The sequence below is a fragment of the Eurosta solidaginis genome, chromosome 4 (assembly GCF_040869045.1).
Source record: "Eurosta solidaginis isolate ZX-2024a chromosome 4, ASM4086904v1, whole genome shotgun sequence".
In the NCBI taxonomy this organism is placed as follows: domain Eukaryota; kingdom Metazoa; phylum Arthropoda; class Insecta; order Diptera; family Tephritidae; genus Eurosta; species Eurosta solidaginis.
In genome coordinates, this window is record NC_090322.1 from 228,604,450 (window position 1) to 228,868,160 (window position 263,711).

General features: G+C 36.9%; 3 protein-coding genes across 15 annotated transcripts; all 3 read left to right on the top strand.

The window, feature by feature from the left end:
• The first annotated feature begins 12,689 nt into the window (after positions 1-12,689).
• On the top strand, positions 12,690-231,027 carry Neto (Neuropilin and tolloid-like). Of its 13 annotated transcripts, XM_067784953.1 has the most exons (15): positions 12,690-12,870; positions 52,053-52,223; positions 94,881-94,968; positions 120,697-122,304; positions 148,125-149,684; positions 154,937-155,022; positions 155,156-155,330; positions 158,081-158,235; positions 158,398-158,495; positions 163,052-163,191; positions 163,409-163,518; positions 172,855-172,986; positions 197,313-197,407; positions 197,634-197,900; positions 200,256-212,389. In XM_067784953.1, exons 4-15 carry the CDS (start codon positions 122,229-122,231, stop codon positions 200,833-200,835), a joined length of 3,474 nt encoding a protein of 1,157 aa, XP_067641054.1. In that variant the 5' UTR covers positions 12,690-12,870; positions 52,053-52,223; positions 94,881-94,968; positions 120,697-122,228; the 3' UTR covers positions 200,836-212,389. The 13 variants fall into 13 exon arrangements, with proteins under 13 accessions (XP_067641054.1, XP_067641062.1, XP_067641050.1 ...); XM_067784961.1 differs by lacking the exons at positions 94,881-94,968; positions 200,256-212,389 and adding an exon at positions 230,774-231,027; XM_067784949.1 differs by lacking the exon at positions 94,881-94,968 and having other exon boundaries at positions 12,690-12,934.
• A 158-nt stretch (positions 231,028-231,185) lies between these two features.
• On the top strand, positions 231,186-233,798 carry LOC137248800 (uncharacterized). The gene is made up of 3 exons (XM_067779698.1): positions 231,186-231,556; positions 232,383-232,549; positions 232,621-233,798. Exons 1-3 carry the CDS (start codon positions 231,204-231,206, stop codon positions 233,796-233,798), a joined length of 1,698 nt encoding a protein of 565 aa, XP_067635799.1. The 5' UTR covers positions 231,186-231,203.
• A 12,741-nt stretch (positions 233,799-246,539) lies between these two features.
• Cpr12A (Cuticular protein 12A) lies at positions 246,540-251,337 on the top strand. The gene is given in 5 exon segments (XM_067784962.1): positions 246,540-246,671; positions 246,732-247,262; positions 247,264-247,413; positions 247,415-247,430; positions 251,132-251,337. Coding segments are annotated over 4 exon segments (600 nt in total). The 5' UTR covers positions 246,540-246,671; positions 246,732-246,935; the 3' UTR covers positions 251,239-251,337.
• Positions 251,338-263,711: the final 12,374 nt, after the last annotated feature.

The window sequence follows — 263,711 nt, forward strand, 5'->3', positions numbered from 1 at the left end:
ACAAACTTAGCAGGCTAGGCTGTTGGAGTTCCAAGTTCTTAATATAATAAGACTCCACGTGATCATATTAAATCGTTTCCGAGATGGTGGGGTTAGTACCTCCTTAGTTCTTGTTACTGGAACGTACCAGATCAATATCCGACAGAGGGCCATCAAAATCGAAAACACAATCCTTAAAACCTTCGGGGAGTTTATTTTTCGCTGCAAGAAGGAAAATGGAATAAAAGTGGTGGCAAGAAAAGATGCAGAACCGAAAAAAATAAAGAGATACTCAGCGCGATCTACCTCCGCGCGATCTGGCGCGACGGAATCTACATGTTTTATGTCGATTCCGGACGGCATCTACAAGTCAGATGATTTTTTACTGAGAAGCAGAACAGAAGGTAAGGAAAAAAGAAAAGAAGCCGAGAAGGAGGAAAGATTAGAGGTTAAAACTGAAAGCAAAACCAAAGAGGAAACCGAACTGCAGAGAGTGTTATCAATTTGAAATGTTAACGATTTGGTATAGATGGGATATGGTGTGTTATAGACGAGGTATGGACGACTTATCGATTTGCTATCGAAGTTCTGTGAACTTGCAAAAATAGGAGTAATTGATGACTGGTGCATTTTTATCTACGATTTGTCGGCTCGTCATCGAAAATGTATCGATTTATTATCGAAGAAATGTAGATTATTATTCGTATAGCCATCAATATAGTATCAAAAATATATAGATTTTTATCAAAAAAATTATCGATTTGCTATCGTCGTATTATTTATTTTTTATCGAAAAGTTGTCGACTTCTTTTCGAGAAGTTATCTGTTCGCTTTCTTTTATTTATCAAAAAGTTACCTATACGATATCAAATAAGTATCGGTTTTTCATCGGTTTTTTATAAAAAAAGTTATCGATTTGTATCAGTTTATTATCGGAGTGTTACCAATTTGTTATTAGCAAATTGTTGGTTTGTTATCGAGGACTCGTAGGTAACATCGATTACTCATCTGCATCCGTCGATAACAAGCTCATAAGAAAACAATGAGAAGCCTATGACTCGGAGATAATAAGCCGATAACTCGACGAAAATCTAGTTTTCGATAGTAAGCCAATAGTAAAACAGTAACTTTTTGGTAAGGGTTGTTACCGATAAAAAGCCGACGAAGCTCTTCTCAAATTGCCTGATATTATTTTTGTCGTCTAGCTGGTTTCAAAATGTAGCTGGTTTCAAAAAAGTAAGTGGCTTCAAAAAAATAACCAACTTCAAAAACGTAACCGGTTTCAAAAACGTAACGGGTTTCAAAAAAGTAAACGGTTTCAAAAAAGTAATCGCTTTCAAAACAATAACCGTTTTCCCAAAAGTGAGAGCTTTAAAAACGTAACTGACTTAAAAAAGAAGCAGTCCCGACAAAGTAACCGGTTACAAAATAAACCGATTCCAAGAAAGTAACCAGAGTAAGCAGTCCCAACAAAGTAACCGGTTACAAAATAAACCGATTGCAAGAAAGTAACCGCTTTTCTAAAAGTGAGAGCTATAAAAATGTAACTGACTTATAAAAATAAGTAGTTCCAACAAAGTAACCGGTTTCAAAAAAGTAATCGGTTTCCAAACAACAATGGTTTTTCCAAAAAAGAGAGCTTTAAAAATGTAACTGACTTTTTCCAACAAAGTAACCGGTTATAAAAAAAACTAGTACTAAAACAGTAACTGGTTCCAAGAAAGTATTCGTTTACAATAAAAAATGGTTCCAAGAAAGTAGCTAATTACAAAAAAAAAAGGTTCCCCAAAATTAACCGAATAATAAGCAAAAACCGTTTGCAAAAAGGTTATCACTATAAAAATTTAAAATGAGGGTTTTAAAACATAAGCTGGCTTTCATAAAAGGAACCGTTATCAAACAATTAACCAGTTCTAGAAAATTAAGGGGCTCGAGGAAAATACAAACCAATGAAAAGTTTCAAAAATATGAGTCAGATGCTGATTTTCATTATCTAGACTTGGCCAGTAAGCATTATTTTTCAAATTTCAAGTTTTTGTTGCAAAGCCAAAGTTGGAACGAAACTAAACGATATATTAATTAAAGAGCAAAACCAAACCCACCGTTTTTTCAATTGATTACATATCTTAAATACGACACAGCCATGACTTAACTAACTTTTGCATAAAATGTGAATTGTTACTCATACGCCCTGGCAAACTGTGATTAAAATCTCGCATTCGGTTTCGTGAAATAGAGACAAATTTTATATGATTGATGCTCTAGCAGCGAACTTCTCGCGCATTCTCGTACTATGACTATGCTAACACCGCTTCATACATGAATGGCAGAAAAGCTCAGTGTATCGACTAGTGAAAAGCATTCTATTTATGCTGATTAAAACTATTTTCTCCTTTCTCCAGCAATTGGGTATAATAAATATATTTCTTTACTATACTCAGTTAGCTTAATAAGTTTTGCGAGCTTATACGTGCAAACTGTGAGAGTACATAAAGTCTATCGAGTGGATTTCGCGAAAGTGTAGTTCATGTGACTGCATTTAGGATGAAAGTTTTAGCGGATGCGAATGCAGGCGGTCGAGCGTAAACTTAAAACTAAACACACACGAGACGCGCGAACTTTGTAAGTGGAGCAAAATATGTATATATAAACGCTTTTGAAATATGAACTTTTATAAGTATAAATAAAAATGTGAAAAGGGCCATTTCATTAAATATTTCGATTTGTTACAATATTTTAAAAACTAAGTTTTTAATAGGGGAAAATTGTGAGGGTGAACATTTTTAAAAAACAAAATAGAGACAAGTAAGGAAAGTTAATTTCGGGTGTAACAGAACATTACATACTCATCTGAGAGCTTTGGAGACAAAATAAGGGGAAATAATTATGTAGGAAAATGAACCTAAGGTAACCCTGGAATGTGTTTGTACGATATGGGTATCAAATGAAAGGTGTTAATGAGTATTTTAAAAGGGGTGGGCCTTAGTTCTATAGATGGACGCCTTTTCGAGATATCACCATAAATGTGTTTATGTGATATGGGTATCAAATGAAAGGTGAAAGTATTTTAAAAGGGAGTAGGCCTAAGTTGTATATGTGAAGGCGTTTTCGAGATATCCACCAAAATGTGGACCAGGGTGACCCTAAACATCATCTGTCGGGTACCGCTAATTTATTTATATACATATGTAATACCACGAACAGTATTCCTGCCATGATTCCAAGGGCTTTTGCTTTCGCCCTACAGACATTTTTCATTTTCTTCTACTTAATATGGTATGTGTCACACCCATGGTCCCAGTCGGATTTTCCCATTTTTATCACCAAGATAAAGTGAGTTCAGTGGCGGCCACCGTGATTTGATGGTAGCGTGCTCCGACTACCACACCGTATGCCCTGGGTTCACATACCGGGCAAGGCAAAATCAAAATTTTAGAAATAAGGTTTTTCAATTACAAGAAAAATTTTCTAAGCGGGGTCGCCCCTCGGCAGTGTCTAGCAAGCGCCCTGGGTGTATTTCTGCCATGAAAAGCTCTCAGTGAAAACTCATCTGCCTGGCAGATGCCGTTCGGGGTCGGCATAAAACATGTAGTTCCCGTCCGGCCAATTTGTAGGGAAAATTAAGAGGAGCACGACGCAGATTGGAAGATAAGCTCGGTCTTAGATCTCTTCGGAGGTTATCGCGCCTTACATTTATTTATGTATTAAGTGAGTTCAGATAAGTATGTGAACTCAGTTTAGTAAGGATATATCGACTTTTGCTCAAGTTGTCGTGTTAACGGCCGAGCGGAAGGACAGACGGTCGACTGTGTATAAAATCTGGGTGTGGCTTTAACCAATTTCGCCCATTTTCACAGAGAACAGTTACCGTCATAGAAGCTATGCCCTTACCAAATTTTTGTTCGACTTATGGCATTAAAAGTACTCTAGACAAATTAAATGGAAAAGGGCCGAGCAATGTCCGTTTTGAAATTTTCTTTTATTTTTGTATTTTGTGGCAGCATAACATTACTGGAGATGAATGTTGACATAATTTACTTATATACTGTAAAGATATTCAATTTTTTGTTAAAATTTGACTCTTAAAAAAAGTTTTTTTTTAAGTGGGCGTGTGCGTCATCCGATTTTGCACATCTTATTTAGCACATATATATATAGTAATAAGAGTAACGTTCCTGCCGAATTTCATCATGATATTTTCAACGACTGCCAAATTACAGCTTGCAAAACTTTTAAATTACCTTCTTTTAAAAGTGGGCGGTACCACGCCCATTGTCCAAAATTTTACCAATTTTCTATTCTGTGTCAGAAGATCAACCCACCTACCCAGGTGCATCGCTTTATCCGTCTTTGGTAATGAATTATCGCACTTTTTCGGTTTTTCGAAATTTTGGATATCGAAAAAGTGGATCCGATTTCGTTCATTTTAAATAGCGATCTGAGATTAGTGCCCGGGAACCTACGTACCAAATGTCATTAAGATACCACAAAAATTTACTCAAGTTATTGTGTTTACGGACAGACGGACGGACGGACATGGCTAAATGAATTTCTTTTTTCGCCCAGATCATTTTGATATATAGAAGGCTATATCTATCTCGATTAGTTTATGCCATTACGGGGTACCGTTATGCGAACAAAGTTAATATACTCTGTGAGCTCTGCTCAGCTGAGTATAAAAAAGAAATATAAGCAATCATGAAGACAACTGGCTATTGACAAGATATGGGATTAGTGTGCTTGGTGTTCCTATCCTGGCACAAGTTTGATCTTATTTGCTTAGCAAACAAATTATCTCTTTTAACATATGCCATTTAGAGTGTACTGCATATCTTTTAAAATTTGGCAACACTCCGATTGCCAATTGCTCTCTGTTTCTCCACAGTTGGGCGTCAATCCTTTGATGACTTGCTGATCCTTTGTTGGCTCCAAGTAATTGGTAGAGCTATTAGAGAGTTATTGGAGTTTTAATAGGGCACTGATCACTTTGGATATTAGAAATGCTTTTAACGCCCTGAACTGGATGCACATAACGACAGCGCTACGAAACTTTGGTACAACTAGCGACTTTTTGATACGAATGAGGGACCAAAAAAGCAAAACCTCACCGGCCGTTTCCCTCAGGGATCTGTACTAGGGGCGACAGCGTACATATAATCGTAGTAGCAGTTGCCAAGAAACTGAATCTGTTCTAAGCATTATGTCATGACGACGGCGCAGGAAGAATAAAGAAACGGATGACAAACAGGCGGTGGAGAAGGCCAGTAAAAAAAGTAGAAATGGTTTTGGTTAGCTAAAAGCGGATTGTGGATGAGTTTGCCTTAACCATGGGATATATAAAATAAATATAAAGCCTTTGTTGAAATATTCAGAAGTAAACATTGACTCACTGATTGATGGCGGCTGCCGTGGTGTGGTGTAAACGTGCTTCGTCTACCACACCGAAGATCCCGGGTTCACGCCCCGAGCAAAGCAACATTAAAATTTTAGAAACAAAATTTCCCAACTAAAAGAAAGTTTTTCCAAGCGGTGCCACTTTGGCAAGCATTGGAAGGGAAACTCGGCTTAAAATCTCTTCGGAGGTTATCGCGCCATATTTATTTAAACCTTGATTCAAGGCGAACTTTCCAGGAGCACTTCAGTGCATGCTAAGCTTTCCCGTTGCATCTAAAATGACTCACCAAAAATATATAAAGCAGCCTACTCTACGAATAGCATGTGCTTATTGGATGATGTCTGACGACGCTATCCTTGATTTACCTTGGAAGATCCCAGTAGATCTACTGTCAAGTAAAATGGCATATCTATAACGCACTGAAATCGGCCGAACATCACGAACAATATTAGAGTACAGGAAAACATTTTGAGATTCTCTTCGCTTTTACGAAACCAAATTTTTTGTTTATACATCCTTAAGGTGAAGAAAGCAGCAAAATCTGTTATTGTTATCTTACAGCGTAGTCAAATCTAAGCAACGTGAGCAAAGCCTTCATATAAATCCACTTTAACAATCTAAAGTTTACTTCATTTCGCAAGGCATTACTCCAGGACATCTCAAGCTCTATCCCTATATAATGTTGGGATTAAATAAACCCAATTGAAAAAATTTAAGAAAAATGTTGCCTCAAATTAATGAAAAGTTTTACACAAAATTTTCCTCAATACAAAAAATAATGTTAAGTTCGGTTAAATTAGGTTAGTCCGGCTGGCCCATTGTGATACCCCTATGTAGGTATATGTAACAAGTAAGGAAGGCTAAGTTCGGGTGTAACCGAACATTACATACTCAGTTGAAAGCTATGGAGACAAAATAAGGGAAAATCACCATGTAGGAAAGTGAACCTAGGGTAACCCTGGAATGTGTTTGTATGACATTGGTATTAAATGGAAGGTGTTAATGAGTATTTTGAGAGGGAGTGGGAAATAGTTCTATAGGTGGACGCCATTTAAGGATATCGCCATAAAGGTGGACCAGGGCTGACTCTAGAATTTGTTTGTACGATATGGGTATCAAACGAAATGTGTTAATGAGTATTTTAAAAGGGAGTGGGCCTTAGTCCTATAAGTGGACGCCTTTTCGAGATATCGTTATAAAGGTGGACTAGGGTTGACTCTAGAATGCGTTTGTACGATATGGGGATCAAATGAAAGGTGTTAAGGATTATTTAAAACGTAGTGGCCCTTAGTTCTATAGGTGGACGCCTTTTCGAGATATCGCAATAAGGGTGGACCAGGGGTGACTCTAGAATGTGTTTGTACGATATGGGTATCAAAATAAAAGTATTAATGAGGGGTTTAAAAGGGAGTGGCCCTTAGTTGTATATGTGAAGGCGTTTTCGAGATATCGACCAAAATGTGGATCAGGGTGACCCAGAACATCATCCGTCAGGTACCGCTAATTTATTTATATATTTAATACCAAGGGCTGCTGATTTCGCCCTGCAGAACTTTTTCATTTTCTTCTACTTCACATGGTAGGTGCCACATCCATTTTACAAAGCTTTTGTAAAGTTATATTTTGCGTCAATAAACCAATCCAATTACCACGTTTCATCCCTTTTTTCGTATTTGGTATAGAATTATGGCATTTTTTTCATTTTTCGTAATTTTCGATATCGAAAAAGTGGGCGTGGTCATAGTCGGTTTTCGGCCATTTTTTATACCAATACAAACTGAGTGCAGATACGTACGTGGACTGAGTTTAGTAAAGATATATCGATTTTTGCTCAGTTTATCGTGTTAACAGCCGAGTGGAAGGAGAGGCGGTCAACTGTGTATAAAAACTGGGCGTGGCTTCAACCGATTTCGCCCTTTTTCACAGAAAATAGTTACCGTCCTAGAATCTATGCCCCTAACAAATTTCACAAGGATTGGTACATTTTTGTTCGACTTATGGCATTAAAATTATCCTAGACAAATTAAATGAAAAAGGGCGGAACCAAGCCCATTTTGAAATTTCCTTTTATTTTTGTATTTTGTTGCACCATATCATTACTGGAGTTAAATGTTGACATAATTTACTTATATACTGTAAAGATATTAAATTTTTTGTTAAAATTTGACTTAAAAAAAAATTTGTTTTTAAAAGTGGGCGTGGTCGTTCTCCGATTTTGCTAATTTTTTTAAGCATATATATAGTAATAGGAGTAATGTTTCTGCTAAATTTCATCATGATAACTTCAACGCCTGCCAGATTACAGCTTGTAAAACTTTTAAATTACCTTCTTTCAAAAGTGGGCGGTACCACTCCCAAAATTTTACTAATTTTCTATTCTGCGTTATAAGTTCAACTCACCTACCAAGTTTCATCGCTTTATCTGTCTTTGGTAATGAATTATCGCACTTTTTGTGTTTTTTGAAATTTTCGATATCGAAAAAGTGGGCGTGATAATAGTCCGAATTCTTTCATTTTATATAGCGATATGAGATAAGTGCCCAGGAACCTACATACCTAATTTCATCAAGATACCTCCAAATTTACTCAAGTTATCGTGTTAACGGACGGACGGACGGACATCGCTCAATCAAATTTTTTTCGATACTGATGATTTTGATATATGAAAGTCTATATCTATCTCGATTTCTTTATACCTGTACAACCAACGGTTATCCAATCAAAGTTAATATACTCTGTCATCTCTGCTCAACTGAGTATAAAAATTTTAACCAATTTGTCCTTCTTATGTAGCGTAGAATGTTTCCGACCTCCGCAAAGCCAAGCTCTGCTAGGCAGTAGATGTTTGTTCAGACATTTCATTTGTATACTGGCCAGAGCAGGGCATCTACAGAGGAAGTCCACGGTGATTTTTATCTCATCTTCATCCCTGCAGCAAACTCGTTGGCTGGAATTCCCATGCATTCGCCGTGTATTCCCATGAGGCAGTGGACCATTTATATCCCGATCAGTGGACCGTCTGTGTACATGTCCAAATAAAAATCAAATTTGCTAATGAAATATTTGTATTTGTTAGTGAAAAAAGCAGCAGAAGCGTACGTTTGTACGGGACGGTAAAAATTCTCATTTTTTTTTTTTTGCTTACTAAGTGTCAGCGAAACTAATATTCGGGGTACATTCTAAAGCTTCAAAATTTGCTCGGCTCGCTTCAAAGAATCCTTATTTATTAAGAGCCGTCACTCGATTCATTGAAAAATTACTCGATGTTTTCTAAAGGTAGTCACTGTTTTTTTTTTTTTTTGTAACATTAATATTTATAATTAAATAATTAAAAACATAAGTAAAATGGTTTTATTGAACACAATACTTACATTAAGTGCTAATAATACTAAAAGCTAGAAAATAATTAGGCTTTTATTTAATTGTCTCATCAACGCCCTAGATTGATGAGGAGTGTGATGACTAGTACCTAAGACCTACCTAATTATTTTCTAGCTTTTCTATTATTATCACTTAATGTAAGTATTATTTTCAATAAAACCGTTCAACTTAAAATTTTTTTTTGATTATTTTATTTTCAAATTTTTAGTCTTTATTTAATTGCCTATTATTTCTCATTCTATTTAGTTCATTAAGTGACTCATTATTACAAGGACTCTTTCCTGACAATATGTTGCAATCTAAGTCCTCAATACATAATCCTTCCAAAGACTACTCGACACGGCGCCACGTAGGCTTGTCCCTCCTCGAACTCCAAACTATTCTGATGTCACTTCTACCGGACTGTATGTACTATTTGTTCCAAATATGGACCTAATCGAACCACAAATATGATTTTTATGAATATCTCGATCCTTGCGCTACCTACCGGCGATTTTTTTTTCATAGGTCTTTTTCCATTCATGTATGTATCATGTGTTCCAAATATGAGCCAAATCGGACAGCCAAGTGCGAGTTTTTAGAATATCTCAATTCCTGCGGAACCTAGCGTGAATTTATTTTACTAAAGCGGTTTCAATTACTGTATGTCATATATATTTTCCAAATATGTATGAGCCAAATCGGACCACATATACGATTTTTTGTAATATCTCGACCCTTACGCCACTTGGCGGCTTTTTTTTCTTATGTCGCTTTCTATTCATGTATGTATTATGTATTCCAAATATGAAAAAATCGGAACACAAATAAAATTTTTTGAAATATTTCGATCCATGCGCCACCTATCGGATATTTTCTTTCTTCTTAGCTTATCGGAAAGTTGCTTAAATTTCAATTACAAAGTTCTGTTCGGCGGGCCGTTCAAGTCAAGCTAAATAAAACCGTTTAAAAATTCTTGCTATGCACTTTGGTGGCGTATTTGTGTTTATTTGATTGACTGAATTAAATTAACTAATTAATTCTCTTTTTAAAAATAGCAACTACACCAAGTCACTACACCGCATTAATACATAGGATGCAGCTAAAAAGAAAAACTAACCAAAATTTCATTGAGAAAACATTCTCCATGAATTTGGTGCTTTGTTGTTGCCAAAGTATCGAGTGACGGCTCTTAAGCAATAAAAACCCTTTGCTCGCTTAGAAGAGATTCTCAATTGGAAAACAAAGACAAATCAAGCGATAAATAAAAATAGAGTAAAATAAATTGTGCTTTATTCAATGAATATTGACATTGTAAATTAATAAGGAGAGCAATTCAAAAATTGCAAATTTTAAATGCAAAAATTTACAATTTTTCATGGAATGCTCGTCTTGCATTTTTAGCGTAATTTATCAAATTTTAAACGTGGGCTTGCCACCTTTTTGAAGGAAACCTATTCAATTGGAATAATAAGTTAATTTAAAGCATTCAAATTTCCGCTTATAATTTCCTTTTCGGTTGCAATCACGATTTCACGCTAAAGTTTAATGATAACTTCATTTACACGACAAACTCACTGCCCCTTTACATGGAGCAAATCAGCAAATCAAAAGCGCAATGTAAACAAACAAACAAAATTCAGCAAACGTATATCAGTGTGCATGTTTATATGTACATACGTATATGCAACGCAGCTGCGAAAGCGGAAACATGCAAAAACAAGTAAGGAGGGCTAAGTTCGGGTGTAACCGAACACTACATACTCAGCTGAGAGATTTGGAGACAAAATAAGGGAAAATCACAATGTAGGAAAATGAATCTAGGGTAGCCCTGGAAAATGTTTGGTTGACATGAGTATCAAATGGAAGGTGTTAGAGAGCATTTTAAAAGGGAGTGGGCTATAGTTCTATAGGTGGACGCCATTTCGGGATATCGCCATAAAGGTAGACCAAGGGTGACTCTAGAAGCGTTTGTGCGATATGGGTAGCAAATGAAAGGTGTTAATGATTATTTAAAAGGAAGTGGGCCATAGTTCTATAGGTGGATGCCTCTTCGACATATCGCCATAAAGGTGGACCAGGGGTGACTATAGAATGTGTTTGTGCGATATGGGTATCAAATGAAAGGTGCTAATGAGTATTTTAAAAGGGAGTGGGCCTTAGCTGCACCAGGGGTTACTCTAGAATGTCTTTGTACGATATGGGTATCAAATGGAAGGTATTAATGAGGCTTTCAAAAGGAAGTGTCCCTTAGTTATATATACGAAGGCGTTTTCGATATATCGGCCAAAATGTGGACCAGGGTAACCCAAAACATAATCTGTCGGGTACCGCTAATTTATTTGTTTATGTAATACCACGAACAGTATTCGAGCCAAAATTCCAAGGGCTTTTGATTTCGCCCTACAGAACTTTTTCATTTTCTTCTATTTAATATGGCAGGTGTCACACCCATTTTACAAATTACCATGTTTCATCCCTTTTTTCGTATTTGGTATAGAATTATGTCATTTTTTTCGTTTTTGGTAATTTTCGATATCGAAAAAGTGGGCGTGGTCATAGTCGGATTTCGGCCATTTTTTATACCAATACAAAGTGAGTTCAGATAAGTACGTGAACTGAGTTTAGTAAAGATATATCAACGTTTACTCAAGTTATCATGTTAACAGCCGAGCGGAAGGACAGACGGTCGACTGTGTATAAAAACTGGGCGTGGCTTCAACCGATTTTCCCAATTTTCACAGAAAACAGTTATTGTCATATAATCTAAGCACCTACCTAATTTCACAAGGATTGGTGAATTTTTGTTCGACTTATGGCCTTAAAAGTATTCTAGACGAATTAAATGGAAAAGAGCGGAGCCACGCCCATTTTGAAATTGTGTTTTATTTTTGTATTTTGTTCACCATATCATTACTGGAGTTGAATTTTGGCATAATTTACTTATATACTGTAAAGATTTTAAATTTTTTGTTAAAATTTGGCTTAAAAAATTTTTTTTCTCAAAGTGGGCGTGTTCGTCATCCGATTTTGCTAATTTTTTTAGCACACATATAGTAATAGGAGGAACGCGCCTGCCAAATTTCATCATGATATCTTCAACGACTGCGAAATTACAGCTTGCAAAACTTTTAAGTTACCTTCTTTTCAAGGTGGGCGGCGCCACGCCCATTGTCCAAAATTTTACTAATTTTCTATTTAGCGTCACAAGGTCAACGCATCTACGAAGCTTAATCGCTATATCCGTTTTTGATAATGAATTATCGCACTTTATCGGTTTTTCGAAATTTTCGATATCGAAAAAGTGGGCGTGGTTGTAGTCCGATTTCGTTCATTTTAAATAGCAATCTGAGATTAGCGCCCAGGAACCTACATACCAAATTTCATCAAGAAACTGCAAAATTTACTCAAGTTATCGTGTTTACGGACGGACAAACGGACGGACATGGCTAAATGAATTTCTTTTTTTGCCCAGATCATTTTGATATATAGAAGTCTATATCTATCTCGATTAGTTGATGCCGTTACGGATTACCGTTATGCGAACAAAGTTAATATACTCTGTGAGCTCTGCTCAGCTGAGTATAAAAATATACAACAACAAAAACTAAGTTCAAAACAAATCACTGCGCCTTAACATAGGCAAGTGAATTTTGAAAAGGGGACACACACACCCATACGCACGTTTGTCATTTTTTTACAAAACAAAATACAAACTCAATTTATAAATTGAATTTTTACGCTCTCGCTTATGCTCATCTTCTGTGTAAATTTTTACTGCTCACGTGGAAAATACTGGGAAATGAGCGCTGCGCAGCATCCACATGAGCGACACACCACACATACACACATATACACACTAGTGGCTGTAAATAGGGGTTTGGTCTCTTTGGTTATATGGCTATAATGCTTACGGCCAACAAATTTCTATTGCCTGCTGTCAGTCTGTCGTGGATTAGCTTGGCGTTCGTTACAAAAGAAATTCGCAGTGAAAAGCCGCGTGAAAAACGTGTGCGCGTTTATATCTTCATAAATACATTTGTATGTGACAATGTGCGTGTATGTGTGTAATGATTGCAGAAAATAGAAAATACCTACAACAAAGAATCTAAAATTGCGGCTATTGAGTGATTTGTGTACGTACAAAGTTTGTATTTGATAAAAATAAAAATAAAATAATAAGAGTAAAACAAGCTCGCTGTAAGTAGCCGTTTTACTGAAAGGGAAATCCAGCTTACAACAACAGCACAAAAAAAAATATTTATAGAAATAAAAGTGTTTTAAAGTGTATTCCATTATTTCATTCTGTACATAGTGAATACGAACAAATCGCACGCAAACATGAATACACACGTGCATGCATATACAACGAGCTGCTTACTCTGCGCGTCTCTGGCAATCATTTACATATACGTATGTATGTGTAAATGAGTGTCTGCGTTTGGTTGTGTGCGTGTATGAACGGCGCGTAAAAGCGTTAAGTAGTTCCATGCATTCGCAACTGTGGCAAAAAGCATCAGTGTCTATAGAATTTGTATGCTTTTCACTAAAAAATATATATAATTTTTTATTTTTTAACGTTAATAACCTCTTACATACATACATGCATACATATGTTCGTCGAAGTGGCGAAAATAGAGCACCGACGCGCCTTAGCGAAGATAACGAAAATAATTTTGAAAAGATTTGCGCCTTACCAACATCCGCATGTTTTGTTGGTATGTACGACCATCAGTATGATGGTAGTTGCAAAGTAAAAAGCAAGAGGCAGTGCAAAAGTAAAACAAACATAAATATATAAAACTTTGCGTTTTCTATGTAAAGGTTGAAGACTTTGTAAAAGGATGCTACTAAAAGCTTTTTAGTGTTTGATTTTCTTTCAATTTAATTTTTACTTAATTTTTTTTTTTTTTTTCTGAATGCAAGTGAAAGATTTCTTTTAGCTCTCCCCTTTCCATATAACCCAATCACACATACATACATGCATGTGCGCTAACGTGTGCACAAAAACAAGATCATAGAGAAACTCATACAAAATTCATACAAATTCGAGCTGTTTTTTTTTTTTTTTTTTTTTGTTGAATGAAAGCAAGGCTAAATACATGAAACGCTTCGCATTGGCGACGTATCCCTAAAAGACGCAACGCAAACGTTAAGCCCCCCCGCATTCTCCTTCCGGTGGCACTTTTGTAAAAGTTTTGTAAATTACAAACATTTCAATTGTATGCTACATAAGCAACAGTATTGTATGTACATATACATACATATGCGACTGGGTCGATTTATTAACCGATATCGCGCCATCGATTTTTTGATAGGATTTGGGCTCAGGAAAAAAAGTTACACTACGCATACCCAAAAAAGTAATTTTCGAGCCCGCGAAATTTAATTTTTTTATACTCAGCTAAGCAGAGCTCACAGAGTATATTAACTTTGTTCGCATAACGGTAATCCGTAACGGCATAAACAAATCGAGATAGATATAGACTTCTTTGTATCAAAATGATCTGAGTGAAAAAAGAAATTAATTTAGCCATGTCCGTAAGTCCGTCCGTCCGTCCGTCCGCCTTAAACACGATAACTTGAGTAAATTTTAAGGTATCTTGATGAAATTTGGTATGTATGTTCCTGGGCGCTCATCTCAGATGGCGAAATCGGACTACAACCACGCCCACTTTTTCGATATCGAAAATTTCGAAAAACAGAAAAAGTGCGATAATTCATTACCAAAAACGGATAAAGTGATGAAACTGGATAGGTGCGTTGACCTTATGACGCAAAATAGAAATTATATAAATTTTGGACAATGGGCGTGGCACCGCCCACTTTTAAAAGAAGGTAATTTAAAAGTTTTGCAAGCTGTAATTTGGCAGTCGTTGAAGATATCATGATGAAATTTGGTAGGCACGTTACTCCTATTACTGTATGTGCGCTAAATAAAAATTAGCGAAATTTTATTACGAACGCGCCCACTTTAAAAAAATTTTTTTTTTTAAGTCAAATTTTAACAAAAAATTTAATATCTTTACAGTATAAAAGTAAATTATGTCAACATTCGACTCCAGTAATGATATGGTGCAACAAAATACAAAAATAAAAGAAAATTTCAAAATGGGCGTAACTCCGCCCTTTTTCATTTAATTTGTCTAGGATACTTTTAATGCCATAAGTCGTGAAAAATTCACCAATCCGTGTGGAATTTGGTAGGGACATAGATTCTGTGACGATAACTCTTTTCTGTGAAAATGGGCGAAATCGGTTTAAGCCACGCCCAGTTTTTATACACAATCCACCGTCTGTCTTTCCGCTCGGCCGTTGACACGATAACTTGAGCAAAAACCGATATATCTTTACTAAACTTAGTTCACGTACTTATCTGAAGTCACTTTATCTTGGTATAAAATATGGCCGAAATCCAACTATGACCACGCCCACTTTTCCGTTATCGAAAATTATGAAAAATGAAAAAAATGCCATAATTCTGTACCAAATATTAAAAAAAGTGATGAAACATGGTAATTGGATTGCTCTTTTGACGCAAAATATAACTTTAGAAAAAACTTTGTAAAATGGGTGTGACACCTACCATATTAAGTAGAAGAAAACGAAAAAGCAGGGCGAAATCAAAAGCCCTTGGAATCTTGGCAGGAATACTGTTCGTGGTATGACATGTATATATAAATTAGCGGTACCCGACAGATGATGTTCTGGGTCACCCTGGTCCACATTTCTGTCGATATCTCGAAAACGCCTTCACATATAAAACTAAGGGCTACTCCCTTTTAAAACCCTCATTAATACTTTTAATTTGATACCCATATCGTACATACACATTCTAGAGTCACCCCTGGTCCACCCTTATTGCCATATCTCGAAAAGGTGTCCACCTATAGAACTAAGGCCCACTACGTTTTAAATAATCATTAACACCTTTCATTTGATACACATGTCATACAAACACATTCCAGGGTTACCCTAGGTTCATTTTGCTAAATTGTGATTTTCCCTTATTTTGTCTCCAAAGCTCTCAGCTGAGTACGTAATGTTCGGTTACACCCGAACTTAGCTTTCCTTACTTGTTATACTCAGTTGAGCAGAGCTCACAGAGTATATTAAGTTTGATTGGATAACGGTTGGTTGTACAGGTATAAAGGAATCGAGATAGATATAGACTTCCATATATCAAAATCATCACTATCGAAAAAAAATTCGATTGAGCCATGTCCGTCCGTCCGTCCGTCCGTCCGTCCCTCCGTCCGTCCGTCTGTCCGTTAACACGATAACTTGAGTAAATTTTGAGGTATCTTGATGAAATTTGGTATGTAGGTTCCTCGGCACTCATCTCAGATCGCTATTTAAAATGAACGATATCGGACAATAACCACGCCCACTTTTTCGATATCGAAAATTTCGAAAAATCAAAACAGTGCGATAATTCATTACCAAATACGCATTAAGCGATGAAACTTGGTAGGTGAGTTGAGCTTATGACGCAGAATAGAAAACTAGTAAAATTTTGGACAATGGGCGTGGCACCGCCCACTTTTAAATGAAGGTAATTTAGAAGTTTTGCAAGCTGTAATTTGGCAGTCGTTGAAGATATCATGATGAAGTTTGGCAGGAACGTTACTCTCATTACTTTATGTCTGCTCAATAAAACTTAGCAACATCGGAGAACGACCACGCCCACTTTTTAAACAAAAAATTGTTTTAATTCAAATTTTAAAAGAAAAGTTAATATCTTTACAGCATATAAGTAAATTATGCCAAAATTCAACTCCAGTAATGATATGGTGCAACAAAATACAAAAATAACAGAAAGTTTTAAAAATGGGCGTGGCTCCGCCCTTTTTCATTTAATTTGTCTAGGAGACTTTTAATACCATAAGTCGAACAAAAATTCACCAATCCTTGTGAAATTTGGTAGAGGCTTAGACTCTAGGACGATAACTGTTTTCTGTGAAAAAGGGCGAAATCTGTTGAAGCCAAGCCCAGTTTTTATACACAGTCGACCGTCTGTCCTTCCGCTCGGCCTTTAACACGATAACTTGAGCAAAAATCGATATATCTTTACTAAACTCAATTCACGTACTTATCTGAACTCACTTTGTATTGGCGTAAAAAATGGCCGAAATCCGACTATGACCACGCCCACTTTTTCGATATCGAAAATTACGAAAAATGAAAAAAATGCCATAATTATATACCAAATACGAAAAAAGGAACGAAACATGGTAATTGTATTGGTCTATTGACGCAAAATATAACTTTAGAAAAAACTTGGTAAAATGGGTGTGACACCTACCATATTAAGTAGAATAAAATGAAAAAGTTTTGCAGGGCGAAATCAAAAGCCCTTGGAATCTTGGACGGAATACTGTACGTGGTATTACATATATAAATAAATTAGCGGTACCCGACAGATGATTTTCTGGATCACACTGGTCCACATTTTGGTAGATATCTCGAAAACGATTTCACATATACAACCCTGGTCCACCTTATGGCGTCCATCTATAGAACTATGGTCCACTTCCTCTTAAAATACTCTTTAGTACCTTCCATTTGATACACATGTCATACAAACACACTCCAGGGTTACCCTAGGTTCTTTTTACAACATGGTGATTTTCCCTTACTTTGTCTCCACAGCTCTCAACTGAGTATGTAATGTTCGGTTACACCCGAACTTAGCCTTCCTTACTTGTTTTTTTTTTACTTTTTTTCGACTTTGATTTTTAAGGTTTTTTTCATGACCTACTAAAAAATTTTCATTTGATTGTAAAATTTTCATGTATGCCCTGTCCGACCCAAAAATATCTGCTAAAAACGTTGTCGATAACATTTTTTTCAAAAAACTGTTATCGACAAAGTTTTTAGCGGACATTTTAGGTCGGACAGGGTATACATATGACAATCTTTTAGTAGGTCATGAAAAAAACATTATAAGACAAAGTCGAAAAAATTAAAAAAAAAAATGAAATTTCGGTGGCTCGAAAATTATTTTATTGGGTATGCGTAGTGGAACTTTTTTTTCCTGAGCTCAAATCCTATCGAAAAATCTATCGCGTGATATCGGTTAACTTTCGTCCATACAAATCGACCCACCCTAATACATATGCTTTATAGATGGAATTTCCTTTTGCTGTAAAAGGTATAGCATCGCATAGGAGCTCATGCTAGGAGCGTATACAAACAAAGCCAAACTCAAGTCACGGCGTTATTTTTTAGGTGCTTTAGTGCAAGAAAAGCTTCAGTATTAAATACATATATATATCGTCGGCGCTTTTGCCTAACCATCCATCCACAAATTGCAAAACCACCCAAATACTGCCAGGTGCAGACTTGAGACTTCTTAGCCCTGAGCTCATTGCCCCCAGCTCCATCCAAAGAAACCATGACTTTCATATTTGTAAACCAATTTTGTAATATAACGTTTAAATTGAACTTGGACTCTGAAATTGCGTTTGATTCATTTTCCTTAAATAAAGCTCCTAACGGGGGAAAGCAGGAACATTTTTGAGTTTATACATACTAAATGTTCTAACATATTTAGCTGTATTGAGAACTTTAATTGAACATGGAAAAAGTTCCTAAAGAAAAAACTGTATAAACTAAGTTTTTCTGCTCTCGTGTAAAATCCTAATTCCGCCAGATAGGCGGTTTTGCAGTTGGTCGGTAGATGGTTTTGCAAAGTCATCGATGGTATATATAATAAATAAATATAAGGCGCGATAACCTCCGAGGATATCTAGGGCCGAGCTTCTCTTCCAATTTGCGTCGTGCTCCTCTTGATTTTCGCCACAAATTGGCCGGACGGGACCTCCATGTTTTATGCCGACTCCGAACGGCATCGACAAGGCAGATGAGTTTTCACTGAGAGCTTTTCATGGCAGAAATACACCCGACGCGCTTGCCAAACATTGCCGAAGGGCGACGCCGCTTAGATAAATTTTCTTCTAATTGAAAACCCTTATTTCTAAAATTTTGATGTTGCTTTGCCCGGGGTGTGAACCCAGGGCATACGGTATGGTATGCGGAGCATGCACCACGGTGGCCGCCGATGATATATATAAACCAAGATAAGTATTATTATTGTGAGGCCTAGATGCCCTGCGACCTTTATTTAGATACTAGCTTATGGCCGTGGATTTCAACCCAAGTTTCTATAAAAATATGCAAAATAAATAACAGAAATTTTAAACTTATTTTAAGGTTGTGTATTTGCGAATTTAGGTGCTGCTGAAAACCATAGGACATACAATATTTTTTGTAATATTATTTGGAGTATAAATAAAAATATTTTTCGATGAGCCAACTCTGGAGCAGGCTACGTATAATTGTCCATGGGTGAAACTTGAGTTGGTAAGATTGACTCCAACTAAAGCTAATGACTGTCCTTGAGCTTTGTTGATAGACATTGCATAAGCCAGCTAATAGGAAATTGGAGCCGTTTATAATTGAGAAGCATATAAATTGGTATTAATGGAATCTTTGGTATGAAAACTTTGTTGTTTTCGAAATTTCCGGATAAAGTCATTGCTTCAATGACATTCGGTAAAAGTTTTGTGATGATAAGCCTTGTCCCATTACATAAGCGCGGAGGATCTAAATTACGAAGCATCAATCGATGGGAAGGAATTCCTGATGGCTCCAAGTAGTTAAGAAACGCAACCGGATAATGCACAGCTTGCTATTATTCTACGACTGTGTCAATGGATTGATAAGTTGTCTCGTTTGTTTCAATTTTTCATAGTTATAGAAGATGCAGACTAACTGAAGTTAACAATAAGGAATAACAGCCAAATAACCCTGTAGTCAAACTTTAGCTGTTATAATAACCTAAGTTTGTACGGCAGCCATAGTTCTGAAAAATCCCATTTGTAGGGAAGATGCCTCGCCCTCTTTTCCCCAATTCCACAATTTACAGGAATTGTTAGGACTTAACGTCATTTAGCTCCTTACCAGTGTTCATTATGCTACCATTACTACTTCCAGAGATATAGAGTATGATATATTCCATTTGTATGGGAGTTGCCATGCCCCCTTAACCCTCACCCCACATTTTCTTTGTGGTGTTAAGTATTGACCTCGTATAACTCTTTACTGAAATTCAATATTCTAGCATGAATACCTTCAGAGTTATACAGTACCAAAAATTCCATTTGTATGGGAGGTACCACGATCCTTTTATATATCGAAATTGTTTATAGCCTATGACCATCCCTAGAAAGTTTCTAGTGGGTTGTGCAAATTTGGTTGTGATCGCTCAATCCGTTTAGGATGCAAACCGATCTATATCTACATACATACATAATTTTAATTTTATATGTTTTAACGAATATTAGCATCTCTAAGCTGATGCTAAGCAGTGACTTGCATGCACATCAATAATTCAACATTATGTCTACACATATGTACGTACACGCAGGGGAGAAGCAACGCACAACCACGTGCATAAATCTGAGATACTCCCGAAAGTATGCAATGGTTGTGCAAGTGTCGCTCACACATACAAGCGCATGGGGTTTGATAGAAGCTATAAAATCATGCATCTGTAGTTACAGCTGAGTAATTTTATAGCTGATAACTAACTCGTAAGTTCTGGAAATAGAAAAACCTAGAAATATGCAACGAGGAAATCAGACCGTATAAAAGGCAGCAACAGTAGAGGCACGACAATCAGTTTGATTTAAGATGCTATCTGGCGAGCAATAGGTGTGTTATTTTGAAAGTAGTCTAATAAAAGCAATTTTGCACTATTGAATAGCGGAGTTATTTATTCAACAGTTTAGTGATTCAAACGTTAGCAGAAGGTTGCAAATAAGAGGAATTCCAGTAAATACGTTAGAATATATAGATATTGTGCTTGACCTAAAAGCTTATTACTGTGTGTGGAGGCTTTTAAAGTTTTCAAGTATTTCTTCAGGCTTTGTAATACATAAGAGTCACGCCACTTAGATGGGAGAGTCTTTGTTTGGCAGAGCGACACATTCGTCGAGAATGTGCATCGGTGTTTCATCCTCCAGTTAACAAAAGCGACAGATTTCTATATCGAAATCGGAATAGCTTTCAATTGCTAAGGTGATATCGTAGTCTCTTGTGTGCCATATAGTACCCAGTGAGATTTCGTAAGTCCACTCTGTTTCGATTAATGAGTTTGGCAGATACTCTCGTTGCTGGGAGTAGACAAAATTTGGTTTGTCTTTGCCTTGGGAATTCAATCCAGTATTGCCTGAACTGCTTAGTTTCCCAGTTTCTTAAGCCTGGCTCGCTGTCTGACATAATGATAATAAAACAAATAAGTCAAATTTAAAAAATTAATGTATAATAGCTGATAAAACTTCACAGACTATATTAATTTTGTTGGCATAACGGTACCCTGTAATGACATAAACTAATCGAGATAGATATAGACTTCTATATATCAAAATGATCTGGGCGATAACTATTCGATAACTTGAGTAAATTTTGAGTATCTTTATGAAATTTGGTACGTAAGTTGCTGGGTACCAATCTCAGATCACTACTTAAAATGAACGAAATCGGACTACAATCACGCCCACTTTTTCGATATCGAAAATTTCTAAAAACCGAAAAAGTGCGATAATTCATTACCAAAGACGGAGAAAGTGATGAAACTTGGTAGGTGGGCTGACCATATGACGCAGAATAGAAAATTAGTAAAATTTTGGACAATGGCACCGTGTGGCACTGCCCACTTTTAAAAGAAGGTAATTTAAAAGTTTTGTAAGCTGTAATTTGGCAGTCGTTGAAGATATCATGATGAAATTTGGCGGGAACGCTGCTCCTATTACTATATGTGTTCTGAATAAAAAGTAGCAAAATCGGATGATGAACACGCTCAATTTAAAAAAAAAATTTTAAGTCAAATTTTAACAAAAATTTAATATCTTTACAGTATATAAGTAAATTATGTCAACATTCAACTTTAGTAATGATATGGTGCAACAAAATACAAAAATAAAAGAAAATTTCAAAATGGGCGTGGCTCCGTCCTTTTTCATTTAATTTGTCTAGAATACATTTAATGCCATAAGTCGAACAAAAATTTACTAATCCTTGTGAAATTTGGTAAGGGCATAGCTTCTATGACGATAACTGTTTTCTGTGAAAATGGGCGAAATCTGTTGAAGCCAGGTCCAGTTTTTATACACAGTCGACCGTCTGTCCTCCCGCTCGACCGCTAATACGAAAACTTGATCAAAAATCGATATATCTTTACTAAACTTAGTTCACGTACTTATCTGAACTCACTTTATCTTGGTATTAAAAATGGGCGAAATTTCAAAAAATGAAAACAATTCCATAATTCTATACCAAATGCGAAAAAAGGGATGAAACATGGTGATTGGTTTGGTTTTTTGACGCAAAATATAACTTTAGAAAAAAACGATATTAAGTAGAAGAAAATGAAAAATTTCTGTAGGGCGAAAGCAAAAGCCCTTGGAATCATGGCAGGAATATGGTTCGTGGTATTACATATACAAATAAATTAGCGGTACCCGACAGATGATGTTTTGGGTCACTCTGGTCCACATTTTGGTCGATATCTCGAAAACGCCTTTATATATACAACCAAGGGCCACTTCCTTTTAAAACCCTCATTAATGCCTTCATTTTATACCCATATCGTAGAAACATATTACAGAGTCACCCTGGTCCACCTTTATGGCGATATCTCGAAAAGGCGTCCACCTATAGAACTAAGGCCCACTCCCTTTTAAAATACTCATTAACACCTTCCATTTAATATCCATGTCATACAAACACATTCCAGGGTTACCCTAGGTTCATTTTCCTACATGGTGATTTTCCCTTATTTTGTCTCCAAAGCTCTCAGCTGAGTATGTAATGTTCGGTTACACCCGAACTTAGCCTTCCTTACTTGTTCTATTTTCAAACTGCTAGCAAAATTTAATAAATCAGAAAATTCATATTTTACATGAATGAAAATTTTTTAAATAAAATTTAAACACAGTATATTTACTGTTTTTATACTCAGTTGAGCAGAGCTGACAGAGTATATTAACTTTGATTGGAAAACGGTTGGTTGTACAGGTATAAAGGAATCGAGATAGATATAGACTTCCATATATCAAAATCATCAGGATCGCAAAAAAATTTGATTGAGCCATGTCCGTCCGTCCGTCCGTCCGTCCGTTAACACGATAACTTGAGTAAATTTTGAGGTATCTTGATGAAATTTGGTATGTAGGTTCCTGAGCACTCATCTCAGATCGCTATTTAAAATGAACAATATCGGACTATAACCATGCCCAATTTTTCGAAAATTTCGAAAAATCGAAAATCCATGGTGCGATATCGGTTAACTTTCGTCCATACAAATCGGTCCAACCTAATGTGAAGGAATCTCTGCTTTGTCAGAGCATTTCATTACCCAGCTAACGAAGGCGACAGATTTGTGTATCCGATAGACTTAACATACTAAGGTGATATCGTAGACCACATTGTCCCGTACTATACCCAGCGAGCGTTCATAGGCACTCTCGGCATAGATGTATGTCTTTGGCTGATAATCTCGTTCCTGGATGTATAACCAACCAAAGCAAACCAAAGTCAAATCATCAAACAAACAAAAATTATTAAATGATTTTCGATATTGTAGGCGTAGCACGCTCCGATCAAACTACGGTGGTCGCCAGCTCTTGTGTGTAAACTTACAATTATTAATGTCACTCTAAACATACTAATGAATTGACTGTTAGTTTTACAGAGATTGCTCCTTTAACAGAAAAATCAGTTAAATTGATTGAGAATCTGTCATACAGAATATTATTAACTTGAGGTCAACAGTTTTTCTGTTGAATTGCCATTTAGGTTTCCCCTCTTGATAAAAACAACCCTGTTGAATTAACCATATTACGATTAATTTTACTGAATAGCTGTTAATTCAAAAAAAAAAAAAAACTGATTTTTTTATTTTACTGGCTTTATTTCTTTTTGTGTAATGTATGCCTTTCTGAGTTCACAGAAGCGCGCTGGACCATAGAATACTGCTGTCGCATCCTGTTTGGCTAGGTAGTCTACCCGTTCTTTAATTTCATATTAATAATGCCCGGGAACGTTTCCTAGCAAAACAATATTTTTGCCTCCCAGACCATGAATGACTCCAATGTATTCGTCCATTCGCTTAGAAGTAATTGTGTAAGACTGCAATTCTTGTGAGGCTGTCTGGCTTCTCAAGTATAAGCCTCTTTGTAGACATTCTGTACCAAAAACTTCTAGGCCAACCCCTGGCGTTCACTCCGTCCCGAACAAAAAACCCTGTGGACACATTCAGCCTATATGAGGTATTTATTGACCGGCCTGTCCATTTCTTCATAAAATGTGGGGAGATAGGGAGATAGGTGCTATGGTGGTTCAATCCGGTCGGTTACGACATATGATCAATGTGACACCCAAATATGCTAACTTGCCAAATTGCAGCAAGATATCTCAAAAATTGAGCGACTGTTTTTCGATTAAACAGAGAGACAGACGAACATGATTAAACCAAATCAGCTCATCATCTAGGTCATTTCGATCTACTTACCTACCCTTCTCGTTCAAAAACTTTCAATTTTGAGATTCGTGACAAACTTAATATAACATTTCATTTTCATGAAATGTAAAAACATTGGAATATATCACCGAGTTTCACGTTTATACTTTTTAATTGCGGCAGGAATGACCAAAATCGTCTTATCTGAACGATCGGTTGTATGGGAGATATATGTTATAGTGGTCCGATCCTACCGAATCCGATAAATGTCTAATATAATACAAAAATACACACTTGTACCAAATTTCATTGAGATATCTCAAAATTTGAGAGACTAGTTTGCGTTCAAACAGACAGGCGGACGGACGGACAGACGGACATGGCTATATTAACTCAGTTCGTCGCCCTGATCAATTCGGTATACTTAATGGAGAGTCTATCTTCTATATTTCTAAAGTTAATATACCATTTAATGTTCATGAAAGGTATAAAAATTAATACTTGGCGCGTTTTTTAAAATCATGTGCAAATCCTACAACGTTAGATTCACTACGTCGCTCAAAGCTCTAAAAAAACAAGACTTAAAACTGAAAATGGGCATACTAACTGGACACTGCCTTCTAACATCTCATGCTTACAAGTTAGGTCTCGTCAGTAAAAGCAGATATAAAAAATGCAATCTGCAGGAAAAAAAGGTTGCACATTTTCTATGTTCGTGTGCTGCGCTCAATGGGCGGCAGTGTGGCGAGATGTCGAGGCAGCATTTCAGCTCGGTCTTAGAAAACTTCTAGTATATGCCAAGAGCACGGAGTTATTCTATAACATAGGTTTGGTCGTCAAACAAATTCTGGTAGCATTATGCATACATTCAGTCTATGTGAGACCATTATTGACCGGATAGTTCAATCTAACCTAATGTTCGATCACGTTAGTAATGCATTGTATGTTTTTATATATATCGCTAAGTATGTGTATAATATTATTCATTTCTAAACTAGCTTACATTTTTCATATTTATTTATTTATTATTTAATTTTTATTTATTTTTCCGTAAATTTTTCCTAAGCGAAATTCTTGCCAGCAGCAATGGATTTGCGAAATGATAAATACAGACATATGCACAGGCATATTTCTCTACAAAATATTGTGCGATTAATCTCTAAAGATATTGGTCTCCGACTGGTCTCTTTTATCTACATTTGGGCATAATTGATCCCCTTTAATCCCTTTCGGGTACAGTTGGGAATTATTTAAGAAAAATGCAGAGCCCTATACCGAACCTAAAATACTGAGACTTAGCGACTACGCCGGAGGTAGGGTAAAATTTTCGGAGAATACTTTGTATTCCTTTTTTGAAAAGCGGGCGAACAGCTTACATCAAATGGATTTGGTGGCTTGGCAAACCCTTCAATTGTGTTTCTGCTATGAAAGTTTCTCAGCAAAAAAGTCATCTGCCTTAGCAATTGTTTATTTCAATATAAAGCGGTAATGAAACTAAAAAAAATTTGAATTATTGTTTTATTTTAAAATGGATTACATCGGTGTGTATCATTCTACCACCATTGGGGTTAAAAATGCGGGGGGGATTGGTCCTATCGACCCCTTTCGGGTATAAATGGGTACAATTAGTCTCTTCATAGCACATGCTCAGGCAGAAGGGCACAGTACAACTCATATAAAGAGATCAAAACTGGCATTGGTCGCATACTCCTTTGCGACTCATCCCGGATTCATCCTAGACTAATCGCATTTTTTGCACGGTTATTTTTATCCATAGAAAAGAAGAGCACATGTGTTTTTATATACATGAATAAGTGCCCAGCATATGATTTGTGTATACATGTATATATGTTTATGTGTATGTGTGCAGGCTTTTCATATTGTTGCTTATAAATAATTCAATGAAACTCATTCACATTTTCCCTTCAACTATCCGTATAATACAACAAAAACAAATATGTTTTATAAGTGTCGTCTGGTTCGTTGCCTCGAACATGCAGCAAATTTGCTTTCAATTTATTATTATTTTTGTTTTTTCATTCAATTTTCATTTCACTTTCGCTTTACTTGACTACACAGAAAGGAAATTACAAAAAAACATGTAAGGACGGCACTGTCTTCGGCTGTGCCGAAGACTTCATACCTTTCATGAATGGGGCTGAACAATAATCTTATCCCGCTCGTAATCTCCAAATAATCGGATGTATAAGATAAGAAATATATAGTGAACAGATGTACATACCTAAACGATTTTTAAGATAAATATAAAATAAAAAATGGCAAAAACCCCCTTATCTGAACGATCGGTTGTATGGGATATATATTATATATAGCTCCGATCGAAATGATTTTTACAGTAAATCTTCTATAAGATATTAGAATATATATCACCAAGTTTCACGTTTTTATATTGGAAACTAAGGGAGAAATGGGCAAAAATCTTTCTATCTGAACGATCGGTTGTATGGGTTATATATTGTAACGAATTTACTTGCAAATCCTCTTATTTGCCTTTTGCTAAGTTCGAATCACTAAACTGTTGAATAAATAACTCCAATATTGAATAATGGAAAAATGGCCTTTATTAAAGTACTTCACAATAACACTTATACTTTGCTACTCGCTGGCTTAATAACCAAACTGATTGATAACTCAAATGAAACTCTACTATTGGCCGCCAGATCGCGTGCTTAATTAAACTGATTGATAGCTCAACTCAAACTGAATTACTTCTTACTCGCTTGCGCCACTTTTATAGTTTACGCTGCATACATCTAGGCTCTTCTATTTCCAGAACTTACCAACTATTTCGAGTGTTTATAGTTCTCATATAGTTTCTACTTGTTTACAATTTTCTACTTTTCAGCGTCTCTCAGATGTATGTGAGTTTGTAGTTTACAGTCTCTCGCACACACATAGGCGTATAAGTAAAAGCATCTGTGTGTGACATCTCTTTCGGCTGCCTTATATATGTGTATACATGATTTGATTATTGACGTAAATACTGCTTGGCATGGCCTTAGTGATGGCATAACTTAGTGATGTTAATATCCGTGACAATATTATATATAGCTCCGACCGAAATGATTTTTTCATGAAATCTACTATGATATATGCATTAGATAAATATCACCAAGTTTAACGTTTTTATATTGGAAATTAAGGGAGAAATGGCCAAAAATCTTTCTATCTGAACGATCGGTTGTATGGGTTATATATTATATATAGCTCCGATCGAAATGATTTTCTCATGAAATCTACTATGATATATTAGAATAAATATCACCAAGTTTAACGTTTTTATATTGAACATTAAGGGAGAAATGGCTAAAAATATTTCTATCTGAACGATCGGTTGTATGGAATATATACTATATATAGCTCCGATCAAAGTGATCTTTTCAAGATATCTTCTATGATATATTAGAATATATATCACCGAGTTTTACGTTTATACATTCTAAATTGCGGCACGAATGACCAAAATCGTCTTATCTGAACGATCGGTTGTATGGGAGATATAATTTATAGTGTTCCGATCCTACCGGATTCAACAAATGTCTAATATAATACGAAAATACATCCTTGTGCCAAATTTCATTGAGATATCTCAAAATTTGAGGGACTAGTTTGCGTTCCAACAGACAGACGGACGGACGGACGGACGAACGGACAGACGGACATGGCTATATCAACTCTGTTCGTCGCCCTGATCAATTCGGTATACTTAATGGTGAGTATATCCTCTATATTTCTCAACGTTACAAACATCGGACCAAACTTAATATACCATTTCATGTTCATGAAAGGTATAATTATGTAGAGAAAATTTAAAAATAAAAGTAATTTTAATTACTTTAAAAAAAAAATGCGCTTTTCTTTATAAAACAAATATGAGAAGATCTCAAAACTTAAAAGAGAAACAATAAACTCAAGTGCAGCAACATTTTTGTATTTTGTATAATTTTTAATTCTCCACTCACAAGAAATATTTATACCAATTCAAATGTGCCCAAAACAAAACTAAAGCAAGTCAAAAAGATTAAGTCATAAAAAAATAAAATTTCAAAAAGAGATTTGAAAGAAAAATTCTCCACAAAAAATATTAACACCAATTCGGTGGGGAAGAAAAGTATGCAAAAATAAACATGTACAACAACAACTACGACTATGACAAAATTCACTACATCGCGTCGCGTCTTTAAATCTGTGCCAAAAAAAGAATGAAAAACTTAAATCAACGTCTCATATACTAAGTGGATATTTAACAGCAGACGTTGAAATATTTAGCTCAAGCACAAGAACAACAACAATAAGTACAACATAACCTAATGCGATATTAAATGGCAAAAAGGCACGTTTCTTCGTTAACTGATGTAAAGAAAAATCTGAAATTTTTTGGGGGACAACGAAAAGTTTGATGCTTTTTTCTTTAAAAAAGAAAAAAACCAATAGTATAAGTTTCCCTTTTTAAGCAAATATAAATGGCAGCCGCCATTGTGTAATGGTAGCGTGCCACACCTGCCACACCGAAGATCCTAGGTTCACGCCTCGGGCAACATCAAAATTAGAATTAGAAACAATTGTTTTCAATTAGAAGAAAATTTTTCTAAGCCCTCCGAGTGGATGTCTGCCATGAAAAGCTTCTCAGTGAGACTCATCTGTTTTGCAGATGATGTCGGCTTTAAACAAGTTGGTCCCGTCCAGCCAATTTGTAGGAAAAGAAAACTATAAGGAGCACGACGCAAATTGGAAGAGAAGTTTGACCTAAAATGTCTTCGGAGGTTGTGGAGCTTTACATTTATTTATTTATAATTGTTTCTTTGTTTTGAAGTTATTTATGATTAGATTAGGGCGATGGTAGCTACCTCGGGCAGAATAAGCTCACTTGGACTGCACATAAATTTGTTAGGATAATACATAAAGCAAACGTGAAGCTCATCAGATGTTGAAACGATAATGATGCTTCCCGAAGATTTTGGCGAGTGTTATTGATGTTGATGGTTCATTGCCGGGCATAGATGCGGGACTTTTCGGTAAAAACCACAATTACGGTACTAGCCCACATTGAACCTTCTATGCCATACCGTGTAGAACTTGTGGTAGCTAAAGACTTGCCTGCTAAATATAAGTATAACGCATGCATACTTGTAACGGGATTCGCCTCGCGTAGGTGAGGTTGACAATTTTGGTGCTATGAATATCGCTTATCAACCCCTTGAATCTGCTGGCAGGCGGTGTAACACCACCTAGTTGAAAAGGTTGGCGGCATCCCTTAATTGAGGCAATATAAGTAAAAACAAATTACAGAACTTTTTTTAATGAAACAGATTTTTATACTCAGTTGAGCAGAGCTCACAGAGTATATTAACTTTGATTGGATAACGGTTGGTTGTACAGGTATAAAGGAATCGAGATAGATATAGACTTCCATATATCAAAATAATCAGGATCGAAAAAAAATTTGATTGAGCGATGTCCGTCCGTCCCTCCGTCTACCCGTTAACACGATAACTTGAGTAAATTTCGAGGTATCTTGATGAAATTTGGTATGTAGGTTCCTGCGCACTCATATCAGTTCGCTATTTAAAATGAACGATATCGGACTATAACCACGTCCACTTTTTCGATATCGAAAATTTCGAAAAACCAAAAAAATACGATAATTCATTGCCAAAGACAGATAAGGTGATGATAGGTAGGACGGTTGATCTTATGATGCAGAACAGAAAATTACTGAACCTTTGGGCACCGCCCACTTTTAAAAGAAGGTAATTTAAAAGTTTTGCAATCTGTAATTTGGAAGTCGTTGAAGATATCATGATGAAATTTGGCAAAAACGTTACACTTATTACTATATGTATGCTTAATAAACATTTTCAACACCGGAGAACGACCACGCCCACTTTAAAAAAAGTTTTTTTAAGTCAAATTTGAACAAAAAATTCAATATCTTTCGGGTATATGAGTAAATTATGTCAACATTCGACTCCAATAATGATATTGTGCAATAAAATACAAAATAAAAGAAAATTTCAAAATGGGCGTGGCTCCGCCCTTTTTCATTTAATTTGTCTAGGATACTTTTAATGCCATACGTCGAACAAAAATTTACCAATCCTTGTGAAATTTGGTAGGAGCTTAGATTCTAGGATGATAACTGTTTTCTGTGAAAAAGTGCGAAATCGGTTGAAGCCACGCCCAGTTGTTATACACAGTAGACCGTCTGTCCTTCCGCTCGGCCGTTAACACGATAACTTGAGCAAAAATCGATATATCTTTACTAAACTCAGTTCACGTACTTATTTGAACTCACTTTGTATTGGTGTAAAAATGGCCGAAATCCGACTATGACCACGCCCACTTTTTCAATATCGAAATTTACGAAAAATGAAAAAAATGCCATAATTCTATACCAAATACGAAAAAAGGGATGAAACATGGTAATTGGATTGGTTTGTTGACGCAAAATATAACTTTAGAAAAAAACTTTGCAAAATAGGTGTGACACCTACCATATTAAGTGGAAGAAAATGAAAAAGTTCTGCAGGGCAAAATCAAAAGCCCTTGGAATCTTGGCAGGAATACTGTTCGTGGTATTACATATATGAATAAATTAGCGGTATCCGACAGATGACTTTCTGGGTCACCCTGGTCCACATTTTGGTGGATATCTCGAAAACGCCTTCACATATACAACTAAGGGCCACTCTCTTTTGAAACCCTCATTAATACCTTTCATTTGATACCCATATCGTACAAACAAATTCTAGAGTCGCCCCTGGTCCACCTTTATGGCGATATCTCGACAAGGCGTCCACCTATAGAATTAAGGTCCACGCCCTTTTAAAATACTCATTAACACCTTTCATTTGATACCCATATCGTACAAACAAATTCTAGAGTCACTCCTAGTCCACCCCTATGGCGTTATATCGAAAAGGCGTCCACCTATAGAACTAAGGCCCACACTCTTTTAAAAATCATTAACACCTTTCATTTGATACCCATATCGTACAAACAAATTCTAGAGTCGCCCCTGGTCCACCTTTATGGCGATATCTCGACAAGGCGTCCACCTATAGAATTAAGGTCCACGCCCTTTTAAAATACTCATTAACACCTTTCATTTGATACCCATATCGTACAAACAAATTCTAGAGTCACTCCTAGTCCACCCCTATGGCGTTATATCGAAAAGGCGTCCACCTATAGAACTAAGGCCCACACTCTTTTAAAAAATCATTAACACCTTTCATTTGATACCCATATCGTACAAACAAATTCTAGAGTCGCCCCTGGTCCACCTTTATGGCGATATCTCGACAAGGCGTCCACCTATAGAATTAAGGTCCACGCCCTTTTAAAATACTCATTAGCACCTTTCATTTGATACCCATATCGTACAAACAAATTCTAGATTCGCCCCTGGTCCACCTCTATGGCGATATCTCGACAAGGCGTCCACCTATAGAACTAAGGCCCACGCTCTTTTAAAAAATCATTTACATCTTTCATTTGATACCCATATCGTACAAACAAATTCTAGAGTCGCCCCTGGTCCACCTCTATGGCGATATCTCGAAAAGGCGTCCACCTATAGAACTAAGGCCCACTGCCTTTTAAAATATTCATTAACACTTTTCATTTGATACCCATATCGTACAAATAAATTCTAGAGTCGCCCCTGGTCCACCTTTATGGCGATATCTCGACAAGGCGTCCACCTATAGAATTAAGGTCCACGCCCTTTTAAAATACTCATTAGCACCTTTCATTTGATACCCATATCGTACAAACAAATTCTAGATTCGCCCCTGGTCCACCTCTATGGCGATATCTCGACAAGGCGTCCACCTATAGAACTAAGGCCCACGCTCTTTTAAAAAATCATTTACATCTTTCATTTGATACCCATATCGTACAAACAAATTCTAGAGTCGCCCCTGGTCCACCTCAATGGCGATATCTCGACAAGGCGTCCACCTATAGAACTAAGGCCCACGCCCTTTTAAAATACTCATTAACACCTTTCATTTGATACCCATATCGTACAAATAAATTCTAGAGTCGCCCCTGGTCCACTTTTATAGCGATATCTCGACAAGGCGTCCACCTATAGAACTAAGGCCCACTGCCTTTTAAAATATTCATTAACACTTTTCATTTGATACCCATATCGTACAAACAAATTCTAGATTCCACCCTGGTCCACCTTTATGGCGATATCCCTAAATGGCGTCAAGCCTTAGATCCATGGCCTACTCCCTCTTAAAATACTCTTTAATACCTTCCATTTGATACACATGCCATACAAACACATTCCAGGGTTTCCTTCGGTTCATTTTCCTACATGGTGATTTTGCTTTATTTTGTCTCCATAGCTCTCAGCTGAGTATGTAATGTTCGGTTATACCCGAACTTAGCCTTCCTTACTTGTTCTATAATTAGATCGAGTAAATGTGTGATAAAGTTCATAGGTAAGTTACAGACGGGTTATGAAATTGTTATCAATAACTCGTTCAAAACAAATCGATAACACGAAGCTAGCTCGACAATAACAAGTCGATAACTTTTCGATAACGAATCGTTTACTTTAGAACACATCGGTAAATTTTCAGTAAAATATTGATACATTATCAATAACATATCGATATGTATCGATTTGTTGTCAACAAGTTTCGTATTAATCGCTTGAGTGAAATGGTTTTCGATATGTGATCGCTTAACGCAATATGGGCCAAAGATACATGACAACCTGGATTTCTTGTCTTTAAAAGGATGAGACACTTAAGCACATTCTATGCACTACAACAAGCGAGTAGCTGGAACTTCTGGCTTCAACGTGGACTTCAACAACCAAAACCAACTCCAACAAAACTGACCTTCCATTCTTGATTCATCCGTGATCAAGCTAATTCATTTGCTACATACTTAGCTCACTCTATTCAACTAGTGAAAATGTTATATCTACCATGCAGTGGAAATGGGAGACAGTCCCTGAAAGCGCCAGTTTCACACTACATGTTTAATGAGTAAATTCGGGCTGGTGCCGATCGGATGCAGAGCAATCGAATTATAATTAGTAGCGTCTCTTAAATATATTGTTCTGGCATTGTTGGAAACTTGTGCGCTTCGCTGCAGAGTAGCAAATATTCGAGAGAGTCCAATGGGTTAAGAATTTTTGAGTATCTGAAGTCACGTAGCCAATATTCTATATCACGAAACTTTATCTCCACACATGATAAAGCCGAACTATTCAAAGATTGATATTTAACGTAGAATTTTTTAGCAGCGCTGCTCATTTCTACGTCGAGATTCTCCAACAACATAACCACCCTACAGAAAATTATCACTTTAACTGCCATAGGCGAGCCACAAGGCGAGCGAGATCTTACCAGCCCTGTTAGCGGCATTGAATTTGCCAGGACGATTTCTTTTTATATACGATTAGGTACATTAAATACCCCGAAAAACTAACAAAAATCTCCTGGGACTATTTTCTTTGTTCGTAGTATGTTTTTTTTATTCATCATAAAAATGGCTAAAGACATCGGTTTGTTTATGGAAACTAATTCACGTCGTGCCAATTCATGGGCATGTATGTTAAAACTCTGAGGTATCTAAATTCGACTATGCAGGTTGATAGATAATTCTCTACAATGAGGAAACCATACTTGATATAATATTTGCTGACCCAAGATAGTGAATACGTAGCTTGATAAAGCATACATGCCTACTGACTAGCAAAAATTTCGATCAGCTAGCTGGGTCCGAGAAACACATAAAAATACATATGGCTATGGGTACTGCAAAAGTTCCCACTCTTCCTCCATAGGCCACTTGGAGTAATGTTTAATTTCTAAGAAAGCAACCTTGATTCGTATAGCTTACATCCATGACTTCCACGTGGCAAATGAAATCCATTTTTTTTTGCGACATAAGCGTCGTAAGGGAACATAATATGATATTCTTCTTCCAGGGATATAGAGACTTCGAAGGTGTTGAAGAGTTTTATCGAAGTTGATAGTCGTTTGCCGGATAATTGTACGGTGGATTCTGGAAAATAGTATAATTAAGGTAAAATATAGCCCATCCATCTATTGAACGATTGACAATTGGATCCCCCACGACAGTAATTTTCGTGTCAGGGTCGATCTAGCTAGCGCGTTTTGGCCTCAGAACAATGGTTTCCTTACTCTTAATTAGCTTCCAATTCATCTTAGGCGTCAGAAGCTTTCATAGATATTTTAAACTATCAGAAAGACTCAACTCCTGACCGCTAAAAGAAAGTGAGTCAATAAAAAAAATTCAAGGCGCGATAATCTCGAAAAGGTAGGCCAAGCTTCTCTTCCAATTTGCTCCTTAATTTTCCACACAAATTGGCGAGATGTTTATGGTGACCCCGAACGGCATCTGCAAAACAGATGAATTTTCACTGAGAAGCTTTCAAATCACTTCACTTCACTTTTCTAAATTTTGATGTTACTTTGCCCGGAAGATGAGTCCGCGTCAATACTTAGGCTTTGTTCCCTAGTTCCATATTTAAAAGATTTACACTATATCTACACAGTGATGCCTGTATCTTCACCCCGATCACGCCTGAGTATATATCAGATGACAAAACTACATCGTCATATGTTTAGGTTGCCACATGATCTCCATTCCTGTTGAGTTGCATGAGTATGCTATCTATGAAATATGTTCAGAACACAGAAGCGACATGACGCCGTTGTGCGGAATCCAACTATAGTTATTTGTTTTAACTTCACCAGCACTACATATTTATGTTTATCAGGGCCGCAAATGCGAAGCTATACAATCATCCAAACTATGAACATACAGCACATTTTCTACAGTACGTAGCCCGAAGGCGTCAGAAGCATACGTACCGCCCCAGTTATTAAAGATATGAGGGGCTTTGACCTAGTTTATATACAGCGAGACCATCTTCTTTTTCGCACTTAACTTCTAATCGTTAATAAAAAAATTGACTTGCCATCGATAATACTCCCCAAAACCTTCGAGGAGTGTCCTTGTCGCTACAAAAACAACCACAGGGATAAAAAAAAAATCTGCTTAGAAAATTTATATCTGCTTGTTATAGCCAATTTATCGACATCTTCGATTTTATATTGAACATTTAACTTTTCGATAACTTTTGAATAAGAAATCGATAACTCCTTGAAAAAATCTATAACACGCCGGTAAAAATCTATAAAGGCACATGATCGGGAATGTTTCGACAGTAAATCAATAACTTTTCTTGACCTTTGTTGTCGATAGCAAATTTAAAATATTTCGGTAAAAAATCGATAACTCATCAATGCATATTCCATAACACGCCTATACCAAAACCGACAGCTCGTCAATAAGAAGTGGATAAACCGCTTACACTTTGATAACAAGCCTGGTTTTGACTTCTAATCTTTCCTTTCCTCTTCCCTTTTCTCTTTTTCTTGCCCTGCTTCGCCTTGACTTGCTGCCTGGTTTCGTTCGAACTCACCCAACCACGTACATTGTCCCCATTTTATGCTACAGTGTAGTGACTTCACTTACGTATATATTATGTAATCCTCCATATCGTGAACAAAGATGTTTACACATCAATAACTGTCGGGATAGTACCAGAGTTGCTGCAGGTGACTGCCCAAATCCCGTTAACTTTTGAAGAGGATTTTTGCGCTAACAACAGCCATACTTAATGCTCAAAACTTGTGTAATTTTGCTATACTATTGATTATTATATGCATTTCCTTTGCTCCAAGCCATCCTTAAATAAAATCCCAAAGTAAATCAAATACAATTCGTCAAGGCTGTTAGAAACCAATAGAAACTATTGCGCGCGACTAGAAAGCATGACGCAAAGAGCCGTTAAAATGTGACATAAAACCAATTATATTCCACTAACTAGATAAAAGAAGAAACGAAGTAAAAACAGCTAACAAACAACAAACAAGTTCTGAAGTAAAGTTAAATAAGAAAATAAAAAATAAATTGTCAACTCAATAGTGCTGTTGAAGCATTTAAGCTTACCCACTCAGTTGTGTTCGGAATATACAATAATATCCCACAAAAAATTACCCACTTAATAAAAGTGCTTGGATGCAGGACCCACTTTTAACCACTTTAACACACTTCTACACAATCACACACACATACATACATACAGGTTATATTCAGCATACAATATATTAGGCTTAAACTACTAGCATTTGATTACTCTTGTTGCACATTACTTACACAATACCTACGTAGGAGTAACTAACTTTGTTGTCGCCTTTCTTTACTTGTCCACTACTTGCCCACTCGACGTTGTAAGAATAGAGAAACGTTCTTCACTCTTTGTTATCTTCTTCCCCCTGATGTCTTTGTGTGTGTTCAAGTCTTGTTTTTTCGCATATAAACCTTAGCTCATACTTATATAAAGCGAAAAAAAAACAACAAGTTATACAATTGATTTTATGGAGTAGGTAAACGCACATACAGCACAGCTGGGTCGCCACGGCGTATGAGTTATTTCTTTGAATTTTGTTTTGTTGCGGTGCCTGGCCTTGCCTTGACGCGGATTTATAATTTACAAGATGTGCGCTGCCAAAACCACTATCGGTGATTTGTGGTCATGTTTGTGCTGCGTTTGGGTTGTTGTTTTTTTGCTTGTTTGTTGTTTTTCCTTCATTTACCGTTGTTGCCATTAGCGTTTTTAACCCAATGCGTTTCGCTAATAATTTCCTTCACTTTCATTTTATTTCAATTTTCTTTACTCATTTGGACTATCTTTTCTTGAAGCCTTTGATCGTTATTTTGTTCATTTGTAGATTTTTTTATACTCAGTTGAGCAGAGCTCACAGAGTATATTAACTTTGATTGGATAACGGTTGGTTGTACAGGTATAAAGGAATCGAGATAGATATAGACGTCCATATATCAAAATCATCAGTATCGAAAAAAATTCGATTGAGCCATGTCCGTCCGTCCGTCCGTCCGTCCGTCCGTCCGTTAACACGATAACTTGAGTAAATTTTGAGATATATTGATGAAATTTGGTATGTAGGTTCCTGGTCACTCATCTCAGATCTCTATTTAAAATGAACGATATCGGACTATAACCACGCCCACTTTTTCGATATCAAAAATTTCGAAAAATCGAAAAAGTGCGATAATTCATTACCAACTAGGGATAAAGCGTTGAAACTTTGGTAGGTGAGTTGAACTTATGACGCAGAATAGAAAATTAGTAAAATTTTGGACAATGGGCGTGGCACCGCCCACTTTTAAAAGAATGTAATTTAGAAGTTTTGCAAGCTGTAATTTGGCAGTCGTTGAAGATATCATGATGAAATTTGGAAGGAATGTTACTCTTATTACTATATGCGTGCTTAATAAAAATTAGCAAAATCGGAGAACGACCGAATTTTAAAATAAAAGTTAATATCTTTACAGTATATAAGTAAATTATGTCAACATTCAACCACAGTAATGATATGGTGCAATAAAATACAAAAATAAAAGAAAATTTCAAAATGGGCGCGGCTCCGCCCTTTTTAATTTAATTTGTCTAGGATATTTTACCATATTAAGTAGAAGAAAATGAAAAAGTTCTGCAGGGCGAAATCAAAAGCACCACCACTCTCTTTTAAAACCCTCATTAATACCTTTAATTTGAAACCCATATCGTACAATCACATTACAGAGTCAGCCCTGGTCCAGCTTTATGGCGATATCTCGAAAAGGCGTCCACCTATCGAACTAAGGCCCACTCCCTTTTAAAATACTCATTATCACCTTTCGTTTGACAACCATATCGTACAAACAAATTCTGGAGTGACCTCTGGTCCACCTTTATGGCGATATCCCTAAATAGCGTCCACCTACAGAACTATGGCCCACTCCCTCTTAAAATACTCTTTAATACCTTTCATTTGACACACATGTCATACAAACACATTCCAGGGTTACCCTAGGTTCATTTTACTACATGGTGATTTTCCCTTATTTTATCTCCATAGCTCTCCACTGAGTATGTAATGTTCGGTTACACCCGAACTTAGCCTTCCTTACTTGTTTTATTTACATTTGCATGACGTGCTAAGAAAATAACTGTTACCAACATGCTACGTAAATAATACTTAATTTAGTTTCGGGTTTATCTCTTAAATTCTTTTAAAATATTTAGCAGGGAAGATTTTTCTAAGAAATGAAATTCAAGTCGTAGATCAAGTTGAAATTGAATTAAAAGAGGTTAATCGCGCCAAGTATTAATTTGTTCACCAAGGCGATAATTTAAGCAAAAATTGGTTACGAGGTTTGTAATGTTGGCTTATCAGAACGTAAACAATTTAGTTGGTATTGAAATCTAGAGAAATCGAATGATAGATATCCAGCCCATTTTTTTCGATATCGAAAATTTCGAAAAATGGATAATTTATTGAGGATTGCACTGCGGCCGTTGGTCTATTGTGCCCTCATCTCTTTCACAGCACCTCATCCAAGCCGACTTCCTTGATGAACCCTAGCAGTTCGCTTGGCTTGTTGGATTGAATGTGGAAATACTCTGGCCATGGTGAGCCCATAAACTTAGCCCTGCGTATTGAGATGGCGCAACATACGAAGAAAATATGGTTCGCCGTCTCCGCTGATCGATCAAAAAATTGTCATGTGTTATTCGAGAGTATGCCCAGTTTCTGCATGTGGCTGTTCAGTCTACAATGTCCTGTAAGAATAGCTTTTAGGATTTTTAAGTTATCTTCTGGGATGCCTGTTATTGCCCTATAGCGGGTTGTGCTATAACTCTTCTCCCTTTTCCCCCTCTTCTACTGATAAACGCCCCTTGATTTCCTGTGGGCAAACTAGCAGGAACGGCTCGGGACCAATGGATCATGCGTCGATCTTTGCAGCATATCTGGCCAGGCTGTTCGCCAGCTCAGTTTAAATGGCTTTCCACCTGATCCTTCTAGCGGAGTAACGGTCGCCCTCTTTCTCTCCTTCCGTAGGCGGGTTCCGATAGAAATACTTTCCTAGCCGGAGCGTCGTCTTTCATTCACATAACATGCCCTAGCCAGCGTAGTAGCTGCTTTTTAGTTCGCTAGACTATGTTGATGTCTGCGTAAAGCTCGTATAGCTCATCATTAAATCTTCTTCGGTACTCGCCATCGCCAACGCGTGGAGGTCCATAAATCTTTCGAAAATTTTTTCTCGAACACTCCCAGAACCGCTTCATCTAATCTTGTCATGGACCTTACTTCTGCACCATATAGCAGAACGGGTACGATAAGTGACTTGTAGAGCATGATTTTTGTTGCCGAGAGAGGACTTTATTTACTTTTCAATTGCTTACTAGTCCAAAATAGTATTTATTGGAAAGTTATTCTTCGCCGGATTTGGGAACTGATGTTGTTGTTAGTGTAAATGCTGGTTCCCAAATAAACGAAGTATTTTTATATTTCGAAGTTATGGCTGCCAACAGTAGCGTGGTTGCCAAGGCGCATATGCGCTGACTCTTTGCTCGATAACAGCAGATACTTCGTTTTGTCCTCATCCACTATCAAACCCATCTTTAAATTATCGGTAAAAAAATGTTCTAGCTGTGTGAGGCTGACACCCCGAAATATGAATTTTTTATAAAAACCATGTGTTTCGTTTGCCCAAGCCAGACCAGGATAGCCCCCCCCCCCTTTTTTTTTTTTGCTACCCCATTAATTGAAAACAAATATTCATAAAATTCTTTTTATTATTTTCTCACTGTATTCTCACCTGAGAACCATCAAAATTAGTAAAATAAAAGTTTTTCTTTCTCACACCGCATACCACACCGAAGGTTTTGCTTTCAACTCCCGGGCAAAGCGAGATCAAAAATTTAAGAAACAAGTTTTATCAATTAGTAGAAGGTTTTTCTAAGCAGAGTTGTGCTCAGCTCGCGTGTATTTCTGCCTTGAAAAACTACTCAAAGAAACCTTGTCTTTCTTTTAGATGCCGTACGGAGATGGCGTAAAATATGTATATAGGTCCCATCCCGCCAATTTGTAGAGAAAGTCAAAAAGGAGCAAGACGAATCTCTTCGCAGGTATATCGCGCCTTGTATTCATTTTTTTATTTACCCTAGTTCCTTTGCCTAAGGTTATACCAAGATAGCCCATTCTTTTTTTTCGCTAGCCGCATGAAAAAAATTATTCGGAAAAATTTTCAAGTAGAAAGCCTCTCTCGCTTATGAAAAAAATATATTTAGACTGGAAAACCAAAACAAATAAAAAAAAATTGATAATTCATTAGGCCTTTGAACTTCTTTTGAAGTTATTCATTTTGGTTCCTTGGCCTATTTTATTGAATACGTTTGTTCGGAAAAAGTTTTTTTTTTTTCGAGTTAATCGCTATTTAATATGCGTAATTGGCAATTGAAGCAGTCAATTGTTTTTCAAAAACGCCTCACTTTGTCTTCAATTAATGGATTTTAGTAGTTTAAAATTAAATGATTGAAAGTTTCCAATTCTTGTATGAAAAATAAACAAACTGTTACAAAAAAAAATTTTGATCAGCAATATTTTTTTTTTTTTTCCAAAATCCGGAAAGCGTTATAATAATAATAAAATTATTATTATTATTTTATTTGGAGATGAAGCGGACCCCTTGAACTTTTTTATCACGCTAATCCTTCGACTGACACCGTTTATTAAGGAGTTATAGAATAGCCCAAGGAGCAACATATTTCAGTGTCATTGGAATCTAAAATCATGTTCTGGGTAGACCAGTTGTCTTGAATTGGAAATACCCTACTGTGGATGAAACATTGGTGAGAATGAAAATTAATATAAAAACTTTTTTTATTTTTTTTTTTTGGGTTTTCAGCTTAAAATTTGCTGTTTGCTATGGATAATTTTCATAATTTTTTTCCTAGGCTGGGCTATCAAAATTTTATATAATTTATATTAACTTTGGTCCGATGTTTGTAACGTTGAGAAATATAGAAGATAGACTCACCATTAAGTATACCGAATTGATCATGGTGACGAACTGAGTTGATATAGCCACGTCCGTTTGTCCGTCCGTCCATCCGTCTGTCTGTTTGAACACAAACAAGTCCCTCAAATTTTGAGATATCTCAATGAAATTCGGCACAAGGATGTATTTTTGTATTATATTAGACATTTGTCGCATCCGGTAGGATCGGACCATTATAACATATATCTCTCATACAACCCATCGTTCAGATAAGACGATTTTGATCATTCATGCCGCAATTTAGAAAGTATAAACGTGAAACTCGGTGATATATATTTTAATATACCATAGAAAATTTTTGAAAAAATTACTTTGATCTTAGATATATATAGTATATATCCCATACAACAGATCGTTCAGATAGAAATAGTTTTGGCAAATTTTCCCTTAATTTCCAATATATAAACGTGAAACTTGGTGACATATATTCCAATATATCATAGAAGATTTCCTGTAAAAATCATTTCGATCTGAGCTATATATAATATATATCCCATACAACCGATCGTCCATTTTTTTATATTTAAAATCGTTTAGGTATGTACAGCTATTCGCTATATATTCCTTATCTTAAACAGCGCATTATTTGGAAATTACGAATGGGATAAGATTGTTGTTCAGCCCAATTCATGAAAGGTATAAAGTCTGCGGCACAGCCGAATACAGTCCCGTCCTTACTTGTTTCTTTTAAATTTTGGTTTTTTCACGTTACGAAATTTTTTTCAAGGATTGGCTATATTGTGCTTAATTTGGGCAAGCGAGCTACAGTGCAAAAAAAAAACAAACATTTAAGTTTTTTTTCTTTTTTTTAGGGCTTTCAACCTAAAAATTTCTTTCTTTGTTTTCAAAGTAGTAGCCATAGAGCAAAATTTTATAAACAAAAAAGTTGAATTGTTTTGAATTTAAGGGTCTCAAATACTAACTAAGGGTGGGCTAACGAAAAAAGGGGATATCCTGGCCAACCTGGAGGAAACTAACCACAAAGGTTTTGTTTTGTGTCTTGGGCTGTCAGATTCATACAGCCGTAGCGGAGTGAAAGATTTCTAACCTGGCAAATGTTGCTGAAAGTGAGGTACGCTAAGTATAAGAGCAAAACCAAATACCCAATTACTTCATAATATCCAATTACTTAATTAGCTTAGAGTAGAAGCACATTCAAAAAGTTCAACTCTCATGAAAATTTGTTTCTAAAGTAGTCATTAGTGATGTCAAACTATTGTGTTCTTATTTAAAACCACAGCTGGGTATATGTGTAACGTACTACCTAACGAAACTTTTCATTCGCTTTATTCAGTTTTTCTATCTGATTTGTTTTTCTGATTTAAGTTTTTTCTTTTCTTCTTCGCTAGTTTTGTTGTTGTTTTCGAGCTTTTTTTAAGGTCTTAAAATTTTGAAGGTAAAGTTGTTTGCAAAATAGAATGCGTGTCAGCCGTGTTGGCTAGTGAATCAGCATATATATATATATAAGTAAGTATGCGCCTTTACGTATATGTTCACATGTCTGTATCGAACTTGTGTATGTATGTATGTACTACAGTACTTCTCATAAATATTTGGCGTTTTTGAAACATAGCCATGCTGACATATAAGTACTCACATTCTTGAATACGCATACGCGAACATACAACAAACTTGCGTACATACGTACATACATACATACATAGGTTCATGCATGAGTACATATGTAAATAATTTCTGCGTTTGTCTCGCGTACGCAATTTGCCAGAAGCAATCAAAACTTATATGCAAAAGTAAACAGGCAAACATGCAAACATGAAAACTTATTTACGGACGGAACAGTAAAACAAGCAACTAATTGAAAACAGCAATAGTGTACAACCTGAACTTTGTGATCAAAGTGGAACCAGAACCAAGTTAGGTTAAATTGGCCGGTCAATAAAAACGTCACATAGATTGAATTCATTAAAAGTTACCAGACTTGGTTTGACGACCAAGCGGGAAAATCCCAATTAGGTACCACGACCCACTATGGCATTTAGTTAGGCGAAAGGGGATGAGTGTGTATGTGTGTATATCGACTAATATAGAGCTGAAGATCACTTTTGTGACGATTTGGGTTCAGTTTTAGGCTATTTTCGGAATTATTTCGAGAATGTTCCGGGACCATTTGGAAACTATTTAAGGTCAATTCGTGATCATTTAGCGTATCATTTCACGATAACTTCGATATAATTCCGACACTTTTTCGAGAGAGTTTTGTAGCAGTTTTGGCATAGTTTCAGGCTCACAGTGGGACTATTACTGGAATCATTTCGAAACTATTTCGAAATCGCATTTTAAATATTTCAGGATGGCTTCGACGTTATTTTGAAACAATTTTTAACTATTCAGGTGGCAGTTTTCGAGCGATTTCAGGATCTTTTCCAAAGTGTTAAAACTTTTTTTTTTTTAAAGAAGCTCAGTAGATATAGTCCTGGGCCTAACAAATATGTAAACTTGAGCTAAATGTACTGGCAGGAACTTCCTACCGATGATTTTGAACATTTTTCAATTATCTTATGTTATTCTGCTATGATTAATTTAAAATAAATAAATAAATGTAAGGCGCGATAACCTCCGAAGGGATCTAAGGCCGAGCTTCTCTTCCAATTAGCATCGTGCTCCTCTTGATTTTCCATACAAATTGGCTGGACGAGACCTACATGTTTTATGCCGACTCCGAACGGCATCTGCAAGGAAGATGAGTTTTCACTGAGAGCTTTTCATGGCAGAAATACAATCGAAGCGCTTGCCAAACACTGCCGGGGGGCGACCCGCTTAGAAAAATTTTCTTCTAATTGAAAAATCTTATTTCTAAAATTTGGATGTTGCTTTGCCCGGTGTGTGAACCCAGGGCATACGGTATGGTAGGCGTAGCACGCTACCATCACGCCACGGTGGCCGTCGCTAACACCGGAAATTGTGTGATAATTTATCTTTTTTTCTCGGACGTTGTGGCAGCGCACTACCCCCAAGTGGCCCTATGAATCCCTGTTCATTTTTTTTTTTTTTTATTCTAATTCTTATTTATATTTTATTTATCTATAATATAAAAATAAGTTGGGTTTTCATTCCTGACACTATAACTCCAGAACGCACGAACCGATTTCAATGGTTTTACATTCGTTGGAAATGTCTCGAGCTCCGTGAGTTTATGGTAAAGAAAATTCAGGATCGACCTACAGGGTCTCGAGATATAAGCCAAAACGTGGACCTGAGTACCCCTAGAATGTGTTTATAGAATATGGATACCAAATGAAAGCTGTTGATGGGTGCTTTAGTAGAGGGTAATTTTCATACCGCTGGGTGACTAAGGTCTCAACATATAGGCCAAAACGTGGCCCGGATACACCCACGATGTGTTTTTACATTATGGGTATCAAATTGAAGCTGCTGATGCTGCTGTGCTTTAGTACAGAGTAAGTTTTATGCCGCTAGGTGACTACGGTCTCAAGATGTAGGCCAAATCTTGGACCCGGATACCCCTAGAATGTGTGTTATGGATATCAAATGAAAGCTGTTGCTGAGAGCTTTAAAGTAATTTACCTTGTGATATTCGATTTAGTCGCATCAACCTTGCAAAACTGATAAATATAAATGCGAAGCCGAAGCCATGAATTAATAATACCCACATACCTATTTGCATACGTCCTATTCGATTTGCCTGAAATTTGGTATATAAATTTGCCTATATTAGTATTTAAGACGTTTTTTTCCGGAAAGTAGACCAGCGACGGACTGGAACTGGGATTTTGACTAGGACTGGGACTGAGACTGAGACTCGGAATGTGTCTGGTACAAAATACATACCACTCTCTGGGACAGGCATAAGATATGAAAAAGAATGAGAAAAACTTGGGAGAAGAGAAAAGAGATAAAGAGATTGAGAAAGAGATAGAATGAAACGAAGATGGAGATAGATGAAGCGAAAAATACGGAGGAAGGAGTGAATACAAAGATTAGGAAAAAGTGTAGAGGGGCGAGGGCAGAGTTAGACGGAAAAAGGGTATTGAAATATATGCAGATAGAACAAATTTAGGGCAGAACAACGTCTGCCGGGTCTGCTAGTAATTTATCATTTTTATTGTTACCGAGTCTTTGAGAGGCAGTGGCTTCTTAAGCGCCGAGATCTAAAACTGCTCAGCTAAAGAGAAACTAATCAGCTGAGAAATATAGATTCACAAATACAATACATTAAAAGCATACTTATAATTTTTTAATTACTAACAGAAGATAGAACCGTGTTTGCCATGGCAAAGAGTGAGTCCGAAACATCAATTATTCCCGAGTGAGATTTATAATTTTTACACAAACATAGAAAAGCTTCGTTTAGTTGGAAATTGTATTTGCACTTGGCATGGAACATTCCAGTTTACCTCGTTCAAAAGAAATGGGCTTGAAATGGATGCATTTAAAAGTCTAGCCATAAATAGTACATCTACCATTTCTCTACGACTTGCAAGGGTAGGAAGATTTATTAGTTTTAATCGATAAGTGTAAGGAGGAAGATTATACAAAGAGTCCCATTGAAGATTTCTCAAGGCGAAAAGTAAAAACTGTTTTTGAATTGATTCTAGCCGATCCACATAAACTCGATAACGCGGATTCCAAATTATCGATCCATATTCTAATATCGGCCTCACCAATGATGTACAAAAGGGTTTTTTAATGTAAGGAACACTAAAATATTTTGCCCATCTTTTCACAAATGCTAAAACTCCTCTCGCTTTATTGACTGTGGCATTAATATGAGGGTTGAAACTAAGTTTGCAATTCATTGTAACTCTCAAGTCGACAAAAATATCAACGCTTTCCAGAATTTGGCCATTAATTGTGTAAGTAAGAAGCTGGCTGTACGCTCCCACGTGAAAAACAAATGAATTTACATTTTTCTATGTTGATGGGCATAAAATTCGCATTATACCAAGAAACCAAACAATTTAAAACCGACTGGAGTACAGAACGTTCTTCAACCGACGCGTATGACAACAAAAGTTGTACGTTGTCGGCATACATTAAAATTTTAGAAAATTTTATAGTTGTGGAAATATCGTTTATAAAGAGCAAAAACAGAATACGAACGAGATGGCTGCCCTGAGGCACACCGGAGGGAACATCGATGGCATTCGAACAAATGTTTTCAAAAATTACTTTTTGAGTTCTACCACAAAGATAGGAGGAGACCCAGCGAGTTAGGCCAGGTTGAAAGTCTGGCAATTCGAGTTCATAGATAAGTAATAAGTGGCATACTTTGTCGAATGCTTTGCCGAAATCAGTGTATATAACGTCGATGTGATGTTGGAAATGCAAGCACATTGGTTGATTGGCCTCTACAAAAGCCATGCTGAGAACTATCTATCAATGCAGAAACCGAAAATGTTGGTGATTAGTAGCGATTGCTTCGAAAATCTTAGGAATAGCTTTGCTATTCCACGATAGTTTTCAATAGACGACTCGCTTCCTTTTTTATGGAATGGGATAAGAAAATATTACTTCCAAGCCGTGGGGAAAATGCCATTTTTTAAAGAGAGGTTAAACAGATCAGTAAGGGGCTGGTAAATGTATTCCGCACATTTTTTAAGAAAACATGTTGGGACCATATTTGAAAGATTTTTTGCTTGTGATATTGGTCTGCAACGGCTGAGCCTTTTATATATCTTAATGAATTCCTACAGATAACTCAGTTGGCCAGCGATCTCACAAGAACTTCCACCTTTATCAAGTGTGCTTAGAGTAAATAACTTTGAGCTCCCATCTCCATAGAGGCTCCCGGAACGGTTCAATACCGAGAGAGGACTCGTGGTGCTGGCTTGCATGGGCCGCCAATTAAGTTTTGACTACTTTAGTTTTAAGATGATGTTTCAGTATTCTTAACGGAATGCGCCTTTAGAAGCAGAGAAAGAACGTGGCTACCACAAAGCTGGAAGGCCAAGTAGAAAACTTCAAATTTTCTTTGTGTTACGACTTGGCTCGGGAAATAAGTGACTGACGAGACTTGTTGGACGACCGTAATCATTTAAACATCAAATCGCTGAAGTCGCTATATATTTAAACCTACACCTTCATTCACTTGGAGCTACTTCGTTATCCTTACCTAAAAGTTTCATCGCCTATTCCTGTTTCACAGTTCGTTTTGTCAAGCTTTTGTTATTGTTGAGGAGATGCATGAACCCTACTAACTGATCCTTTCAAATCAGTCTTCATTTTATGAGCTTTTAGATCATAGACTGTGTCTGTGGCAAAATATTACGGATAATCTGAGTACCTTCCCTCATCTTATTTGTCACCTCCTTTTTCTAAGTCAATCTTCTTTTCCTTTAACAGTCTTCATATTTGCTTCTTCTTCACCTTCTTCTTGTAGTGATGGGGCATTTTTATCGATTTGATTGTGCCTTGAAATTGATACGAAAGGTTTTGGAAAATAGCACGATTAAACTACTAACACGATTTTCTCGGTCCCGGCTATATGGCAACGTTGAATTCTCTTAATCATATTCTTCTTCTTTTCTTCTTATTCTTTTTCTTTCCTCCATTTTAGGTCGATGAACTTTGGTTGGCACTTCCAACCACCCGCAGGTGGATGCTGATCACTACTTAACCTGCATAGTCTCCCTCTGGTCAATATATTTACTGTGCCATTACTTCAAACGCTTTTCATTTTTTGTATGTTTAACTTCCATCAGCACCTAGATCCGTTTCCTGGTTGGAGGAGCGAAGAGTATCCTCATCAGGTATCAGCAGGAAGTCCATCGTCAGCATCGTCTAATTCAAGGTCCTAAGATAACTGTGCTGCTGCATGAATGTCCTCTTTGAATTCAATATCTTAAATAGTTGCATGCTATTCGAATTCTTAGAATTACGTATCTCATAGCAAATAACCAAGAATTTAAAAATCTTTAGGTTAATCTTATAATATAAAAATAAGTCGGATTTTCCTTCCTGGCGCTATAATCCAGAACGCACGAACTGATTTTCACGGTTTTGTATTCGTTGGAAAGATCTCGGGCTCCGTGAGGTTAGTAGCAAAGAAAATTCAGGATCGACGCAAGGGGTCTCGAGATATAGGCTAAAACGTGGACCCGGGTACCCCCAGAATGTGTTTATAGAATATGGATATCTAATGAAAGCTGTTGATGTGTGCTTTAGTAGAGGGTAATTTTCATACCACTGGGTGACTAGGGTCTCAAGATATAGGCCAAAACGTGGACCCGGGTACCCCCAGAATTTGTTTATAGAATATGGATATCAAATGAAAGCTGTTGCTGAGAGCTTTAAAGTAATTTTCATTATGATATTCGATTTAGTCGCTTCAACCAGGCAAAATTGATAAATATGCATGCGAAGCCGAAACAAAGACATGAATTAATAATACCCACATATCTATTTACATACGTTCTATTCGTTTTGCCTGAAATTTGGTATATAAATTTGCCTATATTAGTATTTACGATGCTTTTTTCCGGGAAGTAGGCCAGAGACGGACTGGGACTGGGATTAGGACTAGGACTGGTACTGAGACTGGGACTGAGACTGGGAGTGAGACTGGAACTAAGACTCGGAGTAGGACTGGAACAAAATACATAGCACCCTCTGGGACTGACAATAAGATATGAAGGAGAATGAGAAAACTTGAGAAAAGAGAAAATAGAGAAGAAGACTGAGTAGAGATAGAATGAAACGAATATGGAAATAGATGACGCGAAAAATACTGAGGGAGAAGTAAGTACAAAGATTAGGAAAAAGTGTAGAGGGGCGAGTGCAGAGTTAGACGGAAAAAGCTCATTAAAATATATGCAGATAGACCAAATTTAGGGCAGAACAACGTCTACCGGGTCTGCTAGTAAATAAATAAAGTAATGTTAAAAACATTATTAGCACCGAGGCGAACTAATTAACTGAACATATACGCTTGGGATTCATATTAGTTTTAGGGTGATTTCCCAACAGTTGGCTTGACTTCAGGGTACATACAAATGTACATATAAGCAAATATACACAAAAATATACAAACATATATACATACGTACATTCATACAATCACAGCAAATGTATTGCCCACACAGCATTCATCTGAGCTTAGGTCGCCTAAGGGAGTGTTTTTCTTTTTTGATTGCTTTCCCTGTGCTCTTGAGCTTGCTGGATCAGCTTTACTATTAACAAACCACAAACACACACAAATTCACTTAATGACGAGTCTTCCATTTACAAATTTGCTTGCCGTTGGTTGACTTGAGCTAATTTGACTTGGCTTTGACAGGCACGCATTCCACACTAAATAATAAAGGAAGATGAAAAAGTAATATGACGGCGCTTGATTGTGAGTATTAATGTGTTGTGAGCACATAGAGTGACAAGGGCTGTTGGTGGCTGCTCGTATGCCACTGGGGAATAATATCTAAGTGGCACTGCAACAGCAAAAGAACTAAAAGCTTGAGTGGAAACTGTTTGAGTTTTTAGACTTGCGAAACCACGTGCGCTGTGCTTTAGTCGTGCTGCATGCAGTGTACAACCGGCAGACGGAAGGAAACGTAATTAAAAGTAATTAGGAAACATTAATGTATGTATGTATAATTTTATTTTTCGAAAAGCGAAACGGAAATAGAAAGAGAAAATTAAAAATATTTACAAAACATATTTGTATACATATACAGCTATATATTTATATGTATGTATGTATATACATTTTCCCTTCAATCTTACTTATGTTCCCTAAGTAAACAGTGTGTAAAACGTCGATTTATGTTGGCATATAAATTATGTATTTAGAATTTATTAAAGAGAATATATGTATTGACAAAGTTGAATCATTTAAAAATGTATGTATGGATATTTGTGCCGAATGGTATTACGCGATTATGGACAAATGCGTGTGCTCGCCGTCGCTGCTAAATATTGTAACGATTTTACTTGCAAATCCTCTTATTTGCAATCCTCTGCTAAGTTCGAATCACTAAACTGTTGAATAAATAACTCCAATATTGAATAATGGAAAAATGGCCTTTATTAAAGTACTTCACAATAACACTTATACTTTGCTACTCGCTGGCTTAATAACCAAACTGACTGATAACTCAAATGAAACTCTACTATTGGCCGCCAGATCGCGTGCTTAATCAAACTGATTGATAGCTCAACTCAAACTGAGCGCCTCTACATCTGTTGCCTTTAATACCCTTTGGTTTCCTCGTTCGCATTTTTCCAGAATGTACTAGCATTGTCCATGACCTCCCAAACTTCTCAGCTATAACTAAAATTGCACAATTTTATACATCTTTTAGGCGCTTCCAGAATCTACTAGTCCAGTAGCTCTCAAACTTCTCAGATATATGCATGTGTTTGCGCACTGACTCTCCGCTGCTCGATGTATGGTACATATGTGTAGACGCAGTTATTTATTCGTTTATGTAGATACATAATGATTGAATTATTGATGTGAATGTTTGTAGTTTACAGTCTCTCGCGCGCATATAGGCGTATAAGTAAATGCATCTGTGTGTGACATCTCTCTGGGCTGCCTTATATATGTGTATACTTGATTTGATTATTAACGTAAATACTGCTTGGCATGGCCTTAGCATCGCCTTAGTGATGGGATAACTTAGTGATGCTAATATCCGTGACAATATCAACTCTCTCTCAACTATCTGTGACAAGTGTATTGATTAAAAGTTTTTTAAATTGCACCTAACTTACTTTAACGTTCATATTTTTTACTAGCAGGGTACCCGACGTTGTTCGGGATGCGTATTTATATTAAAGTGGCCCTTATTTTTTTTTTTTTTAATTTTATTTAGTGTATGTGTACGACAACCAATCGCACACCTACCAAAGCATCGCAGTACACACGAAAACTTTGCAACAGCTGTCAGCGAATAGATAAACCGAATTGCACCAAAAGGTTTGAGTCCCTGATTAACGCGTGTAAAAGGTTTAAAATCTTAGCTAAAAGTATTTCATATTGTAGGTAAATTTAAAGATTTTGGAGCAAATACATTTTGACCGATAACTCAGTTATCGATTAATTTATCGAAATATAACAAAATTCAAATGAAACCTGTGACCTTCCTCTATTATTTGATGCCCATATTTTACGCATATTGAGAGGTTTTAGGTAACCTCATTCCGATTATCGTAATATGGCAGCGTGAAATAATGTTTTTGGTACGCCACTGTATCTATTCATGAATTTGATTTTTAATTTATATGAAGCTGAAAAAAAACTTTGCAAAGGCATTCTTTGATATTTGTTTGGAAAGTAAGTGTATTTTCCTTCTTTTTTCAAAAAAAAAAAATCCTTAAAAGTAGCTTAATTATAGCTTAAACAACTATATCTTTTTTGTTTCTCACGCGATTTTAATGAAATAAGTTCTAGATTCCCTTCTGGATTACAGGCTATCCATCTGTCATAAAAATCCATTCGTTAGTTTCCGAGATTATCGATATCATACAGACAAACAGACAAACAGACAAACCGACTAACAGACAAACAGAAAAAAGTGGTGCCGATGGATTCTACGACATTCCAAACGTCAAGTACACTCATTTTTTTTAGAAATCTTGGATGTACAGACACGATTTTCTAGAGATTTATTATAGTATAGATATGCGTGTATGTATGTTTGTATGTATGTATATGTGTTATTTGTGTTGGTTTTGTTTATTAGATTTTTTTCAACGAAGTCAAATGCTATTATAAGGGCTATTTAAATTAAATATTAAAATTTTTTGATAACCCAATTTAAATTTGATGAGCTTAACCTTATAAAAGAAAAATAAATGAGATTTTTATAATTTAAGCCAAATATTTACTCAACCGATTTTCACAAAAGCTTCTGCAACAACTACATTTGGACCTTTAATATGCGCCATGGCGGATGAGTAACTTTTATGAATTTGGGTTTTTGCTAAAGCGATTCTAACGAGTGAACCCATCAACGAAATTTAATTGCATTTTGTTGTTGTTAAGCGGTGAGTACTCTTTTGCTTAATATATGAAAACATTTTAAAGCAATATTTTACTATAAGATCGTGTGTTCGAATCGAGCTCAATCAAATCAATTTTCTTAAATGAAAAAAATTGTTAAATTAGAATAGAAGAAAGAAAAAATTTTAGACAACTGCCAAAGCTCGTTGTAGAGATCCATTTCGGGAACGCTAAACTCCTTCATCGGCAACGTTTAGGTGCCGCTTTTTTTATTTAAGAAAAAACGTATCATAAGAATAATAAGATAAAATAGTTATTGTTAGGCCTTGAGATCGATTCGAACCCACGATCTTACAAATCAGTAGGCCTATATAACAACAAAATTATTTTGTTTTAATTTCAAAATTATTTGAAAAATAAAAAAGCCAAAGAAATACATATACAGCCCAATTCTAAATATTCCCTCGGAATTTTGTTCTCGCGTTTTTTTTTTTATTCCCGCGGAAAAATTCCTCCAATTTTTTCTCCTAGGGAAAATAATAGATGGGGAATAGGAATTTCGAATTTTCGAAGTCAGCTGATTTGCCAATTGAAATTTTGTTGCGCATTTCTATTTTTGCTTAACAAATTAAAAAGTTTAGTTATTGCTGCAAATTTGCTTAAAATTGAGAAATAAAATATAAACAAAGCATTTTTTGCATTTCATTTGGTAATTACTAAGAATGAGTAACGAATTGGTACAATAGCAATACCAACAGAGGAGCAGAAGAAGAAGACTGCGCGATAACACAAATCTGCTGCAGTTGCCTGCTTCCATTCAGCAAAAAAATATTCTGGCCGCCAAGCCAAGTTGATTTCCTCTTTCTTCATATACCAAAATCGAATGAAGCCTTCCTAAAAAATACTTGCGCAATTTCTGGATACTTTTAAACTGCAGCAAAGGGTTTTGTGGTATTTTAGCACAAATTTCTACAAGTTGATGTTTTTTCGTACAAGAAATAGTAAATTAAACAATTTTGATGCATTGCCTTTAATTCAGCATGTGAAAAAACTCCTTAAAAAAGGCAGAGAGATCTCCTTTTCAATCACATTCATAATATCTACTTTCTCCCTTAACCGGCTTTCCGTTTTTCGAACATTTCGAACAATAAGAGGAAGGGTGAAAAAAGAAGTGAAAAAACTCACAAGGATTTTTTATTTAGATTACGGGCTGATAGAGAAATGTTTAATGAGTCGAAAAAGGTTGGGATCCGTACGGAAATTTGAAAATAAAAAGGTCAAAACAGAAATGTCGAAATTTGCAATTTTTCAAAATATCGAAATCGTATTTTGTCGAATAAAAAAAATTCGAAGAAACGTAAAGAAATGATGAAAATGTCGAAAAAATGTATGTATGTGGGATTCTTGTTTGTTTCACAGAACATCACAGAATAATGTATTTATGGGGTCTGCTAGAATATGTTGAAAATTAAGATGTCAAAACACGAGTCAAACATCAAAAAAAAAAAATAGAAAACCGAAAATGCCAAAATATAAGAATGTATAAACGAAAAATGTCGAAAAAAATGTCAAATGAAAAAACTTCGAAAAAAATATCGAAATAACGACATAAATGATGTGTAAAACCCTCGGAAATTTTGCACATTAGCATTATTTTGATATTTGTTTTTAATTATTATGGGTGCGATCAATAGTTTTCTGCACAAAGTTCCTCTATGCAGAGATGGCCTTCGAAAGCACTTTAAGCAATAGCCCTGGTTGGGTTCTGCACCGACGCACAGTGTAACCTAATTTTATTTGCAAAGTCAAACACAACATAGGTACATATATTTGTAAAAACTGAATCGAAACACATACTTATAAAAAAAAGTGATATTATAAATGGTATAAGTCGGAGTCAATATCGTCGACATGCTCTGGTTCAGATAGTAATCCAATAACTGCACGCCGCTTTGACCTGGGATTTTTCCGCAAACAGTTTATGAACGAGTCTGACGATAGCAGCAATCTGTGCAGCAAATCCAAGTTATTACAAATTCTTGACTTTTTTTGTGGCGAAATGTTCACGATAATTTCGTGCATCTTTGTTTCTGGACTCTTGAGCTTCTTCCGAAAGTTGACCAATAGGAAGAATAGCAGACACGATTATACTCTTTCCATGAAACCGAAATTTATGTGCGCTCACTGGCATATTGTACCAAACATTTGCCGATAAATATAGTCTCTGTCACATAGTTGTCAAAAGCTTCAGAATTTATTTGAAACCCACATCCTATGCTATGAAAAGTATGAAAAGTAACCTTTTCAAAAGATTGATGTTTAGCCGGTTATGCTTGATGTCATTTCGGGATCTCCACAGAATCTTCTCGCAGTGTTGCCGGCTCTTTGTTTTGGCATATCAATCAAAGGACCAACTTCTTTCCTGACTCTATTTTGGATATGTTCTTTCTTCTTTTTCATCTTTTCCTTATTTTCTTCGCCCCATACACACCAGGTCTTCATTTCCATTCGATAAGCGATGTGTGGCATACATTCCATGCATTGTATCCAAGAATGTAAAGGGGAAATTCCGAAAGCAAGGAAGAAAGACACAATCTTCGTAAGCTCAATTTCATCATAGGTTTCCGTTACGGTTATTTTTTTAGGATAGCATAAATTCTTTGATTCTTTTCAACAGCTATATGAAGGATATATTTTTCTGTTAAGTTCTGAAGTGTGCTGCCGGATCAGGGAGTATTCATATGTTGAAAATGTTGAGTCAACTATCATCGCAATTGCTTGATCTGGTGACAAACTTTTCTTATTTTCATATACATATGTATATTCCCGAGGCACCCAATTGCTTAGAAGTATCACCCTTAATAGACGACCCTCAGGTAGGCGTGCATATATAACATAAGTTGATGGGTTAAGTGCACAACGCGTTAACTACGGGAAAACTCATATGACAAATAATGAAGGCTATTCAGTGCACAAGTTTCCTTTTTCTGGGTTTTTACAATTTTAGGTCTTTTTTTGGGATCTAGTATTGTAGACTTGAATTGAGGACATTCCATTGTTAGGTCACTGCGCTTCATCGGTGAGCGAGGGCATAGAGACCTTAAGTTGGCGATTACAAAGAAAAACACAAAATTCGGCAATGGTTTTTTTTCATTTATCTGAAACTATATAAAATTCCGTTTAATGTTTGTTTATTCGTTCAATGGAATTGGGCGGAATCAGGCAAGTTTTATTCTATTGAAAACGCAAAAATTTTCTAAGCTTACCAAACTTTTAGTGGCTGTCTAAAACAAAAAAAAAATTAAAAATGTTATAAACTACCAATAATGTTATTAACTACCCAAGTATGTTAAATAAAATAGTTTTAAGTCAAAACAGTTATCGAAAAATCCATCACGTGGCCACAAATTTGGTCAAAAATTTTTCACTGTGAAATGATTTTTACTTACTTACTTACTTAATTGGCGCTTAACCGTCTAAACGGTTATGGCCGTCCAACAAGGCGCACCAGTCGCTCCTTCGCTCCGCCAACTGGCGCCAATTGGTCACACCAAGGGAGTTTAAATCGTTTTCCACCTGGTCCTTCCAACGGAGTGGGGGCCGCCCTCTACCTCTGCTTCCATAGGCGGGTTCCGATAGAAACACTTTCTTTGCCGGAGCATCATCTTTCATTCGCATAACATGGCCTAGCCAGCGCAGCCGCTGCGTTTTAATTCGCTGGACTATGTTGATGGCTGCGTATAGCTCGTACAGCTCATCATTAAATCTTCTTCGGTACTCTCCATCGCCAACGCGTAGAGGTCCATAAATCTTTCGAAGAACTTTTCTCTCGAACACTCCCAAAGCCGCTTCATCTGCTGTTGTCATGGTCCATGCTTCTGCCCCATATAGCAGGACGGGCACGATAAGTGACTTGTAGAGTATGATTTTCGTTCGCCGAGAGAGGACTTTACTTTTCAATTGCCTACCTAGTCCAAAGTAGCATTTATTGGCAAGATTGATTCTTCGCTGGATTTCAGTGCTGATATTGTTGCTAGTGTTGATGCTGGTTCCCAAATAAACGAAGTCTTTTACTATTTCGAAATTATGGCTGCCAACAGTAGCGTGGTTGCCAAGGCGCATATGCGCTGACTCTTTGCTCGATGACAGCAGGTACTTCGTTTTGTCCTCATTCACCATGATTTTTTCACTTCTGTCAATTATCCAAGTTTCATAATGCCTATCATGGTGATCGTGGGTTTTTTACTTTGCTGTGTATACATTTTCTTAACAGTTGGTATTAATCTGTTGCATGTCAAAACATTTTTGAAATTGTTTTATAAACACTATAAAATTGCAACAAAGTCTATTAATTTTGATTTTTGTCATACCCATGCTAAGAAATACGAACATATAGGGTAAATCCGTGCGAGTTAGCATGCATGATCTATATCCACAATGCCTTACCAGACTCGGTGTTGCCCTTGCTACACACAGGTCTCGAAGCGGATGACTACCGTATATCAACCTGGCCTTAAGAATATACAACCATTAACGCTAGTCTGTGGAAACTTAGCTCATTCTTCAATTTTTCTCATAGGACAAGTCAAAGATTATGGCATATATTTTCTGCATCGCTTATTCTGTGTATAAAAAATATATGCCCAACGAAACGTTCAGGTCAAAAAACAGAACTGTTTGAAAATGAACAGCAAAACACAGTAAAAACAAGTAAGGAAGGCTAAGTTCGGGTGTAACGTAACATTACAAACTCAGCTGAGAGCTTTGGAGACAAAATAAGGGCAAATCGTCATGTAGGATAATGAAGCTAGGGTAACCCTGGAATGTGTTTGAATTCAAGGGAACCAAATGGAAGGTTTTAACGATTATTTTAAAAGGCAGTGGACTATAGTTCTATAGGTGGACGCCATTTCGAGATATCCCCATAAAGGTGGACCAGGGGTGACTCTAGAATGTGTTTGCACGATATGGGTATCAAATTAAAGGTATTAATGAGGGTTTAGGAGTGGCCCTTAGTTGTATATGTGAAAGCGTTTTCGAGTTATCGATCAAAATGTGGACCAGGGTGAACCAGAACATCATCTGTCGGGTACCGCTAATTTATATATATATGTAATACCACGAACAGTATTCGAGCCAAAATTCCAAGGGCTTTTCATTTCGCCCTACAGAACTTTTTCATTTTCTTCTATTTAATATGGCAGGTGTCACACCCATTTTACAAATTACCATGTTTCATCCCTTTTTTATAGTTGGTATAGAATTATGGAATTTTTTGCATTTTTCGAAATTTTCGATATCGAAAAAGTGGTCGTGGTCATAGTCGGGTGAACTAAGTTTAGTAAAGATATATCGATTTTTGCTCAAGTTATCGGGTTAACGGCCGAGGGGAAGGACAGACGGTCGACTGTGTATAAAAACTGAGCGTGGCTTCAACCAATTTCGCCCAGAAAACAGTTATCCTCATAGAGTCTATGCCCCTACCAAATTTCACAAGGATTGGTAAATTTCATCATTACTGGAGTTGAATGTTGACATTATTTACTTTTATATTGTAAAGATATTGAATTTTTTCTTAAAATTTGACTTTAAAAACATTTTTTTTAAAAGTGGGCGTGTTCGTCATCCGATTTTGCTAATTTTTATTTAGCGCACATACAGTGATAGGAGGAACGTGCCTGCCAAATTTCATCATGATATCTTCAACGTCTGCCAAATTACAGCTTGCAAAACTTCCAAATTACATTCCTTTAAAAGTGGGCGGTGCCACGGCCATTGTCCAAAATTTTACTAATTTTCTATTCTGCGTCATAAGGTCAACACACCTACCAAGTTTCATCGCTTTATCCGTCTTTGGTAATGAATTATCGCACTTTTTCGGTTTTTCGAAATTTTCTATATCGAAAAAGTGGGCGATGTTATAATCCGATTTCGTTCATTTTAAATAGCGATCTAAGATGAGTGCACAGGAACCTATATACCAAATTTCATCAAGGTACCTCACAATTTACTTAATTTATTGTGTTAAAGGGCAGACGGACGGACGGACGGACATGGCTAAATGAATTTCTTTTTTCGCCCAGGTCATTTTAATATAAAGAAGTCTATATCTATCTCGATTAGTTTATGGTGTTACGGGTTACGGTTATGCGAATAAAATTAATATACTCTGTGAGCTCTGCTCAACTGAGTATAAAAAGAATTTGTTCAGCTGTGCTGCGCTCAAGCCGTTGACTTCATTGAATATCACAACCCAGTAAAAGCTTGAATAGATTTTTTCATTTGCATATTTGGAGAATATTTTGTTATATTTATAAATCTCACTTTGTCAACTATTTGAAAAACATTTATATTAGTGTTTTGGCAGTCAGCGACTCTAGAGACGATAGGTATTGAAATAATCGAAGACCATTAGGGCTTAGATTAAGTCACGGCGAAATGATTCAGTGTACTTGAAACTATTTTGCATTTCAGTAAGTTTAAGTTTTGCAGAATAGCAGATGCCCAGCTGTATTTCTGGCACGAAAACTTTTACGGTACATTTTTAACCCTCGTAGTCGTTTGAAGTCCTCTAGTAAGTTTAAACTGTAATAACTTCACAGCGAAATAGCCACAATAAAACCAATGCAGTTGTGTCATTTTCGTTACACCTTTTTCTTTTACCTATCCAGCCCCAGCGCCAGCTGAATAACAAAAAGTTTTCAGGCTCCCCTGCATAATTATTTTATATTTAATAACTTTGTTTGGAAGCTAAGTACATATTTTTACACACAGCGTAAACTTTCATTTGATTCGCTCTCTATTCAAATGAAGGGGCATACGCGCTCCAATCAAGAAGTGATTTACATATCCAACGCCTAGATCAAAACAGCGATTAACTCGAAATATTGCATGGAAAAAAGTGCAATGCAATTTTTAGTTTTTACCCAGCTGTGTATGGGTGGTAGCGTGCTCCGCCTACCACACCGCATGCCCTGGGTTCGCACCCCGGCAAAGCAACATCAAAATTTTAGAAATAAGGTTTTTCAATTAGAAGAACATTTTTCTAAGCAGGGTCGCCCCTCGGCAGTGTTTGGCAAGCGCTCCGGGTGTATTTCTGCCATGAAAAGCTCTCAGTGAAAACTCATCTGCTTTGCAGATGCCGTTCGGAGTCGGCAAAAAACATATAGGTCCCGTCCGGCCAATTTTTAGGGAAAATCAAGAGGAGCACGACGCAAATTGGAAGAGAAGCTCGGCCTTAGATCTCTTCGGAGGTTATCGCGCCTTACATTTATTTTTTTTTTTTTTATATGGGTGAGTAGTGGAACTTATATTTAATTCTATGCATAGCTTAAAAATTTCGCCTTTTTGACATATGTAGTTTCCCATTGAACTAGATGTCAGATATAATATTAAAGCACACAAATAATTCAAACCATTTGAACTCAGCGTTGTTATAAAACAAGATCATTTATGGAATATGATAGCAAAGATGCCATGCAGAGATGATTATTTAATGAAATAAAAGAACAATCGCCCAATGCACAAGTCATTTAAATATTTACGAGTATGAAGTTTGTTATGACTGCAATTGAAAGCTGGATAGCAAGACTTTGAGTTTGGAATTTTATGCACAACAAAGTTACATGTACATATGTTTATGTATGTATATATGCATATGCTGGCCTATTTTGAAGTAAATAAATAAAGCTAACTGCTATCTATGTAGAATAAAGCGTATTTGTTTGTGTTATTTAAGGTCGACAACAAATACAAAACGGTCGACCACAAAGACATAACAAGTAAGGACGGGACTAGACTTCATACCTTTCATGAATGGGGCTGAATAATAATCTAATCTCATTCGTAAATCCAAAGAATCGGGTGTATAAGATATGAAATATATAGTGAACATATGTACATACCTAAGTGATTTTAAAGATGAATATAAAATAAAATTAAAATAAAATATAAAAATTTTAATCACTTCCTTTATATAAATGGACAAAAATCAGCGATAAATATCTTCTTATATAAAGAAATCTTCTTGCTAAACTTTAAATTTTAAATTATGACATAGAAATTGCAAAAATATTTATGAGAAGTAAAAAGATAAAAGTGGAGCGCACATTACTTGGATTGGAAAGTTAGAGAAAAAGAGATATTATTAGTCAATCAATTGCGCTCCACCTTTATAATTTTACTTCTCACAAATATTTTTGCAATTTCTATGTCAAAATTTAAAAATCAAAGTTAAGTTAAGAATATGTATGTATTTATATAAGGAGACATTTTTCGCTGATTTTTGTCCATTTATATAAAGGAAGTGATTAAAATTTTTTATTTTATTTTTATTTTTTCCTTTTCTTACATTTTCTCGGTGTTTTAACATATCTGTTAAGTTTTACGCTTCTAGCCCCGTGCGAGGTTACATAAAAATCAATCCCAAAACTTCCTCCGTTCCGTTTGATTTTTCTAAATATCTGACATTGGCTGTCATCGACCTCTGAATTAAGCTTTAAATTATTAGCTCATCGAGAAGTTTAAGTAACCCGGTTTCAAATTTCCAAATTATTATCTAATTTTTTCAATCCGTGCGCCACCTAACGGAGTTTTTTTCTCCTTTTGTTCCTTTTCCACGGTGTCTTAACCTGTCTCTGAGGTTTCATGTTTGTAGCTCAATGAGAAGTTACTTTAAAATCGATCCCAAAACACTAAATTCTTATCTAAATATTTCGATCCGTGCGCCACCTAACGGAAACTTTTTCTGCTTTTCTTAAATTTCCTCGGCGTCTTATCCTATCTGTGAAATTTTACAGTTGTAGCTCAATGAGAACTTACATAAATATCAATCCCAAAATTCCCTCCGTTTCGTACCATTTTTCTAAGTATCTCATCCCGTGCGCAACGAATCTTTTTGTATCGTGTCATGGGCTGTCATCGCCCTCGGAAATAAGTTTGAAATTTCAAGCCTCTGGCTCATCGAGAAGTTACTTAAAAGCTGGTTTAAAAATTTTCAAATTCTTATCTCATTATTTCGATCCGTGCGCCACACAACCGATCTCTTTTTACTTAAAAATCGATTGCAAGATTTGTATGAAAAGCGGACATACATTCAACTGACCTAATATAAAGGAAGTAAAATAGGTAGGCACTTTGTGTGAGCATGCAAAGTTTCACTTTTTTTGTGGTCTGTATGAAATAGCTATGACCATGAATCACTTATCTTAACAATATGTGATGTAAATGTAATTATTTGATTAAATTTGAAGCTTCTAGCCGTTAAAAAGGGTGCACAAATGAAAATATATGTGAGGTGCATAATATATATACTACCGATTTCTGTGATTTTTTCAGACAACAATAAATACTATATACGTAAGCATTTGGTGAAGTTTGAAGCTTCTAGCTGTTAAAATAGGGCAGTAATTACGAAAAGTTTCTTATCTGAACAATCGGTCAAGGGGGATATATGCTATATATACGACCGATCTCATCCATTTTTTCAGCCAACAATATGTGCAATACACGAAAGCATATCGTGAAGTTTGAAGCTTCAATCCGATAACTTGAGGAAGATATGAGAAAAATCCTCTTTTCTTAAAAATCGGTTGTATGGGGGATATATATATGTTATAGTGGTCCGCTCTGGCCGGTTCCGAAAAATGTCTTATCTGACACCTGTCATTAATTTTACAGATCCATATTTATTGTTTGGGTGAAACTGGTTTTCCATTCGTATAACACGACACGGGCCCAGCCTTTCACAAAAAATATTTGGATATAGTCTCTGGGCAAAACTTTCAAGTAATCGAACAATTATTGAACAGAGAGAGGGAAAAGTTAATGGTTTCGTGGGTCACCCCTAGGCAGAAATTTGGCATACATTCCGAGTGTATTTCTGCCATGAAAATCTTCTCGGTAAAAATTCATCTGCCTGGTAGATGCCCTTCAGAGTCGGTGTAAAATATTTAAGTCCCCCAATTTCTATAAAAAAAATAAAAAGTGTACGATACAAATTGGAAGAGTATTCATATCGGTAATACTTGTTTTCTAGCGAATGTTGTTTGAATTTTGAAACGCTTTACCAATTCTATCAGTTTTCCAAATACCTTAACTTTTTCTGTGCTTTTCTGTCTTTTATCGATGCCCTATCAAAATCATAATATAGATAGCACTAGGCGTGATATACCCACGAAGGGAATTTAGGCTGAGCTTCTCTACCAATTTGCGTCGTGCCACCTTTAATTTTTTCTTAGAAATTGGTGTTATACACCGACTTTGAGCGGTATCTGCAAGGCAGAGAGCTTTCAATGAGCAGCTTTTCATGTCAGAAATACACTCACAGTGTTTGCCAAATCCTTGCCTCAGAGTGACGACGTTTAAAACAACTTTCTTCAATTGAAAAAACTTGTTTCTAAATTTTTGGTGTTGCTTTGTCCAGCAGATGAAACCACGATCTTAGGTATAGTCTCGTTTACTAAATTTTTTGACGTCCGACAAAATATTAAAAAAAAAAATCGATTGATGAACTTCACGATATCGATCAGAAAATTTATTTATATTAGAGATGCCTTACATACCTAAAGTAAAGTGTGTGGTCTATTAAAAAACTCGTCTTCAAATACTTGTCGGCTCACCTTGTACGGAATATGTTTACGACTGCTACTTTGCACACACACTCACATGAACATATATTTACAAAATGTCATATTCGCGCTAAAGTATTAAATTAACTCACGCACAAGCATTCCCGCCTCATCTCATCTGCTGCTCGTCGTGCTTTCAAATATTCTCATAATTGAATTGTCACTTTGAAAAGAAAAAAATTTCAAGAGAAGCGTGCAGCTTATTATTATTTAGGAAATTTTCCATTATACTATCTACATACTCATTTTCTATCATTATTACCTATATATGACTGCTTAAGGACCTTAACGAACTGCATTTCGTCAACTTTAATGGCGAGTGAGAGGAAAACGTGCGTAGTTCCTCACACTTCACCATAATTTATTTAAAGCAGTAAAAAGACGAAAATCAACTGCGCTCCATCCAAACAGCTTTAATATCTGTCAATTCATTTTGCATGTTGACAAAGTCCTTAACATGTCCAAATTGGTAAATGTTATCATAAAATTTGGTATTAGAATAATTTGTTCAACCAAATGTAAACAAATTATTCAACTATTAAAAGCTGAGCAGCTCTTACTATTTTTAAGACGTACAGTATCATGAACTCTGCTGATTAAAGGTCAATTAATGTCAAAGTTCAACGATGTCTAAAAAAACTCAACTTAAAAGAAGATTATAACATACCCGTACATTAGAGTGGCTCCGCCAAACTGAATGGGTTTCTTTTTTTAAGGTTTTAGTCATTAATTATGTTATGCAATTTTACAACAAAAATTTTAAAATAAACGAAAAATGTTGTAAAAAATACTCTTGAACCAACCAATTACACGGAAACATAATCATACCACATGAACAGACGAATATACGGTGCGTATACGGAACATTTTTTATACTCAGTTGACAGAGTATATTAACTGACAGCTCACAGAGTATATTAACTTTGATTGGATAACGGTTGGTTGTACAGGTATAAAGGAATCGAGATAGAAATATGATATCCATATATCAAAATCATCAGGATCGAAAAAAAATTTGATTGAGCCATGTCCGTCCGTCCGTCCGTCTGTCCGTTAACACGATAACTTGGGTAAATTTTGAGGTATCTTGATGAAATTTGGTACGTAGGTTTCTGGGCACTCATCTCAGATCGCTATTTAACATGAACGATATCGGACTATAACCACGCCCACTTTTTCGATATCGAAAATTTCGAAAAATCGAAAAAGTGCGTTAATTCATTACCAAAGACGGATAAAGCGATGAAACTTGGTAGGTGGGTTTAACTTATGACGCAGAACAGAAAATTAGTAAAATTTTTGACAATGGGTGTGGTACCACCCACTTTTAAAAGAAGGTAATTTAAAAGTTTTGCAAGCTGTAATTTGGCAGTCATTGAAGATATCATGATGAAATTTGGAAGGAACGTTACTCCTATTATTAAAAAAAAAAAAATTTAAGTCGAATTTTAACAAAAAATTTAATATCTTTACAGTATATAAGTAAATTATGTCAACATTCAACTCCAGTAATGATATGGTGCAACAAAATGCAAAAATAAAAGAAAATTTCAGAATGGGCGTGGCTCCGCCCTTTTTCATTTAATTTGTCTAGGATACTTTTAATGCCATAAGTCGAGCAAAAAATTACCACTCCTTGTGAAATTTGGTAGAGGCTTAGATTCTAGGACGATAACTTTTTTCTGTGAAAAAGGGCGAAATCGGTTGAAGCCACGTCCAGTTTTTATACACAGTGGACCGTCTGTCCTTCCGCTCGGCCATTAGCACGATAACTTGAGCAAAAATCGATATATCTTTACTAAAATCAGTTCACGTACTTATCTGAACTCACTTTATATTGGTGTAAAAAATGGCCGAAATCCGACTATGACCACGCCCACTTTTTCGGTATCGCAAATTACTAAAAATTAAAAAAATACCATAATAATATACCAAATACGAAAAAAGGGATGAAACATGGTAATAGGATTGGTTTTTTGACGAAAAATATAACTTTAGAAAAAACTTTGTAAAATGGGTATTACATCTACTATATTAAGTAGATGAAAATGAAAAAGTTATGCAGGGCGAAATCAAAAGCCCTTGTGATCTTTGCAGGAATACTGTTCGTGGTATTACATATATAAATAAGTTAGCGGTACCCGAAAGATGATGTCACCCTGGTCCACATTTTGGTCGATATCTCGAAAACGTCTTCACATATACAACTACCACCTTTGCCTTTTAAAACCCTCATTAATACCCATATCGTACAAATAAATTCTAGAGTCACCCCTAGTCCACCTTTATGGCGATATCTCGAAAAGTTGTAGACCTATTTAACTAAGGCCCGCTCCCTTTTAAAATACTCATTAACACCTTTCATTTGAAACCCATATCCTACAAACAAATTCTAGAGTCAGCCCTGGTCCACCTTTATGGCGATATCCCTAAATGGCGTCCACCGATAGACCTAAGGCCCACTCCCTCTTAAAATGCTCAGTAACACCTTCCATTTGATACCCATATCGTACAAACAAATTCTAGAGTCAGCCCTGGTCCACCTTTATGGCGATATCCCTAGATGGCCTCCATCCATAGAACTATGGCCTACTCTCTCTTAAAATACTCTTTAATACCTTCCATTTGATACACATGTCATACAACCACATTCCAGGGTTACCCTAGGTTCATTTTCCTACATGGTGATTTTCCCTTATTTTGTCTCCATAGCTCTCAGCTAAGTATGTAATGTTCGGTTACACCCGAACTTAGCGTTCCTAACTTGTTTTTTGTTAATTTTTTCATTATCCTATAAACAGAACTACATGTGTGTGTCCTGAGCGCGTCCATGGTACTTAACCGATTTTGACGAAATTTTCACAGCAGACCCTACTATTTTTTTGGCTACAAAAAATTTGGAAAAGCATGAATTTTATTTTGCCAAAATTCCGGATCTGTTTGGCTCAAACTATTCGTATTTAAGTATTTATACTATATATATTGTAACATATTCTGGGGATTTCTGACATTTATGCATTTTTGCTAACGTCCGAATCGCTAAACTGTTGAATAAATCACTCCAATATTTAGTATTGCAAACTGGTCTTTATTTATGGGGAGTAGCACTTCACAATTATACTTCACAACCGATAGCGTGCTTAAAAAAATTCCTCAGCTTGCGCTTCTTTTATTCTCTCGTCCGCATACTTTTCCTAAGATCTAGTTGTTTCGAGAACAGTTGTATCTCATGCTTGGTTACCAGAAATATACCAGTATATTTGTAGTTTATGTGTTTCTTATAGCCATGTGCGTGTGTATGTGTGAGATACTACTTCAGCTGATGAATACTTTGGGACAAAACTCGTCAATATTTATCTGCAATAACGTATTTACATAGTCTGTACACAGACTATTTTGAAACAACAACAAAAAACATGATTTTTCAATAGCTATTGCACCTTCACCAAAGTTCAAAATTCTCATTTCATTCTCATAAATTAAAAACCGTTTAAGATGTCCAACACAAAGCTTTTCCAACGGGATGTGTCTTAAAATAACATGAATGGAATATGACTACGCCCACTATTATATACGTGCTTTTAACTGGCGAATTTAATAAAGCTATGTTCTAGGCGGTGAAAATTTTGCCGAAGCATTACTTTTTTGCTAGTTCCGAACTAGATGATAATTTTTACGTTAGAACTACTTGTTTTTTGGCACTTTTTCGATAGTTCCGAACTTGTGTAAGATTTTACAGCTAAGATCTATGTAGCTCGTTTCTTTGTACTATTACGTTGGTTCCAAAGCGGACCAAAATTCTACACGTTGCTTCTAGTACGATCCACCTTTGCGATAGTTCCGAACTGCTGGGATAATTTGAGGAACAAAGGCATACCCATGATCGAAGCTCCTTAATGCTGGTAGCAGTATTTTGTTAGTGGCCTATTTCTCAAATATATGTTAGGAATAAAATATGAAAATCCGAACTGTTGATTTTATAACTGTACTACTAGTGCTTATTTGGCAGAACTATTTCCACAAATATTTTAGTTTTATTTCGAAAAGTTACAACTGAACTTCCGAACTTAAGGTTCAGAAAATTACAATTGAAATTTCGAAAATTATATTTGATGTTAAATTGAAAATTCTGAACTTCAATTGTAATTTTCTGCACTTCAATTGAAAAATCCGAACTTCAGTTGTAAATTTCTCAACTGCAACTTTCTGAACTAAAACTGAAAAAGGTGTTGTTCCGAACCAGAAGATTGTATCATTAGTTACCGACTTCCTTTCAGGGTAGTGGTTTATTTATGTTAGTATATTCCTACACTTTAAGTGCATTCGTTGGCTGAGTGGTTTACCTAACTCTAAAAAGTACCCGGTTGACAAAAGTACCTAGTTCTGAAAAACTGATCCGATCAAAAAAATTACCTGTTTAAAAAAACCTAGTTCTAATAACGTAGCTGGTTCTGAAAAAACCCCGGTTTGAAAAAAGTACCCGTTTCTAAAAAAGTAACCGGTTCAGAAATATTATTCGGTTCCTTGAAAGCAACCGATTGCAAAAAGGTACCCGGTTCATAAAAAGTACCTGGTTATTTAAAGTGCCCGGTTGAAGACATATACGGCACAAAAAAGTACCGGGTACTATAAAAAGTACAGGTTCTTAAAAATTTACTGTTTTTTAAAAAGTACTAGGTTCCAAACAGTACCCGTTTCTGAAACAGTACCCAGCTCTAAGAAGTAATCGGCTTAGACTCGGTTCGAATTCAGTTGGCTTTCAAAACTTTTCGACTCCTGTCCATATCTTTCCAACACCTTTTTGCGGTAATAGTGCAGTTTACGGTACCTACCGAAATGCGGGCCAAAAAAGCGGAAGTTAACTTTTTTTACCCGTTCAAAAGATATTAACGAAAAACCGAAAAAAGACCCGCGTGGCTACCGCCACAGTGATGCACAATTTTTTTTGGGGGTACAACACAACAACAACCACATTAAAATCGCCAATTTCAACTGCAAATATCTCCGGACAGAGATAAAAATTTTCCTTTCCGCCTTCGGATTATTGTTCTCGAGATTAATACGCGTCTTTTGATACCTCACTCGAAAATCTTGGCCCAACTTTAGGGTGGGTACCGTAAATTGCACTAGTACCCTTTTTGCTGTTATCCGTTGCACATTTACGTCAATATCTTTAAAAAAAAATACAACATTTTAATAAAACCACCTTAAAGTTAGTACTCGTTTAGTATAGATAAAATTAGAAGCTATCCTGGCCAAATTTAAATTGATTTACTTATCCATATCACATTCTTTGTCCTCTCAATATTGTTAACATTTTTCATTCCGTACGCAACTACAACGGAACGCAAATTCTTTTCTGGCTTTAAAAAGACAAATTAAATTATCCCCCGTCTTAAGTATGCATATTAATTTGAATGATAATTAAGTCGAATAGATTGACTGCTGCGGCTAACTACTAGCAACAACAACAAGTCAACTAGATTTGAAAACAAAGTTAAGAGCCGATTATGGGCGTGTAAACTTGCCCTTTTCCGGAAAGCTTTATTAAATCCTTTCAACACTTTGGGTCTAACAACAATATTCTTGCATACACAATTACACACACCTACATATATACTTACATATAAAATATTCATGCCATAAATGTAGTATGACTTATGGTGGCAACACCGACAGCATTTAGTGGTTTCCTAAGCCACTTAACTCATAAAGGGTTCACCTCTAATTTATTTAAATCTATTCCGCTATTAAGCACTACTACAAATATATTTATAACCAAAATCAAGCTTCGACAGCATAAAAAAACATAAAAATATGAATAGAAAATGCTAATGCATTGTAAGATGGTTTCTCCCTTCTATTTGTGTTGAAGTTGCTTTTTTCCCAAAATAGTAAGCTGTTGTATATTTTCCACTTGTTAGTGAAGGCGGTCGTTGTATAATTTGTATGTTGTAAACATGAAAGCTTCGGGCAAAACTTGTAGTTGTTTGAAAATTTTAGTTGTGTTGAGTGTGTGTACACAGCTTTACAACAATCGCTTTCGGTGATTGGTTGCATAAGCTTTAAGTAAAGTTTCTGATCAATGGCAACGGTTATTATACCCAGCGTGCTTTGCACACAGAGTATATTAACTTTGATTGGATAACGGTTGGTTGTACAGGTATAAAGGAATGATAGATATAGACTTCCATATATCAAAATCATCAATATCGAAAAAAGATTTGATTGAGCCATGTCCGTCCGACCGTCCGTCTGTCCGTTAACATGATAACTTGAGTAAATATTGAGATATCTTCACCAAATTTGATACGCGAGCTTAGAATATATTGGAATTGAAAATGAGTGAAATCGGATGATAACCACGCCCACTTTTTATATATAAAACATTTTGGAAAACACAAAAAACCTGATTATTTAGTAAATAATATACCTAGAATGTTGAAATTTGGCGTGTGGGCTGATATTGAGACTCTTGATAAAACTCTGAAATGTGATAAAATAAATTTTACAAATATTATTAATCATAAATCAAAAATCGTTAAAGCTATCGTAAGAAAATTCGGCAGAGAGGTTGCCTTTACTTTAAGGGATGCTTTGAAGAAAAATTTACGAAATTGATTAAGGGCCACCCACAATTTTATATATAAGATTTTTAAAAGGGGCGTGGACGAATAAAATAAGCTATATCTTTGCAAAAAAAAAAAGCTTTATATCAATGGTATTTCATTCCCCAAATGGATTTATAACAATAAATAGGAAAAACTTAAAAATTTAAAATATGGGCGTAGTACCGCCCCTTTTATGACTGAACAATTTTTTATGTCTCGGGAGCTATAACTCGAAGAAAAATTAACGGATCGTATTAAAATTGGGTACACAAATTTTTCCTATAGCTGGAAATATTTCTAGAAAAAATGGACGAGATCGGTTAAAGACCACGCCCACTTTTATATAAAAGATTTTTAAAAGGGTCGTAGACGGAAATAATAACCTATATTTGAGCGAAAAAGAACTTTGTATCAATAGAATTTTACTTTCTAAATTGAATTATAACATTATATTGGAAAACACTGAAATTTTTGAAAATGGGTCTGGCACCGCCACTTGTATGACTAAGCAATTTTCTACGTTTCGGGAGCCATAACTCGAAGAAAAATTAACGGATCGTAATACAATTGGGTACACATATTTTCCCTATAGCAGAACATTTTTCTAGTAAAAATGGACGGGATCGTTTAAAGACCACGGCAACTTAGATATACAACAAGTTTAATAGGATCGTAGACTAGAATAATAAGCTATACCTTAGCACAAAATTGTTTTGAAACAACGATATTTCACTTAGCAAGTTTCATGGTAAGTGGAAATGGGGAGAAATTTTTTTTTAAACGGGCGGTGCCACGTGTTATGTAGAAAAGTAATTTATCTGAAATGAAATGTGCAATTGAAGCTCACGCTGAGTATATAATGTTCGGTTACACCCGAACTTAGACACCTTTACTTGTTCTTTATTGGAATGCTTGGTTGAAGAATTTTTAAACCCTCAAATATTTAAAGGTATTGGAAACTATTTGAGTAAAATGTTTTAAGATTATTGAAAATAAAAGCGTAGGTACTAAATTCTTGTAAAGTTTGATGAGTAAACATACATGTGCGCGTCTATATTGTAAAGAATTTTAGGAATGCTTGATTATTCTGCAGCGTTTTTTTATATGTCTAATCGCTGAACTATCGAGTAAGTAACTCAAATATTGAGTATAACAGAATGTTATTTATTTACAACTCTACTGTAGTAGTAGTACTTCACAAATTAATTACTCGCGTACTTTACTTAAAGCGTGTTAAAATCAAACTAATTGATTATTCTTCAGCTTTCACTGCTTTTGTACACTCCGCTGCCTCGTTCGCATATTTATCCTTTTCGCGAGCAGCGGCTTGCTTATTTCTCTTTTATGTATCTGATATTCACTTTTGTCTTCTAGTTATATGCGTGTGTATGTGTGAGTAATAACTATCCTAGCAAAAACTGCCTAACGCACTCACGTATACAAATGCAAAGTCTTGAGCTGTCATCTCCTCTACAACAAAAAAGGTTTGGTCTGGCTATGGCGGAACTATACAAGGTCGTAGCATGGTGACAGCCGATTGTTCTTTTTATACTCAGTTGAGCAGAGCTCGCAGAGTATATTAACTTCGATTGGATAACGATTGGTTGTACAGGTATAAAGGAATCGAGATAGATATAGACTTCCATATATCAAAATCATCAGTATCGAAAAAAATTTGATTGAGCCATGTCCGTCCGTCCGTCCGTCCGTTAACACGATAACTTGAGTAAATTTTGAGGTATCTTGATGAAATTTGGTATGTAGATTCCTGGGCATTCATCTCACATCGCTATTTAAAACGAACGATATCGGACTATAACCACGCCCACTTTTTCGATATCGAAAATTTCGAAAAACCGAAAAAATGCGATAATTCATTGCCAAAGGCGGATAAAGCAATGAAACTTGGTAGATGGGTTGACGTTATGACGCAGAATAGAAAATTAGTAAGATTTTGGACAATGGGCGTGGCACCGCCCACTTTTACAAGAAGGTAATTTAAAAGTTTTGCAAGCTGTAATTTGGCAGTGGTTGAAGATATCATGATGAAATTTGGCACGAACGTTACTACTATTACTATATATGTGCTAAATAAAAATTGGCAAAATTGGATGAAGAACACGCCCACTTTTCAAAAAAAATTTTTTTTTAATTCAAATTTTAACAAAAAATTTAATATCTTTACTGTATATAAGTAAATTAAGTCAAAATTCAACTCCAGTAATGACATGATGCAACAAAATACAAAAATAAAAGAAAATTTCAAAATGGGCGTGGCTCCTCCCATTTTCATTTAGTTGGTCTAGAATACTTTTAATGCCATAAGTCGAACAAAAATTTACCAATCCTTCTCAAATTTGGTAGGGGCATAGATTCTATGACGGTAACTGTTCTCTGTGAAAATGGGCGAAATCGGTGGAAGCCACGCCCAGTTTTTATACACAGTCCACCGTCTGTCCTTCCGCTCGGCCGTTAACACGATAACTTGAGCAAAAACCGATATATCTTTACTAAACTTAGTCCACGTACTTATCTGAACTTACTTTATCTTGGTACAAAAAAGGCCGATATCCGACCATAACCACGCCCACTTTATCGATATCGAAAATTACGAAAAACGAAAAAAATTCCATAATTCTATACCAAATACGAAAAAAGGGATGAAACATGGTAACTGGATTGGTTTATTGACGCAAAATATAACTTTGGAAAAAACTTTGTAAAATGGGTGTGACACCTACCATATTAAGTAGAAGAAAATGAAAAAGTTCTACAAGGCGAAATCAACAGACCTTGGAATCTTGGCAGGAATACTGTTAGTGGTATTGCATATATAAATAAATTCGCAGTACCCGACAGATGATTTTCTGGATCACCTGGTCCACATTTTGGTCGATATCGCGAGAACGCCTTCACATATACATCTAAGGGCCACTCGCTTTTAAAACCCTCATTAATACCTTTAATTTGATATACATATCGTACAAACACATTTTAGAGTTACCCCTGGCCCACCCTAATGGCGATATCTCGAAAAGGCGTCCACCTATAGACCTAATGCCCACTCCCTCTTAAAATGCTCAGTAACACCTTTCGTTTGATACCCATATCGTACAAACATTCTAGAGTCACAACTGGCCCACCCTAATGGCGATATCTCGAAAAGGCGTCCACCTATAGACCTAATGTCCACTCCCTCTTAAAATGCTCAGTAACACCTTTCGTTTGATACCCATATCGTACAAACATTCTAGAGTCACCCCTGGCCCACCCTAATGGCGATATCTCGAAAAGGTGTCCACCTATAGACCTAATGCCCACTCCCTCTTAAAATGCTCAGTAACACCTTTCGTTTGATACCCATATCGTACAAACATTCTAGAGTCACCCCTGGCCCACCCTAATGGCGATATCTCGAAAAGGCGTCCACCTGTAGATCTAAGGATTACTCCCTTTTAAAATACTCATTACCACCTTTCATTTGATACCCATATCGTACAAACACATTCTAGAGTCACCCTGGCCCACCCTAATGGCGATATCTCGAAAAGGCGTCCACCTATAGACCTAATGCCCACTCCCTCTTAAAATGCTCAGTAACACCTTTCGTTTGATACCCATATCGTACAAACATTCTAGAGTCACCCTTGGTCCACCTTTATGGCGATATCTCGAAAAGGTGTCCACCTATAGACCTCATGCCCACTCCCTCTTAAAATGCTCAGTAACACCTTTCGTTTGATACCCATATCGTACAAACATTCTAGAGTCACCCTTGGTCCACCTTTATGGCGATATCTCGAAAAGGCGTCCACCTATAGAACTAAGGATTACTCCCTTTTAAAATACTCATTACCACCTTTCATTTGATACCCATATCGTACAAACACATTCTAGAGTCACCCCTGGCCCACCCTAATGGCGATATCTCGAAAAGGCGTCCACCTATAGACCTCATGCCCACTCCCTCTTAAAATGCTCAGTAACACCTTTCGTTTGATACCCATATCGTACAAACATTCTAGAGTCACCCTTGGTCCACCTTTATGGCGATATCTCGAAAAGGCGTCCACCTATAGAACTAAGGATTACTCCCTTTTAAAATACTCATTACCACCTTTCATTTGATACCCATATCGTACAAACACATTCTAGAGTCACCCCTGGCCCCCCCTAATGGCGATATTTCGAAAAGGCGTCCACCTATAGACCTAATGCCCACTCCCTCTTAAAATGCTCAGTAACTCTTTTCGTTTGATACCCATATCGTACAAACATTCTAGAGTCACCCCTGGCCCACCCTAATGGCGGTATCTCGAAAAGGCCCACTCCCTCTTAAAATGCTCAGTAACACCTTTCATTTGATTCCCATATCGTACAAACACATTCTAGAGTCACCCCTGGTCCACCTTTATGGCGATATCTCGAAACGGCGTCCACCTATGGAACTAAGGATCACTCCTTTTCAAAATACTCATTAACACCTTTCATTTGATACCCATATCGTACAAACACATTCTAGAGTCACCCCTCGCCCACCTTAATGGTGATATCTCGAAAAGGCGTCCACCGATAGACCTAAGGCCCACTCCCTGTTAAAATGCTCAGTAACACCTTTCATTTGATACCCATATCGTACAAACAAATTCTAGAGTCAGCCCTGGTCCACCTTTATGGCGATATCCCTAAATGGCGTCTATCCATAGAACTATGGCCTACTCTCTCTTAAAATACTCTTTAATACCTTCCATTTGATACACATGTCATACAACCACATTCCAGGGTTACCCTAGGTTCATTTTGCTACATGGTGATTTTCCTTATTTTGTCTCCATAGCTCTCAACTGAGTATGTAATGTTCGGTTACACCCGAACTTAGCCTTCCTTACTTGTTTAATATGATTTGATACATCAACTTCCGGCGCATTACGATTTTGACATTAGTCCATCGATTTACAAAAACAAAATACATGGAACTTTTATTTATGTTTGTAGGTATGTCACCATATATACCACCTTGTATGGTCCCGCCAAGGTTTTGGCTGAATGTCAAAGAAGGTAGGCGAGATATCATTTGTGCATTATTGTCTATTGTATGCATTCCCACTCATTAGTTTTGCTTTCTTGACAGATTGCACGCGTCAAAAAATATTAATAGTATTCAATTTAATTAATAGTTTATTGCACGTGTAATTATATCAAATGGGTCTGACGAAAAAATACTTGGTTTATAGGCCTATAGACAGTTTTAATATTATAAATAGTGGCCGATCTAATGGAAATTTTGTTGTATATATAATAAAATTGAAGGCCGATATGCACTGGCCGCAGCTGCTGAAAATGTTATTATTTGGAATTTGGGGTAAGAGTTGGACTGCAAATTATTTATGTAATTAAACTGAAATTGATTTTGCATTTACTTTAGATTGGGGAACGTGCATTGACGCTGCGTCGTGATAAGCAGGAAGTTACCGCACTACGTGCCTCGCCCGATGGAGTTTTTGAGCTTTTTGACTTGTGTGCCCCCGAGCAATCTGTATGCACATTGGCATTGTATAAGAGTGTGGTGTCCGTCCTACGCTTCGATGATATGGGCATACGATTATTGATCGGCAGCCTTAATACCGAATTAATTGTGGCGGATATTGTAAAACAGGCGAGACGTCAACGTCTCATTGGTCATAATGCGCCCATAACGGACGCACATTTCTTACAACATTTTGCTGCAGAACAAAACATCATTGTTAGCTGTTCATAGGACAATCAGATAAAATTTTGGAATTTAGATTTTGTTAATTTTATAATTCATTTTAATAAAAATTTTATAAAAAAATGTAAGTGTTATTTTTTCCCAAGATAATTTGTTATTTATTCCATTATATATGCATTAGGAATATCAGATAAGTACAACAGGTAGATAATATGTTATTTATGCCATAACGCTAACGCATAGATTTATGACATTCGTTGCTGTATAAATCATGTTATATATGGTATATGAATAGCATATTGAAAAGAGAAAAATATATGAAATCTTAATAGCAGAATTTAGTGAACATAAAAGAAAAGGCTGCTCACATGTATAGAAAAATATGCGTGAAGATTTATCACTCTGTCTTATCAAACTGATGTAAACTTTTTGCATTTCTCACGCATAGTTTTTGTAGCACTACGGATAGTTTAATGCATTATATAACAAGTAGCGTTCTAACTGGGTACTGGTCTTTGCTTCTGCCTACATATATGTATGTGAGATACTCTCTTTGCTTTAAGCTTCGCTGTTTACATGTATGTATGTGTAGCTGCTTGCTTAGGTGTTTACATCGACATATGTGTGGCTGCTTGCTTTACTGTTGTTGTGCATTTATTTAGTAGCAACATAGTGATGTATCGAAATGCTAATATTTACCACGATATCTATCATATATGATAAAGATTTTTTGCGAGACGATTACTTCACGAGTTTTTGACTAATTTTTAAGGGCTTCGGCATTATTTCTGCCTTGCTAGAGATCTATTTGGACCCTTTAGGGAACAGTCTGGGGTTATTCGCGAAATGCTTGGATATTTTCGGCGTTATTTCGGATGTTCTTCGAAATGGTTTTCTAGTACATATTGATATTATTTCAAGATCAGCTTATATAATTTGCTTCCTCCTTGCTTGTTACGTACTTACGAGTCATCGGCTTATTATTGCTTTCTTATCGGTTTGACATGGAAGGGTTATCGACGTTTTATCGACTTTCTGGGCTTTTATCGGTAACAAATCGATACCAATTAATTCGCCGAAAAACCGATAATTCGTCGATAACGCATTTTATCGAAAACAGTACGTTAACACTTCGATAGCAAATCGGTAGAACGATATCCGGTTTCAGCGACGGCTACGGTTCCGCTTTCGATTTTGGATTTCCAATCTTTCCATTCCTCTTTCATCCTCTTCTTTTATAAAATTAAGATAACAGCATTGTAACTTCGTCTGTAGTCTGCATGACCTCAAATGAAAATACGCACTTGCGATAGCGTACATTACTTGAGAAATCTTTTTTTTGATTATAAACTTGGATGTTCTAAAACCACCGATTTGAGCGGATATCCGCAACTTTTGGAAAGAAAGCACCTACGCTGAACTATTTAAGTCTGGCATCACTTCCATATAGCAAATTTGAAGGGCGGGGCATTATAGGAAGACAACGCGGTCATGCCACATTTGCCATAGTGGACAGGAAAAAGTCAGCGTAAGATGAGATCACGGTATTGATTTTGTGATAGAACACAGACTTCAGAACACTTTCTATGCAAAATTATATCATATAACACTAACTAGCGCCCACGCATACACAGATGTTGTGGTAGTTGTGGATAAGGACTATTCTTATGTTTAACTAAGAACCACTTCGAATCACTGCTTGCGTCATAACACACAAAATCTTGCTTGTTGACTTTAATGCGGTCTTGGAGAGGAAAATTCAGCCTTTACCCTCACTTTTCCAATGGGGTGAAGTTAGTCGAAATCTGCGAAATGAGAAATATAGTAGTTTGCAATACCACGCTTCAGCATGAAAAGATACACCAATCTACTTCACTGCCTCCTTATTAAAGAGTGTTCTTAACTTAGAAGGGGAGCACTTTTCTTCTTTCCTAAGTAGCGTCAATCCCTGAGGTCAGGAAATAAAGTGGGAAATATAATATCTACCTCCAATTCTTATTCGATTTTGCTCGCCAGCAAGTCCACAGGGATTTTCCGGATTAGAACCAGGATCGCGTCGTCGGACACCGTCCGATAAGCACTTGCTGTTCTTAAAGCAGCAAGTCGGTAAGCCGCTGATATATATTTTTGATGGGTCCGTTTAGATCCATACCACATTGGTTCTGCGTATAGTATTATTGAGCTGGTTACTGTGGACATTAGCTGATGTGTAGCTTCGCTCGGACCACCAATTTTAGGAATTATTCGCATAAGTGCTCCATTAACTTTGGTAACTTTCTCTCCAACCGCTCTGAAGTGCTCTTTGAAAGTTAATTTAGAGTCAATGTGCACTCCAAAGTATTTTAGAGAATTCAAGATTAACTCGTTCGCCGACCGTTTAGAGCTTACTAATACCACTTCCGTCTTTTGGCTAGCCAATTCCAGTCCCGTATTGGTCAGCCATTCCTTTATTCTTCCTACGGCGTCATTACATAATGCTTGAAGCAGGTCCAGTTTCTTGACCACTACTACCACTGCAATATCATCAGCATATCCCACAATTTGCGTGTTTTCTGGTAGATCAATCTTTAGCACCCGACATACATTACATTTCAAAGCGTTTTTTGCTCCTTGATCAGTGTCAAAAAGAAGTAATCTGTCTTTAGGATAGCTACCTATTATTCTGCGTAAGTAAGCTTGTGTACCGAAGCTTCGCAGCGCTGCCATTATCTGCATGCAGTCCGCGGTGTTTAAAGCATTCTTGATGTCCAACGTAATCAGTGCACAGAACTTCCTTTTATTTTGGCCTCCAGAAATAGCTTATCTAGCTATATTGACAACTGTTTGTATTGCATCTACGATGGATCTTGATTTGCGAAATCCGTATTGATTATTTGATAAGCCACATGGTCTTTCTAGAGTCAGCTTACTAATTATACGCACGAAAATCTTTCCTAGGGAATCCAGCATACAAAGTGGCCTATATGAGTATGGTTGCTCCGGCTGTTTACCACGTTTTAGCAATACGACAAGTCTTTGTCGTTTCCACGGGCAAAAGAACATACCTTCTTGCATACAGGCATTAAAAATATCAGTAAATAATGTAGCCCTAGTTGTGATCGCGGCTTTAAGGGCTATGTTTGGTACTCCACCGGGTCCTGGGGATTTGTTATCAGCAACGCTTTTTGCAGGGTCCAGCACCTCTTGCTCTGTAATTTGCGGAATTTTCGTACTTTCGATAGCCTCGCTTGGATAAGTCCAGCGGTCTTGCGCCGGGAAAAGTGTTTCAACAATAATATTCATCAGTATCGGGCACGTAGATTGCTGTGATATCGGTCCTTTAACTTTGGCCATCACAGTTCTGTAGGCTGATCTCCAAGGATCTATGTCGACATTATCCAGCAGTTCCCTAAAACATAACTTCTTGCTCTTTTCTATGACATTTTTAAGTGCCTTTCTTTGTGCGACATAGGTGCTGCGTATCGTGGTGATTAGCGTGCCCTCTGCGCTATTCTTCGTGCTCTGTTACATTTCGCTCTTCCGCAATTTCGTCATTTCACCAATATACCGGAGTGCGCTAGGCTTTTCCGCGACTTCTGTGCATGGCAGGATCACATGCCATACATAGCGACTTAGCGATTTGAACCGACTGGTCTTCCGCATGTGATCCTCGTACTATGGCATCCTTCCAGATAATATCAAATATTTGTGGCTCGAAAAGGTGCTGTTTCCATTTCCTACTTTTTTCGATCTTTTGCTGCTACCGTTCGTGGAGTTTCGAGCAGCTCTGAACTAAAAGCTTTATGGTCGCTGTGAGTGTAGACGTTGCTTATGGACCATTTTGCTCTTCTTGCTATTTCGCTGCTAGCGAAGGTGAGATCTATAATGGATCGTCTGGTACCTGTATCGAAGGTATATATCCCTGGTTTATTTAGAAGTTCTAGCCTCAAAGAAGTAAGGCTTTCGAGAAGAACTCTCTCTCTTTCGTTGGTTCTTCTACTTCCCCACACAGATGGCTATGCATTGAAGTCTCCACACACTAAAAACGGGTGTTTACCTCGTTCTTCAATGGTGATGCCGTATATCATGTCTTCGAACTCGGCAATGGTCATGCTCGGAGGGGCATAGCAACTGAAGACCTATATACCGTTGATTTTTGCCCACGTGAATCCTGCTTCCATTGGCGTCATATTTTCCTGTGGGAAAAATGACCCTGGTGCCCAAATTGAGGCTTTCCCTGCCGAATCTGAGTGCCAACACTGCTCCTGGCGATTTTTGTATTGTTCAGAAAGTACCACTATGTCATATCCTCCTTCATAGACTGTTTGGGATAATAGTTCTTGGACTGCCTCGCATTGGTTTAAATTGAGCTGCAATGTCCTCATGAGACAGTTATTTTGCTGCCCTTTCGTTGTGGGCATTTAAAATCGCCTGCCCACATAGCGCGCATTTCGGTGCGTTTTCGCAACTTGCAGCCTTATGACCTTCCTGACCGTATTTCCTGCACAGGCTAGACGTATCTACAGCCTCCTAACATTTTTGAGTTATATGCCCGTAGCCCCAGCACCTATAAAAGCGTTTCTCTTGCTTGAGCTCTCTAATTCGGCAGGATACCCATCCTACCCTCTGCACTGTAGTGCGACCATTTGGGAGTTTGTTATAACTTTAGCCGAGTCCTTTAGTACCGCTTCAATTTCTGCTTGGTACGCGCTTGTTTTTCCATCTTGCGATTTTTTCAGTTCTAGTAACAGCTCTCCTTTCTCCGTTCTTCTAATCGTTTCGACGTCATCATCCAGGGATTTTGATTCGTCGCATCGTCTCACTTTACGCAATATGTCGGCGTACGTCGCATCCCTCCTTGGAAATATTGATTGCGTCCGGCCTAGCTTTAAGTGCTTTTGCTTGCTCTTCCTTTTAGCTACCTGCCACTCTCCCGTCTTTTGGGCTGCAGTGTCCTCTTTCCGCTCCGTCTTCTCTTGCATTTCTTGCCGTCCTTTGTGACCACCGACGTGCCCTGGCAAGACGTCTTTGGGTGTAGTAGTGGGTTTTACCACGTTGTTCTCCTTGGTCGAGTACGAATTGTTCCTCGGTCACTTTCCTGGAGGTGATGGACTTCTATCCTTGGCACTTTCGCTTGCACGCAATTTATGTTCTAAATTCTACACTTCTAGGGCCGACTCTATATACAGCACTTTTATTACGGAGGCCAAGCGCTTGATTTCCGCGTGTATATTATTACGCCCTATGAAGAACTGCATCAAGTCCTCAATCGCTTTGCCCATTAGGTCTGGAAGCACTGAGACGTTTGTGCAGATCTATTGTGCAAGACCTTTCAGCCTAATTTTGTATCTGGAGGCTCTTGATGTATCTAAGTACCTCTTCAGGCTTTTTACTCCATATCACATAGGGATTAAGAGTCCCACACCCTAGATGGGATAGTCTCTGCCTAGCTAGAGCGACGCATTCGCAGAGAATGTGAACCGGCGTTTCATCATCCAACTCACAGAAGCGACAAATTGCCTAGGTTGGTCATCTTTTTTTCTCCAGGGGAGTTTTGCCGATTTAACGCAGCTGACACCTACTTAATTAGCTCACTTAATATTGGTGTACCTGTTTGAGCCTTGCTGTCGGAGCTCTTTTTGCAAAGCTTCGGTGAAGCACCCGGCGACAACGCTCCTTGCTTGCTTTCGGCCTCCGCTCCTTTGAGTTTTGTTGCCACTTGCGACGGATTGTTAAGGCCCCCAGCCGATGGGCCACGCCCTTCTGGAGAGCGAGGTAGCTTCCTTCCTACGAATGGATTGAACGCCATTTGTATCTTCTGTGTTTGGTTTTTTATTTTATTATTGTTGTTGCTCAACGTCTATTTAATTGGGTCCCCACTTGAGGCCGCTATCTTGGTCCGAGTGTGCAGTTACCTATATAGATCCCGTGGTTGTCTCTGCGAAGGCAGGGAGGCCACGTTAAGGGTGACGCAGTCCCTCATGAAGACTGCGTTCAGAGCCAGATCAGTATTAATCGGGAGGATCTCAACCGAACCTGCACCACCAACTTAATGATGACGGACTTTGAACGTACCCCAAGGCCTGCCAAGGTTTTAACGGGACGGAGACGAATGGGACATTAACCGGAAAGTCGCTTCGACGGTGTGTCAAGCCGTGTACTGAGATTTCCGAATGTCACAGTCGCAGCCCTTAACAAACATATCCAAGTATACCTTAATTAAGACCTTACTGGGCTCAGTCTTAATGTGACAATCACCTTAAATTTACAAATAACTTACCTCTTTACCTTCCTGAGTGTGTATCCCACGTTGTATAGTTGCCTACCTATCTTGGGTAGGTATTCCCTCGAAGCAACCCCGTACTAGGCTGTGGATGCTAAATTCAGGGCGGCATCTACTCGCCATGTCACTGGAGGTTCTCAGGGTGCTTTAGGCCTTTTAAGCCAAACCCTCCTCACCAGCCGCTCTTAGTCGAGGGCTGCTTATTTGATATTCACAGCTAACCTAATTAATAGGCCGTTCACTGACCGCCAGCAGTGACCCCCTTGGCCTGAGCTCAGCCATCATCAGCTAAGAGCAGAACTGTTACTCTCCCATACACACGCATATAGATAGAAGAAAAACATAAACTAGAGATATACATGTATATAGCTAAATAACCAAGTATGAGATACAACTGTTCTACACTGAAAGAAATGGTGCTAGTAAAATCAACAAATTGGTTCTGTTGTTCTTGACTTAACGGAGATTCGGTGTAATTTATCGAATTATGGTTAATTCGACCGAGTTCTTTGTCAAGTTAACAAATTAGTTTAGTCATTTCAACAGAAGAAAAATTATCGCTCTTAAGTTAACAAAATTTTGTAAAATTGACAGAATCCTAATCAATCTAACTGATTTTTCTGTTAAAACAACTGATTTTACAGGTCATTTCAACGGCGATCAACTGACAATACATGAGCAAATTTCAAAGAGAATTTTACGCTCACTGCGCTCTCTACTTTGTGCTTATGACGATGATGCCACTTGTGAAAAAAACAACACCAAAATAAGAAAACCATCAAATCGGAAAACAATAAAAACCTCGTCTTTCAGTTATCAATACAAAACGAAAAAACCCATTTTTGAATTTACTGTGCAAAAAATCATGAGATACCGGGACACCTATTTATCGGGTACAATTTTTCAACTTCTCGTCCAAGCGAAATGCAAAATTGCGCCCTCTTGTTGCAAAAGTTTTTCTTGAACGAACAGGATTTTTCCAAAGTTAGTAATATTTTGTTCAAGTTTTTATGAATTTTCACTCACGCGAACGAATTTAATAAGATAATAACAAAACATCCTTTTTTAGTGTTGATGTTTTCCACAAATTAAAAGTTTGAGTTGTTCTGGAATCGTTTCAACTTAAAGTGTTACGAAAATTAAACTTGCCGAATTACATGTAAAGTTATTCCAGTGGTGAATTACCTTCCTGCGATTTGATTGCTTCCTTTTCTTTAACTTACAAGTTCTCTTTTTAAAATGTTACATCAAACATTTATACTACAAGTTTTGTTCGAAACAATCAAGTGTGGCAACTACATGCGAGGGAAGAAATTGAGAATGAGCTGAACTGCAACTTAAAGAATTGAGAATCAGTTTTTTGACTACTATTTTCATTTCTATATTCATATGTATGTATATGTAGCAAGCATGTGTATTTATGTATTCACATATTTACGTATTTATATGGCGGCCGCCGTGGTGTGATGGTAGCGTGCTCCGCATACTACACCGAAGACCCTGGGTTCACACCCCGGGAAAAGCAACATCAAAATTTTAGAAACAAACTTTTTCAATTAGAAGAAAAATTTTCTAAGCGGAGTCGCCCCTCGGCAGTGTTCGGCAAGCAGTCCGAGTGTATTTCTGCCATGAAATGCTATCAGTGAAAACTCATATGCCTTGCAGATGCCGTTCGGAGTCGGCATAAAACAAGTAGGTTGTGTCCCGCCAATTTGTAAAAAAAATTAAAAAGGAGCACGTTGCAAATTGGAAGAGAGGTTCGGCCTAAAAGCTCTTCGGAAGTTATCGCGCCTTACATTTATTTATTTATATGGCAACATAGGTACTTTCATACAAAGCTGTCGCAACAACTTTTTTTGTTCATTTGACTACTGAAACGGTCAATTACGAATCAACGATTTGTGCGCAGTTTATTCAAAATCTTGTTGCGATGGATAAAAATTTACAGAATTTTCGGTTGAATTTACCCGTGTTTCGGTTGATTTTACCAGTCTTTTTATTTCAGTGTAGAAGGCATTCTCATGAAAAGTCAAGACCTTAGGGGAAATAGGTGAACGAGGCTAACTCAGATTATAAATGGAGCGCGATGCATGCGATAAGTAATCAGTTTCACACGCTTTCGCAAAGTACGCGGTTATTGTGAAGTACTACTCCCAAAGTAGTCTAATTAAAATCATTTTGCCATACTGAATATTGCAGTTATTTATTCGACAGTTAAGCGATTCGCACGTTAACAGACGGTGCATAATAATCAGAAATTCCGAAAAATTCGTTATAATTTCCGTTAAATTTACGAGGCATAGGAGTCCGGCCTCTTTTCAAATACATATCCCTTCCAGACTGTCTGTGTCGAATTTCATCAAAATCCGTTTATCTTGGCTATCATACAGACCATTAAAAAATATTTGAAAAGATAACTTCACCAAAGCGCAGTGAGACCTCTCGTTTTTTCAAAACCTCATAGCCTGCCCTGCCCACACGTTCAGACTAATGTATATTTTTATATGTGCCAAATTTTGTTTATTAGGCTGAAACAAACATATTAAGAGTTACGACAAGTTGAAACTTTATATTGTCTGGGATATTGCAACGGCCCAATTTTCTAATAAAAAAATATATAGCATTTAATCCCAGTGTACTTTGGAAATTTATAAAACAAACCCATATTTATTTATTTATTTATTTATTTATTTAATTTAATTTCAGAAATAGTCTAATGTTCTTACAGACTACTTGAGTTTGTACTTAAAAATACAGACCTTAGCAATACAATCAAAAAATTATTACACTCAACAAAGATTTAAAGGTGGTCGTTGGCAAAGAAAAGTCAATGGCCAAAAAATTTGAGATAGTATTGAACTCCCTCCAATTTCGAAGTGTTCTAGGGGTATATGGAGACAAATACTCTCGAGTAAACGTGGTGAATCAATCACAGCATTAATAATATCATAGACAAAAGTTAGAGAAAGAATGGTCCTCCTACCTTGAAGTGATTGAAGGCTAATGAGTGCACATGTGGCATTATAAGAGAGAATCGGCTCAGAAAAGTTCAGAGACCTCAGGCCAAACCATAAAAAGACTTTTTGGACTCGCTCGAGCCTTTTGATATGGCAGTCATGATAAGGCCTCCAGATAAAGCAAGCATATTCCAACTTAGAGCGTACGAGAGACGTAAACAGCAACTTAAGAGTATAAGGATCCATTAAGTCAGAGCTAAATCGCCAAATAAAAGCCAAAACCGAGTAGGATTTAGCAATTATCGAGGTTATATGAGTGGTAAACGAAAACTGCGAGTCGAAAGCTACGCCTAAGTCAGAAATCTCAGTACGTGTGAACAGTCGAGAGCCGTCAATATAATATGAAGTGGGAATTGTGCCACGAGACTTAGAGAAGGTTACGTGAAAGCACTTACCAATATTTAAAGGCAGATTATTATTACGGCACCAATCAGCAACGTTGTTCAGATCAGACTGAATATTTTCTGAATCAGAAGGAGTAGAAACAGTTGTAAACACCTTCAGATCATCAGCATACAGCAAAAAATGGGAATGCTGAAAGCAGGCTGAAATGTCATTAATAAAAATTACATGAATATATAAGATTAATTAATTTGAAAACACCATCTTAAGCGATATGAGGCCCACATCTATGCAAATTAGGGTGTCTCACTTACCCGTAATCTGTTTTCAACTTTAATTTCCAATGGAGCATGAAGAAAATGTTCGTAATGCACTTTGTATGGAAAATGTAAATTTTGAATAATCTACACATGGTAATGAATATTAAATCAAATAAAAAATATATAACCCTTGAATGCGAGTCACTCCAATGTACATTTATTCACAAAACCTATTGTGGGTTGACAGTCCAGTATGACATACATATGTACATGCATACACAACCTATTTTGCGCTAAGCATCTGGCCATATGGCCATGTGGCTTGGTGAAGTGGTAGCCGGCAAATTCATTCCCAAATAAATAGTTGTGCATCTAAAATTAATTTGTTTTCCGTAATATCCACTAAATTAAATGCACATTCACACAACCGTCCATATGTCACTAAGTGAGCATTTTAATGAGATTTTTTTGCCATCAAATAAAGTCTCCATAGTAATTTTCATCATCCGAATATCAACTAATTGTTTGCCTTCTTAAGACCCTCCGCTCTGTTGCTTTTGGCCTCTTGTACTGTTATTCCTGATATGTGGTTTGTTGTTGTTATTGTTATTGTTGTTATTATTATTGTGTACCTCATTAACAAAGTGTAATCACGTTTCAACGCCGCTATGTGCTTATGTTAACCACAGCGAACACGTACGGCCTTTGCACTGGCTTTAGATCTGGCTTTTGTGACATTTCCTAAATATTCATAACTTTGTAGATACATACATATGTAAGTAAAAACGTACATACATGCATGTGAACGCAACCAACATTCGTACATATGTATATTTGGACATCCACATATGTATGTTGAGATATCGACTTATGCGAGTCTGCTATGTAAGCGTACAGGTATGTGCATTAGGGTGCCGCTTAAAAAATCAGATTAGGGAATTTTTTCAGGCTCCCTTCTACAATCGATAATTCTATGGTAAAAAATATCATATAGAAATTCTGGCCTCGATTTTAGTTGGTTAAGGTGTGTATTCATAGGTTAATTTTATGTTGAACTGGTCGGTCAATACAGACCTCACATAGACTGAATGTGTCCATAGTGTTACCAAAATTTGTTTGACTGGATATAGACTTCCATATATCAAAATCATCAGTATCGAAAAAAAAATGTGATTGAGCCATGTCCGTCTGTCCGTCTGACCGTCTGTCCGTTAACACGATAACTTGAGTAAGTTTTGAGATATCTCCACCAAATTTGGTACATGAACTTATCTGGACCCAGAATAGATTGGTATTGAAAATGAGATCGGACGATAACCATGCCCACTTTTTATATATATAACATTTTCGAAAACACAAACAACCTGATTATTTTGTAAATAATACACCTAGAATGTTGAAATTTGACGTGTGGACTGATATTGAGACTCTTGATAAAAATTTGAAAAAAAAAAATTTAAAATGGGCGTGGCACCGCCTACTTGTAATAAAATCAATTTTACAAATATTATTAATCATAAATCTTAAATTGTTAAACCTATCTTACCAAAATTCGGCAGAGTGATTGCCTTTAATATAAGGAGTTCTTTTAAGAAAAATTAACGAAATCGGTTAAGGCCACGCCCACTTTTATACAAAATATTTTTAAAAGGGTCGTGGACGAAAATAATAAGCTATATCTTAGCGAAAAAGAGCTTTGTATCAATAGAATTTTACTTTCTAAATTGAATTATAACATTAAATTGGAAAAGACTACAATTTTTGAAAATGGGTGTGGCACCACCCTTTTCTTGTCTAAGCAATTTTCAATGTTTCGGGAGCCATAAGTCGAAGAAAAATTTGTGTTTAACAGGAAATATTTTCAGTAAAAATGAGCTAAATAGATTAAATCGCCTTCTTTTATATATATAAAAGATTTTGTAAAAGTGCGTAGACGCAGGTAATAAGCAATTTCTAGTAAAAGTTGGAAAATTTCGTTAATAACCCTGCCCTTTTTTTGTAATAACGCTTTTAGTACAATGGCACTTGTGTGTTATGTTTATTGTTCTGTTATATCTTTATTTTAAAATAAACAGTAGGGGAAATCCGCATATCTGAAGGAAAACTGCATTATTACCCGCTCAAGGTCATTGATGTTAGCCTCTGTATCCTTTTTGCTTCTTAAACGAAAATTAGTTCAGAATAGAACCATATGTAAATGTATTATTGCGCAGCCTTGTAACACTATTAAGCACACAAAACAAACAACAACAGCATTTCAAGTGTACAGCTGGGTATGTAATGTTCGGTTTCACCCGAACTTAGACTTCCTTACTTGCTTATTTTATTATTGACCTCGTGCTTACTTGAATATGTGAAAGAAGCTCACTATATCCTGAAACTATTTTACGGATAAACTACACAAACGATAAACCAATTCTCTACCCGAATAAACGAAGGGCTGTTGATTTACTACTCACACCATTACACATCTTTCCGCTACAGCATTGGACTTGCATTCTCTCGAAGCACTGCCTCATTGTTTACTATATAAATACTATAATACAAGCAAACATTATCTCCTAATTACTGCCAATCAGGTGTCCTAAATGCTATATATCTCAAAATTTTCAAAGTTTATATCTGCTTAAAAACTTAACTTGAGTTTTCTTGAAGATTGTCGTAATATGGACTATAATAATGTTTGTGTGTGTGTAACAATTATGAGCTACCAGCTGCGCTACTTCTTAAGGTTTGCAATGCACTGCATGGCCTTGAGTAAAAACTTCCAAAACATAGTACTTAAACTTTTCAGAAATGGATGGAATAATTTTTTTCAAAGAAGCTATCCTTGTATAGTTAAAGGTAATAAGTTTTTCTAACAAAGCTACATCCCAATCCGTTTAACAGTGCCTTGTGTTAGCTGTTTACATAATGTAAGACTTTTATTCATCATATATGTGACCCGGCCTATGAAAAGGTGGCTTATGCCTAAAAAAAACAGCTGTTGACAGCTGTTTCTGGAAAAAAAAAAACAGCAAAAAAAAACTTAATTACAAATGACTCTTTCGTTTTTCCATTCGATGCTTTTGCATTGATTATTCTCATTACGAAGTGATGCTTTCGCATCAAAAATTAACTATTCCCAATTCCGTAAAACACTTTGCTGTTTTAAATTGAATATTCTTAGTTACAACTGATTATTCTCAATTACAATTGACACTTTCTCATTTTCATTTGACCCTTTCTCATTAGCCATTGACTATTCTTATATCAAATTGCCGCTCTCGCATTTAAAATCGACTATTCTCATTTAATACTGAATATCCTAAATTACTTTTGACGCCTTCGAATCTTTGTTTGACGTTTTCTCATTTACAACTGATTGTCCTTATGTCGAAGTAATTTTACTTGAGTTATAAAAAAAATAAATGTAAGGCGCGATAACCTCCGAAGAGATCTAAGGCCGAGCTTCTCTTCCAATTTGCGTCGTGCTCCTCTTGATTTTCCCTACAAATTGGCCGGACGGGACCTACATGTTTTATGCCGACTCCGAACGGCATTTGCAAGGCAGATGAGTTTTCACTGAGAGCTTTTCATGGCATAAAAACACCCGGAGCACTTGCCAAACACTTCCGAGCGGCGACTCCGCTTAGAAAAATTTTCTTCTAATTTAAAAACCTTATTTCTAAAATGTTGATGTTGCCTTGCCCGGGGTGCGAACCCAGGGCATACGGTGTGGTAGGCGGAGCACGCTACCATCACACCACGGTGGCCATGGGAATTCTGAACTTGAGTTGTAACTTTCTGAACATAAATTGGACTGAATTTAAATCTGAACTTAAACTGGAAAACTTACTTACTTAATTGGCGCTTAACCGTCTAAACGGTTATGGCCGTCAAACAAGGCGCGCCCGTCGCTCCTTCGCTCCGCCAACCGGCGCCAATTGGTCACACCAAAGGAGTTTAATCGTCTTCCACCTGGTCCTTCCAAAGGAGGCGGGGCTGCCCTCTACCTCTGCTTCCATAGGCGGGTTCCGATAGAAACACTTTCTTGGCTAGAGCATCATCTTTCATTCGCATAACATGGCCTAGCCAGCGCAGCCGCTGCGTTTTAATTCGCTGTACTATGTGGATGTCTGCATAGAGCTCGTACAGCTCATCATTAAATCTTCTTCGGTACTCGCCATTGCCAACGCCTAGAGGTCCATAAATCTGTCGAACACTCCCAAAGCCGCTTCATCTGTTGTTGTCATGGTCCATGCCTCTGCCCCATATAGCAGGACGGGTACGATAAGTTACTTGTAGAGTATTTATATTTTCACATATATTTTCGTTCGCCGAGAGAGGACTTTACTTTTCAATTTCCTGCCTAGTCCAAAGTAGCATTTATTGGCAATATTGACTCTTCGCTGGATTTCAGTGCTGATGTTGTTGCTAGTGTTGATGCTGGTTCCCAAATAAACGAAGTCTTTTACTATTTCGAAATTATGGCTGCCAACAGTAGCGTGGTTGCCAAGGCGCATATGCGCTGACTCTTTGCTCGATGACAGCAAGTACTTCGTTTTGTCCGCATTCACCATCAAACCCATCTTTACCGCTTCTTTTTCCAGGTTGGAGTAAGCAGAACTAACAGCGCGGGTATTTAGGCCGATGATATCGATGTCATCAGCATATGCCAGTAATTGCACGCTTTTATAGAATATTGTTCCAGTGCGGTTAAGTTCTGCAGCTAGTATAACTTTCTCCAGCATTAAATTAAAGAAATCTCACGTTAGGGGGTCACCCCGTCTGAAACCTCGTTTAGTTTCGAACGGCTCGGAGAGGTCCTTCCCAATTCTGACTGAACTGATGGTGTTGCTCAACGTCATTTTGCACAACCGTATACGTTTTGCGGGGAAACCAAATTCAAACATATCGGCATATAGGCTGCTCCTTTTCGTGCTGTCGAAGGCGGCTTTAAAATCGACGAAGAGGTGATGTGTGTCGATTCTCTTTTCACGGGTTTTTTCCAAGATATGGCGCATTGTGAAAATCTGGTCGATGGTAGATTTACCAGGTCTGAAGCCGCACTGATAAGGTCCAATCAGCCGGTTCACGGTGGGCTTCAATCTCTCGCACAATACACTTGAAAGGACCTTATATGCGATATTAAAAAGGTTGATTCCACGATAGTTGGTGCATTTTGCAATATCCCCCTTCTTGTGAACCGGGCAAAGAATACTTAGATTCCAATCGTCGGGCATGCACTCGTCCGCCCATATTTTGCTAAGAAGCTGCTGCATGCGCCTTACCAACTCCTCGCCGCCGTACCTGAATAGCTCTGCAGGCAATCCATCTGCGCCCACGGCCTTGTTGTTTTGTTAAACTGGAAAAGGTGAAGCAAAATAAGCCTTTTTTAGCCACCCTATTGTATAAGTTATAAGCAAACATATGTTTTGATATACATACATATGTATATACATATGTTTATATTAACATTCTCGTCTTATATAATGTTGGAGCTTCATGGCCTTTAATTATACAGTCATTCCAACGAATTCGGTTAATCCTCATTGTAATTAAGAAATCTCCCAGAGGAATAAAATTTTTGTGGTTATTTGCATTAAATACATAAACAAATACTCATCCGTGGCAATAACAGTGGAAGAGAAACAAAACTGAACAAATAAAAATTAACCGTTATTACGATGCTGCATGTTGTGTTAATAAATTTTTTATTTCATTGTCATACATTTTTTTCTTTTCAGCGGGAATGTTTAAGAAGCGAAGTGTGATTTTAAGTCTAATTCCACAACCGCTTTCTTAGCTTCCATGAGCGTGTGCCTATAAGAACAACTGTTGCATCGGAGCATATAAATCATTTGCATTACATGACCAGTGATGCCGGATAAACTCTGTGAAGCTTCCTACAGAAATTTATTTAGTTCCATAATTTCCCACATCTTAAATAGAAATTCCCACGAAATTCCCACAGCCTTAAAAGTATTTATTTCATTTATTTTCTTTCATTTTATTTTATTTTATTTTATTTGATATATATTTATTTCTTATTGATTATTGATGGCCTATCCTTTGAACTGAAACCTGAACATGTGGAAAAGCCCTTTGAAAAGCTTCGGTTAGTTTCGTTCAGCATCCACTTTTGCTTGTTTCGTTTTAAGTAAAGTAGTAGTAGCTTCGCATGATGTGCTCATTTATTTCTTTGGTCCATTTCATGCCTTGCCCAGATGATGCCGCTCTTGTGGTTATAGAATGAGTCCTTAAAACAGCCAGAGACGGGTTATGAATAGTGATTGTTGCTGGGTCGTCAATTGGTTGATCAGGGCAATCGTTTCCCGCATCGCCCCTGATCATTGCGATGCTCGTCCGAGGCTTCCATTTGTATATTACTAACCATTTTGCTCCCGTATGGGTGGTTGGTCCATAAGGGATTGGCTGTGAAATGCGGGCTCGCCAAGCACGAAAAGGGAAAACCCTTTTCACTGCATTATCAAGTTTTGATTTTCCACCTATTTGGCATATTTGCCCGGCTTTCCCCTATGCGCCAACCGGGGACGCGTCCTATAGTTTCGAAAAAAAATCGGATTGATGAGCTTTCGATAACAAATCAATATTTTATATAGCAACTAGAAGATCCGGCAGACGTTGTCCTGCCCTAAATTTGGCCTATCTGCATACATTTTAATAAGCTTTTTCCGTCTGACTCTGCCCTCCCCCCCCTCTTTACTTTTTCCTAATCCTTTTATTCACTCCTCCCTCCGTCTTTTTCGCTTCATCTATCTCCATCTTTCTCAATCTCCTAAATCGCGCCCCACCCTTTCGGCGGGCCTGGTGATGTGCTATACTTGATACCATTCGCTATAATATTTTTTATTGATAAGCAGGTTGTTTAATTAAACACAAAGCAATTACACGGAAGTATATCCGCACCACCTGAAAATATGAATGCCACTGCGTATACGTAACATTTTATTATTACGTATAAACAAATAAAAAATTTGCAATAAAATAATATTATAAACTGAGATATAACCTATCCTATCTCTCAAGTTAGATCAAACTACACACGGTGTGCAAAACAAATTCAAAATCGGTTCAGCAGTTTAGGAGTCAACCGCGCCCGAAAATGTTGTGACACGTGTTTTTTATATATTATGATAGCAAATTGACAATGAGCTGATAATTCCCCAATAAAAACTGATAACCTGTCGATAACGTTTGTTATTGATAACAAATTTACAACAATTCGATAACAAACCGATAACTCGTTGAAAATAAATGGATGACACGCCCGTAATCCGTTGCTAATAATCCGATAACTGTTATTATTGTTGTAGCGATAAGGATAATCCCCGAAGGCTTTGGAGAGTGTTATCGATGTTGGTGGTCCTTTTCGGATGCAGATCCGGCACGTTCCGGTAAAAAGCACCATTAAGCTACTAGCCCGACCACCTCGGGAACGATTTGGTATGACCACATGAAACCTTCTAGGCCATACCGCCCTCCCATCCCCTAGGTCCATAAGGAACTTGGGGTCACCAAAGCCTCGGCTGTCAAAGAAGCAGGATTCGCCACAGGTAGGTGAGGTTGACAATTGTGTTTGAGAAGCTATATATTGCGCTACCCAACCCCTTGAATCAACTTATTACTTTCGTGCCTCTTACGACAGGCATGCCTGCCGCGGGTATATTCTAAGCCCCCTAACCCGCTGGTGTGCTAATATCCGTATATCCATCTATAGCAGTTGTTATCGACAACAAACACTTCAATAAAACGCCTAAAAAGCATACCACTTCCTAAAAGAAGAAATACATTTTGTATAGAGGAAATAAAGCAAACTTGATATAGGGGAAGGAAGACCAATTCCTCAACTCCCAAAGAAAACCTTATAATAAATGAAACTACATTTTCAAGAAAAGTAGTTGCACTTTCAAATTTTATGTGTTCTTTTGTAATAAATAAAAGTTTTCGTGACCAAAAGTCATAGCTAATATTGCAGAAATATCTCAGAAAACATAAGTTATTTAAAATATTTGGCACCGAAGGCCTTTACAAAAGAATTGGTTCATTCTTAGTCTTAAATTTATTGGAAGAGGAACCCAGCTTTAATCATTTGAGAAAAATATATCATCCACTTTTCCTTTTAAGTTGCCGAAAAACAACTTTTAAAAAAATTTATCCAAATCAACGATGTGTATCTCAACCCACTGTTCAGTTTTATATAAACGTATATATCGACATATATATTACAACTCACATTCATCTGTTACATCACTAGATAACAAAACAATATTTTATTTCCACTCATATGTGGTTTAAAATAAAAAACGTGGAAAACGCTCACCAAAAACGACACCACTAAATATCTCAATATAATTGAATGAATTTTTTTGCATGGCAATTTCGGTAGCGTTTCTAACTTAAGCTGCCACCAACATAGATTTAAAGCCACATAATTACAAGCTCACGTCTTTTAGCTGTTCCTTTAATTAAGTTCGAAATAATTTTGATATTGTCAAATGCGGAATTTCACCCGAAATTCAAGATGTTAACGCATAGCTCTTTAATATTTGGAAAATGGACTAAAAATAAGGACTGTTCCGAAAAGAAAGCGGACACTTTCTCGAAGTGTATGGTTCGGAGGTTGCTGTTATTGTTGTATTAACGATAAAGACACTCCCTGAAGCTTTGGCGGAGTTTTATCGATTTTGATGGTCCTTTGCCGGATATAAATCTGGTAACAAGCACCATTAAGGTACTAGCCCGACCATCTCGAGAACGATTCATAAGACCACATTAAACCTTCTAGGCCATGCAAAAGCCGTATTTCGAGGACAAAAACATCAATGTAGAGAAATTAACTATGAGAAATGAAATATGAGTGCAAAATATAGGGAACTATCGAGAACCACCGTTTAGCTCACCAATAACATCATTTAAATCCTTTAAGAAGCAGGATATATCAAAGAAAATGAAAATCGTTTGCTATTGACGCCCCGATTCTGAGTGTTACCGGTAAAATAGTACCCAGAACATTATGTAACCGAATATCGTTACCAGTTCTTTTATCCGCGATGCCGGCCCAAGTGGTAACGCTGTCATCACCGAAAAACTCACCAGTGTCTGTGGAGAAATTTGAAAGGTAGTTTTCTTCGCTTGCACGGTTGCCACTTTGGTCCATTTAGATCAAAAATGGTATTGGTCCGCTGGTCCCTTTTCTTCAATTTTGGTCCTTTTTAGGCAGTAGCCATGATTGGTACGTTTCTTTCTTTTTCACTCAGGTATAAATTCATAATATTGCACAAAAATTCGGCACACTTTCGTTAGCCCCCATATAATTTTGAATTTACTTCAATGGAACTCTCACCATAAAAAATTGCTCAGTCCATAAAATGTACCAGAACAATAACATTTCACCTAGGATATAATTTATGCCAGGCATTAAAAAGAAAAGTGTTGGCAAACACATTGTAGTTAAATGTTGATGAAGTAACCGACCAATCAAAAAAACTCTTGTTTCATAATAATATTAATAACAGCTAGATATTTCGATCGGCTATACAACACCATGTAAAATGTATGAAAATAAAAATTGTTTCTCGCCTAGCAAAGCTTATAGCGAGCACTCTGCCGTGAGCCTAACACTTTCAAAACTTATACAAAGAAATTGTATGCATTACTTCTCGTTTGGCACGTTGATATTTAAATCTTTCTCACCCAGCTCAATGAGTTCAATGAATTCCAGGACTATTGTGGTGTTAAGCCACGTAAGGTAATCGAAAACTAAGTATCTTGGCACTAGAAATATTTTAACTCGAAGACAGAAGGAGGCAAATGCAAAAGAGATTTGATTTCGGAAGAAATGTTTTGTATAAAATTATTCCCGTAGGTGCTAGCAGAACCCCTGAGGCCTGGGATCAAAACTCACACTTACTGAATCTAGGATCTGATATTAAGTTGAAACGTTAAGGGAAAAAGTAAGCATCTATAAAAATAGCACTAACAAAATTGCTTAGTCTCATTTATGATTTACTGAATTTTCCACATACATAGTTCGGCAACACCAGAACGCAAATTTTGAACCGTTTCTTACTAATCCCTAATTGCACTATACATTTTATTTCATTGCAATCACCAACATAATGCTAGTACCAAGAGCTTTGTGACCAAAACTAGGTTCACAACGTTTGGTTGGTGAAAGACAAAGACTTGTCCTATGTCAAAATATAGTACCATTTTTGGTTTCATGCACATATATTTGTTCAGCTTCAATTAAAGGAAAGTCTTCACTATATTTAGTAAAACTGTATATGGAACTAATAAAATAAAACAAAAAATTGGTCCTTTTTTTCGATGAATTTTGGTCGCAAATGAAAACATGGTGTGGTAACCGTGTTCACTTTACCGAAAATGTCTCACTTGTAGATAAGAGGTTAACGAATAAACGGGACGATGTGTATATGCATGTTAAGTTTCTACATAGGTATATTGTAACTTATTCTCTGAAAGTACAATACTTTATTTTTCAGTTTTGCCTTTTTCTAAACAACAGCTGCTGTGTGGTTATTTCGAAGTAACCACCTACTTTTGTGGGTAAAAAATTATCCGGCTACTTTCGCGGGTAGAATATCAAAAGGGTGTAAAAGCTACCACATGATTTCGTTACCGTGGTGAAGAATGTTGTTACCACACTAGAATCGGGGCGTAAGAATACAAATCATACCGAGGGATGTTTCTGTAAACCTTCCAGTGTCACCAATTTTATTATTTTTTTTTTTTTCATTCCCAACAGTTTTTCCTCCAAATCTCGCCCAACCGACACGAGGGGCGCACCACATGACGCATGGAAAAGATTCGTTCCATACCGATGGAAAAACGCCTTGCTTTACAGAGAGATTGAAAAAGTCAGAAATTGGCTGGTAGATGAGGACAAAACATTTTTTAAGTAAATATGTAGGAAAACTATGAGGACCATATTTAAAAGATTCTTTCTTTAAATATAAAGTAAAATATTGTAACGAATTTTGTGCAATTCCTCTTATTTGCAACCTTCTACTAACATTCATATCACTAAACTTTTGAATAAATAACTCCAATATTTAATACTGCAAAATGGCCTTTATTAAAGTACTTCACAATAACACTGATACTTCACAACCAATAGCTTGCTTAAATGAAACTGATTGTCGCGCCTCCACTGTTGCTGCTTTTATACTGTGTGATTTCCTCGTTGCATCTTCTAGGCGCTTCCAGAATTTGCTTAGTTACTGGTATATAATTATAACCACATGTGCACGTGTATAGCTCTCATATGCGCGTGTATTTGTGAGCGACACTTTCAAAGTTATAATTGCATACTTTTGGGAGCATCTCAGATAAGATATCTGCATGTGGGTGTGCGTTGCTTCTCCGCTGCGTGTACGTACATATGTGTAGACATAATGATTGAATTACATACAAGTCACTGCTTAGCGCTGGCTTAGAGATGACAGTACCCCTTAGTGTTGCTAATATTCGTAACAGTATCTTCGGCTAATACAATTGTACAATTTAATAAGTTGTTCGATTAATGCAGATACGGATAATTGTGGGCTTATCAATTTAAGTAAAAAATTACTTTTATGATAAACTATTTGTACTAGAGGCCTTTATCCAAGAAACAAAAACCGAAGAGGATTCCAAGTATCGTCTGACACCTTTCTATTGCAGACAATTGTGTCAGCGTTATTTTGACCCAATTAGTTCTCTGTACATTTCATCAGAGCTGCAGCAGGACTATATAGAAAAACGCTTGATCAACTGACCCAACTGCCGGGAATTGCGCACAATGGAATAGTCCAGGGTTATTGACATGCACAACATGCGCATAGACTTGAGTTGTTCATGTCAAAACCTTGAACAAAATATAAGACAATCAAAGGCTACTTTTCTCGGAAAAAAGTTTACAAAAGTAAATCAATGCTGTTAAAAAAAACTCTGTGCAAATAAAGAGATAAATTTTTATACTTCATTCCCTCAATCATCAAATAGTTTAAATATGCAAGAATTCATTAGAAGAAAACTTAAGGAAATAAAATGCGAACTCGTAAAATATCAAGCAAAATAAAGTGTACATTTTCTTTTCGGAACAGTCCTTAATTTGGTACCAAATCATATAATTAGCATACATTGTTACGTAAATTTGAAAATAGCGCTATATTATATTTCAGTTGTGCTACTTGAAAATATCAAAACAAACTTAATGCTATAAATAAAACAGAAATGATGTTAAAAATTTTACTCCAGTGAATTCAATTATAGCTTTGCATAATTTAAGGCGAAGTTTTGTAAATTAATTACCATTTAAAATAGGGCTTAGTAGCCTAAAAAGGTTATTATGTTCAACATACATTTTGTTTACTTTTATTTATGACTTAAGGCCAACAGCCTGAAAGTACTGACTAAAAACATTTTATTTGCTGCGTCGACACTTGTACCGTTTGCCCCTAAAAATATGCCTTGTATTTTATGTTGCCTACCAAAGGGAAAACCTTTCGATGCTGCTTTAAATCATTTTTAATGCATTTAAACACATTTTTATTAGCAATAATTTTTTTTGCAAATTTTAATATATGTATGTGTTAAAATAATGTTTACAATTTTTAGCAATTAACATATAAATTGAATAAATCGTATCGTGTTTTGTCGGCAAAATTTCAAATTTGTGGTTAAATTGATATTAAATAGAATTTAATTACTCTTAATACGCAATAATTTTATTACAATTTAATTTCTATATGTAATAATATATTTTTAACGATGGCAAAACTTTTTTAAAGCGATTTCAAATTTTGTACAAAATAATTAATTGGCGGTTATGTAATGATTTATTTTATTTTTTTACACCATTTTTATACTCAGTTGAGCAGAGCTCACAGAGTATAATAACTTTGCTTGTAAAACGGTTGGTTGTACAGGTATAAAGGAATCGAGATAGATATAGACTTCCATATATCAAAATCATCAGTATAGAAAAAAATTTGATTGAGTCATGTCCGTCCGTCCGTCCGCCGTTAACACGATAACTTGAGTAAATTTTGAGGTATCTTGATGAAATTTGGTACGTAGGTTCCTGGGCCCTTATCTCAGATCGCTATTTAAAATGAACGAAATCGGACTATAACCACGCCCACTTTTTCGAAATCGAAAATTTCGAAAAAAAACAAAAAGTGCGATAATTCATTACCAAAGACGGACAAAGCTATAAAACTAGGTAGGTGAGCTGAACTTATGACGCAGAATAGAAAATTAGTAAAATTTTGAACAATGGGCGTGGCACCGCCCACTTTTAAAAGAAGGTAATTTAAAAGTTTTGCAAGCTGTTATTTGGCAGTCGTTGCAGATATCATGATGAAATTTGGCAGGAACCTTACTCCTATTACTGTATGTATGCTTAATAAAAATTAGCAAAATCGGAAAACGACCACGCCTACTTTTACAAAAAAAAAATGTTTAAGCCAAATTTTAACAAAAAATTTTATATTTTTACAGTATATAAGTGAATTATGTCATTAAATGTAGATATGGTGCAACATAATGCAAAAATAAAAGAAAATTTCAAAATGGGCGTGGTTCCGCCCTTTTTCATTTAATTTGTCTAGAATACTTACTTAATGTCATAAGTCGAACAAAAATTTACCAATCCTTGTGAAATTTGGTAGGGGCTTAGATTCTAGGACGATAACTGTTTTCTGTGAAAAAGAGCGGAATCGGTTAAAGCCACGCCCAGTTTTGATACACAGTCGACCGTCTGTCCTTCCGCTCGGCCGTTAACATGATAACTTGCGCAGAAATCGATATATCTTCACTAAACTTAGTTCACGTACTTATCTGAGCTCACTTTGTATTCGTATAAAAAATGGCCGAAATCCGACTATGACCATGCCCACTTTTTCGATTTCGAAAATTACGAAAAGTGCCATATTTCTATACCAAATACGAAAAAAGGGATGAAACATGGTAATTGGATTGGTTTATTGACACAAAATATAACTTTACAAAAAAACTTTGCAAAATGGGTGTGACACCTACCATATTAAGTAGAAGAATGAAAAAGTTCTGCAGCGCGAAATCAAAAGCCCTTGGAGTCATGGCAGGAATACTGTTCGTGATATTACATATATAAATAAATTAGCGGTACCCGAAAAATTATGTTCTGGGTCACCCTGGTCCACATTTTGGTCGATATCTCGAAAACGCCTTCACATATACAACTACCACCACTCCCTTTTAAAACCCCCATTAATACCATTAATTTGATACCAATATCGTACAAACAAATTCTAGAGTCACCCCAGGGCCACCTTTATGCCGATATCTCGAAAAGGCGTCCACCCATAGAACTAAGGCCCACTCCCTTTTAAAATACTCATTAACACCTTTCATTTGATACTCATATCGTACAAACAAATTCTAGAGTCACCCCTGGTCCACCTTTATGGCGATATCCCTAAATGGCGTCCACCTATAGAAATATGGCCCACTCCCTCTTAAAATACTCTTTAATATCTTCCATTTGATACACATGTCATACAAACATATTCCAGGGTTACCCTAGGTTCATTTTCCAACATGGTGATTTTCCCTTATTTTGTCTCCATAGCTGTCAGCTGAGTATGTAATATTCGGTTGCACCCGAACTTAGCCTTCCTTACGTATTAGTAATTATATTTAAGTACATAGCAATCAAACAAGATTGGCGAGGACAAAAAAAGTCGAAGCTAGTATTTCTTTAATCACAGATGTAAACAACCATAGATGGTGCAATAATATAAGTGATGTCAACAACATAACCACAATTTTTCAGCAGCTCCGATTGCCAGTATTTACGTGTGTTACGAAAGTAAAAAATTTGGATTACTTCCTTCTTCATACAAATTTTTCAAAGAAATTAGTTTTCTGCAAAGTTTTTCATATATTCTGTTAGGCATACAAAGTTGCGTTAATCTCTTTGTCTGAAAAATGCTGATAGCGGCTTTTATAGTTATTAGAATTCTAAACGTATAGTAAAATCTACTCCGATAGTAGTAGAAATCAAAAGCAATTACATATGTATGATAGACTAAATATACATGCGGTACTTGTCAGAATAAGGAAAAACGTCAACGAGACGGGAACACCTAAATATTCATTTCATCATGTAAAAAACAAAGTTTTTGAAGTGTTCAGAACTCACGCCCACCCATGACCATGACACACGCCGACAAAATTTGAAAGTAACTCAGACCTAGAAATATGCTTATACTTTTCGAAAGTTCTTCGGTTTGCTTAATCTGAATATTGTATCATATGTTTTATTTTGGTTCTTGTTTTCGAGATATTTTGACCTAAAGGCACTAAAATCATGATTTTCGGCTGCATTCATTCTTCATATATCGTTTAAAAGCACAGCAATTCTTCTTGCAAACAGCTTTTCGTTTTTCCTGTTGTCTTTTTTTGATATATTGAAAACTTTTTTTTTTTGTACTTTACATCTTTAATTGCTAAAAATAAAGCGAATATTTGTAGCATACTTTCAGGCAGACTCTCTCTTATAAGCTTTTTGGAGTTGTGTAGCAAATGGAGTATTCGCAAAACTTGCTTTTAACTTAAACGTTTTGTTTTATTAGCTTAAGATAAAAATTTAAATTTGCCAGAAAATTTGGTTTGAAGAAAATATCGCAAACCTAATACAGTTAAGAGAACAATATCTCAAATAGCAAGGAAGTCTTCCAAAACTAACACTACATTTTCATAGCCTCCGAAGAGATTTTAGGCCAGCTTATATTCAAATTTGCCGTCGTGCTCCTCTTAATTTTTCCTACGAATTGGCGGGACGGGACCTATATGTTTTATGCTGACTCCACATATTCATTGAGAAACTTTTAAATGGCATGGCATGTTTGCGTAATCACTGCCGATGGCGATATTTCCTAACTTTTCGACTTCTGTTTTGAACAGCTTTTCCGGCGTATGTCGTTTCACGGCGCTTTGTAATTTTTTAATTGGCATGTAGCCTTTCACGCTCCCTCATAATGGGGTAGTGCAATGTGCATTTGGAGAAGTGTTTTTCAATAACTTAAGTACGCTCTGTCGGCCGCCATGGTGTGATGGTAACGTGCTCCGCCTGCCATACCGTATGCCCTGGGTTCACACCCCGGCAAAGCAACTTCAAATTTTAGAAATAAGGTTTTCAATTAGAAGAAAATTCTTCTAAGCGGGGTCGCCCCTCGGCAGTGTTTCGCAAGCGCTTCTAGTGTACTTCTGCCATGAAAAGCTCTCAGTGAAAACTCATCTGCCTTGCAGATGCCGTTCGGAGTCGGCATAAAACATGTAGGTCCCGTCCGGCCAATTTGTAGGGAAAATCAAGAGGAGCACGACGCAAATTGGAAGAGAAGCTCGGCCTTGGATCTCTTCGGAGGTTACCGCGCCTTAGATTTATTTATTTTTTTAAGTACGCTCTGTACGTCAGTTGGAATTTTCCCGCATTTGCTGTGCACAGGCTGACTACAGGCCTCCTTCTTTTTACAGTCTACACGACATCAGCCGCATCATTTGTTGGTTCATAAGCGCATATAAATGTTACATTGGAAAACCTTCCACGAGATAGCCGTCAATTGCAACACTTGGCATATTGTTGGTGCCGCAAATCACTCTTGTCTTTCTACCTCATCCCATCCATTACGGTGATTTCAGCCTCTGCTTAAAAGATGATATCGCCCAGGTGGGCATCGACTACGTTGCTATCTGTAGCAAGCTTTCGAAGTTGTTCTTAAAGATCAATCAATCTAAGTAATGAAACAATGTTAACACCGATATAATTTCGACATCAATGAAGCCACCACTGTGTTTTCGGGTTTGATCTCTTGTCATCCTAATTGATATATTTGTTTGCCCATTTTGATGCAAATAATTTGTAAATCGCATGTATCACTATACAAAACATATACTTAATTAAATACAAGTGGATTTATCATTACATATACATATGTACAGACATAATTATGCTTAACAGAAGCACAGTCAAAAAGCAAATGGCATAAAGTACTACAGAAAATTACTTAACTGGAGACTGATACTCCTACAATTGAAATGTATGCACTTATTATAATTTCAAATATCCCTTGAGTTGGTAAAGTTTACGAAGAATTGCACTTGATGGAATTGATTTCTATGAAATTAGCAGCCACCACCAATTGAATCATTTAATTTCATTTACGCGTTGTTACAAATGCTGTATATGCAGTTTTGCATATTAACCGATGAAGCCTTTATGAATAATTTTGCATAAGTTTACCGACTTGCTTTCCATCAAGCTTCCACAACGAACCACATAATTGCCAATTAATGATTGATGTGGGAAATGTTTGCCTTATTCTCCATTCATTAATAATTTGCTTAAACATATTGTGGCTATTAGAAACTGAGGGGACTGACGAAAATTCGTTTTGTTATTTAAACAAAAACTTAAACTAATCATAGCTTTTCTTAAGATTTTGAGTTTTCAGCGGTAGAGGGGAAAAAGGGGTGAGTAACAGGTTAAGCTCGATGTGTACGTTACGAAAACAAGTGGTCAGTTAGGTCAACTAAGTAAAGCTCGTCCAAGGGTGGTGGTTAAGCCATAATGGGGGTAAGTTTACGAGAAACAAATAAGGTAGGGCATTACTAGAAGACCTCTGTCGGGTTCTTATCAGTAAAAACCGATACCTGCAAGTTTTTATCTTATTATTGTCAAGTTATCGGTTATAACTTTTCGATAAAAAATCTATTATTTTCCGATAAAAAATTCGATAACCCTTTGATTGCAAATTTATAACTTGTCGGTTAAAAATCGATAACTCTTTGTTAAAAATCCGCAACTTTTATGTCACATATCGACAACTCTTTGATAAATAGTCGATAGCTAAACGATATAAATCGATTACTGTCCGATGAAATTCTTTACCTATTTGATAACAAGTTCAGAACTTTTCGATTAGTTTTTGTTAATACATATACCGATAACTTTACAATATCAAATTAAGAAATTTTCGATATCTTATCAACAGGTTTTCGTTACAAACTGATAACAAACCGAAAACACGCTGTCCAGTTTCTGTTCCGGCTTCGATAAGGGTTTCGTTTCTTTTATTTTATTTTTCCCCTGTACAGCATTGCGCCTAAAAACATATTGCAAAATTAAAACCGGTAAAACTAAAACTGTAATTCTGACTACATAGCTTATTGTTTTGGACTCAAATTTACCATAAAGGGGTACATAATATCACTTATGGTGAACTCCATATCAGTTTCTCAAAATTGAAAATGGTGCTTCGAATATGGCGGCCATTTGTGTTTTGATTCTCTGGAGTCTCGGTATTCCGAGCTGTGAGGTTGTTGATTTCGAATCCAATACCAGTTCCTTGAAATTCAAAATGGAATATAATATATGGTCAATTAAAAAGAAAACCAATCGAGCAATTCATAAGTGTTCGAGCAAAAATTTTACAACAAATTATACGAAATGAACAAATTGAAAAAATTAACATGAGTCAAATCTCAAGACCTACTCATGCTCGTTGAAGCTATTGTAGCATTAGAGCTTAAGCCAGAAGACATTTGTTCATTAATTTATTCTTGATTTCTTTCCAGGAATAAATAGTTTATAATGCATATCGAATTTCTCTATATGAGTTCATCATTTTACATTTGTATGCCATGATTTGGAAACCTTATTATATTGTAACGAATTTGCTGCAAATCCTCTTATTTGCAATCCTCTTCTAAGTTCGAATCACTAAACTGTTGAATAAATAACTCCAATATTGAATAATGGAAAAATGGCCTTTATTAAAGTACTTCACAATAACACTTATACTTTGCTACTCGCTGTCTTAATAACCAAACTGATTGATAACTCAAATGAAACTCTACTATTGGCCGCCAGATCGCGTGCTTAATCAAACTGATTGATAGCTCAACTCAAACTGAATTACTTCTTACTCGCTTGCCGCACTTTTATAGTTTACGCTGCATACATCTAGGCTCTTCTATTTCCAGAAATTACTAGTTAGTTTCGGCTACAAAATCGCGAGCCACAACTACGTGCACAAATTATTGCCCTCTCTTGTAATCGTCCCGATCAGACAAATCTCTCGATCTAAACGCTGCTAATCTCTCCAAATGAACCACTTTCATTTTGGTTCGTGGTTTGGTAGTGGTTTGTATGCGGTACACTACATCGTTGATCCGTTTTACAGCTTTGTATGGGCCTTCCCAGTTACACTGCAATTTCGGGGACAAACCTTTTTTTCGTTGTGGGTTGCATAGCAGCACCAAATCTCCTTCCTGAAACCCTTCCGAATTAATTGCTTTATCGTACCTCGCTTTCATCTTGTCACTCACAATCTTTGCTCGTTGCCTTACCAGATCGTGTATCTCTCTCAGCTCTTCTTCTAAGACATCAGTGGATTTCTTGACATTCCTCTCCGCATCGGCATCTATCCCATACTTCAAATCAGCTGGCAGTCGAAGGTCATTGCCAAAAATTACCTTTGCGGGAGTTTGGCCCGTTGTATCATGTACTGCCGATCGGTAGGCCATCAAGAATAATGATATGTGTGTATCCCAGTCCTTATGGTACTTGTCTACTACTTTCCTTAAATGCTCCTCCAATGTTCTATTGCAACGTTCCACTATACCATCGGACTGAGGATACAATGCACTTGTCCGTGTTTTTCGAATGCCCAACTTCTTGCACATTTCTTGGAACACAGCTAATTCAAAATTCCTGCCTTGGTCAGAATGTAACTCCATTGGTACACCATACCTTGCAACCCATTCGTTTTTAACCACTTCTGCTACTGTTTCTGCTTCTTGGTTTGGGATTGGGTATACCTCTGGCCATTTACTGAAATAATCCATAACCACCAGTACGTATTTGTTTCCGCGGTTGCTAGTAGGAAATGGACCTGCGACATCCATGGCGATCCTTTCAAATGGTGCACCTGAAATATACTGCTTCATCTGGCCATGACTTCGGGTTTTGGGCCCTTTCGCTCTGTTGCATACCTCGCAATTGGCAATCCACTCGGTGACCGACTGACGGCAACCAACCCAATAGAATCTCTGCTTAATTTTCTCGAGTGTCTTGGTGATTCCAAGATGACCTCCACTTGGACCATTGTGCAGTTCGATGAGCACGTCAGGAATCCTCTTTCTGGGAACAACTATCAGTTTCTTCTTGCACTGACCATTCACACTCTCCCATACTCGATGCAAGCAACCGGATATCAATTCTAAACTGTTCCACTGTGCCCAATATGACTTCGAAATGGGACTCTTTGCTGACATCTCCTCTCTGCTTGGTCTTTCGTTTCGTTCGAGTCCTTGCATAACATGTGACAGATCTGCATCTTCTAGTTGACACTTTCTTAGTTGTTCCTTGTCCCATTCATCCGTACACGTTATAGTCATTAGCCGGACATCTATAATGTCTTCTTTATCCTCGGCCTTTGAACAGTGCTTGCATTCCAAACTACTTGGCCTTCGTGACATTGCATCGGCATTCCCATGGGTACTACCTTTTCGATGCTCAATGGAAAAGTCATAGCTTTGAAGTCGCTCGATCCACCGTGCCAATTATCCTTCCGGATTACGGAACTGCAGAAGCCATTTCAATGCTGCGTGATCTGTCCTGACACGGAATCGCTGGCCGTAGAGGTATTTGTGAAAATGTTTAATGCACTCTACCAATGCCAACAGCTCTCTCCGCGTAACACAGTAGTTCCTCTCTGGTTTTCCAATCGAACGGCTGTAATATGCAACTACCTTCTCCTGTCCATCGACCAGTTGTGATAAAACGCCTCCTATAGCATATCCACTCGCATCTGTATCTAGAATAAATGTTGCTCCTGGAATCGTATATGCTAACATTGGGGCAGTGCACAAACGCTCCTTCAATGTTTGGAAAGCCACTTCTTGCTCCTTCTTCCATTCAAAAGCTTTGTTTTTCTTGTAAGCTCATGGAGGCTATGGGCTACGCTGGAAAAATTTGGTACAAATCGGCGGTAATATGTGCACAGCCCAAGGAAACTTCTCAATTCATGTAGGTTCTGTGGTCTTGGCCAATCCTTTACAGCCTCTATTTTTTCGTTCGCAGTGCAGATGCCCTCTGTCGTTACCTTGTGACCCAAATAATTGACTTCCTTTTTGAACAGCGCACACTTTTTGGGACTTATCTTCAGACCAGCGCCAGCTATTCTCTGGAAAACTTCCTCCAAGTTCTTAAGATGTTCATCAAAGTTCTTGCCCAGGTACACCAAGCATGTTTTCCAATGTAGTCCTTTCAATACCTGATCCATGAGTCTCTCGAAAGTAGCTGGTGCATTACATAGTCCAAAGGGCATTACTGTAAATTTCCAAAGAACATCTCCGACGCTGAAGGCTGTTTTCTCTTTGTCTTCCTCCTTCACCTCCACTTACCAGTAACCGCTTTTCAAGTCCAGTGTGGAAAACCATTTCGTACCAGATAGCGAGTCCAGAGTATCGTCAATTCTTGGTAATGGGTAGCTATCCTTTTCCGTTACGTCATTCAACTTCCGGTAGTCCACGCAAAACCTCATTTTTCCATCTTTCTTCTTTACAAGTACTACCGGTGAGCTCCATGGAATATCTGATGGTTCGATGACGACGCTATCGTTCATTTCTTGTATGATTTGATTCACAACTTCCCGCTTCGCCAGTGGAACACTACGTGGAGCTTGACGGATCGACCTCGCATCTCCAGTGTCAATTTGATGTTTCACAACATTGGTGCGGCCTGGTTTAGAACCATCCTGGTCAAATATGTTCGCGTACTTTAGGAGCAGTTGTTTTGCCTTACTCTGATATGCTTCCTCTAGCCCCTGTGTTCATGCCGTGATGTCATTTGAAAGATCAGTATTACTAGCTGAAACGTGTTCCTGGAGCTGTTCACAATTAATAACTACTTCAGCCTCTTGGCATCTTCCCAAAATAGCTCCTTTATTCAGTTTGAGTGGTGACTTGAACTCATTGAGTACTCTTACCGGAATACGTCCATCTTGTTTTGTCATAGCCAGGGTTTTTCCTACAAGTATGTTCAGTGCTGATTTGTTTGCTGCTTCGACAACCCATAATTTGTTTGTCCCACAATCTCCATCAACCTTTGCCTAGATGATTGCTTCGGATTTTGGTGGTATTCGCTGACTCTCTTCCACCAGCACTCATTTACTGCTGTAGCCTCTCTCGTAGCCGAAATTAAGTGGTACATCCATGTTCTTATATCGCATCGTCTTGCTTTGCATGTCGATCTTGATGCCCTGGTCGATTAGGAAGTCCACTCCAATTATGATTTCATCAACAATCTCTGCCACTATAAAATTGTGTACTACCGTGACGTTTGCAATAGCGACTTCACATGATACTTCTCCTAGAACCGTGCTGTCTTCTCCAGTGGCTGTACGCAATCTTGCTCCATGCAATGGTCTTATCTCCTTGTTGACTAAATCCGCTCGAATGATGGAATGAGATGCACCAGTATCTACAGTCAGTAAACGTTCCTTTCCATCCAAATGTCCTCCAACAGTAAGATTGCTCGATCTTCTTCCAATCTACGAGATAGAGATTATGGGGCATTCAATTGAGGGAGCCAGCTGTCGCCCCTTGCGGCTGACTCGCTTTAGTTTAACGATTGATTTGTCTTGGAGATTTGCTCATCTCCTTCTGCTCTGCGTTTACGACCACCCACATTGTTGGAACTATTGGAATTGCTACTGCAATGACGTGCAATGTAACCTGGGTTACCGCACTTGAAACATTTCATAACTCCGGCATTTTTCTGTTGTGATCCCTTCAGAGCTTCCAAAATTGTATCTACCCACTCTGGCCTTTCTACTTCCACACGATGAGCTTTGCATGCTAGTTTACTCAATAATGACGCCGTTTCCTGGGTCAATGCATGGGATACCGTTTCAGAAAATTTTTGCTTTGGGTTCGCGTATGTGGCTCGCTTCGTTTCGACGTCCCGTATGCCATTTATAAAGCTCTGAATCTTCACTCTTTCCGTGTATTCCACGGGTGCATCCGCATTTGCAAGATGAGCCAATCTTTCAATGTCCGAAGCAAACTCCTGCAAAGTTTCGTTAGCTTTTTGGTAGCGGTTTTGCAATTCCATTTGAAATATCTGTTTCCTGTGTTCGCTTCCGAATCGCCGTTCTACAGCAGCCATCGATGCGTCATAACTGTTCCGTTCGTACTCTGGAATAGTCTGTAAGATTTCGGCAGCTGGTCCTTTCAATGCCACGAAGAGTGCGGCAACTTTATCTTCAACATTCCAGTTGTTCACTGCTGCGGTCTTCTCAAACTGTAGCTTAAAGACCTGGAAAGGAACAGAACCGTAAAAGGATGGTGTTTTTACCTTTTTATTACTCGCTGAAACTGCTGGACGATTTAGTTGTAACTGCTCCATACGACCCTTCAAATCATCGACTTCTGCCTGAAATTGAGCGATTTTTGCATCCTGCGCTTCCAGCTTTGATGTTACCCTTGCTTCCTGTGCTTCTAACTGTGAAGACATTTGTGCCACCTGCAATGATAAGCGCTCCTCTTGTTCTTCCATCTTTATGCGTGTCTCCTGCGATTCCAGTTGGGATGCCATATATGTCTTCTGTTTTTCGAGCTGTGTTTCCATCTTGGATGTTATCTGTGTCGACATTTCTGACATACGCGTTTCCTGTGCTTCAATCTTGGATGTTATATGTGTCGACATTTCTGACATATGCGTTTCTTGTGCTTCAATCTTCGATGTTATTCGTGTCTCTTGGGATTCCATCTGTGATGACATTGTCGATGTTTGAGCAGATATTGCAGCCAAAATCATGTTTAAGTCTCTGCTCGTAACTGTCTGCGATGTTTCGTTTTTCTATTCAATTTTTGTTACTTCCTCGCCATCATCTCTTCCACATCAATTCCTTCCGATTCCATTACCTCTCGTAGCCGTGCCTGAAGTTCAAGTTTAACGCCGCTTGTATTCAATCCACGGCTCTCCAACTCCATCTTTAGTTGCTGGATCTTCAATTCACTAAACTTTGCCATGTCCTTGTTGTCCTCTGGAATTTATTCAACAATTCCTCTTCTGACACCAATTGTAACGAATTTGCTGCAAATCCTCTTATTTGCAATCCTCTTCTAAGTTCGAATCACTAAACTGTTGAATAAATAACTCCAATATTGAATAATGGAAAAATGGCCTTTATTAAAGTACTTCACAATAACACTTATACTTTGCTACTCGCAGGCTTAATAACCAAACTGATTGATAACTCAAATGAAACTCTACTATTGGCCGCCAGATCGCGTGCTTAATCAAACTGATTGATAGCTCAACTCAAACTGAATTACTTCTTATTCGCTTGCGCCACTTTTATAGTTTACGCTGCATACATCTAGGCTCTTCTATTTCCAGAACTTACTAGTTAGTTTCGGCTACAAAATCGCGAGCCACAACTACGTGCACAAATTATTGCCCTCTCTTGTGACAACTCAGATAAGATATATGCATGTGTTTATGCATTGCCGCTCCGCTGCTCGTATACGTACATATGTGTAGACGCAATTACTTATTCGTTTATGTAGGTACATAATGATTGAATTATTGATGTGAATGTTTGTAGTTTACAGTCTCTCGAGTACACATAGGCGTAAAGGTAAATGCATCTGTGTGTGACATCTCTTTCGGCTGCCTTAAATATGTGTATACATTATTTGATTATGACGTAAATACTGCTTGGCATGGCCTTAGCATCGCCTTAGTGATGGTATAGCTTAGTGATGCTAATATCCGTGACAATATTATAAGTAGGATTTGCAAGGAACTGTAAACTAATAGGAATATTTCCCAATCAAACACAAATTTTAACATACAAAGAAATTTGTTTAACTTTACATTTAAAGAAAACACGAATATTGAGAGTATCGCGATTTTATTTTCAGCTCAATTCTAAACCAAAATCCCGTGCGAGTTTTTTCCCTTCTCCCATTCCTCGTATTCTAAATAAAAATTCCTTGTGAGTTTTTTCACTTTTCCCTTTCCCCTATTCTGAACAATGTTCGAAAAAGCTGAAACCGGTTATGGGAAAAAAGTAGGTATTATGAATGTGGGAGATTTCTCTGCCATTTCATAGGAGTTTTTTCACTAGTTAAATTAAAGGGAATGCATCAAAATAGTTAAAGGAAATTGGTTATTTTAAGAAAGAACACTTATTTGTACATATTTGTGCTAAAATATGTATTTACATTCTACCACAATATACTCACTGTTAATACAACAACAACAACAACAACAACCACAATATTCTTTATTTTAAGTCGAAAAATATATCATAAGCAACGGAAGAGCTCTTCGCATATTTCATGCAGCCATCCAGACATTGAGCTAGGATTTTTTAAGAAGGCTTAAATAGATTTTGGCATATGGCGAAAGGCGAACTTAACTCGACTTGGCCGCCAGAAAATTGCTTTGCAGAATGAATGCAGGCAACTCCGGCGGATTTGTGTTATCCCGCCGGTCTTCTTCTTATGCTCCTCTGTTGATGTTGCTGTGGCACCAATTCATTACTCATTTCAGTGAATACCACATGAAATGCAATAATGTGCATTGTTTATACCTTATTTCTTAATTTCAAACAAATTGGCAACAATAATTAAACTTTACAATTTTTTAAACAAAATAAGAAATGCGCAACGAAATTTCAATTGACAAAACAGCTGACTTCGAAAATTCGAAATTCCTATTCCCCAATTATTCTTCTCCCTAGGAGAAAAGAATTGGAGGAATTTTTCCGCGGGAATAAAAAAATCCGCGGGAACAAATTTCGGCGAGAATATTTATAATTGATCTGTTTATAAAAACGACGAGCGTGACCTCTAAAATCACTTCTTTTACAAACTGAAAAAACACATGTCTCTTCTTTTTTCATAAGGAACAATATTGTGGGGTAACGTTTGCGAATTTTCAAAAAAAAAAAAACAATAAATTTGAACTAATCTACTGTATATAGAAAAATAATATACCAAGAAACAAGCACTAACTCTGATGAAATATTTGAACCTGTGAAACGGATTTTGAAAACCACAGCTAACCCGCTGGTGCAACAAACCAACAAATGAACACACGCAAAAAATTAACCAAAAAGGCGAGAGTTATACCAATTTTAGAAAATATGTTTTCAAATTTTAAATGAGATTCAAAATTTACGTCTTTAGCGCACTTTCGTTGTTATCCTTTTATACAAGTGATGGTCATTATTCAAAATTAATATTTATTTAACTCATAAAAGCTGTTTACACATAGAATTTTCTCGCAGCAATGAAATTCAATTGCAAGCGCTTGTACTTTACAAAGAATACCCAAAAGAGAGATAAAGCGGGGTAATTGCATTTGATGCACGCAAGTTAGTAATGGGAGGTCAAATTGTGGCGTTTTGCAATGACTAAATGTGAAATCGCGACCATAACCGTAGCTGTTTAAAACTGTTTCAATTTATGTAATAAATAACTTTTAAAGAACGAAGAAAGAACCGAAACCGGAACATAAATTTTATCGGTTTCATACCTTGTTATCTTGTACCGTTTATTGTAGTAAATAACCTCCACCTAATCCGAACTGGCTCTGTATACGCATCGGGAGGCCCATATGCGAACTTCACGTCACACAAAGTTTGAGGGAATTTGCCTGTGCAAGCAACATGTAGGCCATCGACAAACTCAACCCACTCGTTGCCCTCTAGTTGTATTTCTTAACAACTAGTTCACCGCTAGGTTCCATAGAAGCAGTCAGGTGTGCCTCTTGCGACATAGCGTGTTATGTCAAACTTCTCCAACGATTAAAGTATTTTTCTTTCCTTTAGTTGTTGATCAATCGGCCCCACCACAGACCTACTTACAACGCGTTGTTAACGGTGCCTGGGCTTATATTGTTGAAAGCTCGTATGATTTCTAAAAAGGTCACAAGACAACTATAATTTCGAACACTAGGCTATGAAGCGCCGTTTTACGTAGATTTACCTTAAAGGTATGCATGTTGATAGCTAGTTATGGATTTCTACAAGTTTTCTGGTTTCTGACATAAATACTTAGGAGATGTGCAGTTTGTACAGCTTAATTGGAATAGACGATGTCACTCCTCTCGCTATATACGTCTTTCGAAATAAATCTAGCCTATGTCATTCTTGGAAAGTTTCCATTCGTTGTTTTAAGTTTGTAACTCGATGCATACATACGTTACGTATGATACGTACACAGTACACACATAATTAATCTGTATATGTATATTCCCATCTATATTTAGATAGATCCTATCAAATGTTCGCATCTTATTATAATCATTAACTTTTTCTGATATCCGGCAGAACATCTCATCACTTGCAAAATCCTACTTATTACTTACTTACTTACTTAATTGGCACTTAACCGTCTAAACGGTTATGGCCGTCCAACAAGGCGCGCCAGTCGCTCCTTCGCTCCGCCAACCGGCGCCAATTGGTCACACCAAGGGAGTTTAAATCGTTTTCCACCTGGTCCTTCCAACGGAGTGGGGGCCGCCCTCTACCTCTGCTTCCATAGGCGGGTTCCGATAGAAACACTTTCTTGGCCGGAGCATCATCTTTCATTCGCATAACATGGCCTAGCCAGCGCAGCCGCTGCGTTTTAATTCGCTGGACTATGTTGATGTCTGCGTATAGCTCGTACAGCTCATCATTAAATCTTCTTCGGTACTCGCCATCGCCAACGCGTAGAGGTCCATAAATCTTTCGAAGAACTTTTCTCTCGAACACTCCCAAAGCCGCTTCATCTGCTGTTGTCATGGTCCATGCTTCTGCCCCATATAGCAGGACGGGTACGATAAGTGACTTGTAGAGTATGATTTTCGTTCGCCGAGAGAGGACTTTACTTTTCAATTGCCTACCTAGTCCAAAGTAGCATTTATTGGCAAGATTGATTCTTCGCTGTATTTCAGTGCTGATGTTGTTGCTAATGTTGATGCTGGTTCCCAAATAAACGAAGTCTTTTACTATTTCGAAATTATGGCTGCCAACAGTAGCGTGGTTGCCAAGGCGCATATGCGCTGACTCTTTGCTCGATGACAGCAGGTACTTCGTTTTGTCCTCATTCACCATCAAACCCATCTTTACCGCTTCTTTTTCCAGCTTGGAGTAAGCAGAACTAACAGCGCGGGTGTTTAGGCCGATGATATCAATGTCATCAGCATATGCCAGTAATTGCACGCTTTTATAGTATATTGTTCCAGTGCGGTTAAGTTCTGCAGCTAGTATAATTTTCTCCAGCATCAAATTAAAGAAATCGCACGATAGGGGGTCACCCTGTCTGAAACCTCGTTTAGTTTCGAACGGCTCGGAGAGGTCCTTCCCAATTCTGACTGAGCTGATGGTGTTGCTCAACGTCATTTTGCACAGCCGTATAAGTTTTGCGGGGAAACCAAATTCAGACATAGCGGCATATAGGCAGCTCCTTTTCGTGCTGTCGAAGGCGGCTTTAAAGTCGACGAAGAGGTGATGTGTGTCGATTCTCTTTTCACGGGTTTTTTCCAAGATTTGGCGCATTGTGAAAATCTGGTCGATGGTAGATTTACCAGGTCTGAAGCCGCACTGATAAGGTCCAATCAGCCGGCTCACGGTGGGCTTCAATCTTTCGCACAATACACTTGAAAGGACCTTATATGCGATATTAAGAAGGCTGATTCCACGATAGTTGGTGCATTTTGCAGTATCCCCCTTCTTGTGGACTGGGCAAAGAACACTTAGATTCCAACCGTCGGGCATGCTTTCGTCCGCCCATATTTTGCTAAGAAGCTGCTGCATGCGCCTTACCAACTCCTCGCCGCCGAACTTGAATAGCTCCGCAGGCAATCCATCAGCGCCCACGGCCTTGTTGTTTTTCAATCTGGTTATTGCTATTCTAACTTCGTCATAATCGGGCGGGGGGACATATATTCCATCATCATCGATTGCGGGATCGGGTTCTTCATCTCTGCGCGGTGAATTGCTGCCTCCATTTAGGAGAGCAGAGAAGTGTTCCCTCCATAATCTAAGCACTCTCTGGACATCAGTTACAAGGTCGCCGTTTTCATTCCTACAGGAGTTTGCTCCGGTCTTAAAACCTTCCGTCTGTCGCCGTATTTTTTGGTAGAATTTTCGGGCATTATTCCTGGTGGCTAGCAGCTCAAGCTCCTCGCACTCACGCCTTTCTGCTTCTGCTTTTTTCTTCCTGAAAAGGCGTCTCGCTTCCCTTTTCAACTCACGATAGCGTTCACACACTCCTCTTGTCGCGCTCGCTTTTAACGTAGCCCTGTAGGCAGCGTCTTTTCTTTCGGTTGCAACGCGGCATTCTTCATCATACCAGTTGTTTTTTCGTGGCCGCCGGTAACCAATTTTTTCCTCGGCGGCAGTATGAAGTGCTTTGGAGATATGCTCCCACTGCTCCTGTATTCCTTCAGGATGAGTTGTGCTCTCAGAGAGCAGGTGTGAGAGTCGAGTTGCGAAATCATTGGCAGTCTGTTGTGATTGAAGCTTTTCGACGTCTAGCTTTCCTTGTGTTTTTTGTTCCTTGTTTTTAGCCGCGTTGAGGCGGGTGCGTATTTTGGCTGCAACGAGATAATGGTCCAAATCGATGTTAGGTCCTCGGATCGTGCGCACATCTAAAACACTGGAGGCATGCCGTCCGTCTATCACAACGTGATCGATCTGATTGCGAGTATTTCGATCAGGAGACAGCCATGTAGCTTGATGTATCTTTTTATGCATGAACCTTGTGCTTGATATGACCATGTTTCGAGCACCGGCAAAGTCAATCAGCCTCAGTCCGTTAGGAGAAGTTTCATTGTGTAGGCTGAACTTTCCGACTGTAGGGCCAAAAACACCTTCTTTGCCCACCCTGGCGTTAAAGTCGCCAAGCACGACTTTTATATCATGACGGGGGCAGCGCTCGTATGTGCGTTCTAATTGTTCATAAAAAGTGTCTTTCACCTCATCGTCTTTCTCCTCTGTCGGCGCATGGGCGCAGATGAATGATATATTAAAAAATTTTGCTTTTAATCGAATAGTGGCGAGACGCTCGTCCACAGGCGTGAACGCCAGCACTTGGCGACAAAGTCTCTCTCCCACCACGAACCCGACGCCGAAACTGCGCTTATTCGCATGGCCACTCCAATATATGTCACAATTTTTGATCTTCTTTCTTCCTTGCTTCGTCCAACGCATTTCTTGGATGGCGGTGATGTCAGATTTTGCTTTGACGAGGACATCAACCAGCCGGGCATCTGCACCAATCCCATTCAGGGAGCGGACGTTCCAGGTGCATGCCCTCAATTCATTGTCCTTCAAACGTTTGCCATGGTCGTCATCAATAGAGAGTGTATTTATCCGAGGCTTGTTGTTATATTTCATTGGAGTATGGTTTTACGTGGCGGGTCCCAAGCCCAGCGCACAACCCGCTCAGCGGGGGTGAAAATATTACTTGGCACGTTTATATAGCGAGCCGCTTGCTCCAAGACAGACGCCCGCTTGCAGCCGCACCTAGAGGTGTACAGACGCTGCCGATGAAATCTCCCCCGGCTAGCCCTTAAACCGATTATGTCAGAGTGGCCTAGCCAGGTTGTCGCCTTCTCACATTAGCTCACCGCTAAACGGGTGTTTAGCGGCTACCCAGAGGATACTTGGCCGCAAGCGACCGGCAGTAGTGAGCTGCTTGAACCGCATGCAAAAGAATCGCTCTGGCCATTCCCAGGTGAATGGCGGTCAGAAGCTTTCCCCACTTTCGTGGACTTCTACACACGGCCCCACCCTCCAATCCTACTTATTAGAAAATCCTACTTATTAGAAAATCAAAAAAAGCTAATTTATTTTGAAGTACTCAAATTACAAAATAAATTCAATTCAAACATAATGTGGCTCTTATAAGAGCACAAAAACACATTCATACACACAAATATAAATACGTTCATTATAACAGCTTAACGTTTAAACAATAATAAGGATAGCGCTGTTCCCTAATGGGGCTTATCGTATCATAAGGTTTAAAGAGCAAAGAGATTTATTAAGGACTCTTTATCAAGTACAGGGAGAACAATCATGAATATATATTAAATCAATTTATTTATGTCAATCAACATTTAAATGGAATGCATAAATAAGAAGCGCTTCATATAATAATAAATAAGTAAATGCGATAATTCGTCAAAACTTAAGCTCGCTTTGAATAAATTTTTATTTACAGAGCGCAAAGCGATGCTTAATAAAACCAAACAATAAATGATGATTGAATAAATGCTGTGCAATGGATAGTTACATCAAAAAAGTAATATACATACACACATACATACGCATTAGAGCGAGTCAAATTGTATGGATGGATTCATCAGGAGTATAGCAAAAACATAATCTACAGATGATTCTAAGAAAAATTGTTGAAGACACCATAGCTCTAAATCCGATTTCGAGTCCCCGACTTTTGGAAAAAAATAGTTTGCCATATGAATGTAGGGTTTGGCCAAGAAATCTTCATAGCTTCTGATAGACTTATAGCAAATATATCACATTGGGCTTACTTTAGAGGTATGTTACGTACATTTCAGGATCTGTATTAATATCTATAGTGTTTTTGAATTTTAGTAGAGATATCAGGCTTAAATTATGAGAAATTAGCCTAAAATGAACTTTTAACTATTATATATTATCATTTTTAACAAATTTCTTATGAACACTTTTTTTTGCCAACAACTTTCATTCAGACAGTTTTTCTTTTTTCGAATTCGTTTTAGTACAAACAAATTTTCAAAAAAAAACCTATATTTTGAAGTAATAAGCAAAAAAACACTATGTTTATAATTTTAATGTAATTTATTTAAAAAATTATTTTTTTACTTAGAATTTACCATTTTAACGTATTTTTCAAAATGAAAGTAATGTTATCTTATTATTTTTTAAAATCTCTTTTGCTCCCCATTCGTGGTTGTTTTTCACGACTTTCTGCTGTAACAGCCATAACACCTTCACGCTTTTTTTTTCTATAACACATTTGGAAACAGATGTTAACAACTGTACATATCTTTCTGTTCCGTGTATATGGATTGAAATATTAGGATCTTCTGGTGTTGGCTCATCATAATCTAAGAATTGTACCAAGTGATCGTATGGAATATTTCTTGTGAATACCGATTCAGATAGTAAATTATCGTCATTCAGATTAATCATATCAGTATAATCTGATGCATTAAAATTTATATTATATTTTATATTCATCTCTGGCTTTAATTTTTTCTCTTGCAACTTTAGATTTATCCATTATGACAAGTTCACCACGAACATCTCGAAAATGTATATCTTCGAAAAGGGCTGTTGCTAAACATGAAGCAACTCTATCTGAAACACCGAATCTGTCACACATCATAGCAAAATTTATAGCATGGCATCATTGAGTATAATGTCCTCGTTTCATTGTAACAGATATTTCTGCAACTGCTTCATTTGCAATTTGTGCTTCACCTGTTTCCATATCTGTTCCAAGTGTATGTTGGATCATCACTAACTGTTGGCATTATTGGTATTGTTGTAGGTGTTTCTTCTACAATGTTATCCATATGTTCAGGTATTGTGAATTTTCTATCATTATGTTGGTCCATCATAAATTCTTTTAAATGGTTTAGTATTAAGCTAGATGAGCATTCTATTGTTTTTAACTTGCATTAACATTTTCCAATGTAAAATAATTCATTTGTTGATTGTACAAATGTTGTAAATTCCTGAACTTTTTTTCTGTGTTTAATGCTTTCGTGATATTTTTCAATTAAAACTTTTAGTTTTCTTAGAATACTACGTCTATCAATTAGTTGAATATTCAATGTATTCCAAATTTCAACCAATTTATCAATTACATGAGGAGTTAAATTTTTATGCGAAAACATTTTACTTTGAATTTTAGCATGATCACTTAAAAAAATTAAAATATCAAAATGTCACGACTAGACGGTAAATTCAAATTATTTAATTCATTTGATAAACCAAATGCAATAATATCGTGTTCAAGTATATGTGATAAAGTGGATTCAGATGATGTAGACGGATTTGTTTCATCCATTTTATATATAAATACACAAAGCTGTAAAGAAAAAAACAAATTCCATAAGAAATTTGTTAAAAATGATAAAATAGTAGTTAAAAGCTCATTTTAGGCTAATTTCTCATAATTTAAGCCTGATATCTCTACTAAAATTCAAAAACACTATAGATAATAATACAGATTCTGAAATGTGCGTAAAATACCTTTAAAGTAAGCCCAACATGATACTTTTCCTATAATTCTATTAGAAGCCCTACATTCATATGGCAAAATATCTATTTTGTAAAAGTCGGGGACTCGAAATCGGACGTATTATTTATAAACTTGATCCGCTCTAATACGTGGTAAATAGAGGTGACGATTTCGATAATATTTCAAGAGTTTATTCCTTCTTATTTTATCGTCAATACTTTAAATACTTTTTTATTTTTTTTTTTTTTTTTTTTTTTTTTTTTTTTTTTTTTTTTTTTTTGCATGCAGTCTTGTAGCTTAAACGACTTCAGTCCAACAAATTGCAACAAATTCAAATCTCCTCTATATCTATATCTTATAAAATAAAGTCGCTAAATACCGTTGAAACTTCATCACTTCACACAGCATGCTCCGACTTTAAAACGGTTTTTTGCGTTTGAAAGCTTAGCTAAGTGCGATGGACATTTTTAATATAATTTTAAGGGGTATATTAAAGGCGCGTGGCAAACAGCCAAAATCAAATAACATATGGAAGCCCATAGTAAATGCTTGCTTTCCTCCAAAAGCGGCACCACTATGTTACGACCGCTGAAGAGTGACCGGTATACTCACTGTTTCTAGCGGCAACGCTTTGTTGAAAACTACGAACTGTTGCGGCAGATGAGTTGCAAAAGTTAATTTTACATTTTTGCATGTTTTTTTTTTAGTTTTTTTTTTATAATTTTTCTTTTAATAAACTCACAAGAAAAAAAATTCAATTCATAAATGTTGTTTATTTTATAAATAATTTGAAATATTTGACAAAATATTCACCGCTTTGACAATAGCGGTGCGAAAAAACGGTGATGAACGAGTTTCTACCGTCATGACGACAGGGTTGCTTTCTGCCCGGCCGCTATATTACGTTACGGTGAACTTCACCGTCTTCTTAGTTTCCACATAATTACTTTTACATTGCAATTTTTTTGACACAGAACTCTACCGCTATGTAGCGGCCGTTATATAGCGGCACCGCTTTCGAGGAAACCAAGCCTTAAGCATCCGTTGTTGTCAAGACTAGTTTTGCGATAAAAATTAATAGAAACGGGAAGCAATCCGATAATGAAAGATTTTTTTATTTATTTCATAATATATATATATGTATGCATAAAGAAAGATGTATGTTTGTATGCAGCTTATGGACTTCGAAATCACTAAGCCTGGTTTTATTCTGATGTACAGGATAACTTCACAGCAACTCGTAAAGTGCTCCTGTGAATTTTTTTCCCCGAAAATGGACCAGATACCGATCTAATCGAACATATTCTGTACCCAGTTCTATTTGCCTCAAGTTTAGCATAAAGGCTTGGTATATAGGCTTTGCCTAGATTAGAATATACGATCACTTTTTTTTCGGGAAGTAGACCAGAGACAGAGCTAGACGAACAAATTTTGTATGGTTCCATAATCAGAAATTCGGTATATACATAGGTAGCGCTTTGCCTAGATTAGCATCAACGTTAGTGTTTTCCAGGAAATGGACCACGCGCTGACTGGGACTGGGACTGGGACTGTGTTTTCGACTTTAACTGGGACTGGGGCTTCGCCTGTAGCTGGGACTAGAACAAAGGGATGGGGAAAAATAAGAAGAACTAGAGAGAAGAGAAAAGAGTGAAGGAGCAAGAGACTGGGAAAAAGATAGAGTTAGAGGAAGATAGAGATAGATGGAGCAGAAAAGAAGTGAGGGAAAGGACAGAGAGGGAGAGGGGGGCACAGAGAAAGAGAAAGGTAGAGAGAGGAGTGAATAAAAACAAAAGAAGGCACAGATGCGGAGGGAGAATAAGGGTAAAAACTTCTTAAAATCTATGCAGATATACAAAAGTTTGGGCAGAATAACTTCTACCGAGTCTGCCAGTTTTTTATATAGAAGAAAATCGGAAGCGTCCTACGGAGAAAAAAAATTTCAGAAAACAAAATATGAATTTTGAGAGATTTCTAACTTGCACTTGGAATGACTAAAATATTTTGGGTACAAATCTGCATACTAAAAAAACCTAAAAAAAAATTCTAAACAAAAATTACTAAACTTTTGTAAAGTATTCTCCGATCTTTGCATTTCTTGAAAAAACTTACTGAGATTGGTTTGCATAGTTTCAGTTAAAATATTTATAGAAGTTTTATTTTTCGAAGTTAAGAAAAACAAATAGAGAATAATTGACGGAATTTGATAATAATACCATTCCTATTTTCGTGTTCGCTGCTGTCTAGGGTGCGCTTTTTTTGTCATTTACATAAATAACACCTTAAGCACAAAAAGTTTGCGAAATTTTTATGTAAAAGTTTGTACGCACAATACAATTTTTTAATCGAAAATCTATTTTCAGGTTGATGTTGTTTTGTAAAATAACAAGGATAATGTACTCCAAACATATAGTAGACCACACCCTAGTGAGCGAATACCGCTAACAATTTGCGATACCGAAGGGATCAATACCATTTATTCATTGAAAGGATGAAGTGCTACAACAAATTAAGAAAAAAAAACTAAAGAAAATAAATGTGATTAGATGGAAGGACGTTTAAGTGTAGTGAAATAATAAAAAAGCGAAATAAGAAGAGGAAGAGGCTAGAGAAATATCAAACGAAAATATAGTGCAAATCAAAGATGTGGTGCGCTGAGTAGCTGGTGCCAGACATCAAGTGTGGTCTCAACGGTGGTAAATTAAATTTATATATCATCTCCATATAGCAGTGGACAAGCCGGAAGCATACATTTTTCTATCAACCGCCCACCCACAGTTATTGGGAATAAGGGCAGCAAGAGGATTAAAAAAAAGCACAACGATAGCAAAGGCATTCAAATGTATTAAATGGAACAGACACTACCGCTGAGCAAAACAAAAAATACAACAACAAAACGAATAATTCATATTGCTGGAATTGAAATAATTGAAGTAGCTGTAAATGTCGGTGAGTGGACGACAAAGGCTTTGCTGGTAGTAGTGAGCCTGGCATGAGCCAAGTTAAAGCAAATGAGTAATAAATTGCATGAAAACTCAATCATTACGCCAGCAGCAGGAAGCTAATTTAGTTACACATGACCAACACCAACACTAATACCAAACCCAGCAGCAGGACCTACACCAGCCAATAACTTACAAATACAACAAGCAACTAAAGGTTATGCTATGCAACACGCCGTGAACCAAATTAAATACAAAATAAATTGTTCCAGCTTGCTGCTGGTTACCGCTATTATTTTCCACTGAGATTGAATGTCTTGTACAGGCGGCTGCCCAAGACAATGTCCTCAACAACATCAACATTCAAATTGTAATAATCATAATTATCGTCTACATCATCATCATCATTAATAACACAAGTGAATTTAAATTTGCATTTGAATACAGCAAACTTGGGCAGCAAAAGACTCAAATGCGTCAAGAAATGTAGTCGAAAAGGGATACAGGGAATGATGTAGAAGGAAAGCAGCGGCAGCAGTAAAACCTACAGCTGGCGTAGTGTACAATAAGCAAGAATATAGCAAAAACTTTTGCTATCATTTTCTTTTGTGTTTTCTACTTTAAGAGTAAGCATTATTGGAATAGCAACAAATCACTCTCAAAGGACTCATTGTCATTGTGTGCATCAGTTGGTCGTTGGGTTCACAAACAAAAAACCCAATTTTCTGTACTACTACTACTTAGATACTCATACAGTAGTTAGTCACAGTGACATTTTTGTGTGACAATATACAACCGGTCATAAACGGCCGTTTGTTTGTTCCTTCATTCATTCGTACTATCATTCCTTCGTCGCAGTACTCATTCACAAATCCGCAAGCGTGTTTTGTGTTTTGTGCGGACATCACGCGGGGTGTGGGTGGTGTGGATGCCAGCCAACCCATTGAGAGCAAATGATGAAGCACCAGGGTTCCAGTTATTGCTATTGCTGGTTCACACTTATCTTGGTCGCTACGGGCATTGTTCTTGGTAAGTTATTATGAATTGTCTAGCATATGCTTTGTCATTTGTTTGCTTTTCTTGTTTGGGTTTTGTTGTTATCCTTTTTGGTTGTGCTGTATCCCTTTTTGAGTTTGCTCTTGTTTTTTCGGTTTTTGGAGGCTTGAGTTTTTGTTTTGCTTTTCTTTTGGGGGCGATGATTTTAACAGTGTAAGCATTATTTGTCTTCGTCTTTAATGGATTTACTAAATATCTCGCGTAAATCGCATTTTGTCAGTCATAATAATTAAAACTAATGAGCCAACAATTTCTTTTGTATGATGGAATTTTCTGTGTATTGTGCGCCCTTACGCCGGCAAATTCTAGTGTTTCGTATTTAGTAAATGCGTGATATGTATTGAGCAGGAGATATAAAAAAAATCAAAATATACTTGAGAAAAATTTTTTGCAGATAAAGCAGAGAATTAATGAATCAAACAACGAATTGGTTGTGCAATAAAGATAAAAATTTTATTGGATAAGTTAACTCGAGTGCTGCTCATGAGTGTATGTTTATTATAATTTTTGAACCTTATGGTGATGAACTAATTGTTTATAATATACTACATAATGAGGTTAGTTTATTTAATTTATGAGCAGTAGGTAGGTTTAACTGGCCGGTCCATGAGAACCTCAAATATACTGATGGAGTCCGTAGTGTTACCCGAAGTTTATTTAACGACCAAACTGAAAACCCTATCAAAAACCAGGACCTATGTTATAAAAAAGTTTGTCCTCATGGCAAATACTAGAAGCTTTCTAGGACTTATGCCACTTGCTGCTTCTAGATCTGACAACTGCATCACTTCTAATAGCTGGAGCCTTAGTCTGGCAAGCGCAGGGCACGAGCACAAAACGTGCTCGATCGTTTTCTCCTCCAAACCGCATTTGATACATGTGCTATCACCAATCAAACCTAATTTAAAGGCATATGACACCAAAATTCAGTGTTCAGTCAGAATATTCGTCATGAGTCTACAGTCCTCTCTTCTTAATGATAGAAACAACTTTCTTAGTCTAAGATTGTAAGACCTACACATAATCTTCGACACTTTACAGCCCCGCCATTGAACCTGCGCTTGGGTATACACCTTTCCTGCTTGGTCAATCATGTGCACCTCTCGCCTTCTCTTAATCTCGCGCAATATAATTGGGACGTCTGCGGAGCAAGCGTTAAGGGATGTGTCCTTTTTAGTTAATTCATCCGCTTTTTCATTCCTATCTATTCCCATATGTCTTGGTATAAACTAATCTATATATGTATATAAATAAGAATGAACTTTAATATGCATCTTATGGACTCTGAAGCAACTCCCCCGGTTTTATTCAAATTTTCGGGACAGTTTCACAGCAACCCAGTGGACCAGGGACCGAACAAATCCTGTCCCCAGTTCGATTTACCTGAAATTTGATATATAGGAAGCCCTTTGCCTATACTAGTATTTACAATACTGTTTTGCCGGGAAGTAGATCAGGGACCAATCTATTCGAGCAAATCCTATTCGTGGTGCGATTTACTTGAAATTTGGTATCTAGATAGCAATTTTCCTAGATTTTTATTTAGGTCAATTTTTTGTCGAGAAATGGGACTGGAACTGAGACTGGTACTTGAACTTCGGAGGGGACTCTAACTGGAACTGTGACTGGGAAGCAGGGACGGAGAAGAATGAGAACAACCAAAGAGCAATAAAAAGAGGGGAAAGATTGAGAAAGAGATAGAGTTAGACGAAGATACACAAATATGGATAGATGGAGTGAAAAGGCTTAAAATGAGAAATAGAGGCAGAGAAGAGAAAGCAGAGGGAGAAGTAAATAAAAAGATAAGGAAAAGGGATGTGAGCGGGAAGTAGGAGGTAAAAACTTCTTAAAAGTTAGTTTAAAAGGGTTCACGCCCCGGGCAAAGCAACATCAAAATTTTAGAAATAAGATTTTTCAATTAGAAGGAAATTTTTCTAAGCGGGGTCGACCCTCGGCAGTGTTTGACAAGCACTCCGATTTTAATTCTGCCATGAAAAATTCTCAGTGAAAACTCATCTTCCTTGCAGATGCCGTTCGGAGTCGGTATAAAACATGTAGGTCCCGACCGCCCAATTTGTAGGAAAAATTAAAAGAAGCACGACGCAAACTGGAAGAGAAGCTCGGCCTAAAATCTCTTCGGAGGTTAGCGCCTTACATTTATTTTTTTTTTTTACTTATTACTATTTAAGTGTAAGAAAATAAATTAGTACGCTATTATTTAAATTGTTTAGCATTCACTGCAAATGAAACTCAAAATTATCCTCCAAAATAGAACGTTCACTAGCAAAATTCCAGTACCCATTAACATTTTCCGAAATATATTTTATATATGTAGTATGAATACTAAAACGACTAACCATGGAGAGATTTGTTTGCATCCATCGGATCTCTAGATTTGAGTACTTGTTATAAATATTCCGGAACAATTTGTGGATCCTCGTGCGTTCCATCGTTTTAAGAATATTGAGTTAAGCAAATTTTTTGGGTGTACCAAAAAGTATTCCCATTTTCCAACACACTGGCAAATTGTTATAGTACGAGTTTTAACATCAATTCTTTTAAGTAACTCTCACCACTTTTCATCGAAAAATCATAGTAAATTTAAGAGAAATGTAGGCAGTGCCATACCTTTATTCTTATTATTAGGTCTGAAAGCACTGCGACCTTTGTGCATATCTATTGGGCATGACATTTCAGCCTAACTTTGTATTCGAAGGCTTTTGATGTATCTAAGTACCTCTGCATGCTTTTTACTCCATACGGCACAGGGATTAAGAGTCACACCACCTAGATGGGAGAGTCTCTGCCTTGCCAGAGCAACGCATTTGCAGGGAATGTGAATCGGCGTTTCATCCTCCAGCTCATAAAAACGACAAATTTTAGTATCGAATAGATGTAACTTATTTAAGTGATCTCTTAGACTACATTGTCCCGTATAATACCCAGTGAGAGTTCTTAGGTCCTCCCTGCTTAGATTAATGAGTTTGGCTAATACTTTCGTTGACGGAAGAATAAACAGTTTGGCTTGTCTTTGCCCTAGGCAGTCAATCCAGTGACGTCGGAATAGTTTTGTTTCCCAGTTACATATGGTTTCCCTGGTGTGTGTCTTTGTGAGTCCAAAAAAGGGCTCTGGACTATAGAATGCTGCTATAGCACCCTGCTTTGCTAGGTAATCTGCATGTTCATTACCTTCACGTCACTGATGTCCGGGAAACCATCCTAACAAAACTTGGCCATTAAGGATTTCAATGCAGTCATCCCCAAGCTTAGATGTAACTTTGTAGGACTGCAAGGCACGCAGGGCCACCTGGCTGCCCGACATAATGTAGATGCTCTTCGAGGATGAGCCCCTCCGCAGACATTCTCCATCGCAGACTTCTTTTGTATGGATTTCTGCCTGAAATATGGTGGGTAGCATCCCATTGGTATGGATGTCTTAAAGTTCGGCCCATAGATGCCAGCTCCTATTCTACCGTCATCGAATTTCGATCCGTCCGTTAGCCAGACCTCTGAGTCAGCGTAATTATAGGGATTTTCTGTTTCCCAGTGGGTCCTGTCCACAATGGGCACATCAAAGTTCCGTGAGATTCTGAGCTTAGGGCATTACGTCACACTGTTGTAATGTGAGATTTCCTATGAATTTTCTTATTACATTCATATGTCCTATCATGTTTCCTGGCTTAAACTCCGAAATATTTTGAAGTCTTAGTGCGCCTAGTGTTGCCTCTTTCTCTATTAGCTTTCTCTGTTAGAGGTATTCCCACTAAAGCACTAAGTGCATCAGCAGTGGACGTTCTCATCGCACCCGTTATGCCAATGCAAACTAGTCGATGCAATTTGCTTAGTTTTGCTATTGCCGTTCTTTTCGTGGCCTTCTGCTACCAAACTAGGGAAGCATAGGTGACTATTGGCCTTACAACAGTATTAAATACTCAGTATACCATTTTTGGAGATATCCCCCATGTTTTGCCGTAAGTCGAGTACAAGCGAAGAAAGCTCTTGTTGGTTTGTTTAGGATAGCATCCAAATAAGCATGCCACTTGAGGGTTCTATCCATTGTGACCCCTACGTAATTTGCCTCCATTGAGATTTGTATTTTAGTTCCACCCAGGAATGGTTCTGGGTTTTGTTAGGATTTATAGACAGTGCTTTGATATCGAACCACATATCTATTATGCGAAGGGCTTGTTGCATGCGATCTGATATTGTTTCCTCGTACATCCCTGTGATGCAAATAATTAGGTCATATGCATACCCTTGTGTGTGAAATCCCTTGGTTTACATTAACTGAAGGAGATCATCGATGACCAGGGTCCACAGGAGAGTGGAGAGCACACCTCCTTGTGGGCATACTCTTGTGGCCGCAATTTATTCAGTTGTTCCGCCCAATTCCAAATGGATTTTTCTACTCTTTAACATGGACACCACCTATCGAATTATCATAGGGCTTATGTCTTGGCAATCATACTTTTTTCGATAGCTTGATATGTTGTATTATCGAAAGCACCTGACATGTCAATATGCCATACCTTTAACTAATAGTTCAGTTAACTTAACTTTCATTTGAAAGTGTGTATTTTGAAAAAGTGTATTTCTAAAGTTTCAGAGAGTTAGAGGAGACTCGCCGAAGGTTTTTGAGAGTTTTTATCGATGTTGATGGCCTTTTGTCGAATATTAATCCAGTAAATTTCGTAAATTATCACCATTTAGAGACCAGTCGTACCGTCTCGGTACTGAAATTTGCCTACCTATCTCCAACTATCTACAGTACAGTCGGAAAGAACAAGAGGAAAAAATTTGTTTTTGTTAGTTTATCGTAACATTTATTAAAATATTATTCACATATTCATAGTAGTTATGTATATTCAACTTATTTATATTATCCGAAGACATTTTTAATGAATTTTATTGAAAGTTCCATCAAAATTTATAAGAAAACAGTGAGTATGTTACTTTAAGCGATTTTCTTGAAAATTGCCACCTTTTGCTTTGATGACTGCAGCGCACAATTTGGGCATTCTTTCGATGAAGTTTTGAAGTATTTGATGTGGAATATTATTCCACGCTTCGTTCAAACAATCGCAGAGGCCAGGAAGGCTTGTTGGTTTTAGATCTCTCATACGTCGATCCAATTCTGACCACAATTGATCGATGGAATTTAAATCGGAGGATTTTGGTGGCCACTCCATTGTATCAAGGTCACCTACGTCCTTTTTTCGTTCTAAATAAGAACTGGAATGTTCTGGTGTATGTTTTGGATCAATATCTTGTTCGTAAATTAATCCACGACCAATCAAATTAATGCCAGATGGTATTGCATGGCGTGGGGGTACATTGTGATAATGCTCTTTTTTCATAATTCCTTCAACTTTTTTAGTTGACCAACGCCAGCGTAGCTAAAACAGCCCCAAAACATCACTGAGACACAGCCATGTTTCACAGTTGGCACAATGCAATCTGCTTTGAATCTTTCATTAACGTTTCTGCGAACATATTGACGCCTATGACTACCGAAAAGTTCGAATTTTGATTCGTCTGACCATAAAATTGATTTCCACTGATCAATCTTCCAGTCAATATGTTCTTGAACGAACTTCAGTATTTTCTGTTTATTTACTGGCCATAGAAGTGGCTTTCTGACAGCAGTGCGTCCAATCATACATTTTTCTTTAAGCCGGCCTTTGACTGTGGTGAGCGACATTGGTGAATCCAAGTCTTCATTGATTTCAGCACGAATTTATAATGCAGATTTCCGTAGATTAGCCTTACTTATTGCATATATTTTATTTTGTCTATTATTTGGTATGTCTTTCTTGGTTGACCGGATCGTTTTCTGTTAGTATTTTGTCCAGTTTCCCGATATCTTCTAATAGCCGTATGAACTGAACACAGAGATATTTTCAAACGTTTGGCTATTCCTCGAGAGTTTTTCCCTGTTTTTTGCAAAATAATGATTTCGGTTCATATTTCGACGTATATTTCCTTTCGCTTGACCATTTTCAATCTGGAAAAAAACATATTTACATTAAGTAATAATAATACTAAAAGCTAGAAAATAATTAGGTTCGCCTAGGTACTAATCGTCACACTCCTTATCGATCTAGGCCGTTGATAAGAAAAATAAATAAAAGCGTTGGGCGCGTGAAATTTCTAAAAATGTAAAGCGTAGCATAACCTGATTAAGGTTCAGTTGGTCGTACTTATGATTATCAATAGGAATTGTTTATTATTTCTCATTCTATTTAGTTCATTTAGTGACTCATTACAATGACTCTTTCCTGACAATTTGTTACAATCTAAGTCCTCAATACATAATCCTTCCAAAGACTTTACTCGACACGGCGCCACGCATGCTTGTCCCTCCTCGAACTCCAAAGTATTTCGATGCCACTTCTATGTAATATTTGTTCCAAATATGAATCAAATCAGACAACAAATATGATTTTCTTGTATATCTCCATTCTCGCGCCACCTGGCGGCTATTTTTTTCATATGTTGCTGTCTATTGAGCCATTATCGAGGAGTTACTTAAATTTTTATCACAAAATTCTTTCAGAATGGATGGCCGGCAGCTACACAGAGTCAAGCTAAATAAAACCGTTTAAGATGTCTGGGGCTATTCCAACGTCAACATCACTTTTTATCTCGATCTAATACTTTCCGACTGTACTGTACGTCATTTTTTTCCAAAATATTCAACAACTATACATACGTATAAAAGAGGGCATGGTTCTCATTCATTTAGACTATTTTACAAAGCGATAAAAACTGGGTACTAAGGACTTGACAAGACCTCCGTTGCCGAACTTTAGTTAATTCGATAACATTAGTTTTCTAGAGGTACATTGTACACCAACCTGTTCGTTTACACATCGATCTTAAAGAGTACTCGGCACTTATGATTATTTTTAAACATGATTGCCCCGCGCCAGTTTTTTCGCAAGCCTTTAAAGTGTTTTCTGCCATTAAAGGTTTCTCATAAAACATTTATTCGCCTTAGCAGATATCGTTCGTATCAGATCGTTATATATTTAGCTTAGTACTTATTAAACTCTTATTCTCAATGGAATTCAATACCTAATGAATCAGCTAATTGTTTTCAGAGAATAATTGTACATGCATAGATGTTTTTTCAATATAACAATGCTTAATTTTGTTATAATATTAAATTACTTTCATTGTAAGGATGCCCAGTTTAAATACAATCATATTTACATACACAAATATCTATGCAAATTTTCTTTCACTATAAGCTATATCTGGAAATAAGGCTTCTGATTTTTTATGTGCAAACATTTTATACTTACCCTGCAGGGAAAATCTTTAGTTCAAAACTGGTGCGCTTCTAGTTCATTCGGAAACATCACTATTTCAGCCTCTACCACTTTTACATGCTTTAAAATGGCGCACCGAATATGGCGAAGTTCTACGCGGTGGAAATTGTTCCCATTGCATTACCTTTTCTGTGGTTCCGAACAAAATACAAATTTACTTCTACTACTTGAGCGCAGGACTAGTAAACTGCGTCACCTGACAGCCGATGGTAACATTGGCATCTGACCAGCTGCCTATACTTATTACGCTCAAGCGTATCGCCGACTCCATCGATACAGAAAAACGAACTTTCATAAACTTTAAAAAAATAAAGTGGGACGAATACAAATCCTTTACAGACAACCGCTTTTCTGCCCTCCCTATCCCGACTGATGTTCGCCAAGGGGAGCGTGCTTTCAGCAAGGTCATTGAATCCGGCTTGGCACGCTTCATTCCCGCCAGTAGAATTCCCTAAATTCAGCCTCACTTTTCGGCGGAGGCCGCAAATTTAGCGAGACAACGTGACCTTATAAAACAGCTCGATCCCGGTGACCCCCAAATAAGGGATATAAACCAACGCATCTGATTGCTTGTGGGTGAATACAAGCGGGCGAAATGGGAGGAGCACCTAAGCGGCTGTAACCTCTCTGCCGCTGTAGGTAAGATTTGGTCCACCGTAAAGTCCCCATCGAATCCGACTAAGCACAATGACAAAATTTCCATCGCCTTTGGCGATAAAGTGCTGTCGGATGCGAAAAAATGCGCGAGCGCTTTCTGCCGACAATATATAATACATTGTACGGTCGACAAAGATAGACAGAGGGCCAACTGACACACACATAAACATAAATTCAGCGCGTCTCCAATTACCATCACCGCCATAGAGGTTGAGGATGCTATCGGTCATGCTAAACCATCCAAAGCAGTAGGCCCAGACGACATAGCCATGCGGATGCTTAAAAGCCTAGGGAAAGGATTTCAAATATTTAGCACATGTCTTCAACCTGCCTCATTCCAACTTTGTCATTCCCGAAAAATGGAAAATGGCCAAGGAGGTCCTGCTAATAAAGCCTTGGAAACCAGCTAACGTAGGGAGTCATGTCGCCCGATATCTCCCCTATCGCCAGTAGCCAAGAAGCTTGAAGCCATTTTGCTCCCCTACTTCAAAGCATATTCGCAGCTAGCCTGTCATCAGCATGGCTTCAGAAAACTCCATAGCACCACCATCGCGCTAAATGCCAATATCACCCAAATAAATTGCGGTTTAAATCAAAACCCCCACCATAGAACAGTACTCGTTGCTCTAGACCTATCAAAAGCTTTTCATACGGTCAACTATGGCACGTTACTGCAAGACCTGGAAGGGCCTACCCTTCCCCCATTTCTTGAAAGGTGGACCGCAAATTATCTGAGTGGTCGGCAGGCATCGGTGCAATTTAGAAACGAAACATCACAATAAAGAAGAGTTAAACAAGGGGAGCCACAGGGTGTTGTTCTATCCCCACTTTTGTTTAATTTGTACATATCAAAGCTACCTTCGCTACCAGAAGGAGTTACTAACATCTCGTACGCCGATGCCTGTACAATAATGGCCACAGGCCTAGGCCCACAGATCGATGAGCTTTGCAACAGAATAAACGGCTACCTCCCTGATCTCTCCAGTTTTTTCACCTCGCAAAACTTGACATTGTCACCGACTAAATTCCCCGGGACCTTATTTAAAACATGGACGTTCCAAATGTCGACCATTTTGAACATCCACGTCGATGGCACTACGCTATCGACTATCCTACACCCCAATATCTTGGATGTGACGTTTGATCAGGATCTACATTTTGGTGAGCATGCAGCCGCAATTGTACCGAAAATACAGAACCGCAATAAAATCCTCAAAGAAACGCTCATTACCACATACAAAGCAATTGGCCAGCCGATTGCATGCTACGCGTCCCCTATATGGTCGCAAAGTCTAAAAACTATTCACTGGAAAAAGTTACAGGCCTGTCAAAATATTGCTCTCAGAACCGCCACGGGCTGTCTTCTTATGTCCCCAGAACACCACCTACATAATGAGGCGCGAGTACTCCACATCAGGTAGAGAAACGAGATGCTAACCAAACAGTCCCTGTTGAATACCCAGAAACCTGGGCATCCCAACAGACATCTGATTGATGAGCCAACACCGCCCAGGGGCTTAAGGGGTCATTACCGTATGCATTATGAGGGAATACGGCACCTGAGAACTCAGCCGTACGAAGCCAAAAAAATACAAGCAGATCCTCAGCGAACTCCACAAACAGGCGTCCGACCTTTATGCCAGAAATTGCTCGGTTAATCCAGTACACAAAGAACAGTATCCAAAACTAGCGGAAGAGAAACGCATAATCCCCAGGGAAACACGAGTCACTCTAGCCTAATTTCGATCTGTATACTGTAACAGGTTAAACTCTTACATATCCAGAATTAACCCCGACATACAAAATGTATGCCCCGCTTGCAATGTGTCCCCACATGACGCCAACCATCTCTTTAATTGTAATGTGGAACCAACGCATCTAACACCCGTCTCACTATGGTCCACCCTTGTTGAAACTGCAAGTTTCCTTGGACTCCCGTTGGAGGATATTGATGATAATTTGTGATCGGTCGCACCTATTGGGTGGGCGAAGCACTGCTACAACAACAACAACAACAACTTCTTCTACTTCTTTTAGTGTAAACCCAAAGTTATTAAATTCTTAGAGCGCGCCTATAATTGTTCCACACAATTAGGATTAAAAAGCATGAAGAATAAGTATGTACCTAAATGGTGAATAAAGGAATAGCAACAAAAAGGCAACACTTATAGACCATTTGCAAAGCGAGCAGCGGGGCATTCGTATGGCCGAGTGTATAAAGGCATCTGCTTTCGATTCCTATAAAATATGAAAGTTGGAGATTTCGAGTTCAATACTCAGCTCCCGAAAACCTAGCTGATGAGGAAGTAAAATTAAGAAACATGTTCTAGTAACCATCACCGTTTGTAAACTTTTTAATTTTTCTCTAATATCAATAGTAACAAGTAAGGAAGTCTAAGTTTGGGAGAAACCGAACATTACATATCCAGCCGTACACTCGAAATGCTGTTGTATTTTGTTTTCTGTGCTTAATAGTGTTACAAGTCTGCGCAATAATACATATACATATGGTTCTATTCTGAGCTAATTTTTCCTCGAGTTATGGCTCCCGAAACATAGAAAATTACTTAGTCATAAAAGGGGCAGTGCCACGCTCATTTTTTAAAATTTGAAGTGTTTCCTATTTACTGTTATAAATCCACTTGGGAAATGAAATACCAGTCCACGTCAAATTTCAACATTCTACGTGTATTATTTACTAAGTAATCAGATTTTTTTGTGTTTTCCAAAATGTTATATATATAAAAGGTGGGCGTGGTTAGCATCAGATTTCGCTCATTTTCAATACCAATATATTCTGAGTCCAGATAAGCTCGTGTACCAAATTGGGTGAAGATATCTCAATATTTACTCCAGTTATCATGTTAACGGACCGACGGAAAGACAGACGGACATGGCTCAATCAAATTTTTTTTCGATACTGACGATTTTGATATATTGAAGTCTATATCTATCTCGATTCCTTTATACCAGTACAACCAACCGTTATCCAATCAAAGTTATAATACCCTGTTCACAAGTACAGCTGGGTATAAAAATGTACAGTTTAGATTTAGTTCTTTTGTTGTTTCCGAAGCAGACCGACATTGAAATATTGTTTCTAATAAGATTGTATCGCCTTTTTCCATAGTTCCAATTGACTCTATAAATATCTGCATTGGAATTATCAACTCCTCTTTTAAGTTCTATTCCAGGCCAAAAACTCAAAATATTTTAGCTGGTACCTTTTTCCACAGATTATATTACAAAAAACCACTTCGAGTGTCGATGCAATGTTTCCGATTCTGCGAAATCATCCTCCGAAGGACTTAGGCATTTTTAATATGCATTAACTCAAATTGAATTGGCTTGTTATTGTCTTAATATACAATCTTGAATCTATCGCGAAAAAAAATCCCTTTTCATGCCTATGAGCTATAGAGATTTCGTAAGGAAATGCTTTAAAATGAGGGGAAATCACTTTTTTTATTGATGGCACCTCTATCAATTATGTCCTACATATTAAATAAACCTCAAACTGTTGGTTTATGAACAAGAGCAAGTCTAGTTACTACCGAGGTTAGGTGAGGTTGAACTGGCCGGTCCATGAGAACCTCACATAGACTGAATTATAGTTAAACCACTTGCTGCTACTAGATCTGGCAGCTGCATCAGTTGGAGTCTTAGCCTGGCAAGCGCAGGACATGAGCACAAAACCTGCTCGATCGTTTCCTCCTCCAACCCGCACTTTCTACATCTGATATCACTGACCAAGCCTAATTTAAAGGCATGTGACGCTAGAAGGCAGTGTCAAGTGAGAATACCTACTCATAATGAGTCTACAGTCCCCTCTCTTTAATGCTAGAAGCAATTTTGTTAGTCTGAGGTTGTAAGACCTACACATCATCTTCTACACTTTACAGCCACGCGCTTGAACCCAAGCCTTGCCCGCTTGGTCGATCATGTGCACGTCTCCCCTCAGCCACGCGCTTGAACCCAAGCCTTGCCCGCTTGGTCGATCATGTGCACGTCTTCCCTTCCCTTAATCTCGCCCAATCTAATTGGGACGTCTACGGAGCAAGCTTCAAGGGATGCGCGCTTTTTAGCTAGTTCATTTGTTTTTTCATTCCCATCTATTCCAGTATGCCCTGGGACCCAATATAGATGTATGCTTCTTCCTGTCGCGACTCTTTCCAGAGACTGCTTACACTCTAAAACACTTTTAGATGCTGTACTTTGCGAATTATTGCCTTAATTGCTGCTTGGCTGTCCATATAAAAGTTAACACGGTTGCAGTTTAAGCTATTCTCTTCCAGTTCTACTGCTTTGGTGACGGCTAATACATCCGCTAGGAAAACGCTACAGTTATCTGGCAGCTTATGGTATCTGTTTATTTCCGGATAAGCCCATTATACCGCAGACCCTACTCCTTCCACTACTATGGAACCATCTGTGTACACATGTATCGACTCGTCCGCCATTTGAGCACACTTGCGCCAACCATCCACCTCTATTGGGGCTTTAAGTTCTCCCTCGAAGCGCATATAGGGCATCAGGTAGTCTGTTACTAACGAACTAGTACTTATTTGCTAATTTAAGTCTAGCTCTGAACCAGAAATTTGTAGCAACTGACTTCCCTACAGGGTACTTAAATACCTACCTACATATGTTAATACGTAGATGACGTAGATGTACCCACATATATTTATTTATATAAAACGAGTTCATATTAAAATATTGTTAACCGAGATTTTATTAGAAAAAATTCATACTCATATGACCACAAATATGTATGTATTTGTAATAATAAGCTCATTCAGTAGTGCTAGTTTTTCCTTAAGTTCATCACTACAAATATTTATGAGTATATAAATGCAGTTTTAATAATCCCAATTCTCTGTAGTATCTCCTACATATACGTATATACAAACATACATATATAAAATACTCCATTTATTTGATTTTATTCATTTATTCTTTGTTTTTCGGCTATTTCGGTTTTTCTTGATAAATTTCAAGCTTGCAAACTTTCCAAAATGAACAAAATATTTTAGTACTACTTATATAAGTTTGGGTTTTGTAATGCGAAAACAAAGGAAGGAATTACATCAAAGGCGAAAAAATTCCCAATTGCAGGATTTAAAAGTTTTGCTTAGGTTTTGAGTCAGAGACCGCCCAAATACATACGATATTTTTATACCTTTCATGAAAATGAAATGGTATACTAAGTTTGCCTAGAGTCACCAATCAGAATACCGAAACGATCAGGCTGACAAGCTGAGTTGATTTAGGTATGCCCGGCTGTCTGTCTATTCGGTATGCTTATTAGTGGGTCTATTTCTTCTCCTTTAAGGACTGCCGATTTTCAGATTCCTTTTGAACTTAATATACCATTTCATTTTCATGAAAGGTATAAAATTTAAAGTATTCATTCGATTTTGACAAAAGTGTCCCTTTGTTTCTCTTGGTCAGCCGGTACCTTTACTGGTTACATAATTATACTCAGTTGAGCAGAGCTCACAGAGTATATTAACTTTGATTGGATAACGGTTGGTTGTACAGGTATAAAGGAATCGAGATAGATATAGACCTCCATATATCAAAATCATCAGGATCGAAAAAAAATTTGATTAAGCCATGTCCGTCCGTCCGTCCGTTAACACGATAACTTGAGTAAATTTGGAGGTATTTTGATGAAATTTGGTACGTAGGTTCCTGATCACTCAACTCAGATCGCTATTTAAAACGAACGATATCGAACTATAACCACGCCCACTTTTTCGATATCGAAAATTTCGAAAAACCGAAAAAATGTGATAATTCATTACCAAAGACGGATAAAGCGATGAAACTTGGTAGGTGAGTTGAACTTATGACGCAGAATAGAAAAAATTTTGGATAATGGGCGTGGCACCGCCCACTTTTAAAAGAAGGTAATTTAAAAGTTTTGCAATTTGGCAGGAACTTTACTCCTATTACTATATGTATGCTTAATAAAAATTAGCAAAATCGGAGAACGACCACGCCCACTTTTAAAAAAACATTTTTTTAAAGTGAAATTTTAACAAAAAATTTAATATCTTTGCAGTATAAAAGTAAATTATGTCAACATTCAACTCCAGTAATGATATGTTGCAACAAAATAAAAAAATAAAATAAAATTTCAAAATGGGCGTGGCTCCGCACTTTTTCATTTAATTTGTCTAGGATACTTTTAATGCCATAATTCGAACAAAAATTTACCAATCCTTGTGAAATTTGGTAGAGGCTTAGCTTCTAGGGCGAAATCGGTTGAAGCCACGCCAAGTTTTTATACACAGTCGACCGTCTGTCCTTCCGCTCGGCCGTTAACACGATAACTTGAGCAAAAATCGATATATCTTTACTAAACTCAGTTCACGTACTTATCTGAACTCACTTTGTATTGGTATAAAAAATGGCCGAAATCCGACCATGACCACGCCCAATTTTTCGACATCGAAAATTACGAAAAATGAAAAAAATGCCATAATTCTATACCAAATACGAAAAAAGGGCTGAAACATGGTAATTGGATTGATTTATTTACGCAAAATATAGCTTTAGAAAAAAACTTTGTAAAATGGGTGTGACTCCTACCATATTAAGTAGAAGAAAATAAAAAAGTTCTGCAGGGCGAAATAAAAAACCCTCGAAATCTTGGCTGGAATACTGTTCGTGGTATTACATATATAAATAAATTAGCGGTGTCCAACAGCTGATGTTCTGGGTCACCCTGGTCCACATTTTGGTCGATATCTGGAAAACGCCTTCACATATACAACTACCACCACTCCCTTTTAAACCCCTCATTATTACCTTTAATTTGATACCCATATCGTACAAACACATTCGAGAGTCACCCCTGGTCCACCTTTATGGTGATATCTCGAAAACGCGTCCACCTATAGAACTAAGGCCCACTCCCTTTTAAAATACTCACCAGCCCCTTTCATTTGATACCCATATCGTACAAACAAATTATAGGATCACCCCTGGTCCACCTTTATGGCGATATTTCGAAACGGCATACACCTATGAAACTAAGGATCACTCCCTTTTAAAATACTCATTAACACCTTTCATTTTATACCCATATCGTACAAACAAATTCTAGAGTCAACCCTGATCCACCTTTATGGCGATATCCCTAAATGGCGTCCACCTATAGAATTATGGCCCACTCCCTCATAAAATAATCTTTAATACCTTTCATTTGATACACATGTCATAAAAACACATTCCAGGGTTACCCTCGGTTCATTTTCCTACGTGGTTATTTTCCCTTATTTTGTCACCATAGCTCTCAACTGGGTATGCAATGTTCTGTTACACCGAACCTTACCTTCCTTACTTGTTTTTTTATAAAGTGAGCGTTGTCAGCCGCCTGTTGGCAAGTATTTAAACTCGCTTTGTCTCCATATGATTTGAAGCAGGAGGAAGAGTTAAAGTAGAGGCCGGAGTGAGTTCTTTTGATGCGAGTATCCAATTTATGGTATATAGATTCTATATATGAAGTGATTTAGGAGGTAGATGGTTTGGAAAAGCGAGTTATAGCAGGAATTAGAGTGGAAGTGTGTATAAGTTTAGGCCTAAGAAGAAGAATTATAATGAGATGGGGATTGGATAGAAAGGGAATAAGGAATGGACAGGAATAAGGATACATGGAAGAAAAAGTAGTGAAGTTGTAGTCTATTCGATAATAAAGAGAATGATAGAGGGTAGGGAAGTCCACTTTTCAAATAAAGGGAGCACAACGTCTGCCGGTTAGGCTAGCTATTAATTAATTAAAAGAATTACCCATCTTCTAAAACTTCGAAATTATTTGGTTAAGTTTATTTGCTCCGGTAATTTTGAATTTAAAATGTTTGTGTCCAGTGATTTTAAAGAGAAGGGCTTTTTTTAAGTGAGAAGGACGGAAATAGATATCGGATTTCAGGTCAAATGAAACTTTTTTCATACATTTGAAAAAAAGGTTCCTTAGACTTGAAAACAATTTTATTCGTCATGAAAAAAGCTTCATTTGACATGAAAAAAGTTTAATTTGATTTTAAATTTGTATGATCATGGGTAATAATCGCGCTCAAGGCCTTTAAAATATTTATTGTTATTATTATTGTTTACGTCTCTAACAAAAGGCTTTTTTTGCCGCTTTTTTTAGAGACTTCGCATTAAAGACTATTGAGATGCAACTACAGGGATAACACTCTCTAGAAGAATATTTACAGCAAAATTTCAATAGGGATACTCTAAGAGAAAATTTCTGTTCAGAGAACGTAAAAGCTTACAAAAGAAGAAGAAAGCAGATTTTCTGCCTTAAAGTATGCAACAATTTTGTTCAGTGCATTAAAAGTTCAATGTGACCTCCGTTTTTTTTTATGCCTTTCTCTTCACTCTCTTTGCGCAAAGATTTGGCCTTAGAGCACCCTTCTTTATTGTAACTGCAACAATACTCCCCGACTGTGAAATGGAGTGCTGAGAATAAGCGAAATCCAGCATGTATATTCTGGTAGCTACCCAACTGCCTCGAGAACCAATTTTGGGCTTGACGAAGTAAACCATTTGAACTATGTATTTGCTTCGCCGTGATTCCGAGCTACATAATGAAAATGCACTAGCCTTAAATGGACTGGGACCACATGTTTCAGCGAGCCAAGCAGCCAAGCTTTATACCAGCAAGGCGCACTCATCCGCACCTGATTTCATGTAGGTTGCGATTCAGGAGACTTAGTTATGTGCCATATCGGACCTCTGACTTTGCGATGCGTATAGTGTATTCGAATAAAATAATGGTTGCTGCCTCTCATTAATTTCCCAATGTACTATACGGTACAATCCACTTCAATGTAGGAGTGTTTGGGTATAACTATCCAGTCAAGAGGTTTCGCCCTTGTAAACGCACTTCATAACCTCTAGCAAATATGGCTTTGTCTAGCTACGGAAACTGCACGAGGCCTGCGATTAAAGATGCTTAGTTGTGTACCAGATCAAACCTCCGAATTTGCAATGGGTAACGTGTCAAGAGAAAAGATCGACTGAGATAATGAATGGTTGGATATAACTATCTGGTCAACCTATGTCGGCATTGTAGTATTAGCGTTAGCTCTTACCCGAGTGGCCACCATCCCGACGTTTGTGCGTAATTTAGGGACACAAATTTAAAAGCCCTCGGCACGCACTTCATAGCCTCTAACAAAAACGGCTTTGACTAGCTACGGAATCTTATACTTGCTTCACATAGTTCTTATTTCAATTGATCGATTTGGTAGCGGTTAGCTTCATACCATATATTGGAACGCTGTCAAATCATCCGCTGCAGATAGAAGTTTAAACCCCCATCGAAATGGCTTTATTCTTCAAAGCAGTGAGACCAGCTGATAGATTATTACGGTGTTAGTGAATGGTAGAATGAATGACAGGGTTTTTTTTATGGAAGTTATTATTACTGCGGTCCCTGAATAGACCAAAACCTTTACGAATATTCGATGGAAGTGGTTTTTGTATTAAGTGAGTTCGTAACAAGTTAGCCATTTATGAATATATGTATGTTTGTATACACTTTTTTTGATACAAAACTTTTTTATTCGTGAATCCTTTCGGAAATCATTGCACTTTTTAAGCTTCATCATTTAGTTTCAGGTATCACTGGTACGACTATAATCGCTATAAATACATATATGATTGTATGGCTAAAAGGTTTACGTGCGAATAAAAATGTTATATGGACTTATAAGTAAGCCAATCGGGAAATTCTTTAACAAAAACGCTATAGCATGAACAGCTTAATTTTATTAATTTTTAAAAATGGTTTAAGGGTTTTAAAGTTTAACTTCATGCACCAGAGGTTTTACAACAGTAAAACTGTAAAGAACATTTCAGATTTAGTCTTCTTATTCCTCATCTGCATTTTTTCTGTTTCACTTTAAACTTCTCCTTTGCTTCCCCAACCTTTTTGGTGTTCCTTACCTACTCGTGTCACCTTCGCTTTTCTGTTTCTGTTTCTTTTCTATGTTTCCTTCCCACTCAATTTTCCGTATGTTTTCTCATTCCCTTTTCCTTTTCACATACTTTGCTCTTCACGTTTCCCTATTCGCCATTGTCCATCTATCTTCATATCTCTCTTTATCTTTCCTTCTCCCTCTTCCGAAGCCGCACTATCTCCCTCTTTTCTCTCTTTTTCTATCTCTTCCAACCCCTTTTTTCCAATTTTTGTATTTATTAAGTATATCTCCGCCTTTTCTCCGAGCTCTGCCTCTTCTCCCGTGTCTCCATCTCCTTATTTCTGTCACTAACTTGACCACATAAGCCTACTCTGAAAATTTTGTGAAGATCGGTTGAATAATTTGGACACCTATAGGGCACACACACACATCCATTTTTATACCCAGCTGTACTTGTACACAGGGTATTATAACTTTGATTGGATAACGGTTGGTTGTGAAGGTATAAAGGTATCGAAAAAAAATTTGTTTGAACCATGTCCGTCCGACCGTCTGTCCGTTAACACGATAACTTGAATAAATATTGAGATATCTTCACCAAATCTGGTACAGGAGCTTATCTGCACCCAGAATGGATTGGTATTGAAAATGAGCGAAATCGGATGATAACCACGCCCACTTTTTATATATATAACATTTTGGAAAACACAAAACACCTGATTATTTAGTAAGTAATGCACCTTTGCCCAGTCCACAAGAAGGGGGATACTGCAAAATGCACCAACTATCGTGGAATCAGCCTTCTTAATATCGCATATAAGGTCCTTTCAAGTGTATTGTGCGAAAGATTGAAGCCCACCGTGAACCGGCTGATTGGACCTTATCAGTGCCGCTTCAGACCTGGTAAATCTACCATCGACCAGATTTTCACAATGCGCCAAATCTTGGAAAAAACCCGTGAAAAGAGAATCGACACACATCACCTCTTCGTCGACTTTAAAGCCGCCTTCGACAGCACGAAAAGGAGCTGCCTATATGCCGCTATGTCTGAATTTGGTTTCCCCGCAAAACTTATACGGCTGTGCAAAATGACGTTAAGCAACACCATCAGCTCAGTCAGAATTGGGAAGGACCTCTCCGAGCCGTTCGAAACTAAACGAGGTTTCAGACAGGGTGACCCCCTATCGTGCGATTTCTTTAATTTGATGCTGGAGAAAATTATACTAGCTGCAGAACTTAACCGCACTGGAACAATATACTATAAAAGCGTGCAATTACTGGCATATGCTGATGACATTGATATCATCGGCCTAAACACCCGCGCTGTTAGTTCTGCTTACTCCAAGCTGGAAAAAGAAGCGGTAAAGATGGGTTTGATGGTGAATGAGGACAAAACGAAGTACCTGCTGTCATCGAGCAAAGAGTCAGCGCATATGCGCCTTGGCAACCACGCTACTGTTGGCAGCCATAATTTCGAAATAGTAAAAGACTTCGTTTATTTGGGAACCAGCATCAACATTAGCAACAACATCAGCACTGAAATCCAGCGAAGAATCAATCTTGCCAATAAATACTACTTTTGACTAGGTAGGAAATTGAAAAGTAAAGTCCTCTCTCGGCGAACGAAAATCATACTCTACAAGTCACTTATCGTACCCATCCTGCTATATGGGGCAGAAGCATGGACCATGACAACAGCAGATGAAGCGGCTTTGGGAGTGTTCGAGAGAAAAGTTCTTCGAAAGATTTATGGACCTCTACGCGTTGGCGATGGCGAGTACCGAAGAAGATTTAATGATGAGCTGTTCGAGCTATACGCAGACATCAACATAGTCCAGCGAATTAAAACGCAGCGGCTGCGCTGGCTAGGCCATGTTATGCGAATGAAAGATGATGCTCCGGCCAAGAAAGTGTTTCTATCGGAACCCGCCTATGGAAGCAGAGGTAGAGGGCGGCCCCCACTCCGTTGGAAGGACCAGGTGGAAAACGATTTAAACTCCCTTGGTGTGACCAATTGGCGCCGGTTGGCGGAGCGAAGGAGCGACTGGCGCGCCTTGTTGGACGGCCATAACCGTTTAGACGGTTAAGCGCCAATTAAGTAAGTAAGTAAGTAATGCACCTAGAATGTTGAAATTAGACGTGTGGACTGATATTGAGACTCTTGATAAAAATTTTAAAAAATTTTTTAAAATGGGCGTGGAACCACCCACTTGTGATAAAATCAATTTTACAAATATTATTAATCATAAACCAAAAATCGTTAAACCTATCGTAACAAGATTCGGCAGAGGGGTCGCCTTTACTACAATGAATGCTATGAGAAAACATTAACGAAATCGGTTAAGGACCACGCCCACTTTTACATAAAAGATTTTTAAAAGGGCCGTGGACGAATAAAATAAGCTGTACCTTTACAAAAAGAGCTTTATATCAATGGTATTTCATTTCCCAAGTGGATTATAGCAATAAATAAGAAAAACTTTAAATTTTAAAAAATGGGCGTGGCACCGCCCGTTTTATGACTTTCTATGTTTCGGGAGCCATAACTCGAATAAAAATGAACGGATCGTAGTAAAATTGGGTACACAAATTTCCCCTATAGCAGGAAATATTTCTAAAAAAAATGGACGAGATCGGTTAAAGACCACGCCCACTTTTATATAAAAGATTTTTAAAAGGGTCGTAGACGAAAATAATAAGCTACATCTTAGCGAAAAAGAGCTTTGTATCAAAGAATTTTACTTTCTAACTTGAATTATAACATTAAATTGGAAAACACTAAAATTTTTTAAAATGGGTGTTGCACCGCCCCTTTTTTGTATATTTTGCTTATAGTAGGAAATATTTCTAGTAAAAATTGATAAGATTGGTTAACAAACATTTTTTTACATAAATGACTTTAAAAATGATCGTAGGCAAAACTAATAAGTTAAATCTTAGCGAAAAATAGTTTTGTACCAATCGTATTTTTATTGTTCTGTTATATCTTTATTTTAAAATAAACATTAGGGAAATCCCCATATCTGAAGGAAAACTGCATTATTACCCGCTCAAGGTCATTGATGTTTGCCTCTGTAGCCCTTTCGTTTCTTTAAAACGAAAATTAGTTCAGAATAGATTGTATTATTGCGCAGCCTTGTAACACGATTAAGCACACAAAACAAACAACAACAGCATTTCAAGTGTACAGCTGGGTATGTAACGTTCGGTTTCACCCGAACTTAGACTTGCTTACTTGTTGTTTATAAGTTTATTATTACTACTTCTCCACCTTCACCTCCTCCGTCGGCCACCACTCTATTCTACCACTTCTCTCTCACCTATTGGATGTAGAGTCACTTTTTTTGCGCCGCTCACTTTTCATGGTCTGCAGCGGGGTTTGTAGCACTTACATGTGCAGGGATTGTGCCCCAATTATTTCAGTATTTTTGCACTGATAACCGAGACCTTATTTGACTCGTAGAGTACCAATAGAAATCATTTTCCAACTTTTTTTCCAACAGAGTGAAAGTCTCTCCCTTTCTCTGTTTTCAAATATGGGTGTCGATAAAAATATTTTCTTTGCTGGGGCGTCTTAGTTTAGTCATATCATGACCTATCTAGGGAAGCCGTCGTGCTTTGTTTGTATTTAAGATCACGGTCAAGACCATGACTCGTCCATTTTATCATCTCTTGACTCCGTTCAAGACTCCGGGCCATATATCATGATAGCTAAGATGAGTTATAGATTTTTTTTTTATTTCGAGAGGACTTCAATTTTCAATTAAATACTCAGTTCGAAGTAGCAACAGTTGACAAGAATTTTTCTGGTTTGGTTTGTAGGTAGTCCATATAGTTTCAAATTTACATCCGTCATCTGTGGCTATAATCATTGCAAGTTTGCCACAAAAAACCAACTTACCAACCTCTTTGCATAATAAGTCTTTAACGGGATTCAAGTGGAAACTTGAATGGAAATTGAATTCCTGTATCAAATTTCATTGTACCAAATTTCCTTGCATACATACGACACACATAAAAGTGCCTCCCACAGTTTTTCTATATATCTAAGCTATTTTTCAGGCTCGGCACCTTTCCAAATATCATAAAAAGCTAAGTAGCCAAAACTAATCAAATCAAGAAATAATGTTCACCAACATTTGCATTTACTTATGAAGGGATGTGAGCCCCTTATAACTGTCACAATCAATTTTTCTATTGATTCATCATTTTTGCGTACAAAAGAAGGTTAATATTCCTAGCAATGAATGCTAATGCAATAAATTGATTCAAATTCTATTCATTCATATGTATAAATTGACTTTCAAATTGGCTTAAATTTATGCATACTTACAGCATTCGTAGGATACCCTAACTGGATAAAAATAAAAAAATTTATTTAGCGTGTAGTTATAAATATGAAAATAAGAAGAAGCAGCAGCAACTCGCAATATATTTCATGAATTGAATCATACCGTAGAGCTTTGGATAAAAGCATTGCAAGGATACACTCGTTATACGCGCACATAACCCTTTTGCGAGAGAGAGAGAGATGGAATAAGAACAATTGTGAGCGCATATTTGTACAATTATATACAAACACATACACAGATACGAAGTTGCACATGTGTGTGCATGAACTTTGGTCTACCTTAAATAAATATGAACGTGTCACTAGAAACATAATCGTAGACACTTTGCTAAGATTGTTTGAAAGCAAATACAAACAATGAATGTTACAAAGTCAGCCGGAAGTTGCTATTGAACACTTGTTTACTTGTCTCACCTGAGTTTTTGTGTGCTTTGCACTCTTATTTGTTTACTTTTCTAGTCGTTTGCTTTGAGCTTTATTTTTACGTGCCTATAGTATTTTATTGCCTTAAAGAGTTCTGCTTACATACAAAAGAACTTAATTGAGCCATAACTAGTCCGTTCGGAACTTTTAGAAGCAATTTGTTTATACTCACATACAACGCTATTAAAACTTTGATGGGAAAGCAGTTGTTTGTAATGGTATAAAGAAATCGTGATAGATTTGTATCGAAAATATCAGCTTTGAGATTTGAGAGCTTGAGCTATGAGAGATTGAGCCATTCCGTTAATGAGGAGATGCAAGAGGTCGATAAGCGCAATACAAAGCTTTTTAACTTTAAAGCTTCCGCAACACAATTGTCAACCTCACCTACGCGTGGGGAATCCTGTTACAAATATGAATGTATCATACACATATTTAGCAGGCGAGGCTCTGGCGACAAAAATTTCCTCATGGAACTGGAGGGTGGGATGGCCTATAAGGTTTACTCTGGTCATATTAATCGTTCCCGAGATGGTCGGGCTATTACCTTAGTGGTGCTTTGTTACCGCAACATACCGAGTCTATATCCGGCAAAGGACAATCAACATCGATAACACTCCCCAAAGACTTCGAGGAGTATCTTTATCGTGTGAAAAATGTGGTAGTACACTAACAAAAACTTGTAAAGTGATAAAACTTAGCGGGTGGATTAACTATGTAACGCAAAATTAAAATTTGTTCAAATTTTGAAAAGTATGCGTGGTACTACCCGCATAAAGTAGAAGGGAAATTAAAAGATTTGCAAGCCGTTATTCAAAAGCAGTTTTTATCATTTTGCAATTTGGCAGGCGGCCACCGTGGTGTGATGGTAGCGTGCTCCGCCTACCACACCGTATGCCCTAGGTTCGCACCCCGGGCAAGCAACATCAACATTTTAGAAATAAGGTTTTTCAATTAGAAGAAAATTTTTCTAAGCGGGGTCGCCCTCGGCAGTGTTTGGCAAGCGCTCCGGGTGTATTTCTGCCATGAAAAGCTCTCAGTGAAAACTCATCTGCCTTGCAGATGCCGTTCGGAGTCGGCATAAAACATGTAGGTCTCGTCCGGCCAATTTGTAGGGAAAATGAAGAGGAGCACGACGCAAATTGGAAGAGAAGCTCGGCCTTAGATCTCTTCGGATGTTATCGCGCCTTACATTTATTTATTTTTTTTGAATTTGGCAGGAGTATGGTTCTTGCTATTATACATCAGTAGATCATAGCTTACCATTCGTTACCGACCACGCCCACTTTTTTCAATATGACGACAATAAACTTGCAAAGTACAATAAGTACATTGCCACCGGCAAAGTCACTTTTATAGAGGCATAGGCCTATTATCCTATTCGCTTGCCCCGTCTAAAGCGTTTCTTGTATGGTGTTGTTGTAAACCTTTGCCTTAACGAAACGAGGGCATCAACCAGCCGGCCTTCAGTAGCTTTCTTCAAAAGGATGAGAAAATTTCGGTTACATATTTGAACTAAAGTCTAAGTCTTTGAAATGTTCGTTCTGCACGTCATCAGAAGCTTCCACTAATTTATTTATTCAGGTTTAATGATGCAGTTCCGAAACCCTCCGCCAAACTGTATGAATGTGAACGAATGTCGGGGTGGGACCCATCACACCCTCTTATTCTTCTTCATATTTTTCTTCTTGTTGTAGCAATATGGATACTCCCCGAAATCTTCGAGTTTTATCGATGTTGGTGGTCTTTTGTCGGATTTAGCTCACATTCAGGAAAATCGAGATATTAGCTGGAGCATTCCTGGAACGATTTTATATGACCACGTTGAGCCTTGTAGTTGGTTCAACCCCAAGGAATGGAACAGAAAAGAAAGGAAAGGAAAAGAAAGGAAAGGAAGGGAAGGAAGTAGAGGGAAGCAAACGAGAAAATAAAAGAAGGGTTGAGAAACCAAAACCGGATCAGAACGGCGTGTTATCAATTCACAATTCAAGTGTTGGCAGTTTGTTTTCGACGGGTTATCGGTTTGTTATTGTTGTCGGCGTGATATAGATGAGTTAACCATTTCTTTCGATGTGCTGTCGTTTTTTCTATGGATAGCAAAACGTTATCGACGAGCTGTCAATTATTTATGGAGAAGTCATCGATATGTTATACAAGATTTTTAGATTTGTTATTAAGAAGCTATTGATTTGTTATCAGAGTATTACGAATTAATTATTGGCGTGCGATAGATTTTTATCGAAAAAAATATCGATTTACATATATATATATATTTATTTACTTATCATTAAAATGTATTTATTTCTTAAATTTAAGGCGATAATTAATATTCATCTTAGATGTTAGATTTCTATAAGTTGATGTACTTTAAGAGACAATAGCCTCAAATGTGCAAAATAATGAAATAAGCTTGAAACTTGAAAAAAAACTTTGTTATCCTAAAGTTTTTGATATGTTATCAAAAGATTTAGCATCATGAAATCGTAAAGTTATCTATCGGTATATTTTTAAAAATCTATGGGTTTGATCATTAGAAGTTATCGATTCGTTCTCGGAGTGATACCAAATTTTTATCGGCAAGTTGTTGATAAATTAACAATTTGTTAACCAAAAGTTGAAGATTTTGTAACGAAGAGTTATCGATTTCTTATCGAAGTGTTGACAAATTGCAATTGGCGTGTTCTCGATTTGTTATCGACAGCTCATCGGTCTGTTATGAAACAGATACCGATAAAACTTCAACGTTACACGTCGATAGGAAACCGATAACTCGACGATAATAATTCGCTATCGATAAAACTTGTCTATATCGCTTGTTACTGATAAGAAACCGACGAAGCTTTTTTTAGAAAGCCCGCAACTATTTTTTGCTGGAAAAAATTTACCTTTGTATGGATTTAACTTAAGACCTTTCATTGAAACTTTTTTAAGTAAATTTGGTTTTTCGATTTTGCAGCAAATTTGCTTTGAGCTCTTTTATTGTATTTTTGGCTAAATTTTCCAAGAGGCAACCTTTTATTAGTTATCTCCTTCTTTTTTCTCTTTTATGATAACACTTCAATAATATTTTGTCACCTACAATCTTTTTAGTATCACCAGATATTCATACGACTTTTGCTGACAACAAAAGGCAAACGACAAAAGCAACAGGATCACAAGCGACAACAGCAACAACAACACTAAATACAATGCGTACAATCAAAACGCTTGAAAGCATTGGTTTTATTGACGCCAATAGGTATAATGCTAACAAATATAACCACAGCAGCAACAACAACAACAACAATGTTAACAGCTACAATATAAGTATGGATGTTGTGTACAGCATTAGGGGCAACAACAACAAAAATAGTAGTATGAATGTTAAAAAGAATAACCTTAAAAGCAAAAGGACAAACATTGATATTCCAATTGATGGCGCATGGAGTGAACGGCTGAAAGAGGAACTGGAACATATTGAGCAGTTCGAGTTATTGGAGCAAAGCAAAGAACGTAGGGCGGAACACGACGCCGAACATATGCTTTCCACACCTCAAACGATGACAATAATAGTTGAAGAACCAACAATGATAAAACACGCAACAACTACAATTGCCACAAGTAAGCCAACTACTGCAATTACAATGACAACAACAGCAACAAATGTAATCCATACGCACAGTGATAGCGCAATAAAGATGCCGACGCCTGCCAACTCAGCCAATATAAATGTCAACGGCATAAAGAAAGACTCAATGATATATAAGCAAATGTCGTCCTGCAAACAACATGAGCAACAAAAGCAAGAACCAGCGAAAGAAAAAAGAACACAACAACATTGGCCAAATTGGCAGGAAGAACGACAACGACAACAGAGGCTGCAACGGCAATCAAAAGCTCAGTCAACTTGGAGCAGTAGAAAAGAGCAAAAATCACAAACGAACGTTGCCATAAGTGGTTTAGGTAGCAAAACAGTAACAACAACAACAACAACAGCGCCAATGAATACTGATGCGAGGCTTACGAAAGCGACTTTGCAAATGCAAATGGCAATCAACAGCAGCAACAACAGCACACTGAATTTTTATAGCAACACAGCAAATAAAACGTTGATACAAACAACAACAGTCCCAACAATGCTTACAACAGCGTCAAACGCAACAATAACAACTACTACAACAAAAAAGTCACAATCACAGTCATTTATAAATATTTCATATTACAAAACTGCCACAAACAACAATGGCAACAACATCAAATCAAAAGTAGCGCAGGAAGCGGATGTGAAAATGGTTGTGGCTGGCTTAGAAACAACAGCAGCAGTGGAAGTGGATATGGAAATGGAAGTGGATCGTCAATATCAACACAAATTTTCATCCTCATACTTAGATGAAAATGAAAGCAACAATAAAACCAACAACAAACATAATAGCGTTGATGTAGAACACAATTATGCGCTACGATGGCAGGAGACGCCGACGGCGTTACCTCTGGCACTACTACATACACAACATAGCAATCGTTGGACGCGACAGCTGCCTGCAGATGAAGAGGAGCCGGTAGACAAATGCCGTCAATTTATTGAGGGCGAAGGAGAGAAAAATGAATTCTACAGTCCTGATTATCCAAACGATTACCCAAAGAATATCAACTGTACAAGAAAAATTATAGGTGAGTCGTGAATGAAAGTTGAATGTTCATTATTGTAGCTACATATATGTGAATGTATATTAGAGCGTTTCAGGAAAATAATTTTTTTTTTTCTCCGGGTAGGTCAAATTCTTTATATAACATAGCATAAACAACGTGACCCTGGTGTACTATGCAAAGAGTTGGATGTATTTATGTTACCATTGCTTGTACTTTTAGGGTCAGTTCGAAGTATTTAGCTTCTCAGTTGTCGATTTGGCCTAAACTACATATCCTCACTTAATTCTCTTTTACGAAATATGAAAAATATTTAAGATAGAGCAAATCGTAAAAAACAGGGTTTTTCTATGATGTCATTTCTTGCCGAATTTGGTTTGGAAACACTCCCTATTTTCTTGTTTCTCTATATTTCTCTTACATGCTTTTTTGGAACAAGAGAGTGGTTTAAAAAAAAAAGTTTATTTTCTCAATGACTTATTGTTTTATAGCAAAAAAAACTGTTTTTTAGAACGAAGAAAATTTTTTAAAGCTAACAAGCTTTAGAACGTTCTTTTTTTCATAATGACTTTTTTTTATGCTCTCTCGTTTCCTTAATTATTTCTGGATCGAACCTTGAATCATTTATCAATAGGCCGATAAAAACAAAAACAATTGTTAATAAACCATGAGCACTTGGGAATGTCAAACAAAGTAATTGACAATAAACAAAAATCCAGCATTATCAGTGATTTGCACCAGATGGCGCAACACTGAATAAATATATTTGGTAAAAAGGAATAGAAGTAGCAAATTTGAAATTCAAACAAACCAGCGCTGTATAGCTAAATGGTTAGCGCAGCATGCCTAAAGCGTACTGATGATGAAGGCTTAGCACCCTTCGAAATTGATCTATCTGCGCAGCTATGGCAGGTTGTCTGAAAAGTTTTCTACTTAATATTCCAAAAACAAAATACAATTTTTCAAATTTAGAAAAATTAAAAAATAACAATAATTATCATTAGAAAAAAATTATTGTTCTGGCCTTGAACTCGAATCGAACCTTGAATCATTTATCAATAGGCCGATAAAAACAATTGTTAATTATTTCTCAATTACTAACTTTTTCTTTAAAAAGATTTTTTAGAACAAGGAAAGGTTTTTAAAACAAAATAGTTTTTTTTTCTTTGGTGTATTATTTCATTACAAACGTCTTTTTTTAGAAGAAAACAAGTTTTTAAGGATAAAAACGGTTTTTCCTTTATGATATACTTTTTCTTAATAATATATTTTTAGAAAAAAAAAGATTTCCTAGCGCAAAATATATATTTTAGAACAAAGTTCTTAGAACAAAAGAATTTTTTGCTAAACTACCATTTTTTACCTAAAACAGATTGCTTAAAGCAATAAAAAATGTTTCAGAAAAAAAGTTTCGTTTTCAATAATCTATTTTACTATAAAACAATGTTTTGAAACGGAGAAAGATGTATCTACTAAAAACGTTTTTTTTTTTTTTTCAAATGTATTTTTTCTTGAAAATGATTTTTTATAACAAAGAAATAGTTGAAATGAAATAAAAAATGTTTAAAGCAAACAACTTTATAACCTTTTTTCTAAAAAAACGATTTTTAAGAACAAAAAAAAATGTTTAAAGCAAAGACGTTTTTTTAACTATTTTTTTCTTAAAAAATAAATTTCTGAAAAAAAAGGTTTGTGAACGAAAAAAATGGTTATACTGTAAGATAAATTGTTTTCTTTAAAGCGATATTTAAGAGCAAGAAATGATTTTCTAGAACAAAAACTAATGTTACCTCTTTGATGTTTTTTGTTTAAAAACAAAAATACATTATTTAGAACAAAAAAATTTAGAACAATGATCTATATATTTAAAAAATTTTTTAATACTAGCAACGATTTTTTAGAACAAAAAAATATCTCCATGATCTATTACTTTAAAGGAACTAAGGGTATGTTTTTCTCTATGATCATTTTTTTTTTTTTTTTTTTTTTTGACAAAATGATATGTTGGAACAAAAAAAGGCTCCTTGGAGCAATAAATATTTATTTAGAATAAAATAAATTTATTAGAAAAAAAAATTTACTCAATGACTAATTTTTTCTTAAAAAAGATTTTTAGTACAAAATTATTCGGCATCTGAGCTGAGCGTGTCTGGAAAATCAAAACTTTCAATAAGGGCCTAATCATATTTATCCAAGACGTGGATAGTACAGATCGATGCGTGTCAGTGTCATTAACCCAATTTCCCGAGTACCTTTCCGTACATATTCGTGCTTTGGATGAGGTGTGAAAAATATTTGTATTATTTCTACGCATAAATTTGATCGAAAAATGATATATACCAACTCGGTTTGTGTTTGATAAATAGCAAAGGATACAATACATCCAAAAAAATGCACGTTGCTCAAAAACCTAGTCACTTGCATGCCCCGCGCATGTAGAGGAAATCCCGACCCCGTCCCGGACATATTTGAATGTTTGCTTTAATAAGTACTTAATAAAAGTTTCATATCCTCTTTATGACCTAGGGCCTTGTCTTCTTCTAATATGTAAGATATTGATCGAATTTGTAAGTCCATTTTAGTGCAGAGTCCTTTGGTTTTCAGCAGAGCCAAGCTCCATATGTATCCCAGCCAGCTATCCCCTCTTCGTTTTTACTGCTCCAACTGAAGTCATTCTATGGGATTCCTCTGCGTTCGTTGTATACTCTGAGTGACTGATTTGTTAATATCGCTATCAGTAGACGTAGGAAAATACGGTTAAGATTATTCATTAACGCAATTCGGCTCTCATTGATGCGGGGCAAATTGTATGTGAACAGCTCCCAAATGGGCGCCAGTGCTCGACTGGTATAAGTTTTCGTAGCACAAGCAGACAGGAGAAAGTATTTGCACGCAGCTGGAAGAGGAGCTATCTCACTCAGCTGTTTTAGCATGGTTGTTTTATAAAAATTCCGTTCGCTGGCATCACAGTTCCCAGGTAAACTACTATGATTTGGGCGCCATATAATTCAAAGCAAGGGGCATTTGATTTACCTACCGTTTGCAATCCATTTCCAACTTAAACTAAGCACTCCCGCCCTGGGGGGCTTTGAACGCTGCTTTATTATAGTATTAAGTTGCTTCGAATATGGAATTATTAGATCAAACTAGGTTCCTGCCTACCGTGCCATTTTTTTAAATTTAGGATGAAAAATATGGTCGAAACAGCGAAACTAAACAGCCCAGGCGCTATGGGCTGTCTTTTTTTCTTTTTACAACCACAAAACCACTATACGACGGCTAAGAGTTCGACAGATATGTGCAGCTTCCTGTCCGATAGGAATCTGGTATCAGCGCAAGAGCCGCGGAATCGTTTTTGTTTTATTTTTTTTTTGATCTCTCTTACTGGTTGTCTCACCAGATTTATCTATTGCCATCTAACCCGAAGGAGATTGGTACTGAGAAAAAATTTCCTCCCTGCTCGGGCGCCTTTTGTTTTCATATCGTTCAATTCGTTCATCATCCTGCTGGTATTGACATCATTGCCCTTAATAAGCGCATGTTAGAGCTACCTTCAATGGCCTGGATGAGAGGGCATATGATTTCCACACCTCAAAAAAATTACTCGTTCAGTAAAGCTCACTAGACAAACTATCCGCTAACACAAGGTAAAGATATAATACCTAAAAGAACGATTTGAATGTCCCCATATTTTAATTGTATTTTTCAACCTTTTTGTAAGAAAAGTCAACATTTTACGAAACAGTCCAATCCAGATACATTCAAACTTACTTGTTGAGAATGTTAATCCAAACACGTTACTTATACGCCCCGGGAGACACATAATCTTCCACCACACAAACGCATACAACACGCGCTGTTACTATAACAAATATATGTACTTAATACACATGCAATTTGATTGCAACACATCTGATGTGTGGCATGAAAATGATGAATTCATAAAAGTAAAATCTCAGCACGATTATACACCGTTATACACCATAAATATGTACATACTCAATTTTATGGGCATGGAATTTGATTGCCGCAAGTCATTTTATGTTGCTTATAGTCAAACATGGTTTTGTTGGAATTTGTATGGCCGTGGGCGTAGTTATGTCTGCAAAGGATAAAGAGTGTTTTTTTGAGTAGCACATTTTCAAATTTAAATAATCATTCAGATGAGCGCTGAAAGCTACTAAGTTCCATGTTCGTTGAGAGTTGGAAAGATGCAAAGGCTAGGTCTAGGAAATTCACGGGAAGAAAGCTGTGTAGGTTTCAAAGGGTCAAACGTTGGTTTTTACCTGGTTTCTCTGCACATTTGCTTCGTATTTTAAAGTGCTTAGATTAAGGCTTGGTTTTTACTTGGTTAAATTTGAGCACAAACTTGGCCCTATTATGAAAAGAGCTTTTCATATAACGTCAAATAAGTTTGCCGGCCGTTTTGACTACAAAGGATAACTAAGTTGACCAATAAGTTAAAACGAAGATAGCCGAAAGGCATGGCAAATTTTATTTTAAAAATTCATTTTGACCTTATGCAAACCAAGCATAAGAACTCAACATACAGCATCACTATGCTGTTAGTAAATAATTACAACACAAATACATTTACGCAAGCCGCACATGTGTACATGAACACATAAATAATCATTTCATACACATAACCAGCAGCTTAAGGCAAAGAAATTATCTCACACACACATATGTAGTCATCAGCTAAGAGTTGTTACTCACAAATACACACGCATATAACGAAAAAACCAAGCAGGAGATACAACAGTTCTAGAAGGAGAAATATCTAGAACTCAGGAGAAATATGCGAACGAAGCAACAGAGAGTATAAAAGCAGCGCAAGCTGAGGAATAACTAATCAGTTTGATTTAAATGCGCTATTAGTTGTGAAGTGAAGAACAATTGTGAATTACTCCCAAAGTAATCTAAATAAAGACCAATTTGCAATACTGAGTATTGGAGTTATTTATTCGACAGTTCAGCAATTCGTACATTAGCAGCGGGTTTAAAATGAGCAGAATTTCCCAAAATTCGTTACAATACTATGGCCACGCAATGACATCTCGTCAGTTGTTGACTATGTCAGAATTCAGCTCAGTCTTAGAGTTGTATGTATCAAATTGTCAGACCTCAAAAAAGAAAACCCTTTACTTACCTGGCTACACTTTAATACGGTACATTTTGTATTACATTATACGCTCACTACCTTTTTATTATTTTCTTTTTTCTTTTAACACTCTTCTTTTTTTTACTTTCATTCTTCTCTATCAATTCCGCAGCGCCAAGAGGACAGATAATCCGTTTAGATTTTCGTAATTCATTTCACATCGAAGCGAAAGAGGATTGTAAATTTGATTTTCTCGAGGTAGGTACCTGCACTCAATTACATGCCTCATTTGCGTGAATAACGTGTTAAGCTGTATTGTTGTGTAAATACTTACTTACTTACTTTGTCAATCTTAATGAAACTACGTAAGTACTTGTTTGTATGTTTGTAGATACGCGATGGCCAATACGGTTTCTCGCCATTGATTGGCAAATTTTGTGGTACGGATTTTCCACCGGAAATCACTTCAAAGGAGCGCTATCTTTGGTTGCATTTCCACTCGGATGAGAGTATTGAGTATTCGGGTTTCACAGCTGTTTACGAGTTCATTGATCGCAGTAAAGAAGGTAAGTGAACGAGATTTAAGAAAAAATTATATTTGATTTTAAGAAATTTAAGCACCAGTGGCACTGTGGCCTCATAATAATTCCAATTAAGGCTTAAGCGTTCAGCGGTCGAAAGGCACAAGTTACCGATCATCTCCACACCTAGCTGTCTACTTGCCTTGATAAAATACTAAAAAAGCCCCTTTTCCGAGTGCTAATTTCCAATACGGGACTTAAACTTAATATCTATTTGTCCTGGCTCAATTGTAAACCACAGCATATCCAAATAGTTGTTTGTTCACCAAGAGTAGGCCAGAGCAAAACTAAGGACTTCAATACGTGTTTTTTTATTTATTCGGGTTATTCTAGTGAGGCGGTTGGGATGCGCGGTCTTCTATTCCTCATTTTCATATTTATGGTGTCAGCTCAGGTTACGTTGTGTGAGCTGCACTGCATGGAGTCCTATACCGCAGTGCCCCATCAGCGCTCCAATCACAATTGAGGGTCTAAGTGAAGCCTAGTAATGATGCTGAGCATTTGATATCAACAACCAACCAGAAGGATTTCGACACTCGGTAACATCAGACCAACGCTTTCTTTGTTCACCGAGATGCACCTTTCAATGAGCAGACTGCATGTAGCAAGCAACACCAGCTCTGGCTAAGAATTCTGCCGCCGTTTCCTTGCTAGCGCTGGTTTCCCGCGCCACAAATGTATTCCCCACCCCACTTATCTGTGGGCAAAACCAGACGGATATTTGTCTATCTTACTAGGGATTAAGTAGAAGCTAGTAAAAATGCTGGTGTAGGCATTATCTCTTAGTCTAAGTCCTGCGTTTCGAAGTCTTCACGGCAACAATTCAAGGTGACTAAGCCTGAGCCCAAGTATCACTCCTTATTACTTCTATCGAACTTTCATTTTTCCTTCCGTCGTCCCTCTTCATTGGTTAGGCACGCTTTTCGATCGAAAAGATTCTCATCAAGAATTTATTTGCCTGAGTAGATGCCGTTTGGAGTCGAAATATAAGAAAATACATTTTGTAGGCTATAAGAATGCAACAACTTAAAACATCGGTCCAAATCACGTCTCTGTGCAGGATTACCAATTTAAAAAACAATTTCAAAACTGTATCAAAAACGGTTCCAAAATATTCTGGAAACGATGTCGAAATGATCACAGATCTGACCAAAAATTATCCCGACGTAAACTTGAAAAAATTCCCTAGGTACTCCGAAGTAGTCCTGTTATGATCCTCACAACAATCCCGAACATACGCTTAAACAGTCTCCAAATATTCCTTTAATAACTACGATGTTATTCTGAAAACAATTCCTTAAAACACCCTGAAATAAACCTGATATGAGCCCGAATACAATATCAAAACTACCGGAAAGTAGCGCGGAAGTGTTCGTGCGCTAGTCCTTATATAATTTAAATATGATTCTGAAAACCATTCCGAAAACAATACTGAAATATCCCCGTTATTATATCGAAACCAATTTTGCAATGAAAAGAAGACATTGTAGCAACGAGTTTAAATATTTCCCAAGTAATCTGGAAATAATCTCGAAAAAGTCCCTGTGTTATACTTAAATAGTCCCGCAATTTTCAATAAATGATGCGCATATAGTGCCGTAATGAGACTGAAGCTATCACAATCATTCGTTTAGCCACATCAGTGGTTTTGTCCGTTACTTTACAAGTTACCGAAGCTATCTTTGGTTCGCGATAACTGACGCCAACTGGACTTCCGCCACATGACTTTCGCAACTTGGTGGAGGTCTCCCCATCTTCTGGCTTTAAAATGCGGGTGCCAACTCAAATACCTTCCCGGCGTGAGCGTATTCATCTATTCGCTCAACATAACCTATCCGAACGAAACTTTTGGACTTTTATTCGTTGCATCGTCTTTATATCTGAGTAAAGGTCATATAGCTTATCATACTACTTCCTTAGATTCACGCCTTTGGCATCACGGACAGAACCACACATCTTTCGGAAAACTTTTCTTTCTCGAACACAAACAAGAGCCATCTCATCTCCTCTCGACAGCGTCCATGACTGCGAGCTATACCTCCCTACAGGCTTTTCAGCTTCCGGCTCATTGCTAAGTATAATTGTATGCACGAACTATTCTCCATTTGCCTTCTAAGTCAAAATTGTTTTCGGTGTTAATGCTAGTTTCCAGATAGGTGTAGTTTTTCAGTCTCGAATTTGTGTCTGTGAAAGTTGACGTGGCTTACAATGTGCGAATTCACTGATTCATTTTTAGATGACAATAGTTATCCCGTTTATTGCTTGTTCGCCATGCTTTGGACCTGTCACGTAAAAACAACTTTCAATGAAACAAAGAATAACGTGTTATCACAAACAAACCCCATAATACAGCAGCTCTGCTCATATTTTCCAAAGCTTCATGGAAAAGATTATTATGGTCGAGATATAATATATTATCGGTCTAGGTGAAAAAGGCTAATTACGAATTTAAAAAAAAAAACTTAGTATTCCCCTGGAGATGACGAGAGGAAGGGGTAGGGGGAGATTGTGTGGTTCTAGCCACTTTCAATGTTCCAATACTGTCAGATCTCAATTCGTATACCTTTTACACTTAATGTCATTGCTGCATTTTCCTTTTCCGTAAAATATTGCTATTACGTCCCTCCAAGCTAAATTTGTCCAAAATCCGTCCTTGCGTATTGAAGTTTTAAGAACAAAGGCCGTGGCATCCCATAAATTTAACATTTGTTTTTTTTTTTTTGTTTTAATTCCAGCACCCACCACAGATCTAAATTGTACAATCGAAAAAGATGGTTTCGAGGGTTTCGTCAATTCAAGCGATGTGCCCTATGACATACGAGAGACTGTGATTAGAACAAAAATACCGTTAGATTGTATCTGGCGTATACAAGTTCAAGATAATTGGAAGGTAAAAATATACACCTGTTTAGTAGGTTCATATGTCAAACCTAAATTGTTTAATCAAATTAATGAAAAGTTCTTCATTAATCCAAGAGTATATAGTTGTTTTTTTTTTTTTATCTAGTTGCTTGCTTGTAAATCTCTCTCTTTTCTACAAATTTTCTTTCAGATACAAGTGAAATTCTTAGATTTTAAATTAAGTAAACCCAATGACTGTGACACGAATTTCTTAGATATTTTCCCCGAAAAAACCGTAATGCCTCTTAGGTAAGTAAAGTTTTATTTGTAACATATGTACACATGTGCAATTGTATCGAAAACATGCATTAGTATATATGTAGGTACATAGATTTAACCTTTTAAATGAATGCATTCATTCGTGACTATCATTTTACTGCTTTTGCTTCATTTATTTGGTACCACAAAATCATATCAAAGTCCATTTAACATTCATCATATAACTAAACGCATGAAAACATACGCACATATACATCGACATATATTTTTATGTATGTATGGGTCGGTAAGGACATATTTCCATTACTTATACCATCATCAATGCCATTTTCACTATCACTAAATGACTAAAGGACAAACCTTGTGAATGAAAGCTCAATAATGTGCAATTCAAGTACATAAAAACAGTCGTTCGTAATGCAGATGGAACAATGTTTTATTTGAAATATTAACAAAATTTGTATTAAAATATACACTTACGGTCAAAAAAAAAGGCCGACGAAAATTTGTTCCCTCTCACAGAATTTTTACAGTCACTACAGCTATGCGACGAAATTTTTCAGCTCTTATGATGAACATTGATAATAACTTAGCTCATCAGGACGAGATAGTTAGAAAGTCCCCAGCAGTTTTCGTAAAATCAACGATATTTAATAAAAGTAATAGTGTTATATTTAAGAAAAACATTAACATAATTGTCTACAAACTGCAAATAATCAAAAATATGAACAGCGTAGGTGATCTTTGCAATGAATCATCCTTTTGGAGATTTCGAATGAAATATATAGAATCGGTGACTTTATGCCCTCATTCTGGGAGCGGATGAGCACGAAAGGCCACTGAACGCGATGAAAGGAAGCTCTTCGGAACATAAAGCTACTGCAGAAATTACTGCGGAGTTTAAGGATATTATGAATATGAAAATTAGAATCGCAACGGTACAGCGTCTCTTGAGGAAAAATAATTTGATGGCCCGTCGTTGAAAAAAAATCCGCTTCTCACCCCAAAAAAGCAATCTAGCGCGCTATGCTGCTATTACGAAAACATAACTTGGGCAGGGAACAAATGGCTACGATTCAGTAAAGGTTCGCGATGCGTAGTAAGTCCCAAAAATACAGAAAGATTGTGTCACAACCGCATTAAGGTTATTGTGAACGTGATAAAAATCTTGGGAGTTGCTTAGATTTTGTTAATGGAGAGTTTCGCCAACTCCATCTCCTACACTGGCTGCATTAAAGACGGCATTTCACTAAGTATTGGGGAGGCTTATCGAGTATAGTAATGTTAACGTTGTTATAAATTCATATTTTTGGGGCTAACAACGCATTACAAAATTAATTAAACGAATATTTCTTTTCTTTTGCGCTAATATGACTCGTCCTCAGTCATTCCGAGACCAGTTTCTTTTTGCGCAGTTCCAGCTTAACGGCGGGACGGTTTTTCGTGGTAAGAAGCTAGTTTTATTTTAGCCAGGAACGTAACTAATTGTTTTTTTTTTGCTCGAGTGACGGTGAACCAATGAGATAATCGTTTTCATGTTTATACTATCCTTCATTTCCGCGGAAGTTTATGGAACAGTTTTTAATATATTCAGAAGAGCCATCGTTACAATATTCCTATCAACGCGTACAACAGCCTTTCGTGGCCGTCTACTTCGATAACGCTGCGATTAAGTCACCGATGCAATATATTTCTTCAATAATCTCCTTGGGTATAACTTATTGCGTGATTTGGCCTTTGTAGATAATTATTTTCATTTTTTCTTCAAGAATAAAACTTTTATTTTTTGAAATATAGTTGCTTCAACGAAAACTGCTGGGGTCTTCCTAACTTTCTCGCCTTAAGATGCCACCCAATCAGTTAAGGAAGTATCGATGTTAACCACAATAACTAACTAGTTTGGTTTCGTAGCTCTAATGACAATAGAAACGCCGTAATCGAGTATAAACTTTCATCGGCTTTTTTTTTCGACCGCAAGTGCATTTTGATAAAAGTTGATTTTATTCTTTTGATAATACATTTTTGTTAAAACTAGCAAATACGAAAACTACTTTCAAATTTAAGTTTTTAAGACATGACCCCCAAAAGATTTTCGGAGCGCTCAGAATTATGAGTCCAAATATGTGAAAAATATGAGTTTTAGAAATTATAAAAAAATTTATTATAAGTGGCTCATGTCATTCTGTAGAAAACACATGTGAAGTCTTATCTGTCCAACTGACTGTCAGGATGTCCAAGATAGTTGTTTAAGCATATAAGCAGCGTTTTGACAGGATGCTCAGCATAGCGGCACATATGGCCAGATATATTCTGGGACAAAGTTTTGATTTATTTTTATCGCAAAACTTTCAAAAATCTCTTAAAGTTTAATAGTGCATTAAAGCGCTCGACTCTTATTGTCCATTGCTTAGCTTCAAGCAAATACTGAAATGAAATCGAAACTTTAAACGAAGCCGGGACCGAAACTAAAGTTGAAACTGAAAGAAAACACTTTTCCATAACTACATCCATACCTTTAGACGTCAGAGGAACAAAATAAGGAGTGGAACTTAAAATGCAACCGAAACTGCTAACGAAGGCAAGAGTGAAACAAGAACGAATAGTAGAACGAGCAGAAAATCAAATGGGAATCGAGACTCTCTAGCTAAACTGGAACTGAAATGCGGGACCTAAACATTGCAACACTAAGCGAAACTGACCTAGAAAACGAACTAAAACTGTAAACGGAGTCGGTACCTTAAACTGAATTGGAACTAAGAAATAATGAAACCAGTCCTGTATAAATTAAACTGAAAATGAAACACAACGTGACAACGTGACACGGATTCCAAACGGGAACTGGAACATTTACAGGAATTGAAACCAGAATTGCAACTGCGAGCGATATCGGAATCAAGAACGTAAAGCAAAAATGGAACTGAAATCAAATCACGGTACGAAACCAAAATCTTAGCTTGAAATAAAACCGAAACCAAATCCGAATTGAAAATGTAAGCGGAACCAAAACTAGCATAGCCTCGAATCGAAATTGAAATTAGAAACAGATAACTTAACTGGAAATGCAACCAATATGGAAATTAGGATGGCGGAATTATACAAGGTGGCAGCACGATGACAGCTGATCTGTACTTTTTTAAAATGATTTGATTCATCAACTTCCGGCGCAGTACGATTTTGACATCATTCCATTGATTTACAAAACCAAAGTACATGGAAGTTTTATTTATGTTTGTAGATACGGCATTGTCCTGACACCATATATGGTTCCGCCAGGGAAATTAGAAACCACATCATGATTGGAACCCAATTGAAACGGGAAGGTTACTAGAATCAAAAGCAGAATTAGAATTAGAGCAGAAAATTAAAATTGAAAACGAAATTAAAACGACACCACAATTTAAGACAAAGATTAAATGAAATCGAAACACGATACGAATCTGATATCGTAGCTGGGATTCAAACCGAAAACAAAACTCGAACTGCAAATTAAACCGAAACTGAAATTAGAAACGACGCTGATACGGTGTTGGTATGATTATTAGAACTCGATTTTTAAAAGTGATGTACCTTTATTTCGAGCTTAAGCACCTCTATAATGCCTTTTGATGCCCTTTTCAGCACTTCAGTCGTTTTCATATATTCAATTGGTAGTTATTACGTACATTATTTCTGAAAAATATTATATTGCGTTTACCAGAATCTGTCGACTGCTAAATGAATCACCTTCATGTCCCAGTAGAAAGTTGGAAATCACACTATCTCAGAATATTATTCAATAACGCCTTGTCTCAGGATTTGATTCAAAAACGAGCCATCTCAGAATTTTATTAACTTTTCTTTTTAGAAACGCGCTATCTCATTCCAAAATGCTTTGAACTTGCGTTCAAACAGGGCATTTAAGAATCAAATTCAGAGATGGGCGTGCTTCAAAAAAAATTGTTTTTTTTTTAGTTCTTTGAGATAGAACGTTTTCGACACGGCGGCTGCCGAAATTCCACTCAGCAATCGGTATATCATGGCGGCCACCGTGGTGTGATGGTAGGATGCTCCGCCTACCACACCGAATACCCTGGGTTCACACCACGGGCAAAGTAACATCAAAATTTTAGAAATAAGGTTTTTCAATTAGAAGAAAATTTTTCTAAGCGGGTTCACCCCTCGGCAGTGTTTGGCAAGCACTCCGAGTGTCTTTGCGCCATGAAAAGCTCTCAGTGAAAACTCATCTGCCTCGCAGATGCCGTTCGGAATCGGCATAAAACAAGTAGGTTACCTTCCCGCCAATTTGTAGGAAAAATTAAAAAGGTGCACGACGCAAATTTTTATTTTTATTTTTAATCGGTATATCAATATTTAATCTTTAAACAAAATAGCTCAATTGCAAAAAAAAATAAAGTTTTTGCTCGTCCCATTTTGTGCGTGTGTCACTGTGTTTGCAGAGTCGTTAATTCATTTCACAAATTCTTTGAATAAGTAAACAACAACAAGCAAATGTTTTTTATTTACTTTTCAATTTTCTTTCGAGCATGCTTTTTCATGTTCATTTTTCTTTAAAAATATTATTTTCCTTTTGCTTTTTCACTCTGCAGACTTAAAAACTTTTGCGGTTCAGCTGGTGAGGGCATCACATCCGAATCAAATGTACTGAATCTACGTTTCTTTGCTGAACCGGCAGCTATCAATTCAACATTTGCCATTTTATATACAGCCTTTCGAGATCGTGGCGCTGGTAAGTGGTGGTCATTGAATCGAATAAATTGAAGATGAAAAAATTCAAAAAAATAAAATTAAAAAAAATTTAAATGTTTAAAAGAAAAAAAATACTTAAAAACTATGTATACTCTTTTTTTATTACCCACGGAATAACTGTTGATCGAAATAAGTTTTCTTCTGTTATTATTTTTTATTGTTGTACGTTAACTACTTGAATTTGTCAATATTTGCAGCATGCACTGAGGACGAGTACGATTGCGAGGATGCCACTTGCATTTCACAGGAGCTCAAGTGTAATCAACGTGACAATTGTAAATTTCGTTGGGACGAGGAGGGTTGTGATGTAAGTAAGATGTGTTTGCATGTTTGTACGTACATATGTATGTATTGTACCTTGTTTTGACAATTGCCTTTTGGCACACCATTTTGGTCAGTACGATCACGTACAAATTTATGAATAAATCGGTGATGTATGGTTCTGGGTGATAAAGCATCCGAAACTAACTATAGAATACAGTTCAAACTAGGTCTGGGTATTTGGAACAATAATGGTTAGTGGGTGTTGCTAGCGCAAAATATAGCTTCTGCAACCCAATTGTCAACCTCACCTACCCATGGCGAATCCTGTTACTTTAACAGCCGAAGCTCTGGCTACCACAAGTCCCTAACTGATCCAGGGGTTGGTTGGGTGGGCGGTATGGCCTTGAAGGTTTCATGTGGTCATACTAAATCGTTCCCGTGTTGGTCGGGCTGATGCCTTAATGGTGCTTGTTACCGGAACATACCGGACCTGCATCCGGCAAAGGACTATCAACATCGACAACACTCACAAAAGCCTTCGAGGAGTGTCCTTATCGCTACAAAAACAACAACGCCTACTTTCAAATTGATGTTAAGTCAGAGACTTTGAGCAGATTGCTCCTATTGTAAGACGAAACTTAATAGCCGAACGAACGAACATACCGACGGCCGGGCATGATTCAATCAAAATCTTCCAAATCTGTCTCGATTCCTTTATTCCATTCATACCTTTATGCAATAATATGTATAATGTCCTGGACAAGGACAGTTGGATTTGTGAACAGACAGCAAATTAAGGTAAGGAAAAGAAAGCAAGGAAAAAAAGTAAAGAAAAGGAATGGAAAGGAAAGCTTTGTTATGGGTGCTTTATAGCACTTCGAGTTATCGATTTGTTATCGAAGTGTTATAAATAACAATCGATTACATTGTTTATCGATGAACTGCAATTTTTTTATCGACAAATTTTAGGATTTTAATAGATTTATTTGTTAAAGACATTTGACGCCCATCGATATTTTATTAAATATGTTTCGATTTGTTATCGGAGTAATATCTATTTTTTACCGGTGTGTTATCGATTTCTTAACGAGTTATTATCAAAAAGTTTTCGATTTATTATCAAAAAAAATTTATAATCTTTTATCGAAAAGTTATCGATTTGTAATTGGCATATTTTCGATCTCTTACCTATTTGTTACAAACTTGTTGTCGAGAAGTTATCGATTTGTAATCGGAGTGTTATCAATTTGTTATAGGCGTCGTAACGACTTCTTCACAGAGCTTACGAATTCTCGAGTTTGTTCGAGACAAAATTTCTCGCAAGTCTCGCCATCTTGCATGTTTCTCGAATCTTGATATACCCGTAAAGCTCGCGAGCTTCTCGACATTCAAATAAATTGCTGCACTGATTGGAGCACAAAGGAAAATATCCAAAAAAACCACATGTAAAAAACACCGGAATGCAGCCAATACAGCAACTAAATTGAATTTGGAGAAGCTCGCGAGATAAACGAGCATTTCTATATACGAGAATCTCACCAGAGACCGAGTTCTTGATTTCTCGTGTCTGGAAGTTTTCGCTTGTGTTCCAGAAGAAATCGTAAGTCCTACGTGTTAATGACGACTCATCGGTTTGTTATGAAGCATATACCGATAAAATTTCAATACAAAATCGATAACACATATGTAACTCATTAAAAAACGCCGATAATAAACGAATAAGAAGAAGATAACTCGGTGATAACGAGTCCGTAACAAACTGGACGGTATTTCGCTTGATTGATAAAAAGCCGGCAAAAAAAATTACTATGTCGGTATAGGTTGTTACCGATTATAAGCCTACAAAGAGCTTCTGAAAAAGCCAGAAATAATGTGCACAGGGTACAGTTACCGCTGTTTTGGTTTCTCTTTAACCCATGAGTGGCTCAGGTAAAATACAGAAGTAAACTTGCACCATAGATTTAGGTTTATTGGCAACCAACATTAGGTTCTATTGATTCTAGTTCCAGGAACGCAGGTTCTTTTATCACTTATAGATATACCTACATATCTACAAGCCCATGTTAATCTGCGAATGCTTTTGCCGTGTCATACCGTGAAACTACCTATATACTTAGTAGTTCGGAAGTAGTTAGCTTAGTAAAGTGAAATTTGGTAGTGAGTCAAGGAAAATGTAGAAAAGTATCGAGTTATAGAAGTTGAATTGCTCACGTAAAAGTGGACCCACCTTTATGACAGCTAAGCTTAAGCGCCGACTGGGAAACATCCCAATCGTCTAAGGTGGGGAGCGAAAGGTTAATTCCATCGTCTTTGATTGTGGGGTTTGGTTCATCTTTAACTTTGGTGCTTTATCTTTTCTCAACAAAATCGTTCCATCTATAATCAAAGCAGCTGTCAGGTGGCTGTCTCTCTTCTTACTGAAATAAGCTCCTTGCTTGAAATCGACTCTTAGCCGTTGAATTTTTTATAAAATTCCTTTTGGTTAGTTACCCAAGCTTATCGCTCCCTTTGAAGCACCCTCAGCTTTCCTTTTTATACCTTTCATGAAAATGAAATGGTATATTAATTTCGTCACGAAACCGAAAATTGTAAGTCCTTAAAGGAAAATATATAGACCCACCATTAAGTATACCGAAATAATCAGGTTGAAGAGCTGAGTTGATTTAGCCATGTCCGTCTGTCCGTCTGTCTGTTTGTATGCAAACTAGTCCCTCAATTTTTGAGATATCTTGATAAAATTTGGTGAGCGGGTGTATTTGGGTGTCCGATTGACATATGTCGGAACCGACCGGATCGGACCACTATAGCATATATCCTCCATACAACCGATTTTTCAGAAAAAGAGGATTTTTGTAATATCTTACCCAATTTAACAGATTGAAGCTTCAAACTTCACCATATACTTTCGTAAATTGCACATATTGTTGCCTGAAAAAATTGATGAGATCGGTCGTATATATAGTATATATCCCCCACAACCGATTGTTCAGATAAGGAACTTTTCGTAATTACTGCCCCATTTTAAGAGCTAGAGGCTTCAAATTTCAACGAATGCTTAGGTATATAGCATATATTGTTGTCTGAAAAAATCATAAAGATCGGTGGTATATATAGTATATATATGGTGGTATATATAGTATATATATATAGTATATATATATAGTATATATATATATATATTTTTGGCAAATTTTAGCCCCATTTTAACAGCTAGAAGCTTCAAATTTCACCGAATACTTACGTATATAGCATATATTGTTGTCTGAAAAAATTATAGAGATCGGTTGTATATATAGTATATATCTCATACAACCGATTGTTCAGATAAGAAACTTTTCGCAATTTCTACCCCATTTTAACAGCTATAAGCTTCAAATTTCACCGATTGCTTACGTATATAGCATACATTGTTGTCTGAAAAAATCATAGAGATCGGTTGTATATATAGTATATATCTCATACAACCGATTGTTCAGATAAGAAACTTTTCGCAATTTCTACCCCATTTTAACAGCTAGAAGCTTCAAATTTCACCAAATGCTTACGTATATAGCATATATTGTTGTCTGAAAGAATCATAGAGATCGGTGGTATATATAGTATATATCTCATACAACCGATAGTTCAGATAAGAAACTTTGCGCAATTTCTGCCCCGTTTTAACAGCTAGAAGCTTCAAATTTCACCAAATGCTTACGGATATAGCATATATTGTTGTCTGAAACAATTATAGAGATCGGTGGTATATATATTATACACTTCATACAAACTGTCATTTTTGTCCCTTTTTTACGGCTAGAAGCTTCAAAATTCGTCAAATTTCATCAAATAGTTACGTTTACGTCATATATTTTTGAAACACGTGATTCGTAGTAATAGTTTTTACATGCAGACCACAAAAAACGTGAAGCTTTGCATCCTCACACAGATTACCTACCTATTTTTTATTTTATATTTATCTTAAAAATCGTTTAGATATGTTCAAATTTCACTAAATGCTTACGTGTATAGATTATATTGTTGTCTGAAAAAATCATTGAGATCGATGGTATATATATTATATATCTCATACAACCGATTGTTCAGTTAAGAAACTTTGCGCAATTTCTGCCCCTTTTTAACAGCTAGACGCTTCAAATTTCACCATGTGCTTACGTATATAGCATATATTGTTGTGGTATATATAGTATATATCCCATACAACCGATTGTTCAGATAAGAAACTTTGCGCAATTTCTTCCCCGTTTTAACAGCTAGAAGCTTCAACTTTCACCAAATGCTTACGTGTATAGATTATATTGTTGTCTGAAAAAATCATTGAGATCGATGGTATATATATTATATATCTCATACAACCGATTGCTCAGTTAAGAAACTTTGCGCAATTTCTGCCCCTTTTTAACAGCTAGACGCTTCAAATTTCATCAAATTTCATCAAATAGTTACGTTTACGTCATATATTGTTGAAATACGTGATTCGTAGTCATAGTTTTTACACGCAGACCACTAAAAACCAGAAACTTTGCATCCTCACACAAAGTACCTACCTGTTTTTTATTTTATATTTATCTTAAAAATCCTTAAGGTATGTAGATCTGTTCGCTATATATTTCTTATCTTATACATCCGATTATTCGGAGATTAAGGACGGGATAAGATTATTGTTCAGCCCCATTCATGAAAGGTATGAAGTCTTCGGCACAGCCGAAGACAGTCCCGTTCTTACTTGTTTCTTCTTGAAAAGAGCTCGCACTTTTTTTCACTCACAGGAGCGTTACCACAATCTTCTCCTTGTCATTACCTTTCGGTTGCAACGCCGCATTCATCATCACACGAAGTAATTGTTTGTGGTCGCCGGTAACAAATTTTTTCCTTGGACTGGTACGAAGTGCTCTAGCGAAATAATGTTATGAATGTGAAACTCGAATTGCGAAATCATTGGCAGTCTGTTGGGATTTCAGGCCTTTGATGTCGAGAATTCCTTGCGTTTTTGTTGTAGGCTATTATTTGCGTAGAGACAGTCGCGAATTATGGGCACGACGAGTCAATGATTCGAGACGATATTAACCAATCAGGATACGTGTTTCCAATTGGGGGTAGTTATGTAGCTTGATGAATCTTTTGGTTTTTTAACCTGGTGCTGGAAATGACCATGTTTTTTATATAATGGCGTAGCAGCGCTCGTCGAATGGGTTTTCGTCCTCATTGTAGTACTCCTGTATTGGTGCATGGACGAAGATGACTGAAGTTTGCCTTAATAGGAATAGTGACCAGATGTTCATTCATGAACTGTGTGAATGACAGTGCTTGTCGACCAAGTCGCCTTCTTCCTAATACTAATGAAAGCGTGTCAAAGAGGGGGTCTCTTTAACCGATGATTTCCTGTATTTCTCATTGGACTGTGGTTTTATATGTTCCAAACCCTGCATTCAACGTAAACGGGAAAATTTGGTAGAGTTAAACGTTCGTTTAAAGAATCGTGTCATTCAAGCCCCCACACAGCTCCATTCTCCTTTAGAGTTTCTTAGCCTCTAAAAAGTTTGTCCACCCTACCCAGCTATGACTAATGCTAACTCCTTTTCACCTTTGCCAGGCTTCATTAGCTGCTTAAATAAACACAAAAACTGCAAGAATCTACCCTCTTCCCATTATAGGCCACCCACAAAACTATCGAGCATCGTTGCCACGTACATTTTTATAAAAACGGTAAAAGTTCACAACTGACATTCACTTGACCATGGTAAGTTTTTTTATCAAGGGATAACCGAACGAGCTATCAAAAGAATGGAATTGAACATAAACGAAAAATGAAACTATCAAACTGTCAAAGCTATCAAATAATAAAGTGACTGTTAACTGCAGTTTGATTATTTCGTATTTGTTTTGTTTGGCAAAACAAGAAAAAAGGTGCAGTTGAAGAGCAAAATTATTGAAAAAATTTCATTTGGTCAAGATGCCACTGCTTTGGACAACGGGCTGAAAAACTCTTGAATTGGCCAATTGGCCTATTATGGCATGGTCTGTTGAATAATAAAATGGGGAGAGTGGTATCAATAAGTCGTTACCGAGTCATGGTTCGTTAAGCAATTTTAAAATAATTGACAACTCCCATATTCATTTCAATTTTAACGTTTGCTGTTGTGAAGAATAATTTTTGTTTAAATGGTTAAAAGTACAGGAAAAAATGCATTTCCACCTACTGTCTCAAGTACTTAATCGAATATTAATATGTACATTGCGTCCGTTATTGTAGTGACAGCAAAAACACTCCTCCAAAACAGCGCTGCCGCTGTAACTGTCCTTAGCGGTTATATGTACAGCAGCGATCACAAAAATAGCAATGCCAATTTTTATCAAATTTCGCCATTTAAATTCTCTTTTTTCTGTAATTTAAGGAAAAATCCCTTGAATTTTGTACTGAATGAGATATTGCTAACCAAAGTCGAAAATTTCAAACTTTTTATTTAACGTTCGTTTCGCCTCAGAGACGAATCGCTAGTGTAGTTTCACTATGTTAAGCGATGGCATTTAACAGTTGCTTTAGTCATACTGTTTGACATAATGTAGAAAACGTATAGGCCAAACGAAAATGATACAGAATACCACTGCTAGACGAAATCGTTTGGAGTCGATTCGTTCGTTTGAGCTATCGTTCGCAATACAGGATGAAGCCCTTATTGTTTTCTGAATTTTTTGAATCTGCAATTGTGTGGCCCGTGCAATTTTAGTCTAAAAATGCAAGTTGTAGCTCTCCCGACGTTCTCATTGATTTTTAAAATTTTTTTCGAAGGGTGTTACAGATTTTCTTCCATATAAAAATTAAAATCATATGCCACTGTATATAAGTCCACTACTTAAATTGTTTGGAGCCGATTGCAATGGGGAGGATGACACCCATCTAATTATACAACAAAATAGTTGCGCTTCTCTTAAACATCCTCTCGTTGCGTTACAATTTCGTGTTGTCAAATTGATACGGTGTGTGGCTCGAGAGCAAACAGTTTGTGCTCAATGGCTTTCCCGACATCGAAGTGGCCATAAACACTGTATCCTATCACTGGCCCTGCAAGTTGAAACGACTTCCGTGGAATTTATGGGTAGGCCTCTAAGTTATGAAGCAGTTCCGGCCGTGTGCGTTGGAGGGAAGGCTCAGAGAAAGTTCAGAAGTGGATTGCTACAGGTGGTGTTCGTTCTCACCTGCTTTGGATGTAGTTGCAAACTACTTTCTTCAGGACCTTGAATAATGGCTGTCAATTGGTGATCCCCGAAGGTTTTGTGGAGTATTATTAATGATGGTGGCCATTTGCCGGAAATTGAACATGTATGTTGCGAATATTAGCATAATTTAAGAATATTCAAAACCCATAAACCTAGTAGGATGTATTAAAGCTGCCTAAAGCTCGCTATCGCAGATTAGGTTGAACTGGACGATCAGTAAAAACCTTACATAGACTAAATGTGTCTACAGTGTTACCAGAATTTCTTGGACGACCAAACACTAAAAACTCCAACTAGGTACCAGGACTTTTGATATAAAATAAATCCGTCCCCTTGGCGAATACTAAAAGTTTTCAGTGATCAGCTGTAGGCCTTGACTTGGCGATCACAGGATACGATCACAGAACGTGCTCAACCGTTTGTTCTTGCAGCTCGCACTTCCTACATCTGCTGTTACTGAAGAGGCCTAACATATAAGCATGTGACGCCAGAAGGCAGTGTCCAGTTTATGTGCCCATCGCGCCTTAAGTGTTCTCTCTTTAGAGTTGTAAGTAACTTTATCAGTCTAACGTCGTTGGATTTGCAAATGATCTAAGACATTTTGCTGTTCACGCTTTTCCTGCTTAATGGATCGTATGCAACTCCTATCTCCTTTTGTAGGTAAATTTTTGGTCAAATGATGCATTGGAATTGTCTTGTTGAAGATTTCGAGACGAGCGGGAATCCAGACACTTTAGTAGAAGATTGTTGATAGGTTTGAAATGATTTGTTTTCAATCTATCACCTTTTCTCGCAGTATTGTACTCTTGATGATGTCGAGATGGACGGAAGTCCGAGCACCATGGCAGAAGTCATCCCTGTCATCCCTTACTCTCTGTTGGATTCATAAAATACAGGCAATAGCATACGTAATTGATTTCAATTATTTTATTGAATATGCGTATTTGTGAATATGTTGTCGGAGTGTACACGATGCCAAGCAACACTGAATCAAATTGAGATGATTAACAATGTCGAATAGACTTGACTTAGCAACAGATGTAAAATTATTAAATAGGAGGTTGGAAAGGAGATATTTCCAAGGTATCCGCTTGAATTATTGGCTTTAGTTATTTAAGGCAACAAGTATACGCTTTTAATTTAGGAAAACCATATCAGAGCTGAAAGAATGCGTGCTTTGTTTGTTGAAATCCTGACACAAACAGCGGACACGTTGATACATTTTATTTGATCAACACATGCATGCTCTTTTTCTCGGCCGCACTTCACCATCATAATTTTCTCCCTATGATTATTATCATTATGATTACTTTTTTATTTTTTGCCTGTATCTGCCTCTCTTCAATTTTTTTGTAAATATTCACTTTGCTTTTAATTTACCTTTGATGTCTTGAGTTGGTTTACGCACAATCACCTATTCTTTCTCTTATTGTCTTATACTATGTTCAAACAGAAAAATAAATTGAGGCAATTTCGATTTAAATTGAGTGGTGTTCATACAACTCAATTTAGCTTACACAATAGTAATTTGACAGCTGGTTGGCTCATCTCTACAGCAACAACATACCTTTGTTCAGACTCTCAAAATGTGGGTGTTGGTATTAGGCGAATGGAATGGAATGAAAACATAAAGCTTTGAAATTTTTGTGTGTTGTAAGAAAATATGTTCAATGTTTTGGTTTCATTTTGAGTATGCCATCTTCTTTTGACAATCCCTACTCCAGTTAAATGAAAAAAATAAAATCAGCTGATGAGATGAGCCAACCATATAGTTGAGCCATGCGTAGCTGACGTTTAAATCTACTCAATAAACACACTTTACAAGGTTGCATTTGCAGTTTGAAACAATTTGTTACGCTTTTTTTTTAAATTCGCAATTTAATATTACAATATATTATATGATAAGTTGCGTAATAAATTGCCCAAATGGTATAAATTGCGTTTATATCAACTTCATCATGCATTCTCGGCTAAACTGAAATACCAAAGGTCGATGAAAATTTTTTGTAATTTTTGAGAACAATACACCGGATCTTAACATCAGTTATTTCTTACTTAAATTTAAATGATATAAGCGTAATGAGAGTAATTTATTTTCATCCTTCTTAATGTTCAAAAATCTCTCAAAATAATCTATTTTTCTCTTTTCTGAAAATTTCAGAAACAATCATCCGAACAATCGGAACACATGATCATCATAATGATTGTATTTGGCCTTATATTGGGTGGCATGATTGTTACATTCCTAGTTAATTGTATACGAAAGATAATGCACGATCAGAAAATAATACGGGTAAGTAAATTAAAAGAGTAATATAGATACATGAGTAGTAAATGAATCGTAGGAAACGCTTGCCAATATCATACTAAAACAAATAACAAAGATAAAACGAACGCATTGTAGTATGTAAAACTCAATAGAAACTTAATTAGGAAATTCACTAGCTCATGCATATGCAGTAAATCAGAATCAAAAACAATTAGTAAGTAGTAAATATTTAGAAAGTGAAATCGTTGACAAAATGCTGTAAATACCCACACACACAGGTTTGGTTATTTTGCATGATTTCGAAACTTTTTTTGAATTTTGATTATTTGAATGTTTCAACTCACAATTTTTTTTTTTGAAATTCATTTGAGTTATTCATTTATTATTTGCATGTTTGTTTTGTGCTTATTTAAGTAATCAAAAAAAAAAATTCGTTGGTTGCATTTGACGGATTGGGCCACTGTTGATGTTTCTCTCTCCTTTGGGATTTTATGTCTCCATTTTTTGCTACTCTCAGTAATGTAGTAGATTTATTGAATTGTTTTTAAAAGAAATATTTTTGTCAAAAATTTTAAATTCACGTTAAGAGAAGAGCTGAGCTTAGTTCCTTTTCATAGCCGTTATGTTAAAAGTTAAATTTCGGGGTAAAATTTCATTATGAATGTCTTGTACAAATTTCCTGTACAAACAACGTGAAAGGCCAGAGGGAATACAAAAAATTGTCTCCTAGGTGTATGCAGGGCCGGATTAACAGGTAGGCGGAATAGGCAGTTGCCTGGGCTACCGATTTTAGGGGGGCTCCGAAAAATGAAAAAGAATTCTAAAGTTTTCTTACAAACATAAAATTCTAGATAGTAAAAGAAAAATATAATCAGAACTGAAAATAAATTTTACTCAAATAAATAAAACTCAATTGGACGTATTCAAAAGGCGACGACCTAAAAAGGACATTTCTGACTCACTTGACAAATTGTATGAGCGTGCAAAGAAATTGTATCGAAGTGAAAGGAAAGTATTGAATAATAAAAAAGGTTTATAACTTTTCTTCAGTTGGATGGTCATACTGGTGAAAGTCTAGCGAATCATACTATAAAGTTTCTTACTGAAGACTGCGGTTTAGATATTCAAAATTGTAGAGGACAATAATGCCACAACGCATTAAACATTTCCGGGAAGTATAAAGGTGTGCAAACAATAATTTGGAAGTGTTCGAGAGAAAAGTTCTTCGAAAGATTTATGGACCTCTACGCGTTGGCGATGGCGAGTACCGAAGAAGATTTAATGATGAGCTGTACGAGCTATACGCAGACATCAACATAGTCCAGCGAATTAAAACGCAGCGGCTGCGCTGGCTAGGCCATGTTATGCGAATGATAGATGATGCTCCGGCCAAGAAAGTGTTTCTATCGGAACCCGCCTATGGAAGCAGAGGTAGAGGGCGGCCCCACTCCGTTGGAAGAACCAGGTGGAAAACGATTTAAACTCTCTTGGTGTGACCAATTGACGCCGGTTGGCAGAGCGAAGGAGCGACTGGTGCGCTTTGTTGGACGGCCATAACCGTTTAGACGGTAAAGCGCCAATTAAGTAAGTAAGTAAGCAAGAATATTGAGTTTGAATGAGAATGAGATCTATGTTCCCCGTTCCGCGCATTCCCTTAATTTGGTTGAAGAGCAAGCTTTGAAGTGCTGGTTTATGCAGTAGATTTTTTCGCCATTATGCAGACATTATATAATTTTATTCGCTTCCACCTATCGTTGGGGCGTATTAAAAAATAAAATAAAGAATGAGAAAACGTTGAAGACGTTGTCAACTACACGCTGGGAAGCACATTCGAATGCGACGAATGCAGTTTACGATTCATTTGATATCATTTTAGAGGCTCTAGAAATCAGTGCTGATGATGAATCACAAAATACTAATACTCGTTATGAGGCGACGCGTATCGCGAAGAAAATGCAAAAATTCGACTTTGGTTTCATGTTGATTTTATGGAACTCTATTTTAACTGCTTTGCATTCAGTGAGTAAGTCATTGCAAAGTGAGAAAGCAGATTAGCAAACGGGTGGTTTTTTGTACGGATTGTTTAGGTTCAATGATTTCGGTTTGTTAAGTTCAATGATTTCGAGGAAAAAACAAAACAATTATGACCTGGTGTAGGTTATACAGAAATCGTAAAACTTAATCGTCGTAGAAAAAACTAACCTAATGACGGAAGCAGCCAACCTTCTGGAGCATACAGAAGTCCAGGAGTAGAACTTTCGTCTCGCGATGATTTTAGGACAAAAGGTTTTCTCGAAATCATCGACAATCTTCACAGTGAAATCAAACGACGTGCGAAAGTGTATGTGGAAGTTTCAGAGAGATTTGCATTTCTCTCTAAGTGATGGAGACCTCTACGAAGCTATAAATAACTTAGTTCGTTTTTATTCTAAAGATTTGGAAGAGTTTTTCATTGAAATGAAACAATTCGAAAGTTACGTGAACTCCAGATACACTGATGCACAAAAAACTCATAGTCATTTGTATAAGATTCTAATAGAAGATCAATTACCCGATGTATTTCCTAACACAGAAATACATAGCTCTTCGGATTTTTTAAACACAAATTGTTCTGCCGAACAATCCTTCTCGCAATTAAAAAGAATCAAAGCTGCTGAAAAAGCTACAACGCCACAAGAGCGACTCGAGATGTTAGGTATACTTTGCATTGAGTCAGATTCATTAAAAAAAATCGATAAGATGATATAATTGATGAATTTGCCGAAAACAAATGTAGAAAACGACATGTTTAAAATGTGGATAGTAATTTTATTGATATTATTATATTGTGACAATGAAATTTCTATGAAAGGTATAAATTTGTATTTTTTAATCGAAAAAAGAAGGAAACGGACATTGAGGGTTAGTCCGGCCCTGGATGTATGCAACATTTTTCCTAAAGCTGTGTTATCCAAAAAGAAAAAGGGCGAAATATGACAATGTCAGAGTTTGTTTCCGAAATGCTCCTTTCATGGTTGATCGGATTGTTAGCCGATTGTATTCGTGTGAAGGCCGCATATACATATTTCGTTGCACAGTCAAACAAATGATTAACTCTGTACTTAAGTAACACGCCAGAGAAGTTCGTTGCAAAGAAGTCATATGATAAAAAAGTATGAAAAATTATTACATACTTCAAGGCGTTCTTTGTACAAAGATTTGCACCGCGGGCACCCTAGTGAAATTTTTTGCAAATCATTCCTTAGAATTGAGCCTTTCGTGCCCAAGATACGAATTTTGATCTGATATATATTTAAATAATATGTCCGCTTGTGGAAAAGTCTCTCAGACTAAGTATTGGAAAATTTCAAAGGACCATATTGCTTTCCATAAATACAGCTTCATATTCTAATCGAAAAATTAAATGTAATAATATTTTATTGGATAATAGAAGACCCGGCAGACGTTGTCCTGCCCTAAATTTGGCTTATCTGCATACATTTTAATAAGCTATTTCCGTCTGACTCTGCCCTCCCCCGTCTTCACTTTTTCCTAATCCTTTTATTCACTCCTCCTTCCGTCTTTTTCGCTTCATCTATCCCCATCTTCGTCTCATTCTATCTCTTTCTCAATCACCTTCTCTCTTTTCTCTTCTCTCAATTCCTTCTCATTCTTCTGCATCCCTTATTGCCTATCCCAGAGGGTGGTATGTATTTTATTCCAGTCCCAGTCCCAGTCCCACTCCGAGTCTCAGTCCCAGTCCTAGTCCTAATCCCATTCCCAGTCCGTCACTGGATAATATATTACTCTGTAGCAAAGCACTCATCAACAGCTTTCATTTGATATCCATATTGTATAAACACTGTCTAGGCATTCACTGGCCCACGTTTTGGCCTATATCTCGAGACCCTGTACCTGTAGTAACCACCGCGTGAGGTTTACGCAACTTGTGTGAAAGTTTAAACAAAATCGACCGACGCATCTCTTCAAACACTGGCGACCAACTAACATACATTTTAGCCTTTATTTTTATATATATAAATTTTAATTTTTCACACTTCACTATAATATTAAAACGAAATGCAGATTTTCGTTGCCTTTGAAATACGGCTTAAAAATTGCACATGGAACAACTAAAGACTCTCCTGTATTAAAACAAAATATCATAGTACCTCTATATCGCGGTCCCCCTCAGAAACCACCCTCCCCCCACCCTCTCGACGGGCCTGGTGATGTGCTATACTTGATATCATTCGATATATGTAATATTTTTTATTGATAAGCAGGTTTTTTAATTAAACACCAAGCACCAAGCACGGAAGTATATCCGCACCACCTGAAAATATGAGTGCCACTGCGTATACGTAACATTATAATATTACGTAAAAACAAATAAAAAAATTGCAATAAAATAATATTGCGACTATAAACTGAGATATAACCTATCCTATATTTCGAGTTAGATGAAACTACACACGGGGTGCAAAACAAATTCAAAATCGGTTCAGTAGTTTAGGAGTCCATTGGCCTCAAACCTGTGACACGTGTTTTTTATATATTAAGATTTTAGACGCTTTCTTTATAGCTACCCAGACAGCATTTTGTGTGTTTGTGTCGACATAATCCAGACAGTTTTGTGTCCCGACATTACAACTTTGATCACTTAACGAGCATGAACTGATCAAGATCAATAACGCTTCTCAAAGTCTTCGGGTTGTGTCTTTATTGCTAAAATAACAAAAGTAATAACTAGGGAAGAGGAAGGCACCACCGCCCACGATGGGCAACACAAGCATTTTTCTTCCTCTAAAAGCGTCCGGATACCGCAGGCAAAGGAGTTTAGAGAATTGTCTGTTGCAGTAGGCGTTCGTGTGGTCGAAAAATAGTTCTCGAGTTAGATGTTATAGAACCAAAACTGGCTGGGCCATAATACTTCCTAAAAATTCTGGTAGAACAAGGCAAGAGAGGATACCGATAGGGCCTTATGACATCCGCCACAGTGTCCAAAAAATGGAAACTTAAATAGTGACGGTTTTGATTTTATATTGGCGAAGGGACTACACCGCCAACGAGGAATATGTAATATGTATACAGCTTTTGCAATTGACGGCGAGAAACACCATCATCTCCTTTAGGATTGGCTGGGACAAGCAACATTATACCCCTTACTTTACATGCACATCTTTAGACGAAGTTTGGACGTCACAAGGCTCATCAGGTATAAATCAATCAGTTGTGCCCAAATAGGATTGAAATCATCCTACACAGCTTATCAACTCTTGAAAAAGACCATTGCTGACCACAAAGTTTTCCAAATATTTAATAAGTTGTTAAGCTACGCATTACTCAACGTTTTGACTTTCGAGTATCCAGTCTTATAAAGAATTTTTAAATGTATATTAAATCGATCAAAATCAGAAAGAAAAAAATTCTTTAATATTTTGAATCATTCCCACGTGCCTGCATTGAAGTGAAAAAAATAATAAAACGTAAATGCATTCAGCTTACAGCAAAATGCTTTCCCGCATATTTGGTTTTACCTTTAGGTCTGCAACGACTAGCAACTTTCATATTTTATATTTTAGTGGCGCGCTATCCCCCTTGGAACATATCAGGTGCTGACATAAAAAGGACAAACCATTTAAAAGCTGTGAATGTGTAACATTTTATTATTTCACACATATGCATCTTATGTAAGTATCCATGGCTGTCAGTCTTTGGCTGTAAGGTATACGATGCATATATCATTTGTGCGTGATTGCATAGAATGCAGACTATATTTACCAACGAGGTCGGATAGTAAACTCCTGTGAAGTTTTTAAACAAAGGAAAAAGTTGTTTCAGTTAACTGTCACTGTCTTTATTGAATAAACCATCACATTACACTATTTAATTATTAAAAGGTGATATCGAATGCTCTTTATGCAAAATGTTCACTACTGATGACCAATTTATGCTTGTCATACTACGCTGCTGTTTAAGATATAATATGCAATAGAAGACATAAAAGAATTTGACCACCCTCATATGAGTATGACATATATGATAAGATGGTATAAAGTCATGCTGGTAGTAAATCACCAAAACTCATATACGTTCGATATTTATGACTAAGTTTTGTTTCAGCCAATATGATGTTATTGCTTTGCGTTTTATGATATAACATTATACATATACTTATATATACAGAAATATATGTGAGTATGTATCAGCGAATTATATGACACCTTCGTATAATCAGGTGACCTGAAATACTGCTTGTGAAAAATCAAGTCAATCGATAACTTTTTAATATGTCATAGCTAAAAGAAAACTTATAATATGATATGATGCAAAAAATATATACCAGTCTATTACTAAATCACATCAACTGATATCTAGAGCACATCAATGTGACTTCATGTGATTTGTCTTTACCCCAAGCGATATGTAGTGATAAAACCTGATGCTATTACCAAAGAGCATACATAACAAGAGACGTCAGCAAAGAGCATACATAACAAGAGACGTCAGTTCGTATGTTTGATATCAAACACTCGCTACAAAAGATTGGGGTACTGACAGTTGCTTTCCACTTTTCATTTTAATTTTCGCCGTATGTCAAAACACTATAACAGTGTTGCCAGAACATTTTAGCAGAAAAAAAGCTATATGGACAAAAATTAAAGGCTAAAAGAAGTGAAATAAAATTTGTCAAAGTTAAGAATAAATATAAACAAATGCAAGGCGCGATAACCTCCGAAGAGATTTTAGGCCGAGCTTCTCTTCCAATTTGCGTCGTGTTCCTTTTTAATTTTTCCTACAAATTGGCGGGACTCGACCTACTTGTTTTATGCCGACTCCGAACAGCATCTGCAAGGCAGATGAGTTTTCACTGGGAGCTTTTTATGGAAGAAATACACTCGGAGTGCTTGCCAAACACTGCCGAGGGGCGACCCAGCTTAGAAAAATTGTCTTCTAACTGAAAAAAATTTTGATGTTACTTAGTCCGGGGTGTGTACCTAGGATCTTCGGTGTTATAGGCTGAGCACACTACCATCACACCGCGGTGGCCGCCACTAAGAATAAAAGCTAAAAAGGTTACTTGCCCATATAAATAAATAAGACCCAAAATATTTCAATATCACAATGCTATTCATCATCTGATGTATGAGAATTAATGAGATAATTTCTCATAACAAAGTCGTAGCAGCATACAAATTGTGGCACAACAAAATCGTGGCAATATTTCTTATAGAATAAGAATAGGGGTACAAACTCAGCCATTTTGCAGAGTGACAGGTTACCTAGTTCAAGTCGATTCGCTTGAATGCACTAAATTTAAAATTTTGTTTTCAATTAATTTTTTCGCTGGCCATCTTATTGGCTCCATCAATGGCAAGCTTTATAAAATTACCAAGAAGGAAACGTGATTTTGAAATAAATTTTTAATTCAGTGTTATATCACTTGTATTAGGCTCAACTTGTGACTAAAATCTATAACGAAATTTGTTTGTTAATCGATCGAAACATCTAACCACCAAAACTAGACCTCTCGTTCTGATAAGTCCGTTGTTTCATCAGCTACATATGTACATATATACAAAATTTGTTTTTTGGAAAATCCGACATTACTCCTTTATGTGCTGGAATAGCCTTTGTTCTGCTACAATTAAATGATTGAACGATTTTTGAATCTGTGCAGTAGTGAAAAAGACAAAAATATCAAAATTGTGGCTACTTGCTTAAAAAGCACCAAAATTGACAAAAAGGTACCAGCGCACCAAACAGAGTCCGAAGTGGCAACTGTGGTTTTCGCCGTGTTTTTGCGGACAGCCTTAAAAAGAAATGTCAGTAACCCCAATCTTAATCAGCGAGTAGTTTGGGTTCGAAGCAAACATGTTAAGTGATGTCTTTTGTTGATTTATCCTCTTTGGATATAGTGTATGGTTAAGTGTTAAATTGTTTCTATGTACTCAAATTAAAACATCACCTGATAATACCGGATGATCAGTTGATATACAATTTTGATTTTTTGATGGACTTAATTAGGAGCGCAATTTCGACCGTCTCAGCCTCTGCCAAACTGTCGATAAACCTTGAGCTCAGAAATCTGAGTCGTTTGTCTGCAGTCCCGGGCATCGGTAGAGAAAGTGAATCGACTCCTTTTCTACTCTGACAGTGTCTGCAGAGGAAACTTGTTGGTTTGCGCCTCACTATCGGAGCATTGGTGAAATAGCACAATGACCTGTGATGGCACCCGTAAGTACTGTCATCGTAGATTTGTTTAGCTTGAGCCAGAAGCTAGTTTCTTCCCATTACAAACATGGCAATAAGAACCTTAAAACGCCACAATCATTCCGCTTGCACCACATCGAGCCTGTTGGTCTAATATTATATTCCTCAATTTTCCCCAGGAGGTAACCCAGTCGAGTTCTTGGCCATGTCATCTGCAAATTCATTTCCTTTAACTTCGTTGTCCTCAGGCACCCAGCAAAGGGAGCTATTGAGCTGACCAATGGACGTCAACTAGGTCCGGCAAGCAATGTGCAATTTTTAGCTTTGTGAACCATCATGTGACTGCTCATAATATGATATACAACTACTGGAAAGGCAACTTGAGATATCATGGCCAGCAGAAATAAACATGACATGATCACATAAACAAATATCAAATTATACGCCTTTGCTCCAGTCGCTTGATAGAGTAAGATGCTCTTCGGCGTGTTCTAATGATATCGAATAGTGAAAATATCACGTGATGTTTCACATATCATCATATGATCACGTGTTGATGCTACTTTTGCAAAATCATCACAACCGATACGTAATTTATTTTTACGATAACACATTGAATGACAGTACTTAATAACATATCCGGCTACTGAATATGCATATATATAAAAGGAACTGTTATTCAATCACTTTATCTTTGTGACTATATGCGACATTACTTGACTTCAACCGATTTGATACATGTAGTGATTATTTGTTCTAATGACATATGGTGGGTAATATGTTCTTATGACCAAATCACATGGAATTATGAAGCGATTAATTGATATGAAGTGTAGATTTTATACAATCATAACAATGCATGGCAAATTTAGCCATGTGGTTGCACTTAACACATCATGTAAAGGCACACATAATATGATGAATTGATATTAAATTTACATTTTATAGAATCATGACAATGCATGGCAAATTTAACCATGTTCCTTGATGTGAGGTCATCATGTGATCGCACATAACATGATATTGAACTATTTGTGATAAGCCATATATCGTCCTGTGCCTTAGATAACCGAATTGGTTATATATTTTAGAAAGTTGCATTTAGACAAAGCAGAGATATGTGACCTTATTACCAATATTATTCGAAAGTAAATATGTAGGCTTTAATTTAACATGAGGGAGGATATCATATATATGTTGGAACTTAAGGCTTTTGCAGTAACTAGAGTTCAACTCTCGACTACGTCACTTCTGGTGGCCATTCCAATTCAGCTTGAACACCAACAGAAATTCCCCCTTTTAAACAAAAGTATTTCTTCTCCAGAGATATTATCCAAATTTAGCAATTTAGTTGGCGTACCTCGCGAATATTTTGCTTTCATATATAAAAAGAGTATGCAATATTTGTGCAGTCAATCCACATAAGCTTCGAGAATCCCACAGCATTAGTCGCTTTCGCTTTGTTTTAGCACATCCACGTACATGTCCAAGTTCTCGTATGTCTCCTCATATACACAAACATCTAAACACACATTTGTTGCCCACGCATATTCTATGTTCCACTGAGCTACCCAACATACAATTTATTTACACTTTTTGAAAATACAATCCGGCAAATGTAAGTTTGCAATTTTTATAAGCATAACGCTTAATATGGTGTGTGTGTGTGTGTGATTGTATAAGTACATATGAAATGTGTGTGTAGCTCAGGTAAAGTACCTATTATTATCATTAATCTTTCCACCATTTCGACATAATTTTTTTGTTGCTCTACCCTCCTCTATGAAATGCAAATCCTCTAATGGATGTTGTCATAACTTATATAATTTACATTATGATGATGAGTAGTTTAAATGTCGAGGACGCATGCAACATCGCCACCACCGTCACTTAGTTAGGCACTGTGCAGATTAGCGGTTTTATAATAAGACTACAGTAAACTTACACCGCGAAACAAAAAAGAAGCAAGGGGAAACGCCGCAGGCACCACATGATCCGATTTCCATTGGTTTTTTCTTTTTAATTATTAAATGTGACGCTGTATTATCCAGCAACCACATACTTGTGTTCATTACGACGTTTTAGATGCCTTCGGTTACGTTAAGCTGAGCCGCGCATCAAAATCACAACTGCTTTAAAATAAAGCGCATGCCCTCTAGTCATATTTCGAACTGAATTTCATTGTATTCATTCATTCCTTAGTTCTAGCTTGTTGCGCGTACGAACTATACAGATAGGCGGACAGATATTCCAGAAATTGGCTGCTGGTCACCAACTTTTATAACCACGCTACAAAACTTTCAATTCTTTAGCACTCACACTGGAAAACGTTCTCCTTTCTCTTGTCTTCTTAAGTACACAATGTTGAGCCTAACTCCTGACCTCAATACCTGACTAGACTAGATGCTTGTCACCGATACTTGTTACCAGTTCATTTATAGAAGTCTAAACACTGACTTAACAAAATATGGCCAATCAACTTCCCTCGCATACTCTATGCGTTGGGTTATGTAAGATTCAGAAGGCGTGCATGAGATCCTCCCACAGTTCTATTTGAAGACATGATTTTGGAGCGTGAATGGTCTCAGCGAGCATCCAACCAGCTACTTTATAGTTAGCCTTCAACAAACCACATTCATTCCGATATTAATTTAAGTAAACGCGAAACTTCGACCTTCCCTACCGCTTCCACAATGTCGAAAAACAGAAAGCCCATATGGCTGCGACATCTTGTCTGCAGTTTTCAACAGCGGCAAAAAAGTGCTGAATTAACTCTTTTACCTTTGATCCTAACCATTTCTGCAGTTGGAGATTAGTAAATAACTGCGACTACCAAGGTGATAATCTCACTGAAGATTTTTTTTCGTCTGAGCAGGAACCCCTTACCTTTTCTATTCAAGCACAACGATAGGGATCTTACGAACTAACAACAATCCGGAGAGTATATGGTCTGTTCCAGGACTTTCCACAGAAAACAATGCAGTGATGGTTTTCCGAATCTGGCGGAAGGATGCCGATCGCACGTTATCAAACCCTCTTTATATCTAACATGAGATAAATTATGGCGTGGAATGATAGGAAGGCTTTCACGATGGTAGGGGAATTACAGGCCCCAGATAAATTATGGCGTGGAATGAGAGGAAAGCTTTGACGATGGTAGGGGCATTACAGTCTACAAAAATGGCTCAAAAATTGAACGAGGTTCTGGAGCTGAACTGTACTAGAAGAATCTGCAAGTCAGTCAGTCGTATCAACTTACTGACTCCAAAGTCGTATCGATTTCCGAATTCTCGCAGTGTTTTCCAAAGAAGAGAAGGATCCTCCAGGACAACCTAGTCTCTGAAACCAATGTATCTATCTTTTTTGAAAGCCAACTTGATTAAATACAATAACTCGCAGAAGTCTCGCGCGTCGCTGACGTCCATAGTGCAGCTCGATGTCTCCATTTGTAGGGTATCCGAACACATCAATATTGAAGGAAGTGAACTTGCTAATAGGATGACCACGGATAAGCTTCTCTCGTTCTATCCTAAAGATGTTTGGATCTATTATGGAAGCTGTTCTACTTCGGCCAGAGGAGGGGCTCTTTCCATGCTCCTTTGCACTCTCATCGCTTCTCGGTGAATAAATCAAGATGTGATTGTGACAGGGTATTTTCAGACGCCAATGAGACCTACCACCACCTCCACCCTTCCCATTACCACTTTCTCTGTCGTTTACCTCCTGTATTCAGGAAGCATCTTCTCCCGTTCATGGAAACGTCACAGCCTTTTGGAGAGGCACCTTCCATAAGCAGTTTAGTTCCCCTAATGTGCATGTACCTCAACCTCCACATCTATCTCTACCTATAACTCTACCTCTGCCCCCTCTACCACTGCTTCTACCTCTAACTCTACTTCTACCTCTATCTCTATCTCGACCTCTACCTTCACTATCGCTGTAAAAATGGTCGCAACAATTTCGCTCTCACTATGTGGAGCTTTTATTTTATTGCACGGTCCGCTTAACGTGAATTTCTTTTCATGGAAACTTCCTTCTGTGGCTGCATCATTGTTGCATTATTTCTTTTGTTAGATTTTCTTTTTATGCTTATATTTCCCAATATCCTGTGACTCCTTACACTATCTTAATCTAAATAGAAATGTTGTAGGTAATAAATTCACATTTCACACATCTTACAATAGCCATTTATTGTGAAAATATATGCATTTTTGCATATAAATTCACACATGCACACACACTCACGCACGCACATATATTTATATGTATTGGTGTGCGTATTTATCTAAGTATCTCCTAGAATTAAAATATATTCAATTTTGCTCCTCCTGCTCATACAAATTCTTTTGTTGTTGTTGTTGTTGTTATTGCTACATGTGTACACTGATGTACGTCCTGCTCGCTACATCCCACATACATACATCCATCTCGTCTGTCACTCACCCTGCTCTATGTACGAACTACTAAATATATCCGCAGGAGCTACCATTGCCACACGCCAACGATATTTATCACATCGATTCATTCATCTGGGATGCACCAAAGACTGCAATATTTGTTGGCTTGCAAAATGATTTGATGTCTGAAGACAATTGGCAACTGCAACAACAGCCGCAACAACAACAATCACAACAAAAACAACAATGTGAAACATACATGCTGCAACAATCCAATCAGCCACACCCTCATGGCAACCAACTCGAGGGCAATTTCAATGGTCCACACCAAACGCAAAGCCAAAGTAATGGCCCAAACAACAACAATAGCAACGATAGCGGGAATAGTGGCAACAGTGGCAGCGCTTTAAGCAGCTATTATTGTAACCAACAAAGAGGTATTGGTAGTGGTGACTTTAGTGGCTGTCACTCTATAACCAATAAGCCCAAGCAGGATGGAAATGATAATTTATATAAAATGCATGGCTTTAAATGTGATAATACAAATGGTTCCTCTTCCGCATATGCTTACCATCCGAATGTTGTAAATTTTAATGACGACGAATTTGTTATTGTAACTAATCGTAATGGCTTGGGGGAATATCCCCTGTGCAATGGAAGTAGCTATCAGCAAAAGATGGCCGCAAATGGCTATGGTTATGATGTGACACCGATTTCAACAGATTCAATTACTTCGTCTAAGTCATCGCCTACAATTGCCACAAATTAGAATTAAAACAAAAAAATCAATCATTTTGCATAGTGTGAAATATTTAGTAGTACTTAATTAGTGTTTGATGCGTAAACAACTTAGAAATTAAGGAAAATTAAAAAGCTTTTGAAGAAAGGCAAACAATTTTAATAAAAATATGCTAAACAAATACCATTTTTAACAAGCTTTTATTAAAATTTTTGTTTGTATGTATGTAACACTTTTAAAACACATAACAAAAAAATGTTACGTATACGCACCGGTACCCGCCTTTGCAGGGAGTACCGATATATTTGCGTGAAGTTGGTGGGTTTTTTAAGAACATTAAGCGTCATTATTTGTTATAATTTTAGAACATGGAAAGAGACAAAAAAATCATATCTGAATAATAAAGTGAAATTTAAAAAAATTTATTCAAGTTAATTTTAAAGTTATAGTTATTTTTTTTTTGTAATTCTTCGTATATATATATATATATATATATATATATATATATACAAATGTTTTTGCTACCCATTTCGTAAAAATCTAGTTATATTTTAAAAAATTTAAAATTTTTTAAATTTAAGTTTCAAAAAAACTTGTATATATAAATTCTTTGTTTAATAATAAGTAGATTTTATTTTTTAAATATAGTTTTTATATAACACATACCATTCTTCCCAAAAAACTATTTAAACCGCAGAAAATATTATATAATTTTTTTAAGCAATTTTGAAATTACAATAACCAAAATGGCATATTCTTAAAATTTTATATTTTACGTCTTAAATAAAGAAGTTTTAATTAATTTTGAAGCATGCATCTTAAATAAAAAATTAAAATTTATTTTTTCACGTTCAAATTAAATGGCGAACTTTTAAAAGTCATTAGAAAAAATTGTTATATTTCTCCAAGAAATTAAAAAGTTTATTGAGTTCAAAATTTCAAAATAAAATAATAAGCTTCTAATTCAATATATTTTAAAAAGCAATTAAAACTGCAATTTTTGAGTTTATGAACAAAAAAGTTAGAAAAATATTCCTTTAATAAAAAAAATGGACTAAACAAAAAAAAATTTATTAAAACATCTTGACTTTTAATCTTAAAATAAACTAATATTTCTGCTAAAATTTAAGTTAATTTTAAGGTTGTTAGTTTTCAAAAGTTTTATTAAAAATTCCAACTAAATTAAAAAAAATTCTTTTGGACTAAACTTATAAATTTTGTTTTTTAATTTTTTTGTTTTGTTTATCTCTTTTTTTTAAATAAAATTTGTTAATTTGTATGAGTTAACCGGAGTTTGCCCAAAGTGTATGAAAACATTTATTTCAAGCAATTTTTAATTTTATAATTTATTTAATAATTTGGGAAAAATTTAAATAACGTGACATCAGGATGGACAAGGCAAAAGCTGTTTCGATTATACCTGGTAAATCTCTTCAAATCCTTTTCTCCAGGGAGTAGGATTCAAACTCGCACTCCTACGGTAGTTGAAATTGTTACAAACGCATTCAGCTACGTCATGCCTTAGTTGTTGTAAAGCAGCAACAATACCAAGTTTCTCTGAACCGCCTTACCAACATGCATAACTTCAACACATAATTACATACGATGTATGTGGTGTGTAGAAGAATAATATATGCAAAAAAAGAAGGCAATTGGGAAAAACTTTACAACAACTCAGGCATGACGTAGCTGAATGCGTTTTTAACAATTTCAACTACCGTAGGAGTGCGGGTTTGAATCCTACTCCCTGGAGAAAAGGCTTTGAAGAGATTTACATTATACCTTGAAACAGCTGTCGCCTTGTCCTTCCTGATGTCACGTTGTTTAAATTTGTTAATTAAAATTGTATTATTCTACAAAAAGTTTTTATGAAAGCTCTTTTTTAGTTTAAACTTATAAATTTTGTTCCTTAGCTTAACCAAATTAATATGAATTAAAATGTTTCATTTTTCTCAAAGATTATTTCATAGTTTAAATTGAGTTGTCACATTAAAAAATGGGTGTAAGAATCGTAAAATATAGAAATTAGTATTTTTTTTTAATATTGTACTTTCCATACTTTTTCTCAAATTTAAACTAGCTATTAATCTGTTTTTCTCAAAACTTTTATTAAAAACTTTGCTTTAAATAAAAAAAAAAAGTTATTGAAAGCTAAAATTTTCATTGGTTTAACACTTGGTTTAAAATAATAAATTTTGTTTTTTATGTTAACCGCAAATAAAACGTTTTCACTATAAGTGGCACAAGACTTACGTAAGGCAATAGCAGTAATATATTTCTGATTTTTCACAAAAAAAAAATTTTTTATACAAATTGTATTATAACTCAAAAATATGTATGACAAGAGATAAAGAATATACGAAGAAGTTGTTGCCAAACAATTTTTCAAATTTTGTAATTCAAAATAGTTAAGTTTTTACTTAGGTTCAAATAGGAAAACGATATTTAATGAAATTAAATATTTTTTTCAATTTCTCAGTAAAAAAATAGTTTTCCAATTTTAAGAGAGTTTTGTTAATGTTAAGTGGGAAATACCCGTATTTTTTAATGTATAAAGCAATTTTTTTTATTTATTTTTCAGTTTTGTTATTTATTAAATAGTTTGGAAAATAGCAACAATAACAGCTTTTTTGTTTATAAGCTTTCTTCCCTCATTAATAATTTATTTAATAAAATACATAAATTAATTAATTAAAATAATGCTTTCAAAAAAAAATTAGGGACAAGCATAACCTAAAAAAAATTCGAAGTTCAAAAATAGGAATTAAGTTAGCTCAGGTTGGGTTTTTTTTTTTACTTTAACCTGAAATAATTAATTTGAACTGTTTTAGACTCAAAAATTGTTACAAAGAAATCTAAATTATTTTCAAATTTTTTCGAAATAATATTAATTTTTTTTTTGTCCAAACCCAAAATATTTATTTAAAATATTTCTATATCTCCATCAATAAGAAGTCAATTTTTATTTAACATGTATTTGAAAAGTAAAATTTTATCAAATATCAACAATTTAAAAAAAAATATTTTAAATTTTGTATATAAAAATAGTTGAATATTTAGTTTTGTTACTTATGTTTGAATTACAAAACAATATCGAAATGAATGCTAATATTTTTTTTTTATTTCACAAAAAACAAAAAATTTTATATTTAAATTCCTGAATTTGGAGTTAAAATTATTTTGAGTTATGCTTGAAATATATACATATGTTAAAAATTTTTTATAAAAAACAGTTAATAAGTATTTTTGATTTTCTTTTATTGTTAAAAACTGTTAGTATAAAAATAGTTAAACTTAAGTTAAGTTATGAAAAAATTCTAATTTATTTCAACTATATTTTTTAATTAACTTCAAATTTTTTTGTAACATCTCTAAAAGAAAAGAATATTTTTTTAAGTTTGATCTGAAATATTTCTTTAAAAATAGTTTCAGTTTGAAATTTATTTCATAAAAGTTTTGTTTTCTTCCTACAATCAAATTTTCACATCAAATTTTATTTTGTTTTTAACTTTACGGTGGAAGTTCCATTTTTTGAGTCACTTTTGGTGAGGGAACGAAAAAAATTGTATTATTGAAACATTAGGACAAGTTGTAATTTCAATTATTTTTAAAGTTTGTATCTTAAAATAATAAAAACTGTTTTTTTTTGCAAGCTTGAATTCTTTTACTTAACTAAAATTATCTGCTGTAGTACCTAAGAAAACAAAATTTCAAAACCTATTTTTTGATTAGCTAAAACTTTATTTTGAAGATTCATTATTAATTCAATCTATTTGAAAAACAAAAATTAAAAAATTTTTTTGAAATATAAAATTTTACTTTTCAAAACAGTTCAAATTTATATTCCGTGGTGCGAAACAAAACTTGGTAGGTTTTCCAAGTTTAACCTCAAATCCTATTTCTAATAAGAATTTAATGAAAGAAAAAACCAAAAAAAAAATTACAAAATAACTAACTTTTCGAACACATTTTTTCCGAAAAAACCTCTAAATAATAAATATCTGGAATATTAAATTTTAATAAAACAAATTTATTATAAAAAAAATTTTTTTTTTCAATTTCGTAACAAACGGTTAAAAGTTTTTTGAGGTTAAAAGAGGATTCTTTTATGAATTTATTTTATAACGCGAAATTTCTCAATGAAAAATTTCGAATGGATCGTTAGTGGTCAAATCTGTTATGTGGCTTAATTTCCTAAAATATTTAATAAAATAAAAAACTATTTATTAATTTGACAACAAATTAATAATTTGGCAAAAATTAGTAAATTAAAAATTGCTTCAAATGAATGTTTTCATACATTTAAAAGAAATTTGGGTGATCACCGCTTAATTCGAAAATGAAAATCTCTTAAAAATGTGTTAGTGCCAAAGTAATGCGCACTGTATTTACAGTAAATTTAGTAACCGTTTTTTTACTATTTATGACGTAATTTTTCAATTTTGAAATTAAAAAAAAATTAGACGCAATTTTAGAAAAAATAAATAAAAAGTAATAAGCCGAAAAGTATATCCAACTTATGGAATATAATTTGTTTATGTTTTTATTAGTCTACAATTTTAAGAAGTAAGTGAAAAAGTAACATGATTTATGTATAAGATCCAAGACGATTTGTTAAGCAACAACAACAATATTGTGCTAAACATTTTTTGGCTCACCAAAATATTAAGTTAACGTATTTCATATCAAATCAATAAAAGAACAGAAAAAAATAACAAAAGGTACGCAAATAAAAATAAAAATTAAAAGCAAACAAACACTACTAACAACCGTCTTTTTCTCAGTATTTACATTTGTTAGAGAGCAAACTTCCCAGCCAAAAGCGCCGCAGTGCATCAACGCAACGGCAACAGTCATTGTCTTGCTTTTACGCACTGACTAACTTTGTTATACTCAATTAAAACTTTGCTTTGTTTATTTTGAATTTTTACATAATACAAACACACATTTAAATATTTATGTGCATATGTATGTATATGTACATGTATATGTATATGTATATGTATATGTTTTGTATATATTAACTACTAATATTAATAATTTTCATCTTAATTACTTCAACTAACTTGCAATTAAACTTGTTTTATACTTTATATTAATGTTTCACACACACACACACACACATAACGTGCTATTTTTTTTTTATCAAATATAAATTAACTGTGCATATTTTTTAAAACTTACATATGTATGTATGTGTATAGCATATTTTGTATGAATTAAATTTTTCTGATTTGACTAAGTTTTAATTAAGTACACTTTAACGTCCAACTCAAGTTAATAATGCCAACAATTGAAAGTGAATGAGCTTGCGAAAGAAAGCAGCTAAATTTTTAGGTCATTTCACAAATTGTATAGAAATAGAATGGCAGTAAAGGCTGAAATAAGCAAAGGAATTATAAATTGAAATATTTATAAATATAAATTGAAAGTGAATTTATTAGTTTTAAATATTTTAGCAATGTACTTAAAATTAGTGTTGGGAACTATCGATTGAATACAACTTACCGATAGTTAGCTACTGAATGATTTTAAATATCGAATGAGTTTTTTTATTCATTCATTTGATCTGCTCTTTAGCTAGCCCGAGGCCAGAACCCATGTTTTTTGTAGTACATACATTTACTATACAAAAGAACAAATTCATGTTTGTTTTAGTTACCCCGGGGTAGATAAAGAACAAACCTATATAAGACAATATGTTGAAAGTGAATAAAATGGGGTAAATTTTGCTTCAAGTAAATAATGCAAATATTCAATTTAAATGTCTTTGTTACATATTGTGACGAATATTAGCAATGCTAAGGGATACCATCATATATAAGCCGATACTAAGCAGTGACTTGCACTTAAGCAAATCAATCATTATGTCTACACATATGTACGTACACGCAGCGGAGAGAAACGCACAAACACATGCATATTTCTTATCTGAGATGCTCACAAAAGTAGGCGATCGTTTGTGCAAGTATCACTCACCTATACACGCGCATATGAGAAGCTATAAACGTTGTTTATAGCTGGTAATTTTATAGCTGGTAACTAACTAGTAAATTCCAGAAATAGAAACGCCTAGAAATATGCCAACAAGGAAACCGAACATTATAAAAGTAGCATCAGCTGAGCACGACGAATCAGTTTGATTAAAGCACGCTATCAGTTGCAAAGTATAAGTGTTATTGTGAAGTACTTTAATAAATTCCATTTTGCATTATTGAATATTAGAGTCATTTATTCAAAATTTTAACGATATGAACGTTAGTAGAAAGTGTAAAATAAACGGAGTTTCCCTAAATTCGTTACAATATTATACAAAGCGCATGCATGATATGCAAAAGGTTTTGGTTAGCAACCCACTGAGTTTTTTGGTCTTACCAATTCATATGACCAATTTGTCAGTACTCCCCCAGCCCTTTAGAGAGATTTTATGCCGGTAAAACAACAACAACAGGCAGAAGATTAGTGAAAATGAATTTGTATCTGTATTGTTCAAAAACATAATTTGGTTTGAACAGTCCTTCTCAAACATCCACTATTGGTAATGTCTTCGACAGGTACTGTTAAGAAACTGCTCACTGTACTTACTGCAATAGTTGACGAAAGAAAAGTAGAACTACGTTCCTCTGCAGAAATTACAGGCGCTATTTCCCCTGAAGTTACATTCCTTTGTTCTGAGGAGGACGGGTGCTTACTGCGGTCATTTAAATTTGATGTGTTTCCAGAAAATTAAAATTTTTTTCGCATATATGACATTTAAGTTCATTGTCATTTTTGTTAGAAAAACTCACAAACGGAAGATCTCTCCAATCCAGGCCGCATAATAGGTATCTCTACACAATTTAAATATTAGAACGTACTTCCTCTGCACTTGCTAAGCGTTAAAATTGATTTTAATACCTTTTTAGTTGAGATCGCTGATATATGCACAGTAAAAATTTAAATAGAAGGAAGGATTCTAAAAATTTTTAATGAACGAATCATTCATACCAAAAACTAGTAATTGGAAAAATTAGTAATGAACGAATTTCAAATGGCTATCGAATGAATGAAAATGAGTGAACTATCGAGTAACTTGATACTTTTAATTCGATAGTTAGTGTTGGGAACTACTTAAAACTGTTTTTTAGACTACCACACGTACCAATACTATTTAGAAGAAAAAATATACTTCTATAAAGGTAAGAAGTTGAATGTCAACTTAAAGACCTTTTCTTCAAAATCCACTCTCTAAACTATCGACTAGTGACTGAAAAAGGTCGATTGCTTTCAAAAGTTAAAACAATTCATACAGCTTTACTGGTCTCACGTTGTCCCTCGACCCTTTTACAGAATCCTAAGAGTTTAAGTTATGGTTTCTAAGGAGATATTGGTCCTTGTAAACTAAAATTCGGTGATAAGACTTGGAAATTCCGCTGCTCCTCCTTGTAATATTTTTTCGCGTTTTTCCCTAAGGTATCACTAATATGCTAGTGTTGGTGAAACATGTTGCTAACGATTCACCCATTGTTGTTGTTGTTTTAGCGATAAGGACACTCCCGCAAGGCCTTGGGAAGTGTTATCGATGTTGATGGTACTTTGCCGGATGCAGATCCGGTACGTTCCGGTAACAAGCACCATAAAGGTACTAGCCCGACCATCTCGGGAACGATGTAGTATGACCACATGCAACCTTCTAGGCCATACCGCCCTCACACCCCCAAAATTCATCAGGAGTTCGGGGTCGCGAAAGCCTCGGCTGTTAATAAAACAGGATTCGTCACGGGTAGGTAAGGTTGACAGTTGGGTTGGAGAAGCTATATATTGCAATGTCACCCCCTTGAGAGGATTGAGCTACACTACCCCTTGAATCAATTTGGTATTTTAGTCGCCTCTTACGACAGGCATACCTACCGCGGGTATATTCTAAGCCCCCTAACCCGCTGGGGGAACGATTCTCCCGTAATTTTCACTTTATGGTAAAAAAAACTTTGGACAGCTGAAGTGTTGGTATGAAAAGTAAAACATTATATAGCCAGCACTTTTTTTATATACAATTGTTTTTGTTTTATCGGCCTATTGACAAAGGATTACAGGTTCGATTTCGAGCTCAAGGCCATACCAATAATTTTTGTGATAATTTTTATTTTTTTCTTGAATTTTTCTTAAATTGAAAAATTATTGTTTTTTTTTTTGGAATAGAAGACGGAAAATTTTTCAGACACTTGCCAAAGCTGCGCAGAGGCATCTGGCCTTGGGCTCGAATTCGAGCCTGGAATCAATAGGCCGATGAAACAAAAATAATTGTTAATGAACCAAGAGCACATGGAAATGTCAAAAAGGAATAGAAAATAAACAAAAAATCAAAGATTATCAACAGATGGCGCAACGCTGATTAAAAATACCTTGCTTTCCAATTGACAGTGATCCTGATCCCAATAAATAATATACGTGCAAATGCAACAACAAATTAATCCATATGGACCACATTGTTGTTGTATTTGCATGTTAAATTTCGATCCGTATTTGGATCACGCTTCATTTTAACGCAACAGTTGTTATGGCATTTGAATGTTAAATTTGTATCGGGATCTCGATCATTGTCCATTGAAACGCGAGGATAGTTGGTAAAGAGAAAACCACCGCTGTATAAATTATAAGAATAAAAAACAATAATTACCATAAAAATGATTTCTTCAGTTCGAATTCGAACCCGGAATAATTTTTTATAGTCAGCTTAGCAGAGCTCACAGAGTATATTAACTTTGTTCGCAAAACGGTAATCCGTAACGGCATAAACTAATCGAGATAGATATAGACTTCTATATATCAAAATGATCACGGCGAAAAAAGAAATTCATTTAGCCATGTCCGTCCGTCCGTCCGGCCGTCCGTAAACAAGGTAAATTAAATATTGAGGCATCTTGATGAAATTTGGTATGTAGGTTCCTAGGCGATCACCTCAGATCGCTATTTAAATGAACGAAATCGGACTACAATCACGCCCACTTTTTCGATATCGAAAATTTCGAAAAACAGAAAAAGTGCGATACTTCATTACCAAAAACGAATATAGCGATGAAACTTGGTAGGTGTGTTGACCTTATGACGCAAAATAGAAAATTAGTAAAATTTTGGACAATGGGCAAGGCACCGCCCACTTTTTAATAGAAGGTAATTTAAAAGTTTTGCTAGCTATAATTTCGCAGTCGTTGAAGATATCATGATGAAATTTGGCAGGCACGTTCCTCCTATCACTATATGTGTGCTAAATAAAAATTAGGAAAATCGGATGACGAACACGCCCACTTTTAAAAAAAAAATTTGTTTAAGTCAAATTTTAACAAAAAATTTAATATCTTTACAGTATATGAGTAAATTATGTCAACATTTAACTCCACTAATGATATAGTGCAACAAAATACAAAAATAAAAGAAAGTTTCAAAATGGGCGTTGCTCCGCCCTTTTTCATTTAATTCGTCTAGAATACTTTTAATACCATAAGTCGAACAAAAATTTAGCAATCCTTGTGAAATTTGGTTGGTGCATAGATTCTATGACGATAACTGTTTTCTGTGAAAATGGGCGAAATCGGTTGTAGCCACGCCCAGTTTTTATACACAGTCAGCCGTCTGTCCTTCCTATCGGCCTTTAACACGATAACTTGAGCAAAAATCGATATATCTATACTAAACTTAGTTCACCTACTTACCTGAACTCACCTTATCTTGGTATAAAAAATGGCCGAAATCCGACTATGACCACGCCCACTTTTTCGATATCGAAAATTACGAAAAATTTTAAAAATGCCATAACTCTGTACCAAATATGAAAAAAGAGATGAAACATGGTAATTGTATTGGTTTATTGACGCAAAATATAACTTTAGAGAAAACTTTGTAAAATGGGTGTGACACCTACCATATTAAGTAGAAGAAAATGAAAAATTTCTGGAGGGCGAAATCAAAAGCACTTGGAATCTTGGCAGGAATACTGTTCGTGGTATGATATATATAAATAAATTAGCGGTACCAGACAGATGATGTTCTGGGTCACCCTGGTCCACATTTAGGGTCAATATCTCGAAAACGCCTTCACATATACAACTAAGGGTCACTCCCTTTTAAAACCTTCATTAATACCTTTAATTTGATACCCATATCGTAAAAACACATTCTAGAGTCGTCCCTGGTGGCCCTTGTTGCGATATATCGAATAGGCGTCCACCTATAGAACTAAGGCCCACTACGTTTTAAATAATCATTAACACCTTTCATTTGATACCCATATCGTACAAACTCATTCTAGAGTCGCCCCTGGTCCACCTTTATGGCTATATCTCGAAAAGGCGTCCACCTATAGAACTAAGGCCCACTCCCTTTTATAATACTCTATAATACCTTCCATTTGATACCCATATCGTATACGCGCATTCTAGAGTCACCCCTGGTCCACCTTTATGGCGATATCCCGAAATGGCGTCCACCTATAGAGCTATGGCCAACTCCCTTTTAAAATACTCTTTAATACCTTCCATTTGATGCCCATATCACACAAACACATTCCAGGTTAACCCTAAGTTCATTTTCCTACATTGCGATTTTGCCTTATATTGTCTCCAAAGCTCTCAGTTGAGTATATAATGTTCGGTTACACCCGAACTTCGCCTTCCTTACTTGTTACAGAAAAAATGTTGTCTATAATTTTTTGGGCAGATTTCGATGTCACAGGATTAACCAAAAGGACGTTTACTATTTTGTGATATCTGCTTGTTTATCAAATTTTTTGAAAAATCTCCGATTTATGGATTCAATTCAAAGTATTTAAGTATTATTACTATTTTATAAATTTATTGCCCTCACTTTCAAATCATGCTCAAAGATGTCGTTTTACAAATAACCCAGACAAGCAATACTTTTACGTATTAAATAAAACCAATAAAATAATAACAGTAAAGTAAAGATTATTATCTTCACAAGAAATTTAAAAAAAAAATCAAGAAACATCATTTTGTTTCCTACATTCGAAATTAAATTTTCAGGAACACATACGCCAATCCAAGGAAAGCAAACTGAACGAGCTGGGGCGCAATTCAAAGGCGCGCTCAAGGGACAATTTAACTAGCACAATGACGAGGTAAGTTTAAGAGAAATGGGTGCGGTGCTGGGGGAAAGGTTATGCAATTGCAATTTGTAATATGCAATAACTTGTAATCATTGTTGAAAGCCATTCGTGTACATATGTACATACATATTTTTATTTGTATATCAATGTACATACATGCATACATACAGATGTGTACGTTCGCACGTTCAACTATCAATTTTCATTTTTCTTTCTTCATACGAAATTCACCCAATAGACCCAAACACTCGCAGACATCCTTGCACATACTTGACGATACATCGAATCGTTATTATCGCGAAATTGTACCCATGTCGCATACCAGCAGCAAAATCGACCTCAAGGAGCGTGAGCATAGCATACTACGACATCGGAATGATATGATTGTACAAACAAGTTTTTGCAGTGGCGGAGATGACAATAGCTCAGAAGCGACTATAGAGGCACAACACCAAGCGGCCTCGGCAATAACGTCAAATGCCTGCGATATGGGCTGTCAAACGCGGTAAAGCAAAAACATAGCTACGTATTTATATTAACATACATACTAACCTGCTCACATTCATACAGGGTGATTCATTTAGTCGGTTTCATGTTTGTCAGCAAACTTCAGTATAAAATTGAAAGCTAGAGTTTTGAAACTTCGAAAATAGTCTAGTTCTATAAAAATTCAATACTTTCCTACAATTTCTTCATAAAAGATGCGAAATGTTGGGATCGGCTTTTAACGAAATTCGAGGTAAAAAAAAACGGATATATTAAACTTAATAAAGAGTTTAATCAGAGTTTGACACATGTGACAAAAAGTTTCGTTAAGTGTCGCCCGTATCTAGATATTTCGGAAAGTCATACAAAAAATGCAGTCTTCAGATACGTTCGTGAAAGACTTCCTATTACGCTACAAACTTAAAACCTCACACATAGTTGAGAAACTGATGAACATGTATTACATAGGGGGATATACCGATAGGAGGCGGTTTGTGGGCGATATGTTCAGAAATATCGTACCAAACGGGGGAATTTTGAGATCAACTTTTCAGAAATTTTCCCTTGAGCTACCAAATCGCAACCTCACACATAGCTCTGAGGACCAACACAATGCAAGAAAAAGAGAGAAAATTCCCTAGTTGGCGCATAGGTCGAGATAATGAAAAATCTTACGAAATTTTAAGTATTTCTATAACTCTTTATGGAACTTACAGGAAATTTAACTACAGGCTTGAAATTTTAAACTAATTTCAAAGGCCCAAGGGACTGAATTACCAATTTTAAAAAAAATTTTTTTAAGGGACTATTTATTCAGCTACAAACTTCAAACTTAGCAAACTTCAAACTTATAAACTTCCGATAGGTCGATAAGTTGAGCGGTCGAAAATGTTCGGCAAGTGCCTGATCTCGCTTGCTGTTTTTCGATAAAAACTATCTGGGTTTCAAAACATAGCGACATCTGTAGTAATCGAGATCTCTTAGCCTGTGCTGACACTTGCAAACCAGAGGTAAATTTCGATAGCGATTTTTCGAGAGCTCTGGCCAATTGCAGCCTGCTTCTGCAAAGGTGGGAAGGCAGCTAAGCAAGAGCTGGACAGACGTCACCTCTCGAGATTATTTACCTGTTTTTGTGAGGTTGATTTGGAAGATTCGTGAGATTAAATGTGTCCTGCTGTTAGAAATTGTTTCAATCAAAATAAAACCTCCTGATAATAAACTAACTGCATCCTTCTAGCAAGTACTTTCGAGAAACGATACCTGCTTCTAGGTTGGGAAATTGTGCTGCTCCTATTACCCCAGCACTTAATGCAGCCATACCTTGCCTCTGATTTAGCGAGAATCTGAGTTGTAACAACCACCTCAAACCGTGCTCCTGTATTTTGCTTTTGACGGTTTGGAGGTACTCCAACTAACCTCCTCAAAGTCGGGATATCGTTGAACCCTATCAATGGTATAATGGAAAATATCCCGTGGAATAGATATATAAAACCAATTTACTTGCTTTATCTCGCAACATCTGGACCATGAATCTAACAAGCAAATGAAGATATAATATGGACTTTCATTGGCTTTAAAGAAAAATTTGTATCCACAACATCAGTGTGCGAGATCTTGGAGATATGGTTTGTACGCAGTAGTCAATATTTTGTTCGGTTCGCAAATGATCGATGTTATCCAAGTAATCCATGAAAGATTCAGTTCTATACAAACCAAAATACCTCTTTATCATTAATTAGCAATTTTGGTCGTTTTGTACCAAGTCACGACAACTATCCCTGACGCCTATTGGGGGCACCAAGGATGGTCTAGTTTTCTGCAACTTCCCTCTCCCAACTTAATTAAGGTCTACCCCTAATCTACTTCCCATTGAATGATGAAGCCTTGCACAGTCTTGAGTTTATGTACGACAACAGTGACGTAGCCGTCAAATAGGCAAATACGCCGATACCTGCATATGTGTGTTAATCTAACGGATGCTAGCCTTGGTTAGATCAGTAGAACAAGAACGTCAGATTTTATAACAAAAATAAAGTACAAATATTCAGTATTGCCAATGGCATAATAGGGCGGGCCTTTCACCAAGGTAAGTCAGTAATGTCCAAAATCATGATTTTTATAAATTTTTTAGAACGACCACTTTGTGAACCACCTTTTTATTTATACAAAAATACATACATGCATAGGTACCACTTACAAGCTTACACACCAACGTATACACATACACATACATAACTGTAACATTAATATGCATATGATCATATCAGCATATGAACAATATGTATTTGCATACTTCCACACACTTGTCCCCAGCTGTTTACTTACTTACTCGACCTTCAATGAGAAAGTTCCAATTACTTTTTTTTTTTTACAGTGAATCCCTCTTTGCCACCACACCGTCTTTGACACATCAAGGCTCAATGGGCTCATTGAAGGACAAAACTAGTCTACACTCACGTTCGCGTTTCTCTACATTTGGTTATGAAGCGCCACCCCAACCGACACCACCAGCATTGCCAGCGGGTGGACGTAGCCAAATGATGGGACTTAATATACGCGACGCACAAGGCTATATAGAAATGAGAGAACGGCATCCAGCGCCAAAGCCATCTATGCCTCATATGCATCACATTGATGCTTTGCCACCTACACCGCCTACGGCTGCGACATTGCCAGAAATGTGCCATCATCATCATCAACATGCTCACACGCACGTACACACACAACAACAACAACACCAACAAGCAACCACTCATCAACAGTTGTCAATGCAGCGGCAGCAGCAGCAAAGTAAAGAAAATATTACAACTGGTAGGTCTACAACAACAGCAACAATAACAGCCTCAACGGCAACACCAGCCCAGGGAAAAGGTAAACCAAAGTTAAGTCAATCGACAGCTTACATAGACATTAGAAATTCAGCGCCGGATGTCATCATAATGACATCGCATTGACATTTAAGTAACTCGACAACAGCGATGAAGACGAGGAAACAGTCGACGAAAATCACGCCATATCCACTTGAGTACACAAACCAACCACAACAATAACAAGGACAACCAAAATACATTAGCAAACTCGTCAAATTGCAGCAACCGGGTGCTGGCATTTCACGAAGCGCAACAGGGCGCTCATTTAAATGGTGAAGGAAGTTACTTAGTTACCAAGTTTTTTTTTTTTCTTACAGTGGATAGGTAAAGCTTTTAGATTAAATGTGGCGGATGTGGTATGAAAGCATTTCGATTTTGGTTTTTGGATTTTATTCAGCTTTAATCAGTTTAATGTGATGTTAATTCGAAATCAATTTCAGAAAATAATAAGAAAGTAGGTAATTGTTCAAATCGCACATGTTTTTGCAAAACCTCCCATCTGAAGTCATTCAAGGTTGATTTCCTTCATATATATTTTGATTTGGAAACTATTGAATACACTGAAAGAAATGGTGCTAGTAAAATCAACAAATCGCTTCTGTTGCTCTTGACTTAACGGAGATTCGGTGAAATTGATCGAATTATGGTTAATTCGACCGAGTTCTTTGTCAAGCGAACAAATTAGTTTAGTCATTTCAACAGAAGAGAAATTGTCGCTCTTAAGTCAATAAAATTCTGTAATTTTGACACATTCCTAATCAATCTAACTGATTTTTTTGTTAACACAACTGATCTCACTGGTCATTTCAACAGCGATCAACAGTCAATACATGAGCAAACTTAAAGAGAATTTCACGCTCACTGCGCTCTCTACTTTGTACTTATGTATGCTGTGTACTATATGTATTCACATATTTACGTACATATGTATATGGCGGCCGCCGTGGAGTGATCGTAGCGTGCTACGCCTACCACACCGAAGACCCTGGGTTCACACCCCGGGCAAAGCAACATGAAAATTTTAGAAATAAGGTTTTTCAATTAGAAGAAAATTATCCTAAGCGGCGTCGCACCTCGGCACTGTTCGGCAAGCACTCCGAGTGTATTTCTGCCATGAAAAGATCTCAGTGAAATCTCATCTGCCTTGCAAATGCCGCAACATAGGTACTTTCGTACAAAGCTGTCGCAACAACTTTTTTTGTACATTTGACTACTAAAACGGTCAATTAAGAATCAACGATTTGTGCGCAGTTGATTCAACATCCTGTTGCCTGGATAAAAATTTACAGAAATTTCGGTTGAATTGACCCGTATTTCGGTTGATTTTACCAATCTTTTTCTTTCAGTGTATGCAACAATTATTAAGTTCTGCTAACCTTAAGCTTAAAGAAAGGTTAGTTTGAGTGGTAGCCACCCCAGCAGAAGAAGTCCGTTTCAATAGGAAAGTAGCGAATAAGCCTCAGGTGATCCAAACGCGCTGTGACCGAAATACCTACTCGTAGTTCTGACGAAAGCTTTAGTGTTAGGCAGAAACTTACTCGGATATTCTTATTATTTTATATGCAACTGCAGCAATGGGGTGTTATCAGTATGCTACGACATAGCACATAGATTCCTAGCGAGGTCAGACACTCACATACCACCCGCATATCCATCTTTGAGCCAATGAACCATTCCATTATCTCATCTCTCCCTCGAGGGAGTGTCTAAGTTAACTTTTTTTATCTTGTCTGGGATAAAGTCAAAGCTGGTAAGAATACTAAACGAGCAATTGGTCGATAGTTAGTTTTGCAAACAACGGTGGGCATGGTAGGTGTCTGACTAAGTAGCACCTCTGACGATGCCAAATTTAGGTCAAGTAGTGGCATCGAGCATTTCATGCTTTCTAACACACGGTTACTTACAGTTTGACTTTTGATAATAAGTTGCAGCCAATGTATTGAAGTTACAGAAATCGTAGAATATAAAGGGGTTCGGGGATCAGCATTATACGACCGTTTTCCCAAGTAGTGTCGGTTAATGATTGGAATCATTTCAGGCCCATTTCCGGGACTAATTAAAATTATATAAAACTCGTTTTCTATATCATTTCAGGCCCAGTTAACCACAAATTCAGGTCAATTCATTTTCGTTGTCTTCTGGGTAAAATTTACTAGGCACTGCTTAACCATTTCCTGATTATTTACGGGGTAATTTTAGGCACCAATAAGAGCACACCTGATGGTGCTGGATATATAAAGTTTGGGACCATTCTATTTTGGATCCATTAAATTCTTTTCATGTAATCCCGTAAGCAATTTACCGATAGTCCTGAAGTATTTCCGATCTTGAATATAGTCCAATAACTGTCCCGAAATGGTTCCGAAGACCACTTTACTTACTCAGGCTTATAAAATAGACCCTCCTCATCCTTATGTACAGTCAGGGTCAGTAAAGTCCTTTGCTGAGCCTCGTTTGGTGAACACCGTTATCATGTCGAATACCCAATTTTTGCCGAAGCGCAAAGCTTACTTTCTCCACCTGCCTCTTCCAAGTCGGTGGAGGTCTCCCCTTCCTCTGCTCCCAAACTGCGGTGTCGACTGAAATACTTTCTGGCAGGAGTGTCTTCGTCCATTCGTATACCATGGCCTAGCCAGCAAAGTATTTGGCTTTTTATTCGCTGATCATTAAACTGGAGAACTTTTCTCTCGAAATTTTCAAGAGCCATCTCATCAACTCCCGACACCGTCCATGATTCCGAGCCAAAGATCAGTACAGCTATGATGAGCGACTTGTAGAACGTGACTTTTTGATCGTCGAGAGAGGACTTTACTTTTCAATTGCCCCACTCAATCCAAAGTAGTACTTGTTGGCAATAGTTATTATCCGTTTGATTTCTTAGCTGACATTGTTTTTGTTGCTAATGCTGGTTCCAAATAGACGAAATCCTTCACAGTCGCGAATTTATATTTGTCAACAGTGTTTGTTCTACCATCAAGGTTTAGTTCTTCTGCTAGAATTATCATCTTCAGCATTATGTTAAACAAATCACACAAAAGTAAGTCGCCTTGTCTACAACCTCGTTTGATTTCAAATGGCTTGGAAAGGTTCTTCCCAATCCTTACAGAGCTAGTATTGCTGCTCAACGCCATTTGCCAGAGCCTTATTAACTTTGCAATTAACTTAAATTCAGACATGGTAGCATACAAGCAGCTACTTTTCGCGCTGTCAAAGCCTACTTTGAAGTCGACGAAAAGATTTTGGGTGTCGATTCTCTCATCTTGAGTCTTCTCCAGCATCTGACGCAACGTGAAGGTCTGATCAATAGCAGATTTACCAGGCCTGAAGCCGCACGGATAAGGTCCAATCAGTTTGTTAACTATGGGCTTCAGTCTACCGCACAGTTCACTGGATAGAGTCTTGTACGCGATATAAAGGAGGCTGATTCCGCGGTAATTGGCGCGGTTTGCGGTATCGCCTTTCTTGTGGATTGGGTGAAGTACACATAAGTTCCAATCTGAAGACACGAGCCAATCCGACTATATTTTGCATAGGAGTTGATGCATACTCTTTAATAACTCATCACTCTGTACGTCAGCCATTAGCGTTCCTGCAGGTTCCTGCAAATAAGTGTTACCAACAGTTTTAGTGGCGACGGAAAATACCGAAAGAACGATATAAATACATTCAGAGAGCTAACAAACAACTTTCGATAGGTGCTGTGTTTTTTTTTTTTATATTTAAGATTGCGCAGAGTTGTTTTGTTACTGAAAAGAAATGAAAAATTTATAGATTTAAAATATTGTTAGATAAAACTAAATGAGAGTTTCACCAAAACTAAGGAAATTAATGCAAAATAGGGAAAACAATGAGCCTGATTATTCAAAATATCCACAATCCGCAAATAAAAGTAGTTCTTATCTGTACAGAAGTAAACGGCAAAGTGGTTGCGAAAAATATACTAATGACGTTTTCTTTTCTGAAAATAATATCGCCTTATTGTTTTTCTCCTCTGCCTCTCTCAAGAATTTATATGCGCCTTTAACAAAATATTTCCCACTGAATAAAAAAGAGGACTCATTACCTACAATTGGAGCCATTTTTCCTGGCGCTAGGTGGCCTTTTAAAAGTTAGAACTGAATAGTGCAACATAAGGGTAACATTTTTTCCAGGAAAGAAAACGACATAAGGCATACAGATAGTTCAATTAAGGGCTTATTTGGTTAAATAAAGTGTTTTCCGTAAAGTAAAAAAATAAAAAAAAAGTTTAAATAACATGTTAGTAAAATTAGAAAAGCTTTAAGCTCATATTGTGAAAATATTTTCATATGTATGGAATTAATTGGAAAAGCTTAAATGAATCTTCAAATAATATAAACAGTTTATTAAAAAATAGCAATTTTTTTAAAGAATATTCCCTTAAGAAAGATAACTATGTAACTGTAAGTGTTTTCCGTAAAGTAAAAAATTAAAAAAAAAAAGTTTAAAACATGTTAGTAAAATTAGAAAAGCTTTAAGCTCATATTGTGAAAATATTTTCATATGTATGGAATTAATTGGAAAAGCTTAAATGAATCTTCAAATAATATAAACAGTTTATTAAAAAACAGCAATTTTTTTAAAGAATATTCCCTTAAGAAAGATAACTATGTAACTTTTTGTATGAACAACAAAAAAATAGCTTAAAGTTGTAAAAAAGCCGATACTAAATAGTTGAAGCTTTTTACAAAAAAACAAAGAAAAAATTTTTATAAAAGCTGGTATAACATAAAATGTATAAAATTAAAAAAAAAAAATTATGTATAATAACCATAGTTTAAACCAAATACATTGATACATCGGTCGAGACAGGGTGACCTTTACTCAGCGTGTAATATTGTATAATAAAACGGTGTATTTTTTTCTTGCAATATTTGGCCAAGTTGTTACAAAAAAAAACTATCAGAGCTTAAGTTAGGTTAGGTTGGGTGGTAGCTTCCCTAATAGGGGAAGCTCACTTTGACAACACGAAAGTCCGTTGTGATACCACATATAATAAACTAAAATAACGGTGACGTTGATATAACTACATAGAGAATCGTTGGGTAGCAACGATAAAGTTCCGAATGATCCCGATCTCAACCTTGGATAGCTCCTCGGGAGATCCAAGTGAGTTGCGACCAAAATACTTTCGCTTAGTTCTGGCAAAAGCTGGGCAATCAAGCATAAAGTGATTTGGTGATTCCACCTCATAATCCTCCATACAGCTGCAGCAGGATGGAATTTCCAATATATTGAGACATACCGCATGGATACCCATGGGACAGTGCCCTGTCAAAATCCCAATGACCATTGATAGGTGAGCCTTAGTGAACCCAAATATTTCATCAGACCTCCTGCCATCCACTTTCGGCCAGAAAATTCTTGCTACCCTGCAAGACGTAGTGTCCGCCCAACGTTTGCTGAGCTGACTCGAGGCCCAGCTATGGAGGAGCAATCCACAGGTGGCTAGCGGAATCCCGAAATCCCTACAGCGATCTTCATCCGGTTCAGTTGTACCGATTCGGGCTAAGATATCCGCTTCACAGTTACTTGGAATATCACTATGGCCCGGGACCCAGATAATCTTAATTGTAAAATAATTCGATGCAATCGCAAGTGAGGTCAGGCACTCCCAGACCACCCTCGATCGCACTGTAGTTGAGCTCAAGGCCTTTATAGCCGCTTGGCTATCAGAGTAGATGTTAAATTCCCTAATCGTCGTAGCACTGGATAGCATTTCATCCAAATCGCAGCAACTTCCGCTTGGAATACACTGCAGTGATCAGCCAACTTAAACTTCCGGCTTACATTTAGCTGTTGACAAAAGACCTCCCCCCCGCCCGCCAACCTTTCCGTTCAACTTCGATCTTCGACCCATCCGTGAACAAGTTAACCGGTCCCATGCCCCAGAAAAAATTTGACTTGACATTGCTTGGCTTTGCAACTTAGCCTTGATTACACTTCACTTAGCAAATGCAATCGACATTGTACTTTATTTTTCCATTAATTAAAAGAAAAATTAAAATTAACTATTTGTCCTCATATAAATGCCAACATATTTAAAGAAATATTAAAATAAAATTTTAATGCATAAGTGGCATCCAAAAGTGCCGACGCAACTTGGAACTTACGCCGAAAATCAAAAATTAACAGATTTCTAAGTCAAGTCAAGTATTTCTTACTGTTGGGTAATTAGTTACGTGTAAAGCTCAATAAACAGAATCGAAAGTGACATTTCTTAAGTCAGGTATATGCTAAGTATGAGTAATGGGAGCTTTATTACACTTCCACTATTCGTGCTCTCGCAGTTTTTTTATCCGAGTAGAAAAACTGCTAAACATAACTTTAGCAACATGTTGCATCAACACGTTGAAAGCCTTCGGGAAAAATGTGAAAAATGGTAGAGGATTAAATAGGGTCATTTCAAATTGTTACAATAAAATGTTACTTTTTTTTTATGCGTCAAAGCTAAAACTCTTAAGAATATCGTACAGATTAAACTTTTAATGCAAATAAGAAAAAAGTAAGTAAGAAGAGCTAGTCTATAAGATTTTTCAAACAAAGTTTTGTTGGCGATGCTCACTTTCATAAAAATACCATGGTTGGTTATAACAGTGCTTTAATACCACCGATTCGTGTACGTCGGAACCACCGAATAATTCAAAAAAATTTAAGGCACGATAACCTCCGAAGAGATTCTATACCGTGATTCTCTTCCAATTCGCATCGTGCTCCCTTTTTAATTTTTCCTTCATATTGGCGGGGCGGGACCTACATGCTTTAAGCCGACTCTGAACGGCATCTGCAAGGCAGATGAGTTTGCACTGAGAAGCTTTTTATGGCAGAAATAAAAAAAATTTAAATCGAAGTGCTTGCCAAATCACTGCCGAGGGGAGAAACCGCTTAGAAAATCTTTCTTCTAATTAAAAAAGTAACTAGTTTCTAAAATTTTGGTGTTGATTTTCCATGGGCGTGAACCCAGGATCTTTGGTGTGATAGACGGTGCAAACTACTACCATACCACGGCAGCCGCATGATTTACAATGTTTAGAAATGGATGTATAGCGGAAGCGTAAAATTTAGAGCTTTATATATATGTGACCCGGTCAATGAAAAAGTGACTCAAAAAAAAATTTCCACTTTTTTCTGGTTTCGATAGTTTTTGAGACGCTCTTGCACGTGGTGGAAAGTTCTAACTTGCTCAGAGGTGTACTAAAAATGTAGAGAAAGAAGAGCACAAATAAAGACGATGAAGCCTTTGGTTCCTTCGATGCCACTTTGGTGGCTTGTGAAGCATCCTCAGATTTTTTTGATTGCATTTTTTTCGATGGCAATGGAGCCAAAATATCGGTCAGAAACTGGTTTGTGCTTAGCCTTTTGGGTATGACTGTTCATAATGCAAAAGAAAAACTACTAAGAAACTGAAGAAATGCATTATTTGTCTTAAACAGCTGTTTCTCGCAATTTCTTTTTTGAATCATAAGCCACCTTTTCATAGGCAGGGTCACATATATCGTACCTTTAAATATTTTGAGAAAAATTGGAACAATGCGTTATTAAAGCGCACAATATGGCAGCAGTTTCGATTATACTTTGTACCCTAGTTACACTTCCGATTTCGCTTCTGATGCCGACTCCAATTCCAGTTCCAGTAAAGCTAATTTGTAAGATCCAATTTCGATTAACTCGCTTCCCATACATCCCTAGTTTTATTACTCTGTTGCTAACTTGTTGTTGTACAGTGGTATTATTAAATAAGACGTTACTATACCTTTCATGAACATGAAATGGTATATTAACTTTGGGGCGATGTTTGTAACGTTGAGAAATATAGAAGATATACCCACCATTAAGTATACCAAATTGATCAGGGCGACGAACTGAGCTGATATAGCCATGTCCGTCTGTCCGTCCGTCCGTCTGTCTGTTTGAACGCAAACTAGTCCCTCAAATTTTGAGATATCTCAATGAAATTTGGCACAAGGATGCATTTTTGTATTATATTAGACATTTGTCGGATCCGGTAGGATTGGACCACTATAACATATATCTCCCATACAACCTATCGTGCAGATAAGACGATTTTGGTCATTCATATATATCATGAAAAAAATCACTTTGATCGGAGCTATATATAGTTATATCCCATACAACCGATTTTTGGCCATTTCTCCCTTAATTTAGGAAGTATAAACGTGAAACTCGGTGATATATATTTTAATATATCATAGAAGATTTTCTGAAAAAATCGCTTTGATCGGAGCTATATATAATATATATCCCATACTATCAGATAGAAAGATTTTTGGAAATTCTCCCTTAATTTCCAATATAAAAACTTGAAACTTGCTGATATGTATTCTAATATATCATAGAAGATTTCATGAAAAATCATTTCGATTGGAGCTATATATAATATATATCCCATACAGCCGATCGTTCAGATAAGGGGTTTTTTTGCCATTTTTTATTTTATATTTATCTTAAAAATCCTTTAGGTATGTCATCTGTTCTCTATATATTTCTTATCTTATACATCCGATTATTTGGAGATTACGAACGGGATAACATTATTGTTCAGCCCCATTCATGAGAGGTATGAAGTCTTCGGCACAGCCGAAGACAGTCCCGTCCTTACTTGTTCTTTAATTGAGTTAAGCCCACTCTTTCAGTGAGAGTTGAAACTAAAGTTTGAGTTGACTAGAGTTTAAGCCTCTCACTTTTTCCATTTCCATACTTCCAAGATTCTTTTGCTTGTTTATAGCTCTAAACGGTCTTTTCTTTAAGCAGCGTTATATTGTGCTAAGCTTTCGAAAGCTGTTTAGGGTGTAGCGAAGCTTTTACAAGTTGTACATTTTTAGGACCACCCTTTGTTTTATGTTGAAGCACAAAGTTTAAATTTTCTTAAGTAATTTTATTTGTTTTTATTGTACATATATTTATGTAGATAAGAAAGTGCATTGTTTGAATATAGCATACCGAAATACATATATGTATGTATGTACATATGTAAATCTTAGCAAAATATTGAGTTCAACTCCCTTAGACCATTTCTTATAAATATTATACAAATATAAAAAACACTTAATAAAAAAAACATGAAATAATCTAAATAAATATATATGTATGTATATGTATGTAGTAAATAACAGAAAATAAAATAATTGTAAAAACATGTCATATGAAAAACATTTGAATAAACATAACTGTATTCTTGTAGTCATTTAAGAAAACGTATCACAATCGCATATAAGAACAGTGGTGGGCAAAAAAGGTATGCGAAATTCAAAATTGCTGAGGTAACAAAAGCTGATGAAAATTCCTAACTGTTACGTTATATTTTTAATAATATTTGTAATAATTAAGTTGCATTTTTGAAATTTTATTGATATTTGGTAACTTTGTGTAAACAATAAAATGGGATATTCATGTGAACCTGCACCCGAATTCCAACATTCGCTAACGCTAAAACTCCATAGCTAAAAATAGCTAAAACAGTTAGAAGTGCACAGAAAAGTATACAACATTTAGTAAAATATGGTCACAAGGAATAACCGCTTATAACCACAAATCACTCACATAAGATTGCGCATTCACGAGTTCAAAATTGCTTTGTTCTGCGCATCTACGTTACACTTGACTGCTTGAGCGAATGAAAGAAAGATAGGAAAAAAAGAGCTAAAGGACATTGACGTAACAATTGCCCATAAAAAACAGCTGATCTTTTGTTTACATGCGCAATGCGCAATCTTGTGTGTGTGATTTGTGGCTTATAACCCATGTAAAAGTATCAGAGTTAGGATGTTATTCCTTGTAATCATGCGCTACAAAATGGTGCATACTTTTCTGCGCACTTGTTACTGTTTTAGATATTTTTAGGCCCGGATTTTCAGTCCAAGTTCAATTCAGTTTTTCAGTTAAATTAAACTTAAACTTATTCTGCAGTTTTTCAGCTCACTTTATCTTAAGTTTAAGCTGAGCTTAAGCGGCTAATCTGGCAGGATCAAACTCTAGTTAACCTATCGGTGATTTGCGTTCGTTCGAAATGGCGTCGAATATACACAACAAGCATTTGGGCTTGAGTACCATTAGAGCTCATGTTGATAACTAGGCATACTTCTAAAATCTCAACTCGAGAATCATAGCATACTCAGCAAAAAAGGGATTTTTTTATAAAGCAAAAAATGATATTACTTAAGTTGATAAAATTTAGTTAACAACTTGTGGTTCTCTAACTGGACTTAAATGTAAGATTCCATATTTTTGACGAAAATAAAATGAAATATATATATTGTGACGAATATTAGCAACACTAAGGGGTACTATCATATCTAAGCCGATACTAAGCAGTGACTTTATGCACATCAACAAATAAATCATTATGTCTACCCATATGTCCATACAAGCAGCGGAGAGTAACGCACAAACACATGCATATATCTGAGATACTCCCGAAAGTATGCAATCATTTGTGCAAATATCACTCACATATACACGCGCATGGGCTATGCGAGAAGTTATAAAATCGTGCATCTGCAGTTATAGCTGAGAAATGTATAGCTTGTAGGAATTGCACTAAAATCGTTACAATATTTTTAAAAAACAAATGAATGTGAGACGCGAAAACCTCCGAAGAGATTTTAGGCCGAGCTTTCCTTCCAATTTGCGTCGTGCTCCTTTTAATTTTTCCTCCTAATTAGAGGGACGCGACCTATATGTTTTATTCCGACTCCGAACGGCACATGCAAGGCAGATTAGGTTTTACTGAGAGCTTTTCATGGCAGACATACGCTCGTAGTGCTTGCCAAACACTACCGAGGGGCGACCCCACTAAGAAAAATTGCATGCTAATTTAAACACCTTATTTCTAAAATTTTGATGTTGCTTTGCCCGCGGCGTGAACCCAGGATCTTCGATGTGGTAGGCGTCGCTACCATCACACCACAGCGGCCGCCTATTTAATTTATTTTATTAATTACGCTTCATTAGTGCTATCAATCAAGTGTTTATTTCTCACAATAAACAGCTGTTGGTTTTGGTGGTACCACCTTGGAGATTTTTTCAACTCCACCTCAACTCGATATTCAATGTGAGATATCAACTGGAGAAATGTGTTGAGTGTTCATTTGAGAATAGTACATTTCTCAAAATCTCTCGAAATTAGGATAATAATTAGAAAATATTAATTACGTTGGAGATCAACTCGAAAACTTTTAATTTAAAATTTCTCAAAGGTTAGATAGTGATTGGAGAATGCAGTTGGATATCAACTCGAGAACTATCTGGTTTAAAGAATAATGAAATAACGATGTTGGATATCACTTCCGGAACTAGATATATGTTTTGCTGGAAAATTTTTTTAGCGTCAGTGAATGTTGAAATTCGGGTGCTGGTCAGCTTATCAGTCTCCAAAAACAAAATACTCCGAAAACAAATAAGTACATATTTAAGTCGATAACGAGCTATTTTAAATGAAACAAGTAAGAAGTAACATTCGAACAATATTTTTTTGAGTAGGCACACTTTTTTTGCCACCACCGTATAGAAATACAAACATTAAAAAAACTTCATATAAAATATGTAAGTTGGACATTTTGTTAAAGCCCGATTCTATTTTGAATAAAAAAAACAAAAATTTTGTGAAAATTGTTTTATTTGAAAATGTAGCTAAGCAAAGTAAATAAGGCGAGTAAAAAACTTGTGTTAGAGCGGGTCGATTTAAAAAGCCCTGTTGCTGTATTATGGAGCCAGACTGATGAAATGGTCGAAAGCAAGGCGAATTTATACCAGGTGGTGGCAAAGCGAATTCAATCAATTCGCCGTACAGATGAAGGTCAAGTCAAAAGAAAATTTTCGTAGATTTCGATTAACTGACATTTTGTTGTACAAGGCGTTGTATGGAAATCAATCAAGAAGAAGCAATCAGCTGATGGGATAACACCACCTTGGTCGAAAGGAAGTAAACGTCGAGAATTCGACTTAATCGAAAAAGCCAAAAGTAAGGAACTTCTTTCCCTGGACGATGAGCGATGTGGCGAAGGAATTTCTGAGATGTCTAGCAGTTCCGACAGATGTCTACCGTAATATAATAATCAGACTTCCAATGGTAAGGCGTGGTGGTGTAGGATAAAAAGGTACTTCTCATATCTGGGCTTACAAAGAAGAGCAAATGCTCTTACTACTTACTTTTAAAAAGTGTTCGTTTAAAGCCGGGGCTGCGGTGATTATGTTTATAGTATTAATGAAGAGCAGACACAGTCCTGTATATTAGTGGAACAAGGAAATAGAAAATGCCACAAAAAAATGACGAAGGACACAGAGGGCGCGTTGATCACCCCGATATGATGAGCTAAACAGTATCTATGTAGCCCAAAGAAAAGCGCTTAAAAATGCTATAAAAAAGAGCAAGCATTTGGGATTTTAAGTCGCTAATGGATAGTTCTTGATTCTTGGTGATTGGCATGGTTAATTGACGCTTAACCGTTTAAATTGTATTGGCCGGCCAACAGTCGCTTCTTCGTTAAGCTAACTCGCGACAATTGGTAACACCAAGGGAATTTAAATCGTTTTCCACCTGCTTCCCGGTAGGCGGGAAGATATCAGAGCAGACTGCATGCCCGATACTAATGAGAAGAGTCGTCGAAACTCTTTTTACGTCACAATTTTACCAGACCTATCAAAGATTCGAGGCCCGTAGGTATAGAAATCCCACAAAGTTTAGAGCAGGAGGTTCTGAATACAAATTACGTACATATAGAATTGCCGATAGTAGGGCCCTAGGTCCCGATGGTGTGCCAAATATACCCCTTAAAGCAGCGATAAGGTTTAGAACATCAGTATTTACGAATATCTTCAACGCCTGTAACCAAGAAGGCGGCTTTCTTCGCTCATGGTAACATCAAAGACTGGTCCTTTTGCTAAAACCTGGTAACATGCCTGGTCAGCTATCCTCATACAGGCTACTGTGTATGCTCTATTCACTAGGAAAGATTCCCGAGCTTACTACAAGTAAGTGCCTACAGTAGAGCCTGGAAAATCGAGATGGTTTTCATGGTCAGTTTGAGGTACAAACAGTTGTTAATATTGTTCTTGAAGCCATAACCGGAGGCCAAAGTAAAAAAATTTTGTTCACTATGCCCAATTGGAACTTTTGATCTCTCCAGCGAAACCTGACATTGTCACCGACCAAATCTTCGGCGACCTTATTTACAACATAGACGGGCCAAATGCCGACCTTATTGAACATCTATGTCGATGGCATTACGCTATCGACTGTCTTACACCCAAAACTCTAGGGTGTGACGTTCGATCAGGAACTATATTTTAGAGGTCATGCAACGGCAATTGTTCCTCAAATCCAGAGCCGTAATAAAATCCTAAAATCTCTTGCCGGCAGCACTTGGGGTAAAGACAAATAAACGGTCATTACCACTTACAACGCAATTGGCCGGCCGATTGCATGCTACACTTTCCCGATATGGTCGACAAGCCTAAAGGTCACTCACTGGAAGAATATACAGGCCTGCCAAAATGTTGCCCCCAGAACCGCTACAGGCTATGTTCTTATGTCCCCAGAACACCACCTATACAATGAGGCAAGAGTACTTAGGGTGAGAAATGAAATGCTGAACAAACAGTTTTTGTTGAATAGCCAAAAACCTGGGCATCCCAACATACATCTTATTGATGAGGTTACACCTCCCAGGAGCTTAAGGGATCATCTCCGTAAGCATTATAAGAAAATACGGCAGCTCAGAACTCAGCCGTATGAAGCAAAAAAGCACAAGCAGGTCCTAAGTGATATCCATAAGCAGGTGTCGGACCTCTATGTCAGTAATTGCGCAGCGAATCCAGTTTTTAAAGAAAAATACTCAGAACTCGCAGAAGGGGAACGCATGCTCCCTAGGAAAACGCGCGTCACTATAGCTCGACTTCGATCTGGGTACTGGTACAGAATCAACTCCGACATACAAAATGTATGTCCTGCTTGCAACGTGTCCCCACATGACACCAACCATCTCTTCAGTTGTAATGTGGAACCAACGCCCCGAACACCCCTCTCACTATGGTCCACCCCTGTTGAAACTGCAAGTTTCCTTGGACTCCTGCTAGAGGACATTGATGACAATTTGTGATCGCTCGCACCTATTGGATGGGGCGAAGCACTGCTACAACAACAGAACTGTAGATTAAATACGGAATGTTGGTGACATTTTTATTTAACTTAAATGCGGTTCAAACTCGTTTATAGTCTGCTACTGATAACGTAAGGCAAATTTGTACAAAATTTATTATTGGCTTCCACCTTCAATCTCCCCTGCTGTGCTGATGATATATAACCCTACATATATGTATTTAATCTTTACAGCTTCAAAAATATTTAAATACACAGTTTATGGTTGATCTGAAAGCCAATATATTTCCCTTGAGCAAGTATAATTGAATAACAATGCAGTCAACCATTCGCATAATGCATATCCTATAAAATATCGAATAAGTCATGGGCAGGCCTAAATTTACATGCATATGTACATACTATATAATATTAGGGTGGGCGAAAAAAAATTGTTTTCCTTTTGGTATAGTGAAAATGTTGGTGAAGACACAAAGGATTTAAAATTTGTATTTTCATCGCGACTTTAATTTTTCCATACAAACCGTGTGAGGATTTTTTGCTTGTTTTTATAAAAAAAAAGTGTACCAGAGCTCTTACCCTTAGTACCCTAGTCACTGGCAATACATAATCTTACAAACAATTGACGGTCTATAAAAAAGATCTTGAAAATTGTCGGCTTTATTGAGTCGTTTTGAGTAATTCGGGGTTAAAACTCAACCTCAGATTGTATATGGTTCGTATGGAACAACTAAAGTTACGAAATAAAAAGCCGAAATTTTCACAGGCTATCTTTTTGGATGTCCTGAACAGTAAGTACTTAAACTAAGCCAAAAGGAAAAACACACAATTTTTTTTTGCCCACCCTAATGATATGTATGTTTGTGTTTTTGTTAATGTGGGAATTTAATTGCTCAATTTTAAAAGTGCGACCTTAAAAAAAAAACATATATCAACTTAAGTCACATTTATGCGTATTGGGCTGGGGCGATTTGTATGGACGAAAGTTAACCGATATCGCGCCAACGATTTTTTCGATAGGGTTTAGGCTCAGGAAAAAAAGTTCCACTACGCATACACAAAAAAATCATTTTCGAGCCGGCGAAATTTAATTTTTTTTTTTACTTTTTTTCAACTTTGATTTTTAAGGTTTTTTTCATGACCTACTAAAAAAATGTTCATTGTATACTAGGGAGGGTCGATTTAAAAATCGCTCATTTCTCTGTGAAAATCGTATTCTAGGGATCAAAATAAGAAACTTTGCCGAAAGAAGCATACCTCTAAAACGAATTCTGATGTCCCCCTTTTTGGGTCGAACTTTTGGGTAGGGGCAATTTCAATTCTACCTGCTGTGTCTTGTGGTGGCTTAAAAAAAACAACACAAGCAATTTTACGATCTGCAATTGTGTCACAGGGATACCTTCATTTTTTAAAACGGTTGAATAAAAAACCCACACAACTATGTTTACGACATGCAAATGCATCACAGTGATGCCTTGGTTTTAAAAGGGGGTTGTAAAAACGCTAATTTCTAATAATTTTTTTAAATTTCTTTTACATTACTAAGTTAAATTAATTTTTTTCATTTACATATGTTCTGATTAAATAAATTTCTAAAGAGAAAAATAAACTCCAAAAAGAAAAAACATAGGCATCTCAAAGTGGGATTTTTCAAAATGTTCCCCTACGACCCAAAGGGGGGGGGGGGGGGGGGGGGGGGGGGGACATCAGAATTCGTTTTAGAGGTATGGTTCCTTCGGCAAAGTTTCTTATTTTGATCCCTAGAATATGATTTTCACAGAGCAATGGGCGATTTTTTGCCTCCCCACAAATCGACCCGGCCTATTGTCCGACCCAAAAATGTCCGCTAAAAAACATTTTTTTTTTTCAAAAACTGTTATCGACAACGTTTTTAGCGGACATTTTTGGGTCGGACAGGGTATACATGAAAATTTTACAATCAAATGAAAATTTTTTTAGTATGAAAAAAACCTTAAAAATCAAAGTCAAAACAAGTAAGGAAGGCTAAGTTCGGGTGTAACCGAACATTACATACTCAGTTGAGAGCTATGGAGACAAAATAAGGAAAATCACCATGTAGGAAAATGAACCTAGGGTAACCCTGGAATGTGGTTGTATGACATGTGTATCAAATGGAAGGTATTAAAGAGTATTTAGTTCTATGGATGGACGCCATTTAGGGATATCGCCATAAAGGTGGACCAGGGCTGACTCTAGAATGTGTTTGTACGATATGGGTATCAAATGAAAGCTGTTAATGAGTATTTTGAAAAGGAGTGATCCTTAGTTCCCTAGGTGGACGCCGTTTCGAGATATCGCCATAAAGGTGCACCAGGGGTGTCTCTAGTTGTACGATATGGGAATCAAATGAAAGGTGTTACTGAGCGTTTTAAGAGGGAGTGGGCATTAGGTCTATAGGTGGACGCCTTTTCGAAATGTCGCCATTAGGGTGGGCCAGGGGTGACTCTAGAATGTGTTTGTACGATATGGGTATCAAACGAAAGGTGTTACTGAGCATTTTAAGAGGGAGTGGGCATTAGGTCCATAGGTGGACGCCTTTTCGAGATATCGCCATTAGGGTGGGCCAGGGGTGACTCTGGAATGTGTTTGTACGATATGGGTATCAAATGAAAGGTGGTAATGAGTATTTTAAAAGGGAGTAATCCTTAGTTCTATAGGTGGACGCCTTTTCGAGATATCGCCATAAAGGTGGACCAAGGGTGACTCTAGAATGTTTGTACGATATGGGTATCAAACGAAAGGTGTTACTGAGCATTTTAAGAGGGAGTGGGCACTAGGTCTATAGGTGGGCGCCTTTTCGAGATATCGCCATTAGGGTGGGCCAGGGTGACTCTAGAATGTGTTTGTACGATATGGGTATCAAATGAAAGGTGGTAATGAGTATTTTAAAAGGGAGTAATCCTCAGTTCTATAGGTGGACGCCTTTTCGAGATATCGCCATAAAGGTTGACCAAGGGTGACTCTAGAATGTTTGTACGATATGGGTATCAAACGAAAGGTGTTACTGAGCATTTTAAGAGGGAATGGGCATTAGGTCTATAGGTGGACGCCTTTTCGATATATCGCCATTAGGGTGGGCCAGGGGTGACTCTAGAATGTTTGTACGATATGGGTATCAAACGAAAGGTGTTACTGAGCATTTTAAGAGGGAGTGGGCATTAGGTCTATAGGTGGACGCCTTTTCGAGATATCGCCATTAGGGTGGGCCAGGGGTGACTCTAGAATGTTTGTACGATATGGGTATCAAAGGAAAGGTGTTACTGAGCATTTTAAGAGGGAGTGGACATTAGGTCTATAGGTGGACGCCTTTTCGAGATATCGCCATTAGGGTGGGCCAGGGGTGACTCTAGAATGTTTTTACGATATGGGTATCAAACGAAAGGTGTTACTGAGCATTTTAAGAGGGAGTGGGCATTAGGTCTATAGGTGCACGCCTTTTCGAGATATCGCCATTAGGGTGGGCCAGGGTTGACTATAGAATGTGTTTGTACGATATGGATATCAAATTAAAGGTATTAATGAGGGTTTTAAAAGCGAGTGGCCCTTAGATGTATATGTGAAGGCGTTCTCGCGATATCGACCAAATGTGGATCAGGTGATCCAGAAAATCATCTGTCGGGTACTGCTAATTTATTTATATATTCAATAACACTAACAGTATTCCTGCCAAAATTCCAAGGCCTGTTGATTTCGCCTTGTAGAACTTTTTCATTTTCTTCTACTTAATATGGTAGGTGTCACACCCATTTTACAAAGTTTTTTCCAAAGTTATATTTTGCGTCAATAAACCAATCCAGTTACCATGTTTCATCCCTTTTTTCGTATTTGGTATAGAATTATGGCATTTTTTTAATTTTTCGTAATTTTCGATATCGATAAAGTGGGCGTGGTTATGGTCGGATTTCGGCCATTTTTTATACCAAGATAAAGTGAGTTCAGATAAGTACGTGGGCTAAGTTTAGTAAAGATATATCGGTTTTTGCTCAAGTTATTGTGTTAACGGCCGAGCGGAAGGAAAGACGGTGGTCTGTGTATAAAAACTGGGCGTGGCTTCCACCGATTTCGACCATTTTCACAGAGAACAGTAAACGTCATAGAATCTATGCTCCTACCAAATTTCAAAAGGATTGGTAAATTTTTGTTCGACTTATGGCATTAAAAAAATTCTAGACACACTAAATGAAAATGGGCGGAGCCACGCCCATTTTGAAATTTTCTTTTATTTTTGTATTTTGTTGCATCATATCATTACTGGAGTTGAATTTTGACTTAATTTACTTATATACAGTAAAGATATTAAATTTTTTGTTAAAATTTGAATTTAAAAAAATTTTTTTTAAAAAGTGGGCGTGTTCTTCATCCAATTTTGCTAATTTTTATTTAGCACATATATAGTAATAGTAGTAACGTTCCTGCCAAATTTCATCATGATATCTTCAACGACTGCCAAATTACAGCTTGCAAAACTTTTAAATTACCTTCTTGTAAAAGTGGGCGGTGCCACGCCCATTGTCCAAAATCTTACTAATTTTCTATTCTGCGTCATAACTTCAACCCATCTACCAAGTTTCATCGCTTTAACCGCATTTGGCAATGAATTATCGCATTTTTTCGGTTTTTCGAAATTTTCGATATCGAAAAAGTGGGCGTGGTTATAGTCCGATATCGTTCATTTTAAATAGCGATCTGAGATGAGTGCTCAGGAACCCACATACCAAATTTCATCAAGATACCTCAAAATTTACTCAAGTTATCGTGTTAACGGGCGGACGGACGGACGGACGGACGGACATGGCTCAATCAAATTTTTTTTGGATCCTGATTATTTTGATATATGGAAGTCTATATCTATCTCGATTCCTTTATATATGTACAACCAACCGTTATCCAATCAAACTTAATATACTCTGTGAGCTCTGCTCAACTGAGTATAAAAATAAAATTTCGAAGTGTCAAGAATTATTTTTTTGGGTATGCGCAGTGGAACTTTTTTTCCTGAGCCCAAATCCTATCGAAAAATCGACGGCGCGATATCGTTTAATAAATCGACCCAGTCTAATGCATATATAGAAATTCTGTTTATTTTTATCATAATTCATTTTTTTTCGTTTCGCTTAGGACAGGTTCATGTGGTAGGCCATAAAAGACCAGCAGCATATCCGCCATCATGCCTACGTTAACATTTTATGCCGCTGATTTTAAGTACATTCTCCAAGCCCTTTTCTACCTGACCTGTTTCTAGCGTTTTATGATTTTTCCCTCTCTCTGCTCTTGCTAAGTGCAGAAAAAAACTACCCGCACGGCAGGTTATTTCCCCCAAGCTCTAACTAAACATATTCTCCATCAATTTACCATAGCTAAAATTAAGAATGGTTGCTGTTGTTTTTTCCGCATATTTCTGATAATGTTACTAGCAACTCTCTTTCTACAAATATCAATCTTTCGGTAGATGTCTCGCCAAAGGCTTCGGTGCAATCTGTTAGCGACAACATCAGGGACGGCTCGCCTTTTGGGTCATCTTCTCTTCGTCACTTCCTTTTAGATTTTAAACCTTTTCATCATCTCCTGGTATAGCACCATTACTTCTTTACCATTTTTGTTTTACAACTTTAGTACATTGTTCCTCGCTATTGCGAGTTCCCTCTTGGCTCTGGCTTGCAGATTTAGAGGTGTAAGTCTTGTCATCGCGGCTAGCTAGACCTGCGGTCTTGCGACTTTGCCATTTTCCCTCCTTCTTCCGGATCTTAAAAGCTGACTTGCGGCCATCGGCCGATCGTTCTCTCTTCTTTCGCAGTTTACTTCTCCTCAATAGTATGGAGGAAGAGGACTGCATGCAGCACTGCCAGCATCCACTGTCTCACGGACCCATTCCAAGAGCCCACTCTCCAGACATATGGGTCGACTACGACTTTTAAGCGCTGGACATTTATCCACGCTTAACTTTCCATTCAGGTTCAAATCAGCGACACCATTCCATCCTCTCAATCTCACCTTCGTTAACAGTTTTTAGGTTAATCATTTTTGTCTTTCGATCCCTTGGCAAACAAAGCAAGCTCAGCAGTCTTACGAACCAGGAGGGCTCAGGAAACTTCTATTAGATCCACCACAGCAGCGTGCTTTGCTGTGGTAGGACCACCTTTACTTCCACAGCCGGCCTGGTATCAGAAAGGATCCATTCAAAGAAAGCGGAATATATTCCCGCTGGTTCGTATAAAGCCCTCTATCAAGAGATTTTGTAGTTATTGGTCCCCGACATCACGCCACCGCTCGGTTTAATATTGTTATTGTTATTATTAGCCCTCGATGCAACGAGAGCTTTGCGTAGATGTATCTCTCGGGCTTTCTACTCCATATCACAAGGGGATAAAGAGATGCGCCACCTATATGGGAGACCTTCCTGCATTCGTAGAGAATGTGAACTGGCTTTTGAGCCTACAGCTCACAAAAGCGACAAAATTGTGTATCCGATAGCTTTAGCTTACTTAGCGGTGATGTCGTATACTACAGTGTCCCGTATAGTACCCCGTGAGTTTAAATGACACCCTCGTTGCTGCGAGTATAAGCAATTTGTCATGTCTTTGCCCTGGGCAATCAATGTGTGTCCACAGAAGGGCTCTGGACAGTAGAATGCTGCTATAGTACCGTATTGCCCGTAAACCAATCCTAACATAACTTTGATTTTGGCTGCCAGATATTTAGGATTCCAATGCATTTCTCCACTAGCTTAGAAGTGGTTTTGTAAGACTGCAAGGGTGTCTGACATAAAAAGGAAACTCCTCGAGAGTAAGCCTCTTCGTAGAAATTTTTACCGCTAACTGCTATTGCAAGGATTTCTGCTTGAAATATAATGAGGTAGCTTCTCATTAGTATTGATTTATTGAAGTTCGGCTCAAATATACTAGCTCCCGTTTTGCCGTCATCTGAGCCAGGGTCAATATATGGGTATCTCGTGTGCAAAATATCCCTTCCGCTCAAACAATATTGGATTGGCAATATCAGCAACAAGGACTGGATGCATTTTAACGTCTATTCTGGCCTTAGTACAAGCAGGGAATGGGCCATGCCCAATGGGTGTTCACTGGCCACAAGTTTTGTTCTAAAACTTACAGCTTCCTCGACCTTCAGTTGAAAACTTTTCCAGCCTTCCTCGCGAACTTCGGCCCTTCCGTTAACCGGGAAGGCAGTCCGCTCTGATGATATCACCTTCTCGACTCTGGACTGGACCGGCTTTCTGGAATTGACACTCTATGTCTTCTTCGCGCCTCACATATAAAAGTAACTATGTTTATTGAAGCCACAATCTTTTCAAAAGCGACAGACCCCACACTTTTTCATACACACGTTCTACATCACACAAAAATATTCTCGTCACCGCAAAGTAAGTGCATATGTACCTACTTACCGAAATCTGTATGCAAATTTTTTTATTTGAACATTATAAATTTATGTGGAAATATGTCCGTTGGCAAACATAAATTTCAACAACTTCAAATATTGCGAATCGAGAGAAATCAAAAAACGTAAATGCTGAAAACAAACTTTGTAACAAAAATAACAATTCAGAATATGCTTGTAAACAAGCACAGCTAAATGTTGTTACGGTTGTTAAGTGTCCCGCACTTTTGCATACCAAAAATAAGTGGACAATTTGAAGATGACTCGCGTGGTTTGTTTAAAATAATTTATTACCGCATAACGATCAGCTCCTTCAACCAATACTTACACCCACCCACACAATCATACAAACTCACACAACACTGACGCACATCATTTGTCGCAACCTAATAAACACGAGAAAAGATAAAAATTCTCCAATGCAAGATAAATCCTTAAATCTCGAACTTCAATAGACTTTAACTAGTATTTAAGAAATGTTTAACGTCTTTATAGACAGCTGGAAACCCAAAATTGAAAAAGGTAGATAGTACGTGGCTTGTCGTACACAAGCAATACATTATAATAAAGTGGTCAAGATACAACGGGCAGCCTGCGCAACGGTAACAGGACCACATCGGATTGGTCCGATGGACGTGCTAAAGATAATCCTAGACCAACTACCGCTAGACTTTCATATTATATTAACTACAACAGAATAAATTTTATGACTGAGGGCGTCTGCTTTCGGAAATGAGAAGAAGCAAGCCACAGTGGTATCCTGCACGGGCTTTCAGCATATGACATAACATGAGATTACAGAGAGCCGACTTTTTTTACATGTTGGTTCGAAGTTGGTTTGTTCGGGACATGAGCCCAGGATATTCGGAGGGGTAGGTTGAGCACGCTATCATTACACCACAGCAGTCGCTGAGCGAGCGATATACATCTTATAGATTATTTCTAATTGCTGTTTTTATGTACAGGCCCCTTATTCGCTCTTATTTGAAATCCAAGTCTGTAAATAAAGTTTTGGTTGTAAAGATGAGGGGTGGTGAGGGGGGGGGGGGGGGCTCGTGCTCTTAGCGAGCTTTGGGCATTATTAGTCGTAGTGTTTTTGTTTAGCTATGTTTATTAAAAAAATTTGTTAAAAATAAAAGATTGTGAGCACACAAAGAACGCTATTTGTACTATGGCACTATTGTGAATATTTGATTAGAACTAACACTGCATTACCGGCAGTTGCTAACATTCGCCAGATGGCAGCGCAAACGCATGTATTTGATTAATAGAACAGCTGATTTCTGTTGATATTCGATATGAGACTTTTATATTTGTTGCGCAAAATGCGCACGGGTCCGGCTCGTATATTTATAACCTGCTGCTTAACTTCCCGATAACAACCTCTAAGTTCGTTGTTGTTGTTGTAGCAGTGCTTCACCCCATCCTATAGGCGCGACCGATCACAAATTATTATCAATATCCTCTAACGGGAGTCCAAGGAAAGTTGCAATTTCAACAGGGGTGGCCCATAGTGAGAGGGTTTGGTTCAACATTACAATTAAAGGGATGGTTGGTGTCATGTGGGGACACATTGGATGCAGGACATATATTTTATATGTCGGAGTTGATTCTATACCAGTACCCAAATCGAGGTTGAGCTAGAGTGACGCGCGTTTCCCTAGGGAGAGTGCGTTCCTCAACTGCGAGTTCTGGGTATTTTTCTTTAAGAACTGGATTCGCCGCATAATTCCTGGCATAGAGATCCGTCGCCTGTTTGTGGATATCACTGAGAACTTGCCTGTGCTTTTTTGCTGCTCTAAGGCCGTCTTCGACTGTAGTATGACAGTACAGTCAGACGCAAATTCTACAATGTGGTTTTTTACCACAGATATATTAGCAAAGGCGGGGCTATCGGGACACACACAACAAGTTCTAGACGATTACCATGCGGAAGTGGCGCCCTTCACTGTTAGCGTAAAAAACAAACACGACCCGACTACAATGAAAATATAGCTTAGAACCTGAAAAGTTGATCTAGGAAAGAAATCCTCTTCGGTTTCCTTTTCTAGGTAATGTACGACGCAAAACCTTGGGCAGCTTTTGTTGCCTGACCTGAAGGCAGCTCAAAAATAATTAGTTACGGTGGTACTCTTGCTGCTTAAATCCACGCACTTCTGGCCTTTTTTTATTTCTCCCAAACTGATTGCGGCATCTGCAGTGTATGCACGGCGTACTACGCCTTATTTTACCAACTCAGCAGCGTGTTTATATCTGCAATCCGCTTATGACTCACTCCGGTATAAATGTATACTCCTCTCTAAGCGGGTTCTGTTTAATGCTTGGTTTTTCTCGATCGTGCTAATCGAGCACATATTGTGCTCAAGTTCTGCCCTCGCCAGGTTAATACCAGCTATAAGGGTGAACACAGCCAACAGATATAGAAGTAGCCTATGTCTAAAAGTATGAAGTAGCCTATGTGCTGGTTAAGACTACAGTTATAGAGACTATCACAGCCAACAAATCTAGAAGAAGGAAATAGACTAGGTCCTAGAAAGTTATAGCATTTGCCAAGAGGACGGATTTATTTTTTAACATAGGTCCCAGTTTTTGATGGGGTTTTTCAGTGTGGTCATTAAGCAAACTTCTGGTAGCATCTGTCTATGTGATGTTTTCACGGACCGGCCAGTTCGGCCTAACCCTAACCATGATCCCTAGATATTTTGTGCTTTATTTCTCTTACCTCCCAGCCCTGCGGCGGTGTACTTTCTGTCTGTTAAAAGGAGGTTAACCTCTTACAGCGATCGCTGCCTCATCGTTCCACCCGAAGCCTTTGGTTGAAGTATGTGGAGTTTCCTGCACCAAATTTTTTGTCAATGGCCTGCTTCGGCCTACTGGTATGGCCACATGGGCTTATACAAAGTTCACACTTTTACTGACATTTGTGTCGACAACGGCTTCTAAGCGTTAAATATTTCTTAATATTTCCGCCTGGTGCTGCCCAATTGTCAAGTGGTGACATAAGGTCAACGGTCACAACGTCAATTGTCCTTATTACTACTTCAACGATATTGAACTGCTCTTAAAATTAACTCTTTTTTTCTTAAGTGGCCTATTGGCCGTTGACTTTATGTCACCCCACCAATAAAGTAATCTTATCGAGAAATTGTCTTTTATGTTGAGAATAACGGCCTTTTTGAAATGATTATGAGAACTTGTGTTTAGCGATTTCTTATAGGTATAGGTTCACATCAAAACCAAAATGGTTGACTGGGATGCATCGTTTGTTTTAACTGTTACGCTGTTCACTTGCTCCAATTTAAACATTTGTGATATAAAGTATGAAGTTATGAAGATTGGTTCGCAATATAACCACAAATGCATTAGGATGGTTGTAATTTTTTTTTTTTTTAAATAATGATAGCTGTGTATTTTTTTTAAACGGTTTTATTTAGCTTGACTAGACAGGCCGGCCGGCCGCACGGCCGTTGTGAACGAATTTTGTAATTGAAATTTAAGTAACATCCCAATAAGCTACAAGCTTGAAAATTGGAATATAGTTCAGAGCCGGATGACAATGCAATAATAAGAAAAAAACTCCGATAGGTGGCGCATGCATCGAAATATTTCAAAAAATCATATTTGTAACACATAATATATACATGAATAGAAAGCGGCCTACATATGATGTCCGATTTGGCTCATATTTGGAACAAATATTAAATACAGTCCAGTAAAAGTGACATCAAAATATTTTGTAGTAGCGCAGAGTCGAGTAAAGTCTTCGGAAGGATTATGTATTGGGGACTTAGATTGTAACAAATTGTAAGGAAAGAGTCCTTGTAATAATGAGTATCTAAATGAGCTAAATAGAATGAGAAATAATAGGCAATTAAATAAAGACTAAAAACTTGAAAATAAAATAATTTTAAAAAAAAATTTTTAGTTAAACGGTTTTATTGAAAACAATACTTACAGTAAGTAATAATAATACTAAAAGCTAGAAAATAATTAGGTAGGTCCTAGGTACTAGTCATCACACTCCTCATCATTCTAGGGCGTTGATCAGACAATTAAATAAAAGCGTTGTACTCGTCAATTTACTATTGATAGTCATAAGTAAGACCAACTGAACCTTACTCCTCATAAATATAGGGCGTTGATTAGACAATTAAATAAAAGCGTTTGACGCGTCAAATTTCTATTGATAATCATAAGAAAGACCAACTGAACTTTAATCAGGTTATGCTACGCCTCACATTTTCAGAAATTTCACGCGCCCAACGCTTTTATTTAATTGTGTGATCAACGCCCTAGATTTTTGAGGAGTATGATGACTAGTACCTAGGACCTACCTAATTATTTTTTAGCTTTTAATATTATTATTACTTACTGTAAGTATTGTTTTCAATAAAACCGTTTAACTAAACATTTTTTTTTAATTATTTTATTTACAATGTATATACACGTGCATTTAAACTTTATATCGACTGCCAATTGCATAATTTAATGTACACTTAATAAATTGTTGTGCAAAATATTGCTAAATTTCACTATGCCTTATGCTCAGTTGCAACTGAAATGAGGCTCTAGATTTTATCTCTACACCGAAAAGTGTGTGCGTCCACGATTCAGCGCAACCTATTCAGCTATAGGTTATATATTATGACAAGCAGAGGTCATTTCTCCGCTACTAAGCACAACCCGTTTTGTAGTGAGTTATTTAACCATTGCCACGAGTCTTCACTAATTGCCGTTAGATGGGTCTCCTAAACATTATCTAAGTGATGATAAGATTTTTACCCGCAAATGTAGATGTATATACATGCAAAAGAAACACAGCTAATATTGACTGCAGTAGCCTTCATAACTGCGTAGTGAATATCCTTAAAAACAAATAGATGTTGTTTAGCTTTTAAATTGGCATGTCGAAAGCTAAATCTGTTTTTCACGCCAAATAATGATCAGCCTAATGTCTATGGACATGCTCGCAGTATAACTGCAAATATTTACATATTTACATATGGCAACGTCAAATGTATGCGCATTCAAGTAGAACTGTACCATCAAGATTCCACCAAAATAAATACAAAGTCACAAAATCCAACTAAAATGCATGAGATAAAACCGTTAGGTGCAAATTTTTTCAAAAGCAAAATTTATAGCTGTGGCCTGAAGAAAGCAGAGAAGAAAATCAAGGATGAAAGAAATAAATAAATAATACACATAAAAATTATTTTTTGTGTTTAACGCCTCTTAAAAATATTTTGACAACAAAAAAAAAAAACAAAACAAAACTTAATCAACAAAAATAAACACTCGAAATATGTCTCATCGGTATGCCAACACACACACTCCACAAAAAGTATCAAGCGGAATATTTACCAAGATGATTTTTAGAAATTTTAAAGGCTCGTGTTTTCTTTCTCTTTCTTCATCACGGGCTAGCACGTCTCCAGTATATGCACGAACTACTACGACCTCTTTTATCAACTCTAGTTTGTTACCTTGACATTTTGTGCTTGATCACTGCTTCTTTGCTCCGCCCGTTACGTGTTCCTCCTTATTCCCATAAGGAGTCTTTCATAGGGCAACTTCCATGTCAGCTGACTTTCTTCGACCTACGTTCGGCAATTCTTAATGTTGCCTGATTAAATCGTTCCCGACAAAGATGACTTGATACGAAACTCTCTCATTTTTTGCGCTCTCACCAGGGATTTATTTCAGATTTGTGCTGGCAACAATCACAGATAAATCCCTCGCGACAGCTGAAGCGGGTGCCAGAACAAAAAATGTGCCAGCTAAAACGAAAAACGGGCCAAAGATTTCGGTAAATTTTAGTTTGACCTACAACTGTAGAATAGCGTTCAAAAATTATGGGAAAATGGATAAAAATACTTGTTTTAGTGTAGATATTATTAGTTCGAAGGCGGAGGGTAAATATTATTTCCCATTCAAAAGTTATACGAAAAACAATTTTGCAAATATGAAGTCCCGATGCAACCAGTCCATTTTGATCACAGAACCTGGAACGTCAGACATGTAGGATAAGCCCTATCCATTAAATGGTGTTAACTATTATATCATAGATCCGATTTACTGAAATTTCAAAAGAATATATGGTTTTCACTCTGAGTTAAATGCGTTACAATATTTGACTAATTAATTTAATCAAAATGTAAATTTTAGTTAGATTTGTTTATATTTATCTCTAACTAGTCGTATTATTGTAAAATAAGTTTAAAGAAATTAATATTTTACAACTATCATTTTTTAAATGATTGAAACTATAATCGCCGAAATGTATGTCAAAAATACCCATATGCAGATCTATTAATTTTTGTTTGGAGTGGCATCATTGACACAAATGTGCATTTTGACAGCGCTCTCCCGAAACAAAGAGTTGCAAATCCATTCATTTATGGTTCCCGAGATGGTCGGGCTAGTACCCTTATGGGGATTGTTACTGAAGCGATGTATGTACATACGTGCTGGCCCCAGCGGGTTAGGATGCTTAGAATTATACCCGCGGTATGTATGGCTGTTATCAGAGGCGACTAAAATACCAAATTGATTCAAGGGGTTGTGTAGGGCAACCCTGTCGAGGGGTTGTCAGCGAAATATATAGCTTCTCCAACCCAATTGTCATACTCACCCACCCGTGGCGAATCATGTTTCATTAACAGCCGAGGCTCTGCCGACCCCGAACTCTTGATGGATCTATGGGGTAGGATTGCGGTATGACCTAGGAGGTTGCACGTGGTCAATCCAAATCATTCCCGGGATGGTCGGGCTAGTACCTTTATGCCGCTTGTTATCAGAACACACCGGATCTGCATCCGGCAAAGGATAATCAACATCGATAACACTCCCTAAGGTCTACGGGGAGTGTCTTTATCGCTACAACAATAACAACAACAACATGTACATCCTAGCAGCTTAAAGCCGTGCCTTTTATCCAATTTATGGTGTGCTATTTCATGTTCATATTTCCTACACATTAGGAGGACTCCAACTACAGTATTTATGAATGGCATCTGAAAGGCAGATGCATTTTTTCTCACAAGCTTTTCATGACAGAAATATACTTTTTCTAAACCCTCGTTTGATGTAAAAGGTTCTGTCATTTGAGGCGGGGACCTTTGGTTAGTTACTAGTTGCTCTTGCTTTTAAGAATTCGATGCGCTGAATCCGTATCTGATGTTAGACTTTCTAAACTCCTTCTGGTTTTCTGAGGGTCTAATTCTAGGTCCGTTTTCATCATTTCGAGTTGAGTTAACAACAGGGGGTGACCCACCTTCAATTAAATAGATAATTGAGAAAATTTTGTACTGCAAATTGCAAAACAACCGTTTCTATTTTTCTCCTTCTCTTTTTTTTCCTATCCTTCACATTTCACGTCCTCCTTCCCTCCATTTGAATCTTTGAGTTTTTCCACCCCTACCTCTCATTTTCCCTTCATCCTGCCCGGTTCCCCTCTTTCTCTTCTTCCGGTCACCCTCAGTTTCCTTTAGCCTTCTCCATTCCTTATAAACTTTTATTCTCCTGTATCTATCTCCTTGGTTTCCTACTTTCCTCCTCACCTTTCCCACCATTCGTATTCCTCATTATAGCATCCATACAGCGGAGAACACATCGGACATAAATCGTGTTTTAGTACTAATCGTATACAATCTCTTCAAGATAGTTAAAGGTACCGGTCAAAGATTGAATATCGCAACGACTGCACTTACCCAAATGGGGTGGGATTCGAAACCGTATTCCAGCGTTGATAGAGCTGTTTACAAACAGAATCGTCCAAAGCCACGTCTTGCTGTTGTACAACTGTTTTGCAATTGCCTTCCGCTGTATTTTTTAAAAAAATTTTATATGTTGCTACTTTTTTCAAGCAAGGAGATCTGTATTTCCTATAGGGTAAGTATGAATGTAAAATTTTTACTCGTAACGAATGTAATAATATTTTTATATTTTCGCGCTTAGATAGAGAACGACCACAAGTATTATCTGCATTTAGTGGATGTAACCTACTTTTTCAAATGAGGTTGCACACACTCAAAATGATATTGTGCGCTCATGTTACAAAATATGATGAAGGGACTAATAAGGGTTCACTATGTTATTTTAAATAAAAAAAAACATGAAATTTTTGGAAACTTTTTTCGATCTGCTGATTTTGGTAATATACTGAAAATAATGAATTTGAAAGATATCAACATTTTAATTGTCCAATAAATACGTCTCCACTGAAGGGTGCACGAACTTTAAACAGTCTCTACATACATACGGAGTTTATCTTACCAAATTAACATAAATTGTTGACACTAAATTAAAACAAATTTTTGTTTCAAGAATTCTTTTCCACTCATTCACCAGCTTATAGGTAGCTGCAGAATACTTCATATACTCCATAAGCAGCGCCCATTGAGATCGCAAGAATTCAATGGACTTTTAAGAATTCTTTTTTTAGCACTCTCTCTTGTAAATTTCTTTCAGGTATTTGTCGCGCCTAACTGCCCATCTTCAGGTACCGTCAAATGAACTGCCAAATACTGCAGAGGAAAACAATAATGAAAGCATCAACAAAGAATAATCCAAAAAGCGCAGCATCTTTTAAGACATTTTCTTCAACTAATTTGTTGACTTTATTTATGGAAATACCAATCAGCCAAAGTAAGTCCTTTCTTACACACACTTACATACATACAATTTTTACGAGTATAAAATCGAAGTTCTGCAATCTTACATTGGCATTGAGTAAATTGCAGTTGCAACGTTCAAGTTGTTAATTATATTTAAAAAATCATAAAAATTTGCTACGAATACGAAATTTTTCGAAATTGGCTTAATCCGATATTAAAAGTGCATACAAAAGCTTGCTTTTTACGACAAAAGTAGAATCAATAATAAAAAAAATTGTACTTTTATGGCGCAATTTGTGGTCATCTGTAGTCTACAATGTCTACTGCTCGTCGTTTTCTGCTTAACGCTAAGCAAGGCCAATGTGGTGGTGGTTCAACAAGAGGGCACAATAGTGCCAGAGGCCGCGAATGGTGTAATAAATTTAGTAGATGAAGACGTAGTGCAACATTCGCATTTGGGTGCGGGTGTGGATGCTGGTGTTGGTGTTGGTATTGATGTAGGCGAAGGCCAAGTGGTGACAAATGAAGTGGATTCAGTTGCACACGAACAACGTTCTTATCATCCTGCGGCTGTGAGCAAACCGAGAATTATCGAGCAATATGATCATCGCACATTGGATGGACAATATGAGTATAGGTGAGTTAATTGTTAGAGGAGAGAAATGATTTCATTACAGATTTTAATTAGAGTTTGATAGTTGCAGTTGAGGTAGAGAATTTGTATAATGTAGAAATCGACTTAGTTGGCTCAAAAGCTTTAATTTACAAAATTTTGGTTTTAGTGTTATTAGGATGTATTACTGTGCGGTGGGTGAAATAAGTTCACCGGCCAAAAGGTCATTTGACTTTAGGTCCACTTCTAATGGCCATAAGGTCAATTAAGTTTATGATCTTTCTTTATTGACTTCATGTCCGTTGAGAAAATTTGTATTTGACCTTATAACCATTTCGGGATGAAGACCATAACCCCATACACAGCAATTTAAAAACAACAGAAAAGCAAAAAATTTCTGCAGGATGGTTAAAAGTTTAGTTGTATATGAGCGCCACAGGCGAAAATGTTTATATAAAATCAAGGCCGAAACATAGTCTGCAAAGAGGTAGTAGATAGCCTGATTCTACAGTAATGGTGGCAGTGCCCCACTCAGTGAGGTTTGGTATTGTGAACTATTCAGCTTGAAGTGATCTTTCTACAGTTTGTCTTCCTAATAATCCAGCTTGCCAAGATTGGGTAAAGTTTTACAAATCTATCCCGCGGCTGCTAGAGCCCTTTCCCCTCACTACCACAACGACGACGTCGTGAGGGAAGTCGTATATTTTAAGACAGATCTCTACATTGGTGAAAGAAGTTCTAAATAAAACTTTTGTCCCTTAATATTTACTAATAATTGTATGATGCTGGAGATAGTTTTCAATTTCATAATTTTAATCTAATCTCCTAAATTGTTTCTTTATCCTACCAGATACGTACTCAGTAATGGCGAAACTCGCTATGAGCGCGCTTATTGGCTACCAGTGGGTAAAAATTTGGTACTTGCACGCAAAGGATATTACTCTCATCTACTTAAGAGCAACAAATATTTAACTGTTTTCTATACAGCCGATCAAAATGGATTTCGTGAAGATTCCTGTAAGCGCGAACTAGTGACAATTTCCATTGTAAGAACTTTTCTGTAAATATCTTTCTTTTACTCATTTCAGCCACCTACAGCCGATCTCAACCAACTCTTCCACGCAGTCTTAACATACCTGACTACGTACCATCATCGCCAAGCCATACACCGATTACAACTAATCGACCACATTATATGCCCACCACAACTAAAAGACCACATTATTTGGGCACCACAACTAAAAGACCACATGCCCATGCCACTGGTAATCCACACATTCAATGGTATCCATCCAAGGTACCTCAAACGGGCGTACACCATTCAAGCAGCTCTTCCTCTAATCACGTGCAATCTTCACATGTTGTACAATCTTCATCAGGTGTGCCAGCGTCATGGGGAAACCACCATATAGGAGGCTCTAACGCAGTGGCTGGTCATCCCTCTGTTCCAAGTCAATCATGGCATTCATCAGGAGTTTATTCTTCACCGTCAGAAGTGTATTTTCAATCAGGAGTTCACGTACCTTCAGTGGTCTCCCCTACAAAGGGTGTTAATACTGGCTCGATAGTTGACTCTTCGTCAGTAGCTCATTCTCCAAGTGAAAGCCATACCTCTTGGGGTTTACATATCCCCTCGGAACCTGAGACCCCATCGAATGTTGAGACCTCTTCGGGAGTTCAGTCCTCATCGGATGTTCATATACCATCAGAAGTACATGCCTCATCTGAAGTTTACACTGGATCCTCTGTTGCCCATCCTTCATCAAGCACTCAAACTCCATCGGTAGCTTTCTCCTCACTGGGAGCTAACTCACCTATAGCAGCACACTCACCACCCAGTCAACACGCCGCTGTACATCCATCCACGTCTTCATCACAACAACATCACTCAATTGGACATGCTGCCACAATTCCCTCCACATCGAGCGCTCATTCTCCATCAACAGTTCACATCTCATCGACAGTACACTCTCCATCGATTATTCACACTTCTTCGGGTGTTCACTCAGGAGTTCACTCATCTTCGGGAACTCATTCATCTTCAGGAGTTCATTCATCTTCGGGAGCTCATTCATCTTCAGGCGCACAATCTTCATCCACCCATCAGTCAATAGTTCCTCCTTCCCATCATACATCGCACCATCATCCCTCGACTATTCACAGCCCTCCATCGAATTCATCAACGGTCGTGCACACAACCGCCACATCCCCGACCAGAGTTCCCATTCAATCATGGCACTACAGTTTGCAGAAGGTTGATGTTTAGATCAATAAATAAATAAGATTTAGATTTTCTGGAACAAAATAGATTTGGGTATTTACTTGATTGAAAATTGTGCAATAAAAGTATTTTTTTCAAAATCTCAAATAATAATGAATTTTTATATATTGGTCTTTCTCATGAGCTCGACGACCCATGGTATTATTACATATGAGCTTTTGACTTAGCTACGGTGGTCCCTTGTTTATCTAAGTTCAACTATCAAAGAGAATTAAATTTGTATTGGCATCTGGTGCTCGGGTTTTTTTTACCCATCGATATGAAGAAATGTTTTGAGATTAGGTTTGCATTGTCACTTTTAAGTTCATAAGGTCCCTGTTGTTTTTGGTACCACTTAAAGCATTGCCAAGGGCTGCAAACATATCTGGCTTAGTATTAGAAATTAGGAAATCGATACGGCTCTCATTATCTGCACTTCTCATATATGGACTCCCTTGCACATCTGGCATAAGATTTTAGTGAAGTAATAGTTGCTAATTGCCATTAAGGCTATGTCTTGACAGCCAGTCCTTTTCAATTTTAAAAGTTCGATTCCACGGCATGAGCGATAGGAAGTCTGGTTGGAACTACCCCTGAAAAAGTATATTTTTTAATAATGCGGGTCCAGATTTTATTAGCAGCTTCTCATTAGCACGAGTTGCTTCATTAAGTCCACTAGTGGAGCAACATTTCTACGAGCGGCTCAATCAAGACCTCTGAATGGATTTTATTGTATGTGCCATTTATATCGATAAAACTGCTTCGAATGAAGTCCTCCTTAAAGACAATCCCATTTTTTCTAGGTGGGAAGCTTGAAGGCATTGGAAGACTGTATTTGCCTCGAACCAAAGTCATTTGGAGAAACCCTGTTTCCTTAAGGTATAAAGACTTATTTAGTAAGGGTGAAGTGCCTTTCTAAGCTTAGAAAAGGCTTTTACGAATTTCTTGCCTGGATCCATCGCGAGGGTGCTGGTTATTTTAGGATTCGATGGTGTTCTGGTTTAGTGCATTAAAAAGCACCTCTGCAAATACCTTCCGGCTCAATGAGGATTGTACCTTAGCTTCATGAGATGGTTTTCAAGCCCATTGTGCTATATGGGGTGCGGATCTAGTGAAACGCATGGGTTACAGCAAGCATCCACAAAATATGAATGACATTACAACTGAAAGCGCTGGTTGATAGTAGGAAGGACCTTAAAACAAAATCTTTCTTACCAACTTAGATTTCTTCCCATGCAGGACAGCCTACTTTGTGCCGAAAACTGGCCCCTGACAAGCTTCATCACAGTTATACCTTAGTAGTTTGCACAGCGAAAGCCACAATTGTAAACTTCTCGATTACATTAACGCCTTTGAAATGGAAGTTTTCGTATTAAATAATGGAATGTTATCAAGTGGTGCTCCGGTAAATAAATTTAACACCTACTCCTATAGACAGGCGGCTATTAAAACCCTAAGCTCGACTTTAATGCGATCTAGAGTGGTCGTAAGGTGCCAAGCCTTAGTTGCGTTTGCATAGAACTATTTTACGAAAAGGATAATCTAGATTCCGGGCCATAGCGGTATCGCGTTCAACTGTGACGCTGAACTCTCAGTCAGATGGATACAACTGAACAGCTTTGCTTCATCAGCACCTAGCCGATAAGTCTGTTTGTTCTCTGATTCTGTAAGTTGCAAGAAAAGGAAGTGTCAATATGATAAGAAGCTTATAACCTATATTTTTCGAAAGTCGTAAAGATTCGATCAGTACCACATGACGCTCCCATATCACTTAAAAATTAAGTATATTTAGCGCCAAATGCATTAATTACATTTTTATGGCTTATGCTAAAGTGATGTTACGGAGTTCCGATCCCGAAAAATCGGAATTTGCTTTTTGATTAAGATTTCAGTTACCACTGCGACGGATGTAGATCGGTTAATTTAGTTCGATTAAGCCCTCACTTCGCCAACTCAATCGCCTCGCAGGTCATAATATGGTACAAAATCATGAATGTGGAAAATTTAGTTGAAAGGCAAATGAAAAAATTTACTTCACTATCAAAATAACTTTTTTATTTCCATTAGTTAGATGATATTACTATTTATATCTCTTTAAGGGAAAAAGGCCAAAATGGCATACTTTTTGATCTATCGCAAAAAATAATTTTCCCTTGGTGTGATATAAAACCGGTTTTTCATTAATTTATTATACCTCCCATGACTTGCAAACTAAAAAGGATTTGTAATTTCAATCGTGATGCCTTTTAAATCAGCGTCCCCGGAACGACGCACAAATTTTATACGACATCCAGTTATAGCACTTAAGCTTATTTAATTTCCTCTTATTATATAAGTGAGTCTAATTAAAATATAACGACTGATGCATCTGTCAAAATACTTTTTAGAAAGGCTTCTTAATTGAGCAACTAAAATTCTTGAATATGTTTCTAAATACCAATTACATTAATCGGAAATCGAGATAAAGTTTTAAATTTTCTAGACCAATAGTGAGAAATTCGTTTCCAAACTAAATTTTCAACCTCCCTGGTTTTGTACCATACCGGCCTTAACGACTGGTTAAAGAAACTTCTAACTTTATCCTGCTTGCAATTGACTAGATATGTGTCACCAGAACCCTGCTGCCACTTCCAGTTTCGGTTCTGTTTCCGACTGCTATAGAAGAAAATTTTCAAATCCGACTTCGATTACGATTTCGGTTTCGGTAAACTCACTTCCGTCGCACCCCAAGTATGCAACTGTGTTCTAACTTGAATTATTTTACTTGAGCGACTTATTATATTTTTTAATGTTAATTACTGCCATTAAAATTTTTGAATGATTGCTCAACCATAATTATTTGTATATAAATTAAAGCAAGACTTTTGCCAAATTTGACAGCAGCTCTCTTTAACGGCATGACGACAAATGTTTTTCGAAACAAACCCGTCTAAGCATTAATGTAGTCAGTAAAGAAAGGTTAGTAAACTCATATTAAATTTTTTAATAATACCTGAACAATAAAGTCACGCAAAACAACACTTGAACCAAAATTTCAATGGGAACCTTCATTAATTTAAAGTTTTTTTAATAAGCCCCGGTTTTCCATGGCAAGTTTAAACTCCAGTTAAAGTTGACTAGAATTGACACTTTCGCCGCTCAAACTGTGATGAGCAACAAAATTTTATATAATCGAACAAAGTGGCAGGGTTAAACTCTAATCAGCTTTAACTGGAGTTTAAACCTGCATTGAAAAACCCGGCCTAATTCATGCAAAAAAGAGAATATTTGAAATAACAAAACAATAGATGAAAACAACTAAGGAAGACTAAGTGCGGGTGTAACGGAACATTACATACTCAGCTGAGAGCTTTGGAGACAAAATAAGGGAAAGTCACCATGTAGGAAAATGAACCAAGGGTAACCCTGGAATGTGTCTATATGACATGGGTATCAAATGGAAGGTATTAAAGAGTATTTTAGAAGAGAGTGAGCCATAGTTCTATAGGTGGACGCCTTTTCGAGATAACGTCATAAAAGTGGACCAGGGGTAACTCTAGAATGTGTTGGTACGACATGGGTATCAAATGAAAGGTGCTAATGAGTATTTTAAAAGGGAGTGGGCCTTAGATCAATAGGTGGACGCCTTCTGGAGATATCGCCATAAAGGTGGACCAGGGGTGACTCTATAATATATAAAATTAAAGGTATTTTTGAGAGTTTTAAAAGTGGGTGACCCGTAGTTGTATATGTGAAGGCGTTTTCGAGATATCGACCAAAATGTGGACCAGGGTGACCCGAAGCATCATCTGTCGGGTACCGCTAATTTATTTATATATGTAATACCACGAACAGTATGCCTGCCATGATTGCAAGGGCTTTTGATTTCACCTTGCAGAACTTTTTCATTTCTTCTACTTAATATGGTAGGTGTCACACCCATTTTACAAAGTTTTTTCCACAGATATATTTTGCGTCAAAAAACCAATCCAATCACCATGTTTTATCCCTTTTTTCGTATTTGGTATAGAATTATGGCATTTTTTCCATTTTTCCAAATTCTGTACATCGAAAAAATAGGCCCATTTTTAATACCAAGATAAAGTGAGTTCAGATAAGTACGTGAATTAAGTTTAGTAAGGATATATCAATTTTTGCTCAAGTTAACGGCCAAGGGGAAGGACAGACGGTCGACTGTGTATGAAAAGTTGGCGTGGCTTCAACCGATTTCGCCCATTTTCACAGAAAACAGTTTTCGTCATAGAATCTATACCCTTACAAAATTTCACAAGGATTGGTAAATTTTTGTTCGACTTATTGCATAAGGTCAACCCACCTACCAAGTTTCAGCGCTTTAGCCGTATTTGGTAATGAATTATCGCACTTTTCGGGTTTTCAGAAATTTTCGATATCGAAAAAGTGGGTGTGGTTATAGTCCGACTTCGTTCGTTTTAAATAGCGATCTGAGATGAGTGCCCAGGAACTTACATACCAAATTTCATTAAGATACCTCAAAATTTACTCAAGTTGTCGTGTTAACGGACGGACGGAACGACATGGCTAAATGAATTTCTTTTTTCGCCCAGATCATTTTGATATATAGAAGTCTATATCTATCTCGATTAGTTTATTCTGTTACGGATTACCGTTATGCGAACAAAATTAATATACTCTGTAAACTCTGCTCAGCTGAGTACAAATATGAGGAATACCGTTAACCTGGAATCATAATATTTTAATAATATAAATTGTTATGACAAAACATCCAGATACATTTTTTAAATTTTTTGCATGAGATTGTTCTCACAGATTTCATACAAAATTCTATGTATGGCCATTAGGGTGGTGCTTGACAATAAGATTAAAAATTGTTTTCAAACTTGCTCCTTCAAATGCTGATATTATGGTCAATGATACATTTTGGTCCGGATTGGGGACGTTCATGGCATGTCACACAGGCTCTGGAAAATTAAAATTTTTCATTTGAAACTCGATAAATTTAATTTTTTTAGGTTAAACTTAAACACAAAGCCGATATGTACATCTTTGACCAGTACATTAACGGTGATATGACATGAGGTCAAAGGCAAAAAGGTCATTTAACGTTGTGACCACTTCTAATAGTCGTAAGGCCAATAGACTTTATAACCTTGCTTCATTTGACCTTATGGCCACTTAGAAATTTTTCGTGTGACCTTACTACCATTTCGGTAAAAAGAACATAACCTTATACAACATTACTTCCGCAGGATGGCTTAAACTTTTAGTTGAATATGTTCTTCTTATTTCAAAGGAATCCTCAGGACCCAGCTTTTAGTCCGTTTTTGCACTAGAATAGGACCAAAATATAGGAAAAGTAGTGCAGTATTCGAAAAAGTGAAATAAAAAAAAATTACTTTTTCATTCAACTAAACAAAAATGCAGCGAAAACAACAAAACGTCATTGTAATTCAACAGTTGTTACCTTTTGAATACGTGGAGGTGCGAAACAAAATAATTGTCCATATGCTCACTTGAAAGGAGTTCACTTTATCGCTAACACTAGGCGCTTTCAGCAAACGCACCTGTTGACCGGTCGTTGAGTACTAACTATATGAACGTATCGTTGAATGTTTTTGCTCCCATCAACGGTTGGGATTTTACGTCAAATTACTGAGCATAAATTGTTTTCGCTACCTTCACTCAACACGTTTATTTGGCTGTCTGGCAGTTCTTTGACATTTCAAAGTGTTCCCAGCCAGCATTTTTTGAAAATTTTGATTAAAAAATATTTAAATATCATACCCCAAGATGATTAAAAACGTTCAAATTTAAAAGCATTTTCTGTTCGAAAAAAATGTACCATAAATGGGATTATTCTTGAATAATCATATTTCGAAACGCTTTTTATTCATATTTGATATCATTGTAAAATTAAGCTTTAATTGTTTTAGAGTAATATTTGACTACTTTTCATAATCATTTTCTGATCATATTCGTGAGCATTTTTCAATCGTTTTGGTTAAGATTTTCGAATCATTTTTGAATGCGATTATGTTGCATTTATTCTTCATATCTCATTCAAAATAAGATACTACATAGTAATCTTATTTCATCAGGGCAGGAAAGCATGCGGAAGTGAGCTATTTGAACCACTGGGCACTCGCAAACAAACTTGACCGATATACACCTCGACTAAAACATCCAGCATCTGCTATAATCGCCAATATCTTAAAATACGATACGGTACGGGATGTTGAAGACATATCCAGGTACATATGTCAAGAGAGTTTCACTTACCTGGTCAAATAGCTAACAACTTTTGTATTGTCCAACTATTATATATTCTCCGGGAAGCTGAAGGTGGAGAAATGGTTGGGGAAATCTTCGGGCAAGAGTAGCATTTGCATTTCATTGTCTTAAAAATGTCTTAATAATAAAAATTTTATATACATATGTTTTCTGTACTTCATGATTGAAAAAATGTGTGTATGTGAAAAAACAAGATTTTCAATGAAAAGTAAAATTTTAACAAGTATAAAACTCATTATTCAGTCAACAAATATAGTCAGAAAAGATTCAGAAAGCTGAATTAAAAATGATTTTAAATTTTTGATCACCTAAAGTAAACACATTTGACTCAAATATGATCCCAAAATGTGATAGAAAAACTATATTGACTTTTTGATCATCGAAGGTAATCATATTTGATTATTTTTTTGTTGGTTTTTATGAAATATTAAAATCTAATCACCAAAGGACTTCAAAAATGATTCCAGAAAGTGATCGAAAATAGCTTTTCAGTTTTTGGTCATCAAAAGTATTCATATTTGATTATTTCTTTTGTTCAATTGTATGATAGCTCATTATTTATTCAGAAAGAGTAATCAAATTGTATTTATATGTAGGGAAATTGAAAATTTAATCATCTAAATGCTAAGTGGGTTGGTTACAAGCAAAAATGTTTCTCTTAATATTATAATGTAAAAATAATTTGAAAAGTATTTTTCCTTAAAATTGAAGTATAGTTATCTCATTGGGCAGTTGGCTTAAATCATCGTTCATAAAACAAAATTTTTATAACTCAACTGACGGAAACATGTTTGCAACGTATCAATCATAATTGTGTTCGCTGAAAGCGTCCATTTTAAACAATTGAAATTTGACGTTTTGATCATTTCATATGGTCATTTGTTCCTTTGACTTGGTGGCTATTTGAATTGGTCATATGGCCAATTAACGTTATAGCCGTTGACCTTATGCCACCCCTCCGATATTACCGTTTAAAAAGTTGAGACTGGAAAAAATCGTGCCTTTGATATTTTAGGACCACCCTACCGTAAGATAGGTTGTGAGTACATACTTTCTTCACTTACCAATTCGTTCCATTTGAAACAAAATGTTGATAGATATGTAAGTAAATAACTTAAACCTTTTTTGAAAAAAACGTATAAATGCCTTAAGCACGTTTCTGTTTATATTTATGTTAATACGCATAGAGGCCCATTTCTGTCGCGCTATCGCGATGTGCTCAGTTGGTTGAACTGAGGCATAGAAGACGCGCTTGTGATCAGATCAGATAAACTCGAATGGGTTGAGATGAAAATTTGAGCAAATTACGAATATAAAAAAGGACACATTACTCAGCTGACATAAATACAAGAATTTTAAAAAGCTAAAAAATAAAGTTATCTACTTTAGTTAAATTATATACCCAATTGCAATTATTTAACGTGATGTGAGTGACTTATGTAAATTTATTTTGTGTATATGATGGAATGTTTTACTGCAGGAAATTCGCTTGAATATTGTGGACAAAGACTTATGGAGAATATTGGAGAAGTATAGCAGGTAGCTAGAGTCCGAAAACCAGATATTGGATTGCGAGAGGAATATACTGAACTCTGATGGAGAGGAAGCAGGCCATGACGGTACAGCTACAGCTACCACCAAACGCAATGAAATGGTAACAATGAACAAAGGCTCAGCAAGTGACCTATAATGATGATATAGATCCTGTGAATTAACTGCACCACTCCAAAGCAGCTCGGGCAGTCAGTTCAATCCAACAGCCTTCATGAGAAACAAGGTAATGCAGGCTAGCATCTGATTTCCAGTCCCAACAATAGATATGATCAGACCGAGTATTTTATTAAGAACACTTTTTCCTACCCTCCATTATCTCAATTTTATAACGCAGATATCGTAAGCATCAGGCCCGAACTGGAAGGCAAACACATGTGTTTACGAGTCTGTAGCCTAAAGGAAAACTTGAGTAAAATCCCATTGTTGTCGTTGTAACAGTGTTTTGCCCCATGCAATAGGTGCGATCACATTCAAATTGTGATCAATATCCGCTAATGGGAGTACATAGACGCTTGCTGTTTCAACAGGGTCGGACCAAAGATATAAGGGTGTTGGAGGTGTTGGTTATAATTGCAATTGAAAAGATGGTTGAAGTCATGTGGGGACATCTTACAAGCATGACATACATTGGGTATGTCGGGGTTGGTTCTCGATAAGTAAAAGTTTAACCTATTACTATATCCAGATCGAAATTGAGCCAGTGTGAAGCGCGTCTGCTTGGGGAAGTTGAGTACTGCGATTTTAGGGTATTGATCTTTGGGAACGGGTTATTTTTAGAATAGTAGCTTGCCGACTTTTCTTTTTGTGCTCCATTTCTTCAAACGGCTGGCATTTTGAGTGCCGAGTTTCTTCATATTGCTCACGGAGATGACATTTTAAATGCCTGGGAGGCGGAACTTTTCAAACAGATGTCTGTTGAGTTTCTGGGTATTTAACAGAAACTGTTTGCTCGGCATTTAAATACTCACAGGGAGTATATTCGCCTCACTGTGTAGCCGAAGTGCTGCAGACATAACCTCATTTAATTTGTAAGCTCACAGTTAGTGCTGATACGAAATCTAACTTCTTGGAGTTCTTTGGGAACTGATTCCGAGGGGAGTTTTTGGGAGTATTATCGATGTTGACGGTCCTTTGCCGGATATATGTAGATACGGTAAGTTCCGCTAACAAGCACCATTAAGGTACAAGCCCGACCATCTCGGGAACGATTTAGTATGACCACATTGAATCTTCTTGTTTGTCCCGACCCCCACCCCCTACATCCATGAATGAAGAACTTAGGGTCGCCAGAGCCTAGTAACAGGATTCGCCACGGATAGGTGAGGTTGATAAATGGGTTGGAGAACTTTAAATTGCGCTGGCCACCCCTTGAACTCCCTTATCCTCTGTTTCCAATTACGGGTGTTGGTTGAAATGATTGTTTGGCCGGAGCGTATTCGTGTATGCATAACAAAGCCTAGCCAACGAAGCCTGGGGCTTTTATTCGTTGCACTATATTCATACAGCTTATCATTAAACTTCCTTCCGAACTCGCCGTCGGCACGACTATAAATCTTCCGAAATGCTTTTCTCTCGAACACTCCGTGGCCATCTTATCTTCCCTCGACACCGTCCCTGATTTCAAGCCATATACCAGGAGGGGATATGATGAGCGACTTACAAATCGAAGATATTGCTAAGACGAAGACATTATTCGGTTTCCTAAAAACATATGTGAATTTCTGTAGTTACATCAGCTTGAAGGTTATGCTTGATTGTAAGAGCTGCTGACGGCGCACATACATATATTCCGAAGACGAGTCAGCTTCTCTACGTGGCTTCAATCCATCGCTAGAGTTTCACGAGGCAGTAGGGTGAACAAATGCAGTGTTGTTACGCTGTTTTTATTACCTCCTGCCGTTTTTATCCAACATCCGGAGTATTTTTAGCCGGATCTGCAAGAAGACAGTAAAAAAGACCAAATGGAAGAATTTCTGCGACAGTATAAGAGGAAATTTGTAGGCCAACGGGCTATACATTAAATCCTTCGGCCCCTTTAAATTCCTGCTGTAGCTACCGTCCCTTTCAAAATGTATGTGTGGATAGGCCATTTAGATTTAATGAAGGATAAAGAGGAAGGGATGTGATCTGGCATAGAGTCATCTCTCTCTTTTCAATGCCCTTACTGATAAAATTCTTTGATATTGAGTTCCCTGAGGCACAGTATTTGCTTAATCTCGATACCAATCCCGACGTCACACATATGTGACGACCCTAAACCTAAATTTGTGTCAGACGTTGAGTTGTTTTTTAAGGCCACGGGAAGTATACTTCTTTTTTTTATTCTCTGCTTTAGACTTCCAGATCAAGCTATTCAGTGGAAAATCGGTGCAGAGGCAGGATTTTAGGCCTCTGTAGTGACAGGCCGGTTGAACTAATGTCTTTGGCTAATCTTCAAACTACTTCAAAACTTGTTCGACAATATAAGCTACGGCTGAATAATGTTACCAAAAATAAGGCGCTGCCTATAATCTGGGTCGGTCGGACCAAAGACTTCATATACAAAGAAGCAGCGTTTCGCGCGCCAAGCCAAACGACTCCAAGCATCATCCATACATCCGTTTCCTCTTTATCTGTAATGCTTTGGCCCTGATATGAACAAATATCCCATATTTTGGTATTTAGCATTGGGCGATAGATGAAGTAAGAATCTTCCTCATATTTTGGTGAAAAAAGTCCATAAAATTTATCAAGGTGATCTTCAATGTGATCTCCATTTAGGTGACTTCTCAACGGTTTTTATAATACACACACCTTAACATTTGCGTACTTACAATTTCGCACAAAAATATTTTAGACTGCAATGAGAAATTAGATTCACAAAGAACTTTACCTTGGGATAAGTTGTAAATGAAGCTTAGAACTTTTGTAGCAAATAGCAAGGCAGATGTACATATATACAATTTATTTGATTTCTACGCACAATAGCGATCTACTGTCGCACTTTGAATGCTTTCGAATTAGATGCCGGTCTTGATTACAAACACCCGCCGCCAAAGAATCTACCAACTTGACAATAACCCAGAATTCTCATCCAGCTATCCAAGCGGTTGATAGAACGGTTTGTCGGTGTAGCACTGGATGTTCTTTTGAGCTCAGCGTTTCAAATTTTTGACATCTTTATTTGGACGCGCGAATGTGTCATAAGCTCGTGTAAGTAATTGGATACAGTCACCCACAGTTGAAATGGGTTAGGCTTTTTTGCGTCCTTTCTTTAATATTTATTTTTATTTAAAATGTGTGTTCCCCGTAAAAGTATTTTCATAAGCCTCTCTCTATTATTTTTAACATTGCCGCCGTGGTGTGCTGGTAGCATGCACCGCCTACCACACCGAAGGTCCTGATTCAAGTCCTGAGCAAAGCAACATCAAAAATTTAGAAACAATTATTTTTCAATTAGATAAAGGTTTTTTTAAGCGGCGGTTGCTTCTCGGCATTGATTTAGCAAACACTCCGGGTGTATTTCTGCCATAAAAGCTTCTCAGTGAACATTCATTTGCCTTCCAGCTGCAATTCGGAGTCCGCGTAAAACACTTATATTCGGCCAATTTGTAGGAATAATAAAAAAGGTAGGCGACGGATGTTAGTAGAGAAGCTCCTCGGCGATAAATCACAACAAATATAATTTTTTTATTTTACTTACCGACAGTTCAACATACATTGATATCAGTTTCCTTAACAAGCTGTACAAGAAGTTCTAGCTTATCTGTACCGCGAGTATCGGCTCCCGCGAGATTCTCAAATCTCGAAAGGCTCGCGCCCTTCTCGACATTTAATTGAATCACTGCATTGGCACTATTATATGGAGCTTATGATTTCTTCTCGAACCCAAGCGAGAATTTCGACCAGAAATCGTATGCTCAATATAAAATACTCATTGACGTCAGGCCAGTCAGCATCTTGGAACGGCATGCAGAAACAATATGCATAAGCATATGTTGCTGTCTGATTTTTAGTTACTGAAAAACTTATAAGTCTTTGGCAAATACCTCTTTCTTTACTTTCTTTACTAAGAAACCGTAGATAAAGTACCGACAATTTCCGGGATTCTCCGTCTGTCCTCGATAAAGAGATGAAAACAAAATTGTATTGGATGACTAAGGACATGACGTAGTACTTGTACATTTTTGAATTGTCATGACGCTGTTGGCGGATATAAATTCGTCTATCTTTGAACTAGGACTAACAGCGAAAACCATGTCAGCTTAGAAATGCAACAAAAGCTACTTTGGACTGAGTAAAAAGCAAAAATCACACTGTATAAGTCACTTATCATGAACGTCCTCATATGCGGATCGGAATAATAGTTAGTGTATAGAGAAAACGAATTAGTTTTGTAGTATTCCGCATACTATTATTACTTCCCGTGGTTCCAACGGCGCGTTTCGCAGTTTTGTGACGAGCTGTATGAGCTTTAGATCTATGTGGACATCGTGTAGCGAATAAAAGCCCTAAGGCTTCATGTACCCGTGTTTTACAGCAGAGGAAGAGACATGTGGCGGTGCTCCCAATTTGCGTTAGTTACCGCGAAACAGAGATTTTTTTTTTATTATTTTATTTATTAGAGGGAAAAGCCTCTGCCATACCTGAGCGACGCAGAGAATGTGAACCGGATCGATTTATTTTATTTAGGTGATATCGTAGACTACAGTGTCCTCTCTCGTATAGTACCCAGTTAGTGTTCGTAGGTCCTCTCTGTTTAGAATAATGAGTTTGAGTAGTACTGTCGTTGCTGGTAGTATAAACAATTTGGTCTGTCCATGCCATGTACATTCAATCCAGTGTTATCTGAACTGCTTTCTTTCCCAGTTATTTAAGGTTTCCCCAGGGTGTGCCTTTGTGAGTCCAAAAGACCATAGAATGCTGCTATAGCACACCGCTTGGGTAGGTTATCTGCCTGCTCAAACAGCTACACAACGGCCAAACGCGCCAAGCGTTAACCGCCTATTAATTATGATAACGATAAAGTCTATGCCTACGAGAATTCCTCAAGATTTGGACTGTCCCATTTTAAGTGTGAGTAACTGTATGTATGATAGTATGTAAGAATTTAATGTTTTATTCGCACACTTTCAGCCCAGCAAATTACTATAAAAGCCAGAACGCATAGCCAGCGTTTACATTAAATCTTGTGCAACTAACAAAAGAGACGCGTATAAAACCCCACGCACTGAAATAAACCGAAACAGCAAAAATTGGCATACAAATATTAAAATTTTAATAAATCACAGTTTTTTGAATTTTTAAAAAGATTTATCTCTATAAACTGAACTTGAAAAAATGTGTCGCCTAAGGGAAGTTAACACTGTGTTTACACTTCTTACCCTCTGCTGTTACGTGTTTACTTACGCGCAAGCAGCGATCGGCAATAATTCACAGCGCTCCAATAATCAATATACAACAAACTTTCAGCAACAACAACAACAACAAAGTGATACAACGTCTTCTACGTACTCGAATAATCAAAATCAATTTTCACATAATAATCATGTAAGCAGTAGCAGTGGTATTCAACAACAACAACATCCACATCAGGAGCCAGTAACTGAAAAACATGTTTTAGATCGTTTCAATCATCGTTTTCCGGATGGAAGCTATGAATTCCGTTAATGAATTAGCTGATGGCACAGCCCGCTATGAACGCGGCTATTTTTTGATCTTCGATAAAGTTAAGACTTTGGTTGTTGTGGGTTATTATTCATATCGTCAAAGTGATGGAAGTTACCTGACTGTTTTCTATAATGCCGATCAAAATGGTTAACAGACAGAATCAATGTGAGTATGATATTATTATTTTATTATTTTTGTTAATGAGGGGTCTAAAGCGATTTAGACCGTCTCGTAGCAAAGTGCGCCAGTCATCCATTCTTAGCGTTTATTAAGGACAATTACGCGCAACAAAAGAAGACCCAAGTCTTCCGCAAACTGTTTGTCCCAACTACGTGGAGGTCTCCTTTTGTCATTTACATGGTATACTTTTAAGGCCTTTGCCTTTGAGCTATCATTCGCCGCATTTTTGTTCATATCTGCGTAAAGCTCGTACTGCCCATCCCTTATTGCCGTAGTAATTTGTTAGCAATTTGTTAGCATCACGGAAAGAACCAAGGGCCATTCCATCTACCTTCGACATCGCCCTTGATTCTGACTGATACGTGAGGTCAGGTATGATGAGTGAGTTACAAAAATACGTAAAAAGTCAAGCCAGTTATCTCTGTTTCGCCACAACTTACGCCAAATAGGAACACAAAAGGAGATCCAGTCCTTCAACACCTCTCTCCCTCAATTGAGTATAGGTCTCCGCTTACATCTGCTTCCGAATACGGGTATAGGTATGAATACATCTTGGGTCGGTGCTCGTCTTCATCCATTCGCATAACATGACTTAGACAGCGAAGCCCTTGGACTTTTATTCGCTGTACTATATCCACATTAAATTTTATGCAGGTCGTCATTAAACCTCCTTCGATACACAGCTTTGACATAACGGTGAGAACCATAAATATTCCGGAAAAATTATATCTCGAATACTCCAAGGGCCTTTCCGTCTCCTTTCGAAAATTTCCATGTTTTCGAGCAAAAATCAGATCAAGTTTGTTAAGGTATTTATCAAGTGTTACCCTTAATAAAGTTACGAATAAGATGAATATAAAAAATATAGAATATTTAATTATTATAAGCCGGTGTTAAGCTCATGAATTCTTAATATAAGTATAAAATTGAACACACCATTGAAACAAACAAACATAGCCTAATTTAATTAACGCGAACAAATCTTTAATTTTATCAGGTTCAAATTATCTGATTGCTCTTTACAATACGTTTAGGCTAATTTAAATAAGAAAACCTGATTACTCATTGATAAAAGTATTAATCAAATGTTTGTGCTTATGTTTGTGGGTGAATGTGAGAAAAAAGAAAGTGGCGAGCTTCAGTTAGTAACATGGTTGCCACATCCCCCATTTTTTTTTTTTTTTTCTGAGAGCAAAAAAGTACAGGCATTAACCAAAGATTGCGCTCAAATCGTGTAATAGTTCAAGTTTTAGTGTGTAATCGGTTTTTATATCATCAGCTTTTCACTGAATTTACCTTAACTCAATTTGTACATGACAATCTCAAAAGCTCAATGAAATAGCCAAACTAGCAGGAAAGACAGCAGATAAACAAACCTAATATGGTCCATTTTTATTAATATGAGCCAAAGCGGAAACCGTAGTGCTGCGAGAGCTCACTATTGGGTTTGAGAAGCTAACAAATTTCATTATATTTATTCTATTTCATTCAGTTATCGAGGTCCACGTAATTTGATATACAAATTTTTCATTTTGATTGGGGCTTCCACAACTTAGTTGTCGTACGCTTTTGAAAAATGGGCTATTATACTCTCGAGAGATGAGATATAGTATTGCAAATTCATCAGCCGCGTGGGCGCCTGTAGTTATATTTAACAGGGACGTGAACCAGCTTTTAATCGGCAAAGTTTTTGCTGTTCCAATAACTGAACATTAATCGAACTGAAATTGTCCACAATTATTAGATGCGAACCGAACCGGACCATTTTCGTAATGGTTCGATCGTTTATACAATCAATTTTTTATCGATATATTAGTTTTCTTTGATAGTTGACTATTTACATTATAAATCTCGTCAAAATTCAGTACCGATGAATAAATTGACGAAATAGACAGTAATGGGGCCAAGTTCAAAATCAGATCTTGAATAGATGAAATAAAATTGTTTGGTAATACAAAAAGTGTAGTAAACTTTCGGAAAAACTACACAGTAAAAAGATTTGAGGTTTGAGTAGAGATGGCGTTTTCCAAAATCCCTTTTTGTTCTTTCTGGCCTTCGAGGAAAGACGAAGGTCCAGGCAAAAACAACTTCAAAAAATTAATAAACAACAAAGAAAATGAAAGAATTTCTGCTTTGTGTTGGTTTATTTTCGTTTTATTTCTGAACCGTTGACCCGAAAGCGAAAGCCAGGTTCAAAATAAACTTATTCAAGCGTGCAAAATGCTTCGAACCTCTGAACCGTACCTATCACACACTTTGTTTCTGCCAGACATTGGTTTACCTATGTTACCTATAGAAAAATGGATCCTCTCCAGTTTTCACTCTCCATCCCATTTTCTCTTAAATTTTAGCATTCATTTTCCTCCTTATTTTTCTCCATACCTTATTTCATTTTTCTCCCTCCAAACGCTTTTCCCTTCCACTCCGCTACCACTGCTCCTCTCACTCACACTTTCTCTCTCTCCACCACTTCGAAATTCACACCCACTCTCTCTCCCACTCCCTCACCAACTCCCTCTCCTACTCCCACTCTAACTCCAATTCCGATTCCCATTCCCGCTTCCACTTCCATTCGACACCTCCACACCACTCCCATATATAGAATCTCTTTACCAAATGATTCAATACCTGTTTCAAATAATTGCGGAGATGAAGCGTTTTTACATTTTTTTTTAATAGCGGGCGTGGCACCGCCCACTTTTTGAATTTTTTTTCGCCTAAACCTTCCATCAACAATGAACGAACGAAACAAAACAAAATTATTGGAATCGGTGAAGCCGTTTTTTGAGATTTAGCTAATGTTGTCTAGATTCTAACCTTGTTTTTATCGAATGTTGGGCACGACGGGATGACATTTTGTGTTATGGATAGCGAAGTCGTAATTATTCGTTCTTGTTCGATATCGAATTACGGAAACCAACGCAGTATTTTGGGAAGAGAGCATATGAAATCTTTTACCTGATGAAGTAGCGCTGAACAAACTAACTAGGAGTAAGGGCTTAGAGTTGCTGCTGTATATGTCTTGATTTATCTCCTTTATGGTTCACTTTGTATAATGATGGCGGCCACAGTGGTGTGCTGGTAGCGTACACCGCCTACCGCACCGAAGATCCTGGGTTCACGCCCCGGGCAAAGCAAAATCAAGAATTATATAAAAAAATTTTTTCAATTAGAAGAAATTATTCTAAGCGGGGGTCCGCCCCTCGGAAGCGTTTGGCAACACTCTGAGTGTATTTCTGCCATAAAAGGTCTCAGTGAAAACATATCTGCTTGGAGATGTCGTTCGTATTCGACATAAAACAAGTTGGTCCCGTTCCGCCAATTTGTAGGTAAAATTAAAAAGGAGCACGAGGCAAATTGGAAGAGAAGCTCGACCTAAAATCTCTTCGGGGGTTATCGCGCCTTACATTTATTTATTTATATTTTATACAGTTGTTTTGAAAAGTATGTAGATAATAGTTTAATCAAACTAGCTCACTTCTTTAAACAAAACTCTATTTTTTTTTACCGACACCCTTATTGGTAGATCTATAGCCTTCTAACTAGTACTAAAAATGAGAAGCGTTAGGTAATAATATATATATCTTTTTTCTTTATGCCACCTCCTTTTCTATTCAATTGTATTGGGTATTTAAAATGTCCATGCTGATTTCTTTATTAATATTTTTTTTCTTTTCTTTTTTCAGCCATTACTCCTCAGGTGTATCCCAACTTACCACGGTCAATTGAGGTGCCAAAATTCAAGGAAACTACCGACTATGCTACAGAGGGATCTAACAAGTTTCGAACTTAGACACATACCATCAGTATTAATTTAATAATTGTATTTTTATTTAATGAAAAAAACTCGAATTAAAAAATATAAAAGCGAAGTTACACGGAAATTCAAAAATTTGTTTGTTATTGTACTTAGTCGATTCTGAAAAGATTTTCCTTAACTACCTACTTGCTTTATTGGCGCTTAACAGTTTACATGGTTATGGGCGTCCAACAAGTCGCTTCTTCGCTCTGCCAACTGGCGCCAATTGGTCAACCAAGGGAGTTTAAATCGTTTTCCACCTGTCCTTCCAGCGGAGTGGGGGGCCTAGCCAGCGTAGCCGCTGCATTTTAATTCGCGGGACTATGTTGATGTCGGCGTAAAGCTCGTACAGCTCATCATTAAATTTTCTTCGGTGCTCGCCATAGTGTAGAAGCCCATAAATCTTTCGAACAACTTTTCTCTCGAACACTCCCAGATCCGTTTCATCGAATGTTGTCATGGTCTATGCTTCTGCTCCATATAGCAGGCGGGTACGATAAGTGACTTGTAGAGCATAATTTCCAGTCCAAAGGAGGATTTATTGGCAAGAGTTATTCTTCGCTGGCTTCCAGAGCTGATGTTGTTGCTTGTGTTAATGCTGGTTTCCAAATGAACGAAGTATTTTACTATTTCAAAATTATGGCTGCCAACTGTAGCGTGGTTTCTAAAGCGCATATGCGCTGACTCTTTCCTCGATGACAGCAAGTACTTCATTTTGTCTTCATTCACCTTCAATCCCAAATTTTCCGCTTCTTTTTTCAGTTTGGAGTAAGCAGAAGTTAAGGTATTCAGACCGATGATATCAATGTCATCAGCATACGCCTGCAATTGCACGCTTTTATAGTATACTATTCCAGTGCGGTTAAGTTCTGCAGCTAGTATAATTTTCTCTAGCATCAAATTAAAAAAATCGCATGATAGGGGGTCACCCTGTCTGAAGCCTCATTTAGTTTTGAACGGCTCGGAGAGGTCCTGCCAAATACTGACTGAGCTGATGGTGTTGCTCAACGTCGTTTTGCACAGACGTATAAGTTTTGTTTGTTCACAGATAAATCCAGAGAAATACAAATGGATTGATACGCATGTCTACTCTAAGTCCACAGTTGTCCTCGCAAAGAAATCCGAACTGAATGGCAAAGTGCGCAGTAATATCTACTCAGAATATTTTTAGCTCGTTAAGTATAAGGCTTGCGAGCCATCTTCTTCTTATAGCGATGTAGGCACTCCACGAATGTTCTGGAAAGAGTTATCGATGTTGATGGTCCTTTGTTGGATATAAATTTGGTACGTTTCGGTAATAAGCCCTATTTGGATACCAGCCTCTCCAACTCGAGAGCGATTTAAAAATAAATAAATCCAAGGCGCTATACCTCTGAAGAGAATTCGGGACTAGCTTCACTTTAGATATACACTCAGAGTGCTTGCCAATTGCCAAGTTACAAGAACAAACTGAAACCTCCTATCAAAAACCAGGATCGACGTTATAAAATAACGCAGCCCTCTTGGCAAACATTAAAGATTCCTAGACCTCTTTTAACTACTTGATGCTTCCAAATCTTAGATCTGTATCACTCCTAATAACTAGACTTATAGCCTGGCGAACGCCGAACACGAGCAAAGAACATGCTCGATCGTTTCCTTTTGCAGCCAGCTTGTGACGCCAGAAAGCAGTGGCCAATGAGATCACCCATCAGTCACCTCTTTTTAGTGATAAGCGTCACTTTGCTAATCTAAGGTCGTAAGAGCTCCACATGATTTTGGATACTTTACGCCTCGCGCTTAGTTCCACGTCTTTCCTGCGTTTTCCACGTCTTTCCCAATCTGATTGAGACGTCTACGTACAAGCTTCTTGGGATGCATCTTTGGTGGCTTATCAGCTTTTTTCATTTCCAGCTATTCCCATATACCCGGGGATCCAATGTGGATGTACATTTCTTCCGACCCCTTCTAGGAAGGCATTTACTATCACCTAATCTTACTTAACATTCACGCACGTTACCATCTTGCAGAACATACTCACAAGATAAATTACAACATTAAAACACAATGGCTTGCGTTCCAAAAATCACATAATTCTTTATTACATCCTTTGCATAAACAGTCGATCTTTAATACTGTCAAATTTTATTAGCTTTGCCAATTTATTCGTTACGAGGTCTACACGGCTGTTCATTTGAACAATATTGCACTGAGATAAATATAAAACATTTGGTTAAAAAAAAAATTTACTTAGTACTTTGCCAAAATATCTCCCTTACCTTCAGTCACTCGGAAGCCCAGCTCATCTGCAATGTAAAAAATTAAATTGAATTGATTCCGTGTCGGATCTACTGGCGTCGAATAATAGCCCGTTTGCACATAAATGACCTTATTGCCAATACGTTTCTTCGTTATCCTCTTGTGATCGATGAGCCCATTACTCAAGCGCAATCTGCGTGGGAAATTTGAATAATATTACGATTTATAAAAACAGATACAACAGGAGAAACCACTTAAGATATTTTGTGCTCTTACTTATATTCGATGATACCGTTCTCTGAGATTATTTGGTAATTTTCCAAAACCTGCACATTAGCGCCGCCTCCTGATATTGGCGTCGTGGTTGTAGGACGTGGTGGCCGTGTTGGTCGTGGACGTGGAGTAATTGTTGGTAGCTATAAAATTAATGCGCAACAAAAAGTATTCAAGGAATAGGAAGGATGTTAGTCGAAATATTGTTGTACTTACGGTTGGTGGTCGGCGTGTTGTTGTTATTGGTCGTAAAGTGGGTTGCACCCATTGTATTGGATAAAATGGTGGATAATACAATTGAGGTAACACATCATCTTCTCGCGAGTCATCTTTTGGTGGATAAACAGTGACTTGCTCCTCGTGCTGCGGTAAGTAATAGTCTTTCGCTACTTGAGCTGGTTCCTGGCCCTTTTCCTCATGGCTATGACCTACCACAGTAGGCGTGGGAGCTACTTTGGATGGCTCTCGGTGAACTGATTCATGATTGTGTCCTGAGTGCTGAGCAGACCAATCGTTTGCAGGTATCGTTGATTCTTTTTTCGATGATTCGCTTGCAAAGGCGGTCACACTTAGTAACAATGCCAGGATTACGCGACTCAGAATCATTTTTTTCTTTTATTATTATAAAAGCAAAACAAAACCTAAAAACTTAGTCCTTCACTTATTAGATCTTTAAACCGCTACCACTAACCGAATTTCCTTGTGTGCTATAGATAACTGTTGTCGGGTGAAAGTATCTGTGGTTACAACTTGTGGCAGCCTTTTATATGTCGCTTCACAAAGAATTTTTGGCAAGTTCCTTGCACATACACAGCCAATGACATACATTTACATATTTAGATTAAGAATCGCATGGATCTGTAATAGCGGTCAACAATGGGTTCATATATATATGTTCGTAAGTATGCATGTCATGATTGTTTTATGAATACGGAGGGACTAACAAATGTTGGGTTAACTGATTTAATAATTAGAGCTTTCTCAGAGAGACTATATATATATTTTTATACTAAGCATGCTTTGCACACAAAGTATATTAACTTTGATTGGATAACGGTTTGTTGTACAGGTATAAAGGAATCGAAATAGATATAGACTTCCATATATCAAAATCATCTTACTTACTTACTTACTTAATTGGCGCTTAACCGTCTAAACGGTTATGGCCGTCCAACAAGGCGCGCCAGTGGTTCCTGCGCTCCGCCAACCGGCCCCAATTGGTAACACCAAGGGAGTTTAAAACGTGTTCCATCAAAATCATCAGTATCGAAAAAAAATTTTATTGAGCCATGTCCGTCCGTCCGTCCGTCTGTCCGTTAAGACGATAACTTGAGTAAATATGAAGATATCTTCGCCAAATATGGTACAAGAGCATATGGACCCAGAATAGATTGGTATTGAATCGGATGATAACCACGCCCTCTTTTTATATATATAACATTTTGGAAAACACCAAAAAAACCTGATTATTTAGTAAATAATACACCTAGAATGCTGAAATTTGACATGTGGACTGACATTGGGACTCTTGATAAAAATTTGGAAACATTTTTTAAAATGGGCGTGGCACCTCCCACTTGTGATAAAATCAATTTTACAAATATTTTTAATCATAAATAAAAAATCGTTAAACCTATCGTAACAAAATTCGGTAGAGAGGTTGCCTTTACTATAAGGAATCCTTTGAAGAATACTTAACGAAATCGGTTAATGACCACGCCCACTTTTATATAAAAGATTTTGAAAAGGGTCGTGGACGAATAAAATAAGCTATATCTTTGCAAAAAAGAACTTTATAACAATGGTATTTCATTTCCCAAGTGGATTTATAACAATAAATAGGAAAACCCTCAAATTTTAAAAAATGGGCGTAGCACTGCCCCTTCTATGACTAAGCAATTTTCTATGTTTCGAGAGCCATAACTCGAAGAAAAATTTACATATCGTAACTAAATTGGGTGCACATATTTTCCTTATAGCAGAAAATATTTACAGTAAAAATGGACGGGATCGTTTAAAGACCACGGCAACTTAGATATAAAACAAATTTAAAAGGTTTAAAAGGGTCGTAGACTAGAATAATAAGCTATAACTTAGCAAAAAAATGTTTTGAATCAATGATATTTCACTTATCAAGTTTTACTGTAAGAGGAAATGGAGAGACATTTTTTTTTAAACGGGTGGTGCCACGTGTTATGTAGAAAAGTAATTTATCTGAAATGTGTAATTGAAGATCACGCTGAGTATATAATATTCGGTTACACCCGAACTTAGACACCTTTACTTGTTTTAAATTAAAAACAGCATGTTAGCAAATGAATAGGATACAAAATATGTTGGCAAGTATTTTTCTTGAATAGTGAGAATGTATATAAGAGTGTGTCGTGAAATTTTGTATGTGAATGGGAATGGACGAAATAAGTTTCAATTGCTAAGTCCTCAGTTCCTTTAATTTACAAACGCAACATCTTGCGTATTGTGACGATGCCATGCATAATATTGCCTTGAACGCATCTGTGTGAAAAGCTTCATTGTGGCTCGGTCATAAGAAAGATGGAAAATTAACGCTTATTTAAAGTTATTTTAAATAGCTTGGAAGATATTCAGACTGAGACGGCCGACGTGCTCCGACTACCACACCGAAGATCCTGAGTTCACGCGTCTTGAAAAGCAACAGAAACAGTTTAGAAACAAGTTTTTTCAATTAGAAGAAAATTGTTCTAAGCGGGGTCGCCCCCCGGCAGTGTTTGGTAAGAACTCCGAGTGTATTTCTGCCATGAAAAGCTCTCAGTGAAAACTCATCTGCCTTGCAGATGCCGTTCGGAGTCGGCATAAAACAAGTTGGTACCGTCCCGCCAATTTGTAGGAAAAATTAAAAGGAGCACGACGCAATTTGGAAGAGAAGCTCGGCCTTAAATCTCTTTGGAGGTTATCGCCCCTTACATATCTTTCTTTTTTTAGTTTTCATTTAACGAGATTATCCACATTTGGATACTTAGCTTCTAATCAGTAATCATTCTACGGATTTCGTGTATTGTTCCTATCAGTGAACATCCTTCTTTTCTGAGGCGACGATCCAACATTCCTCTTAGTACCAGTGGTGTTTTCGGTATCTCTCAGACCCTATGTTGTCGATAGAGGCAGAACGTAGTGATTGTGATATTAAAAAAAGAAAAGGAAGCCGAAAAGGCCTGAATATGAGGAAGTTCAGTAGAAACACTAACCGAGAATGCAAACAAAAATTTTGCCAGGTGCCGAATAATTTTAAGCAAGCGTCAAATTTCTGTAGTTATAATATGGCAACCTAGGCGGTGGAGAAACGTACGCCTAGTTCCGAGTCGAGTTCTTTGTGTTTAGTACTTCCCTACAAAAAAATAATAAAATAATATTGTTATATATATTTATTTAGTTCCACTCAATTATGCCGAACTTTTATCAGTCCTTCCGCTTCAATTTGAATGTATGCACAAGTTTTGTGCGCCCATTGCATTTGTTTTGATTTTCGAGTGGATACACTCATATATATTTGAATGTTTATATATTTGAATGTTTAAAATAATTACTCCCCCAAAATCAACAATGAGGCATCATTAAGAACAAAAACAATAAATTTATGCATTTCCTTTCATTGATTTGGTCACTTCAGCTGAATTTCTTCAAAAACCCTTCGTCAAATTAATTTATTAAAGCATTTACACAAACAAACTTACAAGCTATATTATTCTTAATTTGTATCTTAATTCGTTTGGCAAAATACTTCCCATAATTAAATATTTGCTTTTTATGAAAAAATTGTAATTTTCTTCAAAAATTTTGTTTTTATTTGATGAAATCAGTTTCCAGTTAAGATACAACTAATTAATTGTGTCAAAAGCTTCTTGCATTCTTTCGCTGCTTTAGACCGTATTTTTATATGTATGTATGTATTTACTGGCGGTCACTGTGGTGTGATGGTAGCGTGCTCCGCCTACCAAACCGTATGTCCTGGGTTCACACCCCGGGCAAGCAATATCAAAATTTTAGAAATAAGGTTTTTTAATTAGAAGAAAATTTTTCTAAGCGGGGTCGCCCCTCGGCAGTGTTTGGCAAGCGCTCCGGTTGTATTTCTGCCATGAAAAGCTCTCAGTGAAAACTCATCTGCCTTGCAGATGCCGTTCGGAGTCGGCATAAAACATGTAGGTCCCGTCCGGCCAATTTGTAGGGAAAATCAAGAGGAGCACGACGCAAATTGGAAGAAAAGGTCGGCCTAAAGTCTCTTCGGAGGATATTGCGCCTTACATTTATTTTTTTTATTTTTATGTATTTACGTCTATCGATGCAAAGCCCAAGATGTTTTTAAGGAGGCTCGTAAAATATTATTACTTACATAAATATGGCAGTTACAGTTAGCCGGTAGGATGGGGATCGACTTTTAAACCATAATCCATATACACACATACGCATACGCACGAAGCTGTAATAGTGAAAGCTACAAATTCCAAAAGAACTGTTAAAAATAACATTAAAACACCGTTTCCAATAAAATATGAATCGACCAAAAGATATTTATGGCAAAACATCCTCGTATTTCTCCTAAAAATAAGTTTTTTATGATAATTTTTTTTGGACCAGCAGAGCTCACAGAGTATATTAACTTTGATTGGATAACGGTTGGTTGTACAGGTATAAAGGAATCGAGATAGATATAGACTTCCATATATCAAAATCATCAGTATCGAAAAAAAAATTTGATTGAGCCATGTCCGTTCGTCCGTTAACACGATAACTTGAGTAAATTTTGAGGTATCTTGATGAAATTTGGTATGTAGGTTCCTGGGCACTCATCTCAGATCACTATTTAAAATGAACGACGGACTCTAACCACGCCCACTTTTTCGATATCGAAAATTTTGAAAAACGGAAAAAGTGCGATAATTCATTACCAAAGACGGATAAAGCGAAGAAACTGGTAGGTTACGCAGAATAGAAAATTAGAAAAATTTTGGGCAATGGGCGTGGCACCGCCCACTTTTAAAAGAAGGTAATTTAAAAGTTTTGCACGCCGTAATTTGGCAGTCGTTGAAGATATCATGATGAAATTTGCAGGAACGTTACTCCTATTACTATATGTATGCTTAATAAAAATTAGCAAAATCGCAGAACGACCACGCCCACTTTAAAAAAAAAAATTGTTTAAGCCAAATTTTAACAAAAAATTTAATATCTTTACAGCCTATAACTAAATGATGTCAACATTTGACTTCAATAATGATACGGTGCAACAAAATACAAGTATGAAGGAAAATTTCAAATTGGGCGTGGCTCCGCCCTTTTTCATTTAATTTGTCTAGGATACTTTTAATGCCATAAGTCGAACAAAAATTTACCAATCCTTGTGAAATGCGGTAAGGGTATAGCTTCTATGACGATAACTGTTTGCTGTGAAAATGGACGAAATCGGTTAAAGCCACGCCCAGTTTTTATACGCAGTAGGCCGTCTGTCCTTCCACTCGGCCTTTAACACGATAACCTGAGCAAAAATCGATATATCTTTACTAAACTTAGTTCACATACTTATCTTAACTCACTCTATCTTGGTATAAAAAATGGCCGAAATCCGACTATGACCACGCCCACTTTTTCGATATCGAAAATTACGAAAAATTAAAAAAATGTCATTGTTCTATACAAAATACGAAAAAAGAGATGAAACATGGTAATTGGATTGGTTTATTGACGCAAAATATAACTTTAGAAAACAACTTTTTAAAATCGGTGTGACTCCTACCATATTAAGTAGAAGAAAATGAAAAAGCTCTGCAGGGCGAAATCAAAAGCCCTTGGAATCTTGACAGGAATACTGTTCGTTGTATCACATATATAAATAAATTAGCGGTACCCGACAGATGATGTTCTGGGTCACCCTGGTCCACATTTTGGTCGATATCTCGAAAACGCCTTCACATATACAACTAAGGGCCACTGCCTTCTAAACCCTCATTAATACCTTTAATTTGATACCCATATCGTACAAACACATTATGGAGTCTCCCATGGTCCACCTTTATGGCGATATCTCGAAAAGGCGTCCTCCTATAGAACTAAGGCCCACGTCCTTTTAGAATATTAATTAACACCTTTCGTTTGATACCCATATCGTACAAACAAATTCTAGAGTCACGCCTGGTCCACCTTTATGGCGATATCTCGAAAAGGCGTCCACCTATAGAATTTGGCCCACTCCCTCTTAAAATACTCTTGAATACCTTCCATTTGATACACATGTCATACAAACACATTCCAGGGTTACCCTAGGTTCATTTTCCTACATTGTGATTTTCTCTTATTTTGTGTCCATAGCTCTCAGCTGAGTATGTAATGTTCGGTTACACCCGAACTTAGCCTTCCTTACTTGTTTACCTTACGTTTCTCACATATCTTTCAAAATTTGGTAGCTACTTGGTATTTTCTAGTTTTAGGTCTGTCAAAAAAAACCCCAAAATCTGACAACGATTGAGAACTCCGAAGGAGACTATATCTTCCTACCCATTTATATACCAAAGAAGGGAGTCGTTGTGTCTTCATTTATTCGAATGGTATAACCCAGCTACAAGTCGCTCAGTATACCTCTTCTGATGTATGGCTCGGAATCAACGACGGCAATGCTTCCCAAGGCAGCCGGTTCTATGTACCGGAGCGTTTGCGGAATTTTCCCAACCAAGGGCTGTCATTTTAGTGTAACCCCATTTAATTTGTAGCGTCCATTCCACAAATTGTCATCCTCCTAGCAGATCTTTGCAACGGGTCTGCGCCATATTCTCCTGTTCCAGGAAGGTATCGCACCCAATCCGGGACCTGTACCTGATCCCGGTCCAGAGAAATTCTGCTTTTCCGGAAAAGATTATTTGTAGGGCGGTCACACTCTTGTTAGTGTGTCACGTGTAAGGGATGGTTGCACCGGATGGGTTGTTCTGGGCTAGACCCCAAAACCCGACGTCCTCGTAAAACTGCTACAACAGCACAACAGCGACGATGCGATGGCTCTTGGAGTATTCGAGAGAAAAGTTATCCCGCAGTTTTATGGTATTGTTCGTGATACCGACAGCGAGTATCGAAGGAGGTATAATGATGATCTGCAAGAGCCTTATGCAGATATGACGATAGGGCAGTGGATAAAAACACAAAGGCTTCACTAGCTTTGTCATGTTATACGAATGGACGAAGACGATCCGCCCAAGAAAGTATTTCAGTCGTCACCGCAGTTTGGAAGCAAAGGAAGGGGAAGCCTCCACTTAGTTGAGAGACACAGGTAGAGAAAGGCTTGACCTCCCTTAGTGCTCCCATTTGGCGTCAGCTTTCACGAAACTGGGTTAGCTGGCGTGACTGTTACGAAATGGTCAAAACCGCTTAGGCGATTGAGCGCCAATTAATGGCGACAACCCAGCTAGAAATGCCGTTGTATGTGTACACAATTTCATTACGGTATGTTAATTTTTCTTCGAGTTATGGCTCCCGAAATATAGAAAATTCCTTAGTCATATAAGGGGCGGTGACACACCCATTTTAAAAAATGTTAGTGTTTTCCAATTTAATGTTATAATTCAATTTAGAAATTAAAATTCTATTGATACAAAGCTCTTTTTCGCTAAGATATAGCTTATTATTTTCGTCTACGACCCTTTTAAAAATATTTTCTATAAAAGTGGGCGTGGTCTTTAACCGATCTTGTGCATTTTTTCTAGAAATATTTCCTGCTATAGGGAAAATTTGTGTACGCAATTTTGTTACGATCCGTTAATTTGTCTTCGAGTTATGGCTCCCGAAACATAGAAAATTGCATAGTCATAAAAGGGGCGGTGGCACGCCCATTTATTTTAATTTAAAATTTTTTCTATTTATTGTTATAAATCCACTTGGGAAATGAAATACCATTGATATAAAGCCCTTTTTTGCAAAGATATAGCTTATTTTATTCGTCCACGCCCTTTTCAAAATCTTTTATATAAAAGTGGGCGTGGTCATTAACCGATTTCGTTAAGTTTTCTTCATAGGATTCCTTATAGTAAAGGTAACCTCTCTGCCGAACTTTGTTACGATAGGTATAACGGTTTTTGATATATGACTAATAATATTTGTGAAATTGATTTTATTACAAGTGGGTGGTACCACGCCCATTTAAAAAAATGTTTCCAAATTTTTATCAAGAGTCTCAATATCAGTCCACATGTCAAATTACAACATTCTAGGTGTATTATTTACTAAATTATCAGGTTTTTTGTGTTTTCCAAAATTTTATATATATAAAAAGTGGGCGTGGTTATCATCCTATTTCGCTCATTTTCAATACCAATCTATTCTGGGTCCAGATAAGCTAGTGTACCAAATTTGGTGAAGATATCTCAATATTTACTCAAGTTATCGTGTTAACGGACGGAAGGACGGACGGACATGGCTCAATGAAATTTTTTTTCGATGCTGATGATTTTGATATATGGAAGTATATATCAATCTCGATTCCTTTGTACCTGTACAACCAACCGTTATCCAATCAAAGTTAATATACTTTGTTCGCAAAGCACGCTGCGTATAATAATAATTTCAAACGGAAAACGGTTTTTCTAAGCGGAATCGCTGGATTGAAAAGTTGGTAGGAAAGGATATATTATTAGTCAATCAACTGCGCTCCACCTTTATATTTTTACTTCTCATATATATTTTTGCAATTTATATGTCAAAATTTTAAAATCAAAGTTTAGCAAGAATGTGTCTTCATATAAGGAGATATTTTTCGGTGATTTTTGTCCATTTATATAAAGGAAGTGCCTAAAATTTTTTTATTTTATTTTTATTTTCTCCTTTTCTTACATTTGCTCGGTGTGTTAACTAACCTATCTGTTGAGTTTTACGCTTCTAGCTCAATGAAAACTCACATAAAAATCAATCCCAAAATTCCCTCCGTTCCGTTTGATTTTTGCTAAATATCGCAGTCCGTGCGCCCCCTAGCAAAACTTTTTGTATTGTGTCATCGACCTCTGAATTAAGCTCTAAATTTTTAGCCTCTACCTCATCGAGAAATTACTTAAAACCCGGTTTCAAATTTCCAAATTATTATATAATTTGTTCGTTTCGTGCGCCACTTAACGGAATTTTTTTCTCCTTTTGTTCCTTTGTCACGGTGTTTTAACCCGTCACTGGGGTTTCATGTTTGTAGCTCAATGAGAAGTTACTTTAAAATCGATCTCAAAACACCAAATTTCAAAATTTCGATCCGTGCGCCACCTAACAGAATTTTTTTCTCCTTTTCTTAGATTTTCTCGGCGTCTTATTCTATCTGGGAAGTTTTACGGTTGTAGCTCAATGAGAACTTACATAAAAATCAATTCCAAAATTCCCTTCGTTTCGTACGATTTTTCTAAATATATCATCACGTGCGCCCCTAGCGAATGTTTTTGTATCGTGTCATCAACCCCTGAATTAAATTTGAAATTTCAAGTCTCTAGCTCATCGAGAAGTTACTTAAAAGCTGGCTTGAAATTTTTTTTTTTTGGCTTTCTCTGTTTAGAATATCATCCAAACCCTTCGAGCAGCTTTGACATGATACGCCCTTCTGTTCTGTTGAAATTAAGTAAAATCCTAATATCTGTGAAACGAAACATCTTTAAATCAAAACTTTTCCAATAAAAAACAAGTAAGGAAGGTTAAGTTCGGGTGTACCCGACCATTATATACTCAGTTGAGAGCTATGGTGATAACATAAGGGAAAATAACCATGTAGGGAAATGAACTGAGGGAAACCCTGGAATGTTTGTATGACATGTGTATCAAATGAAAGGCATTAAAGAGTATTTTATGAGGGAGTGGGCCATAGTTCTATAGGTGGACGCCATTTAGTGATATCGCCATAAAGGTGGATCAGGGTTGACTCTAGAATTTGGTTGTACGATAAGGGTATAAAATGAAAGGTGTTAATGAGTATT

Bases quoted from the DNA above. Each gene is read 5' to 3' on its own strand.
- Neto (XM_067784949.1), top strand. From the start codon at position 122,229: ATGATGAAGCACCAGGGTTCCAGTTATTGCTATTGCTGGTTCACACTT. The intron at 149,685-154,936 runs GTGAGTCGTGAA...TCAATTCCGCAG, and splicing joins CTGTACAAGAAAAATTATAG to CGCCAAGAGGACAGATAATC. The intron at 155,331-158,080 runs GTAAGTGAACGA...TTTTAATTCCAG, and splicing joins CATTGATCGCAGTAAAGAAG to CACCCACCACAGATCTAAAT.
- LOC137248800 (XM_067779698.1), top strand. From the start codon at position 231,204: ATGGCGCAATTTGTGGTCATCTGTAGTCTACAATGTCTACTGCTCGTC. The intron at 231,557-232,382 runs GTGAGTTAATTG...TTATCCTACCAG, and splicing joins GATGGACAATATGAGTATAG to ATACGTACTCAGTAATGGCG. The intron at 232,550-232,620 runs GTAAGCGCGAAC...TACTCATTTCAG, and splicing joins TGGATTTCGTGAAGATTCCT to CCACCTACAGCCGATCTCAA.